This window comes from Chamaea fasciata, unplaced genomic scaffold, assembly GCF_029207755.1.
Source record: "Chamaea fasciata isolate MVZ Bird 193981 ecotype frontalis unplaced genomic scaffold, bChaFas1.0.hap1 SCAF_2, whole genome shotgun sequence".
Taxonomy (NCBI): Eukaryota; Metazoa; Chordata; class Aves; order Passeriformes; family Sylviidae; genus Chamaea; species Chamaea fasciata.
Genome location: NW_027094087.1, coordinates 40,828,584 through 41,116,941, shown reverse-complemented (window position 1 = coordinate 41,116,941; position 288,358 = coordinate 40,828,584). Strand labels below are relative to the sequence as shown.

The following is a 288,358-nucleotide window of genomic DNA, read 5'->3' as shown; positions in this document are numbered from 1 at the left end:
CTGCTGTGGGTTAAATATAATGCAATTTCACTGAAGCCTTTCATTTATGATGCTGTAACACAACATGAGTTAGGACCTCTAAACTAGTAAAATTAAATTGTTCATCTGAAAAAATGTTGCCAAACATTGCATGGAAAACATTGCAAAATCAATACGCTTTGTAACATTACTGCCACTTAACAAGTCATACCCCAACCTCGTACAAAACAGCCCTAAATAGGCTAACATATAACTTATGGCAGAAAATGTGTAATACAGAGCAATTGCAGAAACAGCCAAGTTACTAGTAAGTTTAAATGTGGATATGAGTCTGCCGTTGCCATTTTTTCTATGAAATATTTCAATGATATTTGGGCTCAAAGACCTGAAACTTCAGTGTCTTGATTCAATATTTTTAATTTGTTTTAAAGCACTGAATCGAGCACTATTTCTTTAGCCTTTATCTACTACTTTTGCTGTACAGCACACATGTAATGGAGAACATTGAGGAACCAGGTAGTGGCATAGCATGGCACAGCCACAAAACATATAAATATGTAAGCCTAGGGAGTTAGGCTGACCTCTGGATGCATAGACCAATAGAATACATAAAATCAGCAATAAACAGATGTAAGGTGTAGAGAACAAGCATAACTATTTCAGTCCTGCTGGCATAGTGACTAAACTTAAATCTGCAGTCCAGCTTTATAAAAGAGGGGGTTGGATGCCCCCTCTAGTGTGTACACAGTGTATGCTAACTGCACTTAGTGGCATTTAAAATGGTCCAGATTGTGGCAGAACAGAAAACTGGGCAACATAGCTTGGAAACAGCAAGTGGGTCACTGTATATTTCCAGCTCCCTCTCTAGAGAATTTCCATCCGCCTGGCTGGCTGCCCTGCTGCTGCCTGCCCAGGAGCAAAAGAGACAGGAGGGCCATTGCAAAGGTGGAGAGAGCTTCAACCCCTGCTCCCATGAGCCTACTCCTTAGGCTAAAAGAGGAGAGGGAGCAAACAGAATGCATCTAGCAAAACAACTTAACTCTTTCCTAGCAGCACCGAGCAGAAAAGGATGGGGGGCACAGAGAAGGAAGCAAGAAGAGTAGGCAGGACTCCAGTTGGTACTGAAGGACAGGTTGAAGGAGGCAGAATGGTGGGGACATAGGCAAAGGTACAGTTTCATGCTGGCAAGCTATCCAAATGCAGTAATGACAATTGTCCTTGTACACATTTTTCAGGCCACCTTAAACACTGAGTTATCTACTTTAAACAGTCTCTGTCCTTCTTCTCCCTCCGTTTTCTTCCTAAATCACTAAATAGATACTCCCATTAGGAATTGTGGGAAATAGGTTTTTGTAAGGTAGCTGAATATCTTCTTCCAAACGTGTGGAATTTTATTTTTAATATTCAGTCTCTTAATCTTCTCCTCTGGCTCCTGTGCAATGTTCCACTTAATCTGATTTTCTGTCTTAGCGATTTTTATTACTCTTATATTTTACATCAGGGCTCTTATTTATGACTCAGTCATCAAAGTCATGGTTAAATACTGGTAGTCCTCACCATATTTATGCAAGAAGGGAATCAGGAACTTACTATTCAGGAATCCCAATAATAATATTATGAATTGAATCATGCCCTGATTAGTGAAAATTGTATGCTTGTCAACAAGCAGAAAGTCTGTCTCAGCATTCAGAATACAGAGGACTATTGTGTTCTGGTAAATGAGGCAGATTGATGAAAAGCCTTTCAGAAGGAGGAGTGAAATCTCCAAATCCATTCCTAAACTACTGCTCCTAATGGATCCCCCAAATACTTGGGACTCTGGAAAATACTGGACATTCTTATATTTCTGTTCCAGCAGAGCATGAGAATTTATATTATTTTTAACACAATGGAAGAAAAGTTAGCTTGAGAGACAGACTACATTTACAGAATCATAGAATCTTAGAAATGTTAAGGCTGGAAAAGATCTCCAAGTCCAACCAGCAACCCAGTATCACCATGTTCAGCATTAAACCATGTCTTCAGTGACTTATGCACATGTTTTTTGAACATTTTCAGGGATGATGACTCCACCGCTTCTCTGGGGAGCCAGTTCTAATGTTCTGAAAAGCTTCCAGTGCAAAAAGTTTTCCTGATACCAATTTAAACCTCTCCTGGCACAACTTGAGGCCATTACCTTTTGTCTTGTCACTTGTTACCTGGGACTTGAAACTGACCCTGCCTGGCTATTCCCTCCTTTCAGATGGTTATACAGAGTGACGAGGTCCCCCTAAGCCTCCTTTTCTCCAGGATAAACACCCCCAGCTCCCTCAGATGCTCCTCATAAGACTTGTGCTCCAGACCCTTCCCCAGCTCCGCTGCCCTTCTCTGGACATGCTCCAGCCCCTCAATGTCTTTCTTGCAGGGAGGAGCTGAGAACTGACCACAGGATTTGAGGTGTGGCCTCAGCAGTGCCCAGTACAGGGGGACGGTCACTGCCCTGCTCCTGCTGGCCCCACCATGGCTGATCCAGGCCAGGATGCCATCGGCCTTCTTGGCCACCTGGGCACACCCTGGATCATGTTCAGCTGCTGTTTGCCAGCACCCCCCAGGTCCTTTTCTGTTTGGCAGCTTTCCAGCCACTCTGCCCCCAGCCTACAGTGATGCATGGAGTTGTTGTGACCCCAAGGGCAGCACTTGGCATTTGGCCTTGTTGAACCTCATACAATTTGTTGAACCTTGGCCCATCTATCCAGCCGGTCCAGATCCCTCTGCAGAGCCTTCCTGCCCTCCAGCAGATCAACACTCTCACCTACTTGGTGTTGTCTGCTAACTTGCTGAGGGTGTACTTGATTTCTTCATCCAGATCATTGATAAAGATATTAAACAGGGAGAGCCCAAATACTGAGCCCCAGGGAACACCTCTAGTGACCACTAGCTCTCTCTGGGCCCAGCCAATTTATTCCAAAATCTCAGGAGACTAACCAGATATTTGTTACTGGTTATCTGAAGCCTTGAACTGGCTGCAGTTAGGTTCCTTTTACTAGCATTTCTGTATATTGCACACTGTATATATAAAATTAATCTCAATTAACCAGGTTTAGAACTTTTCTTGAGACAATCTGCATTGTTCCAAAATTGTCTGAATACACATTATGTGTATGTTGAGTAAACTTGTAGTGTAATACACAACTTGAATATTTCATAAAGTACATGTAAGTTGATGTTTAATTTAGTTTCTGCTTGTCACACAAAATAAAAATGCATTTATTTTATTTAGAGTGATTCCCTGCAACCAGCTAAGTCAGCTGAAATCGGTCATTTATTTTTAAAGTAAATCCAGTGCTCCTTCTGTCCCTGTTTATTCTTTATTTATATATACAGATAGAATTATGTATATGTGTCTGGATGAAACTGTAACTGCATTTTCCTCTGATTGCGAGCTTTAAAATTCTGCCATCTATGTTTTGTTTCTGTGATGTCTCTTCAGGGACATTTTATGCTTTCCGTAAACATAGCCTTGGGGTTCTTGAAAATATACGGCTTCTTTAAACTAAGATAGAACAGATGGAAACTTCATTGCTTAAACAAATGGCTACAATTTTCTTCAGGGCACAAAATAGTATCATGAACTTGACTGAGAACCTAGCAAGCTTCCAGAAGCTTTTAGTCTTTCTTTGTTGGCAAAGTATAGAATTCACAAATTTTGTTCAAGAAACGTTTTACAAAAATCCCCTTGTGTCTTTCCATTTTGTTGTTTTCCTTTTTTTTTTTTTTCTGCTTTGAAGGTGAGAACTGGCATTCCTGATTCAGATGACCTTTTGGATTAAATTATTATGAGATAGATTTTGCATGACAACACAATTTTCTTGTTAGCTGTAGAAATTACAGTGCAGGTGCAACAACCTAGATTATTTTAACAGACTTCACGTTACTCAGTTACCAATTCTTGATATTTAATCTAGCAAAAAAGTGCTGTGAAGTGGTGATATGAGCTGCCAAATAAATTTTCTATCTTTGTAGCATTTTCATCCTAGAAATAAGGCATAGAACTTATTTTTGCACCAGGCAGAAGCAGGACTATCATTTTCCCATAATACACATTAATGTAAATCACAACACATCCTCTGAATCAGGGTCTTTATTGATCTTAGTTCAGAACATGCTTGTATCTTTGTGTGTGAAAGAGAACAATCCTAGTGCTTTTACAGCTGTTTTAATTTAAACTCCATTGATAAAACACATCTATAATAAGGTCTGCAGGAAGAGTTCCCAGCCCTGACAGTTATCTATGAATTAATGGAAGTCATACACTTGTGCTTGTTTGGAAAATATGTATGACAGCCTAAAGCAGATAACAGAAGTCACATCTGCTAGAGGATGCTTGCAACAAAGTTAAGCCTTTGTTACAAGTCTCTAGTTCTGGCAATACAGTCATGGTGTTAATACAGTCAGGAATAAGGTATGGAGTTTAGTTAGATAAACAAGCACAGTATGTTTCTGTGAATCAAACATAATGAGACTAATTACCTATGGCCATGTCTCTAAGTTGCTCTTTATGGTACTCTAAGTGTTAACTTGATTTTGGCAAAGGCCCAGACTAGAATTCCTTGAACCCTCAAAACTTTTGCTAAAGGTCTGTACATTTCACGTTCTCTTGACATTGCTTCAGCACCAGAAAATTAGCAAAAATAAATTAATCCTTAGCATCACATAGAGCAGATTTCCCAGGTGACACTTAGACACCAAAGGTTTTTACCTCCATTAGTAAGTTTTGAGGGTGGGGAGTGTGTCACGGCAGCTAGATATACCAGCTGTGCTTCGATCCTGCAGGCTCATTTCTTAGAACTGACAAAGCCAAGGCAGCTATGCTGTGCCTGAGCTGTGCTTATAAACCAGGACCAAAGTGTGGAGTGAAAACCGAATAAGGTGACACTGACTGCAAAAGTTTACACAGAAGATAACAGGAAGGCACAAAGGGAGTATGGAATAGCAATGAGATAGTGCTACTGTGGGGAATCGTCATTACATGGTCGCAGTCTAGCCAAATATGAGTTTTGTTAGCATCTCTACAGGATTTTGTGGGGGGACCAGAAAAGAAGATTGTGAGGTGATACAGGTTAGCATGTGGACAGAGTCTTATAAATAACATGTAAATGTATCAGTCTCTGAGGGTCCAGCCTTTGCAGAGAAGTGGCTAAAATTAATTAGCAAGACTACTCTTCAGAGGTGTTTTGTATAACAAAAGATTTAAAAAAGAAAAATAACAAAATAACAAACCTTACAGAAACAAAAGATAAACCATGCACAGGTGTCTGAGAAAACCTTCTGACACCCTGCTAAAGCACTCTAAAAAGCCCTTTACTTCCTTTGGGTTTCTGCCTAAATACTGAATGTTTTAGGAGGGACAATTTGGCTTGCTGCCAAGAGAGAGCAATACAGGGTTTAAAGAATGGCTACAAGGTCCAGTAGGTGCTTATCTCTTGACCCTGAGCCAATTACTGCCAGGAGGGTATGGAAAAATCTAGGTAAACTTCCTAAAATGTCTAGAGGTAAACTGAAACTCTTTCCCTATTTGCAAACACCTGCTGGGTGTGGGAAATGCATTCCTACAGCAAGGCAGCTTTGTCTAAAGGAAGTTGCTTACAAGTACGAAAGGCAAAGTTGGAGGAAAAGATATGTAAGGTTGTTTGGAAATGAACCAGTGCATAAGAGAATGGTAGCATGAACTGATAGAGAATGACAATGCGGCCTCCCAAAACCCTTGGGATCTGGGAGAAAATAGTGTGAAAAACTGTGAATGTGAGGATAAGCTAACTAGGCTTAATGCAATAGTTGTTGCTATTGGAAGGGCTATCTAGCCAAATATCGGGCTATCACTGCAATGGCATTCTGCATCAACAGCAGAAGGACAAACTTCATTTATTTAGGGCAAGAGAAAAGGATATTGTAAGAACTGAGTCATAAAATCATGTCAGGTAAATTTTAGCTATGACAATGAAACTTGAACCAGAATTTCAGAAAATAAATGAGCACGCACACTGGAGACCTGCAGATAAGTCAGAGTCTGTTACAGTGCCTCAGCTTTAAGTCCAGGTGATGGGCAGGTTGATGATTTTCACACTGAAAAATAAGACAATTGTAAAATATACGTTGGATAAAGACAAATTAATGTGAGTTTAGCCATTTTTGAGATTTAGGCTTTGACTACTCTCTTTGTCAGATGTGGGAAAGGAACTGAGATTTCTACTTCAGTACATTTGTGCTTATTTATATTAGGGGATTATCTGACTCATTAAGATGAAAATTGGATAGTGTTAAGCTTTCCTTTGAAGTGCCTACATGTAAGTTCTGTACCCCATGAACAACAGTTCAATCCAAACGACACACATTGAAGTACATTAATATACACACACTTGTTTATATAATAATTGAGATATAAGGCTCTGCTATGCAGAGCACCTTTGATAGTATCTCTGAGTATTCCTTAAAAATGCCCTATAGTAACAATTTTCATTAGCAGTTAACTTGATGGGTTTTTTTAACTCAGAGGGGACCTAATTCCACTCTTAGTTTATATAACAGCCGATTAAACAATCCTGAGTATTGTGACTCTCTGTTTTTTGCCTCAGTTTCTCTTAGTGTGTATGAAGAGAATAGCAGTACTGACTCCACCTGTCAAACATTCTGAGAATAGCTGAAAAGCACTATGTAAGGTGTAGGCTCATCATTAGCAGCTTTTTCCACAAATCACAGTTGCATTTGCACATAAGGGGAAATGTCATAGAAGATGAGTTTGTTTCTCATTTATTTAAAAATCTTATAATAGATTAGATAAAAGAGAGTTTGTAGTGCCGTTAAAACAGGGAAAGAAAAACAAAAACAAACCACAAAACAAAAACAAAAACAAAACAAAAAAGTCTTATTCTAGCTCATGTACTTCTTTCCTGAAATGTAGCCAAGTTCTAATACTTCCTGGTTTACCAAAGCCAAGTCTCAGTCATTCAAAAATATTCAATAGTCAATGTTCTAGTGAAAAACTTAATTTACATTTTGAAATGTTACCATTTTCTCTCTTATCTATCAAAATTTCTCATTATCTCAAGACCAGACTTTCCATCGCCTGTGTGCACAATTTCAAGTCAAATAAGCATGTTGGGCTTCTCTAGGTTGCATGATTAAGGCCCTATGGAATAAAAATGTATGCCTCCAAAATCTAAACAAACTGATTTTTTTGAAAAATAGATTGTTTGAAATGGTATGCCAAAGAATATATAACAGTGGATGTTATATTCATTCTGTTTCAGTCTGCTGCCTGCATGAGAGAGAACACTGGAAGTTGAAGCAGCAGACTCATGTGTGTAGGTGGTGATTACAGAAGGTGGCAAAAAACCCCTTCTTTTTATTTTAAATAAAAATTCAAATTTTAATTTTAGGGAATAATCACAATTCATTATTCTGCCTATAATATTGAAAAATGGTAGATATGTCCCAGAGAGAATTATGGGGATCCAGGAAGTCAATGAAAGGACAACTGAGTTGTGTGAGGTTTTTTAAATTGAATTGAATTAAAAAAAAAAAAGACCACTTCAGATACCATGCAGAAGGTAAAAAAGTAGCACTATCAATCCCCGAGCTAACTTGTAATTTTAATTACATTTGTGCAAAACCTTGTCAATAACAGTTATACGACCTTTAGAGCCTATTCCCATGTTACCTGCCATGTACTCCACACTAACATCAAGTCTTCTTGACAATGCAAACACTCTTAATCCACCCCCCCCCCAAACCCATTCCTCTGCAAAAACATGACAAAAGTAGAAATTTTGCTTCCTAAAAACAGATTAGTTAGGAAAGCCAAAAGCCCATGATACCTCTACGGCATGGAATTGTACTCACAGCTGAATCCTGCTATCCATCACCCTAAGTAACACTTGCAAACATTTTTTGTCCAAAGGCAACAGCAACAGTCACTCCAAGGGCATTTCTGACTCTTCCCTTTTTATTAAGTCATCTGTTGTTGGGAGATCTTTTTTAGAGAAAGAAGCCAATGGTGCTTGCTCTGTAACCAAAAGATAAGAATTCCTTAATTCTTTATGAAATGTGACTAATTTTGGCGCCTTCTTGTCTTCCACTGTGGCATACAAAATTTCAGAAGCGCAGTGTTTTACTTCACCAGAGCAAAGAATGGAAGCATGTTTGGGGCTTCTCTTTAGAATAACCATCACTTTTTCTCAGTGACAGGGAATGAGTAGGAAACTTCCAGTGTTTATCTTGTTATTAAGTACTGATCAGTGTTTTCTCTTTAAAGTATTAGAAATTGTGAATGTAATGGTTTTCACTTCATGTTACATTTGTAATAATCCCCTGCATCATTCACCAGCCAGTGAAGAGCTCAAGTTCATCAAAGAAGGAAGTAAAGATCAACAATTATTCTGTTCAATGTTACTTAATAATAGCAAATCTACTCCATGAAGCCAGGATCAATCACCACTAAGTGTATTATGCAGCAACTGAGAAAAACTGATTTATAAACCCAGATGCCAGGCTGCAATCTAATAGTGGAGATGTCATGTTGTAGAAGGCTGTAGTAATTTGGGATATGACCCCACCGAATATTTTGGAAGAGAGCTCACTGTTATCACTAGTGATATCTACACTACTCTTTTTATCACTCTCAAGACTTGCTCCCCAATCCTGGCTGATGATCTTAATTTCTGCTTCACATATGCACTCCAAATGAAATGTCCTTGGGACTGTCAGCTCTTCTGCAAGATTTTGTCTGCTACCTTTTTGCTGCACAGGATCTGTATCTGCCACAGTCTCTCTGGTAAATATCACTGTCTTTGTTCCAGAACTACCTACTGAAAAAGGGCATCTTTTGGCATCCTGTCTAACATGGCCCTGTAACACTTGCGCTGGAATGGTCCAGGTTGCTCAAAACTTTGAATCCTTAAGGTGCAGTAGAAATGCCACTCTGTCCTTGGTCAGTGGTAGTAGGAAATCCTTTCTCTAGAGCAAGACTCTCATTCAAAGTCCAGAAAAGAGTGAGTAGTGTCATTTTTGAAAATTAGCTATGCTACACCCTTAGATGATGTGGTATTAACATTGGATGCTCCCTCTCTGCCTTTAGCCATCCCTGTCACGGTTTTATCTTCCATCCTTCCTTCCAACCCCTCTTTTCCCCACAACTCCATTTGTGGACAATAAGTATGAAGCTGTAGTCTCCTCTGAGCTAGGTGATAATTTGGGTTCTTTGGCAGCTGACTCAATACTCCTTGAGCATTCCTGGCTGCTGTCACAGGTAGCACATAACACCTCACATGTCTAAGGCTAGATGGAAAACTATGTGGGAGGATACAACGTAGGACTGAACCAACAATATGGGGGGGGGGGGGGGGGCGGGGGGGGGAACAGAACAAACCATTAGGAATAAAACACACCACAAATACACCCGCACTTTTTCTTTGCCATCTTTGGCCCACTTTCAGGTCAAAATGGGCTTTCTGTGGAGGGAGGCTAAAATTCTGCCAATGAAATGGCAGGTCTGTGGCTGTGTGTCTACCCAGAAAGATCCTTCCTGCTCAGCACAGTCTGAGCACCCATCTACGGCTCCTGGAGGCAAGGAGAAGATAGAGCAAACCATACTCTGAAAAACAGAGGCACATGGAGACCTGCTGTCCTGTGCACCTTGTCTGTGGCAAAGACCAAGCTCTCACAGCTGAGCTTCAGCTGGAAGAGGTCATTTGGGTGGCAGCAGTCTCCTACTAGCTTCAGGACAGAAGAGCCACTTCAGTCTCCTCAAATAGCAGTCTGTGGCCTGGCCTAGGCCATCCTTTCTTCTGTCTGAACTATCTTTACCAGCAAGCAATGTCCTAGTAGTGTGGTTTGGCCTTCTGGTATGAAGAGGTCATGTACAGTAATTGACATAATGGCAGCCTCCCCTGTACAGGATCTCCAGGAGATGGGTGACCAAATAGGACTGGCTGGCCATAAGGGGCATTTGGACACTTTTTAACAGTATGATTACAGTCTTGTAAGCTCATCACAGTGCAAATCATTTCATAATTTTTACAGTCATGGATGGGCAGACCACAACCACCATGTCATCAACCCAGAGTGGCACAGTGGCATCTTTCCTGGCTGCTGGGAGACAGTATATGAGTGATACAAAACAGCTTCTGAGGAGCCACAAAATGTAATTTGGCATTATTTCCTGGTTAGGTGGACTGCAAAATCCATGAGCATCTGTCTGGGAGCTCCTATTCAGAAACCAAGCCAGGGACAGTCAGGGTGAACATGACAGCTGAGCATGACGACAGATGTTTGGAAGGTATTCCTGTGGCTGACCAGCATGAGCAGTTGGCAAACTTGTGGTTGTTTCTACAAAGCAATGTGAAGGTTTTCCTTTTGAAGGTGGTATTACAAACAACTAATGAGGGACTGCTGTGCCATTTTTAATGACTGAAAATAGGTAAGCATAGATCTCCTCATTTGTGGAGACAGAATATACAGAAGGACACTGCAGTCTTTGCAATGTGACTCATTTGTGGCAATAAGGAAAAGAATAACATACTTTTCAGACAAACCAATGCTGTTGCTGTTATGCTGAAACAGAAATAAACCTTCATGGGGCTTATTTAGGAAAGAAGAAAGCTTCTCACTTTCTGATGCATCATTAGGAAAATGTTGGATTTGTTGATCTATCAGCCTAAATAGACAATACATCTTTCATTGTGGCTGTTTTGCAAAGATCTCATTGGCTGTTCCACCAAAGTATTTTTGGTACCTTCAGTTGTTTCCTGTTAATGGTGCCTCTCACTCCAGTTCAAACCTATTTTTACCCCACTGAAATATCTGTGCTGAAGTCCATGCTGTCTAAGGCAGAAGGGTTTGATATATTCGCTGGAAGTTAGGAGACCTCATTCCAATTCCTACTTCTGCCAATACCATCTTTATGACCCAAAACACCAGCTCCCAAATTCCCTCACACATTCAGTCTTTAAGGGAAAAGTTTACATTACGTATAGGGGGTTTCTCTCTCTAGTATTTGCAAGTATTTTGCATACTATTAATATAACATAATTTGGGATAGGGTTAAAGGTTGCCTTCCTTCAGCATCCTCATTTTTTCCATGCCAATCAAGAGACATCATATACTTTCATATCCCCCAGTTTTCTGTGTATGATTTCTTTTGTGAGTAGAATATGCCTATTGACAATACCTATCTCTTATCAGTTGCTCCCTCATGTGAGGATCTGTTAATATTATGTATAGTTCATATAAACCTTTTTTTACATACCATGCAAAATCAAGAGTTTACAAGCTGAGGATCCATTCTAAATGCAAATATGTGAGCAACTGGGTCTCATAAATGTTATTGCTTATTCCCATCCAGTGAGCCACCCTGTTCCACAGCAGAAGAGATACTTTGCAGTACTTATGGGTCTGAGAAGTTTGCAGACCAAGAAGTAACCAGAGTGCTACTGTCACTGCATAGTGTATTTGGGATCACAGTGTGGCTACTCCTGCTGCGTTTACAAACAGATGTTTCCTGTAGATGAGGCACCAAATTGTGGGTGCCACAATAAAAGTTTCTGGTCTCATCATTCCATCCCATGCACATATCTGAAAATGAACAATAACTGGTATAATCTTTTGTATTCCAGGTTTCTTATCTCAGTATATATGAGAGATTGTCAAATTTCAAAGGAAAAAAAATGCCATGACTGTAAAACTTGCTTGAAACCATCGCAGCATGTCTTGTGAGTAGTTAGGATAAAATAAATGGTATGACAGGCCAAAGATGAGCATAATTTAGTTATTATTTCTGACCAGTGTTGCCCTAGGCCACCACATCAACTCCTCCTAAAGGCATCTCTGATTGCTAGCACTGATCTATCTTGCATCATGCCCCTGTATCCTAAGCATGCAAAGATTGGCTAATTCTGCCAATGTTGATGTCTCAGAACTTTTATCACATCATAGTATCATAGAATGTTCTGGGTTGGAAGGATCATCTCATTCAGGTTAAAGGTCATCTCATTCCAACTCCCCTGCCATGGGCAGGGATGCCACCCACTAGACCAGGCTTTCCAAAGCCCTGTCAACCTGTTCTTGAACACTTCCAGGAACAGGGCATCTACAATTTCTCTGGGCAACCTGTGCCAGTGCTTCACCACCCTCATAGCAAACAATTTTTCAATATCTAATTTAAATCTACACTTTTTCTGTTTAAAGCCATTCACAAATTTTCTAGTACTACATGCCCCTGTAAAAAGACCCTCTCCAGCTCTTCTCTCATTCACCAGTGCGGTAGCCCCATTTTAAAACATAGAATTTTTGGGGAACAATTTTCCCTTAGAAAGTCATTTTGGTTGTCTCCAAAAACTTCATTATTTTCCATGTACCTTTGAATATTTCCCAAAAGCGTGTGCTCTGTGATCTTTTCCTTCTTTAAAAATTTGGATTATTTTTCCATATTTCCAGTTTGTGGGAACTTCACTGCCACGATTTCTCAAGTATGATGAATAGTAGCTTAGGCACTTCATATGCCAGTCTCTACACGACCCACAAATATATTTAATCATGTCCAACGGACTCGTGTACCTTGAATCCCCTTAGATGGTTCCTTTTCTTCTACTTCAAAAGGTCTGGCTTCAGTCTTGCCTAATGGGTCAAAACTTTTGCTTTCCATCAAAATAAACAATATGACTGATTTCAAACATACTTTTAAAAGGCCATTTACATTTTTAATTTTTACTCCTTTCAAATGTCTTTAGATTTGCATTTTTATTTTAGTCACTAGGTAAATCTCTAATTTGTAGAGTATGTCCCCCAGGGGTTTTACTTTTTTTACTTTTCTATTAGTGGTATTTATTTACAGAAGAATTGACAAAAATTAATTAAGGCATTTTATGCACAGCTTCATGTTTTAATAAGGGAAGTCTGGTGAGAGATTAGATAAGAAAACCTTGAGTATTGAGGTGAACTCCCATGAGTATAGAAAACATACAAAAATTGGCTTATAGTTAAGGTCATTGAGAGGAGACTATGTCCTATTAAAGGATATATTTGATAGAGCTTTATTTCTATACATCTCAGTGTCTTGTCTGCACTGGGATACAATCAGTAACTGATATATGCTAGTAAATTATACGTATGACTTAACATATAAAGACATAAAGAAAACTAGAGATTTTACTTATATTAAATAAACTTGATTCTGCTTTGTGAATGCTTTAAAAAAAAAAACAAAACAAAAACAAACAAACACAAACAAACAAACAAAAACCCAAAAAAACCCACCACCCCAAAACAAACTGATCTTTACTTTTTCCACTTGGCAAGATATTAACATTGACAAGTTGCATGGGACATTTCAGCTTTATTTATGTGATAGACAGCTTGTATGAAAATTTCTCTCATAGATTCTGAACATTTTATTGCTCAAGTCAGAAGGAGAAAACTCACAATGACCTTTGAGTATAATATCTTGTTTTAAAGGCAGATTGATGGCTTCCCTTTCTTTTCACTCTCCTGTGCCTTTTTCTCAGTAATGCATAAAAGCCTGGAATAAAATCTCCATTGTGTAATGCATAACTAATTTTATTTTTTTACTCCAAACCCCAGCAATTCAAAGCCAAGTAAACACCAGCAGGCTGCATTCACTTACACTATGCATGTTGATGCTAATTGCAGTTCCCTAAGCATTTTACATTGTTTGCACAAAATAGCAATGCTCTGCCTTCAAACAGTCAGTTCAGTGACAGCTGGAATGAGTTTATCTCATACTGCTTAGTGTCAGGTGCATTCTTACAGCCTTCCTGCCTCCTTTTGAGGGCTAATTAAGGCATTCTTCTCTCTTGTTTAACATTTACATTTAAACAGCTGCATCTCATTTGGATATAATGCAAAGATGGGCACCTGGTTTTCTTTCCCTGAGATAATTCTGGGAGGTTTTTTTTGCTCCCCCTCCCTTCACGAAAGCTCCAAAATGATTATTCTTGTGCTTATGTGGGGAAAGGAACCGAAGCAGCTGTAAATGGAAAGAGCTGCTCTTCATTCACAAACAGGGTGCATCTTCCCAGGATCCTTCACAGCTAGTCTCCTTAGGATAGTAGGCATGGGAGCAGAATGCAAAGCAGAGTCCTTGAGCCTTTCATCGCTCTGCTGCCTTTGTCATATCTGGTCACCTCGGGGGCTTCTTCATTGTTCCTGTCCTTTTTGCATCTTGGGTTGTTTGGTTGTTTCTTCCCACATGAACAAAGAGTTTACAGGAAAAAGAAAAAAAGAAACAAAGCCTAAACCTTATTCCAACAGAAAAACATTGCAAATGTAATCATAGCAGTTCCATAAGACCTCTTGTTCCATGTTAGCAGGAAGGAGTGCAGAGATGCAGCCCACTGTGTTTTCAGACATCCACACAGGTCCAAGTTCTCCAAGGAGCACACAGAGAAGTGGCCAGGACTGCAACCCAGCCTCCAGGCACTAAGCATTCTGACAGATTCAGCAGCACGTTTCACAGCAATCTTGGTGCAAGGTACAATCCTGTCAGATGTAGCACCTTTTGTGGTTGCCTCCATATTTGCAGATCTCCATCTTCAATAAGGCAACTTCTTAAGATTATGAAAAAAGAAAGAAAGAATATTTCCAAGAAGTTATGGAAGATCCAAGGGCAAAGATCTATCACCATACACCTCTCCAGGACAAACACTACCATCTATGCTCAACTTTTTATGATTTTTTTCTTGCCAGTAAAAAATTACTAGGGACATTATATATTATTTCTGTGCTTTAAAGAAATAGGTTATTGCAATCTAATAGTATTAGGTTGCAATAATCCAGATAACAATAGTATATATACACGAGAGAATTAATGAAATAGGAAAACTAGACTATGATCATGAGTTTAAGGGCAATATGTTTATTGAGACAAATTAATGATGTCATGTTCTTATTTCTGTGCAATTGATCTTCATTTCTCAATAGGAATGGGGAAAGAAAAGCCTTCTCTCCATGGAAAACATTATAATGGGAAGCAAAGGAATGCTGGAGGTGTGGCACACCTGTGCTGCCAGGGGCCAGCAGGACTGCGGTGCTGATGCTGCAGCCTTGCCCACTTGGGGGTCTGGGATAACTGAGGGCAGCAACAGGCTGTGACTCCAGCTGTCAGCTGGAGAGGAACAAGGCAAACACCTCACCGAGGAGCTTCACAGATAATTGATGACAGCAGAGAAGGCTGAGGGGATCTGTGCTGATCCTGGGGATTACTTTTCTCCCTGCCCGGAAGTAACCAGCCTGCAGTTTTGCCCCAGGCCCACCCCTGCCCTTCATCCTTTCCCTGGAGGAACCAGAATTTATGCCCCCTTTCCATCCTTCTCCTTTCCTCAGATCTCTTGCCCTGATACCCCATCCTGCTTTGTTGACTCCAAGTTTCTTAATCTAATATGATGGATCTTTGGAATTCTTCTTTTGCCATCCTACCAGCTTCCACTTGATGGTTTTGCTTTGCCAGTTCAGAATTTTCTTTCTTCATCCCTCAGCCAAACTACAGCCAAACAGCTTGCACTGTTACGTTCTTCCTAATCACACTTCATTATCTTTTGATTTCAGTAATATAATTTTTCCTTTGTTTTTAGGGTGGTTTTGTTTGTTGTTTTTTGGGGGTTATTTTGGCCAGGGATTGGTTTAGAGAACTTCAAGAGACTCTTGCCATAGGGACTCAAGAAGGAGTGAAGCAATAACAAAAACTGAACTAAAAAATGGAAGTCCTAAATAACACTCAGTATATGACTGCATAAAGTCATGACTTTTCAGAAGACTTAATTGTGAAGCTATAGCAAGTCCCAGCATGTGTAAACTGTACTTTTCCCCAAAAGGTTTGTAACTGGGCAGGTTATCAAAAATTAAAATGGCACATCTGGTTTGGAGGCTACACACTTCCAATAAAATTTTCAAGTTTGTATATGAAATTATGGGACACTAGAGCATTTGAAGATGATGAGTAGCAAGGACAGATTCATCTGACTATATATTAATGTCTTTATCTGAGCTTGCAGTCACCGAACATTCAAAGTACTAAAGAAAAAAACAGGCACGTGTATGACAAACTACTAAAATGGTTCAAGCATTCATTATAAAGTGTCCTAGGAGAATTATCTCATGTACAAACCTCTAAAGTATAGGTATCTGAAAAAAGGTGAAATTGATATCAAAATTCAACTTGAGCAGCCTCCTTTTCATCCTCCTACTTAAAAACACCCAATGGATATTTACTGAACCACTCTCCAGAGCAATGTGAGTCCTGAAAATAAAACGTTACTAGAGCATTGCATATGAAATGCACTAAGCAATCCCGAGAAGTCAAGCTCCTTGTTACAACATACAATTTTATTATTCATCTTTTCACCTAAAAAACATCAACCTTTTATGTTACAGCAGAAGTACACTGTCTCTGAGGACCAGGACTGCACTGAAGACAGATTGTTACTGCTCATAACCCATTTCTGCATACATAAGTTTTCTGTTTCTCAAATATATTAATGATCTAACCACAGGGGAACTGTCTACATTGGTCGCTGTGTGAAAACTGAAGCTTTTTAAACAGCCTATCCTTGCACAAAGGCTTATTATCAACTTGGATAGTAGCGCAAAGTTAGGAACAAGGAGCTGGGTTTATTGCCAGATTTTATCATGAGAAAAAAAGAAGAGTAGATGAGCTGGTTGTCATTTTGTTCTGGCTTTAATATAATATTTTTCCACTGGAAGAGTCAGCTCCTTCAGAACCTAAACTTGCCTCAGGAACTTATTGATTTTAACAAACAAGTATCAAAAGTCAGTCTTTAAATCTCTCAATTTAATTTAAGTAATGTTAAAGTGCTTCATGGAGACTAGCTGAGTAATTTCATTGAATTTGAGTAATTGCATTCAATAAATATTTCTCTGAGAATGTAGAAGTATTTTACTTGGGTTTGTAATTTTTTTCCAGTTCAAATTCTAATTTACAGCTTTCATATCATGGCTGTATTTTATATTTTCCTCTATCCAGACTGATTGACAGACACCTTTAATCCTTTTTTCATTATTAATTATAATGGATCCTGACCTTTTATCTTTTTGATAAACAGCTATACCTGCATTGAGGCTTAAGCTGAGAGAAATAATACATGGTAATGTGTGATTCATGTAAAAAGATCATGGTGGTATTTTCTTTGAGCCACAGTAAAGCCATTCTATGGAGCAAAAGATTGCGTCCCGGTGAAAATTTAATCCAAAAGAACTCTTTCAAAATTGTTTTTCACACACACTAAAAGACACATTCTTGAATCTGTTTCAGCTCTTGATGTTGTCCGAGCCGTACATCACATCCCCACCCAGCACAGATGTTCATTCCTATCACCAGCATAGGGCATAAGGATGTCAGTGCTATGACCAGAGGTCAGCGAGCACATGCAGTATCAGAAAGAAATTGGCACTGAATTTGAGAAAGATTTTGTCCTTTCTGTGAATATCTCTCAGGCACCAGTGTTCTTCAGGAGAAGCAGGTTTTGAGAATACAGAGAAGCAAAACTGAAATGGGGAAGAATTTAGAAAGTGGGAGGATATTCAAGTGTGAAGAGAAACAGAGACTTGGGCAGAAAAAAAACTACTTTCAGAAGTTACAGGAGAGGAAATTGGTCAGAGGGAGGAAGAATAAATATTGGATATGCAAACTGGGACTAAAAACATTGGAGTGATTCTACGACAAGCAGCTGATGAAGGTAACGGTATATATATGTGGTCGTGAGAGACCAAGCTAAAATCTCTGGCAGTTAATGCCCTCTGATAAAACACATCAGCAAATGGTCAGAGAGTGCCAATAACGCCACAAAGAAACAATGGAAAGGATGAAGTGAGTGTGATGGAGTAAGACATATATAGGGCTTGGGCCGTGTGCAGGGAAGAAGACATTAAGGTCAGTAAAAACACTGACAAGAGCAGTCTGAGAGGAAGATGAAGGTTTCTTGAGCCAGGAGACCTATGCAAAGATTAGGAACTTCTGTGGGGTTAAATAATGATGGCTTGTAAGGATGATAGATTCTGCGGAAGCAAGTCCCTCATCTGAAATTGTGTGCTCAGTTTTGGTTTTGCTTCAGCAAAAACAGTACAAAAGCAAAAAGGTGGTTCTAGAGAAAATGGCTTTCAGCAACCAAAGAAAGCAAGAAAAAATAGATATGACTTTTTTATTTTACTGAAAGATAAAGAGAAAAAAAATAAGAAGGTGCAAAATAGACATGCATACTAATAAGGGGCATTCAGGTGGTAAACTGAACATTGCTTTGTACTTTCTCCATTACTTCAATGTAACAGGGGGACATCTGGGGAAAGGCAGAAGATGTAAAACCAGTAAAACAAAGTGTGTTTTATCTGCTTGGGCTCTAGAACACCTGCTCATGAGGCAGTGACACAGCCAGGAGCTCAGCATGATTGAAAAAGGGAATAAAAATTTGCATGGATGAGGCCATGCAAAGTTACAGGCTTATAAACTGTAAACAAATCAAAAACATTTGGAAAGGATAGAAGCCTCTTGCCTCAGGCTGTTTCCCAGCTTTTGACAAAACAATAAGATGTTTTTTCCTTAGGGGCAGTTTTTGTGATTTCCAGTCTCATATAACTCAAGACAACTTTATCATATAATAACATTAAACTACTCTTTTTGATTTTGGTGATTCTCTATATTTATTGTCAGTAATTATATACTCTTTTAGCTGCCTGTCGTACTCCTGCACATTTCTGGCTATGTTTGGACAATCCCCATGATGTGCCTGTCACTGACTGATAACTCTTGCTAAATGTGTTTTTATAGAGTCTACTGTTCCCTGGTCACTCTTGCTAGGGAGGTCCTTTAACACACCATTCGAGTCCGGCTTGTACCCAAAGGTAGAACTGCTGTTGTTAGCCCTCTGGAGTAGGTGTTAGCCATGCATTAGTTATAAATCTGATCTCTCTCACCAAAATTAGGACTGGGGATCTCATGCCGGGGGCAGGCTGTCACACAGACATCTACTGCAGTGGGTGCTTCTTTACTCTGGGGAAAGCTTAACACCACTGCAGGCAGCACATGGGCCTAGCAGGCTCCCCACTGGTATCCATATCTCAACATTTGGCCAAATACACAGTAGGGATAGACAGGTGAGGACTACCACAGAAAAGCATTATTGTAGATGCTTCAGCCTTTAAAAGTCTGAACTTTCATGGACTCAGATTCAGCAAAGAACTAAATAATGTAAGCTCTAGGAACTGTATATCCTTAGGTACTTTATTAAATCAATGTCTTTCATTCCAGCTCTCCCACCTCTATTTCTAGCTGCTACTTGCAAACCATAATGAAATAAGAATATTCCTTGCTGTGAAAAACAAGCCATTCAGTGCCTCAAAATGATATATGAGATCCTCAGTGTGTGCCAGTACAGGATCTTCTGATGAGTTAGAAACAGTACATTCCACCCAAGTCCCAAAGGGGTGCCTATTTTGGTGTTTCAATTTAAAGGAAGAGTGAGATTTTGAAACAAATTGCCTATTGTCTCTTTTTGTTGTGCTTTGATTTGCACCACAAAATGGTCTCGGAGAGCATGACCTGGATTCCTTCTGGACGGAACTAAATTGGAAGATATGTTCCTGGGAGAGTACTTAATGCACTCTAGCAGTAAAGGACACTCAGGTCACAGGACCAGTTTAGTCCAAATACAAACCTGCTGAAAATGCGCATATCACAGATGTCAGGCCCTAAACATCAACTGTAACTTCTGCAGATCTTACTTGACCATGTTAAGAACAATTAAGACTTAGCAGAAGTCACCAAGTGACCCAGAGAAATATAAGAGAAATGACTACATATAAACTATTGTTCTGTTGCTCTTTCAGATTCAATATTCAGGCAAAATTACCATGTACTGATGATCTACTTTTCCTCAGAGATACCAAGGCATTTATCAACATGATATCTAAGCACTGTAAAAGACAAAAGAAATGTTGTGAGCATTATTTTAAGACTCTAGTTTCTCTGTTACTTCCCCCCACCACCACCCCTTTTTTCCCCCTCTCCATTTTTTACAGGTTTTTTTTAAACTTACAGAAACATGCACGTATGATTTCTATAGCACTCCCTTAGCAGCTATACATGTTTAACTACTAAAAACGATCCTCAGTTTAGGTACAGTGCTTGAGGGATGCAAAGCATTATGTGACTGCCAAGTATTATTAAGATGAAGAGAAGGCAGATTAATGAGGAAGGCATTCTGCTCCAAAATGAAAGAGGCTCTATTAGCTTTTCAAACAAAACCTTGTGGGGAAGTCCCTATTTTTGTGAACATCACAAGCTCCTGATAATTTGTTTGTGTAATGCCATCAGAACCAAAACACCTTCCCTGTTCATCTTTAAGTGATTAAGCAGGTTACAATAAGGTGCTGAGGTAGATGGATGGCATAGTACTTCATAAGACAAACCAAACAGGAATTACTGATTCTCTGGAAAATAAAGAGGAGAGCCTTGATTTGACTTTATTTCAGCATTAATGACACTTAGGATTATCACTTAAGTTTTGAAATTTTTGAAATTTTGAAATTTTTCTTAAATTTACTATTTCTTTATGTTCTACTTTACCAAGAACAAATTGTGATATTCCTGTTTGCAAACACAATTATTTCAAAAGATTTTAAATTTACTCGCATATATAAACCAAAAATATAAAAAGACCAAACAAAATTTCCTTTAAAACTTTGTGATGACCACCCAAGGATATTTTGGACCAAACTGCTTGTGAAAAACACTTTACATTCAGATGGCTGTAAGAAAAGCATTTGAATGAATTTCTTACCTTCTGATTTATCTTTGGATTTTTATAAATCAAAGTTCTGCTTTAGCTCAATGCTCAGCCATGTCTCACCAGCTTTACAAAGGTACAGCTGGGCACTGTCTCAAGTGGCAGGTCAGAACCAGACCCATGGGGCACTCTTTCAGATTGACCCTAATATTCTCACTGGCACTGTGGAACCTGGCATAGACTGAAAATACCAGGGAGGATCAGAGATGGGCTGCACTATATTTTTAAATAATGGTAATTCTTCATTGAAAGGAGAATTCTTCAGAACATATGAATATGGGGCTAAAATATGTCAATATTTAGATATAACATCACAATATTAAACTGAAGTAAAGAATTTTCCAGATATATCTGCAAATAGAATTTATTATTCATATTTTTCCCAATGTTCAAACACTCTTATTCAGCAGGGAATACACCAGACAGAGACTTTATTCCCAAGTACCTTCATGTAGGAAAGAATTTCATGAAAACTAGATGTAAGCCTTTGAAAGATGGAAGTATCTGAAAGGTAGAAAATAACAGTGTCTAAGTTTAATGATGATTCCATTTCAGCTCAGTGGTACTGGATCTGAAAAAAAGAATTCAATCAATTTTTCTCCATAAAGATCAACAACACCTCTGTTAATTGAAATGGTGAGGAGAGGTGGAAAGAAGAGTATAGTCACATGTTGTAAGGCCAGAAAAGGCTTTTTTTTTTTTTTTCCACAAGTCCTGCAGTAATAGATACCTCAGGATTTTCCAAAGGTACTTTTGCATTGTACCTTTGACTTCCAATATTCTCTTATCCTTACTGCTAAGAATGGGTTAAATAATCTCGCTCCAATGGAAACACTTCCAATGGAAAACTTAAATTCTGTTATCAAGTTGCTCTTAAAATTTCTCTAAGGTTGGCTAAATTGGGTGGTTGCATTATGACTCTGTAAAAAGAGCCTTACTGACCTGTAGGTTATTCATGGAGCCCTTGACTCAGTGCACGTCCTTGAAGTTCTTGGCCATAAAATGAACTCTGGGCTCCCATTCCTCATTTCTTCCCTACAGAGTAGCAGTACCAGATCTGTACTCCTCCTCAGTCATACTTTCTCTATGCATGTTAACTCCCTCAGCCATAACTGACTACTCCTTATTCAGCTGACTCTTTCCAGGCTACTGCTTTCCACAGCACAGTCTCCCACACTGCCAGTACAGTCTGTGCTGCTTACAGATGTGTCATCTAGAATTAAACTGTTACAATTTTCAAAACTATTAAAAGATTCCTAGCAAAGGTTTTTATATCATCTTCTAGAATATATCTCTGTGAATATTTAATGGGTATTAATTAAAAAAAACCTCTTTTCCTGAAAAACATTCCATGTGATCTCTGACCTAAAACTTTTTATTTTTACATTTTAGAAATGAATTTGAAATTAATTAATTTGTGGTAATGTCCTGCTAATGTTGCCAAGATATACATCCTTAAACAAATACAGGTTTCTTTCCAAACCTTACTTTGGGATTTCAGACAGTCATGAGTCAAATTTTCCATACTGCTAACACCCAGACTGCTCCAGTGGTTCAAACTGTGGACTCGGTATTTTCTGAGCTTGAGAAGAGCTAGCTCTTCTCAAGGGAAATTTTTCAACAGTTTTTCTTTTTCCCAAAACAACCTTGTGTAAACAATATTCCTTTCCCATAACAACAGGTGTTGTTTGCTATTTCTGTTACTTAGCCAATGGGAGAGGTGTCAGCCCTATGGACCAATAATGTGCCTTCTCAGCACAGCGTGTTATAAAAGGGCTAAATGAATTGTAAATAGATCCTTCTGATTTCTACTGCCTTCTGACTGGAGTCAAGCATCTTTATTTCATGTCCCATTGCGACACAAACCTTGGATGCAGCTATACAGCCCAAGGACCAAGTTATAAAGTTTACCTTTCTCAATTGGACCAGTGCTGTACATTTCCTATAATCAGTGTCCATCTGACAGGTCTCCTACCTGCCATAATGCTGCTATGGGCTTTGTATCATTGTTGATATGCTTTTTTTCAAGAGAAAAATAGTCTTTTTACACAGCACAGCTTCTGATTATTCAGGCTTGATAAAACTCAATATTATGTACTATAAATGGCTGCTTCTGGCAGCTGCTGCTATCAGTTCTTAAAAGTGCTGGCATCAGTTGAGAAAATAGGCAATAGGAAAAAACAGTTTCTCTCACCCACATTAACACAGCAATGTATTATAACAGTGGGAAGTTCTTTTTGGCCTTACAAATGATATTACAGAAGAAATATTAGCAATTTGCTTTGAGCATTAATTGAATTGATCTAGTTGTGATTACCACAATCTGCAAACAGCTTCTCCAATGTACAGAGGATCTAATTATTCCCAGAAGAAATGTCCTGTAAATCTGAGGTATAGTAAGTATGTGAATGGACTAAATATCCTTGCAGTTCATAAGCCTGTAGGTATCTCTCTTCTTACACGGCAGAAAAGCAAACAGAAACATCAGAGGCATAAGCAGAAAGAACAGCTTAAAAGAAAAGGTTGTATCTAGCAGACAAATGTACACCATGTAGCCCCACGTGCTGCTCTTTGAAGTCTGAAGACACCAGAGGATTTCAGAGTGTTGTAAGGAGAGTCAGAACAAGGGCACCTCACAAGCCTTCAGCAAAGAGCAGATTGTTTAAAAAGAGGTTCCAGATTATCTCCTGCTTGACAAAGACAAGACTATTTTGTAAAGGCAGTATCTAATGCCATGTGGCTGAGGATAAAAGAACAGCAAGTCATTAACACAAGTAGCAAGTCATCAGCTTTCTCAATATGCATGCCCAATCCTTTAATCATTTACCATACACATGCATCTTAATGGGAATTCTGCCGAAGTATAAACTGTTAGATTAACTGCTACAAAATCTTGAAAAATTAGAGCAAACGGTCTGTGCAGGAATGGTAATGCACAAACAATATCAATAACTTTTGCATTGGCAGCTGAGCCAGAAAACCCATGACCAAGAAAACAATAGGAAAGCTACTTGATTATGCCATTTACTTCCCTAATATGCTCACTTTTTGCATGGAGTATTTTCTGAGATGTTCCTAACACGTTACCTGCTAAAAGAAACCCACCCTAAATGTCCTGAGCATACTATCAGGTCTGAAAAGGAACAGTTTCCTGAACTTGTCAGAATTTGATTAGGCAGACAAAATGATCTTTGTTTCATCGTTTAATAGCATGCTACTGATGTTTCTATGGTCGAGCTTATGTAAACCAGCACAGCATTTCTGAATTTTTTCATATTCTATGTAGTGCGGGAGTGACCACCAGGCTCACAAACCTCATTTCAAAACCTGAGGTGTCTGGGGTACATACCTCTCCAAGGCCTGAGAGGAGCAGACATCAAGAGTAGCACTTGATAAGTAGACAATGACAATAGATTTCCAAACTCTCTGCTGCAGAATAAGAACTGGCTGAACACTGAGCTGAGATCCCATTAGCATCCACCTCATCACATCTCCTAGACTGCTACTTCCCATATTTAGAGATTCAGATTTCCTTCCATGTCAGCAAGGCCCCAGACCACTCCTAACTTAGTGACCCTACAGAATGATAAACAAAACAATATTCCTATTACAGGAGCTTCCCCACTAAGTTTAAAACAAATTATACCAATATTAATACTTCTACTACTACTTAGTACCTTCCAAAGGGACTAGGATCTCACAAAATCTATAAAATGCCAAGAAGCGATGCTGCTGTGAGCACACTCATCTATGCTTCTGTATGCTAGATTACTCTGATCAACAGCAAAGAGAACATTCCTGAAGCATGTGGAGGGAGAATCTAACAAAGGCAGTCTATTTCTAGGCATCTGGCCTTGCCTTATAACCAGTGAAACCAACAGTTTTAGGGAGCAGTTGGTAAAATTTAGGCTATTTTTATGAACCTAATGTATTTCACTCTAGAGGTGGCTATTTCTGTCTCCTGTCTTGACCTTGGAATTGTGCCCTGGAACAGCACCTTGCCCTCCTCCCTTTATGAAATGATGGGCTGTTTTGAACCTGTCAAAGTCTCATTCTAACTTCCAACAGAGTCAGGAGAGGACATCAGATGTGCCAACTGCTGGTTCTGTTGGTAAGCTTGAAACACAGAGGCCAGTTTAGGGAACAGCTCACAGCTGTAAGTCCTTACAGCCTGCTCTCCCATGATCCAAAAATATCAGTGAAGTGTTTGCTTAGAGTTTAATAACTAACCTTGAAATAATCTATAGAAAGGATCACTGGCTGAGGAAGGGGCATGAAATAATTTCACTCCGGGGATTTAGGTAGTTCGTTTTTCCACTCAAAAGAAAAGTTTATAATAAATGTAATTCATACTGAGTTTGATGTGTTCCATTCATAACAGTGACTGGTGTGCTTTTATTTCAGTCTGTATACACTGTAAAAGTCTCAATAAACACACAAACTATAAAGAATTTCCTGTGCTGTAGAAAAGTGTCTAGTTAGCTCTGTATATAGGGACTTTTTGTAGTGATGACAATTATTTCAACAGGATTTCTGCAAACAGTGAGAGCTTTCAGAACTATCTCTTACTGGTAAACCCATGACTTCAGTTTGGCTACAACTGATGCCTTCCCACCCAATAATTCATAGGCTGATAGGAAGATAATTCTCTTCTCTTTGCCTCCCCAGAGGCCAAAGTATGGTCATGTGAGCTATTTCAAAAAGTTCTTAAAAACACAGTAAATTCACACACTCTTCATTTGGGCACTAGCTCAGTAGTATGATTGGTGCATGTTTTTCCATTTCTCAAGCTTTGCTTTTCATTCACCTCTGTCTGTGCTGTAGTCCCAGCCTTTCATAGGCTTCCAATAGGCAAATTTCAATGGCTAAGCTATATATCTGATGGGTGCAAAACCAACTTGGCATCATTATCCCTCAAAACACCTTTTCGTGGACAAAGGCAATCAAGTTCAAAGGAAACTAAAAAATTTCTTCATATCAAATAAACAAAGTTGAAGTCAGTGATTTCTTACAAGTGTATAACCATAAAATTGGTAAAAGAAATAAGTTACTTGCGTATTTTTTCCCTGAAAACAGTGCAACTGGAATGAAAATCCAAGTCAAAATGGGACAGGTAGCCCAGATTTCATCCTTTTTGCATTGAAAAGAAAAAGCCAACTCATCCAGAAGAAACAGGAAGGGAAGAGAGGATTGGAGGGGCAGACACTTGTGATTTGTGCCATTGTAAAAGACTCTGAAGTGTCTGATCCACTTATAGCACCTCACATTAAACTTAAAGGAGACAAAGGATCTCTCCTGACATGTTCTGTCCTCTCTCAAGAAAGTGGGAACCAAACCTTTTTCAGAAAATCTTTCACCTAGTCCTGGGCAATAGAAAGAATCTGGGACAACATTTGCTCACATCTCAGCTGGATACAGCCCACTGGGCTGGAGGGACTGAACTGATGGCCCTGGGACACCAGTTTTTCCCCCAGGCTTCTTGTCATGAGCACTTGCCTCCTTGTCTTGGAGAACTCTTCTATGTTCAGGGAGTATTCCCAACATGTCCCCCTCATTCTGCCTTGCTTTTTCTTCTGAAAGCTCTGCAGCACAGGCATGGATGGGAACATGGCGTCTGCCAGCAGTACCAAAGATGAGCAGTCCTGACTCCTTGCAAATAGGAAATCAAAGACCTTGTTCACAGCAGGAGACCTTTCTCACCCTAGAAGAGCACCAACACGTTAGTTAAACACATATGGAATTCCTGCCTGGGTTCAGCTTTTCTTCCTTTGCATCACTGAAAAAATCTACTTTTTCTGATATAATGCCCAGACAGTAATTGCCATTTGGTGTCCAGACAGATTAGTCTCTCAAATTCTTAACGTCCTCAAATTCTTCTTTCTGCAGTGACAACATGCATTAAAGATCAGAAGATTACCTCAAATACAAAGAGTAGCATAAAGAGCAGATGAATACCCAGAGGTACAAGCAGAGGCAGAGGGATATCTGGGTTCAAGGCAGCATGGTTGAAGCATTTGTCTTTAAAGTGCTCAAAAGAATATAATGGTGATCTAATGAAATTTCAGTCTTACCTTTCAAGTCCTCAAATATACCCTGAAGCAGAGTCAACTTACTTTATTGTTAAAGTATCAAAATAAATGTTGTGTGTTCTCCTTAGGATTTTTTTTGTCTGGATTTTTTTTTGTTTTGTTTTTGTTGTTGTTGTTGTTATTTTAGTTGTTTTCTTAAGTGAATGTACAAAAAAATTCCAGACAAGGCCTCACAACTCTGCTACTGAAATTTTTTTAGAACTATGTTCTCCAGATTAATTTTCAAAGGTTGACTTGACCTTCAAAAGACTCTGTTATCTGTCCTTTTTCTTGTCATTTGATCAAAGAGGCTTTGCCTCTATCTGGAGAGGAGAAATCACATAAATTTTCCTTTTCCCTTTTTTTTTGGGTGTCTTTACTGGGAGGTTCCACCTTAAATTTTGCTTTCTTGCCTTGCTAGGCAAAAACTGGTGTCTGTATTCTAACTGCTGACACCAGCTTTCACATCCCTCCTGAAATTTATTCAGCTAATCGTGCCTTTCCAGTTAATACACTTACATGGAACTAATAACACAATCAAAACACTGAGAGGTTCCTTGTAGTAAGATATACCCTGCCTCACTGTGTTTCTAGTCTGACCTTGACAGTGAGGTTTTTTGCTTAAAGTAATTAGTTAGATGGCTACTACTCCCTCCAGAAATCCCATTCCCTTTTGTGATCTGGAGGGTGTGTGAAATACTCTTTCAGTGTTTTGTCAGGTTTTCAAATCATTGCCCAACTGGGCTCTTCCTCTTCTTCATGGACATTACTGTAAGGACTAATTTCTAATACAGATGAGAGCTTCTGGGTGAGGTGAGCAGGATCCATGCTAGTGGTCAGCAGTAAACTAGTCATGAAAGCCCAGGACATTCGAACCCCAAAATGGCACAGGTGCACCCAAATAAGAAGTACCTGACACATGACTAAGAATGACAAAATAGAACTTTTCCCATGCAACTTTCCTTTTAGCCAAAAGCAAAAAAATATTGTGTTAGTTAGAAAACCAAACTATACACATTTACTTATAAGGGTTTTTCTTATGGCTACTCCAGGCCATTACAGGGAAATGAGTCACAGTCTCATTTTCTTCTACAGACTGGATCTCCAAATAGGGCCCCTCTTTTCATGAAGCACTGTGAGGGAAGACAGCTCCTCACAGCCTCAAAGCCTCAGAGCTGGTGGGGCTGTCAAGGAATGCAGACAGGAATAACCAAAGCTTTACCCTGAGGTTCTGTGGCCACAAAATATTTCAAGTTATCTATGCTCTTCTATCATGGATTTTTTTCCCCCAAAGGAAAATTGTGATATTTTCTCTAGAAAATCTATCTAAAATTGTTTACTGTATAAACAATTTTATCATATTTTTGTCTCCCTACCTTATTCCTTCTACCAATTGTCAAATTCCTCAGGGGGGAAAGAGCCTTGAAAATGGAGAAGATGAGCAAGACTTCCTGATCATATTCCCTTTTTTTTTTGTGAAAGAAAACTTGAATTTTCTTTAGCAGCTGCTATTACTTCCAGCTAAGGGTCTTTTAGAAATATATTGAACATCAAGGAAACTATATGTCCACATATAAGTTAAACATAGTATTTTGCATTCTTGTAGAGAAAATTGCAAAATAGTCATTGTCTGAAAGGACATCCTCTAGAAAATCAGATATATGAAGCATCAAGCTTTAAGCTAAAGCATCAAAATGTGATATTTTAGAAAATTTTGTCAGGTTGGACTAAGAAAAACGGTACCCTTAGCTTGCAAAACTTAGGGCTAGGAAAGTACATCTCATTCTTTTCTTTCTTCCTTATAAACCTTTTTATTTTTAGAATAGTTCCTAATGTGTGACCCCAGCATCTAATGCTACATAACCTGAAATTATCTCTTTTTTATATTGATCATCTCTAGCCAAAGACTTGAGGAGTAATCTCCGCTGTTGGATCTGCAATGTAAATGACCTTTTTCCTTTTCCTGTGCTAAATTTCTGATACAGCTGGTGCAAGTTCTGTGCAGACAGGATAATAGCAATCTGTTCTTACAGAAAAAGAAAATGCTGAGAAATGGACAATATTTTCCTTATTATTTTACATGAAAATGCTATGGTATTTACAACAGGATATGTTAATATGCACAAAGACTCCAACCTCTTTAAAATTTTTCCTACACAAAAACATTTTTTGAAAGATGTTTTCCACCACTGAGCCTTTTCTGAAATTATCTTTAGAAAGGAAATCTAAAAGAGAGTTTGATCATGCACTTCAGAGAATATAAGGCTGAAAAAATTCCATATGCTGCATTTTCAAAACGGCAATAAAATCCAGTTCATATTCCATTTTTCATTAAAGATATATAGAAATGAATAACACTAGAGAGTTATATAAAGGTTATGCCAGTAAAACTTTCTTTCTGCCTTTCTCTATCACTTATTCTATGTAGGTCATATAATTTACAAAAAACCTCAACCCAACTTTCAAACTTTATCATCTCTCAAAACATTTATTAAGTCTTTTAATATCCTTATTCATTTACAGAGTACCCTAAGTCTGACTATGTACAGTTTTAGGAGACAGAGAGAGAAAACCAAAATGTAAGTTATATGCTTTAAAAATTCTGAATATCCATCAAAATTTGTGTTATCCAAGTAACATATATGTTTAACTTTATTACAAGCTTTCATGGGATAATTGTAACATTGGGAAGCTTTTGAGATGTTTCACTAAGCAGAAAACAAGACTACTTTAAAATCTCTGATACAGGCAAATGTTGGCTGTTGTTACAGTGCTCACAACATGAAGCAATGCTCATGCTTCACATTTCTGTGGTTAGCTTGGACCAGAGTGACTTAATAAAGCAGCCTAAAACTAAAGCTAAGGATAATGCTGTTGTGAGATCTCTGGAAAGGCCAACATCGCAAAATTTTATGAAAGATAGTATACCCCAAACTATTGCTTTCAAAGAAGGTTTCAGGTTTTTCAGAATGTCCACAACTTAATAAATATGCTTCATGGAGTTTGAGTAACTGATTTCCTAGCTTTGGCTTTATGCCCAATTTTGCTTTTTAGCCTGCCAATCTTTGATCGTCACATACAGTACTAACAAACTAGCTGTTTTTTAGTGTACCTACTGGCTGAGAATTCCTTTCTGAGAATGCTCCTGCTGTTCCACTTAGCATATAAAGAGAAAAACTTACACAGGAACAACTAAGAAATTCACAATATCTTACACAGGGACTGTATCTCATAGATATTACAAATAATTTGAACTCCAAGAAATGGAAAAAAATTCTAAACCTTACAGAAGAAATTCTGAAGACAGGCTGACACATTTTATAGAGGATCTTGCTTCTTCACTAGCTGTAAGTCGTCCATTTCTTGTGTTGTACATGATGTATAATTATTACAGAGAGATAAAGTCCAAAAAGTAATTTTAGACTGAGCTAAGTATTCACCTATTCAAAAGGTACTTGTGCTTGTCCCTCCAACCCCCAACACCCCAATTTAAAATTTTAAGTATTAACATTGACAGCTTGGTCAATCTGAAACACTATTCCCAGAAGAATTGAAGCAGAACTGAGTGAACAAAGTTAGGAGTCAAAATCATTCTAGCACAGGCTTGTTCCTGAATGACAAAATTATCTTCCCTCTGACACTGTATATGAGGTGAAGTGGACTCCGCTTTGTTGTCAAGCTCTGATTAATTAGCTTGTAAATTTTGCAATTCCAGAGGCTCTAGCATGTCTGTAATTTGCACATAGTATACATAGTAAATAGAGAGTACACTGAGCTCATGAGCAGGTTCCTGTTATTGTTGCATAAAGCTATCTAAATAGAGGGTTTTTTTTCAGTACAGCATTATTAATTCCTTCCCTATTATTGTGTAACGTGAGGAACAGAAGGCCTTTATCTCCTTTGTTGGCTGCAGGCTTTCAACAGAGTTTAAACACGCACTCTGTTCTGCAAGTACAATCTGGTTCAAAATTAAACACAAAAAAATGCAGGTTGAAAAATGTTTTTCAAAAAAAACTTTCTCTACCATCCTTCCCTGTAGCAATCAGTTCACAATTGGGACTGACCAGTCTTCACTTTTCATTATGAATTTTGGAGTCTGATCTTCCTCTGCCTCAGTATTTTCTGCCTCTGTGCCAAGCTTTCCTTTTCAGGCTCATCCTAGTACTGTTCTCCTCCCACTAAGACTGGCGTAAGGCATGCAGAAGCCCCATGCCCCCAGCCCTTCTCACCAATCCAGGCAGCTCTAGTCCCAGTGTCCCTGTCCCCAGTAGGCTGTCTCCATTACTGGGGAAGCAGTATTATGGGTGAGGGCACTAGCAAGGCTCAAGTTCTTTGGGCACCAACCTAGCACTGGCCTCCTGCACTCCCCTGTAGACTTGAGGGAAACCTGTCTGTGTTGCTGAGAAAAGGATGAAAGGGAGTAATCCTGCCAGCACAGCAAAACAAAAAGGGAGGAAGATGCAAAATATTACTTGAGGCAATAAAAAATAGACAATAAAAAAATTTCCTCAGGTAGTTTTTTTGGTCATTTGACCTTTGCCCATCTTACCCACCATCTTGCTGGGTGGAGGCCCTTTGTGTTTGTCTGATGGGTAAATAAAAGTAATTGCATTGGCATGGACCTGAAATAACTGCAGATACCACCAGTATACGTGAGAAACCACATTAAACTAATTTTAACCTGTGATCCTGCCCTTTCTCAATGGAAGTTCTCTCTCTGCTTAATGAGGTGTGTGTCTAGAGAAATCTGCAACAAACCACTTATCTGATTAACCAGGCAAAAGGTACGGGAACTAAATACCAACAGATATTTTTTCTCATGCCTTAGGCTTAGACATCCTACTCCCTACCCTGAAATATACACTTTAATTCTGTATTTGGTGAGAACAGATGACAGTCTCTGCTGTAAGACTGGGAATCTTGTTGGTAGCATAATGCTTCCAAATAACCAGGAAGCTGCCTTCTGTTCTGTACTGGTGAGGAGAGGACTTAGTGGGCTGACATACATTTCACAGCTCTGCACATTAGAACTTTAGATTTCAATTATCACTTCAGGTACTCATGAATGAGAAAAGAGGGCAGAATTGTAGTGGAAAGCTCTTGCAGGCATAATTTGTTCTTCTTAATGTGCTTGGTTTTGAAAGAGAAGTACAAATGACCTACGAAACACTATTTAGCAAATAAGAGACTAAAAAGTAGGTGTGATGATTAGCCCTTGGTTTTCTAGCAAAGTCTCCATTACTGTATTCTTGTACATTTTTCCCTAACACTTTCACAGTGCACCGGAAATTCAGACCAACAATCATAAACATGTACTAGCCCTTTGTACAGGCATGAACATCTGAACAGAAATCATGGATTTTTTGCTGTCAATAGAAATTGAGTTAATGCAGTCAGTGGAGTATAAATGCAATTCATTGTCTGACGAGGTAGTCAATATAAGTTTGTTTGATTAGACCTTCACTATAAAGCAGAACAGGATGATTCCTTCAGAGACAGATCCCTAGTGAACAACTTCAATTATCTAAGTATAGATGTCTCATGCCATGTTAGGTGCCGTGGTACATCTCCTGGTGCCTCAGAAAGCCTTTTCAGAGAGGAGCAGATCTATTGGAACTCTTGGCTCAAACATACCATCATTATTTAGAATTTCATGATGGTATACAATAGCTTCAAACATAGATGCTGCTGGTCATGCAACTGCATCTGGACCCTAAAGAAAAGTGAGATGAATCCCAGCAGTCAGGACAGGAGACCAAGTGAAAATACTCAGGACTTCTTCAGTGTAGCTCCACTTGTAACAGTTTTTATGTTTCATACAATGGCAGTCAGACCTGAGCCTGTGTCATACTACTGGCCTTTGGGACTTTTCCTACAAAATGTAAAAGAAACATTTTTGAATGTGTTTCTATTGGGTGCTGTTGTTGTATTTTGATGCTGTCTAACCAAACAAAGCAGGCAATAGAGAAGAAATAGAGGCACTAAAATTAAACCAAGAGCCAGGTATTAGATCAGAAGAAAGAACAAGAGCAGAATCTGGTTTTCTAAAATCTAATCTGAAGCCCAGCCTCTGGGCCACATGGATTCTGTTCCTACTCCTTCCCACCAGTTTCCTATCCTTACTCTTTTTCTGAACATCACAGCAGTGAAACAGCAACAGAGAATTGGACCTATTCTTCTAATTTTTCAGACTTTCTTTCTTGACCCTAGATGAGCACACTTCTTGTTTTCAGGCTGGGACATATTTTTTGTGAAGTCATCCAACCCTCTTTCTCTCCACTGAGCCCTTTATGGCTGCCTGCTGCTGTGTTTGCCTGTAAAACACACTCTCCCCTGCTGACTCTCAGCAGGCTAACTGCTGACATAGATTTTCAAATTTTCTCTATTGGATAATTACATGGAAGGACTCCACACAACTAAAATTACCTGTCTGTAAAGATTCTCATTTTCCTGGGGTGCTAAAGGTGAAGTTGGACTTCCATCCATGATCCCATAGAATGAGTGGCAGGCTTTTTTCCAGGCCCTGCCCTTCTGCAGTCCAGGCTTCTCTTGCTGCATGCAGGTTCTAGATCATGCACTGCCACACTAGCTAAGGGCAACCTCAGACAGGCTCTGCTTCATTTCACATGAAAAGAAACATAGTTTCTTGAATGAAATTGACAAATTCACCCCGGAATTGAAAACATTAATTGGAAATCCCCAGGAGCACATACAGGGGAACTACACACCTCCCTCACTTCCAGTTTAGATGTCACTCACTGTCATAACTGAGCTCATGGCTACAGTTATGCACACAATGAAGATATCCTTGGAATTATGGTGGTAGAATATGAAAGGCATTGAAGGACAGATATAAAAATATCTTAATTGGTTTTATATTCCTAGATTTACCTGTGTCCCCTAATCTGCACAGACACTCTGATGTATAGAAGGTTCATGGAAAATAAGGATGAATGAATGTTGGGGTAGGGTTGCTCTGAAGAATCTCCAGTCTCAAAAAGGAAGCTGAAGCATTTAGATACTAAATTGAGAGGAGCTCTTTACTCCCTTGAAGATTGAGAGACCCTAAAAAGACACCTTGACAAATTAGGGAGCTGGGCAATCACCAACCATATGAAGTTTCACAAAGACAAGAGCCAGATTCTGCACCTGGGACAGGGAAACAGTTGTTGATTGGTTGTGTACATGGACTGGGGAATGAGATGCTGCAGAACAGTGCTGCACAAAGGGACCTGGGGGTCCCGGTCTGTGGCAAGCTGGACATGAGCCAGCAGTGCCCTGGCAGCCAGGAGGGCCAACCCTGTCCTGGGGGGCATCAGGCACAGCATGGCCAGCCAGGCAAGGGGTGGGATTTTCCCCTCTGCTCTGTGCTGGGGCGGCCTCACCTCCAGTGCTGGGGGCAGTTCTGGGTGCCATGATGTAGGAAAGATATAAAACTATTAGAGGAGGGCCAGGAAGATGGCAAAAGGCCATGAGGAGAAGCCATATGAGGAGTGGCTTGAGGTCACTTGGAAGAAACAAGGGGAGACCTCAGTTTGTCACAACAGAATACACACACAATCCAAGTTGAGTTCTGTGTTGCAGAATCATGTCGAAAAGTCACCTGACTGATAGCTTTTTAAGATTCCCCTGATAAATAGTCCTCTCTTGAGTTATCCTTAATAGAACTGACTTACACTTCATGTATGGAACAATGACATTAAAAAGGTGACCAGATAGAGAAAGTGTCAGGAATATGCTGATGTTTTTATAACAAACATCAAAAAAGTCAATCCACTTACCCTTCTCTTGAGATGCCTTGGATAACTGCATTCAGTATTTCAGCTGTTTGAAAGAGATTGTGTAACCTTGAGATATAGTAATCCAAGCATTCCACAGTATCACTCCATCCTCTCTCCCCCTGCTTTTTGCAGCACTCTGTTTGGTCATGTCTGGCTGTCAGGCCACAGCATGGCAGAAGGCCATAGCTAAAGTTACCAAAGGCTGGTACACTTGGCGTGGACTTCTCTACTTCAGTGTTTCTTCCTGTACGTGTTATGTAGGGCTGTCGCTAAAAAACAAATACACTGGATATCACAGTAAAAATAACTCTGATACAATGTGACATTAGGCCCATTCAGAAACATGATATGGTGTCTGCTCTGACCACATTGCTCAGTGTCATATGAGGCTTTTACTCTCTACATACTGAAGTATTAAATATTGTTCAAGAAGCATCCCTGTTAGCTCCAAAGGCTCCACAGCCTCTGAATAGGGATACACTAAGATTTCTGCACTCCAAAATCTATTAGGCAAACTGAGAACATCAACACCAGCGTCTCAGTCTTGTGAAAATTTCAATTACAGATTTTTTTGTTTTGAGGGGTTTTTTTAGGTGATTTTTTTAATCTTCTCCAGCTACACTTTTCTTCACTCACCTTAAGTTAATTTCTGTGTATGTTCATGGCAAAACAAATTTCAATTTCATGCATCTAAATTTGCTTCTGTAATTGTTTATTTGATAACTGCTGACATGGTTATCCACTCAGGAACAAATAAAATTCCTTTTCAGTCTATGAAATTAAATGATGAGGCCCAAATAACCAAAATGAGTTAGTTTCAGGTCCAGGGTCCTTTTATATTTTGAATCAAGTACATCAAAGTCAAAAATTAATACAGTGAAATAGGACGTCCAGAAACAATGTGAGGGGAAAAAAATGACTGTGTTGTATTATGTTGGCTATCATAATACAAGTTGAGAGCAAATGACCTGGTACTTTTTAATAACAGCTACTGCTATTCACAGACACCACAGAATCACTGTGATTCATACAGGCAAAGCTGAACTACCTAGCAACCCACCATGGATGTTTCAGTAAATACAGATTACAGTACAGATGTCATACAAAAGAAGTCCTTTATATATCAGCTGCTAGGTGATTTGAAAAACCATACAAAAATCCCATGTCAACGTAAGAAAATACTCAAAGGGACTAGAATAACATCATGCCTCTTTGCTCAATGTTTTTGACAATGTGTTAAAAGTGTGGCTAATTAGAGACAGAATAATGTAATCTATAAATTTTTTAGTTCTGCATTGGAAAACAGTCTTCTAATTTAGACTGAACACAGTGTTTGCAGAGGAAATTGGAAGGACATGCAGTAAAGCATATTGAATCATCATCAGTTTCTTAGAAAATATAAAAAGGAATTTTAGCTGCTTACAATTAATCTCTTGCTTTGCAGACTAGTAATATTACTAGTAATGACTACATGTTTTCACAGGAGTAAATTCACTGGTTTTTTAGATGTTCCTACACTTCAAAGGACCAAGCATCCTTTTGACTGGCATTCATGGAAGAAGATTTATTCAACACTTTGGATTTTCTGAATGCCCATGCAGATTATCCTGCACTGTTAGATATTTCACAAGTATCTGTGGATCCAAATTTCCAAGGTGTACTGGAGGATCCAAATTTCCAAGATGTACTGGACATATAAATTCAAGGGAAGTACCAGAATTCCATATGCAGTCACTGGGAAAAGTCAAACACTTAAAGGATTTCCAATGTCAGCTTCATGTGTAGTAACAAGAAATGAGAGAATTTTTTTTCTCTACTTCTTTCAATGCCTATGAGAAAAAATTATACCCTGAAAACCCTTCCTGAATTTCCACATCCCTTCCCCTTCATCTGTCCAACAGCCTACTAGCCACAAAGGTAGCAGGAGCAAGCAATTTGCTGCCACAGATCAAGCCTGTAGCTCCTCATCAACACTCTTATAGAAGAGCTGAAGGCAAACACTAACCATCCATTCTCCATTCAAAAGTGGAGCCAGAGACCAGAAAACAAGGAGCCTGATCTTGTAACTTTGCAAGGATGACACCACCTTCTTACACGGAGCCCTCTCTACTCCTGTAGAACTTTAGAATATAAAATTTTAATCCCATTAGTCTAAGAAATGCTGCAGTCTCTTGTCCTCAAACAGCAGCTTCAACATTCTTTCTTGCCTTCAAAGAGACTTGTAAGATTGCTCATTGCCATGTCAGATGCTAGGGAGAAACACAGGGAGTGTCAGGAAAGGAGGCGAATTGAGTGACATGATTTGTAATGTAAGATTTTTCTAGAGGGAAGGCAACTACATCTACCTTGATTATCAGGATGAAGAAGATAAAACTGGAAGTGGTGCAAAGGAAACACAAAATGGGGAGTGGCTTTGCATATTTACAGGGCTGGAAGCTAATTTCTGTATAAAGAAAGGGCTGCAAGAATTTCCAAGGAATTGTGATCAGGTCTGTCACAGAGGTACTCAAGAACGAACTTATCTTTTCCAAGAAACTGAAATTATTCTTTGGACTATTGGGAGTTGGGCCATTATTCTTTTCCAGAATAATTTTCTTCAACTCTCCAAATTCTACTGCCTGCTTTTATGAGTGGTCAAGACTGGATAACAATTGTGATTCGCAGTGGCCTTGAAATCTGTGAGATTCAGCCTTTCTGTGTCATCTGTTTCAGAAATGAGTGGATGCTGTTTTCAGCCTTATCTGTATTTGGTCAACACTTGCATTTTCACTTGTTATGGCACTTTTAATATAGCATTTTTCTCTGCAGCAGCTGTTCCTCAGCTCATTTAAAACATTTCCAATATTGGGCTGCGAAGACTGACTCAGCTGAAATGGTTATAACTCTTTGAATGAGGCTCCTTAACTGGAATTTGGTACTTCCAGCAAAACTTGATCTGATTATACTAATAAAGAAAGATATTTCACAACCTGGTGTCATGATCCAGGAATCAGAAGGTAGCCTTACTCATGCTTGGTTGATTTTTGCACGTGACCACTCTCTGTCATGGTCTTCTGTCAAAAAAAAGGACAGCAATCACTGTCTCCAGAGAAAAACAATATTGCAGTGTGAGATATTCAAGGCCCTTCCTGAGACCTACAAAAACACCTAGAATAGGTTGCTAAGAAAAACTTCCCTATAAGAAAAAGGCAGTTGTCATTAATTCTTTCCTAATGTCCAAGTTAACCTGTAGCTTCTATAGACATAAGGAAAACCTAGTCAAGAGTATTAGCAGTGTTTATCTGGACCAATCTAACAAAAGTGTCAGAAAGAGAATTTAGAGTGTTATTTGCCATCTGAAGTCAAGTAAGGTCTGTAGAGATAGTATCTTTCATTAAACTAACTTGTATAATCTTAAAAAGGTAAAGATATTTGATTTTGGGCACCTGAGATGTTTTCACATTAAAAAAAAAAAAAGGACAGAAAAAAAAATACTTCACAGCTCTGGAGTAGAACGACTGCTCTAATTCAAAGCAGGTATGTCAATCAATCATGTAGGGCATCTGAGGGAAATACAAATGGATACCTGCTCAGCAAATAACAGGAAGGTGAGAAGTGATTATGGCCACTCCCATAAAAAGCTGCTGATAAAAGTCTTCTATACTCTTAAAGGAGCATTCAAATACAGAAAAACAAAGTTCTTGTTCCATAAAAATGTGTTCTTCAAACATAATATCAAAGCAGGCTTTTCTGCACTGACTAACAATGTTTGCAACCTTAAAGAAGAGGAATTCAAATATTCTCATCACTCTCAGACACAACTTCATATTTCATGTATGATATCTGAAATATCATATTTCATAAGTTATAAAGTGTTATCTAGAAACCAGGCAATATTTTGTAAATTTGGGATTGGATGCCAAAACCACTTTTCTCCATCTTTTCCTTGATATGAGTATAGTGGAAATTTAAAAAAAAAAAAAACAAAACAAAACAAAATAAAATAAAAAAACAACCAAAACATTGAAATGTCAAATTTCATCTTAATTAACTAATATTAATTAACCCAACAACCTGCTTCATAATTAGTATGCTAATTTCACAAAAACTGCTAAAATTACATTTCTAAAAGCTGTGCAAAAGATTGAACTTTAATTATTTATCTGTTAAGGGCTCATATTTTTCCTTCTTTACTGTCTTGCTCACTGTTGGAATGTCGCTCTTTTGAAAACATTCATCTCCATAGCATGTTATTACCACCATCTTTTTCATTATCATCTCGTAGTGCAAGATCTTCCACTCCCAAATATACTCATAAAGAGTCCTTCCCTTTAGTGCCATTCAAAAATAAAAGTTACTGAAATAAGAGAAAGTTTCTCAAGCAAATGATTGTAACAGTCTGGATCAGGTAAGCAATTCTAGTGACTAAAGCAAAGTATCAGCACAAAGTAAAAGCACATTTATATATCAGGGAACCAGATCTGAAGAAGACAGAGTAATGTTACACATGCATAGCTCCAGTCTGTGCCAAAACTGTAGGAAACTGCTGTGTAAGTAGGGAGGAAAAGTCTTTACTGAAAAGCATTATGAAGGTGACAGACTTTTATGAATTCACTAACATATACTCTTGGACATTCAAAGGCAACTCCTACCCTCAAGGTAATTTCTTAATCTATTGAGTGTTCTTCCTTTGTGTTCTTTTAAGAAGCCTAACTTTGTTTCTGTCCAGCCTGTTTTGGCTGCTCTAAAAGGCTCATGTTTTGTTTTAAGTACTGGATGCAGGTAATAACTGAGCCCTACTAGTATTCTGCATCATTTATACTGATTTAGACAGGTAAAATGAGAAGGATTCATATTTGTAGAAAACTCTGGTTATAGTCAGCTGGCCTCGATTTTCTTATTCAGAAGCTTCTATTTTTCCCTTATGCCTCCCTGAGCTTAGTGAGACAAATTGGATGTAACTAAATTGTGTTATCAGGTCAAACAGACTAGATATGATTATTCATGGGACAGACAATTGTTCTGAGAAAATTTAATTGACATCTAAGCCTGGGAGCTTTTACATTTCATTTTATTTACTTCTGTTCCGCATAGAAGAGAATGAATACTACTTATTGGCAGAAAGAACCATTAAAACACTGTGGCACAGAAGTCTCTTTCACAGAACTGTCAGAAGAGACACAAGGTAACTGGTAGCCCTACCTACCCGAGGCATCATCTCTCTGAAGCCAGCAGGCTACAAGTCAGGATGCAGTGCAACAAGGGGAGGCAGAAATGAGGTAAAACTGTCTTGCATAACCCTGGCAGCTACTGCAACAGGATGCAACCTGAAAGAAAGCAGAAAACCCTAAGCTTCTTTGTATGTCCATGCCGAATGGTGAAGCAGTTATAAAGAAGGGGAAGAAGCACAGTCTCTAGGCCTGCCCAATAAAAGATGGGAGATTTCAAGCTTCTCTTCTTCTCTTCCTTCAGTTCTCATGCAAAGCCACAGTTCTTTGTACCTAGACCCCTGCCGCAGTTCATTATTGTTCCTAAGCACAAATGTGTTGTGTACACATCAGAAACTGCATCATCTTAAAATAGCTACACTTTTCATCATCCTCCCTTCTCCAATCTTATGCCTGCCTTAATTGCTTCAATCAAAACAGCTCTTAGAAAGAAGTATCAGCTAGACTTAAGGTACTTAACAAGATTTAGGTCCTTCTGTTTCCTCCCACATAATGTAAGTGGAAGAAAATAGACGGTCTGCTACAAACAGATGATCTGTGTACAACCTGACATTGTATTTCACTTTGTGACCAGAATGGGACTGTTTCGGGTTTTTTATTCTCAGAATTTTAAAGAATGCTCCTTTATCCTGAATCTTGCATTTTATGAGTGAGTTACCATTCCCTTAGGTCAGAAAAAGGAAGCTTTGATAGCCAGAGACAGCTGCAACATAGCTGATATAGTATATCTATTATGAGCTTGGTTTAGTCACACATAAAAGTTCTGTTGAATTAAGTATTCATGTGTGTCTAATTCTGCTGCATGAGACAGAGTTTTCAGGCATCTGTGTGCAATAAATCTTTCTGTTTACCTTCCATGTGAAATGTGGGAATGGTTTGTCAGTCTTGATCCAGATTTTTTTCCTCTGTAGTGTTCTGCTTGACCTTTTGCTATGTGTGCATACCTGCATCCCACTTTTCAATGCAACTTTATTTTGGCAAGGAAATCACCTTAATTGTCATTTACAGATGGTAAGAGGACAACTGGCACCGAAATTTTTCAATTTGTATCACCTAGGGCTCTTGGAAGCTTTACAATTCCAACTTAATTTGATTCAAATTTCCTAGAGATGAAGTAAAATTACATGCTAATTAAGGGGAGTTCCTGGCTCCTTCTAAGTCCATGCAACTCTGATAAATCAAAACAGTTTCCCTAAATTTAAATCAGCTGAACCCTTAGTCCTGACTTTTTCTTCTACAAAAGGCTAAGAAATGGGATAAAAGACATGTAAGAACAGATTTCTTGCACAAACAGATGGAATTTTCAACCTTTAATCTGTCCAGGTGTTGAGTTAATCCTCCTTAACTCATATAATGTACTTATTTAAGTAGGAGAAGGGTCTGGAAGTAACATCACTGGCATTGCAAAATACACTACAGGATTTACCACATCATCCAGCTGTATCTTGGGCCACTGTCACTTGAGAAAAAAAGAACCTATCTACATGCCTTTGATTTCACTCTAAATTTCATTATATTCCCCATGAAATCAGTGCAGTTTTTGTATTTTGTAACTACACAGTGGGCATTTATGTAAACAATGGTTGTAACTTGGTAGCACAAATACAAACAGGTCTATCAGAGATCTGTTGGCTGAATGACACCCAATTATTGATATCCCAATAATCGCTAATTAATTACAATATATTTAACACAGTATCTTATACAGCAATCGGTCAGTGGCATATAGCAAGGCTGTGGAAACTAAGCAATGAACTAAGTAAAACATTCATAAAATAATATTATATACAACTCCATACATGTTAGGGAGGAGCTTCAGACAATGAAAATAAATGTAAAAATATGGAAAAAGATGAGGTGAAAAGAGAAGGCAGTAATTATCCTAATTAACACTGGTTTTATTAAAAATAGAATTTCTCTGTATAGAAGGAACTGAAGACAAAAAAAATGACAACATATTTCATTTAGAAGAGGCTATGCAGGAAAATCCTGAGGTAGGTGTTAGACATACAAAATGAAGTGAGAAAGAAGTAAAATGATAGAACAAGGCACCTGGAACTTCCTTCAATACATTGCAATTGAACCTTCTCTATGTAAAGTAATAACTTACCATGGATGCTAAATATAGACTTCAGAGAGGCAATCGTGGGAGAATTCTTCTCTTACACAGCCTTTACTTCTTTTTAATATAATTTTTAATTAATTTTTACTTCATATTGTCTGGAAATTCCATGCCTTGCGTGATTTTTTTCTAAAACTGGTTTAGGAAAAATATTCAATTTGTTAAAAAATATTTTAAAATCATAGAATGTCCTCCCAAGAATAACTATTACATGAAAAGGTGAGCATCTTTTTAAGGAGACAGTGCCTCCAACAAGGGCTGCCTCCAACAAGGGCTTGACTTTTACTTCTCTTTTTCTCTTTAATGGAATGAAAGTACTAAAGGACCACTAAAATACATTTGCTCCATGAGAACTTGATGCTTTACACAACATGAAATGGTGCTCAGCTTAGTCATGGGATGTCTTGGATACTCTGCTAAAGCAATACAGTAATACTGGACTGGGTTCATATGATGCAACAGTCTGCAGAACTGTCTTGCTATCCCACCATGGTCTGAAACTTACCAATACCATAGCCCATAGGGATATTTTGTACACAAATTTAAAAAGCTTGAGAAAACTTTCCAAGTCAGGGGCTGTATTTTGATTGATAAAAAAAAAAATAATTGCAGAAGCAAAAAAAATCAAAACTGTACTAGTACTAGAAATGCACATTAAACCCTAAAAATAATGAAAAGTCTCTTTAAAAAGTTGCTGTAGGAATTCTTTTCCCTTGTTCAAGAGAAAGTCATGTAAGCACAGCTGTGAGTGAATGGGATCGCACATAGCTCAATCCTGTCAGCCCAGTAACATATAGGAATTGTTTTTCACTTGCCCCTTGGAAAGGGAATTACAGCTTTTGCGTTCATATTCTCTCTGCACCAGAAGACAAAACCTGGGGTCAGGCTTGTCTAAATAAAGGACTTCAATGAATCAAGTTCTTGAGTGGAAATTTTAAAAAACCATTAGAGATTCATTCATTTCTTAAAATGGTCATTCTCTGGATGCCTGATTTCTCACATGCAAGACTGTAGAGAGATATATATGTCATCTGGTAACATGTCATAGTGCATTTAACTTTTACAATATTCTCCAACAGGTGCACAGAATATGGCCTACTTCCAAATCATAAGGTCAATGTTTAAGTCATGGGGTCATTATATATAAATATATGTAATATATTTATTTTATATATATATATATATATACATATATATATATATATAATGCAATTTATAAACTTTAAAGTTAAGACACATTTTAGTATGAGAGCTATTTGATGTGGCCAGTAGAATTTTATGTATCCATCCACAAGAGCTGTAAATTGATTTTCTACTTGAACTCCCAAGGTTGCTCAGTAATTTCAAACTATTATGGAAAGATAATTTTCATTATATTTCCAAGGATCTCGTTAAAAAGGAAATTTGGTTTTAAGATTTTCTTGCTCTTCATTTTCACTAAGCATTTCTGTGAATCTTCTATAGCATTTTTTAAAATGTAGATAATATGCACACTAATTAATAAGTTTTTGTGCATATTGTCCATATGTATGTACCTGTGTATGAAAAGGAAGAAATTAATTACTCCAAAGCTACAGTTTATCTGTTAAACTTATTAGTTACATATGGATCACAGAAGCAGGATCATAATTTCGTGTGAAATTTCTCTCAGTGTTTTGCAATCCCAGCAGGTAGCTGACATTTTAAACATTCTGTCAATTTGCATCTTCTGTTTTCAATGCTCTTTTTCTTTATTATTTGTTACAATCAAAACAACATTAGAAAATCTTTTATCTATCTTCCTTGCAACCTCTCCAGGAAAACACCTTACAAATAAAACTAGCACAACTTAATAAAACTAGCACAACTTAATTAAACTGTTTTTTCAGATGAGAATGCAGCAGAGATTGACACGGCAAATTTGTTACCAAACTATTGCAAAGCCATGGGGAGAGAATGGTAAGTTATGCCAAGCCATTGTGTTTTAGGTTAGAAACAGGGCACAGACACCAAAGCAATCCTGAATTCAGGACTGCAATCTTAAATCCTGTTAGCAAACAACTCATTGCAGCACAGATCCGTGTGCTTTTTACTGGTATTAATCAGCCTGGATAGACCCTTATGCTGCTTAGCCAGACTGCCTCCAGCTAGCTGGAGTAGTTTAGTCTGAAGCTCACACACCTCTTGCCTGTGCAGCAATGTGTGGTACAGTCTATCTTTAGAGGAATCAGAAAAAATGGAAATCAAGAAGAGTCATGAGATGAATTTATTTCAGTGATTTTTAAAAGCTCACCACAATTAAATTACTGTATAAATTTATTCTTCTTCAGCATATAAATGAAATGCAGCTATGCAACTGAAGTTTTCTTTTTTAAACTTCTGAAAAAAATGTTATTTACATTCAGAGATATCTGCAATTATTTCTGTGCTGAAATTATGAATCTATTCTTAAAAAAAAAGATAAATATCATTAGATAAATATCATTAGAAAGACTACACCCTGTAAGAATCATTTTGTTATTTAGATGACTTCAAAGTAAAACCTATACATTTTCTCCCCCTCCCCCACATTTTTATATAACCCTTCTGTCGGGATAACTTTCCTTAAAGTCTGAAATACATCTCAATACCTTTATTTGCAACGGTAGGAAAAAAAATAATTTTCATGCACAGGAAAATTACCATCATAGTATAGGTTCATAGCTAATAAAAGTTTCCACTTAAGATTTGCCTTTATGTCTATTAATCAGTATTTTCTACCTTTTTTCCTCCTCTTGCTTTTAATATAATTTTTATTGCTACTAAATGGTTTAAAATACTGTTCTGCATGCAAGCTTGTGCATATGAAGCATTGATTCTGCAAGTGATAGCAAATAATTGAAGTATGTACTGCTAAAGTCCTGAGTAATTTGTATGCAATGTAAATCCATATGATCACTTGCAAGAGTCTGTCATGGGAAAAAGGAGAAATCTAGAAACTATTCAGAAGCCCTTTTTTATCTATCCATCCACCTATCTGTCTATTTTGATGCTTTAGCTTACAGCAGTGCTCAAAATTATTGCAACATTTAAATTTGTATCTTAGCTCCTACTTTAAATTCCAGTCTTAAAAGGATGAGAGCTCAGAAAAATTTCCTCCAGGCTGATTTGACACATGGCTTCTGACAATATTGCCAGTGGAGCATGGTGGAAGAAAGACCAGTTAAAATAACTTTCAGGATGAATCTTGTACACACTTGATCCCACCTAGGAACTCCACCCAGACAAGCTTAAAAACTGGGTTTATGGGAATCTTGTGCGGTTTAAACAAGGCCAACGACAAAGTGCTAGACCTGGGTCAGGACATCCCCCATTACCAGCACAGGCTGGAGATGAGCAGGTGGAGAGCAGCCCTGCTGAGAAGGTCTTGGTGGTGCTGGTGGGTGAGAGGCGTGACATTTAAACTCACAGCTCAGAAAACCAAACATGTCCTGGGCTGCATCCAAAGCAGCAAGGAGAAGGGAGGGGATTCTGCCCCTCTGCTCTGCTCTGCTCTGCTCTGCTCTGCTCTGCTCTGCTCTGCTCTGCTGAGACCCCACCTGCAGTGCTGCATCCAGCTCTGGGCTCCGAGCACAGGGAGGACAGAGACTTGCTGGAGTAAGTCCAGAGGAGGGCCACTAATTTTATCGGAGGGATGGAGTACCTCTCATATGAGGAAAGCTGAGATAGTTGCCATTGTTCAGGCTGGAAAAGAGAAGGCTCTGGGGTGACCTAGTTGTAGCCTTCCAGCACTTGAAGAAAACTACAAGAAAGATGTAGTAGGGGAAGATTACAGGGGAATGTAGTGATAGGACAAGGGGGAATGGATTCAAATGGAAAAAGAGAGTAGGTTAGATGAGATATCAGGAAGAAATATTTTAGTGTGAGAGTGGTGAGGCACTGGAAACAGTTGTAGATGCCCCATCCCTGGAAATACTTAGGGTGAGGTTAGTGGGGCTCTTAGCAACCTGGCCTGATGAAGTGTTCCAGCACTCTCTCTCTGAATTGCATCAAACATTCTGTTTCCTTTTCCTGATGGTCCAGGACTATTTCTCCCTTTATTTTCAGAGAATCATTTTCGTACCTTCTCCATGACTGTTGTTCCTTTTAAAAAAGGATTTCCCATGATTGTCAAAGCTACCTCATTTTCCTTCAAAGTTTCAAAATCATGCCTAGGTATCTTCTGGCTCTATCATTGCAAAATGTCACTGCTTTCATGCACTCTTACACTTTGACTGTGTATTAGAGTATTATGAGATAGAGCTCTTTGGAGCAGGAGCTCTGCTGTGGTGGCATTGCAGGTGGGATCTAGAACCATCAGCAGGTTTTTAGATAATCCCACCAGCAAAAATATTATCACTGTGCTGAACCTTTGTGGTGGAATTTCTAAGGCTTCCAGAAATTAGCATCCTCTAAGCCTTCACAGGCACAATGTCACTGAAAATTTAACTGGACTGCCAATCCTACTCAGGGCAAACACGTATTCTGCTCTCTGCATCTCAGAGTTTACCTTGGTCTGAATACATGATTTACTCTGTGTTGTTAATGCTTTAGGAAAAGAAGCCTGGTTTAGTCAGAATAAACTACAGGAGGTTGAAATGCAACAAATAAATCATCAGTAATTACAATTTCATATCTCATTTCCCCTAGAATAAAAAATGATTCCTCATTCTCATGTGGCCTAACAAGACTTCAAGCTGACTCCTTATGAACCAAACTATGACTTTCTTTCCAGCACAATTACTAATCTGTTTCTTTGTATTGTACCTGTAACATCACCAAAAATGGTTATTCTTTTAGTAATCAGAATACTGTAGTCATAACTATTTACTTACTATATCATCTTAAAATTTCATTGACACACTGAGTCCTTACTACACACTAAAATTAATGAGATCACCTCCCTGCCCTAAACAACTTTCAAGAAAATTGTCAGAAAGAAGACACCAGCTGCAGCAGAACAAATTCAACAAGAAAATGTTAGGAGATGCCCCCTTACCCACTGTTTTGAACAACACATTTTAAAAGGTTGACAAGGCTTCACAGAGACAGATCAGATCAGAAACTTAATAAGATACTGTTGGATATTTCACAGCCAACCTTTTCTTTATTTTTTGAACTGCCATGGTTCAATTCCAGCTGGCAACTAAGCACCAACCAGCCATGAACTCAATTCTTCCTCAGTAGGATGGGGCACAGAATTATACAAGTGAATAAACTGGTGGATTGATACAAAGACAGTTTAATAAACAGGCAAGGCATGGTGTGCAGCCATCCCCAGGATAGCAGGACTCCATCACACATAAAAGTTGCTTAGGAGGACAAATGCCATCACCCCAAACATCCTTCCATTCTTTCTTCGCCCAGCTTTTATATTGCTAAGCATAACACCATATGGTCCTGAGTCCCTTGGGTCAATTGGGGTCTGTTGCCCCAGCTGTGTGCCCTCCAAGCTCCTTGTGCATCCCCAGTCTCCTCACTGGTATAGTGGGGTGAGAGGGTGAAGAGTCCTTAGCTCGGTGTAAGCCCCGCTCAACAGTAACAAAAACATCCCTGTGTTATCAGGTCTGTTTTCAGCACAAAACAAAAATGCATTCCTGTAGTAGGTACTATGAAGAAAAATAACTATTCCAGCCCAAATCAGCATATTAACCAAAGGAAATAACTTTTCTTTCTCTCCAAAAACCCTTTCACACTTCGCAACCAGTAGGAAAAACTAAATAAAATTACAATTAACCCCAAACTCCTTTCCATATTTAACCATAAAAATATTAATGAAGTTGTAGCTACGAGAAGCCATTCCACACAGCATAATGCTACTAAGTTGTTCTCCACACATCAAAAAACAGTTCAAGATCGCATGGGTCTGATTGCCATTTGCACAAAAGCCACTAATCGCCACTTTGGCAATATAAAGGAACTTTGAATTGGGTACAAATTCTTGTTCTGCGTTCTTATTAAGGCTCTTTTCATCTGCTAGAAACATCTAAAAAAGACAATGGTCATGTCTCTAAAAACTTCCCATCTCATTGTAAAACACACTCAAACTCATAGGAGCTGTTTTATGTAATGTAGAATTCAGGGAACTTACCACTGAAGAAATTGCATCAAAGTAACTGAGACTTGTCTCCTCTAGCACTTTACACTGAACTGTCTGTCTATAAAAGCAGTGATAATAGAGTTTTCAGATAAGGATATAAAATCCTGCATCTTATTATATTCTATTAGATTTGAATAGGGTACCAAGTTGTTATCCCTGGGTCTGGCAGTAATGACCACTTCACTATACAAAGGCAGACTTTTTTATTAGGAAAGGGCTCTGCTAGTTCACCCTCATTTTTAATCTTCCTGTCCCATTTCAGAAAAACAGGTATATGCTTTAAGGAGAAACATGTGATTAAATCTTTATGAAGCAGTCCTGAATCAGAAATATTAGGAGAGAGATTCTTTTTCTGTAAAAGATGTTGTTGGTGAGGTGCTTGTGTGGATATATCTGTAGATATATATTTACATGTATATATGAGGCAAACACCCATATATGTCAAAACACTTTCAAATTACGTTGAGCATACAGGTGAGTAAAAACTGACGTCACTGGAAACAGTCTGAGTGTACAAGCAAAAATAAATCCTCTTGCAAGAATCACAGGACTGACTATGCTCCAACTCTTCTCTCATCTACCTCCATGACCTTTCCTAGGCCTATGTTCTCTAATCATCCTGTAAAGGTCACAAAGCTCAGTGCTGCTTCCATAGGTACTTTACCATCCAGAGTAAGTTTTTCTAGTTGTACTGCAATCCTCTACCCCTGGTCATTCATGGCTGAGACACCACCAAAACATGAAAATATTAAACAGGAGGAAAAAATGGTTTATTTTCATTTGTCCTGTACTTCAGCAGTAAGATTGGTTTGGAAAACAATCTGCAATGCACCAGCCTAACGTTGTATCAGGAAACCACATGGCAAGTCCCACCCACACCAAACAGCTTGAATATCCTAGCTCACTTATCAAGAACAAGGAATCAATCAATTAATTAAAAAAAACAAAAACAAAAACAAACAAACAAACAAAAAAAAAACCAAAACCAAAACAAACAAAAAAAACCCCAAAAACCAAAACACAAAAACCACCAAGAATCCCCAACAACAACAAGAAAATCCAACCACCACAAAAGAAAACTGAAAGAAATCAGATGTAAATTTGAGCAGCAGTCATATTTGAATGAACCCTGACACCACTACAGTGTTTGAGACAGAGCTCTGTCTTTGTATTTCTTGCATGATGAAGGGTTTTAAAAAGCCTGTTTCAGACTGTGGAGTAGGGTGTTTATAAAGTCCAAAAGTAGCTTGGGGAGAATGCCACCAACCAATAGGCTTTAGGGGCAAACAAGTTACTCAACTGAGAAAATTCAGGAAATGATTTTCCACACCCTAGATTAGCCTGTCTTGCTGTATTTCTTCCCATCCTTAGCTATAGTTCCTTTGGCTAATATTAAAATTTGCCGGTGATCCTTCCTTAAGTGATTATTGATTACTATTTTGAGTATCATCCACTCATAGCTAGCTACTTGCTGTGTATATGCCTAGCTATGTGATATTGCTCCTGTCTGTGCAATGAATAGGCTTCCGTCCTAAGTGTTTTTTATGCTGATTTTTAGCTGCTGCCAATACAAGGAGAGCATTTAGGCACACAAATGGTATGTTCCATTTGTAGGAATACTCTGATATGAATATCCTATGAACTTTCTTGTCAAGGAAATTGGTTTTGCATTAATCTTAATTTTAAGTGACTAAAGGGATCACAAATACTATCTTGGTGATTGGTTTTGTATCATTCTTGCAGCTATATTTCCAGTTATAGGTCCCTGGATAATAGTGAACAATTCATTTCCATCCAAGGAACATATGCTTCTCAAATAATACCTGTAGATCGTTATTAAAGGCAGAGTAATTGTAATTTAACCAAGCAATATGTATAAAGTTATTTTAATCTTTTCTCATAAATCACTTATCCTAGCCATTCAATCAATTAGGTGGAACTCCACTAAAGGTCTGCTAATTTGAGAAAAATCTGCTGGTACAGAGACTTTCAGTACTTCAAAGTGTCCTCTAGACATTATTTTAGGAGTGGCAGATTGAAAAAAAGGTCTTTCTCCCAAGCAAGAGAGCTGCTCTGCAATGCTTTCTAGAGAATTTGGTTGATTAGCTCATAGCGATATCACAGCAAAAGAAACTGAAGGGAACCAGAACACTGTAAAACTAGAAATTGTGGTCTTCCAATGCTCACCAGTAACACAGACAATATATCCAAACCGGTCCTCACTGGCCATATGCACTGCAAACTTCAGTTCCTGATCCCAAATTAGTCGAATGAGCTCTGACTGTATATAAATGTGCTTCTACTGGTTAGCAGGCACATGATCCTGTTCTTGAAGAAGAATTTGTCAAGATAGACTGAATGAAATTGAAAGACTAAACTATTCAGTCATTTTTTTCTAAATTTTGGCAGGCTATTCTTTACTCAGAGATTTAGTAGTGCAACATGACAAGTCTTATCAAAGTGAGAGTAAGTTGCTTTTAACAGCAGTGTTGAGTTACTCAGGAGAGAAGACTTTAGTCCATAATTAGGGAAATAGAATTCTTTGCTGTCATAGCAGCACTGGAACATCTCACATCTTTAGTTTAAACAAATGCATGCCACTTATGTGATAGGAAATCTACCTTTCAGTTTGATCCTTCTGGATGTTTTCCAGCATAGAAATGAGGTCTTGAAAAGTGAATCTTTTAGTGGAACATAATCCTGGCACCTGGTGTCTTTAAAACCACTGCCTGTCAAACCAGAAAAAACAGATGTTCCTGTCTGGCACTGCTGTCGCAACAGGTAAAACTGTCAGTATCTATCTTTATAAGAAAGAAAATATTTATAATTTTTCTGATCATTATTTTTCTAAGAATCATTAATCTGCTTTGCAATTATATAATACAGAAAATACATGATCCCTTATCTTGGCTATCCACATCTTATAATAAACGTAGTAAACACTCCTTGCAGTAATTATCCTGGGTGCTTGTAAGGAGAACTGAGTTCAAATGATCTTCCACTCTTTACCTCATTCCTTTCTTCTTTTATTTTCTTTTTTTTTTTTAACTTTTCTTTCATTGAGTGTGGATGGACTTAATAAAAATTGCAGGTCCAGCCAAGGTTATCAGTCTAGACTATAGTCTCAATCAATCAAGATGGTTAAATGCATAAATTTCCACCTCTGGCTAATCAAAAGCAGCTATCCTAAGAGGAGTATTAGCTATAACCATGGTGACCTACAAACACAAAACCTCTGCACTGTCTTATAACTGTGGTATTTGTTATCTGTAATATCAACAGCAACCTGTATTCCTTTCCATTTATATTTTCAAGAAAAAGAAGCTTTAGCCATAAACTCCTGTTAGAAAGATGTTTCATCCCCTGATCATACCAGTAACTTTTCCCAGGATATGGCACTATGAATAAAGAGAATGGCACAGGGGCTATGAGGGCAGCCACAACTTTCATTCTAATTTGTCTTTACAAAAATAGCAGAACCAAACCTGTTCCACTATGTTTTCAATGCATGACTGTGTTTTTGTAGTGTCTTCACTTCACTTTTGTAGTGTCTTCACTTCTGAAATCCACTGACTCCAACAGCACCCAGCTGCTACTAAAGTTTTGTATCAAATAAACATTCATTTGGTCTAATAAAATTAATTCAACAGCACCTAAAGAAATAGCTGAAGCAATATCAGAGCCATTAAAGTTTCTCTGTAAAAAACAACGAAGTGAAAAGGCAGCAAAATACTTGGAATGTGGAACAAAGACAATATTTTGCTGTTTTTAAAATAAGAAACAAAATAAGAGATGATGAACTGGACACTAACCATTTAGACTGAAATTCCCAGCAGATTTTGTAATAAATAAATAATCCAGACACTGGCAAACAGCTTGAAAAAGACATGCACAATGGCTATCATGGAGGTGTTTTCAAGAACATCTTGTGTTAAATCAGTCTAATTGTCTTCTACAAACAAGAATACACAGATAGCAAATACGCAAGTCTGGACATGAGCTATCTGATGTTTAGGAATTTTGACTCCAGGTAGCTGAAATAATGCTTTTACAGTCAAGTTATGAACACATGATCTAGATTGAAATATCCTACTGTTTGTTGGTTTTTTTCAATAATACCTTTTACCAGCAATCAAATGGAGGAATGTCTGACATAAAGTTTGGGTTTATCTTTCCCTTCATGACACAGATTATGAAATCAATTTTATGCTTATGAAATCTGCAAGAAATGCAAAAGTGGGAGTGGAGGACAGGATTCAAAGTAATCTTGACAAATTGGACACAGGGAGTAGAAATAATATATGAAATTCAAAGGGTAATAAGGGACAAGTTGCACACGTGCAGGAACAATACATTTAAACAGAATACAGAACAACTGTTTAGGAAACACACTTCAGAGTACGGTCTGAGATTACAGCAGATGACATCTGAATATGAGGCAACAGTGCCTCACTTGTGAAAAAAGTAGCATCATCTCCAGGTTATACTGAAAGAGCAAGAATATGCAATTGTTGAAGAAATTTCATGCTGAGGCAGCTGTAGCATTTGGATCAGTTTTGATCAAAACTTTCCAATTAAGAAAGTCCAAAAATTAGCAGAATGATGAGAGGACAGGAAATTCACCTGCCATTTGTTTGGCTCATGGTGTGAGCTAAATTCAGGAAGACTGAAAAAAATTAAATTGTTTTGTCTAAAGTGGAGAAGATTGAGGAGGTAGCTGATAACACAGTATGGCTGCCAAACAGAGAGAATAATCTGTCTTTCATGCTAATAACAGCTAGTACAATAATAGAAGTTGAAATTGTACTAAGAAAAAATCAAGGATGACTTCAAAGACATTTTTCTTTGGTAAAGATAGTGCACTACTAAAATAAATTGCAAAAAGGAAAGAGAGAAGTTGTTTGTTAACTGAGCATTTGTCAAGGTATATCTTAGAGGATACACTGGACTACCTCTCCCCCTCCCACCCCCAAAAATATTCTAGTCCTATTTTTCTTTTATACTTTTCCCTCATTCTATTACATTTGCTTTGTCTGGATATGGATTAGACTATTTTTTCATTTGCTATATAAGTGTTTTATGATATTAGCTAATTCCCATTAAATCATCCCTTAGTATGAGTTATTGATAATAGTATCAGCTTCTAGAAAGTTAATAAAATGTCCATTTCTTTGAGATGTGTCATTTCAGCTTTGTAGTTAACTATCCTGCATGTGAGCACTGCTGAGCTGTTAACTGCTGTGTTGGGATTTGACAGTTTTTATTTGATAGATGGTGATTTATCCTTTCAGCGTATCATCATTATCCATTTAACTAAATAAATAATACTACAGATGAGTATTAAATTATCAATGCCCTACACTGCTGCATGGATGAAACAATACTTTCTAGAAGGCTACATCATTGATATAAAAAGAATAAATTATCATCATCAGTTCCAATATTCCAAATCACTTACAAAATATATTCTATGTTATTATTTATAGGGGTAACTCTAACAAAGTATTTTATGACCTGAAAACAAACAGTAAACTACTAAATGTAGTTCATATTGTGCAATGGAAATGCCAAGCTGGAAAGATACCTACCTCAAAGAACAATTTTAAAACCAAACCTCCAATTTGATCAAGAGTTTGTGATTTAGAATAGTAAGAGATGCAGTATTGTATCTTGTGCAGATCATTACTTTCAATATCAGTTGTCTATTTTACTGGTACAATCAAAAAGCAGGGCAGAAAGGCAATGATGCCATCAGTTATTTATGCCTATAAAGACATGGCTGTAATAACTTTAAAAAGAGCTAAGTACTGGTCTCTAGGGAAAGCTGTAGAGCCTGTAGCCCAGCAAGTAAAATGTAGGCATGAGTGGCACTTAGATTACCCAAAAGTCTACTTTTGGTGGTTGCATCACTTATGACATGCAACATTAAACTCCCTTCTGAAGGCTCTCTAGAGGTGGAAAAATTGTTCATGTGTAGAATTATTCTTCACTCTTTACTCCCGAAAATGGGGTGGTCAGAGCTAATCAAGCAAGTGCTTATTGAGGGTGATCTCCAGTCCTTGTAAACTCCAAAACCATTCCTGCTCTCTGTCTGGAAGACTTCTATAAGGCCTAGGCCCAGACTATAACGGAGTCCAGACTGACAGACTTGGAACAGTGCCCTGTCCTGGCACTGGTAGCTTGCAGTCTTTACCCCATCTCCTGTGTCACCAGTCAGGACTGGACTTGGTGTTTGATCTCCAGACTGAATCTAGTTTAGCTGAGGCACTCCCTGAAAACCAGAAAATGGACAGAGATGCCTTATGTACAGCCATTTGCGGTCACGTATTCTCCAGAGCAAGATTTCAGACACCACTGAGGTGCCACCAGTTCTTTTTACATACCTGAAGAAAGTCCCAAAAAACACATGAAGCACCTCTGAAAACCTCTGATGTTCACCACTGACTGCAAATGAAGGTTAGGATTGTTTTATAGATCGTCTATATCATCTTGCAATGCAGTGCCCAAGTCAGAGGCGCTTGATAAAACACTTTAGGTCTTGCCTCAGACAAATTATAGAAGAACAGTTATTCCATAGTTTTGAAGCAACAAGAGGAGAATTTACTTTCAGGGTTACTCTGGAGTTACAAGCTCTTTCCTGTGAGAGTGTAGTGACACTGGAACAGGTTGATCAGAGAAACTGTGGATACCCAGTTCCTGAAAGTATTCCAGGCCAGGTTGGATTGGACTTCAAGAAAACTGATGTAGTAGAAGGTGTCCCTGCTCATGGCAGTGGGGTTGGAACTAAGTAAACTTTAAGGTCCCTTCAAATCCAAGCCATTCTATGATTCTATGATCCAAACTGCACAGAAGATATCTGAGAAACTTGAATAAATTTTCCCTGGATGTCCTTCCCCGTTTTCAGTAATTATAGAAGGAGACTAAAAAATTTTATGTAGCTTTTATATAAGGTTACATCTATCGAGTTACATCTAACAAAACAAATAAATCTAACTACTACATTAAGGCCTCGTTCTACCTATGGTCTCTCTGTACAAGCCTTCTCCACATCCTTGGCAGATCTGTTATGGACTCAAAGAAATACAAAGAAAAGAGGTACAACCTGTTCTAAATCAGTGTGAAACCCCTGCATCCATGCCACAGTTCCAGTTTCCCCCCAAAGTACTGTGACTTTTCCCAACTGATTTCACAGTTTTCCTGATAGCTTTCAGCACTTGGGAAACAAAGAGCCCTTTCTGAGCACTTCATAGTACTGCTTCAGTACCACAAACCTCACTCTTGCCATTCTAATCTTACTTTACATATTGATGAATAAATATCACATTTGACCATCCAACTACTAATAATCCACAAAAATCCTTCCACTGCTTTGTTTCCATAATGAAAAAAAATTCTTTTAAATCTGGCCTTTCTTTGTATGTTTCTCCTTTAGTCAACACTCATATACAGGTGATATTAAAGCACACTATGCAATCCTTTAAGACTGCATTACCCATGGGTATGCACAAGGAAAAGTACGTCAGTATGAAAAATGGATGTAATATACAGTAGAAATAATCTCTTAATCTCAATTAACTTGGCTTCTGAAGGATTACAGAACAAAAAATCAAATTTTATTTTATTTACTTATTTATTATCTCCAGTTAGCTTATGCTGTTACAAGATGCCATGGAATTGCTGTCAATAAGAATTGAAAAATCTGTCTGTACAAGGTTCTATTAGGTATCAGTACGTATTGGGGCTGACTTTTTTTTTTTCCAGAAAAGGTTGTCACAATGGTAATTCATCTTTTAGCTTTCTGAGTGTTCATCCAGATCATAAGAAATATTCAGGAGAAACTGATAGCCTGACAATATCCATTCGTGTTCATCCTGTCCCTGATGTTGCTGCAAGCCTTGTTCCCATTTCTTCAGAAAGGTCATGATTGAGAGTGGCTCATGATCATATTTGCAGAAATCACACAATTACCAAGGTATACATTTATTCAAGGAATGAAGCCCTTATGAAGAATGTATAAGAATCTAAAAATACAACAGACAGAAATTATTCAATGCACAATGTCAATTTGATAAGGCATGAAACAGCCTTGTAGAGCAGATGCACTTCTGACTGGCTTTATATGTCTTTTTACCACCATTTTTGAAAATGGGCCTGGATGCAGTACCAGCAGATTTTTGGTTTCATTCTTTGCAAGATGAAGTCTAAAGATGACAGCAGAAACTCTGAAATGCAAATTCATAACAGCCACATGAAAACAATATAAACTGTATTATAATGTGTCAAAGATATCTTAACTCCCTTAAGTGAATACTCTACCAAACTCCTGAAATACTGCTGGGAGCTGGAGGATCATATGATAAGCAGTGCAGTATTCTTTCATTGCCCTGTCAATCCATCCTCATCCTCACCATTAAGTCTTTCATTTATTCAGTTGTCTCCATGAGTCCCTGTAAGCCTTTTCAGAAAATGGAATCCAGGGATTTTTCAGGCTCAATTTATCACACAGTAGAGTTTGAAACATCATATCTTTCCCAGTAATTTATAGCTATGTGAATAATAACTTTTTTTTCAATGATAGTGCAAACTCAGTCAAGATAGAAATATCACTACTTTATGACCAATTGTCTGGGATACAAAACTTCATAAAAATGAGTTGATGGTTTCAGTAGACCACCGTTCTCAGCAAGACCCATTACAAAAGACACTAAAAACTCAAAGATTAGATTGGGATAGCAAAATTATATTTCGTTAGATAATCTTCTTATGATTCCAAGTCACAGACATACCACACCAGTTCTATAGATTTGACAGAATAAATAATTCAGGCTTCATGGAAGCGTCATGAAGACGTGCTCTTTCAAACAGTTTCTTTTCAGGAGACGTAACTTTAAAAGATAAGATGATAAAGGAAATGTTACTGATGTTATTTGTATGCATAGAGGCAGAATTTTTCATGTATTTATATGGCCATGCCAATAATCAGATATAATTTCATTGACTAGATTTGTAACACACTGAATGTGTGGACTGTGTGTGCTTGATGTCTACAGTATTGCATATATTGTTACAGATGGCATTGTAGTTTCACCTGTTAAACATTTGTTGTGCAGTATTCAGTGCTTGTACAGTCCTTCACTGAGCTGTGCCAAAATTATTTTATGTTAACTATAAATACCAACCAGCTTAATTAAACCTGATATGCAGCATACTGAATATCGACTTGCAATACAATTAGTAAACAGCACTTAGAGCTAGGAAACATTGGGTTTGCTCCTGACTGTTCTTGATTCTGTGGCTCTGGACAATGTTTCTTAATGTTTAGTCTTCCTGAGTGTCTTGGTTTAGGAAGACAGGTATCTGCTAGGTAAAATTACAATCAGAGGCTCTTTGGCAAAGATTTGGGAAATAGGAATAGCAGTTCTTTACTAGTATGTAATACAAAGCAAACAAACACAAAAAAAAAAAAAAACTCCCTCCCCCACCAAACAACTACAGCATTAATGACAAACGACAACAGTACCAAGAACCTTGAGGGCTTTGTTTCACAAAACTCAGGGCAGTTTGGTTTCGGTGTCCCTGCAGGATCCTCAGAGCACCAAGCTGGAACAGTGGAAAAGTCCCGGGCTGGTAGCTGGGATGGCAGGGTGTCCCGGCAGGCAGGGGCAGGATGTCCCGGCAGCGCAGGGGGTGCAGGGTCACGCTGCAGCAAGAGGAGCAGCGCCGAAGGAGCCGAAGGCGAGGCAGAAAAAGCGGCCCAGCTTCTGCGAGTGGCAGAGAAAAATTCAGGATTCAGGTCGAACCGGTGATAGTAGATTTTCCAGAACTGGATCCTTTTGGCCACAGTGAAACTCCTCCAGCCAGCAACAGCCGTTCTCCGCTCGGCGTGCTTTGCGGCAGCTGAGCTCCTCGAGGAGCGGCAGACACGCGTCTCCCCGAACGCCGGAAGAAGAAAAGCACGCAGCTGCCTCAAGCTTTGTCTTTTACCTGCGTTATCTCCCCCTTCCACCTTTTGTCCACCTCTTTGTTTCAGTTAAGTACTCTCAAGTATCCAACACTTGGTCTCCTTGGTAACTTGTGGGGAAAAAATTCTTTAGAGAAAGAAGGAACAAACCTAACCCCCAACACTGAGTGACATAATTACGGATTTATAACTGCCTACATGGGCCTTAACTTTAAGGGTCAGTGGGTTCAGCTGGTTGCAAGTTCTTCTAGTCACACGTGCTCCCTGAGGTGGAATCATGTTGCCCCAAAAACTCACTGTATCTCATTAGAGTTAAGTTAGTAAGAAAAATTAAATTGCCTAAAACTCCAAGGAGAAATACCATAAGCAAAGGGGACTGGTAAACACAGATGCAGGACACTTAAAACATTTAGTTTTTTATCAGTAATTGCATCCTTAGAAGATATATTATTTAATCTAATTTAATATTTTTAGTGCACTTTCTATTATATTCACCATCTTAAAATATCTTTATATTTCTTTTGGAAACTTTTCAGTTTTATAGATAAAAAATTGCTTGATATACTTTTTGTTCCCCAAAAAACTAAAAATAGTCACTTTTTCCTTCCATCAGTCTCACTCACTAGATAAATTGTTTTGCAGAAAACTTGCATGAAATCTAAAGAAGCACGAAGTTGTCCATAGTGCAGGCATTAAGGGCTTATGTGCAACAGAACTTGACAACTTTTCCCATGTCTCCTACATACAGTTTATTTGTTTATGGCTTATCAGGAAACTAAGCTTTCTGAAGGTGCTTGAAGTTGTGTTTCTGAAGACAGGAAACAGCTGACAGAAAGCAAGCTGATAGATTCTTTGCTTAGAGTGCAAGAGACAGCTTTTCAGCTGAATGATGGAGGTATCTGGTTCCAATGTTAGACTAGAACTCTCCACTTCAGCAAAACGCTTTAGTTTGACCCTCTACTGTGAAGTAGGATGTTTAATTCCATCCAGGAAATTCAGGAATCAAGCCTACATACATATTGTCAGAGAATGCTCTAACTGAAGAGCTCTGCTGTAAAAAGCAGGCAGTGGCTTTTTCTCCCATAGAGTGTGCTTTTTACACACTTTTAACACTCATGTTCCTGGCTGTAATGGCATGGAAATCAAGGAGAAAGGTGGTTTACTGGATACAGGCCCTTTGGCACTTCCTCTTTGCTGGTTTAGCCATTCTCTGCTCAGTCTACTAAACACTGCTGCAAATCTCATCTTTTGGCACCCACCTTTCCCCATTCATTGTCCTTCAGCTTTGTCTGAATCGTATTCTTGAAGCCAGGCCACTATATCTTTGTGCTGTCATTCTGGCTGCCATGGCAGCAAAGGCCCTTGGGGGCCCTTAGGCAGTTAATTTGTCCCTATCTGTATTTTTTTCCTTTTTCTCACCATCAGTTTTTCTGTTCACTGAGTAGTTTCAAAACCTGTTTTATGGAAAGGTCAACACCTGAAAAACGTGTGAATAAAACACTCAGTAGCAGTGATCAAGCAGATCATCAAGCAGATGATGAAGCAGAGAAGGAAGAACCTATTAACATCCCAAGTAAATAGTATGGTGATGCAGGAACTAAAGATGTCATTGGTGCTGGAATACATAAGGGGGATGAAGTTCCTCCTTTATCTTCTCCTTTCCCCATCATACTAACCATGAGAAAGTTTCACTCAGATCTCACAGAGAGACACACCAAACCTAAGCACTCATAGGATACAAAGCTGCATGAAGCCAAGATCTTTCAGTTTCCTGTGCTCAAAATACTACATGGAACACTGTATTCCTGATAACACTTTCACACAAGCATATCAGAAGCAGCCATCATGTAGACATAAGGGCAAATTGCAACAGATAATTTATGGGAAAGGTTTTGATTCATTCTGCTCACACATTGTCAATTCACAGCCAGATTCCTACTAATGAAGTAATTAGCCAGGTTTTTTTCACTCTTTAAGGGTGTACAGGATATTCACACACTCACACTAGAAGAGAGTAAATGTGAGTAAATAACGGTAAATCTGTTATCCCACAGTTAACTGTAGTGGCTCCTTTGATAGAAAGAAATCAATCAATCCCACGTTTTCACCGGAGGCATAAAGTTTCCAAACTTGTAGCGAATAACTTGAAAATGCCTCACTGAATATTTTTACTTATTGTATATTAGGGCTAGTCAAGCAAGATGTTCTGGCATACAGCTGGAAGGATGATGGCCAACACTTGTACTTTTGTGTTCTGGCCCCTAAAAACAGGTGTTCTAAAAAGACAAATGCTTTTTTATAGACCCAGAGATTATCAGGGTTATCAGAAAGCAACAAATGTAAAGAAAAGTTGTCGCTTATATAACAATAGCTTTGGTTTTCTATCTGGAAGAATAAGAAGTAGACCCATAATTAAATTCAAGAAAAAGATCAAAATGGGATTTTTGACAGCAAAAATCTGAAAAAATGTTACCTAGTTCCAACAGAAGGAAAAAAAAAGATATAAGAAGCCATCATTAGAAATACCAGAGAAAAAAAGAGGTAGCATTTCAGTTTGTTGCAGGTATAGAATCATAGTATCATAGAATGGTTTGGCTTGGAAGAGACCCTTAATTTCACACTGTTCCAAGCCTTTTGCCATGGGCAGGGAAACTCCCGCAAGGCAAGGTTACTCAAGAGCCTCATCCAGCCTTGAACGCTGCCAGGGATGGAAAGTTCACAAAATATTTTCATTGATAGATTTTGTTTTTTTCAGTACAGATGTATAATAGAGGAGGAACAAAGAGTCGAAAAGTCATGCAGCTATCACTAAATGTCCAGGGGCTTGACTAGACCTCTTCTTCTTAGGTTGGCCAGAAGAATAAAGTAATGAAAGGCAAAACTGAAGCAACAGATATATTCAATGTATACCCTAACAAGCTTATTTAAAAATAAACTGAAAATTTGCTTTCAGCTTTGAGCGGTGGAAAGCAAAAATTTAGTAAAGAATGATGCTCCATCATTGCCTTGCTTTGCTCATGAGTGACTGTAGGAATTACGTACTCTGCCTCATATTCACATGGAATATCTTCATTTTATTTTCTCAGCCATGAAAAAAAATATTTATTGAAAAGCAATATAATGCTTCTTTTTAGCACTTAGGGTTTTTTCATCTCTGTGAAATAATTGGTACTATGTAGAAACTCATCATGTACCCCTGCTAAGACAGGAGACAAGGCCTTAAAACTCACTATATTGAATTTTCTAAAAGACACCAGCATGGCAGGCTGATTTTTCATTAAAGTGGAGTAGGATAAAAAACTAAGGAATTACTCATACCACTGAGGTACTATCCATGCAGTGCAGCAGTTGCCAGTAGTGCTTTGTTTAAAGATGTACCTTTGCAAAGGCTTCCAAACACACAAAATACAACTCCTTTTGCAATTATTTCAATTTCAGTAGGATCTGCAGTGCTCTGTTTTCTTCCAAAGTCAGAGAAAAACATGGTTCTGCCTATAAGAAATCTACAAAAATCAACAAGACAAGATTCCTCTGATGCCGAATTACATTGCTCTGGTGTAGTTATTACTGTTACTATGAAGGACCACGTCGACTCGTTAATGCATAAGGAAATGATCATTTAGGATGCTCATGCAGGGGGTTGAGGAAAGCCAGTGGCTTGCTTGTTGGTGTGTTACTCTCAGAGGTCAGGGGCCAGCTGTATCTAGTGCCCATCTGAAAAGCTCTGGGTGTTGGCTCAGACTGAAGCCAGCAAGTCCAAGCAGCTCAACCAAACAGTGTTTACCACCAGCCCTCTCTATTCACCACGAGCAAAGTAGTAGAAATACCACCAAACTGGGCCATGGAAAGAACAAACAATTGAGCAGTACAGATGATCAATGTCCCAGTGCTTCACATAATTTTCTGACTTGCTTTTTAGTCCTTGAGTTACCTTGACAGACACACTGCCACAACACTTTGCTCTATCCCTGTAACTTTCTACAATGAAAGCAAAATTGAGAGATCATGCAGCACATTGATTGCGAGCAGAGGCTGGAAACACAGGAGTCATGCTTTTTCAACGTGCATGCTGAGAACCACCAGTTCTTGCAAACCAGCAAGAACAGATGTATGACAAAGTACTACTCCTTAATGTTGCGTTACTACTGAAAAAACATGTTTGTTTGTTTTACCCATGGCTTCTTCCAAAAGAGTTAGGCCTACCATGTTTCCTGGAAGCAAAGACTGCAGTTATACCAGCCTTTGGTAACTAAGTGGCCTACTGAGAGGATGGAAATAATACAGAGGAATCTGATTTCCATATCTCTTTTATCAATTTACAGACACTATAAATATCAATTTGCAGCAACAGCTGCAGAATAAAAAAAAAAAAAGCCTGTTTTCTGTATCAGGCCTCCTTCACCCACAAATTGTTCCAAAGCTAAACTCAGTAAACACAAAATGAAAGGAAATGTGCAACAGGAGGACTTCATACTGATGAATTTAATGTGAAAAGTTTCAACCCTATTTAAGCTCTGGTTTAGGGGCCACAAAGTAAAGCTTGGCCAAAGGAAGAGACCTCAAGTCAACATTGCTGGGAAAGCCCAGCTCCTTCTTGAGATCATCTGCACGACACTGAGGTCATTTAAGCTCTCTATCTAAAATAACATACGAATAATAGTACTAATGTAACTCATAAGGGCAGCAGAAAGAACAGACTAATTTGAAGCATCCAGATCGTATGTGGGAATACAGAGAAAGGAGGAGAATATTTTTTTTAATTTTATTGTCAAAAAAAAAAAAAGAAGGAAATACAAGTGGGTTTTCTTTCTTTGTTTTTGGATTTGGGGTTTTTTGGTGGTTTTTGGTTTTTTGCTTTGGTTTGGTTCGGGGTTTGTTTGGTTTGGTTTGGTGTCGTTGTTTTTTTTGTATGTTTGTTTGGGGGTTTTTTGTTTTGGTTTTTTTGGGGGGGGGTTTTTTGAGTCTGTTGGGGTGTTTTTTACCAAGCACAAAGCTTTTTCCAAGTTCTTAGGAAAACAAAGGAAGGAAAAAGGCTTTCCAATGCCACAGCTAGACAAGCTGAAACTTGGTAAAAACGTCAACCCATGTAAAAATTAACTGAGTCCTTTCTCTAGTACTGTTTCACTGTGAAACAAAATCATGTGAGCAGTGGCCGCACTAAAAACCATATTTTTGGAGAGTTGAATATATAGCATTTGAACTTTCAGTTTTAAATATCTTCTTACTCCTCTACCATGTTTCTAATCCTTTTTTTGTAGGGGGGTGGGCAGGAGAGAAAAAACATTAGAGCTGCCGATGGCTTACTAGAGCCAAGAGTCAGGTGAACTCAGCTGAATACATGGACAAGCAATCCCCTTATGGGCATCACAGAATGACTGAAAACTACCACAGGTCTTGTAGCTCAAATATAGCTTCTCAGCACATCTTCTTCCCTCTGCATACTAATATCAGAAACCAATTTTTTTTCATGCCAGAAGCTCATAACTCACCCATAAGCTATTTTCAGATTTTCTGCATGGGGTGAAGAAGGGACATTGAAAACGTGAGTAAATCACTGGAAGGGAAAGAAAGACAAACAAAAAAATGGAAAAGGGAAGTTTTATTCAGAGACTTCATCTGAACAATAAGTGTTTGGGCTAAACTATTTCTAAATATTTCTAAATATGTTACACTTAGCATCTTAGTTTTCATTTTATGTGCTGTGCCACTGATTAGTTATAACTTCACTGAAATAAAATCAAATCAGAAATTTGGCCTATTTTAACAGATCTTCTCATTCTCAAAGGAAATTTTCCAACGTTTCCAGCTTATTTGACATTCAAGTTTATGTTGCCATTCAATACAGGATGACCTTGGCTACCAGTTAACAAGGGACCTTGTCTACTTAATAGAGCTGACAAAAGGCACATAAAAGACAGTGGAATATACATAATACTTACTAACTATGTCTAAATCTCATATGGCACTACTTTAAGAAAGAACATTTGTCTTCTGTAACCTTTCACTATAACTGGGGTGGGGGGGGGGTATTTCTCCTATAGTGTCACAAAAAAATGGCCTGCAAAGCCTCGGTCTTGATGAAGTATATAAATCTAGATGAAGTTTCCTTTATACAGTGAGATTAAAAGGTAGGAGAAAAAAATGAACAAAACAGCAAACTAATATAATGAAAATTTAAAAGTTAGACAAGCTAAGAAAATAAAGAATGTATCTCTTGGCAGTATTTTAGAGAAGCCACCTGGAAAGATGGTGTGGAAAATGGACTAGCAGAAGAAGCTTGGCTGCACCACAAATTCTGGCCTTGCAAAGGCAGATATCACTTCTTAGTTCCACCATAATAAACATCATAGTACACAACTAGATAAATGTGGTTTATACGAGCAAAAAATTATTCAACAAGAGGGAAAATAATCTGCTTTGTGAAAGGAAGGGTTAAAGGATTTCTCTTCCCATTACTTCACATTATTTGTCCTGTGTGAAGAAGTGTATTTTCCCTTCATAAATGTAGTCCAATGACTACATTTATGAAGGGAAAATATATCTTTTGGATGTAACCCCAAATAAAAAAAGGAAAAAAGTAAATACAGCTGGCAGCATGTGACCTGGCTTCTGAGTGTAGAATGGCGGATAATAACTCAGAGACACCACAGTCCTCAAAACCTACATTTTTATAGCTGAAGATATGATTTCTGATAATTCAAATTTTGGTACATCTTCTCTGTCTACAGGGAGATCCAAAGGCGTCCCACTGTGATAGTTTATAACCTGAAAGCTAAGTGCAATCTCCAGAGGTGCTGATGGCATTGTCTGACATATGAGCTACAGGAGCTTGTTTTCCAAAAACTGTGCATAATTTAACCAACTATTTTCCTGCACTCCATTTTCTAGATGGAAGATTTTTCAAGCTTCAGACAGAAAGAGAACAAAAGTGTTTATTACATCTGAGACAGAAAACGCCTTTTCTACCAGATGACCTCTATACTTTTATGCATGTTTTGCTCAAAAATTAAAGTGGGAAAATACAAATAATTTAAGCTGTAGTATAACCATTATAATTTGCTTCCCTTCCCTAAGAATTATTTTCAATACTACAGAAACTTGAAGCAGGTACAGAAATGAAGTTAATTATAACAATGATTCTATGGCTCAAGTGAGTGAGTTATCACATTCTTATAAGCCCAAACCTCCCTCTTTTTAAACAGAGTTTAAATTTTCTGAATTCTATTTCCAGTTCCATGAAGGCTGATGCATACATAAAAATTCAATAGTTGAACAATTATTTGCATGACTAAAGCCTAAAATGTCGCCTACATGAAGTTTGACATTAAACTCAAAAGGACATTGCAGTCAACATCCTTGTTTTCAACAACCTAGACTTTAATAGTGTTTAAAACCCTCTTGTAGAGCAAAAAGGAGCATTTTCCATGAGAAGCAGAGACATAGCAAAAGCATTTTAAAAAATTTCATTCCTATGCAATCCTCGCTTTTTAGCATGGTTAGCTATGCACATAAAAATATGCAACTTATTTTTTTTTCAGCCTCCTCTTCAAGACTGGGAGATACAGGTTTAACTTCCACTCTTAGACTGAGACAAATTGCTTAATCATTACTATTTTATTTTTATAGTCATTCCAAGCTAAAATTTTGTCTCAGCAGTGTGGCTTTTTATTAGCCTTTTGAAAACATTGGGTCAGAAAATTCAAACTATAAAGCAGCCATTACTTGGTTATTGATGCTAACCCTTTGATAGGTCTGAGGAAGTCAGGTACATTACGTCTGGGCCTTTGAAGATTTTTTTCCTTTTCATTTCAGCAAGCATTAACATCAGAGACATCATGCTAATCCTTTCAGCTTCTAATCAGTGTTGTGGACACTTTTATTTCAGCAACTGAGCCTCCCTTCAGTACTGAGAATTTCAAGTTGAAATGTTAATGATTATAAAAATGCCACTGAGATGACATAATACCCCTCTCTGCTGCATACGGTTTTGTAGGAAAACAAAGTTACTGGAAGTAGCACTTGTTCATGCTGGGGAAGTACAACACTAGAGCAATCATCTTACATGTGTAAACTGACTTTTTAGAAAAGATACTGTCCTAAAGTACTGCTGCTAATGGTGCCTTAGGGAGGCTGACCTGAAACAGAGACTGGACAGAGCTAGAGAATAAAGTAGATATTTATTGAAAGGCCTTTACGATACACTTTGGGCAGGACAAGAGCCTGAGCAGGGCTACACCCAAGGTGGACTTAGAATGGTCACAAAATGCACAACCAGTCATGAGGTACTACACTTTTATAAGTTTCGGTCAATTTGCATATTGGGGGTTAATTGTCCAATTACAGCTTCAGGTTGTGAGGTCCCATCCTTCTCGTTTTCTCTCTTCAATCCACTGTTGTTTATGCTTTTGGGCCTGAAAGTCGTACTTGTTCTTGGCCTTCAGCAGGAAAAGGGATTTGTTTTGTCTACCTATTCTGTGAAGAGAGTTCACCAGCACTTAATGTGAGGCTCGGAACTACATCCCTAGGCAGCACAGAATCTGAAAAACGGTAAAGCTAAAAATTAAGGCATCATTAATAGTCAGCATAGATTTGTCTGCTCTGGTCAGTGCCCTCTTTACTCATCCTTCAGAAAGTGTGAGATGGCCTTTCTGGTATTCAATGGTTTAACATTCCCCACGTCTTTCCCCAATGAGCTTCCCTTATGCACATAAGAATCTCCTACCTCAAGACTAGATTTTTCCTAAGGCGTTATTTTTACCTTCTCTAGAAAATACTTGTGTTGCGCACCAGAGAGATGACACAGAGAAGCCAGAGTGAGTAAGAGAGTTGTTTTCTGACTGAACATGTTGAAAGTTAACATTTGTTCTTAAATGATCGAACTTGGCTCTGCTTTCTGTTCTTCCTCTCTTGTGACCAAACAGCATGAAATAAAAGTGAAGAGAGTGCTTTTAATTTCTTTTTGAGCAACATGGAGCAGCTGGGGATCACACTTTAAACCCCCAGGAAAAAAAAAATCCTTTGGTACAAGCCCGGATTTTCACGCAAGTCTCCAAGTCCCAGATCTCAAAATCTAAAAAGAGTATTAAAGCTCATGATGATTAACCCCCCCAATAATTTACAAAAATCACAAGACTTGGCAATATTGAAAAATTTAGAACTTTTGTTCCATTACAGATGTGCACTAGAGAGCTTAAAAAGTTTTCTTATTTTTGCAGGGGAATAAACTCTTTGTCTTCTACCTGCAAGAAAACTTTGATTCAGAGTGAATGGAGAGACAGCTACTGATGCTTGCAATCTAAATGAGGCGGAGTAATAATTACTCATTGTTCCTACTCATAAAGGCACAGGCATGGCTAGAAAGAATATCAAAATAATAATTGTTCAAAATTTCTAAAACCATTAACAAATTTCAAAATGTTACTGTATTCAAACCTTGGTCAAATATTTTTTGCTTACTAGCTTTTTTCTTATATTAACTCCAGAGTACTTCACTACTGGTGGAATATTTTGACCAACCTGGCTGAAAGTATATATGCAAAGCAGAATTATGGAACCAAGAAACCATTATAAACCCAGGATTTTAGTCTCTAATCTGTGCTGCTAAATATTTTTAAAAGGCTTTACTAATAATGTCTACAGTCAAAATAAGCAGAAAAACAATTTTTACAATTCTAATACAAATTAATTGGTGTAACATCTGCAAAGTCTTGCTAAGACTGGGCACTGATAAGCAACACCACTATCCTTCCATCACACTTTTTTGTAAAGAGTCAATGTTCAGGAAGGGCTGAATAAATAGTGAGAGTTATCTGCCCTATTACAGGTCATGTTGATATGTCATGAAAGGTCAAGCTCTTAAAATTTGCCTCGTGCTTCAGAGTTTAGAAACTTCTAAATTTTATGATAGCTTTATTTGATACACTTCTTAAGAACCAAGTCGCCCTTTACATCACTGATTTTATTATATCAACAGGTGGGGCTGCAGCTCATTTTTCTGGAAGGGCAAGTCAGGTACATTTCTACTAAAACCAGTGGGCACTGGTGTTTTTTTCCCATCTACTACACACTGTATATAAACTACAGCAGAAACTGTCTTAATTGCCTGCATCTTTCTAGATGGGTGGTGGTGTTTATTTAGTGACCAAATTTGGACTTTCTTATAATTTATGTACAAAGACTTCAGAGTTCTCAACAATATAGCCATTTTTATTTCCAAGCCTTTCTTGCAGTAATTGCAAAGGAATAGGGGTGCAAAACTCACAGAATTATGTCGATTCTTTCTGGTGACATTTGTCATTGGTAAAAATGTGTTTTGGATTTATTCACAAGTTCCTCTCTAAGTAGGGGCAGGCCTGGTTTCACAAACTTCTTGGCAACATGTAAGACACACAGACTGATTTGCTGTGGATTCATGAATTTTCTTGAATTGTCACTGTTCTGACTTAAAGACGGATCTTTTATTTTTCCTGAGATGGATAATGTTGGATAGCTTTTTTTCTGCCATTTTTTAAATGCACCTTGTTCCTCTGCTCATGAAACAGTCTATTTCAATTGGGTAAATATGTGCATACAATGACCAGCTTTGTCTTCAAAGCATTTTGAGGATCTTCCAGCCTTTTAGAGCATTAGCCTTTTTAATCATTATTATTAATTTTGAATTCCAGAATCAACATTTGGTTTATTCTTTTTTAAATAAGGAAAAAAATTCCTCAACAATCTTTGTTGACTGAGGTTTCCAAAATAATGTTTACTTTTTCATCTTTGCAGGTAAATTAGAAGTCAGTACTAACACAAGCAATAGTTTGCCAATAAATGCAAACTACTTTGGCCTTTCCTGGGTCCTTCCAAGACAGCTGACTCCTAGAATAAATGACAGTAGCATTTTCAAAGCTGCTAAATTATTCCGATCCTACTGAAGCAGATACTGCCTGACATGAAGGATCCTAAGATTGGTGAATCTGAACAGACAGTAGTAACTGAGTGAGCAGAATTCACTGTTAAAACTGTGATAGAGAGCTTAAGATAAAAGGAGAGATTTATATTTAAAGAGCAGCTTACAGTAGCAGATCAGTTTAATTTACTCTGCCATGTAGTAAGCAAAAAGCGTGTAAAAGGTGGCTCGACAGATTTGACTTGTGGATCAATATTCGGTTGATCTCTGGCCACAAAAAAATTAATCTCTGCAGTGCAGGACAAAAGTAAAGGGGAATTTAATGTCAAATCAGTTAACCACAATCTGAAATTGAAAAAGCAGTATTGATAACGATGGTTAGCACAAGTTCCTCCTATTAAGTGATATTATCCAGTGCATTTATCGCAATGTATTAATTACACAGTGCAGTCAGCTTGATCTCCTAGGTTAACATCATAGCAATCAATTGCAGCAGTGACTCCACCATTCTGTTAAGAACTACATTTCCTTAGCTGATTCTGAACTTCTTAGAGAAAAATTTAATTTCAGTTAACTGCCATAAGCTCTCTTTATCTACATATTTATCTACAGCTCGTATTTTGGAGGGAACACAAATTTTTGGAAAATAAATTTAGACACAATACCTAAATAAATTTATCTAAATACACAATATCTAAATAAATTTAGATACAATAAAAAATCCTTATTTTAATATATGTGGAAATTCCATTTGGATACCAGCTTTATTTGTCCGGTCTCCAGACAAAAATAGACACAAATACATTAAGAACATTCAGTGTTCTTAAAAAAAAGGAAAAAAAAAAAAAGAAAAAAAAAAGGCATGAAGAGATTGATAGCACAGGGGATGATAGTAAAAAAGAGGAAAGGAGAGGAAACAGATAATTAAGCTCTTCCAATAACAGAATATTTTTTAAGGAACAGATACAGACACAGTGTGCATATTAAATTAATAATAGTAATGAGTAAAAAACAAGACTATGCAATTGTAGTACAAAGAATAACTTTTTAAATTACAGGAATATTCCAAAGACTGACATTCTTACTTCTGGGCATCCCCTCAAGCAGTTGAAAACTCATCTCTCATTTTAAAAAGTCAGATGTCTTTCCTGATGCTTTGCAATTTTACCATGACTTGCTCACGTAAATAGTTCAAACTTTTTTTTCCTGTTCCTCATCAGAACCATGGCTTCTCAGTTTTCCTTATGAAATAGGAGTAGCCGAACAGACACACTGACCATACTGGACTGAGATTTATCCATTTAATTTCAGGCAGCCACCTGAGCTACCTAATCAAGAAGTACCACTGAGGTTCCAATACCACCACAGGACAGAGCATTACCTTCCTGCACAGCCATAAATCAGCCCTCATGGCATCAGCTCAGTGCAAGAGACTTGGCTAGATATAGCCACATCCACTTGGGTGAATTTGGAACAGAGCACCGTCCATTTATCACAGCCACTGCTCTAAAACTAGGCCAGGTAACATTAAGGCTCATGTGGTGGGACGCCTCAGTAAATGTCTGCTCTGGATCCAGTCACTCAAGGATCTCCCCATAAACACAGAGAAAATGTGGTTTCTTTAAGGTTTGGTTCATCTGATGTATTTTAGCTGTCTAGAAGTTAAATCTCAGAAGCTCCTGTTTCTCTCCACTGACTACAAAACAAGGTTCAAGAGCTAGCTTAGGTGTAAGAAACTACAAGAAATACGAATTTGGTCAGAAAAATGCATTGCCTCCTCCTTTCACTGGCTCTCCATGTGTCATCCTGTATCCTACTGCAACTTCTCAAAAAAGCCTTCTTCCCTATCATGAACTCTTTGTTTTTTTGAAGAACCAGTTATTTACCTGCAATCTCTGCTATTACTGATCCTTGAAATGAACAGGATAGAAAAAAAATATTTCAGGAAGACTTTTTGCATGAGTTAAATGTATTTGTTTTGAAACTGCCTCAGACACATAAATTGTATCAGTCATTAGGGATTAAAGATATGTTCTTAAGCCACCATAACTTATTGTCTGCATCTATTATCTACCTTGAGGAAGAAACATGAACCAGAGCTACAAATACTTGAAATTTGTAGTGGAAAACCAGCAGAAGGGAAAAAAAGACAGCAGATAATGTAAGTATGTAAAAGGGGCAGTGCTGTCAACTAGAAGTAATTTTTCAATGAAAAACCCTTTCAGTGTAAATATTCACACAACAAAGGCATACTGCCTCAGCTATTAAAGAGAATATGCACTTAAATGTAGATTCACTAGGGGAGGTAGAGAAAAAGAATTGTTGAGCCTTCATCATGATCTGCCATTATTGACTGTACTAAAAATGAATTATGGCATTTTAAGATACTTACTGATATTAGCAAAACTCTCCCTGAATAAATCACTGCACTAGAAATCAGGGAAGAACTATTTAATCAAGATCACTGGTCCAAATGCAGGTAAAACCCAAATTAGTAATTTCTAAACTGAATCATATTGGTAAGCCAAAAAATTAATTACTCCTGAAAGAATTACGACTTAAAGTAATGCTGCTGAGTACCTGCAAGACATGAACACAAGTACAAGTACATCTTGCTAGCACAGCAATATCCCAACCCTATTCCCACTTCAGAGGCACTTACAGCTCAGCTCTGCAGGGCATCTTTTTTCCCCCAGTTGCCTCAAAATGTCAAATAAGGTGTCAAACATATAAGCACCTCCTCCAAAGCACCAGAGGAAATGTTACAAGGGTGTCTCTAGAGTTGAACAGTGATATCAGAGAAGTAACCAGGTTAACTCAGGCAGCTCTCAGCAGAGGGCAATGCCAAACAAACTCTTTTACACCAGCTCCTGGTGTATAGCCGGTGGTGATTAGCTCATCAGTGGTAACAGGCAATGTAGTCTTTAAAACAGCTACACCCATACCTCTGTCAAAAGGACTCGACTTAGATGTACAAAGGGGATGCCCACAGAAGAAACAGACAAAGCAAACAGTCCAAATTCAAACCATCTCAAATGCTTCATTTTTAGACTAGATCTAATTGTTTCTGTTCCAGGTGTTTTCCTTTGTCATCCCAGTGTAAGCTGGAGACATCAGAAAACGTGGATGGTTCAAATGTTCAGTAAAATTAAGTGATGGATGCAAATTTGTTTTCTCTGAATTGTATATCAGACTATTATACATTTGATGTTATGTTCTCTGCTGCTGTAAAGACAAGTAGTTCTACTTAATCCCAGAGAGTTGCACCCACTCAGACCTGTAAAACAATCTAGCCTCCTTCAATGATGGGTTTGCCTGCGTATCACTCAGGTCAGAAGCACTTGTCTGTGTTTTCTTGGTTTCTACCTTTTAATGGCTGCACTTTGCCCTTTTTGCCAAGAGGGAGTTAGCAAGTGAACTCAGAGCAAGATATTATTTTTGAGTATGAATAATGTTTATGTCCCACCAGTCCAGCAACCCTTTCTTTTACACTAATGAGCCATTAAAATCTGTGTTAGAGGATCATTAATCTTTCAGGAGGTTAACATGTAGCTCATCCAATTCTAACACTTCGATCACAGAAGCAGGAATTTGGGAACAGAGCATGTTTTATTAAAAAGAAAAGGAAACACATGGAAAGAGAAATGCATTGCCAAGACTTAGGACTGCCTGTGTTATTTCAGATATTTATACTGGAATAAAAGCTTTCACTCTGACCCCATTTTTCCCACTGTTTTGTCCTGCAATGACATCAGCCTTCTGACATGATTATAGTCTTAAAAATGCACAGTAGTGTAAGGTCAAAGAAGGGGCAGAGAAGAAAACATTAATAGCAGTGGCCCATCATAACATCACCTTGTAAGAGGCATCTGCTGTGCATCTTCAAGACAATAAGCATTGACAGAGAGAGCCCCCCTTTGGCACAATGGGGGTCACCAAGAGGCCCCCAAGAATGGGGGTTCACCAAAAGCCCAGGTCACCAAGTGATGCATGGTAGACATAGGTGGTGAAGCTGGTGCTCAGACTCTGTAACCTGACTTTTAGCCACCAGGAAGAAAAATACCTCTAGTGCAAACATGAAGCTCAGAAGGCTTATACAGTGCAGCAAGCAGAATACATATGCTCTCAGCAATTATAGCAGTATGCAGTTCGGAAACCAAATCCTCTGCAGGGATAAAGGTGGAATGTGCCCTTGTTTGCAGCAGGAGAAAGAGGGGTGGTTTGGTCTCTTGCCCTCTCCTTGTGTCAATACTTGTTGGTGCCCTTGGTGGCCTCAGCAGACATATTTATAAAGAGCCACAGTCATATGCACTAAAACCTCTTTACTCAAATGCAATCATTCCTTCTTCCGTTACATCTCATCTTTTGAGATGGATCTTTACATTCTAATTCATCTATGACACTCACTGGAATTATTCACAGAAGAGACTGCAGGGTACCCAGCTATGCTGCACGTAGTATAAGAAAATTGAAAATCAAATAGGCTTACCAAAAGCTCTCTGCTCTCTACAGTAACCTGTCAGCACCACTTCTCTGCAGCAAGTGACAGCAACAGGAAATGATGGGATGCTCGCTGCTTTCCGCACTGCTGGGACCCAATAACACAGTATTTCTTTTGTGGTACCAGAGGAGCTACCTAGACCTCAGAACTGAATTCCCTAAGGAACCTGCAAAATATTAGCAGCCTCTTTCTGAGACATTTGGTAAAACACTGAAAAAAATTTGAGTGCTCTCCTGCTGCCTGTAGCTGATGCACAATTTGGCGAGCCCTGCAGAACTATGCTAAACAGAAGCATCTGTACATTTCCTGCTACTGCTATTCTAGCTTGGCTGTTTCACTGTAGCAACATAACAAAACACATACCAAATAGGAAAACTGACTGTGGCTGTTATGGAGATTGCTTTATTTTTTACTATATCCTCACAAATGATCCTTTAGCACATCATAGAGTTTTTTCAGTGATCCAGTCACTACTCAAAGTTCTTTGTTAGATCATTTCCAATAATCTATTCTGAATGTAAATTAGGAGTGTTCAAAATAAGAACGGTTTTGGCTGGGTGGTGAGAACACTGTCTCAGTTTCCAAACAAGCTGAGTTCAACTCATTGCAGGCACTCATCAGAAAAAAAATGGATCTTTAACTTCTCAAAACTTTTATGGCACAGTGTCTTGATTTGAAAGACAGGTGTCCGCTAAGGAAGGCTGGAGCCCCCTTTGGAATGGAAAAGTATGACCCCTTTCCCTCCGAATTATTATTATTTTGAAATTAAGGGGCTTTCAGGCAAAGATATGGGAAAAGGAATAACAGTTCTTTGCTAGTATGTATAACAAGGCAAATCAACAACAACACCTCTGGCATTAAAAACAAACAGCACCAGGAACCCAGTGACAGCTTCCCTGAGCGCGGGCATTTTCCCTTTGTGTGAAGTCCCGGTCACAGCCGGCAGGGGCGCTGATGGCTCCCGGCGGGCAGGGCAGGTGTGGTGATTCCCCCGCGGCTGCAGGGGGCGCTGTGGTGCGGGCTTGGGGAGCACGCGGTGATGGTGGAAGTGACCAGCAGGAAGGGATGGACAAGAGGCTTCTCTTATGAACCTCCAGGGTGGCCGATCCTGGCACCGCCTCTGGATAGCAAAAGGAGCTGTAGCAGGAAACCCCTGGAGAAGCAAACCAGAAGTGCAGGACCTCTAGCAGGCAGAGGGTGAAAAGCTACCATGTAAGAAAAAACCGGAAGGATGGCAGAGGTACGGTGGGGATTTGCAATAGCAGTCCAGCTCCAGGATGCAGTAAAAGGCTCCTTGGGCTTTTCTCACCAGCTCTGGCTGGTCCTGTGGATCCGGGCTTTATGGAGATGAGGGCAGCCCCCCAGCAGGAAACACGGGTGGTCCTGGGTCCTGGTGGGGCACCCGCTGGCTCTGGGCTCCCCGACAGCAGAGCAGCAAAAGAAGCCAAGCAGGCAAGCTCAGTCACAGTGCCTAAACAAAAAAAAAAAAGAAAACAAGAACGAGGCAAAACCCACAGAAACAGCAGGATCCCTGGTCAGAGATACTGGCCGTGCATGTCCGGTCAAACCATCCACTGGTAAACAGGAGACTGCCTCTCGCCTCATCCCCAGCGGTCCCCAGAAACCCCGGCTCAGCGTCCTTTCATCAGGACAGCCCCAGAGCCAGGGAGGACGGGGGGTGGGGAAGGGACAGCCGCCACCCTGAGCACGCAACAAAAGAAAACAGATCAAAGACCCCAAAAATGGGATGGGATAATAAACCATCCCCAAGACACATAGCCTAATTTATGCAGAAGAAAACCAAATCTCTTTATGTTGCATAAGAGAGAGGAAAAAGCATCAGTTCAAAAGCTGCTCTACGCACTTCCCATATGGATATGGCAGTGAAAAGTGTGGTAGAAAAAAAAATCTGTTCTGCTGTCTCTTGGTTTCTGAAAGTAAGGAGAGGCAAAACACAAGAACAGCAAATAGATCAAAAGTCCCAGAAACTCATGAAGAAGGATGAGTAGACTCATCTAAGAGGAAAAAACCAAAACCAAGAGATGTTATAATAATGCCATACAATCAAAGTGGGTTAAGATAGGGTGGATTACACTTTCTCATTTGCAAACAAATCTGTGAAGACCAAGTCTTTCCTTGTTGTGCTCTGTGTCACCTGAGAGAACAAACCAGGGCTTCAGAAGCCCCTTTTGGTCCATGTGCAGGACAAAGCAACAGCACCCTGCTCTTACCTTTGCCTCCAAGTAAAACCATGTTATTGTTTCTGCAAATGTCCTAGCAAAGGGCTATGGAATGAATACACATTAATGTTCAGACCAGGCCCTGTCCAGTAGTTTCCCAGTTGCTCTGGCAGCATTATTTTGCTGTTAAACAGCTCTAGTGAATCTTTGAGAGTTCTTTAAAACAATGAAAAGAATTTTTAAAATGCACCAAAAAAATAAGCTAAACGCTTAACACTGAGTAGGTGACAAGGTTATATTTTTATGTATTTATTTTATAACAGGTAAACAAGACTACTTTGTTTTTTTGTAGGCAGAAACACCTGATTCTGTTTCTTCAGAAATATTTTCCACAGAGCAAGCAGGAGTTTCAACCATTTCTTATCAGTAACTGGAACTGACTAAATCTTTCAAAGAACATCTGTTTTAAAAATATCCCACATCATATAGTAGACTTCAGTGAAAAAATTATTTAAAAAATCACTTGCAACTGGATGTCTAAGAGATTATAAATCTAAGGAGAAGCATGCAAGAAGAGATAACTGGCTGTGGTTTAATACTGTAGCTAATTTTGTCGAACTAGCTGCCCATATTGTTTGACACGCACCCTACTAGTTATTGAGTTACAAGCTTCCTCAGTAATTATTGATAAGAATCAAATTATTATTTAAGTTCACTCTACCTGGCATTACTGTTGAAAGACTGTGAACTTCAGTATGACTGAAACAATGATAAATTATTGAACTATTTTCTCCTTATTACATAAATATTCAAATGCTATTCTAGGAAAAGTAAGCCAAAAAACCTTTAAAAGTGGAATATAGAGAAGGTGGAGGGGGGACAGGGGGAAAGGCAACCTAAGTGTAATCTGTCTAGAATATATCTGTAATACAGACAAATGCAGGGACCTGGTAGCAGTTTATATAGTGCAACTCCATAAACAGTTGGCATGAAGATGGGATAACAGTGCCACAAGTCATGTGTAAATCTATATGCGCTATGTCCATACTGCAGCTAAGAAACTTTAACTATCAGGATTACAATGGAACAATGAGAGTAGCTTTTACTGAAATACAAGCATCAGAACTCTTTCTCCCCATGAAGAAAAAAATCCTTACCCTTATATTACATTTGATATCATTTAGAATGCCTGTAGTAGTTTTTCTGTGATTCCAGGAAATGTACTTTAGAAGACTCATGGCTGTTTCAAGCTCATATACCTCGATTTACTAACACACCTCACTTATTGGGACTATTGCAGAAGAGGCTGAATCTGTATTTGATATATTGGCAGGAAATACTCCAGTTTACAAAAAGTTATTAGCTGTTTATCAGAAGCATGTGACAAGCAGACTTGAGAGGCATGCAATAAGTGAGCAGATGTTACATGAGAATTAAGTGAAGCCCGAACAAGATAACATGATCCCCTATTCCAACCTTTTCTATAGCACTTCCTATAGTTCTGCTTCCCATTATTTACCTGAAATAAAGTATACAGACTCTCAATATCCAAAAAGATGAAGAACCCACCACTTTTCATGGTAGCCACTCCCCAGTTTTTCTGTCAGAAAAAACCCTTAAACAAAGCTGTCTTTCTCTCACAGCCTTTGGCTTTTACCTCTTCCCTGCATCACTGATACACATTAAAGGTGTCTCCCTGTCACTGCTTCAAAACCAGAAGTAATATTCTGTCATCACCTGCTTAGCTCCTGCAACCTGACTGAAATTGTAATTTCACAGTAGGCAGAGGTGTTGGGCGCTACTCAAGAGCAAACCACAGGGAGGCAGGCAGACATACAAAGCTCTGGCTGCACAAACCATCAGGCATCTCTGAGGACAGGAATTCCGAAACGCTGGAGCTCCGATCCCCAGTGTTATAGGCTGTGCCTTCATCAGCCAATAGGCTGTGTCCACCCTGCAGCTCCTTCCTGTAGACCTCTGGATTTTGCTGAAGAGCAACCATCCAAGCTTCAAGGCATGATTACTCACTGGCTCACTATCAGAAACAAGATAAATGTGGCTTTGGGCAACATTGTAAATTGGAAGTATGTATTTTGTCAAATTTTCTTCCTTTCAAGGAAAAGATGCCAACAAGGTATCTGAAGAGATAACAGCAACTCTACTAGACTACAGAAAAGCTTTGAAAATGCTATACAGATTCTGAACCCATCTACTTTCAAATTCATGATATTTATACCTTCTTCAATAATAATTATTCCCATAGTTCTCTAATATTCCTCCTAAAGCACCTTTAAGTCACTCTGGTTTTAAATCTGGACATTCCAGGTACTTCATCTTACTGTAATTCTTACCTTTTTTTTTTTTTAAACCCCTATTTTCTTAAAATGCATTGATAACAGATGTTTCTAATTTTAAAAAATCAGCAAGTAACTGCATTTGGTAGGGGGAGGGAAGCTGGGGAAAGACCCACCTAAAGGCATAGGGAAGGGGGAAAAATGCTCATTTCTGTAACAATCTTAAACAGCACTTACATGTTTTTAGACTTCTAGTCTTGACATGTTAAGATAACAAATGTTAATGGGCTCAGTTGCAGACAATTTTTAAAATTCTTTTTGTGTTTTTAAGGGGGTTGTCTATGTCAGGCCAAGTGGGTGTAGTCTGAAATATGTCTGAGAAAAAATAACAGCACCATTAAATTCAGTCTGAGATACATTTAAAGAAACAAGGTAAGGGGCTTTGATGTTTTTCTGTGTGGCTAGCAGTATTTTGATAACAAAGTTTGTCTTTTTCATACGAAGTATCATAATATCTTAACAGCCAAAAATAGTCAGTCTCTTGCAGTCACTGAGGCAGGCAGATTTGATTCAAGAGATGTATCATAACTTTCTTCAACACAGCCCAGTAACATGGTGTTGGACACATGCACCTGACTATGGACATGAAAAACTTCCTTTAACCACGGTAAAAGGAATATTTGTCATACTGTGTGTTCATTCTTAGTATGAAAATAGAAGTCCCTACCCGAACAGCACACAAAAATCCTGACAAGAAGCCCATTAAGAAGTAATATGAAAATTTATGCTGTCATAAACAAGTTTCAGGTCTCACCTAAAGTGCTTTTGAAGTCCTTGATGAGACTCATCCCTGAAATTCTTACATAAAGAGAATGATTGTAGTTTTTAAAAACATAAAAAAAGCATAAGCTCTTCAATTTTTTTGCCAAAATATCTGATTACTACTCTCTTGTAAAAATTGGTGTTCCCTTTTCAAAGTGCTTATAAATAAACAGAAATTCAGAGTCTTCTGTAGACATGTTCCAAAGACAGGCATCATTAAAATAAACTGCAACTATACTGGTAAAACTGTCAATAGGAGCAGTTACTCTCCAAACTTGCACGATTCCTGGACTCCTCGAAGGTCATCAATAGAGACATATAATGACATAATTCACAAAGGGAAGTCATGCAGTACATCGTGTCCCTGGGCACAATTATTTCTGCCTAAATCACTCCTGACCTATGTTTATTTACCCTAATCTTAAATGTCCCAGTTATGCAGATTTCACAGTATCCCCAAACAATCTATTTCAGTGTTCAGGCTCCTTCACCACTATAATAGTTTTCTTTCTCCAAACTCAACCTCCCATGTTCCTATTTCTGCTCATTAATTTTCTTCTGCACTAGTCTACTGACACCGTCTATTTCCAAGTATTTTCTTCAATATGGTCCATGTTTAAAGAGTAGCACATTTCCCATCAGATGTAACTACGCTTAACTAAAGAAATACACCTGATGGTGGTTTCTTATTTTTTTCCTAATATTTTTTTTCTAGAAGATAAACCAACTCAGGCTGGTGACAATAATTACCTTATATTGGTTTATTGGATTAATTAGCATGAAATACATATCGTGTGTCTTTTCAATAACTTGTAGAAAAATCCAATATCCATGAAAAATCAGAACTGCATTTGAAGAATTTCCTTTCAGGAAAGGGAATGAAATCTTGCAATTTCAATCAGGATCAATTGGGCAAGCTTCAGTCCCTTTCCCTGGACTTCTTGTCATCCCATCCCATCTGCTTTTCCTGTTTTCACTTTGTTTCAGTATTTTTTTTTTTTAATTTCGTTTATTCAGTTTCTTCTCTGTCTCTTTATTTACCTTTCTTCCATGATTTTAGGATTTCAATGGAAATAATTTTGGCAAGTTTTGGTCATTTTCATTCCACCTCATTTCATCTCAATACATTAGACTGTAGTCACTGCATTTCAAATTTTCTGGTTTTTTTAATTGCATTTTTCTTTGATCATATCTCCTTCCAAGAGTGTTTTTTCCACTTGATTCTCTGAGTTCAAGGTTTCATTTCCTTTTCTGAAAGGAATGATCTTATTTTATCATGTCAGTTATTTTCAGAGGCACTTCAGGCACATTACAGAGCTGTTAACATGTTAAAGCAAGGTGGTTTTTTTCTTCTCATCTTGTGTCCCTGAGATTTTCTGTCTGTGTGGCTTAGGATCAGTATATGCCACATCTGCTGCCAGTGCTGTCTCTGTGCACAGCCTCTTGAGCCAGAGCTGGGGTCACCTCACAGCGGTTCAGCACTAGTGATGACCCTTTATTCCCTAAATAGAGTATTTCATTTCGCAAGTCGTAGTTATAAGAATGAGTGTTCAACCATTTATTACAGAATTCCTATCTTTTAGTAAATCCTGGAAACAGAATGCTGGATGTTACTGCACTGGATGAATTATACTCAGTTGAAGAATGATGACAAAGTGTTATTTGGTTCACAGCCCTACAAGTTGTTTCTTGGCAAGGTGCTTTTGTCCTGATCCAAAGCTAGTGCACATTATTTCTCCTCTGGTCTACCTGTGATGATTGTCAAAATTATACAGATTTACAGATGTTATACCACCTTCCAAGGTAAATCAGCACTAATTTTATTCACAGGGATAAAGAAAATCTTTAGGAACAGAAAGTTGAAAGTGTCTGCAAATTCGGGATCCCCAGCATCAAAATCTTGAGGCCCGGTTTTGCAGGTCTCATAGCACAATATTTATCATTCATCTCATATTGGTACTTTGTTTTTGTAACATCTGTGTACCACCAAAATCCCTGGGGATCGGTATTTGTCTCTTCTGACCACAGGAAAATACACCACTGACATATATATAGAGATGTCTGTCTCTAGAGATACATAGACAATTGAGTCAATGGAGAGGCATCAGTACTTCTACAGCAGATGACCCCTTTGATTAAGATGAATAGCAACATTAAATGTTCCAGTTTCTCTCCACTGACTGTAACAAGAGTCTAACACGATCATTCCTAAGGACAAAGGATGCCTCTTCAGCATCACAGAGTGGTGGTTATGGAGCAAGTTCTCTAACTACATGAACTTTTCTTCTTCCCAAAGACTTGATTCTGTACACTAATATTTTAAACACTTACATAAGAGGGGGAAGTTCTGGGTGTCACCAGGCCGATTTATGCAGTCTGCATGAGACATTTATTGAATAATACATATAAACAGTAGCATCAAAAGCCTTTTTTCGTCTAATTTATTATTTTTTATTCTACCCTAACGTGATTCAAGGTCCCAAACAGTAAAAAATGATTCAGTGCTATGTTTATAGCTCCCATGAGTAGTCGTACAATGTAGTAACATCCTTTATTGGGGATAAAATCTGAGCAGGAAGGGAAAAAGTCAGGACTTTATTATGAACAGATTTCCTCTCTGCATAATACTGAAAAATATTCTTTCAGCAAGCAGCAAGGCGAATGCAAAGGTCACCAAAAATAAGCAATAGAGTTCTTCTCAGACTTTCCAAATCTACTGTTCTCCCCTTACCTTAAAAACAAGAGAACCTATTCCATGTTTTTGAAGCCAGATTTCACACAAAGCGATTTAACAGAAAAGACGTGTGTTAGTGGGATTTTTTGGTTTTTTTTTGTTGTTGTTGTTGTTGTTGTTGTTGTTGTTGTTGTTGTTGTTGTTGTTGTTGTTTTTTCCTAGTGGCTTTGGTCCCAGAATTTATTTGGTCCTTTTTATTTTCCTGTGATCTCTTTTCAGACACCACCATTTAGATTGTCCAAATCCAAGTTTCTTAGATTGTCCTAGACATGTTAATAAAAAGCGGGGTTTTTTCCCCTAGTATGTATAGTGTGTCATTCCCCAGGCACCAAGCAATTCAGTATCCCTTCTACCCTTTGCATGGCAGGAAATACGTTGCTGTGTGTGGTGCATGTCTTACCTGTTCCCACCTTTGCAAGTCTTGGCAGAGAGGTCCCTGCAGATTCTGCTTCTCTGCTGCTGGCATCCATCCCCTTGCACAAGAACATCAGCCTAGCAGTCACTGTCTGTAACCTCTGTCAAAAGGATGTCTGATCCCAAATAGCTTTGAAGCTAAATAAAAAGGACATTAAGAGATGGTGTGTGGGAAATTATATCACTCTCACTTTACAGAAGTCCACTTTTCTACTGTACCCTATTTGGCTGCAGTTCTGCATGGGTCACAAAAAAAATTATTGTCCCCTTACTCCCTGTAGTTTTTCCTTCCCTTCAGGAAAGACACCATGTGGTAGGAAACAGAAAAAGTATGTGAAACCCAATAGTGTGTCAAAGCCTTCTCACCTGGAGCAAGCCATTTCCCAGCACGTCCAATTCAGATCTTGCCATTTAATTAACATACAACATCCGCAGAACAAAACAGTCCTCTTCACCATAATTACAAATCTTGTGACCAGTAATTTGCAACTTATTTCAGGCAAGCCTATGAGAGGATGTTGGCAGATATATTTTGGTAGTAGTCCCCAATATGGAAGACCTGACCCTGCACAGAAGAATCACACCATGTGCCTGAGAGCATTGTCCAAACACTCAGACAGGCTGGCTGCTATGACCACTTCCCTGGGGACCCTGTTCCAGTGCTCAGCTGCCCTCTGGATGAAGAACATTTTCCTAATATCCAACTTGTACCTCTTCTGACTCAGCTTTGTGCCATTTCATCAAGTCCTTTCACTGGTCATGAGAGTGAAGAGATCAGTGCCTATCTCACTCTCCTTCCCCTCATGAGGAAGCTGTAACTGCAATGAGGTCTCCCCTCAGTCTTCTCCATGCTGAGCACACCAAGAGATCTCAGTTGTTCCTCATACAGCTTCCCCTCAAGGCCCTTCACCATCTTTGTTGCCCTCCTTTAGACACTCTCCAATAGTTTAATGTCTTTTTTCTATTGTGGCACTCAGAACTGCCCCCAGCACTGGAGATGAGGCTGCCCCAGCTCAGAGCAGAGCAGGACAATCTCCTCCCTTGCCTGGCTGGTGATGCTGTGCCTGATGCCCCCCAGGACAGGGTTGGCCCTCCTGGCTGCCAGGGCACTGCTGGCTCGTGTCCAACTTGCCCAAGGTCCCTTTCCACAGCGTTCTTCTCTGGCTTTTCACTCCCCAGTCTGTCTGTACATCCAGGGCTGCTCTGTGCCAGGTGCAGAATCCAGCACTTTCCCTTGCTGAACTTCATACAGTTGTTGATTGTCCATCTTTCTAATTTGTCGAGGTCTCTCTGCAGGGCCTTTCTTCCTCTGAGGCAGTCAACAGCTCTTCCCTATTTAGTGTCACTGACAAACTTAATATTCCTTCAAGCCCTGCACTCAAGTTGCTTATGAAGATGTTGAAGAGAACTGGGCTGAGGATGGAGCCCTGTGGAATTCCACTAGTGACTGGATGCTAGCTTGATGTCACCCCATTTACTGTAACTCTTTGTCCCTGACCCATGTGCTGGCTGCTCACCTATTACAGGAAATTAGGGTAATTCTTTTTTCATACACTTGCCCCTCAAATGCATTTCCTTCTTTGTAGACCAATACAACACAGTCCATGAGAAGCTTCTAGCAACAGAAATAATTAATAATTTCCACTTCCATAGTATATAATTTCCTCTTATTCACTATTCCTCCCTGTTCCCTAGTGAGCTTACACATCACTACAGGACAGGACTATATAGGCAATCAGAAAGATAGTGTTCTTCCTCTATTTAAATTCTTTAGGGATACTTATATTCTCTTTCATCCAGTTTCTTGCTCTTTCCTGATGGAAGACTTGGACTTATTAAGGGGAAAAACAGGAAAAGCTCAATGCTATGTCATTGCATTAGTGCCATCCAAAAATAATTTCATTTTTAACATTTAGTCTGTGCCCCTCCCTGGAATCCTCCTGGAAATTTTCTCCTGGCTTCAATAGAAGTAGTGCCCTAAAAAGCAGGCTGAGAGATGGGGTGTTCTGCCTGGAGAAGTCTCCAGGGTTACTTTATTGTGGCATTTCAAAATGTAAAGGTGACTTACAAGAAAGATGGAGAGAAACTTTTTAACAGGGCCTGTAGTGAAAGGACAAAGGGCTGGTTCTAAAGAAGGTAGGTTAATATTGGAGATAAGGAAGAAATTTCCTATGATGACAGGGGTGAGACACTGGAACAGGCTGCTAAGAGAAGTTGTGGATGCCCCATCACTGCAAATATTAGAAGTCAGGTTGGATGGGGCTTTGAGCAACCTGAACTAGTTGAAAGCACCTCTTCCTGTGGCAAGGGGGTTGGACTAAGTTATCTGTGACAGTTCCCTCCAAGCCAAACTATTCTATTAGTGCCAAGACATGAAATCTAGGGCTCCATCACATATTTTATGGATGCACCTGTGTAAGGCAAAGTACAGTGTATCAGTGCAAATTTTGGCTGTCTTTGAGCACATCTCATCTGGAGACCTATTTATAAATTTTAATACAAAAATTATGCATAATACTGTTTAGCTTTCCCTCAGAAGATGTAAATGTCCCTACTGCCATGGCCAGCAAAAATTTAGTCTTGAAAGTACTAAACTACATTTTGGAGAAAGCCTGTGCTTTCTCAGATTCCCACACTAGTTCTTCTGCTCATCTCACTGTGAGGGCTTGAACTGGCAGAAGTGGGAGGTCTTGAGAACACATTCTGAATTAAAATTCACACAAAGCAAAAAAAAAAAAAAAGTCCCAGAATATTTAAGGGAAAGATTAGAGCTGTACCTAACACAAAGATCTGGAAAACTGTTCATACTGTAATAACTCTTTAAGTAAAAAAAAAAAACCAAAAACAAAAACCCAAAAAAACCAACTCTGGCTCATCTATTTATAGAAGAGTTTGGCCTTTGTTACCACTATGGATATTCCAAGTCCTGCCCAGAATTTACCTGCCTATCTCAGACAACATGAAGCAGCTTCACCAAGGTATCTTGCTGAGTACCCCATTCAGGAATATCTTTACTTTACATAGGTCAGACATTGTTACAATTCCCTCACATGGAGGAATAAACTGAAGCTGTAAGTTCAACACATGTTGGATGAGTACAATAATCTAAGAATCCTTGAAAAAAGTATGTTGAGTATCTTTAGCCATGCTTTGTGAAATAAATTTGAGTGAAGCATTTCATTTGATGACATTTTTCAAGATTATAAGTCTCTTTCTTCTGAATGAAGTTTTTCTAAATCCTTGGGGAAGAAGAGTATAGTTTAAAGCAAACTCATCTCTTGGGATGAAAATCTCATTCTTGCTTTCCATAGGCAAGTTGCTGATCATATATGGGCTTTCCCCAACCCCTTTCTTTTCCACTAATCACTACATCTGAGTTTTGTTCTTCAATGGTCTTCTACGATCTTGGCTACTTAAATTCATAACTAGTGAAGTCACAGACTGAATAGGGACATGTGTTCACAGCCTTTTACAATTTTCCAGTCACTTCTTCCCTCTGCCCACAGATGGCAACAGTCTATTTTTTCTCTGGTATAAAAATTATATCCATCTCAATTGATCACAGCTGCAATTTAGTTTGATACTTACTGTGTTTCTCCTAGTGAAAAGCTTGTTCCTCTGAAAACCTGTCTTCCTTCACATACATAAATATAGATATATATGTATATACACAAATGCTAGACAAATACTACTATTACTCATTCCCACAAACTTTTTACTAAGTTCTTTTCTGTCTTTTTGCTAGACAAATGAAACAAAGGTTTTATTACTCCACTCAGTGACCATTTCAGATCATGGTTGTCAGCATGATTCATTTTCAAACTGACGCTACATCTGGCTGTAAAATTTTGTTTCCTTTGGAGTGCTGGTTTCTGCACAAAATGGACACTGCTTGGTGTAGACAGGAACGCTCTTGCTCGGAGTATTCTGTGGATTCAGAATGAGGGTGATCCACTAATTTATACATTGATATACTTTTGTTTTCTAGTTTATGCCAAATAATTTTTTGTAAGTTCCGTGATGTGATCTGTTGATTTTGGTTTGGTGGTTTTTTTTCTTTCTGTTGGTTAGTTGTTCTGTCATGTACTGACTGAGTGCATTTTTCCACTGATCTGTCTGTCAAAACCTGAAGTCTTACTTTTATAGCATTAATGATCACTTCAGACTCTGTCATATTGTACTGGAAACTGAGTTTCTTTCTCCTCACATGCATCACTTTGCATTAATCTAAACCAATTTTCATCTTTCATTTTACTGCCCAGTCACTCAATCTCATAAGCTCCCTATGTAGTTCTTCATAGTGACCTCCTGTCTTTTTCATTTTGAATAGATTCATATCATCAGCAGACTTTGTGACCTCAGAGCTAATGCTCTTCAGCTCATTTATGAATAGGTTGTCGGGAGAACAACTGTATGCTGTACAGAGAAGAGCTCTCAGTGGAAGTCATTGTGAACCTTCAACATTTTGACTTCGGTACAAAAGCATCCACCTGGAAATTTTGTAGAAGTGACTGTCAAATGCCAGTGGTTGGAGGATTGCACAAATCGTCATTTGGGTGTTCCCTATGGAGATGAGTGCACTAGGCTGCAGTGACACAGGCAACAGAAAGGTTTTCCACTCAGACACATCAGAGGAGGTAAGGAAATGGTAATTCCCAGATGACATGGGAAGAATTGTGCAATATGATGACTATATACAGCTTTTTTAGGTGCTGGGTGCTCAACCCACTACATGTAATTTTAATTTGTTAGTGAGGAAGATACTCGCACCACTATTCAAAAGACCAGAGCCATATACATTGCCATATCATTTCAGATATTTGTTTGAAATTAGAGTTCTCCAGTTCTCCATTCTTTGAACTGTTTTCATTGAGAATTATCTTGGGATTGGTGTTTTTATTCTGGTATCCCATTGCTTTAAGTCAAATAATACAAATCTGGAAGCAAGGAACATATATCATATTGAAATGGAATTATTAATGGATAAATTATTGGATATATTGTTACAATAGGGCAACTTCTTTATCATCAGGGAGATGAAATGTCTTTGGAAAAACATCAATCATGAACTGAAAGTACAATCCCAAAACAAAGCTGCAGCATCTAACAGGGCAAATATAAACTTTGTCTCTCGAAGTAAGACAGTATCAAAGAAGAAGGTGATTTTTCTTCTCTGTCTGGTTATTAATTAATTTAATTTAAAAACATATGCTGAAAAGTGAAAGGTATCAGAGATCACTAGAACTTTAGGCAATCCTGCATTATGCTAAAGGAAGAAATTCAGTTTATATGGAAAAAAAAATCTGAAAATTACAATAAGCAGAACCTGGGGAAAAAAAAAAAAAAAAAAAAAACAACTCAGTGACTGGAAGCTCAAACAAGACAAAATCCACTCAAAACTAATATTCATGCCTGAAGTGAAGTAATAGACCATTGGGTCAAATGGACTGTATTACTTCATATATTTTGGTTGTGAGTTGGTATTTTTTTACAATGATGATCTCAGTGAAACAAGTTACATTCCTCTTATGCAAGCTGGTTTGTAGCTGATACTGTCTTTGTCATGTGTAGGGCTTTAAAATAGACAAAGATATAGACTCAGCTCCAGAAATAGGAGTAACTGTGTCCATAAACTAACTTTTACGGAAAGGAGTTCAGGAAACATACATATATATATATACACATTTATAAAATTGGTATATTTACAAAATTGATATATACAAAATTATACTGGATACACATGCTTTATAAAGTGACAGGGCATTCACAGACCCTTATTTCTACATCTCTGTGGCCAAACTGCAAATTCATCTTATCACAATTGCATGAAGCTCTCTATCCATTTCAATCACCTATTTGGTAAATAGTTCCATTTAAGTAAAATGATCCTTCACACCAGAATTTTAATATCTAAGAATAATTTTATGCACAGTGTTAACTCTTGGGTACACTCCAAGTCAGAAATATCTTGGATATAGCAAAGCAATCATTAGTGGGGTTTTATTTTGCTCTCAACTCAGAATCCAGTATTTTCATCTTCTGAGCAGAAGGCGAGATACAGTTGTTGGTCTTAGTGTGATGATTTATCTAAACAATAACTGGGAGCTTCATATCTCATTATTCCTTAATTTTTCACTATTTCATAGACCTAAATAATCCTCTTCCTGATGGGTCAGTTTGTACCCAACACTCCCAGAACCAACACTGCGCTATCTTTCCCAGATGATCTCATTTGAAATACTTGTTCCACCAAACTACTTAATCATTGCAGCTTTAAATGCTTTGGTAAAGTTTCATAATTAGTCCATTAACTCTTGTGTTATATGATGTACTTCTCCTGTAAAAACTTTAATCCTAAGGGATTTTGGTATTTGTACTAATATAATGGCAGTATGCACAATTTTGTCCTTGTCTTTAGAATTCCGCTGAAAAGTGCCATTTGGGAATGAATTGATTAGGTTTAATCACAGACTTGGATAAATAAATATTATGCATCTGACATAAACAATTATTTTGCTCCTTGATATTTTATGCTGGTCATGAATAATGAATAATTTGTCACTAAATAAATATTTGCGGTGCCAAAAGTAATGTTTTTTTTCACACAAAGACAATTTTTCATTGCTTTTATTTGTACCTGCAGCAACTTTTCAGTTCTTACTTTTGCCTGTGAGTTTTAATGTATATAGTATCTACTGTGCTAGGTCATCATTTTTTTTTGGTTGGGTTTTTTTTTTTGTTTTGTTTTTTTTTTTTTTGTTTTGTTTTGTTTTGTTTTGTTTTGTTTTGTTTTGTTTTGTTTTGTTTTGTTTTTTTTAATCCCACAAAGTAATCCATGCACATGATTAAAGCTGTGTGCTTAATGCTTCAGGGCATCCAAGGGCTTTTTCTGTCACACTTATCACTGCGCTACTTTTCAGTGACTCCACTTTACTTGCAGGTCTAGGCACTGCCAAACCACAGCCCTTTTTCCTATGTGCATTATTGGCTTTCCAGAGCTAGAACCAGTCTAGGTAAATTGACACAGCTCTACTTATTTCAGTGGAAAACTCGTTTTTATTGCATAATCCATTCTTTCTTACTGTTAAAGCTTAGTAAGGTCATCTAGTGAAGAAGATCCCAAATAGGAATCGATTCTCCAGCACAGTTATCAAAAACTAGGGAAATAAAACCCCAGCCTCATAAAAGAACACTGGTAGACTCCCGCTGTTCAGAAAATCATTTGTTATAGTTTATTCCCAGGTGATATTTATGAGCCTGATGTTATTTTTTAATGTCTGTTATAATCCAACAGAAAGTGTACTTGAACAAATTCCACACTGCATTTTAGATGATGTTGCATTCCTGGGAAAATTGTACCAGTCCTTATAGTTTACAATTTTTCTGGTGTCTGACTTTTTCATTTTCTAGTTCTAAACCAATATCTGTGAACTTTGTGCCCGTTTTTCCACCCACACATTTTCTCTGCTTCTTTTCTGCATTGGATCACAAAACCAATGGTACAAAGATCATGGCACTGTTACTTATACTTTGTGAAAGGCTGCCAACTGTCATAGGCAGTGATCAAACTCAAATATTTTCTCAAATAGTCTTTTTTTCCACCCACTCTGTAGAAGCCAGGCTACCTATGATGTGATTCAGTAATGGGTTGTGTTTCCTTTTTTCTTCTTCTTTGGATATGAATTCCTCTCCTGAAAAGTGTGTCCATTTTCCAGTGAATTCTCAACAGACATTCTTAAAGACAGCTAAACCTACACCTTGCTCCTCTAAGTAAATGTAATTTTGGTTTGATGTACAAGAAAGTAAATGCTTCTTATGAAACATACAAATCACACTAATAAAAAAGAAGCAGTTCAGAGGATACAAGGGAATTTGTTTATCCATTGGTTTTTCAGGACTGTATACCCAAAGTACCCTAAAAAAGTGTCTTTTAAATACTGAGATCCTCTAACAGTAAATCCCAACAAGTTATGCCACTAATAATAAAAATTAAATCCAAAATATATAATACAATGTGATTTCATGAGAATATATTGGTGTCTAAAAAAGAAAGCATTCAAGCTCAGTGTGCAACAAAGATCAGAATGAAACTCCTATGTGATTTGCCAGGAACTAATTTACACGGATATTGTAACAACTCAGAATTGTTAGAGGATTTTTGTTTTAATTATGAGAATAAATCTGATTAAAGAAAGTAACTTTGTGATTTCAAACTGCTTAAAAATGACTGATTGGATGTTTTGCCCCCAAATCTGTCCTGTGGGAGTGGTGTTTTAGTGAACCTGTGAACTTTGTGCTTTTTTTTCCACCCACACATTTTCAAGCCAGTGGGGCTTGTTTTCCAGAGCTATTTGGTGCCATTTGAAATGCCTTCTGTATCCTGTTGGGCCTTCAGATGCTACTGCAGAAGGGAAAAGACTTCTACAAGCCCTTAGTGGTACCAGTAAGCTGTAATGAATTCTCTAGAACATTTCTAATCTCACATACATTTTAGATAACTGAATCATTAATCCAAATATTAAGAAGAAGTGGTGTGACACCCAGAACAGCTTCTGCATCATTGCCATTTCTGTGCTGCCAAGCTGTTAAGGGCATGCAGTCAGCTGAGTGCTAAGGAAAGCCTCGGACCACTTTCAGCAAACTTCTCCAGCTTCTGTATTTCTGTCTACTCGCAGGCTTATAGAAGAGATGCTACAATGATTACTCTGTCAGTGGGGCAAGTTGCAGATTTGAGAGCTATAGAATTGAACAAAGCACTCCATAACATAGAGTCACAGAGTGATTTGGCTTAGAAAGAACCTTAGTGAATACCTAGTCCAACATACCTGCCATAAGCAGGGACAGGTTTCACTGGGTCGTGCTGCTCAAAGCTTCATACAACCTGATCTTTAATATTTCCAGTGGTGAGGCATCCACAAAGTCTCTCAGGAAACTGTTCCAGTGTCTCACCACCATCACGGTAAAAAAAAAAAAATAAAAAAAATCTTCCTTGCATCCATTCTGAACCACCCTTCTTTTGTTTTAAAACCATTGCCCCTTTTCCTGTCACTACAGGCCTTGTTAAAAAGTGTCCATTTTTCTTACAAGACATATTGAAGGGCCACAATAAAATTCCCCCCGAAGCCTTCTCCAGGCTGAATAATCCCTGGACACATTACTTCAGGTGGTGTCTCATGAGAAAAGAGATGACCATTAAAATTATGTACATACTCTGTTCATCCCTTTCCACATTAGCATCAATGAAGTTGTTGTCCTGTAAAACACTTTCCACTACTTAAAAAATTTCTCTTTTGCCCTTTACTTGGTAACTCCTCCTTTACTAAGAAATCTTGTTCTTTTGCCTGTAAAGGATGATATTTCAGAATTGGTCAAGTAATTAAACTTCCAACCTCTGTTTTCTAAGTCCTGTCTTATGTTTTTATTTTAGAGGGTAGAGTGTACCTTTTTTAAATCAGTGGATTAAATATTCTCAAGTCTTGTTGTGTGAACACAGAGATCATTTGTTTTGGTGCCGTTCTGATTCTATAGATCCTCCTAAGAGAAGTTAAAGGCTTTCCTAGTGAACTGGGCTGCTCACAAGTATGGACTGTGGGAATTCCTGCTCTCTGGAAAGGGCTTCTTCCTGAGTCAGGAGCCAAACAGTTTAGCCCCCATCAAAGACTGACACATGTCTGGTCTTGTACAGGACAAGAACACAAACCATCTGCTGAACCTTACTCTTATGGGAATGGGATTAGTACCTGCATTTCTGCACTGGAATGTTTAAACTTCATGCAGCTCTGGGGAGGGGTCCAACTTCCATAATTTGATCATTAATAATTCCAGATATCAGTTTCACATGAAAAATACTCAGGTTCTTCACTTAGAACCCCCATGTTCTAAAGCTGTACACGAGGTACAGTACTGACCTGATGAAATTAATAAAAACAGATAACAGGGATGGATTTTTCCCTCTCATAGCAGTGAGGAAGCCCAAAAACTTGGATCTTGACAGTGGTATCAATCAACCACAAAAAGAATGGAAGTTATCACCTTTTATCATGTAGTAAATTTTGTAAAAAATCTATCGGAAGACTAAAATGAAAAATAGTAGAGAGATACACTTGGCACATTTAAAGAGCACCTGGTAGATTTTCAGAGGAATTTGGAATTGGCTTAGCTCTTTGAAAATAATCCATTTTTAGTCACTACATCTTTTTGTTTTTTATAGCACATGAAATACATTTTCAATACCTTCATATTCCTTAAGATACTTATGTTTTTCATAACATATACCTGAAAAATAATAAATATTTATTTATACATATTTTTAACCTTGTCCTAAGTAGCAACTGTGTAATTTTTTTTTTCCCACCCAATTGTTTTCTGAGTGTTTTTTTTTTGTTTGTTTTTGCTTTCTTTGGTGAGGTGGAGGGGTTTTTTGGTCTACACCCTTGGTGTTACAATATGCTGAGAAGCTGGGGCACAGAGCAAAGCTCTCTTAAAAGCTTTCAGTAAGATTTCCCTCTCTACTACTTCTGTGGCTCATCAGCATTCCCATTCCACAAAATAATTAAGTGGGTGCTTATACTTAGGCTTGCAAAGTGGTTCAATTTGGAGATGGAGGCTGCAACGTTTAAAATAAGGCTCAAGACATTTTTCAGACTCAGGGCCTCATTATTTTCCTTATATCTGAAGCATGCTGTATCAAAGGGCCACAGAAAACCGTCCAGCAGTAATGTAACCATAGCTGCCTGAGAAGACAGGCATGGAAAAGTCTGTAAATAATGGCAAAGCTTTTCTTTAGCTGGAACAGCACAGCTGGAAAAGCCTTTACATAGAGTCTTTCACAATTTTATGGCTTGCCAGTGCTGCAGGATTTCTGCCTCGCTTGAGTGGATATATAGTGAAAGCTGTAAGGTGATATCACTTACTGGAATGCAAGCTACTACAGCTGAGCAATACGTATGAACTTCTTCTACAAACTACATATGGCTTTTCTTTGCCTATACAGAAAGTGCAAATAAAAATGCTCTATATGTGAAATTGTCTTATGCATCTTGTATAATTTATAGAGCTCAGAATGCCAATTAGCATTCAATAAAGTACTTTGCAATTTAGCTAATTAGTCGTATCTCTTATGGAGTGAAAAACCAGAATTTTGTATCATTCCTGTTTTATTTTGTATCAAATAAATTTTGCCATGTTTAACCTTTGTCAGTGTCATCCTGCTGTCATCCCATAAAGCAAAGAAAGCTGCAGAGAACAACTCCATATTCTCTGGCAATAAGGATTAACAAATCATTGCACAAAAGACTGAAAAATACATCCAATAACTAAAAAGTCACAATAAACTTCAGCAGCAAGATTAACTTTGGAAAAATCCCATTTGTGGTGGTGTCCGTAGTCGTCTACCAGCTTGATCACTCACCAGTCCACATGGAAAGTTTGTATCCTTAGGTTTGGTGGATCTGAACCTCAGACTGAAGCATGGAGAGGGCGTGGAAGAAGAAAGAGTGACTCTCAGGTGGGTTGGAGCTAGATGTTTATTGCTCCCACAGGGCCATGTCCAGAGAAAGAGTGCCCCTGGGGTTCTGGTTTCAGCTTTTGCATAGGGAGTGTGGATAGGGGCAAGGGTGAACCATAACCAATACCAGGTAAGGAGGGAGTGACCAAGACAGAAAGACAATACACAGGACATCTGATACATGACACAGGGCGGAGAAGTCATAGGCTCTGCCAATCACCCCAACCTCTCACCAGCATCTGGGCTGGGTTGCAGGGATATGGACAGGACCCACAACTGGGGAAAAACCAAAGGGGTTAAAAAACACAGGGCAGTCTGGAACAAACCATTGTACATGAAATTACAAACTAATAACTTCACACCGCTACACCCATTTACTTATGCCTTAGGATCTCATACTGAAACTCACATTTATATTTCATTTGCTTTGATTTCTAGGAAACCATCTATATATTGAATCCCAAGTACAAGAGAATACTACAGAGAAATATACTAGAGATTATTGAGTACAAGAAATTTTATTAAAGTGCATATTTTTGGGGCTTTGTATGATATACAGGTGACTCCATAAAGAAATGTTGAATGCAGAGGGCTAGAATTAAAATCTATGATATGTACGTACATCTTCCACTGATGTGCCTTGTCATCAATTTAGCACCTTTGAACTTGCATATACTGATCTTTAAAATAGCTGCTTAAAGTCTGCCAAACTCACAGGGCCCTGAGAATTTAATAAATATTTGCAGAGTAGATTCCTATCTTAGTATTGGAAATGTTTGATAGATTAATGTAACTTGATTAGGAAAGATACTGGAAAACACAAGGGTAGGAATTTGATGCCCAAATACTTTCTAGAATCAGTCCCCTGCACTATATGCACAATATCTGTATTTATATGTAGATGTTTATATAGTGACTGAGACTTGGGACAGTGATTGTTATACCAAGTGTGACAATGTAATTTCCCAGAAAAATCAGTCATGCTAAACTGCACCGAAGGAGAGAGTAAAGAACCTCTATGTCATGAACAATAATTCATTTGTATTTTCTTACATTGTTCTACTTTAAATTATACAATGACTCTGATACTAAATCTGAGCTACTTCTAAAGTAGGAATATTTTCGGAAAGACCAATTCCAACCACTAGCTTTTTATCCCATTTCACAGCTGGAACTAATTTTATATATTATATTTCGGTCTAAGAGATCTTTTGCAGTCCTTTCCCACAATATTTTGGACACTTATCCTATCTTCATAGAATTTTTGCTTCAGTTTTGCATACTAATAACAGATTAATTGATTAATTACCTGAATCAACCATTTTTGACTCAAAGAAGAACTAAATTCCTCACCCTTTATAAATGTTGGCTAGCAAGCAAAGTCCGGAGCAAATTTCTTGATGGAAAATACTGTGAAAGTATACACCATACAATACAAGCTTGCAATAGAAGTCTCTTTCCATGTTGGCTTGAGATGATACTATACATTGAATTTCATGGTGGATTGCACTGCTTTTCTGTGACTTAACAGTCAAGAATCACAAAATCATGAATTCATTTAGGCTGGAAAAGATCTCTAAGATCATCCAGTCCAACTGTTAACCAAACACTGCCAAATTCCCACTAAACCATGTTTCCAGTACCATATCTAACCTGGCCTTGAATACTTCCAGGCATGGGGCATCCACAACTTCTCTGGATAACTTGTTCCAGTGCCTCACTGCCTTCACTGTAAAGGATTTCTTCTAATATCTCATCTTACCTCGACCTCTTTCAGTTAAAGCTACTCCCCTATGTGCTGTCACTACATGTCCTTTAAAAAACCCTCTCCTCTCCATGAGGGTTGTCTTTAGGCAGCTGCTGTATGCTTACTCACAAATCATCCAGTATTTTCTGTTTCCTCTTGAATTCTTAGCTTCAGTACATTTTGTAGCAATGAATTATACTGGTGGTTCTCTTTCTTATCTGCTTTTTTTTTTTTTTTTTTTTATGTCAGCTTTACTCACGTTCATGTGTTTGCAGCTACACTTGCTTCAACATCTCTTCAAGTCCTGTAAATTTGAAGTCAAACTCTGAAAGTTCTCCCCAGAATATGAGATTAGCTTGGGGAAAGAATAAATTATGCACAAAAGCATTATACTCTTCTCCCGTACATAATAATGCTAGCATGAGAAAAAAAATTAGCTTATTAATGTCATATGAAGTCTAAGAGTTTTAAGAGATGGTTCAACCTGGTATCACATTCTATTCCTCTTTTATGCTGAAGAAATGGTGTTCTCTGATGTAATGTTGCCAACCTGCCCTTTCCATTTTCTGTTACAGCCAGACTAATTTTTATGTATCTCCATTCCCTTTGGGTCTAAAATCTGCTTAGTAGTACTTAGAAGCCAAGTTTCTAGGTGCCTTTGAAATGCTAGAGAAGAGAAAGCCAGAAAGATTGTCCAGGGTTCCATTTACCTTGTACCTTTTTTAAAAGCCCATTAAATCAAGAGCTTAAAGCACCCTTGCTAATTACTACTTGCTATAGTTAATCATAGGACAAGATAGCAAAATAGCCTACTGAATCATTTGGATAGACTGCAGAAGGATTTGATCTTCTGTGGTGCTATGTCTTGAATTTCAAATTGCTCAGGAAATTCAAATCCATGATCTAAATCAGCTAAATACTGCAGCCTTTGGGTTCAGGGCTAATACCTGTGTACACAGGACAATAATCTCCTGCCTTCTCAAAATTTTGAACATTAGCTGTGTTCAAAGTATAAGTTGCTCCAGTTATAGGACAGAAAGACAAGTATCTACAATACTACTATGGGATATGGTATCTTCCTTGTCCTTGTAAGCAGTTAGAATGAGGACTGACTGAAAATTCCACTCTCCCTTGTAAATGGTAAATCAGAATAAGAATTTAATTTATTAAATTAATTTAATTTAATAAGAATTTTGTTCTCTCTTGCATGCATGGTATTAGTCCTGTGATGCCATTGCAAAGGTCGGCAAGAAATATGAAAACAGCCAGACACATTCTGCTGGGATGGATCTGCTGTCATGGCAGATAAGTGTGCCTTTGGATGCCCTTTACAGTGCAGGAGGAACTAGGAATTTTCCTACTGTGTACAGCAGCTGGCTTACCCTAAACCTGGCCTTTGCATCACTCCTCATGAATAACATGGGCAATAGTCAATCTACTTTCAAAGACTGGTGTACATAGAATCTCTTTTTTCCAGTTCTTCTGTAAAACAATGGCAAGATGTAATTAATAATGCCTGACAGAGGTATTATGGAGATGAACATATTTTGAAAATGTCTCAGATGCTCCTTTAGGAATGATTGTAATTGCATCAGTTCCACATATTATATTACATAAATTGTATTAAAGACATGGTAATTCATTATTATTTTTAGTACTACTAAAAAACCCATACTCAGTCACAAGGTGTAATCTGCATTTGCATAATGATACAAAAGGAAATCTAATACTTCAGAAATGCATCCAAATAGTGTAATCTCTAAAGCATGCAGGTAACAGTCCTTATATTTGCTGGTTTCAGATCTCCAACTTCTACACATACGTTCTCCGGTATCTACAACCTTAAAACCATAGACATGAGAATCATAATCCTGCTTAAAAAAAGAACACAACAAAAAGTCTTTTTCACTCACTCACTCACTCACTCACTCACTCACTCACTCACTCACTCAAATACCTAGGGTCCAGCTGGGTTCATCCATGAAAACTTTTCAATATACAAAAAAATTGGGTCTTAGAGTAGTAAAAAATGAATGAATCACTGATGATGTCATGAACTGAACACAGGAGAGGATGGCTACAAGGTCTTCATTAAGTTGTTGATAGGCATCTGACTGATAATAAATCCAAAAAAAAGAATGTTTGTAAGCCCTCTTCTCCAGGAAAGACTTAGTTTATCAATGTCAACCAGACATACAGCCTACTAATCATATTAGTTCAATTGACTGAATTACCCCCACATTTTTGGCTAAGAGAATGAAAATGCACTGTGCTTAATAGGGTTGCTCTATGATCCAAGGTTTAATGGCCTGAAATGAGAAATGGTTTGGTTGGAATTTAGATCAAAAACTAAAAAATATGTATTGAGAATATCGGTTATATGTAATTTTCTCTTGTCCCACAATTAAACTGAATTTTACTTTTTTTCCTCTGCAGATTGATGCTGAAAATTCATAGCAAGATGCCAAGGACCTAGTTTTCTTCTATATTATTTAGAGCAGAGCTCATTTTGCAGTAGATGACACATGAAGAAAGAGCTGAACCATGTAAAGAAAATAAAATATAAACAACACAGGAATTTTCTTTTGTCTAGGAATAGCTTCTTTCCTTTAATCAAAAATATGTCACATATATTAAGAGCTTTGAAGTCATATATATTATAAGCCTTATAATGAAGATGAAAACACAATGATCCCCAGTACAAAACCAAGATGATTTTCCATTACATTAAATTTCATTATAAAGTCATCTCTTTTAAAACATGTTTTACAGAAATCATAGAATTGTTTAAGTTGGAAAAGATCTCTAAGATCATTGAGTTTAACTCAGCACTGCCAAGTGCTCCACTGAACCATGTCCCTGTGTGCCACATCTACATATCTTTTAAATACCTCCAGGGATGGTGAATCCCCACTGCTGTGGGAATCTTGTTCCAGTGCTTGGCAACCCATTTGGTGAGATTTTTTTTCCCAATATCCAATTTAAACCTCCCCTGGCACAATTTGAGGCCATTTCCCCTTGTCCTGTCACTTGTTATGTAGGAGAAAAGACTGATCCAAACCCTGCTCAAAACTCCATCCAACTCCATAGACTCATGTGTGTCTAAGGGTGTAGCAGTTGCTGAAGCATTTCCCTCTGGGTTATTGGGACTTCACTCTGCTCCTCATCCCTGTCTTCCAGCTCAGAGGACTGGGTATCTGGGAAACAACCAATCTCAGTATTATGGACTGAGGCAAAGAAGACATTAAAAGTACCTCAGCCTTTTTCTCAGCCTTTGTTGCTAAGTGCTCGCCTGCATCCAATAAAGGATGCAGATTCTCATTGGCCCCTTTTTTGCTAATGTATTTGAAAAAGCATTCTTTGTTCTCTTTTTTGGCAGTAGAGAGATTAAGTTCTAGTTGGGTTTTTGCTCTTCTAATTCACCCTTTCATAACCTCACAACATCCTCACAGTCCTTGTGAGTTGCCTGACCCTTTTTCCAAAATGTTTCATAAACTCTCCTTTTCTTCCTGAGTTCCAGATAAAGCTCTCTGTTTAGCCAGCCCCTCTGGTTTATCTTCAGCACATGGGGACAGCCTTCCCCTGTGGCTTTTAGATCTTCTTGAACAATGTCCAGCCTTCCTGCAGTACTTTGCCCTTCAGGTCTGCCTCCCAAGAGACTCTATCAACTGAACTCCTAAAACCTCTGTGCCCTATCATTCCAGGGCACATGGGAGGGTAGAGCAGTCACAGAGGAGCTGTCTCATGAGAAATCTCTATGGGAACATGATGAAAGTACAGTGTTCAGATTATGTATCACATCCCTTTCTTTAATGAATCAAATATAGTGTGGAAAATACAAAATAAAATGCTGAGAAAAAAAAAAATTAAGGCAATGAAAATAAACTCACCAAAGCACTAAATCAGAATAAAATGAATGAAACCTTTAAATGTCATTTTAGTAACTACATGCAACAATGGCCTTAACCAAAAAGAGTGGAGAAAATATTAGAAAGGCCAAGCATGGGGATCTCAATATTTGGAAAGTTTGCCCTTTGTACCTTTTATACTGTAAATTAGCGGGAAGAAGGGGCAACACTCAAAGGGTAAAAATATGGTCTCTCAGCACAAAAAGAGAAAAAGGAAAAAGAGAATGCAAAAGATGACAGCATTTGGATAAAAGCCAGTCATATAAAGATATCAGCACAGAATAATAGAAGAGACTGGCACACATCCCAAATCAGTTATGGAAGATTAGTGCGGCATAGGCCAATATACTTGCCTTCAGAAAGCCTAAGATGTGCATAACAAAGTTCAAGAATAGCTACAAAAAAGGGAAGAAAAAGTGAATTTTGGGAGATAGTAGGAAAATGAAGACAATGTTAATCATAAATCAAAGGAAGGCACAGATGTATTATTATTTTACTATACCTGTTTGTCACCTCTGTATGAACTACACAGGGTCTGAATTTCCTGATTACAGACTCTACCTAAGACAGTGTGTATGGGAACATACTGAGACACCCCATACTGTTACCAGGTGGATTGTCACTCGATACTCAGTATTTCTGAAAAGATACAAATTGGTGTAAGCTCCCAAAAGCTTAATTTACTCAAAACGTGAGATATTCTTACCAAACCAAGCAAGTCTAACATGATGGATTCCCAATTTTAAAATTAATAATGTTTTATGAAGACTAACAAAAAACTTAAAAAACCCCTACTGGTCATGAATGAGTACTGCTTATAAATAAGGCCAAGGCCGTTTCCATCACTCTCTCAGAAAGGGAAAAATGATCACCTGGAGTATCTTAAAACTTGGGGTAAAAGTAAAGTAACACATAAATGCTGTGCAGGGTAGTTCCACATACATTAATAATTGGCTACTGGGACTACAACTAACACTTACTTACTTGGACTACAGCTCAGCTGTCAATCACATTGTGACTGTGTCTGAAAATACCAACAGGAAGTCAATCATTAAAATCACCTACTGTTCAACTTTTATGAATAGCAAACAACCACTGCTGATTTACTTCTTTAAACTATAGCTCCTTCCTCTGCAATTATGTACTGAATACCAAGCTAAGAATGCTCATCTTCCTTGGATTCATTTTTTTTTCTTCATGCTTCTCAAAAAACAGCAAGCCTTTTAATTTTTCATCTAAATTTCTGTTTACACTATTTAAAGTATAACAGACTTTGAAGAGCATTTTCAGACAAACAGAAAATTGCCCCTTCCACCTCATTTGCTTTTTCTCCTGTGTGTTCAGCAACAGAATTTAGAAGAATGCATTATTATTGCTTCTACAGAGAGTTATTATCTTTATTTTGTTATGAAAATGCAAACAAAATGTGATCAAAAAATAGTCAGACTGTAAATTATAGATTGGTTACCTGCCTCACTGTCACAAAACTACATTAACTAGAACTGAGGTCCTTTTCATTACTGACTAGATCCAATGAGGGACATAAAATAGGATCTTTCTCATGCAAATATATGACTCTGTGTGTTTGTGCAGGTGTGAAGAGTGTGAAAAGTGTCAGTTGTAAGAATACAGTAAAAATAGGCGTATAACTTCCTTTTCAATTACCTAAACAAATTCCTTCTCTGTTAAAACTGCGAGATTTGATCAGAAAACATTGCTTGAACGCTTTCATAAAATCTGCAGTAAGCCTCTTTTATCTCTTTTAATCCAAGAAAGAGACTAATCATTTTTCCTTTTACAAATTGCTCTTTTCAGATCTCAGTGACTCAGCTGATTTTGCTCCAGATTAGTTTACTTTGACACCTGACTGAAGACAGAGCTGCAGATTCTGTAGTCCTGAAGTTTTAAGCAGGGATATTTCTTTCATCGGTAAATATCTGTAGATGTCTTTGTTGAAGTTTTTGCTTGGTGTGTCAGATCTGCACCAGAACTGTGATGTGCTCAGTCTAAAACAGCTGTGTCTGCATAGCACCACTATGTGACCTTTTGTCATGCAGATCTGCACAGGGTAAATTCAGATATCAGATTGATAAATACAATTCATTCCCACCTCCAGTGACTTTTGATATAATGTAGCTGCCAGTATAGCCACACAAACAGCAGTTCTCAAAAAAATCTTGGTAACTCAATGAGTAACATCAATAGACATAAAATTGTAATGCCTGAATATCTGCTGTGGCTGAAGACGCACTCTTCTGAAAATCAGATTTCCAAAATTAGTAGGCAGTTTTGGGTTTGACCTTTATTTAAAGGTCAAAACCAGTTTTCTGGTGTCCTGTGGTAAACTAAATCAAGTCAGGCTCAGAACTGATGCCTCCAAAGCCCTTTTACAATATGTTAGATGCTTATGCCCTGCCTAGGGAGGTCACAAATTCTCATACACTGTTCAGTGGGTTCATAATGGCTAATAGGGAGCTCACATGGCCTACCCCTGCTTAAAGTAAGTTTTCATTGCAATGCAGCCAGAGTGACCCTACAACACAGCCTCTAATGCCTGATCTTACTGACTTCCCCCACCCAGGGCAGCTTCTAAGCAGGTAAAATGCAGATGAAAGCAACTTACGAAGGAAGTACAATGGCATCTAATGTTTGGTGAGACAGAAAGACTTTTTGCATAAAAATATCCACAAGACTTACACCCGGAAGACACATGAAAGATGCCTTGCAAGCTTAACATAAACTGTGTCTGAGGAACTATGAATCAAGCAGTACTATCACCTCCTGTCAGACACTGTAATCCCTGAGCTGTTTTAAGTGATCATATCACATAGTTTTCAGAACTTAGTCAAGGTCCTTCTCCTTTTAGACAAGCCTGTAACATCAGCATGCAAAGTCATTGTCCTCATGAATGGGACAGTGCAGCCTTGCCAGGAAGACACAGAGAGAAAACTTCATAAGGAATGTAAGCCTAATGAGTTAAACACTGACTCATACTTGCATTTGTTACCTGATAATTTCGTGTAATATGACACCGGACAAATAATTGCAGTCGATGTTTTCCCTATTTCTACAGTGTGAATCTTAACAAACACCTAGATAGCTTCCAGTGAAAGGCTCTGAGGATCAGGCCATTTTTGTGAAAACTCTTGAAAATGAAATGTCCCTACTAACTCCAGAAGAATGCTGAACAGGGTACTAGAGCAGAGACATGCACAGGCTTACAGGGCAGTCCTCTGTTGCATGCCACAGGACTGAGAAATGATCAAAGTTTCTCAAGGAGAGCTGGTAAAATTACCTATCATCAATTTGTTCTCCTTTCCTACTGTTCAACTCTCTTTTCAATCCTTAACTGTTTGAACTGAAATACAACATTCCAAGTGTCTGCCTCAGGCTGATGTCTTTTCATTCCCACTGAATAACTATTATACTGCTATTAAGATTGCCATGCCAAACTTTCAGAAAACATTCTTTGCAAACTTAGTTTAGTCCCTTGTGCATAGCTATTACAAAGACAACTAACAAAGAATGTGATCAGAGACTACTTTTTTCTTACAGTCTCTGCCTCATTCAGTGCCCAGAATGAAGGTCAGTGCAGAAGGCAGGATTCACCTGTACTGCTTCCAGATATCTGCAGCCCTGATGTCTACAGCTGAAGTAGACAGCTCGTGTTTCCCTTAGTTTCACTGAAGAAAAAAAAAAAAAAGGAGAAGAAAAGGTACTTCTAGGGTGCAACTCAGCTTATTCTTAGACACATTAACCCAGTTAAAAAACTCAGTTTTTGTCTATGCTGCAGACATATTTATGGTTAGAGGCAGGATTTTATTTGGCAGATCATATACCAGTCATTTAATTTTGGTGCTACAGTGTATAGAGAAGTACATCATCCCTTTTCTCTCAAATGGGATTCGGGTGCAGAAAGATTAAGTTTCCATTAGTTCTAGACACTAAGATTAATGCTTGGTATTATATAGCACTACACATATTCAAGAAACAGCTAACAACAACTGTTAACTTCAAATATAGTTATGCATGCTCTGAACTTCTTCTAATGAGACTCTACTGTCTCCAGCTGGGCATCCAGAAAATGAGAAATATAGAGCTGAAGACCAGCTGTGAGAAATCTGGTTTGTGTCATCTGTGTAACAACACACAGGTGGGTGTAGAAACCCCTCCCCGTCACTCATCTCCCTCAGGGATTCAGTTTTCTTTTCCATCTACCTCCTGCCCCACTCACATCATAAGTTTAAGCACTGCAACAAATGAAGTAAAGGTTCTACAGACTATCTCCCCTTGTACTGCAAAGTCATGATTTATCTCCATTAGGTATATTTAATCATCTGAAAAAGCAGTTTTCACATCTAGTAATTACAACATATGCCCTACATAAGCAAAAAGGAGGCTGAATTAAGTTTCATAAGGTGTTTTATTTCAGAAATGTTATAACTCCTGATTGGTAACTTAAGTTTTCTTAAGTTAGATATCTAAGTCTGTGTTAATCATCCATATTTGTCTTCCTGGCCAAAAAGAGAGCCATTGGAGGCGAGGGAAGGGCAAGGGGAACTCAACACTTCCTAAGTAAATTACGAAAATGGCACGTTAGATCAAGCACCCTCTGGTGGCAGCTGGTTTTCTCTCAGATTGTAAATGGAATATACCATGTCTACGTCAGATTTAGCCCTCAAGGTTTGTTTACCCCTCTAACTTTTGTTTTTAAATCTATTTTTAGAGCAGATTATTCCAACATCTTTTTATTGAATACATCACTACTTTAAAATGTCCACAATTGCTGTAGGTGTGCACAAATCTTTCTTGTCCTTGTCTTTTTCTACTGCATGTTTTTATCTTGTTCTGCCCTTCCAGAGGTCTCTGGAGAGGCCTTGGTATTTAATTTTATATTTCTGAATTAAAATCGAGCTCAGTAAATGACAAAATATATTTTACTGTACATTCTACTTGCTAGGAATGTATGAAATTAGTATGCCTTGTTGGGTTCTCCCCCAGGAGACTGATTTAGTCTAATGATAGTGCAAGGTCATTAGCACTGTATCAGCATTAATTCTGCTTAACCAATGCCAGGTGGTTGACTAGTTTGTGTTAATGTGTTGTCTGCATAAAACTGTGAACTCCACTTCTGTATGACAATTTGATCTCAAGAAAGATTTGGGCAGCCTGAATGTATTCCCACTAATCTGAGACCAGAGATAAGTCATTCTCACTGCTGCCCCTAAGATAAGCTGTAGACTCTCATTGCCATCCAAAGCAGATTCAAAATATTTTTTTCTAAGCAAGCTGATTTAAAAACTGCATATATTTAAAAGAAAATCTTAAGTATGCTTCATGTGCTTTATCCAGTATTTATAAATCAATTCCATTTGAAAATATGGCTGCTTATAGATTTTTTAATCAGTTGTATATGGGATCTGTTTTCCTTATGATCTAAAACAATCTTTGTTAAAAACCACAAAGCCAAACTGTACGTGCAGAGTACATTTTACTACAACAAGGGTGACTGGAAGGCTCTGCAAATGGGTCAGAGCAATGCCCAGTATCAATATGGACTGGAGGAATTAATGGATTGAGAGCAACCCTAGGAAGAAGGACTCGGGGATATCAGTGGATGCGAAAATGGACATGAACTGTCAATGTGCACTCAAGGCCCAAAAAGCCAATAATATCCTGAGCTGCATCAAAAGAAGTGTAGCCAGCAAGCCCAGGAAGGTGTTCCCCCCACCCTTTGTGAGACCCCACCTGAAGTGCTGCATCTAGCTCTGGAGGCCCCGCTGCAAAAAACACAGCAACCTGTTAGAGCAGGTCCAGACATGGATCATAAAAATGGTCCAAGGGCTAGTATAACTCTCCTATGGACAAAGGCTGACAGAGATGGTATTATTCAGCCTGGAAAAGTCTTAGGTAGGACCTTACTGACTTCCTTCAATATCCAAACAGGGCTTATAGGAAAGATGAGGGAGACTTTTTACCAGGACCAGTAATGAGAGGACAAAGGACAATGGTTTTAAGGCAAAAGAAGAAAAGGTTCAGATTGGATGTAAGGAATGATTGTTTTGGTTTTCTCCATTGTGATGGTGGTGAGGTACTGAAAAAGGTCACTGAATAAAGTTCTGATTGTCCCACTATAGTAAATGTTGAAAGTCAGGTTGGACAGGGTTTTGAGCAACCTGATCTAGTGAAAGATGTCCCTGCCCATGGCGGGGTGGTTTATCTAAGTGGTCATTATTGTTCTTTCCAACTCAAAACATTCTATGATTCTATGATAAAAGCTCTAAATTTTGAGGCTCAGAGTTTTGCATCTTTGACTTTTGTGTTCTGGATTTTTCCATTTAATGAAGTCAAATTATTAATCATGAAATGACCGAAAAGGCTTCATTTTGCTAGATCTGTGAAATACAGGCAAATCAAGAGGACATACGACAAGTCTGCTTTCCAACAACATAACCAAACTCAGTACCAAGAGGGTCAGCAATGGATGAAAGGTTCTCCATTCTCCATTGCACATTTCGCACTGCAAGCCAGAATCTTCCCTACTTATGAAATAGTATTGGAAAATTCTTGAGTGGGAAAGAAAAACAGGAAAAAATAAGGGCTGAGGTATTTGGATTATTAGATTTAGGAAGTATGTCCACTGCACATGTGTGCCCAGATCTCAAAAAGGAATGAAATTACCCATGAAGGAATGAAAAAAAAAACCTAGCCCAGGATCATGGCCTGGCAGTTTTGACACATTGTCAACAACAGGAATCAGTGGTGTTCTGTTGAACTTAACAAAGGACTAAAGGCAAGCTGTAACTCAGGAGGATAAGAAAGAATTTGACATAACTAGAAGGTTCAGTCCTTATAAAATCCTTAAAATATTTCAATAAACTTATGATTGTCTAGGTGACTGAGTAGAGGAATTTACATAGGACCCACATGTATGATAACAGCTAAAAACTTCAGCCTTGGGAAACTGAGGGGAAATCTTCAGTCACCAAAGGAAGATATTTGATCTCTTACACGTGTTCTGAATTGAGCCCAAACTGCAACACAGTAGATGACCAGAAGTATATGTGCCATCTATGGGGTGCCAAGACATGAGTTATTGTTCTCAGGCTTCAGCATCAAGATGCATTTCAGTCTTCACAACAATGCTTGGGTGACATCTTCTGAGTTGTTTACAAGATAATAATTTACAGAATTTGAAAAATGTCCCCATGCTAAAAACGTGCTGAAGGATACAGATGCTAAGTCAAGAGAAGGCAAATACATCTTAGCCCAGAGGAGAGAACACAGAGCAGTCCAGAAGAAATGTCTGGGCAGTATTATACACAGAGAACCTACACCATACTGTTCTTTCTCTTACTAAAACTCATTGCTTTATTTGTAAAGTAGTATCTGCAACATGCGGACAGAAAGCATGAATTATCATGAAAATTCTGAGTCTGAAACCTCAGATCATAGCCATCCAATACCACTAGCAGTAAAACATTCCTAGAATTTCTCCTGAATTTTAGACATCAATTTTCTAACCCAAATATATTGAAGACAAACAAAATGTGACATCATTTTGACAGGTGCAAAGAAATTGATCACGGAAATAACACAAGTGATTACATAGAAAATACAAGGCTTTGAGGACAGCTCTTTTACTAAATCCAAATCAATAGTTTCGGATTACTCGCATCCAAATATTTAAGACCAAGCACAGGATCCTGACAAACCATTACTGTTCATTCACAGCACAAGATCCAGAGGAAAAAAAAATTAAAAACAGTCATTAATCACTTGAATTACCTAACATTGATGGTGGGTGATTCTCTGTCTCAAGATACTGTAAAATTGATTTCCTACTATTTTAAAATCAAGTTGTTTATCTTTTCTTTTTCTAAAAGACACCATGCTTTTAAGCAGAAAAAGCAGATCAGATAAAACAGTTTGGCTTATTAATGCAAGAATTCAAGCTATATCATATCAGAAAGGTCTCTTTATCTTTAAATCTACAGACCTGGGAACAGGGCTACAGAAGAAATGCAGTCTTTTTGAATCTATTACTTTCTTATTATGAAAAACTTACGAGAAAACATAGCCCTATATTTTTGAACACAAATTTATGTCTAAATGCTGGTTCCATTGATATAAATGGGGGATAAAATTCCTACTTAACCTCAGGAGGGCAACATTTCTTATTTCATTGTGGATTATATTCAGTTTTTGAAAGCATGACTCTGAATATTGCATGGAGACTATATGTCAATTGGTACTGTCACCAGGTACCAGGGAGAGGGGGAATCATCACCTGAGTGATATAGCAGTTTCTCAAAACTTAATATATCAGAGTGTTCAGCTTGGGATATTGTTTCTCACTTCCTGTGTGTATGCTGGTGCAATATTTATCTCAACATCTGTGGTGGAGAACTATCCAAAAGTTACATAAAGCCAGTGAAAGTAATTTAGGAGTTGGGACTAGAAGCAGATAAATGGTGAAAGGGAGAAGGGCACAGCATCCTGTAGTGGTGCAGGCACAAGAAGGAAAATCAGAAGAGTGGATAAATCAAAGCTGCCTGCAGCTGTTCTCAAGAATGGGCCAGACAAGTGATCTTGCACAGCTGGCTGCTGGAGAAGGACAAACAGCAGCACCACTCGCAGGTCTGTGGCCCAGATCTAATGTTCAGTTTTGAAACAGGTTCACAAATCAATGCTATGTTTGTAGTGATACCAGGCAGCAGTGCTTGGGCTTGTGTTTGATAGCTCTGATCACCTAAAGTGATCAGTTTCACTGGGGATTTTGTGTGTTGTTGAATCACTGCCTGTAGCTCAGGTAATAAATCTGGCCATAGGTCCCTGTGCTGCACTTTTTTTCTTGATGTCATGGTGCCTGGGGTGATTTTCTTAGTAACACGTGACTCTGCCTGTGTTTTCTAATTCCAGACATATAATGGCTTTGGTCTCATTTTCCTTACATTCTTTTGGTCTTCCATCATGGTTACAGTTGTTTACTTAAGACATATTTTAGCAATTTTGAGATGTTTCTCCATCCTACTCTATGCACCTCTGCTCATTCTTATATCTTATTCACAGATTATAAACTAGGAGATGAGGTCATTGCCCTCACTTGGCTGCTCTCCTATATAACAGAAATCACAGTGCCTGGAATTAATTCTTGGAGGTATATTTTTTTAGTTGTTGTTTTCCAAGAAACTGCAGAATCACTTAAAATTTTAACTGTAGCTTGTAGTATAGAACATACAAACATGCTTTCCTCTGTTGCCTTTACAGACTTTCTAGAAGTGATCAACAGACCCCAAGAGTTCCTTAGCACAGCCTGAAACCCTTCGACTGGTCTCAGGAAAACATCAAATCTTGTCTTTCAGATTTTCAGTGGTGAAGAACTCTGATACTTCCATAGCTTTCCACAGAGAAAAATGTGCCTTTCACTTCAAACCTTAATTTGTATATCTCCAGCTTTCACCTTGGTATGTCATTGTCCACTAGACAGAATAGCCTTCTAGAATCAATATCCTACCTCCGGGAGGTAGCTGTGACCCCTCTGATTTTCTCCTTGACAAGCTAAATGGCTTGTGATTTTTTAAGCTTTTCCCTGAGTGGCATGTTTCTCAACCTCCAGCTAACCCTGTGGTTTTCCTCTCAGTGTTTCTCACTTCATTATGATCCTTTATTTTATGATCCTTTATTCCTAGGAACTGAGGCAGCAGTCTAATAATAACAGAAGAAGGCATAATGCCCCTACTCAAACTGATATTACCTTCTTTAAATAAATATTCAAGGATCCCAGAGAAAACTCACAGAATTTTCTTAGGTTTTGCTACTCAATCAACATAGTTCAAATGTTCCAGACAAACATTTGTGCTCCATAGACAAACTGTATGACTCTGGAGCATCTCCCAGACAAAAATGATAACAGAGATGGTTACAGCCCATTGACTTCCTTGATAAACCACACCCATCATTTTTTTCTGCATCAGTGCTTTCTAGGACAAAATACTCTATCCTATAACTATGAATGTATTTGTTCCCTGTACTCTCTCCATAGTCAGTGGAGAGAAACTGGACCTTCCAAACCACCCCAGCATGACTGCCTAAAACCTCTGGGCTAGAGGGCCCTCTGATGGGAATCCAATTCTCTTCATGAACAATGAGAACCTGTGTGACTGGCTAACACCAGGCACTTCCAGAGGACTAAAATGAGGTGAGATGGATGCCACAGGTACTGGGCAGTGCTGCCAGCGGCTATTTTAAAGCATAAGCTGTACCAGGGATCAGCTGTACACTTATATCCAGTATCTAAACATCTGTCTCAATATATCACCAATGCTATAAATCACCCTATTCTTACCCAAAGTTTTTTGTCATCTTCAGAAGTCATCAGCAATAGCTGCATTTTTTCACAGGCCATTGTTGGAAATGTAAACCAATGCAGAAGTAAAAAATTAGCCTAAGTGGCACTCTCTCAAAGTGAATCCATTTAAAAAGGTTTCCCTTTTTCATGAACATTTTTAAGCCTGTCATTTAAGAAGTTTGAAAACATTTAGTATGCATGGCTTTCATTTCATATGATTCAAATCATGCAGTACCAATTGGTATGTTATGAAAGCCATAATTGGATACTATTCTGCTTGTCAACCAGATTTCCAAGTTAGCATGATCAGATTTTCCAGGCTGATTGAAAATAATTATATTATTTTCTTCTTAATTTCTATTAATTGAGTTTCAAAACAACTGTGAAGACTTTTTTATTAGGATCCCAGTTGAGCTGACAAATCTATAATTACCTATGTTATCACATTTATACATCAGTGTGTTCTTTTGTGCAGCAACGATGACTTGCTATAGGTCCTCCTGTAGAAACTACATGATGCTTTAAATTATCCCAAACACTTAGAATGCAGATAAACCAATGTGCTAGAATGTTTTCCAGAAACTAAAGACCCAGTGATATGCTTATAACTGTCTGAGCATGATCCAGACTTCTCTCTGACAGGAGCTCTATGATACCTTATTACAAAGACACTTTTCTGGGTTTTAGTGGGTCTAGTAGTTTTTAAAGTGAACTAAGAAGCTGTAGCAACATTCATTGGAATGCAGGACTTTCCTCTAACAGTCTACATGCATGTTAGTTTTGCTTCTCTGTCCCAAAATCTTTCTGTACACCTGCACATCAAATTGGAAAATCTGCAGGTTTTTTTTACACTAGGGCTAAAATAAACATCTGATAATTCATAGAGCTTGGCCTCTGTTTTAGATCCCATTATGTTATTCCCTATTTTCTGACCTGAGAAAGAGGTCTGTTCTGCTACAGAAATATTTTTTGCTTTAAGAACAGAGTGGCATCATCCCATGCTTTGTATAGGGCGGAACAGAAATGTACCATGAGCATATGACAGCAGTTATAAAGGGTTCCTCTTAGTATGTATCAAAGCCACTGCTGGTGGAATCCACTTGCCTGTCTCCATCATCATCTAGCTTATGAGGCCTCATGCTGTTTTGCTTGAGAATTCTCTGAGCAACCAAGAATCTCTGCTACCTAAACAGGAATTTCATCGTATGTACCACAACAGTATGTACTCTTAAAAACAAAGAAGAAAAAAGAAAAGCGCTGAGGAAACCTCAGTTCTGTGCCCTGGCTGGCTTGAGGAAGTTTAAACTTATAGTCTCTATCAAGCCAGGGAGCATGTCAGCCAAACAGCTGTGGAGTGTTTGAGGCAAATGCCTCTTTTACTCTTCTGTTAAAGTTGGACCTTTGCAGCCAGGGAGGCATGGGGCCAGAGAGACTGTCTCTAGATGCAGGTCTTGGGAAGATGTATGAATTTTATATAAGCAAATTTATATGGCTGAATTTGGATACAGAAAGAGAAACAGCCTTGGAAATTGTGCCATTTCTTGACTGAATTGTGCAACTGCTCAGATACTGTCAAAACACCTTTTGTCTGACTTTTTGGCTGGAAGGTAATCTGTCCTTCTTTCTCTATTTCACCTCAAAAAGGCCACTTCCCCAAAGAGAACCAATTACGGGCTCCAGCATCCTGAATCTAAAAGAGAAGGAGGGCCTGAAGGCACTAAGAAAGGCAAGACTTCACCACGAGTTGTGGTAAAGGTCATAAGAGAGATGAGGAGCTAGGATTCTATTGGTGTTTACTGGCAGTTCCTTGTAAGGTAACTGGAGAGAGGCAGACACTTTGACTAGATGAACAGAGAACACCTCCCAAACTCCCCAATACTCATTCAGTCTGTGTCCTCTATTTGACTTTCTGTTTCTATTAGGATCATTGAATTGGCCACCTTCCCTCTGTGTACCCATTTCCCCCCCCTTGAATGGGCACCTAAAATATAGGCACATCTGCTCACAAATGAAGCACTGTTGAAGCCTTTCCATTATCTACCACATGGGAGCAGGATTAGGTTCGCTGTCAGTTTTGGGGAACATGAAAGGGATAAAGAAGCATGAATTATGCATAACAGAATTGCACCCCACTGGTTTCTTAAGACATACAAGATGTTTCAGTCCCATTGTCATCCTAGCATGCACTTGGAGAAAATGCTTCACACAGCCAGAGGCAGTCCTCACAGTGTAGCAGGCCTCATGCGAGACTCCTGATGCAGCACCATATTGACATTCTTCTGCTAGTGACGTATGTTTCGTGTTGTTAAAGATCTGGCAGCATGTAACAGTTTGTTAGACTGCCTAAGACTGCATAAAATGTTGTAAGAAATAAACTGAGTACGGAAAATTTATTGGAGAACTGTTAAAACCTGAGCGTTTTCTGGTTTTTATTTTTTTTTCTTTTTTCCTTTTGATTATTTTCATTCGGCTAATGGAAAGAAAAAGAGCACTAAACTAGCAATCTGATCTCAACCCTCACAATACCTTTGGTTTAGACCTAAACTCTTCCAGGCAGTAATACAATCTTTTAGTACCAGACCCAATTTAATGAGGGTCTAAATTAGTAAGAACTAACTTTTTATGAAAGGTTTTGGACAGTGCTTGGCATGACAGAAGAAGCCCATATATTTCTCCGAGGGACAACTGCGGGTTATTCACCAGTTGTCCCACTAAGTCTCTTCACTCGCCCTGGCACAGCTCGGAGATTTGAGTCATTCGCCCCAGCGATGACTTTTACGTGGCCACCGCGGGCCCGAGGGTGACGGGACCCGCGGGTGCGTGGCCCCTATGCTGGCGGAGAGCCCTTGGCACACGGCTCTCGTCCTACCCATTCGCCGGGAGCCCGGCATTCACTCCGCACCGGGGACAGCCCCCTCCTCCCACCATCCCTCCTGCCACTTTTTTGCCCGGAGTGGAGACGGCGCGGCCGCTAGCCCAGGGAGGGCTCGGGCACCGCTCCCGCCCCCTTCCCCCAGGCCCCCTTTCCTCCCCCGTTCCCCGGCGCGGAGAGCGGGGCGCTCCCGGCGCTGCAGACCCCGGCGGCGGCTCCCGCGGCGGGCGGGCGGGCGGGGGCGGTGCGGGGTGCGGCGCGGCTGCGGCAACCCCCGCCTGCTGCCGGGGCACGGCCGGGCTGGACCAGGGGAGTGGGCGGCCGTCCCGGCCCGGGCGCTCCGCACCTCTGCCGAGTTTGGCCGGCCCAGAAGGGCAGCCGAGAGTTCGGCATGCAGGAAGTTTTGAGGCAGCTCGGAGAGTAATGCGGCGGCGGTGAGCGCTGCTTCGCGTGCTCCGGGCTTTTGCGCTTTTCTTTTTGCAGGGATTGTGCCTTCCCCTTGCCCCTGCATACAACTCCCCCAAACTCATAAGCAACCCGCAACAGTCAAAAAGTCTGGTAAGGGGGAAGAGAACACGAGCGAGGGAAGCACCCTCGGCGGGAGAGGAGAGCCCGTTTCTTCGCAGAGACACGGTCCCGCTCGCAGCCGGTCCCAATGCAACTGCTCATCCTCCTCCTGCTCTACGCCGTCGTCTGTGCGAACTTCTGCAGCCGTCAGGGCACCACCGCCCCTGCCCAGAGCGGATCTATAAAAGCCCTGCGGGCTTCCAACATCAGGCGAGATGGTAAGTGTCCTGCTGCTTTATTTATTCCCAAGGGCTGCTTTTGCGGGGAAAGCTCTTAAGTGCGCCTCGGGGCTGCCGCTCTCTGTCCCGGGAGCGAGTGCAGCGTGCCCAGAGGACGACTGCGGTCGGTCCGGGTGGGTTCCCGTCCCGGGGGTCAGCGTGCTCCTGGGGTCGGCTCCGGGGTCCGGTCCCGGACGCCGGTCCGCGAGCGTGCGGCCAGGTGGCAGGAGGGAGGTGTGGGTTGAGGGGGCGACTCTGCCCGGCGGCTGCACCTCCGGGCGGTCCCAAACTTCTCGGGGTAACTTCGAGGAGGTCTCCTGGGAGTCGGCGGTACCCCCAGCGTCCCCTCCGGGCTGTAGGGCCGCTCACAACGCGGAGTGCTCGGTCCCGGCTGCCCAGGCGGGCCCCGCCGGGCGTTTCTCGGCACCCCTGGGCCCATGTCCGCCGTGTGCCTGTGGTGTGCCGGCGGCGGGGCAGAGCGGGGCGAGCGGCCGCTCTGTGGCCTCTCCGGCCGCACCGGCGCAGCTGCGGAGGCTTCTCCGGGGCCGTGTGTCGGCGGCGCCGCCGTCGCCCCAGGGCTCCTCGGCGGGAGCGGGATCTTCTCCCGGCCTGCCACAGCCTCGCCGCCTTCGACTCCTGGAAGGGCTGTCGGCGTGCTGCTCGCCGGGTTGGGGGATTTCCTCGACCGGAGGGTCTGCGCCCAGGGCTTGGGGTTCACCTGGATCTGCTGGGCACTGCCCCACCTCGTCCCCTGTGATGGCCGGGGATGGTGAGCACCCGTCAGGGCGGCAGCGGGCTCCCGGACACCGCCCGCCCCGTAGGAAGGGTGTTTTCAGCCTGAACTCCGGTGCGGTTCCCTCCGGAACCTGCCGCCAGAGGATGTCCTGGACGGCCGAGGTGCTGCCCAGGGTCCGCCGCGCAGCAGTGCGGGACGCAGGTGCCTCGAGTGGACGTGGTCGTGTGCCGTGGCCCCACGGGGAATGAATGGGGGGGATCGCATAAAAACAGCACTGCTGAAATTCACCTCTAGGATCCACGACTTTCAGTTTGGGAAGAGTGATGGGCCTCTGGCCGGGAAGCAGCCTGGGGTGTTCCAGCCTCACGTGGGAGAACTTGCTCTTGCACGTTGCCGTGTACCTTCTTAGACAGCAAAATGCAGGATGTTCTCCTTGCAAATGAACAGAGTGAACATCAGTCTTCAAGTTAACATCTTCCAGTTGACAACATTTACATATTTTATAAACCCTTTTCAAAAACCCAGTCACTTGAGCCATTTCCAAGACTGTATTTGCCAGTGTTTATTTTCCACTATGTATACAATGCATGTAATGGGTTTACAGTTGATTTAGGAAGATGTTTTTGTTTAAAGTTTGGAGTCATATTGAACTTAATACTTTTTATGCCTTTCTTAGTCACTGAAAGAAGACTTAGAGAAGGTGGAGAATTTTTTCTTAGAATGGAAATGCTGAGTCAGGAAGCAGGACAGAATTGCAGTTCTTTCTGATACAGAAGTCAAATGTAATCTCATTAAAGAAGAAAAGTATATGTTTGTAATAAAAGTACATATTTGTTATTTCTGTTTCATTCTTTAAAATTATTTTGTGTTTTATCAAGCTTCATGACTTGTTAGCCTGACATCTTCGTAGAAGAGCTGAGGCCATCTCTGGACTAAGCTAAGCAAGCTTCCATCCAGCTCAAACTTCAAACAAGTGTTTTCATTGAAAACTTACATGCTTGGAACATCAAAATGTGTATTACGCTGATCTTTTCCATATAGTCAATGAAGACCCCTAATCATTAACCCCTAATATAAATCATTGCCCCTAATATAAATCACTAACCCCTAATAAAAATAAAGTTCTCATATTAATGGCAGTATGATGGGTGTGCTACTCCTCAGAAGACTTCCTGTGGTGAAATTGCTTCTTGGAGTGATGAAGAGAACAGGCCTCTGAAATGATTAGTTAATTGCTGTCTTCCTAATTGTGATAATTTGACAATTTGATTAAGTTTTGTACCTTTAAAATTATCTGAGGCAACTTGTAGTTGCTGATCTTTGTAGGTACCAGGTGGACTAATACCGGGGCTGTTGGAAGATGGTAGATCTATATGTGATCACATTCTACCTTTCATCTTTGCTGGAACATGTGCTAGTGAGCCTTGCAGCCTACAGCGAATGTGCCCATGCTGAAGTCAGACACTTCTGCAGTTCTTCAGCAGATATTATGGACGTACTGAAGAAGTCACACTTTGATGAAGACCGCGTGCAGACCCTTAGCATGCTGCAGCCTTGCTCTCTGCCTGTGCTTGGGAATCCTGTTGCTTTTTCTCTGCAAAGGACCATGTGTTCTGGTGTGGCCAGCCGAGCTGGGTGTGGAGTTGCAACATTTAAAGCAGATCAGCTGCTGATCCCCCTGATTTTACTCAAATGAAACTGTTGCTTGAGTTCCTTGACTGAGGGTCTATATTTGTGCAGCCAAGGCTTTTGAGCAATATTCCAAATGTTGCATGCATGTGATGAGCTCACAAGCAAATGCTTAGACCACAGTTGGCTGTAGGCCACTAATAGTATTTCTGTCTTTTATAATTCGCAGTGGTGTTTTTGTGTTGTTTTGGTCTGAAGCAATGATATGGAACAGCATGAAAGACATGTGATTTGCGTTGCTGAGTCAGACATTATTTTTTGCTTTGTAAATATTTGCAGACATGACAATACAGAATGGGATCTGTGAGCATGCGATACATTAGGGTAAACGTGTTACAACAGTTTCTCTCAAAACACACAGCAAAGATAAAAAGTAGTTTATTATTGTGTTCTGGGTTGATGATCATGATTATTAGGTTGTGAAGTTAAAAGAGATACTGAAGAGGAAACAAGGCCTGTTCAGCTTCTAAAAGTGGGAAGTCTTGTGGGACTTCTTGGGAAGTCCAAGACCACCTGCACATTTTATTTAAAAAAAAAAAAAATCCTTTGAGTTCCAGTTTTCTGTTGCTTCCAGGCAGAATAAACTAGGGATACTGCATACACAGAGTTTAATATGGAGGCTTGGTCTTGCTTCTGGCCAAAACAAACCTTTGTAGTATGCATGATTCAATATTGTCTTTCTTCTTTCAGACTAAAAGAAGTTGGCCTATTTGTAATTGCTTTTACCTAAGACTAAAGTTGATCTGATAAGAAATCTATAGATGAGGGCAGCACATACAAAAAAATTGCCATTTAATGACTACCAAACCTAACAAGACTGTACTTTGTGCTGAAGATATTAAGAATATAAATAACTTGCTTACAAGACATCCTCTTGTCCTAGTTGAAGGAGGGTCATTGATGACTCAGCAGTCCAGTGTAGCACTAATCAATTTTTTAAAGTGTCCTGGAGGTGCCAGCGACATTTATAGCACAAGTACTAGTATTCACTTAGAGTGTTTATTAATGCTATTAAGTAAAGTACTTTGAAGTTCATTGGAATAACAGAGAGGTCTTATAGACGCTTCCATTGTTCTATTTTGACTCAGTTTCCCAGTTTGCAGTATGCAGGTAATACTGCCTAATTACAAGAAGTCTGATATTTTGTTTCTCCTGTTTTGGTTGTTTATGTGTACTTGGAGATGAAAAGTAAAAGATAAAAAGTGCTAAATAATATTATTTACTGTATAATGTCTAACTGAAACATCACATGCTTTTTCTTATCAGTTATTGGACAAACATCTGCTTAGTCTAGGAAAGTATGCCTAGTCTGTATTTTCAGACTAAGCATCACCATACATATTTTAAACTTCAAACTCCAGAGTTTAAAGAAAAGACAGAACAGAACAGAGAGCATAGTGGCAGGTCATTTCAGTATGTAAACAGCTGAAAGCCATGGAATCAGTGTCTTCTGATGTGGATTTGAAACCATAACATCAGATGACTCGAGATAAGATTCCATGCTCTTGTGGTTTTCATTATGAATCCAAAAAGAAAAGGAATTTTCAAACTTTCCTTTCCTTGTGTACCACCAAGATGCAAAGAAGAAACTGTACTTTATTATTCTGGGGAACTGCCAACATCTTTTGGCTCTTTAAGGGCCAGTCTAAATGGATGTGTGCCATTAACTCTACCTTCTTCTTCCCCTTATTGGCTGATGCCTAATCACTGGGAAAAGTACATGGCAGTTTGGGCAGTATTCTCTCACCAAATAAATGTTAAGTGTCTGCTCTTGGGAGATGATTGTGTTTTCTGTTTTTTGGTTGTTTGGTTGCTTTTTTAAAGAGGGTACGTTTATCTTAAGTGTTTTAACATCCTTTCCAACCCAAGCCATTCTATGATTCTGTGATTTTATGGTATTGGGAGAAATTCTTCACTGTGGATGTGGTGAGGCACTGGCACAGGTTGCCCAGAGAAGTCTGTTCAAGGGGTTTCATCAAGCTGATCCCTGCTCAAGCAATGTCCCTGCTCATGGCAGGGGGGTTGGAACTAGATGACCTTTAAGGCTCCTTTCAACCCAAACCATTCCATGATTCTGTGACTTCATGTTTCCATGATTCTATGAAATGTTTCTGGTATCCATAGTGGTATAGACCATCACTTTTGGAATGCACTTATTGAGTTCTTTTATAATAGGCTTGTATACATTTTTAGAGGACTCTGGTAACATAGAATTGTGTCAACTGTAAAATGGCCTAAATAAATTGGTTTTTGTAGGTTTTATTTCCCTGTTTTCTAGTTTTTGTATAGAAATATGTATTTCAGGCTTCATCAGTTTTAAAAAAAATCATTAATTATTTCCCTGCAGTAATACATTTTGGTCTACAATTATCTGACTTTGATGATGTCTCTTATCTGTATAATTAACAGTTTGGACTGAAATATCAAAGGATATTGCATGAGAATTCCAACCCTGACTCAGCAGCAAGATGCACAGAGAAATTCTCTAAAGGAAATTGAAATATATTTTATGAGGCAGATGTGTATCATGGTGGAAGTCACTACAAATTCTTCAGACAGTCTCTTGAAACTTCTTGGTTTTCATTTGGGACTTTTTTAAGTATTACTATGAAACTGAATTAGGCCAGCTAATTCGTAAAGGGCTGGAAGAGAAAACTTGATAGTTGTATTTCTTTGATTTGTAGAAACTGAACGGTGCTGAAAATCTAAAATTATGTTGGGAGTTTTTTTGTTATGCCACAGAGATGTTGTGTTTCGTAAAACATCTAGGAATAGGAATAAATAGAAAATTCACAGGGGATCATTAGTGCAGTAATATTCATAATGTGATTATCTTTGACCATCTTCATAATTCCATTAAAGTCAAAGGGTTCAAGTCGTACAGTGTAATAAGAAAGCTCAAATAGCTTATATGTAAATGAGGAGAGTAAAAATAACTATATATTTTTATGAACCAAGTGTGCCAAGTACTTGCAAAATTAAGAATCCTAGAATTGTTTAGGTCAGAAAAGACCCCCAAGATCATTAAGCCCAGCTGTTTACTCAGCACTCATACACTTGGCCTTGGGCCATCGATCTGGCCTGTCCAGATCCCTCTGCAGAGCCTTCCTACCCTGCAGCACTCCTGCCCAGCTTGGTTTTATCTGCAGGCATGCTGAGGGTGCACTCTCTCCTCTCATCCAGGGCATGGATAAAGATATTGAACAGGACTGGCCCCAATACTGAGCTCTGCTGAACTGGCTTGCGAGCAGCCACCAGCTGGATGTGACCCCATTCAGCGCCACTCTCTAGACTTGGACAATTGGGCAGTCTTTTATACAGGAAATAGTGCACCTCTCCAAGCCATGAGCATCTGTTTTCTGCAGGATAATTCTGTGGGATATGGTGTAAGAAGCTTTACTAAAGTGTCTTAGGGCTGGCTGAGATGGAGTTAATTTTCCCCACATCACCCCTCACAGTGCTGTGGTTTGCATTGGTAGTTAGAACGGTGTTGATGACACAGCAGTGTTGTGGCTACTGCTGAGCAGTGCTGGCACAGCATCAGGACTGTCTCTCTAACATTCTGCTTCTATCAAATGGCTGGAGTGAGAAAGGTACGAGAAGGGGACACAACCAGGCCCAAATTAACCAAAGGGATATTGCATCCCATATGACATCAGCTCAGATATGAAAGCTAAGGGAGGGAGAAGGAATGGGGGGCATTTGTTATTTTGCAATGTTTGCCTTCCGGAACAATCACTACGTGTGCTGCAGCTTTGCTTCCTGGGAAGTGGCTGGATATTACCCCCTGATGGAAAGTAGAGAATAAACTTTTTTCTCTTTGTTTATACACGCCAAATTTTCACTTTTTTTTGCTTTAGTAACATGCCTTACCTCAAGCTACAAGTTGTTTTCCACCTTATTTTCTTTCCTTTGTCCCACTGAGAAGGGCATTGGTAGAGAGATTTGATGGACCCTTGGTGTCCAGCCAAGGTAAACCCACTAGATAAAGTCCAGGCAGACAATATCCACAGCCTTTCCCTCATCCACTGAGGGAGTAAAGAGATCAGGTTGATCAAGCAGGACATGCATTTCCTAAAGCCGTGCTGACTGGGCCTGATCCCCTGGTTGTCATGCATGTTCTGCGCAATGACGCTCTGCTGATGGGCTGTGCCATGACATTCCCCTGCACTGAGGTCAGGTTGACAGGCCTCTGTTTCCCTGTGTCCTCCTTCTGGCCATTCTTGTAGATGGGTGTCATGTTTGCTGACCTCCAGTTAACTTGACCTTCCAGATTTGCTAGCACTCTTGGTAGATGGTGGAATGTGGCTGGGTGAGCACTTCTGCCGGCTCTCAGGACCCTTGGGTGAATCCCATCTGTCCCCATAGACTTGTGTCTAAGTGGTGTAGCAAGTCACTGACCATTTCCTTTTGGATTGTGGGAGCTTCATTCTGCTTCCTGTCCCTCTCTTCTAGCACAGGAGGCTGGGTACCCAAAGCAAACTTGTCTTACTATCAAAGACTGAGGTAAAGAAGGCATACATAACTTCGGCTTTTCTACAGGATTTGTTACTATGTCAGTTGTTCTTAGTCTATGCTGTGTCAGTTTTGTCAGTTGTATTTAAGTCTATCAAAATAAAAAAGTATATATATTGTAGGCATGAGTCTTTTGTACATGCCTTTGCAGAATAAATATAATTTTTATCTTTAGAATATCATCTAATATAGCAAAATAGATATTCACCTATCACAGAATCACAAAATATGTTTAGTTTGAAGGGACCGAAAATGATCATTGAGTCCAGCTCTTAGCCCTGCACAGGACATCCCCAAAAGTCACACCATGTGCCTGAGAGCGTTGTCCAAACGATTTTACAGAATACATAAATTAAGGACAGAAGCACAAGGAAGTGAGATTAAGTACACTTGATATAGTTGGTTCCAAATCAACATTAAAATAATAAAAATATTGTACCTGGGAATTTATTTTAGAGTACAAAAAAAAAAAATCCCCACACCCCAGGTTTAGTATAATTTTTTATAGTTCTAGTTGAACTATGAAGTATTAGACCAATATTTGAGTCTAACTGTTCAAGGTAGTTAAGGTCTTTACATGATGTTGGTAGCTATGTAATTTACGGAATTGGGGTTGAAAGCAATTATATTTAATAATGACTGTCAGATTTTCAGGTTGCTAGTTGATGTTCTGAAAGTAATTTTCACATTATTAAAATTTTTATTAATTGGAAAGGAACTTACTAGAAAAAGGATTTTGAAGGCAGAAATTTCTTGAACAATGTAATATACAAATTCACTACAATATGTTTCTGTCACTTCTTTAGACTGTACGTAACAATTACATAAAATGAACATAGCTACAAAATGTATATTATTTACACAACAAGAAACTCCTTTGGGGGCTTTAAATTAGAAGGACAGGGAATGGCTTTTATTTCATACCTCTAATATATATACATGTAGTGGTTTGAAAGCAAAACAAATGAGAGGCTCCAAGTCAGAGATACAATTTAATAGGAAGAAAGGAAAGAAAGTAAAATAAAATAGATGCAATAATACAAAAGACCACTGACAGGGTCAGAATACAACCTGAGCAGAGTGATGGAAGCAGTCCAGATGAGGTGGTCTTCCTGAAGCAGTGATCCTGGAGAAAGGTCTGGTAGCTCAGGTCCTCTGGGAAACCGTAAGCCCCCCTCTGGTGTTCAGAGTCTCAGTTTATATCCAGGCTGGAATGCTTGGTTCCTCCCTCTGGGCGGAGCATCTCACAATGGGATGGTGAGTCACGTGATAAGGCCTGATGGGCCCATTAACAGAAGATAATACAGAGTGGGTGAGGCAGGGAGCACTGCCTCACCTGGTTTCAACAGTTCATGAAGATGGTGATAGAATATACTTCAACCCAGGACAATACAAAAGATACAGCAGGAGATTATGTGTTGTATAATCTAGTCTTTTCCTATGGATAGTCTGGCTAATATTAAAACAAATCTTCAGCAAATGACATGCTGATCTCTTTAAAAATGATTAAAATATCTTACAGGACTGGCACTGAACACAGGGTAGGCATCTGCGTGTGATACCAAAGTCCCAAAGGCCTCAAAATATCATCGCCTTGTTGTCTCCAGAGCAGTAATTATGGTTTCTTGAGGTCACATCCAACCTCAACCATTCCTCAATGGCATTTACTACAGCTGAGAGAGGAGTGACGATGGGTGGAACACACTACTCCTAATAAGTAGTGCTTTGCCTCTCCTATCTCTTCCATCCTGCTCTTCCTCTTTACCAATTTCCCCCTTTCTCCATGTGCAGCAGTAGCAGGAACATGGAGTCTGGTTCTCTACATCTGTGGGGCCCAGCTGTGTTCCTTTTCCTTGCCATCCTCCTCCGTTCCTTGTGTAGCTGCACTCAATTTTGCTTATCCAGCTGAGAAAGGTTGGGTTAAGTCTCAAAGTTTTTAGCATGATCCCAACCCTAAATATGGGGCTGCCCTGGCTTGCTCTGGCCTTTGTGCACCTGCAGGGATTTGACATCAAGGTACTAAAGGAGTCCTAAGAAATACCATGAAGGCTCTGTGCTGGCATTCTCCGTAGTAAGAATTTGCCCACTAATGCAGGGAAATTTAGTAGTAATCTTTTAGTCAGTTGGTTCAAGCTGTATCCAAGAATTGCCTCCAAAAATCCTGCTATTGTATTTATGAGGTTGATTACATTATACCACATTTTGGAAAAAAGAGAGCACTTATATTACTGCTTCTGGTGACGTTCTCTTGGCTGAAATACTGGATTGCATAGAGTTGTTTGGCAGTTTGTTTCAAATCAGTCTCCTGTTTAAAAAGTTAAGGAAGTGTCCTGTTTACAGTGTGAAAACTGGAGATACTTTCTTTTGGGAGTTTGAGTTTGGCTCTAGTATTTTTGGTAGTGAATAATTCCAACATGATCTTGAGCTTCCTATTGTACTTGAGTAATGTTCAGTTTCATCTTTCCTTTCTGATCTGTATCCCAAGCTGTGAAGGCTAACATCCCATGTTTCTGCTTTGTTAATTAGAGCTGTGCATATTTGGCGATGGTGCAGGAGGACACAGTTTTACCTTCTGTTCAAACTTCCTGCCAATGTATTTTAGCCCTGCTGTGCCTTGGGACTTGATGATGTTGAGACTCTGTAAAACTATTTATTAAGCACTAGGTCCATGAAAAACGTGAAAAATAGCCATCTTGACTTTTGTTGCACTAAAATCAATGACAAAACTTCCATCAGAACTTCTTGTGGCAAGGCCTGGCACACAGTTCACAATAATTAATACACGGTAGAATAAAATGCTTAAGAATTCAGTGATGAGTTTGTAATAGAATCAAAGACTCGTAGAAATGTTTAGTTTGATAAAGACCCTAAGATTGAGTCCATGTAGCACCGCCAAGCCCACCACTAAACCATATCCCTTAGTGTCATATCTACACATCTGTTAAATACCTCTAGGTGTATGTAGTGACTCAAACGCTTCCCTGGGTAGCCCATTCCAGTGTTTGACAACCCCTGCAGTGAAGAAATCTTTTGTAATACCAAATCAAGATCTCGCTTGGTGTTGCTTAATGAAAACTGCTCTTGACTTAATGCTTGTTAGTTATGAGATCAAGCCCCACCTGGCTACACCCTCCTTTCAGGGAGTTGTGGAGAGGGATAAGGTCCCCCTGAGCTTCCTCTTCTCCAGACTGAACATCCCCAGTTCCCTTGGCCACTCCTCGTCAGACTGGTGCTCCAGCCCCTTCCTGACCTTTGTTTCTCTTTGGATGTGCCTCAGCACCTCATTTTCTTTCTTGTAATGAGGGGCTTGTGTACAGTACTCAAAAGTTAGGATGTTCATACTCTGAGACAAACCAAACAAATCCTTTGCACTGGTAGAGATGGAGGGGGAACTGATGTAGTTACAGACAGTGTCGCAGAAATACAGAATAAAGCCTTGTATTCAAATGTCCAGTTTCTTTTTCTCCCATACTGACTACCTTATGTGTCACCCACAGGATATCCTACAAGTGATTCCAGCTGCAGGACATTTCTAAACAAGACCATAAGGAAACCTGTCAGTGTTTTTCAGTGTCTTTCATTGTTTCTGTTTGTTTTTTAAAAAGGCTCCAAGTGTAATATGCAGGGGTTTCTGTTATTGTTTCTATTTGGATCAGTTGCAAAAGATTTTTCTCATAGTTGAATATATTTCTAATCTGATGTGACTCACAAACAAAGTGGATTGAGGATGAAGCAGAGACCCAGACTGCTTAGAAAGAAGGAGTAAAAATAGATACATAGAATGTTGATCACTGAAGTACTGTGGGATCTGAAAACACTTTATGTACTGTTCTGCCCTTAATTTTTCATCCAATTTTCTTGAAAGGTAAATCCTTTGCCTTAACAAACCAGTGGCAGTAATGCTGAGTGAGAACAGCAAGTAGGTGGTGATAATGCCTTGGGATTCTTTGTGAAGATGGACCAACAGCTTCTTAATCGTGATACCACAGCAGGGATAATCACTGATAGGAGTGATTTCACTCACACATTCAGATGTCAGAAAAAAGGTTTAGGACCTCCTTGCAGAGGCCTACAGACAGTTTGCTGGTTTGAAATTGATAGAAAGCCCCAAAGTTGTGGCAGTGTCTCCCTTTGTGGATCAGGTTGTAAGCCCGTTCCCTTGCTCCATTAGCCACATTCCATTGCTTTGTTAGGTTTCTGAATGTTTGGCAGTCAGCACAGGGGGATGCTGGTTTGCTTCCTCTCTGTCCATATGGTGTGACCTGGGGTTCCCAAACCCCCAGGTACACATGTATCACTGCTACTCTGGTAAGATGTCTTCAAAACTGTGAGAAGGGGAAAGGGATTCCTTTTTTTTTTTCACCCTCCTAATGGAAGAAAACTGTTCTGTACATGAATAGGCTTGGTTTTATTTTTGTTTGGAATTATTTTTGTCACCCAGGAGAGCTTTTTGACATGATACACATTTCTCACCAGTTCCTGTCATTTTTAAGATCCTGGAAAATTAATCTCTTAAGCAAAATATTAAATTCTTGCATCATATATAGTAGTGATCTGGCTGTTCCTAGTATGTGTGTGGTCTGCTCTTACATAATTAGCATGTGCAAACATTTGAACCTCCATAGTCAGTTCTCTGAGGGTGCATACCCTGTTTACAGTATGCTCAGGCTGTCTTGAGTGGTGCCTCTGAGAAATGGCTGCAGTGACAACCCCATCTTTGCAGAACCCTTGAGTAATGTTAAGGTGTCTTGAGTCTGTTCTTGCATGGCAAAGCCCCATCTCCACACATACAGCCTGCCTCCATACAGACTTCATGAAATGAGTAATTCTCTTGGCCACGTGACAACATAGAAACAAGCATCACTCCAGAAGTAAACTTGTGTGCACTGCAGAGGAACCTGTGGAACAGTATGGCTCTTCAGTCTGCTCTTTTGCCAGGCTCCTAACAGGTCACAGCACACACAGTAAGCCTTTCCTGGGAAGTGTTCATGCATTCGACAATATTTTCCTGCAGGCAATATCACTATATGTAAACACCTTTAGTTTCACTGTACGGGTCGAGCCCTGGCAGCTTGGAGAGGCAGAAGTGCCACCCACAGCCACTCTAGCATGTGGGCAAAGACTGTAGATCCTTACCAGGGTGCAGACATTCTTAAAATGCTGTGGCCTTCCCATCTGTGCTGTCCTACCTCCTGTCTACTTTCCTGCTCAGAGCTGCCACTGTTTTTGCAGACTGAGAGCTATGTGACATACTGAGATAAAATAACAGGGCACATGAATAGCCAGGTTTGGGGAACAAAGAATTACACAAAATGACAGTGTGATGTCCCGTATAAAAATCATATATCTTGGTTTTCACATACTTGCCTGACTTCAGTGGCATGGGAGTTAAATAGCAGTCTCTCCTCCAAAGAAACCCTGGAACAAAACAGGGAAAGCTATTATTCTGGTTTTGTTACTTTGCACTTTTGTTCCCTGGGTTTGGTTTCATCTAGTGCATAAAGATATAGAGGAAGGTCACGAAGAAGAAATCATAATGACTTGATATGTCAGTTCACTTTATTTTTTGAAGAATGACTTTAAAGGCTTTTTTGTCAATGTGTGCAGGATATTTTTCAAGGCTTGCAGGAGCTCCTTTTTATTTTTGTACAGGGATCTTATCTCAGGATTTGTCTCCAATGATTGTACCATTTCCTGGTTGTCCTGCTATCTTTTGTGCCATCACCAACCCATGCAGGACCTAAAGTTAAACCTTGTCAAGGCAGATTGCTTTTAAAGCTTACCTTAGGCAAGGGAAAAAATGTCACCTGTTTTTCTTATCAGAAGTGAGACAAAATGTATTTCTATATATGATTTTACAGTGATTGAAAATTAAAGTACATGTCATTGCAGTTTTGACAATGAATTGGTAGTACATCAATTTCAAAAACGTATTTGAAGGTATCTTCAAAGGTATTTGGCCAAACCAGAACAAAAATACCATGAGCTGTCTTGTTTCTTTTTAGGGAGGTACCCAGCCTAGTCACCTCATGCAACTGCTGCTTCCCTTCTGTTTCCAAAGGTGTGCAAGAAGCATTTCCTGTTTATTATAAATCAAGTATTGTAGACTTTTTAATTTTTATTTTGCGTTTACTATGGCTAAAGCAAAGCCTATTCTTGAGAGACAAACCACTATGAACTCCACAGTTTTATCATTATCTTGCTGACTTGATGTTCTTGCCAGTTAAAAATTGTATAGAATTGCCAGATAAGATAGAGGATCCAAAGCCAGCACATGAAGCCAGGCAGTTCTCTAAATTGGTTTTGACAGAGGTTCCTGTGCATGCGGCAGCAGCTGGCAGAGCTTTTCACAGAGCACGAGTGGGCCTGGTGAAAGAGCTGACTCGAAGAAACCCAGGGAGCTCCCACTGGGGGTTTGGCTGAAGCTGTCAGAGACATGCAAGATACACTGTGCTTGCTTATGATGGACACTAACAGAGTTCTTACTCATAATGGTTGCTGAATAATTTCACATGGAATGTCCAATTTTTCCTGCACATATGCACAGCATTTCTGTTAAAAAAGCTGGTAGATTTTGACTGTCTGATGCTGACATCTGAGGCTCAGAAAAAGAAAATTGAGAATACACTGGCAATACTCAAAGCTGAAGATTTCTAGAGCCTGTCAAATCTCCACATTTACTGTATTCAAAACAAAGCACTGCTCTCACAAACTTTTCACTGAATATATTCTTTTAAAATAAAGCAAAGGAAAGCAGCCAGAAAGAAAGAAAAAATCAGGGACATTTTCAGTTTGGTTTTTGCCAGGACATTAAAAAAAAAAAAAAAAAAAAAAAAAAAAAAAAAAAAAGCTGCTGTCATATCACTGGACATGTGGGTTTAGCCTGAAACATAGTTTTTTAAAAGAGAATTTCAAAATCACATTAGGTACAGAGTTGGATTGATTATGCAGCCTTGTTTAATGTTCAAAATAAAGAAAAGGGATGAAGTTTTTTTGTTGTTGTAGCGGTGGTTTTTATGTTTTGGGTTTTTCTGTTAATGCATTGTAGGGCCAGACACAGCAGGAGTAAAGGTTGGAATCATGCATGTTCAGCCAGGTGCATCACCAACCATGTACTGAGTGTCATAGGGAAGATGAAGGAGTTGCAGCCCTGCCTTACTTTGCCAAATTATCTTCCCCTTGGGTGTGCCAACACAGTGCAATAGAAGGGGGAGTCATTGTAAATAATTGGTAAGGCAGAGAGGCTGGAAGGAGTTGGATGGTGTACTAAGACTCCTCCTTACTCCCTGCTGAAGTAACTGCTCCATGTCTTGCTGGTGAATGTGGAAGGGCATCCTCTTATTTCAGTGTGCACTGGATGGGGCTCCCTCCTGCCTTCCCCTGTGTCTGTATAACTGAAGCCACAACTTAGGCCTGTGTCAGCAAGCAATCTGATATATTGCCAGATTTGACCTTTTTAACAGTTCCTCCATGTGGTACTGCAGCTCTTGCTAAGAAGATGTCCCTGATCAGTGCAGGCTGGTTGGACGAGGTGACCTTCAGAAGTCCCTTCCAACCAATTTATGGTTATATGATTCTGTGAAAAAAAATTATGTGTTCAGTCTCTGTGTTTCTCACTGAGCTGTGAGGGAGAGACAGTCCATGTGCACCTCATGTGACGTATATGTATATTCTGTGCATTTGTCAATGCATGCCATTTTTACTTCCTGTGGAAAATGGACACTAGGTGTAGATCCTATCTTCACGTTGTTCCCAAGACTGGGAATAATGAAATTTTAAACAGTGTGATTGCGTTTAGTTTGTAAAAAAAGTCATTTACTGTAATTGTGACTTTATTAATGTAGTGTGATTTCAGCTGCTACTCACCACTTAATAATGAACGGTAAATAAAATGCTAATCTGTTTTACAGGTTTTGTGTTGTGAATGTTCAGGTACTCAGATAACTTAATTACCACTAATTTCCTCAGTACACTGATTAGTTTCTCAAATTTGTCAATTTTTTTCACATCTTTGCTGAAAGTAGTCAAGCTGTAATGAAGCTGGTATTGCCACTGTGGCTTGAGGCCTGTCTTTCAGTATTAACTGGTATCTTTACATTCATACTTATGAATCCATATTTGACTTCTAGTGGAGAAGAGAAGGAATAGTGTATAAAACAATCATGGCTTTTGTCCCTTGTGGTTGACAGAGGAGAAAGGAATATTACAGAGAACATGGGAGGGAATGTCTTCATATGTGTCCCCTTTAGATCTGGTGTGTGAATACTGTCCTGTATGCAAAGAAACATTTGACTGAGGAATACAGTACCTAGCATTGTGTCTCATAAATCCATCAGGATCACTCAGTCAATACTGGGGCAGTAGCTGATTCTGTCTGATTTTAAGTATGTAAATTACGAGTTACCCTTTTATGATCTGTGTTATCCTTTAGTGATTACTGTCTCTGTCCTTATGATAATTCTGGTAACTTCTAAACTGAAAAATGAATACCTCAGACAGCTCCTTATAAAGAAATCCTCCTCTGCTGCAACATTTCAGGCATGCATGCATCATGCCAGTGCTGGGGGTGTTCAGTGGAAGTCTTAGGGATTCTCTGAAGTTCTCTGGTTTCTAGTTCTCTCAAGGATCTAGTTCTCAGACCTTAACCATATTCTGCCACCTTCTCCCACATCCTGTTTGTCTAAGAGAGATGGCTCCTGTGCCTGTGTGCATAGCAGCTGCTCTCTCTGTGGAAAGGTAATCAAACAGTGTGCAGTCTTGCTTGATTCTAGTGCAAATATCTGTTTCCATAGAGCATTACAAAGATAATATGCAGTCTCTATGCTGTAACATTTGCAATTTTTTCCTTTGGTTCTTCCTGCCGGAACAATTTCAGAATAATCCTTTTCTGTTTGCCTCTTGTAAAGAATTCCTGCTACAGACCGAGCGACATTGTCAGCCAGTGAGAAAGTCTATATGTCACATATATGTCACATATAGTTACAATCCATTTAGATGGATTTATAGATCCATTTCATTTCACAATCCCTGGTAGTATGCATGGTCTTACTGGGACCTAACTCTGAATTTAGGTGACAAAATGGCACATTTTTGTTAACAGGTCCTACAACCTCCTATTTAAAATCAATGCAGGATGTTTTATTGTTCTGATAGACTGAAAAACAGGTCATGCTTTTTTTGCTTCTACAGTTTTGGAGTTACCCGGACAGAAAAATTTAATACTACAATTGTAAATGTGTTGTACTTAGATATAATATTGGTTTATAGTTCAATATAAGTCTTTCTAATCCTGTGTTTATAAGAAGTGTTATCATATGGTCTTGATAAAATTAGTAGCTTTTTGAAGGTCTGTTTACTTTCTTTGTGTTGTTTACATCTCTTGCATTGCACACTGAATGTGGGTGGTGCTGCTGCACTCTGGAGACAATTCTGCACAAAGCTCCATAAAATCTGAAAATTTTCTTTGATATTATATATAAATATATTTTTCTTTAACCTAGGGCTGAACTGTGTAATAAAAACATTCCTAATAAAAATGTATGCTGTCTAGTTTAAAAAAGAAACCCATTTGAAATCATGGCAGCTTATTTGAAGATGTGAGCAAAATGTAATACTTTGCAATATGTAAGACACGTTATTGAATAAGTGCAAAATGCTTTCATTGAGATCTCTCAAATTCTACTTGAAATATTGCTGGGTTTGTAATTATGTATGGAATTGAAGAAATATTTTTATCTCTTGAGGTCAGCTAAAGTTTTGCAACCATAGCACAGTGGGATGCAGTTCATTAAATATCAGTATGGACCACATTTACAGTAGATTGGATAACTGTTGGCATTTCTTTCTCTTTTTTTTTTTTTTTTTTTTTTCCAAAATCTGCAGTCTTCCATTGCTAGGGTACAGAAATTTTGCTTTCATTATTCCTGTTTTCAATTTACCTGACAGTTGTAGAATGAATATTCATTTTTCATTTTGTTCAGTTCACTTAAAATTTAGAAGTCAGTTTGGGCTTATGAAAGTCCCCAAACCAAACAGATCAGAAAAAGTACAACTGGTTTTCTCTTACAGTCCATAAGTAAAAAACAAATGTATGAAGTCAGCACTGCAGAGAAAAACATCCAAAATAAAAATAGGAACACACCTGCACAGATGCTTTCAAAAAGATATAAATTCTAATTTTATTTTGGGGCCCATGAATCCTTTCAGAAATATGGCTGCTATTGGGTGAGTAGGAGCAGTGAGAGTTGATTAATAGGCCAATTTTCTTTGTTTACTAAGTCAAACATGTTGTGGTACTTCTTTTTCTGATATTTTCAACACAATTAGGTGGTTTTTCTTTACTAAGAGGTATTTAGAATGCTGGGATATACACATTTTAATTGAATTCTGATTTCTGTCTAAATGGAGCTTAATGCAAACCATAGTCAAAACATATGAATATGTTCTCGGACATCTTAAAAATAATAAAATTCAGGCTGCACAATATATGTATGATGATATAAAATAGCTTTAAATATTATTAATCATAGCTCATCTTCCTATGGAGCAGAACTACTTGATCTTGTGCTAAGTTATATTTAATTGCAGACAGTGTGTTCTTGATGGTGGTGTCTTTAAATATTCTTTTAAAGCAAGCAATCTCTAAAAGTAAAAATGAAAACTTAGAATAAAATTAAGTTATAAAGCTAGGTTTCCTACCAGTACCTTTAGAACTGAGCTGTGAAATCTCAGATCTGATTCAATCCATCTGCCTAGCTCCATGATAGATCAGAAAATATGTCATGAAGTCAGTCACTTTATCTCAGGTCCTGGCTGCAAGCCTTTGAAAAATGTGTGTGTGTATGTATGTACAACCATCTGTACCTATGTGTTGGTTTGCCTTGTGTTTAAGGGATTCATACACATTTACATTTAGATTCAGTCTGCCTTACTTTTTAAATGAGGCTGAAATGCAACTCGTAGAAAAAATAAGTTCGTTTTAAATAACCGGTAGTTTGAAAAGTGGGGCATCTTGCTAAAGTTCCCCTTATAATTGAGGGGGAGAGAAAGACACCTGCAGAGAACTGCTCATCCCATTTGTTTTAGATGTCCGCCTTCAGGTGGGATGAATTACCTTCTGCATGTGTCTTCTTTTTGCACTCAGAGCAAGTCTAGGGCAAGTAGGTCACTGGCACAGCAAGCTCACAAAAGTACCTAAAATATTTCAGTTTTTATTACTGTCTGAGAAATGTGGTTTGGATCTTCTTGATCTCTTCAAAATGCTGCATCTTTAGGAGAAGATTAAAGATTTCTTTAGGGTGATGAGCAATGGCATTATAGTAGTTATTTCTGACTAGCAAGTCGTAACAGTCCATTACTCTGCGAAATGCAAGCTCCAAGAATGAACATTCACTACCACTGCTTCTGGGATAAAATGTGGAGGGTTGACACTACTGTTGTAATAAGAGAAGATTTAGGATTAGATTCAGCTGCTTCTTTTTTTTTTTTCTTCCCCAGGTTCTCAGGCAGTTATTAAATAGACTTAGGCCAGCATATACTTGACAAGATCTTATGTTAGCAATTTTTTATGTGTACAGAGGTCAAACGAGATTAATATGTCTCACCCCTGCCAGCTGGTTTAGACCTCATAATGGCATTAGTGTCTGACTTACGGAGAATGAACTTATCACAGGTTTCTGGCAGAGTCTAAAATCACTGCCTATAAGGAAGCAGCTCTGGGCAACACCTGGTTGAAGTTACATAATCACAAAAATTGAGCCAGGGGTTGCTGCAGAGTTGCAGTACTGGAGGGAAAAGGAACTGATTGAATACTGCAAAGAACATCATAAATCTAGTTGTGGTAACATCCATAGGAATATACTTTGGGTGTGGGCTGGTTGCATGACATGTAAGTGCAAACCTGTATTTACATTTTTTGAGCCCAGTACCCTTCTACCTTCTGAATCTTTTCATCTGTGATAGTCTTAGGGCTCAACCAGCTCTTTTCCCTTTCCCTCTCTTCACTCATCCACTCTTCATCAAACCCATTCAGGCATAATGCTGACTGAAGGATCAGTATGTGTGGATCTCCTCCCTGGAGCTGCTGTAGTGCATGTAGTCATTGACTCCTACATGTGTTCCTGCACCTCAGACTGTGTAGTGGGAGATACTTGGTACCTATCTGCCACTCACGTGTTGTAAGATGCTGTTTCCCTTGGTGATCAGAAGATACAAAAACAAAGAAAAAATATATAATCCCAAATATATTTAGAATTTTTTTTAGCATTTTCTTGCATAAAATATCTAAATGCAGACATAAAATGTCTAAATCTTACTGTGTTAAGGCTTAAACATTACTTAATACATTTCATTCAAATCAAATGTAATTCTTCATACAGTAGAAGTATTGCAACCTTAAGGCTTTGTACCTCACTGGCAGGCTGACTCACAGGGTCCAAGTTTTTGGACAATGCTCTCAGGCACATGCTGTGACTCTTGGGGATGGTCCTGTGCAGGGCTGGGAGTTGGACTCCTTGATCCTGGTAGGACCCTTCCAACTCAGTTTATTCTGTGATTCTGTGGATGTGATCTGCATTCTAAACTTTTCCCAGAGTTAAAGCATACCGTAATGTTCTCCCCCTGGGTTGGCTGCTGAACAGCAAGGATGAGGCTCTTCCCAGCTCCCTGGGAAACATTATAATACAGTCTCTCTTCTCTCTGTTTTCGTGCTAGTCTTCAGGAGGCTTACAGAGCTGAAATACCTTTGAGGTTTTATCCTCTATTTAGCCAACAGGTTCAACAGTTATTAGGGAAACTCACAAGTGGGAATATAGGCATAGAGCAAATCCACACTGGTGATGTTATTGAGTGCTTATGGATTAAAAATAGGTTTTGTGTATACCTAGAAGTCCATTTATGGAAACATTACAACATGAGATCAGGCCTCAGTGCTGCCTAAGCTCTCACCTCATAGGAGTGTGGAATAAACTAGCAGTGACTTCAGTGGGAATAGAGTATTGGGAGCTTTAGAAATCCCCATCCAGTCATATTTTTATTTCGCAGAGAGCTATGACTATTTCAGATACTAGAATTTAGGCACATAAAGGAACAAAGCCAGGTCATAGAAGGTAGGGAATTTCTCGGTTTTCAAAAAGAGAAAATTAATGTCTCTTTAAAATGGTAATAGTTAAAAGAAATTAATGAAAGCAAGAGAGATTCTGCTCCATTAAGAATGAACATAAGGTTATATATCTAAACTTGCCAGTAAAGGTAGTTAATGTGTAATTCCTATCTAAATGTCGAACATACGCATAATATTATAAATGAGAGTTTGCATGGGAGAAGTAGTAGAGAGGAAAATCACATTTTGGATATTAGACTGAGATTTATATTGTGCTAGGAACACCATGAGTCTATAAGTTTTGTTTGGAATTGTGCAATAGCTCTGAAACCAAAATAATTGCAGCTAGAAACTGAGTATTTTCTGACCATCCAAATATTGTTTCTGGTTCACACAATACTGAATTTACAACACAACTAAAACTTCATAACTCAACATGCCCCATTTCTTTCTTTTCAAGAAAAGACCCAGCCAGTTCTTACCCAGCCCTTTACATTATTTTCTTTCAACTACTCATATGAAAAACGTTATTTGCGACTTGGATGTTTGTCTCCACAAATAATTTGTAGTTTAAATGGTATAACTATGAACTAGTTGCCTTCTCAAAGTTAAGCTTGAAAAGCTGATCTACAGAAACATTCAGTGGGGACTTTGAGTGTTGCATTTTTTTGTCGTACTGCTATGAGGCATCTTTTCTTTGGTCAAATGAACTGCACCGGAAAGAAAAAAAAAAAGTGGTGTATATATATATATATATATGTATATATAAACAGCAATAAAAGAGCTAGTAAGTACAAAGGCAGAAGTGAGAGGATGTATAAATGGCACAAAACAGAAAATCTAAGATGGAATTCTTTCTTTTACCCTCTTTGGGAATACAATGGAACCCAATTTAAAAGAAAAACAGTAATTCTGTGGAGGTCTCAAAAGGATTTATTTACTCAATAAATTCACTTGCGAAAATTCATGTGGTAGAAGGCTTGATTCAGAATATTTCTGAAGGGTATTTGATTGCATCTAATGTGAGACAAATGGTTTAATGTATTTTGAGCAATGCTAAGACACTTTTGGAGTTGACCATATCCCCTGGAAGATAATGACATTTCTATATTTGTTTCCAAAGTTCAGTACTGGACCCTGAATGAAATTGAATAGAAACTGTCATTAAATTAACAGAATGTTTATAGAGCTAGGAATGGAAATAGAATAAAAAAAGAAAAAAAAAAAAAAGCTGTGAACCAAAAGATGTTTTCCTTTGTTATCTAATATTACAGATTTTCTTATGCCTGTTGTTGTTTCAAGCTGCCCTTTGAGGAACTTGGCACAAGCACTATCTGTAGAGAGTTATCAGACTGAATGACTGATTTGACCTGTTTCATCAGAGTTCCTTCTTGGCTCCTATTATTGCACATAGATTAAACAGAAAAGCAAAGGCAGATGTGTGTAGTATGTTGGAGATAATGCTTTGGACAAGCTGTGGCTGGTTTTCCTCTCCTCTGGTTATTGTCTGTTGACACAGTAAAAAAAATTCACATGGAAGTGATCAGAACCAAAGGATCTCAGCATCAGTCCTCTCCTGGACTGAATAGCTGTCCACTGGAGGAAAGGCTGGTTCAGAATGAAGAAATTGAAGAGAATAATAGAGATTCATATCTGAAGTTTAGTCTGCAAATTCAAGGCTTTCAACATGCATTAAAAAAAAAGCTAAGGTACTCCTTTCCCTTTCTGCAGCTCTCCATCTTCTCACTTGACATCTTCATGAGGTTCACAATTGTTAGGTGGCTTTTTCCTCCTCCTTTCTGGCTTGATCTTAAGAATGCTGAGAGTTGTGGCTCAGATGTAGCAACAAATTAAAATGTGTTTAATCCTGGGAGTAGATTACTCAGTGTCCTTCATGTTTTGCAAGCCTGTGGTCTCTACTCTAAGCAATAGTCCATTTTCAGAGATTTGTTTTGCCTTGTGGCTGGAGTTTCCTCATCTTGATTGCCCTCTCCCATTCTTCGACTGAACTATTTCTGTCCTTCATTTTCCTGTGCAGCTCATTCCACTTTGTATCCTTCCGTAGGGGTAAGTACCACCTCACCCTGCCCACAGGTTGTCTTTCTCTTCTCATGCCTTTTTTATTACGCTGTATTAAACTAATTTTTCTGCGATATGAAGTTTTGCCCATTATCAAAGCTTCATCTGTCTTCCTGCTAGGCCGTATTCCTAAGGTAATTTCCTGTTCTTCACACTTTCTGTGAAATCCTTTGCTAAAATTCACATATTTCATTTGTGCCAGTACTTCACCTTTGCTCTTTTTTTTTTTTTGATGACACTTCAGTTGAAAGGGTTGCCTCAGTCCAAGTCTTTATATACAGGTCAAGTGAACTCCATCTTAAAAATAGTATATATTCTGTGCTACTGCTGGTACTATTTGGGGGATGTAACAAAGCTTCTTAGCAACCTTCCTACCATTCTGGCCATGATTTGTATGTGCCAAGTTTTCATCTGTTTGCTCCCAGATGAACTCTTCCCTCCATGTTGTGTGTTCCTCTTTCTTTGAAATTAACACCATGGTGTATTTATAGAAAATGATCATGTTGTGTACTGATAAACTGTCCCTTGCTAATAGAAAGATGTCTTAACATTTTTGTTTCCTAGTCCCTTCTGGAATGCAGAACTAGCACAGTGGTCTCCAGTTTTAGCACAAGGGCTATACTGCTGCTCAAGCCTTGGACAGCATATTAAGAGTGGTTGCAGACTTACAGAGATGACAGATGAATTAGGTTTTGTGTGCTAAGCAATTAAAATGCTTTCCTGAATGACAATAAGTAGTTTTATGAGCAGTGAACCAATAAATATTGGTTTCTTTAGGGTTTTCAGCCTTCATGATAGGAGCCAGTGTGGATCCCTGATACTTGGTAAGGGTCCTCCAACTGTGCAGCCTTTTCCTGAGCCAGTGTCATTAGCAGAGTCCATTTTCTAGCTGGCATCCTGGTTTCTCTTAACTTACAGAAATACTGTACATTGCAGCTTCTTTTCCTACCTCACTTTGGTTCCAATTGGCTTGAAGATTAAAAATCTAGTAGTGGGTGTTGACAAGGAGTCATGGTGACTTGGTGTGCTTCCATGGGTAACCAGCTCTAAAATTTTGCGTGTAAATATGTGCCTTTTACAGGATCCCTTTGGTATTGAATGCTACTGTGCATGCTTCAGTTAAAGTGTATTATTAAATTATAGCTCACCAAGTGCACATCTCACATACTTAAAAATAGTAAGATAGTTTGACAAAAAATATATATGACCAAAGAGTTTTTGTGGAAACAGTTTGAAGGCTGGTCTCCTACCTAGGCTAGCTCTGTCTGTTTATCACAGTTCTTTGTGGAAAGTGGAGATAAGGTTGATACTCTTGAAATACCAGGCACACAAAACCCATTCAGGTGGTTAAGTGGTAGAGCTCTAAGGCTTTGCACCTCTGGGATTTTCTTTTGGCTTAAGTGGAAGAAAGTGAGCAAGAGCCTTTGATGCTCATGATTTACTGGGTGTTAAATACTTAGAATTCTCCATCAGAGTGAATCTCAACTTTTGACACCCATTTTTTGAAGTTCTTGTTTTCGAGAGACTTACTTTTTGGCCCTGAATCAAGATAACACTCAAGCACATACTTCCATCCCATTGACTTCAGTAGCATTAAGCTTTTTTGTGTCCATGTGTGTACATTGTAAACAAAGGGCTGATTGCAGAAGTTACATGAACCAGTGGCCTAAAGGTGACAATCTTCTGAGATGCACTGTCAGATCCTCATACTTAGGAGATCACGGTGCTGCTCTGTGCTAGCAGGTAGAACTAAAGGGGCTCTCAGCAAAAGTTGCATATTACTGCAGGGTGAAATGTGATCAGTACAGGCAATTTTTCAGAATTACCTAATATATTCGATATTATTAGTTGGTGGGGGTTTTTTTTTTCTGTTGAGAAGGATAATGGGTTTTAAGAATGAATGAGGTTAACATAAATAGTATAATAAAAGAAACTTGAATACTTTTGTAGGGCAGAAGACTGAGGAATCTTTCTCTTACACTGACATCTCTTTCCATGCCATCTGTGTACGACTGTTATTTCCATTGTGGTTACTGATCACCATGTGGATGTTGAATTGAAAGACTGATCTCACCATCTTCTCTCATTTCTAAACAAAGGCTATGTTTTTTTTGAGTCTTGGAGACCTTTTTCTTGTTTCACGCCACTGTAGCTTGAATGATTTCAGCAGAAGTAGGGTAGTACAAAGGAGAGGCCTGATGCATTACAGCTGTAATGCTGACAGTGGCCTTTCAAATAATGTCACTGTGGTGGGCTCATATGATTGTTATATATGCAGGGGGTTTTATCCCAGGGTAGTTACTCTACAAGAGGAGTTCTTGCAGAAGTGGTAAGCAAGTTATAGACCAGAAAAACCACTAGGTTGATTCTGGCATTCTTCATTAAACGGAGTGCAGTATTTCACCAAAAGGTTACTTCATTGCAATGATATATTTCTGAATAGGGTTGGAGGAAAATTTTGTTTCATTACTTAAAAATTCTTTTTTAAAACATTTAAACTTGGTAGAATCCATTGTTAAATTATTCCACTGGTTTGGAGTTAATTTAATCTCATTTTCCATCTGAATTTTTCTATGCTTGTCTGAACTGTAGCAGCTCGCTCTGCCTCAAATATAAATATTTGTGATAATGGTAATGAGAATAGAAGATGTGTACTGGCTAAGAAAATTTTCAGTCTGTGAATTTGCTCTAATGTGAGAGACTATTCCCAGCATTTTAAAGCAATGAAACAACTTGTTCTTTATGTCAGTTTTATACAGGTTTGTCATTTAAGAGACTGACTGGAATTCAGATTTTTCAAGATAATTTTACGCTTTATTACTGAACTTTAAAATAAGATGAGACATGAAGTCAAAAAGCCCTGCTATACTTATGTGAGGTTTATGTCAGGATGATTTCCAGACTCTGAGCAGCTTATGATCTACCAGTGAAAATCATGGTCATAACGCAGATGTTTTGCCAAAAATGCATACCTTGCTTTATATCCTGGATCCTTCTTGAACGTTGTTTTTTTGAGAAGAATTTTTTCCCCCACAATGTTGGGTCTGTTCTTTTCCATATGGGAGAACTCTGGAATTAGCTATTTTCTAGCTGATAAAAGGGGACCTCTATCTCCTGTCTTCTACCTGTTAGGGTATGTTGTGTTCCCTCTGACATCTGCTGCACTCTGCCCTCCTTATTGCTGAAGAAATCACATAAATCTCACATAAAACTTTAAAAGTGTGGACCCTTATGATTCATGCTTATCAGTCCCCAGGAAACTGGATTGCTGTGAGACAGTAACACATAAAATTATCTAAGACATGGAGTCTGGAGAACATGGTTTCATGTGTAAAGCCTTTTTATTTTCTTTCCTATCATGAAGAGAGATGTTTAAGTTTTGTTTGAGAAATACCTGAATGCAACCACTGTCTCCAATGCGGTGATCCTTCAGATTTGGTGTAGTTTCATGATACTTTGTTAGCCCCACACATAACTAGTCTGAGCTGTTATCTCTTGCTTAACAGAAGCAAGGGATTGTGTTTTAGGATGTTATTATGAGAAAAAGGACATTGCGAAGTTAACTGGAAATTATATTATTCTATTAATTGTTGTAATGAAGCTTTCAAAGACCAAGATAATATTCCAGAAAGTTTGAGAGTCTTGTAGGGTAAGGAAAGGGTAAATATCAAGTAGTTTTCCAGATTAAAAAAAAAAAAAAAAAAAAAAAAAAAAAAGTACATTTTGGAAGTTTCAGGATTTCTGGTTGGAGTATATTTCTAGCATTACTTAATGTGCCAATAAGATAATGAAACTTCGGCAGAGATCCCTCTGTATACAGTGTTAAATATTGTGCTAAAAAATGCTACCGTGTTGTCAGTTGGTGACTACAGGAGAAATGCTGATGAAATACTTTGCCAGAGAGGATGAAAATAGAAAGTGATATCATCTTGTTTATAAGGAAATGCAGTAGAACACAGACTTGCAGTGGGTTCAGTCACACATTTGCACAGATGTTCCCTGAGGCTGCCTTACAGATATTTTCCTCACTGAAGAACATCCCACTGAAATGGGGTAGTGTTGGTGACACCTTTCAATTCATCTCACTCAATGATTTAAGCAGTGTGTATGTGAAGCTGTTCATCTGGGTTCTGTCTGCAGGTAGTGAACAGTGACGGCCTCATCCTGAGAAGTCTTTGCCACACCTTAGACTGATGTTAAGGCAAGGTGATACTAATCCTCTCTTCTTTCTTTTTTTTTTTCTTTTTTTTCCCCTAACTTTCTGACTGCCATGTGGGACTGGTTTTGCGCAACAGAAGTCTGCCTCCCACTATTAGCATTTCAAAACAAGCTAGCTGTTTCTGAATTTCCATTCAATTAAAAAACTTTGGTTAGAGCATTTCTTTGATCTATGACCTGTCTTCTTCCTTCTTTTCCTTACTTTATTTACCCTAGTCCCCAGGGAAAATATATTAGTTTACATTATTTTTTCAGCTTCCTTTCTTTCTCTTTGTAAATGACCAGGCGAGGCCATGTGTTGCTCTGAAGAGCTTGCAGTACAACATGAAAGATGTTGCACAACTGGGACCAAAAATGACTGGAAAAGCTGAAAGCTATGATAAACTGTCAATTGCTGTGTTGGTGTCTTGTTGCTAGAGAGAAGTTAATACATTTAATATATGGTAAAGAAATTGTGAAAAGACACAGAGTAGAGGATAAATGAAAAATCACTGGGAATGTAGAATGTTTACTGAGAGTACATCTCTCATAATTTTAACGTCTTAGGTTAAATTTGAATTTATTTGTAATTTAGCAGAAGTAACTGGTGACTTAACTCTTGCATAGCACAGGCTGGAGAAAAATCATTCAGCAGAAGTGGATTAATGTGAATGTAGCAGAAGTTACAGAGTGGAATGAAAGGATTCCAGTAGGTGTGATCATGAGTGACCTCACTGCCTGTATTTCTCTTTGCTTTACATCCTCAGGAGAGCCACACTATAACCAGAATGGATGCAAGATAGTTGCATAAAAATAATTCTTAATGTTTCGGTTTTTTCCCCCCCCAGGAGCGTGTACTGACCTTTCATTCACTGGTCTGTTACTTGCTGATCTACTACTATTCTGTAGTACATACGCATTTCTTTCTAAGTATACCAATGATAATAACAAGTAGCAACATTCAGCAAAAGGTCCTGAAGGTCAGGAGGCAATGAGCTGGGGAGGGAAGAACAGCCTGTGCCATAGCTGCGCTTGGTGAGAGAAAAGCAGGAGCAGGAGTGGAGCAGGAGCAGGAGTGGGGAGCTCCTTTCCAGGCACTTGCACAGGAGATGGGTGTTAGACCTGACTGTCAGCATCTTGAGGTGCCAGCTGTAGTCAGTGTCAGGGCTGGGTAGAGCTCTGCTGGGCAGAGGATGTGCTTCTGCACCCCATTTGCTACAGTGTGATGCTTGTCTGCTAGGAAACTCACTGAATTTAAAATATTCAAAGTTCACTAAATGGTTGCAGTGGCAACATTTTCCTGTGAGTAACAGCTGTGCCTTTTGACATCATTCAGCAACACTGCAGTCATTCAGTTCTCTCCTTGCCTTTTGCATAAAGGAGAGGAGATTGCTGTGCCTTGGGGATGAATGTGGACATTTCTCTTTCTTACCCTTATTGATTTCCTGTTATAACTTGTAGTATAATAGTGGTAATAGCTTGAACACGCTGTTTTTCTCAGCAATAAATGATGTGATAAACTACTGGTCCTTTTGTCTCTTAATTTGCTCTGGCAGCCACATTAAAGCTTTTTACATAGCACAGTGATAGTTTTATTACTTTATTCAATTAGGACAGCAGACAACCTGAATGAAGTATGGAGATACAAATGTAGTTCACATCTGGTACCCAGAAAATCTTGTGTCCAGAACTGGATATTTATTATTACACACAAAATGTCAGCTTTAGCTTGCACATTCCAGCTCTTTTGACTATGGAGGGAACCCAAACATTGAATTAGATGGGGTAGGAAGCTTCAGGTGTCTTATCCCACCTAGTAAACTCTTTGACTGTAGGGACTGCATTTGCATATACCCAGTGTAATGTTGGACTACTTTGATTATGTTTTGCCATCAACATATGTATAGAGCTCTGGATAGCTGGGGAAGCTTTCCCAAAGAACTGGGCAAATGCCTTCGTAGTTATTTCACCATAAGCTTTATGGTGCTGCACCTGTACTGTTATAGGTATCCAGATTTAGATAGTTTGAAAGATAATGCAGTGGTTTCCACAAATTGGCATTGCAGCAGACCATGGCATGGTCATGTCTGTGTTTTACAGTCTCTTGAGACAAGTCAATCTGGAAGATACTGCTGATGTAGTGTCTCATCTCCACAAGTTTCTGGTATGTATCCATGTAAACTTAGTATTGTGACTTTGAAGTAAGTACTGTGTGACAATTGAGAAGTGGCTATGTCATCTACATCTCACCCTCAAAGCTGTACAGCTTTAATACAGTATTTTAATATACTGATATTCTTTTGTTTTTAGTTTGTTGTTTTTGTTTTTTTTTTAATGTCAAGCAGCTGTACTAGAAGCTGTAACAGCTACTTCTTTGTACAAGTTCCCAAAGAAAATGGATTTTTAATAAATACTTTTCTTTGGGGTTTGTTAAATGAGATTAACTGATGATATGCAGAATATGATGTGTAAGGACATTTGCACATGCATTATTAGGGCTCATTGAGTGCCCTTTAAATTAGATTTGAAGGGAGAAAGGATTAAAACCAGCGTCACAAGATAAGCCTGGGGGCATCACACCAATGTTTGAGAGACGGTGTGCTAGCAAGGTCCTTCTGTCTGTCATCTCAGTAGAAGCTGGGGGTGAAGATCCAATCAGCAGCAAAGATGGTAGGGTTGATGATGTGCCTGAGAACAGTCACATTGGAATTAGGACTTCTTCCCCCAAAAATACAGTGGGATCAGTAGCCCGTGAAGTGCATTTACACCAGTGCACACACAATGGGCCACAAGCAGGAGGAAATGGAAACCATGGCCTAGCAGGAAAACTATGACATTGCCATCACAGAAATGCAAGATAACTCACACAACTGGCATGCTGCAATGGACAGCAACAAGTTCTTGAGAAGGGATAGGCAAGGAGTGAGAGGTGATGGGGTAGCCCTGTATGTTGGGAAGTGTCTCAACTGTCTGGTGCTTAAAGATGGTGACCATAGGGTTGAGCATTTATGGGTAAGAACCAGGGGGAAGGCCAACAGGGCAGCTATCCTGGTGGGAGTCTGTTACAGACCACCCAACCTGGATGAAGAGGCACATGAAATATTCTGTAAGAAGCTGGGAGAAGTTTCACAGTCACTAGCCCTTGTTCTTGTGGGGGATTTCAACTTACCAGATGTCTGCTGGAAGTACAACATAGCAGAGAGGAAACAGTCCAGGATATTCCTGGAGTCTTCCTGGAAAGGATTTTCCCGATATAGCTGGGGAGCGAGCCAGCTAGGGAAGGTGTCCCCCTGGACCAGCTGTTTGTGAGCAGAGAAGGACTGATGAGTGGTGTGATGGTTGGAGGCTGTCCTGGGCACAGCAGTCATGCCGTGACAGTTTTTGGTTCCAGGAGAACTTGGCCTTCAGAGGGCAGACTTTGATTTTAGAAGGCCAGCTGACAGAGTCCTTGGGAATGAGTCATAAAGGGCAGAAGAATCTAGGAAGGCTGGATGTGCTTTGAGAAGAAAATCTTAAAGATGCAGGAGCAGGCTGTCCCCATATGTCGAAAAAGGAGCCAGTGGGGAATGGAGATTATTGGATGGCTGAATGGAGAGATCTGTGTGGAACTTGGGAAGGAGAGTTTGTGACCTTTGGGAGAAGAGGAAGGCAGCTCAGGAGGACTACAAATGAGTACTATGAGGTTATGCAGGGAGAAAATGAAAAGAGCCAACACTCAACTAGAACTTAGATAGGCTAGTGTCATAAAAGACAACAACAACAACAAAAAGTTTTCAAATACATTAGCAGCAGAAGAAATGGTCAAGGAGAATCTCTGTCATTTACTGGATAAAGGGGGAAATACAAGCTCTCCAGGTAGGTGGTGGAATCATCACCCCAGGAGGTATTTGAAAGACATGGTGTTTAGGGACATGGTTCATAGTGGCAAACTTGGGAGAGCTGGGTTAATGGTTGAACTTGATGATCTTAAATCTTATTTCAAATCAAAATTATTCTATAATTCCATTTCATGTTTAAGACATATAAACATTAACTAATTAGTTGTCAACAAACTGCTTGCAAGATGGTGACAGCAGAACAAGAACTGAAGTCACATGCCTTCCCCAGGGCCATAAAGACATTCAGTACCTAATACAAAGTAGTTTCTGGCTTTCTTGGTGTAGCCTCTTGCACGCAGAGAGGCTATTTTCAGTTGAGCAAAGACAGCAATAACACAAGGTCGAGCCAAGAAATATAAAATCAGAGGAAAGCTGGACACATTTTCTCTGCTACACTCTCCCAACTTTCAGTACTCAATAGCACTATGGAGGCTTGCTGAGCCATAGTTTGCATCCAAACTATCATGTTTTACAGCTTATGATGAATCCATCCTCTACCAATGTCTAATATTTTTTAAGCTCATGAAAACCTTTTCCATTTCCTGTTACAGTGTGCTCTACAAGGTAATTATATGCTGTATGGAAGCTATTTGATTTTGCTGTCTGTAAATGTTCTGCTTATATTCCACAATATCCATTTTCATCACTTTGATGTGACTTGCATCCTGTCTCTGTGGTAAGAGGTTTTGGAAAGCGTGGCTCAGAGTATTGGCTGAGCATGAGCACGTGGTGACCATCCTTTTGCCTCTTCTCCTGTGCCAAATTGTGCATGACTGGAGTGATTGGCCTCTTTACATGACATTCCTTGGCTATAAGAAAGCAAAGGAATATCCTTTTCATTTTAAGTTCAACCCAACTATTTCTTGGCTTGCTTTCTTTTGGCAGAAAAAGGTGTCAGTGGCACTTTTGCTGACTTCCTGGAAAGAGACTGAAGTGAAGTTATATTCAGTGAAGTGTCTGACCTTCCCCACACCCTCTGTGTTGCTAACATGCTGTCCCATTTTCAGCCTAGGAATTGAAAATTTTAATTCTTAAAACCACCAGCCAATTATTTCAGTTAGTTTTAGTTAGACCTCCTAAACACACTTACTTCTGCTAGTTAAAAAAGAGAAACTTAAAGTCACATGTATTTTTTAATATTTTAAATGGTGGATAGCAATAGTATATAAGGTGAGAATATCCATTGAGATCTGAGTGGTTTCTGTTGTTTCTTTTTAATACCAAGTTGAGGGGGAGAGCTGTTTGTTTGTATTGTGTTTGAATGCTGGACTGGTTTTTTAGCTTTCACAAGAGAACAGAGCAGGGAGGAGGCTGCATTCTCTCTTAAACCCACTGTGACTGTGGTGCTTCCTGCAGAGCTGGTGCAGATTTTTGTGCAGTAATGGGTCCCTCTGGCAGGAGAGGGACACTACAAGTGCAGCAACATCAACTTTGTAGTACAACATCATCCCAGGTCTGCCAGCATTGCCCAGAAATGCTCAAAAGTCCTAAATGCAAACTTTCGAGGTCTTTCCATGTTGTTCACTTTTTAGGTGGAATTCTCTTTTGTCTGAGGATGACACTTTTCCTGATATTGGAGACCTTCCCACGTCTTTCCACAGCAGCCATCTGCAATAGCATTCTATGCAGCTCAGCTCGTGCTCTTCAGGATAAAAGATTTCCTTTTCCCTCCTCCTTACAGAAACAGGAGGGGAGGTGGCAGGTGTTTCATCTCTTTCTTGTGCTGGGCAGCTAGCCAGCAGTTTGTAGAGAATGTGTCACCTTTTGCGAAGATGTAACAGTGGAGGGAAAAATGTCATCCAGAGACCTTTCAAGTGCTTTTGGACCACCACTGGACTAACAGAAAGGGATCTCAAATAAACTCTATAGGAATGCTTGCTGAAAGCTCATGAAACCTTTAATATAAAATAAGAAAAAAACCCTGTTATATAGGGAACATGCTCTCAAAAGCTGCATACCTGTAATATTTTATATGTGATAGTTCAGAATGCTAACAGAAAGTTTAACACCTTCTAATAAATCCTGTGGCTTTTGAGAGTAATTCCTCTTGAACTCTTTAACATGTCTCTAGGTCCTGGATATGGAATACCTGTTCTGTAGGACTGCTGTGCTACAGCCTGGCTTGCTTTGTAGTGTTCTTTGTTATGGTGCACTGAGTATCTGGTCCTATCTCTTGGCATCTCCCCCAGTAACTTTTTCCCCACGTCAGAGACTAAATACTGCCTTAAGTCTATAATTCTTAATGAGAGAATTGATGATATTGTAGGATAGAGCTTGGCCTCAGGAGATACTGTTTTTTCAAGTTCAGCTGGGCGGAGCAGCTCGGGTGTTGGCAAGGAATGGCTCCACACCCACCAGGTATACCCTCAAAGGCTCAGGAATGTTGTCTGTGTTTGTGCAACTCCTTGTGATCAAGACATATTACACAGGGCCACTCTGGCAGAAGCCAAGAAGATAAATAAAACACCTAACTCTTGGCTTTGCCTTGGGAAGCCAAGATACTTCAGCAGCTTCTGTCTCCTCACTGAGGACTTGGGAATTAATTAAGGGTCCTTGAGTTCAGATCTCCTGCATTGCGAGGGTAACATTGCAGCAATGGTGATGCTGGAGGTCATGAGAGCAGTGAGGGGTCTGTGTCAGATATCTGGAACTGCCAGGTATTGGTCACCTGTGGTGGCAGCATGGGGAGTCAGTAGAGTTAGGATTGGCCCAGATCCCCAGTTTTGGGGTTGTGACTCACTGCACTGGGAGCTAGAGTCAATCAATGAACCACTTGTCCTCCTTCTGACCCCCAAAATGGAGCTGGTCAGCTCAGTGGGCAGAGAGTGATGGGTAATGTGGGCACTGTTCCTCTCCTCTCCAGCATCTCAGGAATAGCCAAGTCGTGTTGTAGCCATATGCTGTGAAGTAAACCCTCTTGTTTCACGTTTTTTGGCATGAAGCATTGAAATAGGTTGTTTATACAGGTATGGCATTGAATAGTCTCTGGTTTCTGCTAGTGGAAATAAAGCAGGCCGGCATTGTTTTAGCTTTTGTTACCCACCGCTGACTAATTCTTGCTGCTGTTTCTCTCCTTGAAGTACAGAAGTGGGTTGGGGATTTTCTAGTGCCAAACCATACAATTCAGGCAGACTTTCTGTCTGTCACAACAGCAATCTTTTTCTTGAGCCCAAACAGTGTTTGACATGACCAAACTTCAGTATATATTGAAGTTTTAATGAAGTGGCCTCTTTGAAGAAAACTCTGAAGAGTCTTTCCAGCGATTGAATCTCTGCAGATCATGGCCAGGCACTCCTGGAGTCTGCCAGCCCTTCATTTCCAGTACAAAGTTTAGAGGAACAACTTTGCTGTTCAAGGACAAGCACCCAGGAGGCTGTTCACTACACTGAAGCATTCAAAGCTTCACCAGTGATGGTATTTTATCTCTTTTGTACAGTAATACAGCAGAGCTAAGAAAAGACTGCATAACTGAGTGTCAGGTGAAGCTTTTTTGCATTCATTTCTTCTGGATATAAATTAAGCAGTGTAAATTTATCTTCTCAGAGTGATAAAGGACTTACGATATTTTAAATTCACAGCTTGAAGAATTTTACCAGAAAGCAAATACTTCAGCAACATGATCTCTGAAAGAGGAATTCTTTACATTGACTTTCCTCTTTTTGTTCTTTTTTGCACTTAGCTATAGTGATCATTTACAGGTTTGAATCTGCTTCCATGGGAGCAAGAAGCATTATTGAACACCTCTTTCTGCTTCTTTTTCTGGTTCATTTAAGTACTCTTTCTTCAGTCAATTAAAGTATGTGATGTTTTCTGTGGTCAGCCCCCAAGCCTGAACTCAGTCCCTTTCCTTGCATGGCTTTGAGGACTGTAGGGTAACATGGCATAGCAGGGCTGTGATATTGGGTGTAGTACAGTCGTGTGGTGAGCATGAGGTCTACAGACTTAGCTTACACTTGACAGGAGCCAATCCTGCTCCTCACGTGTTTGCAATACAGAGCTGTGGCCTCTGACCCTCACCCAGACTCTGTTGTTTGAGTGCAGCTCAATCTGCGGTCTCTGCACTGGCTCTCCCTGCTCAGGGGCTAAGGAGAGGGGCTGTAAGATTGCAATGCAGTTGGCCTCACTTCATGCAATGCACCTTCTCTAGAAGCAGTTTTGCTCCATGAGCAGAACTTTCCCATTCTGCCAGCTGTAAAGTGGCAACTTGTTGTTAGCATCTCTTTTGAAACACCAAAACTCCAGGGTCACTCAGATGCTGGATCTGTACATTTCAGTAAAACAAACAAGTCAAAAGGAATAACACAGTTTTTCCGGGATAATTATTATTGTCCCAACTTGCATAATAATAAAACATCAGATTAACTGAATAATCTTCAAAAGCAGCATTCCTAAAGTGTTTAAAAGTCAGAACTACCTAATACATATAAAATATATTTTGCCTTTCACTATTTTTTCTGCATGTTTTATAATTTATAACAAAGTAATTCATTAAACAAAACATTTTAATTATTGACTTGATGTGTTTATTTCTAATAACTGCATTCAAGGCTTCAGAACTGCAGTGCTCGTCCTCTCACCCTGTGCTTTTATTCACAAGATTAAATTAGAAAGCACGCTGTCTCTGAAGCTTTTTGTTTTGGTTTTTATTTCCTCAACTCTTGGTTGGTTTCAGCTTGGAATGAATTATTCAGTGAACCAAAAATACTTAAATAAACTGTCAAGAAAGATACATTATCTGTATTTGAGAAGAGACTAGTGCTGTCAGAATCAGTTTCAGCACTTTGTATTCTAGGTGCTTAACTATTGTTTTCCGTTTAACTTGTTACTAATAAAACACTTTAAGTATTTGACTTGTTTTGAGACTTTAACAACACGCACGTATCATTTCAATTATCCAGTATAAGTAAAACAATATTATATGTTTTAAGATACATAATTGTTTTCATTTTGAGCCTAAATAGGCTCATTAGAGACAGATGAATTCAAATGCAATAGCATAATTTAAAAATACAGTGTTTATGTTCTCCTCAGTCCTTTCTTAATTGACTCTTACTCACCTGTAGTTGGACAAGAGGCACCCTGGGGAGACAAGTTCTATCTAGTTCTTAGGTCACAGTCAGCTGAAGCTTGTGCAGAGGCTTGAGAACCCTAAGCACCCATCAATGGAATCACAGAATCCTTTGGATTGGAAAAGATCTCTAATGTCATCAAGTCCAACTGTTTATGCAGCACTACCAAGTCCACCACTAAACCATGTCCCTGAGTGCCACATGTAGAAATCTTTCAAATACCTCCATGGGTAGTGACTCCACTGCTTCCCTGGCCGTCTTGTTCCAGTGCTTGACAGCCCTTTCAGTTAGGAAAATTTGTATTACTATCTAATTTACACCTCCCCTGGGGCTTCTTGAGGCCATTTCCAGTGATCTTTTCACTTGTTACCTGGGATAAGGGACCAACCCACCTCACTACAACCTGCTTTTAAATAAGGCTGCCCCTGACCCTCCTTCTCTCCAGGCTAAACCCCGCCAGCTCCCTTGGCCACTCCTCATAAGACTTGTGCTCAAGACCCTTCCCCAGTTCTGTTGCCCTTCTCTGGACACGCTCCAGCCCCTCAATGTCTTTCTTACAGGGAGGGGCCGAGAACTGACCACAGGATTTGAGGTGTGGCCTCAGCAGTGCCCAGTACAGGGGGACGGTCACTGCCCTGATCCTGCTGGCCACACCATGGCTGATCCAGGCCAGGATGCCATCGGCCTTCTTGGCCACCTTCTTGGCACATTGCTGGCTCATGCTCAGCTGCTGTTGACTAACACTATCAGGTTCTTTTCTGCTGGAGAGCTTTCCAGTGACCCTTCCTTGTCCAGTTTCTAGTGATTTTTTTAAATCAGTTAGTGGTTTTTATTTAGATCTCCTCTTCATTGTTGCCTTTCCTATCCTTTATGAGGCTTTAAAATTGTTCTGTTTCAGGGATCATGTATCAACTCCAGCTCACTTTTTATTATGATACATAAAAACTGCTCTCAAAATGTATGTATTCTACAAAGCAGTCTACATGGTAGGGCTCATTCAAGGTACCATTTTAGCCTTCCTTCTTCACTTCCATCCATGGAAAAGAGAGGTTTTGAATCTTGTGGTCTACAGTTTAGATGAAGCCACATTTTTGCCAATTTTTCTTTTGTACTATGTGTCATTCTTTCTTCTGCAATACTTTGCTGCTATAATAAACTACTCAAACCCTGGGTGGGAATGAGTAAATGAATTTTAATTAAAACCCATTAAAATTACAAAGCAAAGTGGGACAGCACTGGGAGTCTAGTGAGACTCTTACTGCTCCCCAGAGGCTCAGGCTCACAAAATGGTGTGTATCACTGCCTTTTATATACTCATGGTTGCCTCAGCCTCATTAATATTAACAATCCTTATATGTCCTCCTGGCCCCTCCCACAGCCCGTGGCTTTGCCCATATATGTGCACTTGGCTCCTCCCAAGGCCTGTCAGTCAGTCCTCCTGTGCCTTTCATTGGTGGAGCCCTTCTCGTGTCCCCATTGGTGGTGCCATGTTACCCTGACAGGCTTCCCGGGAATAAGTGTCCCCACTTTTTGCTGCCTCTCACAAAGGGCGAATATACTCCTGCCTCACGTGTATTACAGCCCTGTCAGCGAGAGCTGCCAGGCAGGAACCACAGAAACAGAGGGAGTATTGAAGGGAGAAGAGAAAAGGGTTCAAAACCATACTGAAACAACAAAAGTACACATCAAAAGAACTGTAACCTTAACAGAATGTCTAAAATTCTCAGTGACCAGGGTTCCAATGCCCCACCATCCTTAATAAGTTCTCATTTGCTTGAGCCAATGACTACACCTTATTCACAACACTGGGGATCCCAGATGTTCATCAGGAATGGTTGTGTTGTCAGAATTGCTGAAAAACAGCCGAGGTGAGAAAACAATAGTTGAATAAATTTGATGGATTGAGCAAATGTTTAATGAGGACCAAGGGAGCAGAGGAGTGAGGCTGCAAGGAACATCTTAAGTAGTGCTTTTTCTCTCTGTCTCTCTTCTCCATCGCTTTGCTTGGCATGAAAGAGCTGAAGCCAGCTGCCTTCTAGCATCTGAACGCAGCAAATTACAGCAGATGATTCTTGTCCCAGACAGTCTGTGTATGCTCTCCTGCCAGCATAGAAGTGCCACAAACACACTGCAGTAGGTCTAGAAGAGCAATCCTGTGACACAGAAACAGCTTGGTAGCTTTGTCACATAGACCATAGATCCCTCTGTGAAATCCAGAGAGCTCCAATTCACTGCTATAGAAATTCCTGACCTCATCTGAAGCTAGGATTACCCTGAACTGATGCAGACCACTTCTATTTTAGTATTATTTTGTCAACTGTTTCGCTCCTCACAACTCTTTCATTCCTGTGTAGAAAATAATATACCTGAAAAATGGCACACTTAGTCTAGTGGGAATTTTTTTATCCAGTTTTGTCCATTTAAAAGCAAATGCTCCCTGTTCTAAGGTGTATGGAGATTGAGCTCCTTTTTATTCAGTAACTGGCCAAGAGCAGCCTCTCTTGGCCAGCTACAGAAAAAGCCTTGAGGTGACAGAGATACCTTGGCTTTAGGTGACTGTACTTGGATGAATCCCACCTTGGGTAACATAACACGCATTTATTTTCTACTACTTAGAGAGAGAGAGGAAAATTACCTGTGTGGATTCAAGCTGGTAAATATCTTGGACTCAAAGCAAGAAGTGGGCAGGAGTGGTCCATTTCCCTCTGGGAGACTTTTGGGCCAGGGATAATTGAATGACATAAAGAAGCCAGTTAATCTTTCTGTTCAGAAAGCATCAGCAACCAAGTAAGTGTCAGCTTTGCCTTCTTTTTTTGGAATTTGTTACTTAGAAATCCTGGATCTTTGAAAAGGCTTGCATTCCTCTCTATCGCAATGTTAATTTCATTGTGGCTTTTCTTGTTGAGAAACTTTACTGATGATCTTTTTTTTTTTCCAAATATATGAGCAAAGAGTGGCCAAAATATCTGTTTCAAATCTTCTTTGATAGCAGAACTGCCAGCTTTCTCATTGGGGTTGCTCTGAAAGCTCCAGCCATTCCACCTCTGTCATAGGTCCCAGCTGTCATGCCTGCTGCCAAGGTCTTTGCTGGGGTCTGTGCCAGACCTAAGCCTTGCTGGGGGCTGGCAGCCTCTGCTCTGACCTGGAGCCAATCTCTGCCTCCAGACTCGGCCCAGCGAGACCAGGAATGAGGAGAGCTCAGCTCAAGGGCAGGCAGTGAATTTCCTTTGGCCTTAGGGAGGTTTTTGGGGATTTCCTTTTTTTTTACAAGCAGCATACCATTTGCACATTTCAGTCCCCAGATGATACCAGATAGTTGTAGTGAGTGAAACCAAGGAAGTGGCCAGAGTTAGGAGAAGCCTGTCAAAAGCAAAGCAGTATCAAGTTGTGGTCCTTTGCCAAAATGTGTTAGGCCCAGATTGTGTCTAAGTCATTATAGAAGATGAAAGTGAGGGTCAGGGACAAGGTCAGGCATCGGGCTGGAGGTTCAGTTTAGCTAAGAGGCAGCAATTACAGCCTGTCAATAAGCAGAAAAGACTTGCCAGACAATTCAAAAGCTTTATGAACAGCCATGGCTTGTTCTCAGAGGAATATGTGTTACAACTGTTGTTTGTTTTTATGTTCATGAGATGAGAGATTCTTCACATCTTATTGAGTAATTGGAGTGAATAGTGTGTCTTGGGTTTCTCTTCTTGCTTAAATATATAGAGCTGAACGTTCTCTACAGTATATTGTCGGATATGAGAAATCAGATATCAGTGCCAGATATGGCACTCATTCAAGGCCATTTCAAGTCCTCTAATAAACTAATCATAGGGCTCTCACAGCCTCAGACAGCTGGAATGGCTGTGCTACTCTTGTAGACATCTTCTGCATTTGGGGTCAAGGAAGTGACCTTTATTTGTATGAACAACTCTTACTGGAAGGAGTGGCCTCACTGTGGCCTCATAGTGGGCTCACTGACACAATGTGAATAAAGGTTATTTGGAGGGAGCGACACAAGAAACTGCATGATTGCGTTGGGGCGTCAGAGTGCACTAGGATGTAAGAGTATGGCTGTGTGGGTGGTGTATAGTAATGATTTAGATACTGTCTTGCATGGAAAGAAAACAAAGCACAGTCATGTTTAAAACCTGGTTTCAGAAGTAGAGATACAGGTTTCCTTTGCATTTCATCAAGTCCAAAGTGAATAAATTTTAAATATATCCAGTTTTCTTTCCTTTTCTGGAATAAGTTTTTCATTGTTTAAGGAATTAAATGCTTAAATGGTTTTATTTTTAATTTAGTCTTTGAATAGGAGTAGGTAGAGATATTATCATTAAGATTGATTTGCTTCAAGGTTTTTTGGTACTATTTTAAAATAGGAAATACTCATAAATTCCTTACAGTTTTTGTACTCAAATTTAAAACTACTTTAATGTACTGTAGCTATGATGAAGAAGAAATTGCACCTACTGTGCAAGAATTGTTATTCTGAAGCAAAAGACCAGGGTACTTAACACCTTTTGACAAAGCTGTTTGAGACATAGGGTGGTAAAATCTGACTCTGTTATTGGAGTCTGAAATTCTACAGCTGCGTGTAAAAATGTGTGTTAGAGCTGTGTCATTGCCTCAGGCAGGGGCATCCTCCTGCTTCGTGACCGATGAATGTCGTCTGTGCCTGCCATGTCCTGTCCTTCAGCCCCCTAAATGCGCTGCTCAAACACAGTGAATTTTCAAATGTGTTGTGATTGTACAGAAAGTATAAATGTTTGAAATATTTGAAATATCTGAATTATATTATAGTGGAAATAACTGTGTGTTATAACTGAGACTATGCCAATGTCTCCTCTGCAAGAGTGTTCTGTTTTACGTTCCCAAACACATGCCAGACTTCAACCACAATACATTTTTCTTTTATCCTTAACATAACCTTGCTATTTAGATATGTACTTTTTTTTTTTTAATGGCTTAGCTTTTGCCATAGTTTTGACACTTCACAAAAATCCCTAATGCATTTAGGCAGTAGACTGCAACTGAGGTAAGGCCTTTGTATCTTCTCTTTTAGTGTAGAAGCAGTCATTATAGAGCAAAAAATGCCAGACATAGACTGGAAATCAAAATACTGTTCCATATTAATTTCCTAGGTTCTTTCTCCTTCCTCATTAAAAACTTAAAGAGGCTTGAGTTCCTGATATGAGTTCCCCTTTCTCTTCTTCAACTGATAATTATGGAGGAGCAGTAGTTCTGTAATAATAGTTTTCTGTGAAGTCCTCTTCAAATGGCAAATACAGGTAGCCCAGAGGAGGTTTGAAGGTAGTAAATATTAAGTCTGCATAAGTAGAGTGGAAAAGGAATATGGCTGCTTGTGAAAGGAATTGTCTAGATGGTTGCATTCAAAGAGTTGTGGTCAGTGTCTCAGTGTCCAAGAGGAGACAGTGGGATTTAGTGCATTCTCAGGAAGTTTGCCATCAACGCCAAGCTATGTGACACTCTTGAACCAATGGAGATTTATTTTCTTGTAGTTTTGTACAATGAGCTTACTACAACTGCCCTTTAAAAATATGTACCGTGTTTGGTGTCAAGAGTAAATGTACATTTTAGATTGAGATAATGTCAGTGTCTGGTCTGTGGGGTATTTTTGCTTTGAAATGGAATGAATTGCAACAGATTTGACTAGTTTTATGCCATCAAAGTAACTATACTGATAAATTTATCTTCAAGGTTTTTTTGTGAACTAATCAAATTATACAAGAAGGTCATAAAATTCAGAAGCTCCAAGTCAGATTTCCGTTTGGAACTTTAAAGTAGATGAAGCAGTGCAAGCAAGCAAAATCATTCCTGTGTTGTACTTTGTCACGTCATTGATCTCAGTTTAGTTGGTAATTGCTTTTAATGCACTGAAGATTCCCTCGTATTTTTTCCTTCAGTCTAATGTAGTGCTCAGTATTACAGTGTTCATCACCCAAAATTTCAGTGACATTCTTGTGGGACATCGTAGTGGAACATCTTATTGAACTAGTATATCATTTCATCATAGATAATATTTTAGAAGTTGAAGCTCTCATGTGAAATAAAGTAATTTAGTTTTCTCTGATCACAATCACAAAACATTTAGCAATTTTAAAAATGTCTTGAAACTAATAGATATTATGGCTTTGATTTCAGAAAAAGCTTTTGCAATGTTAAAGGGATAATGCAAGTGTAAACTTTTTTTATAGCAAAGTAGTTCACCTTTTACTGCAGGTAGACATTTCAATCCTGTAGGAATGTGGGGGTTTTTTTCTAAGTTGGTTACATTCTGCAAATGTACTGAGGGTGAAAGGATCAATGAGAAGGATCAGTCCCTGTTCAAAGTCTGGCCTCTGGTTCCTGCAGAAGAGAACAATGTTGCTGTGCTCATGATCCTGATAAAAGAGGAAAAAGGTTAATAGGGTGCAAAATTTCTCAGTAAGAAAAAAAGAAAAGCTGTTTTGCTGAAGTGTGTGAAATAAGCTGACATGAAAATGTACCCAGGTTTTATAAGCCCTTCTCAACTTAGAATATACCTACAAATAGACCTTCTAGTTTTACTATGGTGAGTGAGTGCTCTTGGGCTCAGATTTGTATACTACATGACATGTCTGGAGGAGGTACAAGCTCTTGAATTGGGGATGGTTTGCTGTTTGTTCTGTGTGTATGTATTGAGGGGTGTAGATAATTGCACACTAACCTTTGATATGGCAGCCCTAACAATTGCTGCTATAATAATCATCCTCCTTTCAATTCCAAGGGAGAATGGAAACTGCAGTTCCATAGATTGCTTCTAATTTTATGTATGAGCTTGTTTAGAGCCATCTATCATTGAAGAACATGTTGTCTCTTCATTGTGGCTTTTAAAAAGTCTGTAGCATGCTGACTGTATTTGATGACATATAATGCTGGATGCAGGCAGATCAAGGCATCATCACATGTGCATCCTGGCATCAGCCAAATTGAGTTGCTTTATTCCTTTGCCTGTGATGAGAGGTGGTGATGAACACTGCTGCTTTTTCAAGTGATGGTGAGTGATGGCCCTGCCTTAAGTGGTGGCCGGATATGGAGTGGGGCTTCCTTCTGTAAGGATTGTTCCTTGCAACCTTCTTTAAAGCACTGTGGTGACTGGAAATTAATTAGCTCCTGCTGATATGATGTGGCTTGATGTTGCTCGAGCATATGGTATTACCTTAGGGGCATAGATGTCTTTGAGAACAGTTCTTGACTTGTCAAAGATCTGCTTTGATTTGATTTTGGTTGGGTTGAGTTTTTTTGCTTGTTTGTGTTTTGAGTTTGGAGTAAGGAGAGAGTGTGTTCAGGTTGTCTGTGATGACAAGAGAAGTCGGTGTCCTTCTGTGACACCATTTCAAGAAATAACTTTTATCCAACAGTAGGTTTACTGTTCTGGCACTGTGCCTAAATCCATGAGCTGGTTTCTGCTGGAGGTGTATAATCTCAGTGAACCAAATCCAGAGCTTCTGGCAAAGCCCATATTCAAGAAACTGTCTCATGGATTTTCTGTAAATGTTAATGGTGTTAAACCAGCAGAATCACTTCAGAAAGGATCAAAGTGCCAGGGGGCAGGAATGGGGGTCCATAGAGCTGAAGGAGGGCTTGGCACTGGGATTGCACTGTTTGGAAACATGAAGGCAGAATTGTTAACATGGTGGGATTAGGGAACAGAAAGTCATGGGCAGATTTTGAGGGGGATCAAAGACAATGTGAGAGAGTCAAGCATGGGAGAGAACTTCCTGTAGAAGTTAGTGATGGGATAGAAGAACAGTAAGGAATATTCCATAGAACAGAAAATAACGGGAGAGGTACTACATCATGCTCAAGGCATAGTGATGCTGACATTGCCATGTGCCTCACTTCAGAGCCCTCTGCATGAATGATTACAGGTTTTGTATAATCAGATAGTTATCTTTGTGCTCCTAGAATTGACTCCAGTGGATCCAGGAGGTAGTGTGTTAAGGGGATATCATGGAGAAAGTTTGCATTGTGTCCCATGCATATTGCCAGTTTAAATACAAGCAAAAGCAGTTAATCAATTTTTTGCAGGTTATTGTTTTGAATTTCAGGTATTTTTTCTTTTCTCAGCTGCTCAAAGTCTTCATCTTTCTCTATATCCACTTTAGGACTCCTGAATTAAGAAGTGCAAGACTGATCTTTGTTTCCCTGGTATATAGTGATATATAGAGTGGTATATAGTGAATGTGTTTGTAAAAAAGAAAGAGGTACTGCTGTGAGGAATCCAAGGGGACAGCTCTTTCCACACCTTGAAAAAGCTAAAGCAAATTCATACCAAAAAAACAGGCTGAAAGGAATGTGGAGGACTCAGAGGAACTAAGTGAAATTTGGCTTCAATGATATTAATGGTAAAACTTCTTAGATAACCATGGAGCCAGTGTTGCAGCTTTGGATTTAGTTTCCATTACTGCCATTACAAGTACTGCCTGTTCCCCTGATGTAAAATGAACACTGTGACATTTTCCCATCATTGTACAATACAGCAAGGGTCACTGGAAAGAAAGCCCACACTAAATCCAGGTATTTGCCTCATTTACAAAGGGTTGTTTTATTGCTGATTTATCATGGGGTAGAAAGTGTGGGGAGGTTTCCCAGCTGTTTCCAGACACCTCCTGTGGGGACTCTCCCCTTCCTGACAGCTGAGGCCACATCACCCTGTCTGGCATAACAGTTGTTCTGCCAAACAAGAAAGATAGCCACACAAAACTCAATGTCTTTAATGTGTAGCCTTAATTCCCCATCTGTCTAGCATCCTGCAGCTATTAGGGATGGATAATTTTCCTATGGGGCAGAAAATATTCCCTGGAGCTGCGGATGATAGGGGATTAGGAGTGCCATTATGGGGCCACTAAGTAGAGAGGGTCTTTACATCTCAGGCAGGCCCTTTGGTTTGTTTTCAGAAATGCATGGGGTTTTGTAATGATTTTTTCTGATATAACTTCTCTTAATTTGTATTGTTCTCAGTTACTGTCTCAAAGTTTTTCTAGCAGCTATTTATCATTGTGGAAGTGTATCTCCAGTGGAGAAGAGCAGATGGTAACCTCACTTCAGAGTCTCTGGGGAATTAGCTTTGTGAATCTAACTTATAAGTGAGTTGGCTTTAGAATTTGCCTTTGTTTTGAAAGCAGAGTTATGCATTTGGCCAGAGTAGTACCCTGCCTAGGAGTGGTGAGGTTAGAATGGGCATTTCTGTACATGTGTGTAGTTATGGCACAGTGACTGCGTAGAGTCTGAGCTTCAAGTACATTTTCCTTTTGACTGTCACGGTCCAACACATTCTCTCTTGGGTCAATTAAGTTACTAACTATATTTTAATATAAATTCTGATGCTGTGTCCCTTATGTCTAATACTTCATATATCCATGTATCTAGATAAGTTCATATGCATTGGCAGAAGATTACCTCAGAATTTTGCCTAGCTTTAGTAAAGAAAAATTCACCTGAGAGGAACAGGAAACTGCCAGTAAAAGTTATTAATGGTCTACTGGTAGAGAAAAAGCTAATGCCTCTTTTTCATATTTATAGGATTCTTCCTGTATACAGGATTCAGGCAAAGCACTGAAGGTGCTTAAGCAATATCATATGTCAAAGAAGCAAGTACATACGGAAAGAATGTGCAGGTCTGGAAGAGGCTTGCCAGACTGGTAGCTCCATCCTTGTGATCTTGCACGTGTGGTTGCATGGCAGAGTGGCTGCAGTTGTGCATGTAGCAGAGAAGCTGGGTATCGGCCAGGGGAGGGAGGTGATGTGCTCACACCTGAAGTGGGAAGGTGGGGAATTAAATGGCACAGGACTGTGATATTAGGAGCAAGGCATTTCATCACTAGTGCTGTTAGAAGGAATTTATGGAGCCGCACTTGTGCAGAGCGATCTGGACAACTGGAGCCTTTCTGTGTTATCCCAGAGAGAGCTACTCCTTGTTTCTCACCTGAAACACCACCCACTCTTCTAACAGCATCTTCCCATATCCACACTTTGTGCACAAGAAAGTGGGAATTCCCCACCACCCCAAGGCAGCAGCAGGCTGCAGCAACCCACTCGCACCTTTTCCCTCTTTAGGTGTGCTGCCCACCCCATGGGCAACCAAAGATCATTCCCTCTCTCTCACCCCCCTCAGAAATAGCAAACTCTTCCCATCTGCTCCCTCAAAGCCAGGCAGGAAAGCCCCAAGGCCTGTGAGCCAGTGTGGGAGAAGGCTTTTGGCTGCTCAGCCAGCCATTTTTTGTGCTTCCCAGGGAACAAGGCAGCCAGCTGAATGTAGGCACTGGGTTTGACACTCCAGCTGCCAATTGGGCCATGCTGCTGCAGCACATTCCAGCCATGAGCAGTGTAAAATGATACACCAGGAGTACAGATGTGGTTAGATAGCTGGCGCTTGCTTCCCAGCATTCCTGATCTGTGGAGCATGCACATCACACTTTCTTTCTTTTCATTTGATTGAAAAATTATGAATACATTGCTTTTCTGCTGTGTAGGGATTTGGGTAAATTCTCTGTCTTGGCAGAAGAACAGAGACTGTGGTTCAACGTCCACACAGTAATGCAAGCCTGTAAAGACGTCTGCTATTCTGGTTGTGTAGACTGCTTGAGTACATGCAAATATTTATGCACTTTGTGCTGTTGTGCTCTTAAAACGTATTTTCACACTGTGGGAAGGCGACTATCAGGATAGTAGGAGAAACAGAATTGCAGTCACAGAATAGTTGAGGTCAGAAGGCACCTCATAAAATCAAGGCTACTCAAAGCAAGGTCAGCTGGAGCAGGTGACCTAGGGCTGTGACCAGTTGCATTTTGAATATCTATGAAGATAAAACTCTACAATTTCTGTGGGCAGCCCTTTATAGAATTTTACCATTCTTAAGACAAAGGTTTTTCTTATGATGTCTGAATGAAGTTCCACGCATTTCAGTTTGTGCCCATTACCTCTTTTTCTTTGATTGTTCCCCAGTAAGAAGATTATAGCTGCATCTTGTTTACACCCCCATCAAGTATTTACACTTACTGATAGGATTCCCCAGAGCCTTCTCTAGGATGAGCAGAACCAGCTCTTACAGCCTCTCATCATGTGACAGGTGCTTCAAGACCTTTATCATCTCTGTGTACCTTTCCTGGATTCTCTCAGTATGTCCATGTCTCCCTTAAACTAAGGACCCAAGAACTGGACACAGCACGCCAGGTGTATCTTAGCAGTGCTGTGCAGAGGGGCAGGGCCACCTGCTGGCAGTGCTCTGCCTGATGGAGCCCAGGAGGCTCCAGGAGGAGCCTCCAGGAGAGACACATTGCTGGCTTATGTTGAACTAGCTGTCTACCAGGACCCCCAGGTCCTCTGAAGAACTGCTTTTCAGCTGTTTGATCATGGTCTGTCCTGGTCTTTGGCATTATTCCCTCATAGGTTCTTTGTTGAGTTTCATGGGGTCCTTGTCAGCCAATTCCTCTATTTCCTTGAAGTTCCTCTGGTGGTAGCATATCCATCTGATGTACCAGCGTCTCCTCCTAATTTTTTATCATCAGCAAACTTGCTGCACTGTCTTCCATCATCCAGGTGATTAATGAGGATACTAGGCACTGTTTGGTAGATGCCAGTATGAACTATGGGGTGCAGCACTGGCTTCCAGGCTTTCAGGCTGGTCTGGATTTCATGTCACTGACCACAATTTTGTGAGCTTGACAGTTTTCAGTTCAACTCACTGTCCGCTTACCTAGATTATGCTTCATCAGTTTATAGCTAGAAAATGCAGTTGCTTCCTTGTCCTTTGTCAGCAGGTCTCAATTCCTATTCAGCAGCAGGCTTGCATTTTCTCTAGCTTTTCTGTTGTGGATGTACTTCTGGAAGCTTTTCCTGTTGCCTATAATCAGATTAAACTCCAGATTGGCTTATGTTTTTCACAACCCCATTTCTGCACATTCAATCTGTTTCAGCATTTCTCCTGTCCCTGCTTCCACCTCTTACACTTTTCATGTTTGAGCATGACCTTAATCGTCCATGGAGGCTGCCTGCCACCTGCACTTGACCTCCTGCTTTTTAGGAATGGACTAATTTTGAGCTTGGAGGCGGTAATCCTTGAAAGTCAACCAGCTCTTGGACACCTCTTTGCCCCAGGATGATATCCCATTAAGTTCTTCCAAGCAGATCCCCTAACAGGCCAAAGTTGATTCTCCCCAAGTCCAGGGTTGTGATCCTACTGTTTGCCATGTTCCATCTTCTCAGGAGCCTGATTTTTACCATTTCCTGGTCCTGCAGCCAAGGCTTCCCCCAGCCTTCACACTTCTGGTCAGTCCTTTTGGATGAAGATCAGGTTCAGCAGAGCTGGACATAACTAAATAATCCTCAGACCCAGGGGTTTTAAACCTTGTCTGTGAAATTAGTTACATTTTCTTGGGCCATTGGTATCTTTTATTTGTTACTTTTTACTTTCTTGAATGAATGAAAATTCATGGCACCATTCCCCACAAGTCTTGGTCCAGAAGATTTGCACTGTGGCCTGCTCTATTTTTGTAGGTGCCATTGCATGAACATTAATTCTCTCATCCACTAAGTATTATCCTGTATTTCTGTGCAGTGGCACTTACGGAAGCAGAGCCACAGTATAGTTATTCCTGGCCAAAACGTTTAACATTCTTTGGAGACAATATGGTCTTGAATGTTGAGCATGTGAGAGCCATTCTTTCTGAAAAGCCTTTTTAAAGATAAGCCAAATTTAAAGACATAAGGAAAATCGCATCTTTGTTCCCTCACATTGCAGAGAGGTTAAGTTGGTTCTGTTGTCTTTTGTGTGTGCTTGTCACATTGATTTCTTCCTGGCCTGTTACCTGTGCCAGTATGGACATGTTTTCCTGAAACTGGGCTTTGGGAAGAGACATTAGTACACAAATACCTCAAGTCTTGCATCTGATACTGCTTTTACCAGGTTTAGTTTGACTTTTTTTCCTAGACTTGAATTCTTGCCCAAGGACAAGAATTGTTGTCTTGTTGTCTATGTTTGGCTCTTGGCTTTTTCAGAAAGTGCTGGTGGTGATATGATCAGTTCTTTACTGTCAGTGCATCACTTTTCAGTTGGTTAGCACAGCAATAGATTAAAAACCTAAGTGGGTGGAAAACCAGCTTTTATTAATTAAGATGGTTCATAATTATTTCTAATGTTACTGTTCTCTGAGGACATAGTCACCCATGAATATGCTGCATTAGTTTAAAAAAGACTAATTTCTTCATAAGAGAAAGATAAATTTATATAAAAAACACTAACAGTCTATGTAGATATTTCCATTTATTTTTTTATGGCAAGTGGATGTTGTTAGCACGGTTCATAAATGATGAATTCCAGTGAATAACATAAACCTGCCATTTTCTGCATTTGCCTCAACTCATGGACCTCAGTTGAGTGGCTTTGGTGAAGCTGGGGACAATATTTGCCCTGGATATGTTCAGGTGAGTACATTTGTTATTGATAAGAAGCTGTACAGACCATATGACAACATAGAATATTGTGTTATTCAGTCTTCCCTTTCCCCTAGAGCATTTTTGTGACTGCCCAAGCTTTTGATCACGGTCTTCTTACATGATCAAATTCACTTTCTGTGTCTAGAGGCTACAGAGATTAAAAAACTGATATCTCTTAGAAAATTAAGCTTCAACATTCATCTTTAGTATCTCTTCCCAGATCTGTGGCACTCCCTCTGGTGAATACTTGCCAGGAATGCCTTTCATGGGTATTTATAGCAGTATTTTTTTTTGAAAAATAAATCTTTTATGATAGACTTTGGCTTTTGGGCTCATTTTTATTCCATATCTCTACTTCGGTTGCACAAGACCTTTGACGTGGTAATCCAGTGGAATGAAAAGAGTTTTCAGTTTAATATAGGTTTACACAAGTTTTGAGGCTTTGTGAAAGTTTTGGAATATAATTCGAACAACTTTTTCCAGTATCAGCATTGAAGTCTTCATAATAATAAGTCTTCATATTTCATAATATATTCTGATAATTCTTGGCTTCATAACATATTGATCATTTAAGTTATCTAGCTAAGGAAACAAGCTGGGTGAAAATGAAGATTAGGTGTGTGAGATACTGCAAATGCATCAGTAGGGATATTTCTTTAAGGAAAGTAGATAAATCAGAGGTCTCAAAACAGGAGGAGAGGGAACTGACTGACAGCTCATCTGTCTGTGTATACTCCCCTGGGCCAAGATCTCTGATCCAGAACACTGGGTCACTGAGATAGTGGTTTAAGTCAAACAAAGCTGACCAGTAAGAAATTTCAAAGTTTGTTTTGCAAGTTGTGTTGTCATTTCACTGATATTCTTTCTGTTGTGTACATGGTGCCTGATATGAATTTCCAGGTGTGGGCAGTTTCTCAGCACTAATAGCTTTGGAAATGTGCTTATCTTGAAGAAACAAATAGTCTTACATGTTTCTTGCATCATACCTGAGGGCGTCCCTGATATCTGTTCATTCTACTGATGAGGTCTACATCCCTCTCTCACCTGAAAGTAAGAATTTGCTTTCTTGATTTCCTGGGAGAATTTAAGAAAATGTGTAAGAGTCTATTACATAACTGCAAATTTATCTTCTTTCAGAGACCTAAGTTTTAGTAAAAGTAATGACTTTCCAAACTTCCTAGCATTTGTCATCAGTTTCTGTGTAGTTTCCAGTCATGGGAAGTCACTCAACCTGATATTGTCATCCCATTCATTTTGTTTGTGTTTTTTCAAATTTTTGGCTGTTGACTTCTAGGTCTAGAAGAGGCCAAAAGATTCTTTTACCTGGTAATAAAGTAAAAATACTACTTAATAACCTGAATGAGTTAAGGGATGAAGAAGCCTATTTTTTTCTTTTCTTCCTTCAGCTAATTCATGTTGGTTTTCATCCTTTCTTTTCTTTATTTCATTATCCTCCCTTCTCCGTTTGTGAACTTGCAATAGTTACAGTAAATATGGAATTAAAAAAAATTAAAATAATCCCTCATTACAAATGCTGCTGCCGTTGTAACTCTCTTAGAAATACCTGTGGTAACTTTCAAGAAGCTGCAATATTTAGCATGCTGTGATGTGCTGGTGTTATGATAGCTACCCTGCTATCAGTACTGAGATAGCTAATTTAAAGATAGCTCAAATATGTTCCCCTGAGCTCTGGTGACTCCTGGAGTGTTGACTGTGAATAAGTACTCTGATTACACAGTGAATGAGTATTCTATATAATATATGGGGTATACCCAGCAAGATAATGGAAAATGGGAAAGGAAGAGTGCTTTTCTTTGTTTGCAGGTATTCAGTTTGACTGTAGGAAAGGAAAAAGGTGAAGAAAATTATGTGAGGGAAGTGCTGGACACCATCATGATAAGAATTACTGTGTCCATTTCTTCTTGTGAAAGGGCAGCATTAAAATTCAGACCATCCCTGCAGCAGGCGCAGCATCAGTGCCTTCAGGAGCGAGGAAGTGCAATACAAGAATGCTTGCATTTGTCAGCAGATCATGTGATTGGGAAGGAGGAACCCACATTAAAGATGTCAGCATTTCTGCACTGACTTTGGGTTCCAGAATGGTGTATTGTCTCATCATTATTTCCTTTACACTCCATCCAGTGAACTTTCCTCCACTTCTGCCGTCCCACATCTGTTTTGTTGCACAGCTGTAACTGGTTTAGAGTCCTTGTAATAAAAAAGAAACCTCTTTTCTTTCAAAGCAATCTGTAGTTTGGCAGGGAATAAAATGGCTACTTCAGCACTGGTGACAGAAAAATCTGCCTTTCATTGACAGAAATAACTTTCTCCAGGCTCTTGTTTAGGCACACTGTCTGCAAATGTATACACTGAAGTACCTTAGGGGTTAACATGAAGTAGTTTAATCTTTTATACTTTGTAATAATTCTCTTTACTGTGTTTCTCTGTGAATTCTTCTCCCTTTTATGCTGTGGTGTTTCATTTAATTTCATGCATTTCTCTGCTGCAATGCTGTATTGTAGTTTCACTTCTTTATCTTTTGCAATGAAGCACTTAATTTTCTTTATAAATAATTTGAGTCTCTGTGCTAGTATTTTTTCCAGGGCCCTCATTTCCTATTCTGTACATAAACTGTATGTAGTAGGGTGGTTTTGCTATCCAAGAAGTTCAAGAAACCCAGACCTGACCTGTAAAAATTTCAAGTTTGTAACTTAGAAATATAACAGAAATAAAGTTGGAGTGAAAATGTAATTTGATAAGACAAACACAGTCAGCACAGCCTCTGAATGGTCTATTTCTACTCTCAAACCAATTCAGAAAACAGGGACAAAACACATTGCACCTTTTTTTTTTTCATGCATCCTGAAGTATTTTTCAAACCTCTAGTGTCTTTTCAAGCTGCAGACTCAGCCTTTGGTGAGAGAGAACGTGAAGTTGCCTCTGGGCAGTGGGATGGCAGATTTCTGCAGCAGTTGTCTTCTTCAGCCATTCTGTCTCCCTCTGTTTTCCACAAGTTCACCTAAAGCCATTCAGCAGGGAATTTTCAAGCTATGAAGCTGCATTATTCAGTTATGAAGTAACAACCTCATCACCATGACTTCAGCAAGGGCTCGTAAAAGATAGCGTCAGATTTATAAGCAGAGGAATTGCCAGCTGTGGCTAACAGATGGTTTTCAATGACAGACTTGCTGGTTTTGGTAACTCAAGAAGGTAAAATTCTGATTAGGTGTTCATTGATAGCCTTCCTTTGTAAATTATTAAATGGGTTAAAAATAAAGCCAAATGCTTCATGTGCAGCACTTCTTTTGGGGACATAGTGTTGTCTCCTTGGATGCGATTTTCTACATTACAAATGAACTTCCATGTTCTTTATTGATTTTGCAAAAGCAGTCATGATGCAGAAAAATGCTGTTCTTCCATGTCACAGCTTGGTCACTGTCCCATATATTGTTTGTCAATTTTCTGTTCTTTTGATACTTCTTCACTATGATACCCAAGTAGTATGTGCACCCTCTGGGTTAAGTAGAGGACTGGGGACTCAGCTGCCTGCCTTTGGAAGGGTCAGAAGCATGTTGCTTTGCTCTCCAGGTACTTGTTAACTCTATTTTTGAAAAACAGAGGCCACGTTTTCCTTTTTCTCTCTTTTTGGGAGCTCACCAGATATATGCAGTCTTTCAAAACTAATTGCCAGTGGCTCAGAAAATTCATTAATTTCCCTCTCACTTGAGGCTGTATTTCATAGCGTTTATTAATGAACTGCAAAATATTAATGAAGGCATGACGCCGGTTTGTTGTTTTTTTTTTCCTCGCAGAAGCATGAAAAAGGGTGAAAGACAATGAGATCCCTTATATCACCCACACATCAGACTGAGTATTTGGAATACCTTAGGAATTGTTCTAAGACACAAAAACTGTTAGTGCAGTCTGGACCTATTACTAAGGACAAGCTGGAACAGAGATATTAAAATATTAAGAAATCTTTCACATTATTTCAGAACAGCTGTTTCCCATTAATTCTAACAGGACCCGCTAATATTGCAGAAGATGTTAAAAGGTATTTAGAGATCATTAAAAGATTAGGCATTTAAAGATCATTTTGAAGGCACGGACTCATCTGCAGGAACCTGGAGATCTTAATAAGTCCATGACTGCCTGCATGGATACTCCTCTTTTAAAAATTAGCCCTGTAATATTTCAGTAGTTGTGAAATGAATACATATTTAATTAGAATCATCGAGACTTCATGATAGTATCAGCATGATTCCTATCATTTTTTCCTGATTGCATGAAATCCTGTAGCTCATGGAAGAGTGGTATGTTGTCTCATTTTGGCACAAGCAGTATTCTGGTGGCATGAGTCAGAGACAGTTTAAACAGAGATCATGTCTGCTTCTGCTTGCTGTGTTTGCCCATCTGTTTCTTCTCTGTTATTTGTAATTATTTATCTCCAAATCGAGGAAATAAAAAGATGGCTATTCTGGGTTTGTAATAATGGTATTCAAAGTGTGATTCCACACCATTGTGAAAATCATAGAATCCTGAGTATAACATTATACAGTGCAAGATTACAAACGAGAATAATTTCAAGAAAAAACACTCAGTGCATAATGAACTTAGCAAAGTTAATAGTTGCTGACATTAGTGTTTGCCTGAAGGTCAGAGTGACACAAGTCATGTTGGACGGAGGGACACTGTATCACCAGAAGCCTGGGGTGTCAGGGACGTGTCAATGCTGCCAGCCTATTGGTGTACTGAAAATTACTTAATTCTGAGGTTGCAGGGACCACTGCAGTGTGGGGATGATGCTGAATTACGTTTAAAAAAGAAAAAAGATTTGGAACAGCAAAAGGGGAGTGGAAGCATCTCTTCAACAGGTGGCTTCAGAGGTGGGAGCTGTGAGACATGGACAGGACAGTGATCCATGCTTAGAGGCATTGTGAGCATTGCCCATGGCCCTTTGGAAGTGGACAGAGTGATTTGTTCACCTCTTGATGAATGCTTGAGAGAAAATGAAATAAGTCTCCTCTCCTAACTGCTTTTAACCTTTTCTCCAGGAGTGCCTTTTGAATAGCAATCTCACAAAGATACCTTAACATATATATAAAAAAAAAAAAAAAAAAAAAAAAAAAAAAAAAAAAAAAAGGAACAATGTGTGAAAATGCATTAAGGGAGTGATATGCCTAAAAAACATCGTGTTATATCAATAACATTTCTTACCAATGCAACATGAAAATGTGGTGATATTTTAATCAGCTAAAACGTTACTTTGATACTTCTGAGTATTCCGTAAGTGTTATGATAGTCCTGGAGATATAGGGAGATGTTTCTGAAATTCTCAAGAAAAATAGTGAGCTAGACACCTTCAATTACTCATTGTAGCTTAACAGATTTTATATAAGGAAGGGTGAGAAAGTCTTTTGTAGCCCTTGTTGGGGGTTAGGTTTGTTCCTTCTTTCTCTAAAGAATTTTTTCCCCATAAGTTACCAAGGAGACCAAGTGTTGGACACTTGAAAGTACTTAACCGAAACAAAGAGGTGGACAAAGGTGGAAGAGGGAGATAACGCAGGTAAAAGACGGAGCTTGAGGCAGCTGCGGGCTGTTCTTTTTTCGGCGTTTGGGGAGAGAGAGAACGGCTGTTGCTGGCTGGAAGAGTTTCACTGTGGCCAAAGGGATCCAGTCCTGGGAAATCTACTATCACCGGTTCGGCCTGAATCCTGAGTTTTCTCTGCCACCCGCGGGAGCTGGGCCAGGCACTGCCTCGCCTTCGGCTTCTTCGGTGCTGCTCCACTTGCTACAGTGTGACCCTGCACCCCCTGTGCTGCCGGGACATCCTGCCCCTGCCTGCCGGGACACCCTGCCATCCCAGCTACCAGCCCGGGACTTTTCCACTGTTTCAGCTTGGTGCTCTGAGGATCCTGCAGAGACACAAAAACGAAACTGCCCTGGGTTTTGTGAAACAAAGCCCTCAAGGTTCTTAGTACTGTTTTCGTTTGTTATTAATGCTGTAGTTGTTTGGTGGGTTTTTTTGGTGTTTGTTTGCTTTGTAATACATACTAGTAAAGAACTGCTATTCCTATTTCCCAAATCTTTGCCTAAGAACCTCTGATTGTAAATTTATAATTAAAAAAAGAAAAAAAAAAAAGGTGGGGAGAGTTTACATTCTCCATTCCAAAAAAAACTCCAGTTGTTTTTTTTATTACCTGGCAGATACCTGTCTTCCCAAACCAAGACACCCTATCAGGTAGTATTGTTCTCTCGTAGTTCCGAATTACTCCAGTAGCCTTTGCGGGCTTTGCAATTACTAATTATTGATTAGGATTAATTGAGATTATACAATTCCATAGATATCATAGCATTCTAGTCAAGGGTTGAGTTAATAGATAAGGAGATCATTGGTGCAAATTACAGAATTACAGCGACATTAAGACCGGAAAAGACCTCGAAGATCAAGTCTAACCTGTGACCAAACACAGCCATCTCAAGTAGACCATCACACTAAGTGCCAAATCCTGTCGTTTCTTGAGCACCTCCAGGGTGTTCAGGACTCCACCACCTCCCTGGGCAGTCCATTCCGATGCTCGTCAACCCTTTCAGGGAAGAAATTCTTCTGGATGTCTGACCTGAATCTGGACCTCTGCTGGTGCAGTGTGACTCCATTTGCTTGTGTCCTGCTGCTGCTTGCCTGTGGGAAGAGGCTGACTCCCACCTTGCTGCAGCTTCCTTGGGTTTTTGCCAGGTACACAGGCTGCTTCTGCACATGTGGAGGTTAAAGCTTGTTAGCTTTTGTACAAATTGATGAGTGCAATATGGGCATGGGCCCTGCTGGGTTTGAATACAATTAACAATAATGATGCATGCTATCAAAACCTGACATTTATTAAACACAGACAGACTTCCAAGTCTGCTGTAGCTGTGGTCTTGGGTGTGCCCTCTCCCGTGGGATGCATGTCATCTTCCTGAGCCACACCAACACTGGTGAGAAAGCAGGGGAGGCTGCAGGCACTACCAACAGACCACTTCAACTCTCTTTCCAACGCAGTTGTCAGGATCCTGGGAACAGGAAGCTCAAAATTTCCCCCAGTCCAAAATTCCAGGTAGATGCTGTACCCATGCCTCATTGAGTTCAAGAATTTGTCTCTGCCATTAATTTTTTAAATTGTTAACTACATTTATCTAAAAGATTGTATACATTTTCTGCTGATTTTATCATGGCTTTTATTTCATATAAGACAATTCTTACTGATTTCTTTCATTAGAATTTGTTCAGAAGTCAGTTTTATGCTGGCACATCAGAAAATGAGACCAGCTGTACATCAAACAACACTTCAAAGGTTTTATTGATTTTTGGGGTTTTTTTCAGAGGAATGTTTCATCAAGGGCTTTCAGTGAAGTTCCTTCTTCAACACTTCTTGTAAAATACAGTGCTCTGAAAAGTCAAAATATTGTCTTCCTAAATGATTAACCTTAAAGGGCAAAAGCACCAGTGCCTGAAGAGGAGAATAAGTTGAGACTGATCTGTATTAGTTAGTAATGCAGGTTTTTCTACTTAGATTTACAGCATTTAGAACTATATCCTGGCAGGAGGCAAGATATGAAAGCAATTTTCAGTTAAAGGTGTCTTCTCTGGGAGTACATGTTCAGCTCCTCAGTTTGTGTGGATGTGTGCATATTTTATTCAGTCTTAGTCTACAAAATCTGAATGTTGTTATGTGATCAGCACTTCATGGTGGTCTTACTTTTTAACTTTTATACAGAATTACACTGATGAGTTGTATGTGTTTATAGGTAGAGAGAGGTGGGAGGGAACACAGGGAAAAAACACTGTTCTGTGGGATATGAGATAAGGATTTTACTGTGAGTCGTACAGGGTCTATCTGTATTACTGGAGATGAGCCACGGCAGTTATGCACTTTTTTTGGAGGAGTGCTGATAAACCCTTGTGTCACACCAAAGGGGGGGAGGTGTCTATGGTGGAGATGGTCAGGGAAACTCCTGGACAAACAGTTACAGTGCTCTTAAAAAGTATCTGTGGGGTTATTACTCATACCCATTTGCTTTTGAAGCTAAACTTGATTCACTTTTATGGCCTGGAGTTTATCCTTTTAATTCTGTGCTTGGAGAGAGCCCAAGTGCTGACCACCAAGCCCCTGAGGGCAGGCACCACTCAGCATACTCTGGAGCTGGCTGGCAAACCACCCACCATGCAGTTTGCACCACCCATCAAACACCACCCCATGTGTTTTGGAAGGAAGGATTGGCTCAGCTCAGGTCTACTCAGAGCCCCACTGAGCATTCTTAAGATTGACATCTCTTATGAAGACTTCATACACTTCCTTCTTTTTCTTTTTCTTTTTCTTTCTTTTTCTTTTTCTTTTTCTTTTTCTTTTTCTTTTTCTTTTTCTTTTTCTTTTTCTTTTTCTTTTTCTTTTTCTTTTTCTTTTTCTTTTTCTTTTTTTTTCTTTTTCTTTTTCTTTTTCTTTTTCTTTCTTTTTCTTTTTCTTTTCCTTTTCCTTTTCCTTTTTCTTTTTTTCTTTGTCTTTGTCTTTTTCATTGTCTTTGTCTTTTTTTTATTCCCCTCAAGATTGATGACAGTACTACACTTTGACAGCTTGGGATGAGTTTTTCCAAGATGAATATTTGCCCTAAGCCATATTATTTTAATTATTTTCTTTAGAAAAATGATGACTGGAGAATGCCAGGAATTTCTGGGAATAAAGCAGGGAAAAAAAAAAAGTTTGTTTTCTGATCTTGATAAATGTGTTGACTTTGAGTAGCAATAACTTCTCTGGATTTTGAAAAAGGCTTGAAATTTGTCAGGGGGTGGTTGGTGGTGTGGATGAGGGGCTGAATCTCCTGTAAAAAAAAGTAGGTTTTGTTGTGCTGCTCCTAAACATATCAAAGAGAAAAGCTGTGTTTGTCTGTGCTGAGTGGATATTCCGTGGAGCACCTGTGAGTGAAGCCACGTGGGGCATCTCCTGGTTGAGGCTGAATTTCCCTGTGGTCATAGCATGGCTTCCATGGGGAACCCAGGGCTGCCTGTGCTTTCTGTGACATCTCAGCTGCCTGAGTAGTGTAGAATATTGCTCTCTTGTGTAAGGGAAGCACTGTATTTACCAATGATCCCCAGGAGGAAGGGACTGCTCAGGAGGGAGCCCCACACTCTGCTCCTTCATCTCCAAGTGGTGGGTGATGTGCTGCCTCATGTCAGGTGTGTTGTCTCCGGCATGGAAACTTGAGTGTGCACTTGTGCATCACTGGCTTCCACAGAATTTGGGGTCTCTGGTTCACTCCTCACAGCCTCCTGACTCCTAGGTCAATGTACTTGGAATACCCAAAGCTGGCAGCATGAAGTTGGAAATCACATTCCTGCCACTGAACCCAGCCAGGAGTGGTCACTGATGGTGGAGCTCCTGATTTGGTGTGTGCCCTGTTTGTTTCTAACCTATGTAAGTGCTTAGTGGCTTTATCTACAGATGGATATTTGAGGGTGAGGTAACTCTGATACATCACCCCCAGTGATTTTAGAGGAGCTAGGCACTTTGTCTCTTGTGTGCAGATGAGGTTTTTCAGAGGTAAGAAGGATCACATGGTTTAGGGGCTGGCCACCACATTTATGTTAAAAAAAAGACAAAGAGCCAAGGTTTGTGATGCCACAGCAGCACCAAATGGTGGAAGGGGGGAAAAATAAATCAAGCCCTACTCTTTTTAGCCTCTCTGTTCCTCCTAAGTGTACTAGTTTGGGGAGGCTTATGGATAATAAACAGGGAGGAAGAAATGCCTGCAGTATCCAAGCTTGTGCAACTCAGTGAGAACACAGAATCAAACCTGGTTTTCAGGAAGGAGTCAGAAACAATATATTTCTACAAAATCAGATAAAGTTGTCGGTGTTGTCAAGTATCGTAGTGTGCATCAGATTGTGTCAAGTCTGTTATAGGCATGAGTGCTGTCTCTCTGGTTTTGAGTTAGTGGAGGGGAAGAAAAAAACTTGTGGTCTTGTTCAGAAGAAAAAGAATAGTGAATCTTTTAAATTTCTGGAGTCCCCAGTTAGGCATGATCAAAGTGCTCCTGAGGTAGTGTGGCTCTCTGCCTCTCGCTAAAACTTAACACAAACCATTCACTTCAAGCTGTGTGTGAGAAGCCCCCTGTTACTCCAGTGAGTGCAGTGTATTGACAGCAGGGCAGGCAGACCAGAAAGCCAGTCAATCTTTCCTGAAACCCCACTTGCTGTTGTTATAGAAGCTATGTTAAATTCTAGTAGTTGGTTGAAACTTGTGACAGTGGTCCCCAAAGTCCTCAGCCCTCTTGGTAACACCAGATGCTGTGATGGTCCTGGTCAAGGTCCCCAGCTGTGATGCAGGGGGCTGAAGGTTGTTGGCAAAGAAGTTTGTTGGCCCTTGCCCAGGTGTGAGCAGGTCCTCGGTGGATGGGAGTGGGTGCTCCCCAAAGCCCCCAGAGAGGAGTTGGAGGAACAAACAGCCCCATGCTCTTGCCGGCAGCCTCCTACTTCGAGGTGGGCATAGACATACCAAACAATGGGCATCGAGATGATTCACTTTCTCTGCCAGCAGATAAATATCTTAATTAATTCTGAATCCACTTATTGTAAATGGAGCCTATGTGACAGGTTTAGTGGGATTTTTAGCAGCACCAAAGATATGAACTTCTTCAGCATGTTCACATCCCAGTCCTGGTTCTTCTTAAGTCACATTCCCAAAGACCAGTCTTATCTTCTGCCATCAGTACTGTTGGGCATCTTTTTTATCCTGAGTGTGGCGTGAATGAAAAAGAAAAGGAGGTTATTCTGACCAGATGGAGTCCACCACAAGCAGTGGCAGATTAAATTTACAAACTGTTAAGAGCAGTCCTGCAGAGAAGGACTTGGAGGTAGCTAAAAAACTAAAAATGATCTGGCAATGTGCACTCACAACCTAGAAAGCCAGTCAAGTTTTGGGCTGCATCCAAAGCAGCATGGCCAGCAGGTTGAGATAATACCTCACCTGAAGTGCTGCATCCAACTCTGAGGCCCGGAGCACATAAAAATAAGCATGAGTCTGTTACAGCAAGTCCAGAGAAGGGCCCTGAAAATGATCAGAGGGGTGGAACACAACTCCTATCAAGACAGGCTGAAAGGGTTGGAAATGTTCAGTCTGGGGAACAGAAGGCTCAGGGGAGATATTGCTGCAGTCTTTCAGCACATAAAGTGGGCTTATAAGAAAGAAACTTTTTACCAGGGCACATAGTGACAGTTCAAGGGACAATGGTTTTAAACTGAAAAGGAGGTAAGTTTGTACTGGATGTGAGGAAGATATTTCTGCAGGGAAGATGGTGAGATGCTGGAACACGTTGGTGAGAGAACTTGTGTATAACCCATCATAAGTAGTTTTCAAGGCCAGGTGGCATAGAGCCTTGAGCAACCTGATCTAATGACAAATGTCCATGCCAGTGGCAGGGGGATTGGACTAGATGATCTTTGGAAGTACCCTCCAATATTGCAAACCATTCCAAAACAAGTTAGCATAATAGCCAACATCTGGTCTGACTGGTCATTGTAAAGTTTCCATGGATATTATATTCAGGAGAGTGTAAAGGAGCATAAATAAGTTCCTCAGTGGCTGATAGAAACATGCATCTTTCCAAGCTACACAGCAAACTAAGTATGGCAGTCAAGGGCTGCAGATCATAAGACATAGTTTATAATCAAGAGTTTGATAGCACATAAGAAGGAAGTTACTAGTAAGCCATAATAAATTATATAGTCTTTGGAAGTCAGGACAAGTACTGTATATTTGATACAGCAGAGTGTGTCAGTAAGTGTTGTTTGGGTGACATGATATGGTCAAAGACACAGGCCTGAGAAAATATGTCTGCAGGAGTTTTCAGGATATGAACAGTGCACAAATCCCCGTGACGAATGTAGAGATGACAGCTTAGACCACATTTCAGCTATACAGTGTGCTGTGGGACAACAGATACAACTTATCCATGGCAGACATAACTAATACAGGACCTGGAGAGAGAAAGTGCTACCAGCACTACAGGCCAAAAATGATGATAGAATGCCAGTAAATGAGATGTAAGGGACTACCTGTTTCTTTTCCTCCTTATTAGTGCATCTTTTGTCATAGATATCTACTTTATTGGATACAGCAAAGCTCAGCATGTCAGCTATTAATTGAAATGAACTATTCCAGGCTTAGAGTGTGCAGCAAGGCTTTGATGTCTCACTGCCTGGCAGTGATGGTTTCTTAATAGCTGCTGTTGTATTATGTGAAAAGGTACAGAGAGAAGTATTGTGAACATTGTCGTGTCAGGTTTGGTGATTTACTCAATTTTCTTCTTGTTTAGTATTGCAGAATATTGATGTTTTCAGTCTTCAGAAATGTGACACTTGGACAAGATTTGTGACTGTCGCATCAGTAAGGAGCTTGGCACTCTGTCAGCTTGGCACGCTGTGGACTCTGCAACTTACTCTTGAATGAGGGAAAGCAGGCAAACAAGGAATTTCAGACTCTGGCCCCTGAAAATCATGAGCATAGCCTTTAAAAATAAGTGTTTGTTATATGTTTGGTTTTAAAGCACTTCAAAAGGACTTACATGACTAATAAAACTTGAAGTAGTTTTTTATTAGAGTTAAACCTTTGGAACAAAGCAAGTCTTCCATAAAGGTCGTATTTGCTCCAGAAATCAAAAAACCAAATCCAGTTCTTGAGCTATTTCTTACCTTGGAAAAGTTTTTTCTTGCATTGTATCTCTAAATAACTTAAGCTACTGCTGCTCCCTTTTTTTGCTGACTATAGCATATCAGAGCTCCCTGACCTGAAGTCCAGCATGCTGTTCAGTTCTGTTATAGAACCTTGCTTACTTTGAGTGCATGTGGAAATTAGTGTGCAGGACCACACGCTTCCACCAAGACAGCTTTGTCAGGTTGTCATCATGACCTGGCTCTGGACCTCAGGACACAGAGAAAATGAAACAATTTGTGAGTGGCAGAATGCCACCATCCCATGGTCCCTCTAAGGGTTGGCTGAGCTACACACAGTTCTTCCAGCAAGCATGGGCTACAAATACAGTATAGCCCATTATTTAACTTTTGACAACCAAATACACACAACCTTATCTCTGCTAGGACAGATAATCCTGAGAGGGTAGGGAGTGAATTTTGCATATATTATTCATGCTTGTTAGAAAACAAAGAGAATGCAGTGACACTTGTATTCTTCCAGGCATTTAGGTCCTTATGTAACTTCAGAGATATGAGAGATTGCACCAAGTGCTGTTGAGGGACTTCAGATCCCTTTGGCAAAGGATGGGAACTCCCTTCACCTCGGTCTCTCCCTGAGCAGGGAATTTCTGGGAAAGGACAGGGTTAGAAATTAATGCAGCTTGGTACTACTTTCTCTGCATTCCTTTCCTGTCCTTTATTTTGCCAATTTGAAAGATACTTTAGATACCACATACAGTCCCTGAGATGAGTCCTTCTGAGAGTCCCTCATTGACACAGCATTTGGAGAACTAAATTCATACCCGCATTTAGTGGAGAAAGAATGCCATTACTTTTTTGATGTAGTTTTAATTATTTTTGCTCATTATCCCTGGAGGCATCTCCAGGAAATCAGATTGATGAGCATATATTCCATTCTGCTGCTGGAATCAAGCTGGGACGCTCCTGTATGTTGAGTTGTTAATACTTCCCTGTAAGCAGCCTAGTGCCATATCTCTTTCCCATGTGCAGGTACTGGTTACCACAGATACATGTATGCCAGGCTGTTCCTCTCACATGTTCTCACTGCTTTTCTCTGGCCACAATTACATCTGTACCATAACTTTTATTTTCTTCTTCTTCAAAACGTTCTTGCAGAGGTGTTACCACCATTTCTAATTGCCCCAATCTTATCCAGCAGTGCATCTGTCTTGGGGCTGCCAGGGGGAAGCATCTGGCAGCTTCCAACAGAAGCCACCCCTGTAGCCCTGTTGCCAAAACCTGGCCACGCAAAATCCAATGCAGCATTTTGTCAGTTAACTCCTGATTTCTGATCTTCACATTTGAGCTTAAGAAAGGGCAATTTTTGAATCATCTGCTTCTCCCAGATCTCTCTGATCCCTCTTATTAAGACACTCAGTGTGAAACTGAGAGTGGGGCTGGCCTTGGAATATGCTCAACATGAGTCCTTGAAGGTCAGGTGCTTGCTGTTCATGTCAGGTTATTCTGCCCATTCTGCCCGTTTTACTGCTTCACCTTGAAGAGATCAGTGAAGTGCTGCAGCCATAGCATCTTTGGGACCTCTTTGCTAAAGTGGTCTCTAGAATGCTGCTAAATGCTGTGAGATAAAATTAGTAATAAGAAAGGATAAGATAACAGTATGTCTTAGTATAATTCAACTAAGAAGTTGAGCAAGTGAGAGAGAGACAGTAGGAAACCAGTCTTCATTCGTTCTGCTGTTTGCAGAACCATTGTTTCTAATCTAATGCATTTTGACTGTGGGCTGCAGCCTGTATCCTTCCAAAGCTAAAATGGATGTTCATAATGCTCTGTTTTGATTTTATCATCTGTGAACTCTGACAATAATGTATTTGTTGATTCATGGATACATATCAATACTTACTTGGTCCCCATTTTTCTTTCTTTTTTTTTTTTTACTGACACTGTAGATCATGGATTTAGATAATGATTTGGGTTTGGTGTTGTTGGGTTATTTGTTTGTTTATTTATGTATTAATTAGATAGCTAACTGCTGCCTGTTATCTCACAACTGCTCTGAGATCACCTCTTCAGTGAGGTTTGAAAGAAGGAGATCCCAAATTTTACTTCCTTTGTCCATGTATTTTACTCTGTCGTCAGCTGTGGACCTTCTGAATGAGCGTGGTCCTGTGTGTCCCCGAGACCTGTCTAGGTATTACTGCAGTGTGTGTTAGCACCTTTAGGAACAGCTTGGAGGCATGAACAATAATTCTCTTCATACATTATCGAGTTTCTTTTTCACAGTAGTACTCAGCAGTTCTTGTATCAGTGATGTATATAGAACACAGAGAAACAATACTGCTCGGAGCTTTGGTTGTGACCAGATTTTCTCTGCAGAAGTTCTTCCTCTTTGGGAATTATTTATCTTAGTGCTCCATAAAGCTTGTTGACTGTCACAAAAACACTGTTGATCCCAATTGTTAATTGTTAACTTCTATTTCTGGAAATTTGGTATTCTGCAAAGACTTTGATGAAGCAAACTGTGCAGGAGAGAGTGCATCAGGTTCAGATTTTACGTCCCTAGTCAGTTCTGAGTCTCTCTAATGTAATTGCAATATCCAGACATGGAAAATATAATCAAAAATGTTGCAGGAGAGCCTGATTTTTACAAGAAAAATGCTCTGAATGATTTGAATCCAGTCACAAAATGCAAAGATATGTGAGACTTCAGTAGGCAGATTTTCACACTTTGGTGGTGAAGTTAAGAAGACCAAAATAGCATTGCCCATGGTTTGTCTCTAGCAGAAATGAATGAGTATTGCATGAAAAAAAATGTGTTCTGAAGAGTAGCAAGTCGTTCTTCTTACATATTGCACAATGCTTACACCAGATCAGTAATTTTTTGATATTATGAATTCTCTCCACTGCTTCTCTTCTCTTTAATGTCTTTGCTTGTATTCAATGTATTTTTTAAAGAAAACTTTGGAAGTTTTTAAAAGAAGTTCAGAGATTAATATGTGTTTTTAGCAACCACTTTCCAGTGGTAAACTATTCACAAAAATGAAAAAAATGGTGACATAGAAGTTATTGATTTAATGCTGGAGTGTTTGTTTTATGGGTTTATGAAAAGGTCTGTTGATAACAGCCTTCTAAATAATGATTGAATCTTTATATTCAAGATCAGATGTCCCTTTAAAAGGCAAACATTAGAAGCTTTTCTTCCTATCTTTCTCTAACTACTTTTGCATTGCTTTTATCGTAAATACAGACCCATTTTTCAGCCATTTCCCTTCAAAAGAATCAAAGTCAAGAGTTGATTGCATCCATACTGTTGCCATGGCTAGAATGCAATTTCTTTTTCTTCAATCTTTTAAGCGTGTGCTGTTACCCCTGAATGGATGCAGATCATTGAACAATAGTAAGATAATACAGAGAAATCTTCAGTCTCTCATTGTGTTGAAAATATTGGCTCTATTCTGCCTTTAAAGATTAATAGTTTTGCAGGGATATATTCAGTTCCTTTGATGTTTAAATATTAGAAGCTATAGCTCTTTCAGATAGTGTTAAACAGAAGTGATATTTCTGTTCAAATCTTGAGGGTTGGTGGAATTTTCTCACTAATATGTGAACCAATTGAAGGGGCCTTGTACACCTTCATCTGATTCTCATACTAAAACACTTGGGTTCAGAGAGTATGAGGTGTATAGTGGTTAGATTTTAAATTTGCTTTGGTCGAGGTTTTGGGTTTGAATTTGATTTTTTTCCTTTTTTTTTTTTTTTTTTTTTTTTTTTTTTAAATCTGTCAAATTCCTAAGGGAGTTTTTGCATTGATTTCAGTAGTATTTGAACAGGGCACGTAGGAGTCTGAAAAGCATGGTTACTTTGCTAAAGAGTTGTTTTTCTTGATCTGTTTGACCAAGCATTGATTTTGCTTCCCCATGTGCTCTGAATGCACTTCAGAATTAAAGCCTGCTTTTATTAGCAGTTTTTAAGGCAGGGAGCAGTGTGATGTCTTCTTGAGCATCTTTAGAGAACAGCAGCATGACAGCTGCTAGAAGAGCTTTGCAATCTATGCGTGTTAATTACTGCTAAAAATCCTTGTAATAAAGGAGGTATGATTCTACCCATGGATTTCATTAAAAGTGAAGTCCAGCCCTGACACCTCATTGGCATGCACTAAGGGAGCCTGTTGTTTAAGTCAGGAGTGGTTTAGCCCATCCCCATTAACCTTCAGGTGTGCACTTCCAGGAGAAAAGCTCTGGTTCCAGTAGTGTGGAGAATGTATTTCATCAGCCCTTCCTGCACCCCCCAGTCTGGCATAAGAATGAGGGAGACCTCAAAAAACCCACTTCTAAACATCACCAGTGAGACTTGAACACAAAAAAAGAGAGGATCAATGAAAATCCTGTGTGCCCAAAGGCATTTTGATATTTTTTTTAAATCCAATTCAGTTAGTCTAATTAAAAATGTTAAATTTTTTTGCGAACTTTCTTTTTTACTCTCAGACCACATACTGTTTTTCTACTGGCAAATGATGGGCATATAATTAGTAATGGATGTGAGTATGACTTGCTTTTTATATGTTCTTCTATCACTTGTCATTGTTACACTTACTGGTTTTTGTGCTCCATCCCCCGTTCTTTTCTTGTCCTGACAATTGTCATCATGGCAGCTTTTGCAGAAGAGATTTGTGTAAACTTATGGTGCCTAGTTCAGCCTTGAATCCTGAGGACTACAGGTTTCTGCCATGAGTGCATTTTAAGAGCAACAGCCATGTCATGGAGAGACATCTCGTCACTGAAGGTGTCCCCAAGCAGCTGTGGCGTGCACCTCTGCCAACTCAGGAGGCTGTGGGCACGTCTGTCCTGCGATGTACACTGCCCAGCAGAAACCAGCACCACGTTTTTTCCTGAGTATTGTGTATCCGTGGTTAAGTTAGGTGTGAAAACCTTCTCTAGACCTTATTGCATTCTAAGGGGGAAGCAGATGAAGAAATGTGTTGCCTGTCATCGTGACCAATGATATACAAGCAGTCTGCTGGGGTTTTCTGTGTGACTGCAAAAGGAGGGGAGGGAGGAGAAGGATGGCTCACACAGCAGATGATGTGATTGATCAACATGTTAACTAGTGTAGCAAAATCCCATCTGTTTATATGGTTTACATCTTACCCAGCTATGAAGCCAGGATGAGAAGAAAAGAAGCACAGAAACAAAATCCATTATGAATGAAAAATTGGAACCCAGTCCTGTTACTGATGAAACTAACACAGTTTCAAAAAGAATAAGATCATGTCTTAAGAAGGAGTCTACATGAACATCCGCTAATACTATCCTCCCCTAATTCTGCTTGGCAAGAAAATGGGTCTTTTTCTCTCCAGATTTCTATTTTTTGTTCAAAACGTGGTTAAGCCATTGGGTGTCCTCTGCAAAAAATCAAACAGAATCTAGAATAGAGGATATTGTAACAAGGGAGCCTTTCATAACTATTTGCTACTTAATTGTGGTTGAAGTTTTTCAGTTTCTATCTGCTTAGTTTCTCTTATTCCTGTTGGCAATGGAAATGAGCGGGATAGTAAAACATATTGAGATCCAGACCTATTCTGATAGTTGCATTTCTTCCTGGTAAAATGTGACGACACTTAAAAATTGTTTTTTCTGTGAGCAGAGTAACAGCGCCATGTCTGCCTCACTTCTCTCCGTAGTTTTTGCGAAAGATGTAGCTGAAGTGGCTTTAACTGTGAATGAAGCAATGTTTATGGTTTCTTTAATCACTGTTTACTTTCAGTAAGAGCTTTTTCAAGTAATGGGAGTAAAATATATTCTTCTATCAATCTGTCTAAACGTTAAGAATGCTATGTAGAAAACTACTATAATTTAATCATAGATGTACTCATCTAGGGGGGAAAAAAATCACCAGAGGCATGCATGCAGAAATGTCTTAGCTGTGTATGCAGATTCTCAAAAAAGGGGCTGTGAATGTACAATTCTGCATGCACAGAAATTCAAGCTATCAACATTTTGACTTCTGTCACAGTATCCGTGCTCCATGGCATGCCTGATGAAAAGCTTTTGTGATCTGCCAGAAGGTAACTATTATCTCTTACAAACACAGAATCAGGGGTAATTCATGTCCAGTCAGTCTGTCTATGGGATCTCCTGGAGGTGGACTGGGGCAGGAGGCGGAAAGTAAAGACCTGCCGAAGGTGTGGTGCTCACAGGTATCTAAGAAGAGAGGGGACAGTTTTACAGTGAAATTAAGAAATACAGTTTTGCCAGAACTGTAGTACAAATGTGATGCCCAGGTGGTATTTTTGGATCTAGACTCAATTTGGAGTACAAATAATATGAGTAATGACAAATGTATTGATTCTCCCTATAAAGCAACCCAGTGTTCAGTCTCCGTGAATTGCAAATTTTGTCTGAATCCCAAGGTAATTTAGATTGCTTTGGTGATATCTATTCAATACTTGGCTTCTGAGGACTACAGTCTTTTTCTTATTCTATTTTTCAACACCTGCCATAACACAGCCTTGGTCTTAGTCTGCAGGAAGTAACTATGTATTAACAATATTTCTGCTACTGCCATGATGCTAATAATTTATAGCTCTATCATGTCTCATATCTTTTCCAGCAGCCAAGAAAACTCCCTTCTCTTATCTGCCACTGTTGAATTTGGAGAGTAATACTTTCTTTCATGTCCTTCCACTAACCTTAGATATTTATGGTAACATCAAGTGCTTTGATAGTCTTTGTGTCCTGCTTCTTAATTTCTGAGAGAAGATGCAGTCTTCTTGCTTCCCCCTAATCAGCCATGTGTTATGTTCTGGTAGAAGGCCGTGCAAAATTTTTCTCTCCCAACAGCTGGTGCAGTTTATGAATTGTTGTCTTTTTGGGGGAGAAAGAAGTTAATCGTCTTTTTGGGGGAGAAAGAAGTTAATCCCTGCATCCATTCTATTCATTCTCATTTAAGAAAATAAATCCCTGCTTTTTAAAATTTCTCTTTTCATTGTTTATCCTTTTCAAACCTGTAGTTGACTTGAGTTTTTTTCTTTAATATTTCTTTTAACGAAGTGGTGTTGCCAGTGGACTTTTTTGAAATCACCTCCTCCAAATTATTTTTTTTTTTGAGCTCTCTCCTTTTACTCTTGGATTTCTTCATTAATTGTTATGGTACATAAAGACTGATAAATCTGCATCATGACAAAACAGCAACATGTATTTGGGGAATGTGAAGAAGTCAGCACATATGTATTTGATTCCAAGCTTTTAATGACTAGTTAGCATTTCTTTCAGGACTTGCTTCTCAAAAGGAGTCTTTTTATAGCCATATGGAAATATTTCAGATGATTAAAGAAAGGGAGAAAAAAGCCAAGTATCATATACAGGAATCTGGAATTGACAAGATTTTAGGTGAGTTTTGAAATAAGCCCCTATGTTTACCTCAGTAACAGACATTACATTAGCTTTTAAAAATCCACAAATGATACACCATCTGAGTGATTTTATAAATGGTGAACTGTATTTCAATGTCAAATTCTTACTTCTAAATCTGTGTTTTATCTCTGTGCAGTAGTGGCAATTCTGTTCAAAAGGTGTGACCAGGAAAGGAAAAAGCCACAATAGGAACAATGTTGGCTGGGTGAAAGCTCCATTTGGGTCATATGAACAATACTGGTTTGCACTGGTTGATGAGCTGATATTCTCTTGAATTACATGGGAGTCCCCAGTGCATGTGGGTGAGACTTTCAAGATCCCAGCAAATTCTAACAGCACTAAAAGTGTGAAAAGAGTGAATAAAAATCACAAATTTTGCTGAATTCAGCTTTTACGCTTATGTACAGAAGATCATTTGGAAATGACAAAAAAACCTCCCAATATTTGTGTAGAAATAAATGAAAATGTTTTCCTTTGAATCAAACAACTCAGTCCATGTTGTTACAATTAGGACTCTTCCCCAACTCAACCTGCAAATAAAAAAAAGTCATTTACAAGTTCTTCAACTCTGTTTTATAGATCAGAGAGGCACACCTTGAATTTTCCCTATGAGCTGATTTAGTTCAGTTTCTTGTGAGTTCAGTGTATCACTGCACTGAGCACTTACTGCTGCTGCTCCTGTTCAGATTAAAGTTTTCTCCTCCTCTTTTCACTTGCTGCTCTGGTCAGGTCCTCAGCTGGTGTAAATATCTGTGATCACTGTAGGGATGCTGCTGATTTACACAAGCAGTGGTCTGGTTCCAAGCTGTTTTACTGCTCTATCAAAATGGATTTAGTGAGTGAGCTTTTTTGTAAATGTCTGAGCTGAGTTTATTAACGTCTTAGTATCCCTCAGACAAGTGGGTTCTTTTAAAAGTGTTTTCATTTTATTTCTTAGGAGAATGTTATGTTTATTCTTTCTTTATTACTTAAAGGCTGCATTGAAGAAACAAATTGTCCATTGAGATGGGTTCAGTGGAGCATTTGTTTTGTTCTTGACAGAATGGTTCTCTGCATCCATTAAAGAGTAGGAACAAAAACAGAAAAGCATTTTATTTAAAGCTTTAAATGAAATAACCAAGTAATTGTGTATGTGGCTAGACTTGAACTGGCAGTTGGGGACCCCCAGTCTCTTAATTAAGGTGAATGAATAAGGGAAGACTCTGAGCCTCTACCTTTTAGCTGTGTAGCAGAAAAACCATCAGCTGGTGGGAGCCTGGGGTTCTGCTGGGTGTTTAGGGTTTCCAGTTGTTTTTTTGGGAATACCACCAACTTCTGCCAGTGCACGCCAGGACTGACCCTGCTGCTCCTGGGCAGGGCGGGAGGGAGAGAGCAGGAGGATTGCCTTCTCCTTGGCAAATATTGGCTGTACAAATCTTGGTAGCATTTGCATATGTCAGTGTGGGCTCAAAAAATTTATACAGACCTGTAATTGAGAAAAAGAGCATTGATGTGGGCAGCCTGTGCCATTACATACTCCATCCTGTCCACAGCCCATGATGCCCTTGCGGAATGTAGTGAGAGCCATGGCTCTGAAACGCCACCCCTCATTTTGTGCAATGAAGGGGCGAGGGCTGGGTTGGCAAGTCTGCTCTGTGAGGAGGTGGCATGAAATGTCTCACTGTGACCCCACCAGTGCTGCTGCAGCTTCTCTTAACTGTGTCTGCTGCCCTCCCCTAGTGCTGTAGCCAAGTCCAGCATCTCACTGGTCCTTGCAGCTGCCCAGTGCAGCTGTGAGAAGAGAGGAGAAATGCTAATCATGGGGTGTGTCAGTGTTCATTACAGCTCATGAGGTTTACCATGTGGAAACTTTGTTTTAGTAGCAAATGAGAAGTGAAGGTCAGAGAAAGATGGAGCTGTTGTGAGATGGGGAGTGCCATGAAAATGCAAAAAATTGACCACTTTAAATAAAGTAAATCTGTCCATAGGCCAGCAAATGATAGGACAGTAGTGCTATGTGAGTACTTAAATTGCTCACAACTGATTATAGTAACATGCAATGAAGCTGTCATTTACCAAAGCTGTCAGTTACTTAATTATAATTTAAAGCAGATGATATTTAAGGTCATAGTTGTGGTATTTTCTTATTTACAGTCTAAACTATAAAAAGACCCAGAACATTTCATCCTAGGGAATCCAAAAATGGTTGCTGCTGTTTCTTCTTATGGAGTAATCTAGAGTGTCTGCTGTACAGCAGGACTTCTGAAGTTTCTAAATCAAAAAAGATTTAAAATTTCATCCTTTGATGGACTGTTCTTCTGTGGCTTCCGTAGAAAAGACTGAGATAAACTAAGCAGGAATAAATGAAACATGTTGGAAATTCAAACAACAAAAAAGGTGGTCTCTGGAATTCTTGCCAATAGATAGAAATCAGAAAAATACAATTTTGACACCAAATTTGTCTTTAATCCAACTTTCATATGTGTTCTTCCAAGATGACTTTTTCCTTTCTTTTGTCAAACACATAAACTAAAACATTTTTCTTATGTTGTATATTCCATTGCTGTTAGCGATGGTTTTTGTCTTACTGGACTGTAATCCTAGATGCCAGAAAAATAAGCAAAGCCAGTTGAATAAAAGTCACTTGTTTGGGTATTCCAGAGAGTGCCAAGGTATCCTTATGCATTTTAAGCATTAGTGTGGAAAATAGTTTTCACAGGAAATGGTGCAGTATGTCCCTGTCTCCCTTCAGTAGCTCTGATACAGGGTGTTCACGAAATGTTGTGAGAGTACTCTATTTATTGGACTTTCTCACCCTTTTTATCTCAGTTACATAAGCCTCTTATCTGGCTCCTCTTTGGCCAAACAGCTGCTCAGAGCTGTGTTTAATAGTCAACACACAGCTGTGCCCTCTGAGCGGACAGGACCTCAGCACATGGTGTTCACCCAGATATCCAGGGTCAGTACCAGCACAGAACTGGGGTGACACAGGAGTGAAATAGTCCCCTTTGACCTCCCTGTCTAAAACAGAGGTTAGACAGTCTCACCTGCAGGCTGCAAGGCTTGGTGGCCTGGTGTTGATCTCCTGTGTTCCATTTATTCTTAGGGACCTACTCTTGTCATGCCTCAGCCAAGCATCCTAGTCCTACCTGCTGTCCAGGCGCATGCATACCACCACTGTTTGCATTTCTACTTTTGCTGTGCAATCTATGTCAGAAAGTGTAAAGCAGAAACTGAGATTGCTCCCTTAAACCCTCTGCCATGATACCTACAGGCAATTCTCCTCGCCATTAGGCTTTCAGCTAGGTGGGGGCAAACTGGGTTTGGTTGTTTCACCGTGTTTCTCTGGAAGCTTTAATGTGAGGGGGTGCTGATGGTGTATGCTGGTTGACCTTAAGTCATCTCATGTGCCTTCTGAAAGTTGGAGGAGTGAAATGTGTCCTTTGGTGCTCCTGCTGGTGAGATCTGCAGCCAAATCTGGCTGAATTTTTCTTCATAACCACTCAATTCTTTTTTTAGTCAAACATTTCACTGAATCCACAGTCAAAAGGGCGACTTTGAAGTTTTGCTTTGTCTCCAGCGCAATTGCACGGGGGACTCCAGCTCTCCCTTTGAAAGTGAGAGTTCATTGAAGGTCCATGAAAGTGAAGGATTATTTAATTACATCCTGATTTGCCAACACTATACTCAGTCCTGCTCTGAACATAAAGATACATAATGTCTGCTCCCCGTGGAGCCTTAGCACTAAGTCCTGGTTATCATTGCCTCCATGCAGGTTTCAATGTGTTTTCATCTTCTCACGCAGGATCTATTGTGCCTCTAACTTAACAAACCTAAGAATAAGTTAGGCTCTTCCTTTTTATCATCAACATTCCCCCATACAGGCTAGAAGGAATGTTTCCAATAACTTCCTCTTGGTAATGAGCCAAACAGCTGTTTTTCCAGAAAGGACTTGGGAAGCTGTGGTGTGTGAATCAAACCTTTGGAGCAAGCTCCTTTTCCAGTTTTGGTTTTGGCTTACAGTGGTCAGGATGTGTCTGTACTGGTATGAGAGATGGTTGCTGCCTGTGGTACAGCAGCTCATATGCTGATACACACCAGTATAATCTTCCCAGCCTGTGGTCCCTATATATTGGCAGTGAATGAGCTTTCCTGCACTTCAGCCACATATAGTTTTGTTCCTAGGTGAAGGACTAAGGAAATGTCTAGCTGATCCTTTGGTGCAAGATCATAACAATAAAAGAAGGCCACAGCCAAGGGTTTTATGTGCCTGGAAACCTAGTTGAATTGCAGTATTTATCCACATGACAGCTCTGCAGCATTCTGATGCCAAACCTCCAGGGAAAATCCTAAGCACTTACAGGAAGGATCCCCCGCACTTCAAGTTTTCGGTACTTTCAGTATGCATGACTTAAGTTACTTTCCACACTTGGAATTTTGTTTCTCAACATGGATTTTATCTAAATTATGTAAAGCTGCCCCTGTGGCCCTACTCGTGTTCTGCCTTCATGCCAGGAAAAGATCTCAATATCTTCTGCTCTCCTTGCACCAGTGCTGTGGTTTTCTGCGGAGGAAAACTGAGGCACGTGGGCAAAATGTGGGCTATGGGAAGCTCTGCTCTAGTCTGAACTGTCAGAGACTGAAGACAGAGTTCCTTGGAGTAGAAAGCAGAAAAGCTGCTGGCTCAGAAAAGCCAACTTTTTTGGCTAAATCTCGAGTCCTGGTCCTCGTGCCAAGAATTTTTCCTGCATTTTACCTCCATCCAGTCCTTGGAAAAGAGGCAAGCCATCTTTGAAGCAGCATCCAGAACCCATCCATCCCATGAGAGGAGACAGAAGTGGTCTGAATTCTCTTGAACAAATAAAAGAATCACAGCACAGGCTTCTGTTTCCTTGGAGGAGATTAAGCTGTGTCATGATTTTGAGAATAGGGTTCATTTTTTAGGTGTTAGGCTGCTGCATAAAAAGGAACAGACAACCAACAATCATATTTTACAATAGGATGAGATCTGCCTTTTTTTTTTAAAAAAAAAAAAAAAAGAAGATTTAGGTAGCTTTATGGTATTAGATATTTAGTGCACCTGCCTTAAAGGGACTGAAATATCCCCACTAGCTTTTATCTTTGCACAGTTGGTTGATATATAGACTCTAAGAGACAAAAAACATGTCCATGGCAAATGCAGTCCAAGGAAAGGATGTCTGTTAGAATACTATTGCCAGACTTTCCATTATAAGAAGTGACCTTCTACTCCCTTTCAGAGATTTTGGGTCTTCAGTGCTGACATAGAGGGTAAGGAAACATCGCATCACAAGAGAAAATTGCTTTGATTTATCTTATGGAACAGATCTCCTTTTACTGCCTAATGTTCCAGCATGTGACCTCCACTCTGTAATTGCCTATCTATCTGCTACAATATGTTCTACATGAGACTTTCCCCTTTTGATTGGATTTTCTTTTTCCTTCTATCAACATTTTTCTTTCTGTGAGAAAATTCCATGTTTTCTTCAGACTTAGAAGTGCTTGAGCGAAACATTTTCTACAACAGTCTTTTAAAACAAATTCTCTTTTAAGACTTGAGCTATGCCAGACTTACAAGGCAAAAAGTCTTTGTTTGGTTGTAAAAAAACGGAAAAATAATGAAGGGAAAATGGAAAAGGAATGTATTTTCATTGCACCAGGAGAATTTGAAGAAAGCTTCCCATAAAGGTCTACTTTATTGAAGCCACTGCCTAAACAGGAAAATCCAGTGTGTCTAAGTTCACAATGTGCTATTTCTTTGCAAAACGTTATGAGCTGATGTCCACTGTTGATATTTGTGCTTAATAGCAATTGTGTCTCTAACTGGCACCATCTTGTCCAAGCCACTACACAAGTTTTATTTACCAGTATTCTTACAAAGATGTTGGCACTCACTGCAAACATCTGCTTCAGTTATCATGTTTCCCTTAAGCTCTTTGTGGCACCAGGAGAGCCATTTCGCTCTGTATTTTTTTCTCACGGTTTCTCAAGGTTTTATGTGTTTTTATGCTCGTGATCATGGGGATATATGCATTGGTCTCACTGCACATCATTAGAGCTACACATTCTTGATATACACATTTTCGTCTTTCATACTTAATTATGAACCACCACCCCCCCTGCCCCCGAATAAAAACCATAAATATACAGCATTCAGTTTGCTGTTCATTTAAGAGTCCAACAAAGATGCATTGCAACACTACTACCCATCATGAAAGAACTAGCAGTTTAAAAAGTGTTTTACATGTTGGCCTAACATATGTTACTTTTCTAAAGACACTTTTGCTTTACTATAAGATATTCAGGATGTTCTTTTGTGTAGAAGAAAGTCTCAATCAAGAAGTCCAATAAAAGCAAGTAATACAAGTCACTGCTAAAAGCAAAATGCCTCCCAGTTTGGCATCTTCGTAAATATAATTAAGGAATTGTTTTCTCTGTATTCATCTGTGGAAGCCTGAGCAAGGTCCCCACTGAAGTAGACAAAAGGAGAGCCTTCACCCCACCAAAATGCAGTCCCACCTGTTCTTCATTTCAGGACTGTGTTTTTAGTTCTGTATGCGAAATGCAGTTATGATGGTGACCGCTTCACGGGGAAAATAGTATTATCAAATGCAAATAAAATTGTGCTTATTATAGTAAGAAGCATAGAGACAGGCTGTCTATTTGAGTTACATGCCTGGACTCCCTTATCAAATGCTCATTTAGTATTCTCAAAAGTAGTCTTTGCTGAGGTCATGTTCAACCACAGACTGACTGTGTACCACCAAGAGAGTGGGGTTGCTCTGCAGAGAACCACAGGCAGACTAGCGACCCTTCTGTTACAAATGGATGATGGCTCTGAATTAAAATTTAGGTGTCTGGAGTGTTGTTATTCTTTGATACCTTCTGTACTGGTGTTGTGCACTGGCTAATTTTCTTTCAACTAAAGCTCAATTTTTTGTTTCTTTTGTAAATCTTCTATGGATGTATTCTTCTAGCAAAGATCTACACACAGCTCAGGGGCTTGGGAGTGAGCTGATGCATATGAAGTCAGAATTTAGCTGAACATACACAGAGCATCTTTTGATATTGCCTCCATGACAGAGCAGGTTATGCATTTGGACTCTTATGTTATGCTCAGAGTATCTTTCGTGCTCCTGATAAAAAGAAGAAGCTTGTTAATAAGAGAATGAGCAGGTACCCGGCGCTTCTTCTTCGAAGTCCAGTTACAAAACAATCAAGTTGGTAGTCTTTCATCAGCTCCTGTGGGATTTAGGTTCACTTTTTAATTGCTTATTTGCTGAGTATTGCGTGAATAACATGTTAGGTGGTGTTAAAATGCTGTTCTCTTTTTTGGGTCTTGATCCAGAAAACTCCTTAAGTATGAGCTTAACTAAAGGTTTGTTGTGTCCTTGAAATAAATGGGTTTAGTGAAGTTGAATAAAGCTGGAAGCAACTTGAAGTGATGTTTTGGATGGATCCACTGTCTTAATTTACTCCTAAGTATACATCCTTTTACCAGATTGGCTGTTTCTCAGTTTAGTGCCTCTACAGGAGACAATTTGTAACTTTTAGCCTGGCTGGGATTATGCTGTACCTGTTTTATCACTGACCATCCCAATCCTTTCCCTCCTTTGGTTTGCCTTCTTGGAGCACTGCTGGTGGATCATCATGGGAGCAGAGCTGACTTAAGTGAGTTAGGCCTCTGTCATTAAAAAGACAGAGATGTCTAGGACTGGTACTACCATATAGTATTATATTCTGCGTTAGAGAGCAGAAGTGTGATGTTGTGTTCACTGTCTAGGATTTATTTTATTGTTTATATCCACTGAAACAAACAAACCCACAAAAAAAATTCCAATAAAAAACCTCCATTTCTAACAAGAAAAACGACCGTACAGTTTTACATCTTCCCAGCTGTCCTCGGTTGTAGTATAGGATGTGCACAAAGTATTTTATCACCATCTTCATGAACTTTTGAATCCAGGTGGGGCAGTGTTTTCCCAGACCCCTCCCTCTGGGCCATTATCTTCTGTTAATGGCCCATCAGATGCCTTGCCCATGACTCATAGATAACTCCCTCCAGGAGCTGTCTCTGTTTAATGGGCCATCAAGGACCCCCTGCATGACCCATCATCCTATTGTGAGATGCTCCGCCCAGGGGGAGGAGCCAAGCATTCTCACCTGGATAGAGTCTGGGGTTTGGGACTGTACAGGGGGCCCTTACCCACTGGATTCCCAGAGGAACAGAGCTACCAGACCTTTCTACAGGATCACTGCTTCAGGAAGACCACCTCATCTGGACTGCTTCCATCACTCTGCTCAGGTAGTATTCTGACTCTGTCAGTGGTCTTTTGTATTATTGCATCTATTTTGTTTTACTTTCTTTCCTTTCTTCCTATTAAATTGTATCTCTGACTTGGAGCCTCTCATTTGTTTTGCTTTCAAACCACTACACCAACAAGCTGTGACCAGCTATGGAATACACTATTTTGACAATGAACTCTGTCATCTTTTCATCTGATTTACACAGAACCTCATGGATAACAAAGTTTCTGCTTATTGCAGAAGGGTGGGGAAGAAAAAAAAAAACCCAGTGACTGCCTGAACAGGCTGCCATAAATACAACTCACTTGGCATGCCTTGTCCCCGAGATGAACTGATTTGTGGTCTGGATTCAAAAGTGTTTTACTGTTCTTTGCTTCTCTGTGGATTCAGCTATTTAGATCAGGCTAATTTTCAACCTGAGGAACTGAAGAGCTATTATTCTCCCTGAAGGTTATCTCATTTGTTTAAAAACTGGTGGCAAACCACTGACTGCTGTATTTTTTTTTTTTTTTAAGACAACAGCATTGGGGGAGGAGAGTTATATCTGGAAACTCCCATGTGCAAAATTCCAAAGTCCTTCCCTGAAATAACAAATACTTTCACAAGTAATAAAATGAACTTCACCATGGTTCTCAGAAACTCTGTCCTTAGCTGTACCAGAAGATGAGCTCATCAGGTTATGCCCCATGGCATTTCAGAAGGTATATTTGTCATAGTACATTCAGAGTATGGTATTTTTTCAGCTTTTACCACTGTATCAAAGTTGGTTGGCCAACTTCCCCAAGGGGTAGAAGGACAGAAGCAAACTTACACACAAGACAACACCTTAGGAAGTGAAGCTGACATTCCAGAGATCTTAGAAAAGTAGAACTAAGTATTCCATATTATTGGTTAGATCCTTAGACAAAGTCATTTTCTTAATTCTTCTTTCTAAAGGAATTGACACTTAGAGACTCTTCTTGCTGGATGTATCATAGAACAGATGTCAGATTAGCTATTATCAGTTAGAAATTGCCTTTTAGGTTGGTTGAGTTTTTAAAAATTTTTGTTACTATTGCTTTACTGAAGTATTTCATTGTCTGTTGAATGATGATGATAGAAGCAGACTTCTGTCTGTAGTAATAAGCATGTCATAGCTTGGAGGAGTAGCTTTAAGAGGGAAGTGTTGATACATTGCTAAAGCTCACAAGTAACTGCAGGCATCCAGAGAAAACACAGGATGAAATTTGCCTTTCTGATTCTTGCTGCTCCTGCATCATGGCCTAGCTGGGAAAGGGAAACACTGGATGTACTGGGCACCCATGGTGGGGACAGTCTTGGGACAAGTACATTTTCCTGAATATTGATCTGTACCTCCCAGTTCTCACTCTGACACCCAGCTGCACTCCTTGCAGGGGGACGAAGACAAGCACTTTGGAAAATGCAGCTGCCTTGAGCATTTAAATGGGAGCTCCTCTAATTTGGAGAGCTGGACTATCATGTATGGCATTATGTTTAAAATTAGTGGTTGCAAAAGAACTTGGGGGAAAAAAAAGTAGAGTTTAGTTCATATAAGTAAGATTTAGAGCAAGCTGCTTCTCAGTCAGCTCAGACTCTCTACAGGGAATTGCCTCACCAAAAAGGATGTCTTCCAAATTTCTTCCCACTCATCTTCCTTATGAGATAGTTTTTCTCCCCCAGTGCAAAGATATGTTTGTCACTCCTGCTGTCTAGAATATCCTCCTTCTGTGTATGGCCTAAATGGCCTTTTTGCCTTATGACTTAGTACCTGCTTTTATTCTCTGTGAGATGATTTTATACGCTTTTTAGTAAATGTGACTGCCAGTGCATTATGCACTGTCATGTTTTATTTACTTCCATAGAGCATTGTGGAATACAGTTAGAATGTGACATCCAGGACAGTGAAATGCTGCATTGTGTTGTGTTGCAACATGGGACAGTTCACTGCCTTGAAAGATGAACTGTCTTTTCCTTTTCCTATATCTTTTATTAAGTGTTTTTTATCCTGACTTCCCCCTTGGTGAATATGTGATTTCCATGAGTTCCCTCAGTGTATCTGATGAAGACAATGCTTGTCTGCTTGGAAAGGTCTTATTTTAGTCTCATAGCTTTGTTGATGCAAAAGGTACAAGAGATGCTCACATCTCCTCAAGCTGTTTCCCAGATGCTTGATGATGCATGAGGAGCCAACCTCCTGAGAGCGAGTCTGGGTTGACTGTTTTTTTTCTAAGCCTGTTAATCCTGTGAAATCCCAATGAAAATCCCCCCTTAGAAAATTCTAGTGTGTTTGATTACAGTGCTGGCTACACCACTTCAGGTTGTAATTTAGAGCACGGTGAGGAGGGTGAGAGGGATTCAGGCTGTTTCAGAGCTCCTGAAGAATCTGCTCCAGCATCAGGTGAAGGCTCTGAATAGCTTTAGATTTCATCCCATTTGGGCTATAGAAACAGTATTTATGGCCATTCTCATCAAACATACTTTCTTCCTTTGCGGAAAGGGCCTTTTCTCAGAGTGGAATATTTGAATATCCCATATTTTACTGTAGTGTGACTTTTGTCCTCATGTTTCTGTCCAGTCTTTCCTCTACAATGACTGTATAATTGCCACATTTACCATGATGGAGATAACAAGTCACTGTGCTTTGATTTTTAAGCTTCATAACACATGCAGCTCTACTGCTCCATGTACCTGTAACAGCTTGGATACTGCAGGGCTGTGCCAGCCATGACATTTCAGCACTAGTCTTGGTCAGGTGTGACTGCCTTGCAGGCAGAGCACTGTAGTCTCTGGGATTCAGAGTTTAACATAAATGTAAAGCTGTGACAGACCCTCTTCTTGATGTGCAAGAGAGCAGATAGTGTTCATTCTCAGTGTGTGTGCTGTGTGCACAGATGTTTTGTTTGGGGGTATATGTATGAGCATATTTCAGAGATACTGTCCCCGGATCACTAATTTCAGCAGATGATGTCACGAGGGTAAAGCCTGTGCTAGGACTGCCTGGGAAAAGGGAATCTTTCCCTCAGAATTCTGAACCAGACAGAACCACACAGTGAAATGCATGGTGACAGAGGGAGAGTGGCAATGGTTTGCTGTACAAGAAAGAGGAGTAAACTCTTTTTACTCTCAGGAACAGGATGAGTTTTGCCATGTTTTACTGCAGTAACTTTTGTTCTGGCTTAGGGAATGGTTGTTTTTTACTAGAATTTATTATCATCAAATCTGTTTTATTTTTATCCCTTTTCTTGGATGTTTTGGATAAAGTCCTGTGAAATATCTTGTCCTCTTGGTGTACTGGTGTTTTCAGAGTCCAAAGGTCCTCAGGATTTCAGTAAGAACTCAGTAGTGTTGGCTGGACATTTTGTTTCATTCCAGATCAGGAAAAAAAAAAAGAAACCCACAGATGTCCTTTTCCCCCTTTTTTTAGAATAAAAGCAAATACAAAACAGATTGCAGCAGAGATGTCCCTGATGAAAATCAGGACTAATAGGTGGGTGGTCTTTATTTTCACCAAATCAACACTTTTCCATTGCAAATTGCTTGGTCAAAGCAGAACAAAAAAAAATACCTAGCTAGTTCTGCTCTTTGTGAGGTAGGGCAGTGTTTGCTTAGAAAGGGTGGCTTAGAGTGTGAAAGCATCTTAGAAAGATGTCACAATCTGTGGAGATAGTTTTATAAGAAACACAGACTATTGTGTTCTGAGTTTCAGGTTGTTTGGAAGCTAGAATTACTGTGCTGTCAGAAAAGTACAATGAACTGTTGTTAGACAGCCATGCTTTGCTTGTAGCTTCATGCAGGGAGGTATTTACTGCCATGAACCATGTGAAAAGCAACCTGAAAATTAGATGGAGTTTGTACCATTTGTCTAGATTCCTGTTTTCCATGAACATTTATGAAACAAGTAAATTTATTTCATATAAAGACCTTAGAAAACTTCAGTCACACATTAATTTTTTTTTTATGGGTGAAGACTTAGATTAATGTGTGTGACAGAAGGCTGTGACTGGTTGCTTTGGTTTTGCATTTCCAGCATTCACAGAGTGGCTTGGTGGAGCTGTTTGTTCCCCATTTGTTCTTCCTTAGTAGCCAGATTCAGAAGGCACCCGTTTTCTGTTTCTATTGCTTGCAGTGGAACTGGAGGTTGACATGGCATTCAGCGGAGTGGGGTGATGATAAGATAAAGACACAGAGTTTGGGTGTTTACATGAAAACAAGCGTCTAAATTCATGTAGATCCCCACACATCTGGTGGGGGAGGAACACAGGTAGTTGTCCCACAGGGGGAGGCTCAGAGGTGCATGTCTTGGCTGGGAACTGAAACCTGCTGTGATCTGCTTGTTGCCTTGGAGCCTTCTGATCTTCAAAATGTCCACATACTAAAGTTGTCAATGCACAGGAGGATGGTTGTTTGCAGTTCTTTGACACAAACTGACCCAAATTCCAGTATCAGAAACAGCTGGGCAGTGCAAGTGCGCAGTGCAACTGAGAAGACGTTTTGACTTTTAGAGAGCTAGGTCTTGACGCAGTTTCTGTAATCCTTGGAGTCATGGATTTACAGCAGCAGAGGTTTTACCTCAGTATAAGTAAACTTTAGGAACAATTGAATATTTGATCAGGCAAAAGTTGTGGAATTTTAATTAAGTAAAGACTTAGCTATTTGTCTTGAAGTTACTGAGTAAGGTGGTTGATGGGACAGGATCTGGCCTCAGTTACATCAGTATAATCATGAAGTAGCTGTTTGAGTAAATGGACCATAGGCAGAAAATGGTTCACACCATATAAATAAAATCAAAATATGACCTTACACATGTTTCTGGGAGGAAATATTTAAAGAAATTTAAATTCACCCATACTCACTTTCCTTCAGCCCTTCATTGCTACTTTTGTTTAGAGGGAATTGGTCCCCAGAGCACAAAGTTTGGAAAGCAGGACTGTTTACCTTTTATATTGTAGTCTGTCTTACTTCATTGTTCTTAAGCTTGTAGCTTTTATTAAAGTTTAATTCTGTTTTAAAACCAAAGTGGTGAGAATGAAATTATGTAATCAATATAAATGTAAAAATAATGATACATTTCTTGTAAAATAAAGAGTCTATATACTTGGGTTCTGTTGTTCTTGCTGTTTAATAGGGGCTTGAATTAAGAAAAAATACACTGTACTTCCTATTTAATAATAACTGCTCCTAGACCCAACTTTATTTTATAGACTTGAAATGCAAATAATTGTGCTATGTTATATAAACTATTGTGTTTTTTGCCTTCCTTTAACTGGAACAACATACTAATTTCTACAAGTTGTGACTACTAACAGAGAGCAATCACCTCACAGACTTGTACCGAAAAGAAGAGAGCATCAGCGTGGCAGGGAACGGCTGCATCCACAGTCCTCGCTTCCCCAGCAGCTACCCCAGGAACCTCCTGCTGACGTGGCGGCTGCACTCCCCAGAGAGCACCAGGATCCAGCTAGCTTTTGATAATCAGTTCGGGCTGGAGGAACCCGAAAATGAGATCTGCAGGTGAGTGGCAAGTGGAAGTTTGCAAAGGGCTCCTTGAGACCAGCTTTGAGCTCCCTGGCATGAGGCTGCAAAGCGGAGCAAAACCGGGGTATCTCTGGCTGGGTCTAGGAAATGCTTGCGAAGAGGACAGACCTTTATGGGGCCTTCCCAGCTGAAATTGATCTTTGAGTTCATAAATAAACTGAGCTGTCCTGGACCTGAAGCAGTTATGTCAGGTTTTAGTCCTTCTTTAACGTTTTAAGCACAAATACTTGTATGCTCAAATCCAGCTATCTAAAAACATAGGTGCTACTTTAATAGGATTTTTTCCTCTGTCACCTTTGCTGCATTGCATCCAGGCAAGAAACCTGTTTTTCAGTAGGTGGAGGGCTCTAGGAGGCGTGAGTAGGTAAACATTTATGTTGGGGTGTGTGGGACACATAAAAATGCATTGAAAAATATAATTATGTTCAAATCACTTGCTTATCTTTATTTTTGCTCTTCACTGGTACAATTCCTTTGAAAACTTCTAAAAATAGGTCCACAAACATCAGTGTGTTGATGCATGCTGAGGCGTCTATAAATCTATTAAAGCCTACCTTACTATATCCCAGTTGCTTTGGCTGCCCTCTTAAGCAAAAGTGACCTTCAGCTCTCAGATGATCTGACTGATTAGCCTAGGTGGATAAACTGTTTTGCATTAGTAGAGTACAGAGGTGAATCTTGCCAACATTCACTAAAACAGTATAAATCCATGTGTTTATATTTCTTTTATTCAGCTCTCTTTTCTGTGGGAGAAAACAGGCTCAGGATTCCCATGCCCTCCGAAAGGCAGATTGCTGTGATGCTACTTACTCAAAATGCACAAGTCCCAGCCTCCAACTCTGCCTCATCATGTTGTGACTTACACCTTATCTATGCAGAGAACTTGGTTGTTAGTGTTTCTGCACACTCAGCCTCTTCTTATCTTACCTTTGTCAATTAATTTGTGTTTGTAGGGCTTGGCATCTCTGCAGGCATTTTACAGGGTGGATTTTTTTTTTCCTCGTTTTTCTTTGTTAATTTTTCTGCGTTACTGATAGAGGGAACTGTTCCTGCAGGTTTGTTTTCCATGTAGTAATAAAAGAATGCAGTCTAAAATTGGCTCTCCTTCCCTGCTCCTTGGCAGGTCTGCTGTGGTGATGTTGGTCCAAGATCAGCTGCAGAGTCAGTAACAACAGTAACCTCCCAGTACCCCAAATGCTTTCCCAGATTCAGAGCCTAATGCACACAGAAGCAGCCTGTTAATATTTACATAGTGGATAAACTGTGGCTGACCTTAAAGCGTTGCAACTTTGAAACAGAGGGCTAATTTACTGTGGAAAAAAAAATGAAGTATTCTCTGTCAAAAGCCATTAAAAGTGGTGGCACAGTGAGGGAAAGTCAAGCTGTTACTGGCATTATGTGCTTGGAGAGCATCTTGGAAGACAGTCTGCCTGCTTTTTCCAGAGCAGCTAATTTAGAATTCAGAGAAAAGCAGAGACCTTCCATCATCCATAGTGTCTATAGAATTTGGAGAAATATCACATCCTTTTCTGCAGTAAAGCTTTCCCTAGAGTTTCTGGAAGACCTTTATTTGGGTAGTATTTTTTCCAGAGTGAGGAATTTTTGGTCAGACAGCTTGTGATGGTTTTAAGTCTGTTAAGTACTGTGTGGTACTGTGTGCAGTTGGATATTTTGCTAATGCTCAATATATTTTTCAAAACTAGATCCTTTCTGCAGCTTCAGTCCCTGACAATCCCTGCAGTGCTGCTTTAGAGAGACAGTCAGAACTGTTTTAATTGAAATGAATGCCGAGAGCTGAGCATATGCTGGAAGGCTGGGCATACTGGACAAGTAATTCAGGACCTCTGCACCTTACCTTGCTTTTGTATTTGCTTTTGACCTTAATCTTTTTTCTCCAGAAACTTCCTAGTGTTTTCTTTCAATTTTTCATTACTGCTAATTATTGTAATTTGCATACTATTAAGACTGAACTGACTGAAATTCATTCAGGCTGAGGAATGAAAAGGTGTATTTTAACAGAGCTGTATTTCATCAGAGCTTCTAAAGAAGGAGGGGAAATATTGAAGGTCTCACGGAATGTTCAAGAAGTGCAGTTAGCATTTCCACAGGCACTTGATAAGAGATGATTCTGAAAAGCAATTAAATTACCCAGCCTCTGAGGCTCCTTGTATGCACAGAAGCAACTGAGATTACACCTATTTCCATGATCGTTGCAGCAAAGCATCTGCTGTTGAAAGCAGATATAATCCTTGAAAGTCCATGGATTTTCCCTGGTTTTGCTACTTAGCCTGGCTTCTGGCTTCCGAAAATGGGGAGGCCAGTCAGGACAGCTTTCACCAAAGCTTACAAAGTTATCTCCTGCTGAACACCACAACCCCATGTGTTGCAGTAGGCATTCACAGTTCTGTGCTGCCTGGGGGACGGGGTGGATGCTTGGGAGCTCTGCTGTGTACCACATCCATCACCACTAGAGAGTGAAAGCTGGGGATGGTGGAGAGAGATTGAGACAAGTTTACCTCTGCCTGGAACTAAATTTTGGTGTGTTACAAAAAAAAGCATATTTCAGCAGAGTTCGGGCAGATTTAAGTGGTCATGGTGGATCTGTTATTTTCTGTTCTGTGCAATTTGGGGTTGGTGAATATAAAAGCAGCAGAGCTGATATTATCAAACCACATAGTACTTGTGGTCTTTTTCTCATGGGCTCTCAGCAGAAAAAGAAAAGCAGGTCTGTTATTTACAGAGCTACTCGGCTCCCACAGCTGGGCATGACGGAGGGTGCATGGCTTACAGACCTGGGGGTGGGGAGAAGTGCATTGCTAGCAAGAATCACTTGAAAGTTCTGAACTCTTCTTTGGAGGGAGATGATTCTTTGAAAATAGAAAACATTCCTGGTAAAGACTTCCAGAGTTTTAAGGCATAACTGTACTGTGAGGATGGCACTCAAGCTGTCCCTCTTGTCATCACCTCTGCCTTGTGGGCAGCAATGTGTGGGGCCTAGTTCTGGCTCCAAAGGTATTGAGAGAAATTTTGTCATAGATTTAGTAAAAGCAGAATTTTATTCTCTGTCCCCTTTATTCTCCAGCTCAGTAACTGTACTCATTTATTTATTTATTTATTTATTTTTATGCTCATTTATACCTAAGCAGGCAAATGCGCAGGCTGGAGTCATGAGTGTTGCCTCTGTGTCCCTTCATCCCTGGGGTTTAGTGTCTGCTGTTCCTGGCAGAGCTCTCTTTGGGCTCAGGGACCACTGCTGTGGCACGAGTGCCTGGCCAAGATGTGACTTTTCACAGAACAAGATGTGCTGTTATATTTTCCCTGGTGACAGCATGCACGTGAACTCCCCACTGCAGCACACGGAGCGGCACCATGCTTTCCTGCTTGAAAGCTAGACAGAAATCTTTCCAAACCAGCTGGAGGAGCAATGTGCCACCTACAAGGAAGGTCCTAAAAAGCACCTTTCAGTAGCATGCACTGCCCTATGTCCCTCCAGCATCTTTCTTTGCACCTGGCACAGTGGCTGCCCCTCTCTAGCCCTCTGACTGACATAGCAGGCGAGCGCCTGTGGCTGCTGTTGCAGGGAGTTGGGCCATCACCAGAAAGTGCACACAAGTGCTTGCAGCTGCTCAGGTTGGGCAGCCTGCCTTAAATAATATTTTATCAGGTCTCTAAATTATTTACCCACCACATGAAATGCAATGCGTGTGCTTACTGCACATGCCAGTGCCTCTTATTGCTATTTTTACGTGGTAGCAAATACTGTCATGTTCCAGGAGCACAGAAATCAGTCATTTGAGCACTCAGGCAGTAGCTTGCAGCTTAGTGTATTTTGTGGCACACTAACTTGTCCTCCATTCGTAATATTTCGTCTGATGTTTTGGAGGGGAGAACACGACAAAGTTGCCTTTGTGTTTCCAGCTGTGCTCCTGTCAATTTGCAAACACCCTCTGTAACCAGAGTCAGCAAAAAACTGATTCTTCATACTCTTTTTCAGGTATGACTTTGTGGAAGTGGAAGATGTATCAGAGACCAGCACAGTTATTCGAGGACGGTGGTGTGGACACAAGGAAGTACCTCCAAGAATAACATCAAGAACAAATCACATAAAGATAACCTTCAAATCCGATGACTACTTTGTGGCTAAACCTGGATTCAAGATATGTTACTCTCTTGTGGTAAGTCTCCTAGGGGTAATAGGGGTAAAGAGACAGCTTGCAGTGTAAAAGAGCATCAGTCCTTGAAGACCGGGTGGTGTAGCTAACTGTGGGATCAAAACACTAAATGACTGAAAGTAATTTTATTCCAGCAACTGCATTACTGCAGATCAAGGTATTTTTGACATCGTGTAATTAAATATAAAATAAAGTCAAGTTCAGTTGAAGAATTATTCTAATAAAACATTTCAGAAGCGCTAACACTTTCTACACTAAGCCTGCACTGCCACTACCTTGAGAGATGCTGCAGAAATAGCAAAGAAATGGCTGCTTTGTGAACCCCTTTTTCCTGTTCATTTAAGGTCAAATAAAAATACCTTGAGGGGTTATGGCTGTGATTCTCAGATATAAGAGTAGTTTTATTGTATGCAATAAAAGTCTGCATGCAAGACAGTGTACTAAGGCTCAGACTGTATTTTTAATCAGATATCAGCATACCTCTGTAAATGCAGAAGCATTAGTAGTGTATCATGTACTGTTTCAATGAGATGAAAACCTCCTTCTTTTTTGTTTTTATTTTGGTTTTGTTTTTAGGGAGCAGGAATTCTCAGTACTCTTAAGTAGATTTTGATACAAATATGTATTCCTTTGTTTTGCCCTGATTAATATTGTAATGCTTTTGGTGCAGTGTAGCTCGAAAGAGGCAGATTTTGCAAACACTCAGGAAATGGTAAGCAATAATTTATTATACTGTCATCATTATATTTTCCTATCCATCACCCTTCTTATTCGCTTTTTATTCAATCCACTGTCCTTTAACAAGAATAAGAAAGCCTGAAATAGCAATAATGCTGTAACAGGAAAGATTCATTGTTTGAGTCATTTCATTTCCACCTCTTGGCTTTGCATGCATGTATGCCTGTGTACGCTGAAAAGAGTCCATAAACAGCACATTGTCAAGACAGAGCAAAGCTATAAAGATTTTGCTCCCTTGCATTTAAATTGTTAGGCTTATAGTGGAGTAAGGCATTCAATTGTAGGTACATCCTGAACTCTAATTTGAAGGTAAACTACTAAAACTCAAATTCAGGCAGAACAGTTTATGAAAGACCACTAGGCATAAAAATGAGAGGAGAAGACGCAGCCTTTCTTTTTACTGTTTGTATTTCAGCACAGCCAGACAAACTCCTGCATTTAGCAAGTTTTATTCCAGAGAATATACAGATAGTATTAGGCTTTCCAAAAATGAATGTTATCACTCATAAGACACAGGACTCTCTGCACTAGAAAGCTCTGAAAAGGCTACTGTATTGATCTCATTTAAAAACTATGAGTAAACAGAGAATTTGCAATCTAGCAAATCTATTTACAAGAATAATCATTAAGTGCACCCTCTGAATGAAATACTATTTTATTTCAGAGAAGATCCCTGTACAGCTGATTGGTGTTATTTGTGAGTTGGGGAGTGATTTGTACTTAGCTATTCTTCGGATTCCAATTCATCCAGCCTACAACTGCAGTATTACTACTGAGCAGAGTCAGCTCTTATTCCATAGTCCCCACAGTCGCCTAGGGCACAATTCATGGATATGCTGAGCACTGCTGACCCCTGAAGGTTGGACTGGCTGTGTGTTTCTAGTCGGTAAACCAGGGTGAGCGTTAATGAAGCATGCAAAAACATATGGTATTTTGTATGAGATGAAATTAAGGACCTTTACATTGCCTTTTTTCCTTCCCTTCATAACCTTGTCCAACAACGGGCTACTCCTAGGGCCTTTCTTGGCCCACATGGTGCACAAGATATGTGCAAATCTCTTAATTCCCTTGCTTTTTCATACGTTTGGAGTTTGGATCTGTGTGGTAGTTGTTTATTTGTATACCAGACTCTGATAATTTTTCAGAGAAAATAAAACAAGTGATTTGGAATTTATTGATCCGCTCCATCTTCTGTGCATCATGACAGAATGACTGGATGAATTTCTCACAGTTACTCAAGCAGCCAAGCAGCCTTGCAGCCTGACTCTTTGGCCTCTCATTTATAAATCTTCAAGGAAGTCAGTGAAGTTCACTATATTTGATGAAGATCAAGTTTTACTTAGATCAGCACTCTACATGAGGCACAAATAAGGCACCACAGAGCTTAGTAGAAACATCCTGCACTATCTTTGTATACTTGTGTTTTTCTATTAACTTCACATTTCAGTACCATTTGGAGAAACAAAAGGGGATTATTTTTCTAGGGAATACATAAATTAGACTTGTATCACTTGTATCACATTTGCCCTTGTGAAACAAGGTATAGAAAGTAAACATCCCCCGTAGAACGAAAGGGCTCCATGGGATTAGAACCCAGAGTGATTCCGGAAAATTAGACCAAAAAGATAGCAGGGCGGTCTTTAACAGTATAAGGTTGAAAATATTGATATGTGTGAATATTTAACTGTCTCAATATAAGGGTCAAGGGACAGGGGAGAAAAATCTTCGAAATAAAGTCTGACCATCTAATTACAGCATTTAGCAACTTTTGCTTGCCAAGGCTGTCTCCCTCCACCTTCTTCCTCCTCCTCTTTCCTCATCCTGTGTCTTGGCACCTCTGGTCTCCCCTCTGTGGGTCTGAGGGTCTTGGAAGGCTGGAGGGGGAGCAGTGATGGTGGTCATGAAGGCGCTGGACAGGTCCAGCGTGCTGCTGCCTGCTGCTTGTCTCAGATCTGCTCTTCCTTCACAAAGTTATAGCACTACCTGGAGTGGGAGCTCCAGGGTGGACCTGGCTCCAGGAGTTTGTTAGTGAGTTGAGTGTGTCCCACTTCCCACTGCTGACCTCAAGTTGCCTAAGAGTCATAAGTGTCCTAACCTCTCTGGAAGAAGTCCCTCCCACTCTGTTCTGGTTGCAGGAGGAGATAGGTGTGCACAGCTGGAGGCTGACCTCTACACTCGACACTTCACATTTGAATCTCCCAGTTATATCTGTGTAGTTTGTTGGCTTAGTCTGGGTATCCACACAGAGAATTGCTTCCCTTGAACCTCTTCAAAAATTGCATTTTTCTTTAAGCTTCACAGATCTAGAGTAAAAATGGTCTGGAGCAAGACCTAGACAGCTGTTAGGCATGAGCCTCATTTGATTGCAAATTTGTTTGAAATTGCTCCCTACTGTTACCACTTAAAGCCATTATTTATAATGGCATATAATATACACTGGCATATATTGGCATGTATTTATAATTATGATACATTATTAAATTGTATTATAGAAGGTACTGAGGTATTCTAGGGTGGAGTGTGTTTGGTTTATTTGTTTGTTATTTTGGTTTGGTTGGTTGGTTGGTTGAGTGTTTTGGATTGGTTTGGTAGGGGTTTTTTGGTTGGGTTTTTTTTTGGTTTGGTTTTGTTTTCTTTTTTTTTTTTTGTTTGTTTGTTTTTTGTTTTTTGTGGGTTTTTTTGTTGCATTAGTTTAAACTGTAAGGACTTAATCATTCACAACAAACAGTGTAGAAATCCATGAAGCAGAGGAAGATAAATTTATATAATCCCCTTTTCCCTTCTGAGGTTCTTTCAATGTTTCCTGCTGAAATTCTTTCTTTCCTGGAAAGGAATGTTAACAAGATTGGATCCCATGTTTTATAACTTCATTTGCATGCACACTTAGTGAAATAGTCTAGGAACTCATTTGGGAACATGTTTCACCAATAAAGGTGAATGTTTGGAATTAAAATTCCCAACTCTGCATCTAATTTTGTTTTAATGAGACAGGTAGAAAATGTTGGATTCCGTTTGCTAATTACAAACATTATTTTAAGTTTATTGTAAAAGGCACGTATTTGTTACACATTTATAACAATAAATTCCTATCTCCTTACTAATTGTTTGGTTAATCCTTAATGAAGTACATACTTTGGAACTTCAACTAAAATCATTATTGGAAACAAGGGCTACCAAAAAAGTTGGAACATATGTATATGCACTTGTATAAACATGCATATATATAAAGATGTAAGGTTATATATACTTCTTTTTACATACCTACACATATACATGTGGACATGTGGTATTAAACAAGAGGACATAAGATAAGCTTATGCATCAAAATATGTATCAATGTGTTAAATCCTAAGTAATTTTGGCTTGTTTAAAAATGAAGTGTTATGGATGAGGGAGCCATAAAGAAATCAATAGAATGGAGGAGGAGGAACTTTGGGTTTGGATCCATATTTGGAATTTCACAGGGAGTAGCTTTCTGCTAAACACCCTGTATATAGGTTACCACTCTTATGATCAAAGAGAGAGCATTAGTCACAAACAGGGTAAGACACCAGAAAAAATTCAATTACTTTCCCATGCAAAGAATATTGACCAGTCAAAGTTTGCTCAAATTCTAGGCTTAAACTGTTAAATACTTGCCTGTTAAGCTCAGAAGAAAACAAACAATATTGGAAGAGCAATCAGAAAATGAAAATGGGAAAAATAAGAACCTGATCCTGATACTTGCACTCACTGCTATCACTCTGAATTAAACAACTTGTTCCCTGTACTTTACTGAACTTTTCTGCACAAGTAGTGCAACAGCAGGCTTAAGGGTTTTTTAAAATAAGTCAATAAATAAATGCCCTTAAGAGTTAACAAGATCACAGAAAGATTCACCAGTGGGAATACAGATTCATAAAGATCATAAGGAATGATTAATTTTAAGTTGAAGCCAGTCTGGAAGCTGCATGAGTCTACTGCTGTACTTCTGGTTTAGCTTGTCACTTCTTTCACAGAATGGATTGCTAATTCATTTCTGTATTCAGGACAAAATATTCTGCCTGAAACTCCATGTAATATATGTCATGTGACAACAGGAGTGATAATGGTGCATCTATACCTTCCTTGCTATTAGATAATCCACTGAAGGAATCCCAGTAATGGCTGGGAGTACAAAAGGAAAGGAATAGGGTAAGAAGAAGTTGATCATGACCTTTTATCAGTTCTTCTGCTACTTTCTCTCATTTCAGTTTTGATTGCCTGTCGATGTTGGATAGCAAAGACTTTTTATAATATAACCCATGTGCAAAACATGTAAAAATTTATATGATGAAACTTCTATTTTCTTAAGTTCTGACAGAAAACTCTTTTCTGTGTTTTGCTCAAGGCATACGCCTCATAAAATTATCCTCCAGAGGCTCATCTTTCATGAGAGAAGTAATTTTGTCCTAAGTTCTAATTAGATAAGACTTGCTTAAAATCTTTAACATTACTTCTCCAACTTCACATAAGCAGGGAATTTAAGAGATTATCTATGCACAATTTTTATTTTTTTTTTAACTTTGGAAGATGTTGAAATTTTTAAACGGCAACATAAGAATGACAGCACATTAAAAAGAGATATTACTTCTCGGTGCATCTTGAGACATGGAGTATCTCATAGTAATTTTATATAGGGAGGAAGAATGCTTTCCATTTAATAAAGGCTCCTGAGAATCCAGCTGTCCTCAACCTGCTGCTTAATTCACATGACCTAACCTGTCCTTCAATGAGGTTTGATGAAGACAGGAAGGTGGCATGTTAGAAGAGCAAAACAGAGTGGTAGGCAGGTACATTCTGGTTCTCCCCACACTCAGAGCAGAACAAAAGATAGTGAAGGATACAGAAAAAGAGCAAAATCAGGAGTCAGATAGCTTGGCAATAAGAAAAGGATATTCTTGGATTCAGAAGGCATATCTGGATGGTCAGTTTCACAGGCGGCATTCGCTGCTCCAGGGACAGCCAAAGTTTCTAATTAAAAGATTCATTCTGATATTTGCATCAAACCAAGGGCTTTTTCTGGGTCACACCTTCCAAAACCCTAAACCTTTACTGACTAAATCCTAAGTCTTGTCCAACCAGTCTCTTTTCCTCCAGGGTGGGAAAACTTGCAGGTTTTCAAGTCTGAAATGCGCCAGCTGAATGCAGTATGTGAGTCACAGGGAGCCTTAAGGCTGCAGCCAGTGCAGCCAAACCTGACATGACCCAGCACTTCAGTCAGTTGTCCCAGACTGCATTGTCCCCCAGTGTTCCCTAGGCTGTGATCCTAACATAGTCCTTCTCTTGGCAGGTCTTCTGAAGGTCTGATGCCCCTTCCACTTTTACTCTTGTCTCAGACACTTGGATTGGTCCCAGTCCTTCTGCTATGCAGCTCTCTAAATTTTAAACTTCATTAGGAGTCTCTCTGGTTTGTGTCTTAAATTTTAAAACTATTCAAAATATCAGAGATTTCAGGGAGAGGAGGAATCGTCTCCCACCTTGGCATTAGAGGATGCTACAAGTACTGGAGGGAAGGACTGCTACAGGATCATCCAGTAATGGCAATGAAACAGTGGCAGCACCAAAGACAAAGGAGGACAGTTAAATATAGTCCAAGTTCAGAAATAAGTTTTTTGCGGGTAAGGCAAACACACATAGTAGAAGAGTCAAGTCCACAGACAGAGAGAAGGCAGCAGAAACACCAAAATGCCATGGTGGGAGAGGTAGGTGAAGCCCCAGAGAGGCAAATATACCTGAAAACAAAAGGAAAAATTACAAAACTGGAGGACAGAGAGACTGTGACTAACAGTATCAAATTTGGCGAGCACACCATGAAGGAAGGAGCCTTCCCTCTTTACCAGGAAGGTGTCCACATGTCACTTGTTCATTACAGTCACGTGAATGCAGTTTCACTTGGACTCAAAAGTGTGAATGGCAGTAGGAAAAGGTTTTGAACAAGATAACGAAGGGAAGGAAGGATTTGCATAACCCAGAAGAGTCATGGTGGTGTGGCTGGGAGGGAAAAGAGGAAAATGAATGGGAGATTTTAAAGAGGAAGTGGACTTACTGAAATAAGAAAGACTTTGTCCAGGAAAAGAGGGAGGGCAGGTATGGATCAGGTAGAAAGCAAGACAAAAGTAAGACCATTTCACTAGATCAGCCCCTTTTGTAAAAACCTGGCTGTGACCTTGCGGACTGGGTTTGAATATATTTCAAAAGCAAAAAGAGTCGACTGGGAACATGAATGAGGAATTGAGTTATGGCCAGGAAAATACAGACCTTCTTTCAAGGAAGATAGCAGAACCAGAGCAGTGGGACCATATAAACACACAGAAGCTCCTGGAAGCTGTCAGACTTCAACTGATAAAACAATTGTTTTAATCAGAAAGGAAAATAGACCTTTATGCCTGTATTTTCTCAGCTGCAAGCATGTGTGCCTGGCAGTTTTGTTGTTAGAACAGCATGAGGGAGAACTGGCCATTTGCTCTTCTCTGTCCTTGATTTGTTGACAGCTCAGTTAAAGTGTGGCTGCTTTGCAGGATATTGTCATTGATCTGTCTTAACATAGCAGTAGTCCTGTTAATGTCCAATTCCTGCTAAAAATGCTACATCTTAACCCCAGACATGTGCTATACACTGGATGAGAATTCCCCAAAATCGTGGTAGTGGCCAAGGATAAGGAACTGCAGCACTTTGCACCTTCAAAGGACTGTACCAACACAAGTGTGTTATTTTTGAATCCAGTATCCTGTCTCAGATAATTGATTCTAACAAGACTTAGAGGTATTGTTAATTTAGGACAGCTTTAGATTTTGAAGGACTGCATTTTCTGCAGTCAGAACTTACCTGTTTAAAGAATTCCTGAGGAAATTAGGGACCCAGAGGAAATTTCCGCTTTTCCAAGATAAGTTAGAGGTACAAAAGATACCAACAGGACAAGACTGTCATGTGCAATACAAAAGGGTTACTTACCCATTTTAGAAAAAATAAAGAGTCTCAAAAGCCTCATTCAGAAGATGATTTCTTGCAAAATACAGCAGAAGCAAATTGGAAAATGCAAACACATTCATGTTGGCAATGAGATCATAGCATGTAAGAATAGCAGATAAGAGCCACAAGCGTATTGCCGTTGTTGGGAAGTGTGTAATACTGGCAGAATAGTGGCTTCAGTATTTTAATTGAATGAAGGGAGCCATGGTATCATAGCAACTGGCCATTGTCTTGCCTCTGTATTTGAATAAGTGAGGGCATGTGTGAAGATTCACAGTAAATTGTCTGTCCTGTTAGCTTTCATGCTGTTTTGGTTTAAGCCCAGTTGGAAATTAGGCACCACACAGCCGCTCACTCACCCCCCGCCTCTCTCCACACTTCCACCCTGGTGGAATGGGGAGGAGGATCGAAGTAAAACTTGTATGTTGAGATAGGAACTGTCTAATAATTGAAAATAAAGTAAAATACCAGTATTACTGAATAATGATGATAACAAACAGTGAACAAAGAGTGATGTTCTGTACTGTGGAATATCCCCTTTGGTCAGTTCAGGTCAGCTGTCCCAGCTCCCTCCCAGTTTCTTTTGCATGCCGCCTCACTGGCGAAAAAAGAGTTCTTGACTTAGTATAAACATGGCTTAGCAAAAACCTTAATCTGTGTGTTATCAACACCATTCTCTTTCTGATACAGCACTGTTACAACTACTGAGAAGAAATTCACTCTACCCTAGCTGAAACCAGGACACATGCTCGTTCCTGATTCATAGTCACATTTTAGTCATATTATATCTGGATACATAAAAAAATTCAAAATGAAAGCTAATCTTTTCCCTGTTCTTCAAATGTCAGTAACAGCCAAGCAATCTCTGTTAAAAAACAAAAAACAAAAAACAAAAAACAAAACAAAACAAAACAAAAAAAAAAAAAAAAAAAAAAAAACAGAGCACATGAAAAGTAGATTTTCAGTGAGCCAGAGTTCATGATACTGGTTGTGGCAAAATTGTTCTATTGGACAAGTAAGAAATTAAACCCCTTCCCAAACTTGGGAAAATCTAATGTAGTTTCAATTAGGGAGACAAATCAATGATTCCTAGTAGCCTAGAAATCTTTAGAATGAATTTTGGTTCAAAAATGGAGGGTAGATATTCAAGATATTATTTTTAAAGCTACTTTGGGTAAATCAGTCAGTTTTAAAAGAGATGTTATACTTAAGACTCTTTTAGAGTATGCCAGTGTTAAAATCCATAATTCTACTTACCAGGTGTGTTAGACAGCTTTCTCATGGTATCTATAAAGCAGTGTTTTTAATTAACATTAAATATGTGTAGGTTGCAGAAAGTTAGGATGGATCCAACACCAAAAATAGTGCACGAAATGTGGCACAATGAGCATAACCCGGGAGAGGTTCCCTCTGTTCCCTGATTTTGCTTCCTGTGTCTGTGCAAACAAACAGGTAAGTAGCTTGTATGTGGTGTTTTGACACTGTACAAGAGACCGGTCACAGCTTTAATTCACTTTCTGTTAGAAGACATAGAAAGGAGAAAGGCCCCATAGCTAATTTTTCTGTTTGAAGTTGGCCATTAAGAAGATACCAGGAGAGATACAAAATGTAGTAGAGAACTGAGCCTGCCATAAACACGTAATCAGTGCTGCTGCTAGACTTGTGATCCTCTTTTGTATCTGCACTAAAGAGGAAGGTTAAATCCAACCATTCTCCCCTGTTAACCCCAAACAGCACATCAGTATGCATGAAAATGAGGTGCATTTGCACTGTCAAACTTTTTTAACAACCGTCATTAACCTGTCGATCACATTAGCTGTTTGTTTGAAAAGCAGAACTATTTTAGACTGTTGACTTGAGGATGTAATGCATTCTCTGTAAATCCATATTCTGTCCTTTACTTCCACTTCAGCACCAGCTGAAGAATGTTGGCATGTGAAATGATCATAATGTATGAAGAACTTATTTTGATTTGGTAAATCTGGAGGGTGTTTTCTAAAAATATAGTTGAAATGGCAGATCTGTTGGGAGAAGAGAGGTGCCATGCTTGTGTCTGTAAAAATAGTTTAATTGGGCGCATTCTATTTCAATGCTGCAAAGAGGTGTTAATTAACTCCTCCTGGTTCTTCAGTGTGGCAACACTAGTCTGACCTACCACTGTGGTCACAAGGGAAGAGGGAATGGCCTGTTCTTCCCAGGCCCTGTTCCTGTTGAGCAACCTCTGCTCTAGATTTTCTACAAAAGACAAAGGTGCACAGCTTAATTTAAGTGTTCCAACTGTGTTAGAGAAGAGTAGGAAGTCAGTCTGCTTCCTCTGGAAGTCTATCAGAAGCAAATACCAAAAGTGGTATGGTGCATTGAAACATGCTAGACCTCCAACTGCACTGAGGAACTTGTGAAAATCTATCACAGCAGGTGTTGGTTGCAACTTGTCTTTTATATCAAAACAAGGATTGTGTGTCTTCACAGCCTTGTGTAGAGAGGAGCTCCAAGGCACAGCTTCATGTTCTGTATTCCTCCAATACTATTTATCTGACTGTGTCAGCACCTTGCAAAGCCTGGCAGCACAATCCTACTCCTGTACTGTTCTAGCCAAGTTCGGGTTGCAGGGTCTGTTTCAACCTTAGCACTGTTCAACGTGTTTTCATCATTCTTGGCAAGCCAGGGAACACAATGCATTGTGTATAATGGGTGTTTAATTGCTTACATAATAAATCTTTGCCTTGTTTGTTGCAGCAGCTGTAACTGCTGTAAACTACTTACATCTCTGGATCAGATGGTACTGATTGTTTTAAGATTACTGAATCTAAATTTAGGCACTCTTTTTTTCCCTCCCAGTAATGTCTAGTACAGACAAACGTAGAATTCCGATGTGAGGTCATTCAATCAACTTTCCTTCAGAACAAGAATTTTCTGTATTGTAAATTCATTGTTTGATCATCCAGTATAATTTTTAAATATAACAAGTACATACAGAACATTTATCCGTGGACTAATAAATCACTGTTGCAAAGACATTTTTTCTTTTATAGTAAGTTTTAATTTCTTTTTTTTTCTAATGCCATACCATTGCCTGCAATTATATTCCTTCTTGATTTATGATAAAGAAATCTGTTCTTTTTGTTGTGGGTGTATATCTCCCTTAGATATTTGTAGTGCGCTTTCACACTTCTTTGCTTTTTGCTTAGTCAAGCAATACTGTCCATATTTAGCTTTTAATCTTATCCAAAAAATCAGGCTATTTAATCCCCTCAGAGTTTTTGACATTCTTATCAGAACTGCCCCAGATTTTCATAACTTTTTACAGTGTCTCTGTTGTAGTGAATGGAACTGAGTCTGGTGGTTCAGGCATCACCAGGGCTGTGTTACAGGTGGTGGTGTTATCAAAAATCATTTTGGCATCAGTGTCACCTGTCAGGTTACCCTGCTTAGGCAGGTCTGCATGACTGTTGCCAGCCTGTCTGCCTTAACACTGGAAATGTGTCCTTTAATGGGTTTTCTTCTGTCAGTTCAGTCTGTGTTTGGGCTCCCAGGTTTCCTGGGCTCCTCCTCCCATTCAGCATGTAATCTAAAAACACATTAGGTTGCATCTTTCCACAGCAGACTTTTCTTCTGTTGGGTTATGATACCATTACTGATTTTTACATGTCCTCAGTGAAGATGGTTGTGCCTGCAGTCGCATTTTCTATGGGTTTGGATGCAGCATCATGACCTCAGGGAGGGTGCTGGCTTCCAGGGCAGGCTCCACCACTGCCCTAACACCTTCTCACAGCTAGAGACCTTCCCACCTCGAAGGTAGGCACATCAATACTAAAATGCCACAAAATTAAGTTCTAAAAGATAGTACAGAAGTAGGTGGTGGTGTTCCAGAGCCCAGTCTGGGACACTGTGGTAGCAGGGTGGGCTGCATGGCCCAGACCATGAGTGATGAACAAAGGGGTTGGTTTGCCATGCTGTTTTATTTGGATGCTCACTTTTCCTGTGCCTGCCTGATTTACCTGGGTCCTCCCTAGTCTAAGGTATTGCATGCCTGCAAAATAGAGAACAGCAATTCCGGATTCCAAACCAGGAAGGTGAAGGAATGAAAATCAGCTTCAGACCACACTGAGCCACTGGTCTGGTGGGTGTGAGAAACCTGGTTGGTGTTTTCATCCCAGCCCCTTCCTTCTTAGGTGGCATGATGACTGGAGCCCTTGGGATCTCCACACTTCCTTCTAACAATCATTAGTTTTGTTCTGACTCTGTAGCCCCAGGCAGAGGTCATCAGAGAAGGTCCTTCCTCCCTGCTGAGGAAGCCAGTTTGCTCAGGCTGCTGCTGTTTGCTCATCACGGTGGTTCTGGCTTCTGTAACCTTGACACACTACACCACATTTCCAAAGACAGCCATGGAGCTGTGTAAACCTGACTTTTGTTTTGTATTCATACATCTTTATGAAATTTACAACCTTTGGTTTTGCCCTGAGCACTCAGTACAGTCCATGCCTTCATAATAAAATAGGTGACGGACGTGGCAGAGTGTTTTTGGTTTGCCCTTACACATTCATATTTGCACACACATCTTTTATTAGTTGCAGGGTTCCTGTCGTTTTTAGACTTGATAGGATAAATCGTAGTTGGAAATTTTTGGCTAAATGACACTGTTACATAAAATAACCCCCTGCATGTTGCTAAGCTTTGTGCTACTGAACTGAACACCTTCTTCAGCCCGGGGCTTGGGGTGTTGCCATCATTCTTTGCCTGCAACCCTGTCTCTGTTTTCCAACCCACAGATTTCTCTCTGCATTGAACTGATTTTGAGCAAACATAGCATGCCAAAAAAAAAAAAAAAAAAAAATCCTATCTCTTGTAATACCAAGAAAAATGCAGTTCTGTTTTCCTCAGTTGTTAGTTTGATAACTAGTCAGAGCTTAATTAGAGAAGGTCTGAGCCTGTAACAACACAGGGTCAGATTTTGCAACTCATCTGTAGCACTGAAAGCTTAAAATAGCTTTTAGGTTTGTGGAATTAGTGTGTCTTGGTTTCAGATCATTTTTAGCAGAATCAAATAACATCCATTTTTTCTGTTACCTGTGAAAACAGGTTGTTTTTTTTTTTTTTCATTTTAATAGCTTTTGTTCCGGAATATAGCTTAATTGTACAAAATGGTGTTTTGTGGCAGATAAACCTTATTTTCCAGGTCCCTTTCCTAACCTGAAGAAGCCTTTATTTTTCTTCTTTTTTTTTTTTTTTTTAATAATACTTCTGATCTTGGCAGCTATAAAAATGCTTCTTTTCAATCAATATTTGTGTCCTGATGTATTCCTTAGGTCATTTTTTGTGAAAAACAGTAATAAACCTTTCTTCAGACTGTAGGAGTCAGGCACTACGTTGTCTCATTCTGTGTTCCTGATTCTTAGCACCATTGTTGTCCAGCCATCAACCATATAAATGAAGCCTAAATGCAAGCTCTTGCAGGATCAGACCCTCTAATAAGGAAGTCTGTGTACCCAGAATTGTCAGCAGAGACTTTTCAGCAGGATGTGTTTGATTCAAGGCATAGCCACAAGGTTGTTTGCACCCATCACATTTTTACCATGGCTAGTTTGGAACTAGCACAGACCCCAAGCTGTTTCCAATGTGCAGTTTGTTGTAGCCACTCTGCTTTACAGGGTAATAGTTGTGTCTGAAGACATGACTCACACTGTATCTGATCAATCTCTACCTCATTTTACCACTTAATATAGATGTAGCCCAGAAGTTCTGACATGGAGTTCATCTTTTCTTTCATTTTCTTGTAACTCTTGACAACACTGTGAGTGACACAGTTAATGGCATTTGTGAGTCCTGGGATTCAATGTTTGCAGACTTACGGGTAAGTTTGAAAAAGAATTTTATCTTTGAGGAAAGAAAAATGAAAATAATAAAAAAACCCTGAAACTTGAGAAGACAGCTTAGAAAGTATAAGGCTAATTTTTCCAATGCTCTAGGGCAGGGTAAAAAAATCCACCTTGGGACTGCAAAAATTTATCTCACACCAAGCTAATAAACTTGAAACAAAAAAAAAATCTTGAACAAATCAAGTAGTCTGTCTGCTCTGTGTGGTTTGTGTTGCATGCTGAAGAGGTCACTAGTGATAGAAACAGGCGGCTGAAAGCTTTGCTTTCTCTACAAGAAATCTGGGATGTTGTGTTAATGCGGGAACCTAAACCAGGCACAAAGCAATTGCTGTTTATTACAGACGAGGTGGAACTTTTGTGCCTGACTAGAAATGAGATCCTATTTCAAAATGTGCACTGTACTTACAACATGTGTATTTTATCTCTGAGCCACCTCTCCTTTAAGCAGGCATGGTGTAAACAAGGTCTTTTGTGCTTATCTTATGCTGATGGTTAGGAAAGAACCTGAATGTATCAGTCATGTTCTGATTCAGGCCTTCCACCTCTTTTTGCATATGCATGAGTTGAGACAGAAAAATTTGCATTATTAAGCTCTGAAGAGAGAGAAAAAAAAACAACTCAGAGAAGATAATGTAAGGCAGCAGAAGATAGGACACTGCTCCTTATACACATAATTTATCTCCATCAGAAATATGTGAAAATAAACACTCCGTTTTCCCACCGTAGCAGCAACTTTGTGTGCTGACAGTGCTAGATCAGTGCTGGTTCAGGAACATTTTCCAGGTGCATTAAGGAATAGATTAAAGGCAGAGACAATGCTTGTAATACCAGCTGCTGAAGTCTGTACTATTGTATGGGTGCTGGCCTACTGCTCGTGCAGTCCATGTCTAGATCTCCTGGACAAAGTGGGCAAAGACGGGCAGAGTGGCCAGGAGCGCTGTGCTAAAAACCAGCAGTAGGAACTAAACAGTCTGTGGGTTTGGTATATTAAAAATGCTGTCTGCTGTTCAGGAAAGACTCAGTTTTTGTACTACAGAGCAAAGTCTTTCTGCCAGTGTGTGTGAGAGCCCTCCCCAGTGTTTTCTCCTCATAAGCCTGCATTGCTGATGGAGGTGGGCAGCTGAAAAGCCTGGCCTGCACAGACCAGCCCTGTAAGGCCAGGATGGCAGGGGTTTAGTGTCACCTTGGCCTCTCCATAGATGGGCTGTGTAGTTACTTCCTGCGATTTTTATTAATACTGATGTCACATCCATGTAGGTTAAACCTAACTGTGCCTGTTGTCTTGAGAATACCCATCTTCAGTTTCCAGAAGAGCTGCTTGCACCCACAAATGTATTTTTTTTCTGAGCATAACCCTGCTCTGCACCCATGGGAAGGTGGTGAAGATGTGCAGATGCTCACACATCCCTGCCAATGGGGAGAGGCCCTACCTTGCCCATAGTCTCCTGGGAGGAGGTGGTTTGTGGTGGTGTGGTATCCCCTTGGTGGTGATTTGTGATAGTGGGTGTCCCCTTGGTATGGGGAAGCATCTCTTTGTGCCCTTGGGAAGATCTCTGTGTGTGCAGGTATAAGTTACCCTCCATGCTGTGCCACTGTGTCTCATTTCAGATTAATGTCATTTTTTTTCTCTTTTTTCCATCCAGGCTCTTGACACTAGTTTCTTTCTGAGTTTGTGTGTGCCATCAAATAGAGTTTATGGCTCGTACGTTTTTCTCTACTTACAGTCTTTAAAGTGAAAGCTTGTTTTTCTTACCTGCCACTGCTTCTGACCTCTGGTAATCCTACCATATTTCTTTGTATTAAATGATGTTTACAACTCTTTTTTTTTTTTTTTTTAACCAGTTTCAATTTTCTGTGACATTTTCCAGGTCATCAGCATGAAACTGCATTAAACTGTTTGTCTTGCTTTTCATTGCTTAAAAATATTTAGCCTGTTACAATTTTACAGCCATCCTTAGTCTATTTGGTAATGCTTATATTTAGTCAGACTTCAAATAAAATGTGTCGCACACTAATTGTGGCCCAGTACACACCCTCCCAGTCCTGAGACTATGGTCTCAGTTTGGTGTTTAGAAGGATTTTCAAGGCCATTTTTGGTAAGCTGATCCCAAAACTGATACAGCTAAACCGGTTTAGGAAGATTGCAAAACGTGGCCAATGTAAGGTGTTTTTTTTTACCTGGTCTTTACTCATACTGTCACTTACAATTTATATTTGTAAAATTAGACATAAGAGAAATGAGGAGCATAACTGCTCCTAAAGGACTTGTATTTAGCTTTAACAGCAGTGGTGTTTCTGAGGAAAAGATCTGGAAATTCCATTGTTATAGTTGGGTTTTTTCCTTTATTTAGCTGTTTGATAAAACTCAGGTTAAACAAATACCCCAGTAAGCAGTATCCTGTGCTGTGTGCAGTAAATTGACTGCTTTTGATCACATCAAAAACCTGAGAGAAAATGGTTCTTTTATTCTTCAAAGATGAGATTTTCTCGCTATTTTTTATGATTATTGAACATCTTAGAAAGCTTGGATAGCAGTCCTTTTTTGTTGTCCTAGAAAATGCAATGCCTTCTAGTCAAAGCAGGAGGGTGAACAAATGCTTTGTTTTGCATTATCTGTGAAACATAACACATGCTCCTTCTGCATGCTTACTGCAGAATTAAGCCTCATCCTCTGACAGAGAGCTCAAAAACAAATGGATCCTTCAAAAAAATCAATAGGCTAGGATTGCTGCTAGGATAGCTAATGCCTCTTACCAGTACCCTTCTACATGATGTACTCAGCTTGAGAATTAAATTTGCTTAGCTCCATTAGAGTTTTTTGTTATTATTATTATTATTGCTTCCATGTTTCTCCCAAATTACATCTGAAAATGTAAGTGTGCATGTCCAAGCACTTAGCAGGTCCTCCTAGTAGAATAGTGGAAAACTTGGAATATTAAAGGAAATTACACTGTATTTGTTAATGATCATTTTTCTCTGATTATGGACCGTGTTTAAATCTATTAAAAATGTGTAGAAACCCAAGTGGAAAGAAGTCAGAAAATTAATAACTTGCTCCTGGGAGGTTTTCTCTCATTAATATTTTTTCTTCTATCCCTAGTACTGGGGTCTTTCAGTACATTCCCATTTGGTATGAGTCACACCAAGAAGGAGGATCTGAAATAACCAGCTGTCACTGCCTTCTGTTAACTCTGAAAGAATTTTTTGCCCACCTGGACACTACCAGGCAAGTGAAGTATCAGGTTTTCAGTTTTGCTCAGGGCAGAGTTACCTGTTACCAGGGTGGCTGCTTCCAAAACCCTGCCAGTCAGCGTGGCAGAAGTTCACCAAAGTCCTTACAAGGGCACTAGATACTGACCTGACAGCAGGTTTTTGGCTCATGGGATCACTCCTCCCAAGCTCATTTCCCACTTTGATGTGCAGAATCGCCCTGATCAGGACCCCTCTTGATGTTTGCTTCCCACTGCCCTGGCAGAGCCAGCATGGACCATCACAGGGGGACCAGCAAGCCCTGCAAAATGGGATGCCTCTGTGGGCCAGGTGTGCTAAGGCACAGACCCAAGGTGAGCAAGGAGCCAAATTGCCTTCAGACCTCTCCACTGTCACTGCTGGAAGATGGGCATTGCAGACCACAAGGCACCAAGAGTCACTTCTGAAAGGTCTCCTTTATATACAACAGGAATAGAAAGGGAGTGAGGAGCAGATGCAGTGTAAGCATAATGCACCTGGATTGCATCCCTGGATTGCAGTAAGGTGAGCCAGGGTTCCCGTGGAGACGGTGAATGCAGTGGCAGCCTATAGCATCAATGGCAGCAGAGTGGCCAGGGCACCTTCACACTTCTAGGTCTGACCTAGAATGCTTACAGGGCACTTGTCAGCAAAATAGGTGGTTAAGAATGCAGGAAACTAGGAAAAGAAAACTCCACCTCTCTTTATCAAAGAAACTCATTCCAGACTGAAGGATAGCCTGGAATGGAAGGAAATGCTGTTTAGCAAATGTAGTTGGACTTCAGAGGAGCATCTCAGTGTCACGCAGGAAACGGTGGCTTGTGCTGGAGAAGGTGGCATGTGGCAGTCAGAGGGCAGGCAGTGGCCTGTAAGACAGAAGGGAGTATCCAGCCAGGGATAGCTTGCTTATAGGAGTTTGTAAAAGGTTGATCTTACAGTAAGTTTGGGGGGTTTTTTGGGATGTTTTAGGGACCAGAGTACAACCTGCAGAGTAGCATTTTAATGGTTTTTGCAGCACGTACATTGCTGAAGTGCATTGCTCATGAATGAAAAAATCAGAGTATGAGAGAGGCAAGCTGGATGACCTTGAGCAGCACAGAATTGATTTGCAGTGAAATGGAACAGCCCAAAAATGAGCAAAGAGGTCACTCATGTAGAGATTAATAGCAAAACTACTTGCTTTTAAATGACATATCACTGGTTATTGAACAGGGACAAAGAAAATGTCTCAGTGTACTAGGCATGTGACCAGTGAGGCTGTAGTTGCATCTTTCCTGGAATACTTTGTACAGTTCTGGTCCCCAAGGTACAGAGCAACCACATTTTTCTTGGACTGAGTTCAGGGACAATGGGGGAGAAGAGGACATTTCTTACTAAGGGCCAAGACAGCTTGGCTTGCTTAGTGTAATAAAATGGATGCTGAGAGGAGATATAACATCTCTTCAGAATTACTGCAGGAAGCAAACTTGGGAGGGGAAGAAAAGGATAAAGCTGGTACTTACATAAGTGCAATAAAGATAAATTTAGCATGGAAACAGCCAACCAGTCTGAGGGGTTTGGAAGAGACAGCCTGGGAGAGCCTTTCAAGTTTTGTGTCCCAGTGTTTAATTGCAGAATCAAAATTTGCCATTCAGATAAAAATGGCAAAGGAAGAATTGCAGAATATTTACAATGAATGTTAGTTGATTTGTGTTTTGTTTACAATTGCTTAACTGCAGTATGCAGCAAATTAACTATTAGTAAATCCTTTGTACAGAGAGATACGAGGACAGGCTTCTGTGATAAATGGAAAAAATAAAGGTAATACACAATTTGCACAGTGTGATAATGAAGTCCTGCACACTTTCTTGTAGTTATGAGTAGCAAACAGGATGCTCATAGGCATAGTAGTGTCGGATGACATCTGATTTTTCAAAGGCATAACTACTGTCTCATTTGAACAAGTATTATGTGACTTTAGAGAGATCATTAAAAAGTCTGTCTCTCACATTCTTCCAGTATGCACCCAGGAGTGCCTATTTCCAGAGCTGGATGAAAGATGAAGAGGAGCATTGATGAAACATAATTTATTAAATATATTCTTTTGTTTCAGTTTTACTTCAGCTTTTCATAAATAAATATAACAAACTGCAGTTAACCAAAGTCGTTATTACAGCCTTAAACTTCTGAAATCTTAAGTATCTCCTATTTCCTGTTCATTTATAGCTAGTAAATGTGTCAGAAAAATTCAAGAGAGATTTTATATGTTGCCTTGCATTAGTATTAACTTAGCTGATAAGATTGTAACTACTTATACATAGTGGTAACTAGGCTTCAGAAACTCAATTTATGTCTTTTTTGAGGGGCAAGAATCACACTCTTACATTTGAGATCAGACAGTTTGGTGTCTGTCTGACCTTTTGTTACTGACTTTAAAATACTGTTGTCATGGATAGCCTGCCTTTATGGGACTGCATCAAAAAATAGAAAAGAAAATTAAATATTATTAAAGTCATTTGTTAATTTCGTAGCTGTTCTAATAGTAGCTGGTGTCAGTGGTAAAGTTTGCTCATACTTCCAGTTTGGATATTGCTGCCTTCACATTGCAGCTACCTGGTTTTGTTAATGCCTGCACTGCCAAATGAAAGAGCTTGTTGACATTGGTAATTGGCTCAAAAGAGCAAAGTGTGGGTTGTTATCTGGAGAGACAGGGTCAATTCACATCTAATCTTCTTGAAAGACACTGGCCCGCACTTAATGTTTCATTGCAAGGCATGATTCCCAGATTAAGAACCATCATTGTTGCATGGTCTTCAAATTCAGTAACTTTTATTTTAATGTCTGGTCACCAGAGCTGAATAGAGCAGCAGTTTGACCATTACTGTAAGAAAAATCCAGCCTCTGGATTCCTAGTAGCCTGCTGTAGGTATCTTTCAGCATCTTTAGGGGGTGTTAATAAATACCATTCTGATACTAAATTAAAACCCAGCAATGTGACAAAATGAAAGTGTGGTACAAGAAAAAGATATTTCAAAGTGTAAATCAATATACTTATAAAAATCAGAGTGTACTAAAATGCTACATGCAATATGAAATTTAATCATTTGAAGTGTACAACCTCGAATATGTATCACAGCATTTCTTTTGAATGAACTATGATCTTTCTTTTGTCTTTAACTTATATAACACGATTTCTGTTATACAGCATGTTCTGAGTATGGAGTTAATATGCCTGAAATATGTGTCGCTTTGTATGGAAAATGTAATACCTGTAAATTCAGTTGTTAGTGAGAATATAGGTACTACTGCTTATGGCAGGAAAAAAAAAGAGAAAGATTTACAGGGTATTATATTTTGTTGTTGTATATTTTGTTTTGTTGTTGTTGTTGTACTAAATACAAGTTTTTCTGCTTATCAGCAACCTGTCTGCATATAGCTCTGAATGCCATAGATACATGTTGGCTGTTGTTCAACAATGGGTATCACTGAGTTTCTGTTTTTTAATCTAAATATTAGGATAATTTTGTCTCTTTTTTCTTCAAGTTGCAATTGACACTAATTTTTCCTTGCAGACCTTCCATTGTCCTCCATCCCTAATCCTTGCATTCCAGGGAGAGCTCATAACTTCTTTTTGTTTCTTTACTGGACCTCTGAACATTCCCTATTTCACCCATGATTTGTTTCTGCAGGATCTTCTGTATGTCTCAGTACATCCCTTAGTCCCGTTCTTCTGTAAATTTCTGGAAACTGCTTTTCTTTCGGATCATTTATAGTTACGGTGTCTAAATACCACAAATGGGGTAACCACAGGCAGAGCTCAACACTCCAGCATCTCTGTTCTTATTTTTTCTTAGCTTGCTGCATTCTTCCCCTTTCTCATGCTTACTTGCCCCAAGAACATGCCTGCATTTTGACCCTTTCTCCTTCACTTCTCTTCTGAGTAGAAGGGCACAGTGGAAAAGGTGACTCCTTTAGGAGAAGACCCTACTGAACCAATGGGCCCTAATCCTCAGTCAGGGGTGCTCTCTGGACTGCACTCTTCCTTATGACACCTCTTTTGAGAACCTTCCCCACTAACTGAAGTGGAGAGCATTGCCTCAACTTTCATGAGCAATATTTTGTAGTTGTTTTGTCAGATGAACAATTTTTTACCAAATCTGATCCAATCTACCCAGAAACCTGCACATTAAGGAAAAGAATTGACAGAAAAGCTAACTTATAGAGGTATGGGGCTGTTTCTTTGCACTGGAGAGAACTGTCAGTGTGCTGTGCGAGTCCTGTGGTGGTTATTGCCTATCCCAGGCATCCTTCCTCACAGCAGTCATGCACCAAGATGACAAAAGGCTAACCTGCAGTGAAAAACTAGGTAAAAAAGTGAAGAATCACAGTGCTTCTTGCTTTTAATTGGAGGACCGGGCAGTAACTCATCATAGCTGGGAGAACTTGCATGTTTAGCCACATGGGTGGGTACACCAAAGTGAGTCATGACAGCATGCTTCTCCAACTGGCGCACTTCCCAGCCACATCCCAGTGTTTTCCTGATGCCTCTCTGTTCCTACTGACCCTGCCAAGCCCCATGGCTCCAACACAGCAGAGCCTGTGCTGCTGCAGGTCATGGACCCTCAGGCTGCACATCATCTTACTCAGGAACCAGTGCTATCTGGCTCTGCAGTCTCATATATCAATATCTGTGATTCTGCATCATGATCTCCACTTGTGAAAGCTCTGGGTGAAACACAGGATTATTCCCTGTGACTCCTTGTCACTTACTGGCGATCAGTGGTGGGAGACAGGCTATAAAGTCCATCTGCAAATGGAGAGAGTAGCTTCTCTTTGTCTGTAACAGAGCCAGGAACAATATATCAATGTCCATACATATTTAACTCTGAGGACTGACTCACAATTTGTCTTGCTGAGGTGTAATTTTGGAAGTTGATGTCTGGAAGTAATTTTTCTTTACTGAGTGTAGCTGCTATCAGAGGGTGATTGGTAGTCCTGTTGTTTTGTCTGTATTTTTGCTGCTTGTAGAACAGTTAATTCAGTGCTTTGCTGAAGTGTCTGGTAAAGTTTTTATGTTACCATGACACAAATACAAAAATAGAAGCACTGTTGTCAGGGTGATGACGCTAAATTATTACCACCCTGTTGTTCCTGATTCAGTAAGAAAAGATATGAGAATTTTGGTGGGTTTTGAAATGTTATAACTAAAACTTTTAATATTGTTTTAAGTAATGAAGAAACAACAGCAAAACAACAGCCAAAGCAATCACAGGCAAATTCATGTGAACGAGGTAGAATAAATTGAACCGATAGCACTGAAAATAGATTTGCCCTTCAGCTTCTGCTAGGGGCAATAGTGAGAAGGAGGAGAGGGTTTTGTAATGATGAGAACCACTTTGATATTATTATTTGAAATAGCTGCAAGCAGAAGCCATAGATAATAATAATCTCCAAACTGTGGAGGCTGAAAGCGCCAAGAAGCCAAGAATGACTGCAGCTGCCTTGAGTGGTGGTGGAACAAAGCCATAGAGTTGTGAATAGTTTATGCAGGTTGAATATAATCAGAGTTGAAATGTGCAGTCATCAGGTTTGAGATCCAAGAAGCAGGTGGTACACGTGTCTATGTCTGGATTTTGGAGGGGTTATCTGGCGTGAACCAGCTCAAAGAATCACAGACTAAAGAAACAGTTTTGATACCTGCATTTAGATAAAACAAGTGGTCCATCCCTTTGAACTCAAGACTACAGTCTTCTCAAAACATTCAGTGAAGCAAATTGTTTCTGTTTTAAAATAATGCTTTTGAACTCAATGCCACTTTTTTCCTGGAAGTGCTAAATGGAAGCTAATGACAGAGAGGAAATTATTTCCAAGTTTTGCGACTGGCAGCCTTCACCAGAGGACTCAGGAGCTTTTCAAATACATTTTTATTTAATTTAAATTGTGGCTTGTCAAGAACTGAGCAACCAAATGTGTAGAGAATGTGGCCAAGGTAGGCATATTTAGAATGGTGTATGACCTGATTATAGCTTGCATAACTCTTTACTGTTTTTAAGAAAAAAAATCTGCATTGAAAATTTCTTTTTTTTTTCTGTATTCTTAGCAGAAAATGACCACATAATTATTGACATTTTAATTGCTCTGCAGTTTCAGTGGTCATTTAGTGATGGGATTTCTTAATTGCTATTAGTCTTAAATACCGAAGAAGAAGAAACAGTAACAGTATTGAATAAACAATCTTGTGACTTTTGAGGCATTTAAATATTTTTCTATAGCAAATGAAAAACATTAAAAAACCAAGCATATTGATTCTGGATCTGAAAGCAGCTCTGTCCTTCTTGACTAAAGGAACGCTTTATTGGTGAATTAGCAAATTATGAGATCAATTTTCTCTTTTCCATTCCTAAGAAATAATATATGCATTTATATCTATGTATGGTCCAATGCAGGATCAAGTCTAGTGAGCGTCAGCTGTGCAGTTTCCTTTCCATTTCCCCTTTCAGTTGCCAGCTTAAAAAAAAAGCTAATCAGATACTGAGTCAGTATGAAACTGTCAGCCAAGGCATTGACCCATCCTCCTTAAAACTTTTCATTATAAATTCTATTGTTAGAAATTAAAATCTTGGTATGCTGTCACTTCAGTCCACTTTCCTTACCTGCATATTCATGCCAATCATTAGCTATTCACTGCATGTGTGTGTTTAATAACCATTCTGTGATGCTGCCTTTTTTTTCCATTTTTCACAGTTTAGTTATTCCAGTTGGAAATGAGTAAAGCTGCCAAAAGATTAAAGAAATGGCTTCTTCATTATTTAAGTAGTGATTGCTCATCACTGGTCAGAGAAGTGGTTTGGAATTTAGGTGACCACATGTCAATATCTACAGTTTTGACATCTGTATCTAAGATCAGCCTCCCAGGTTTCCTTTGTAGAGACAATGAAGACAAAAAAAACATTTTCAGGGTGCACTATCATCCCAAGTAAAGCTTCTAAAACAGATTAGATGATTTGTACCCCAGAAATGCCAGGTTTAGTATTGTAAATGGAAATAAGACTAACTAGCTTAGATGTTGGCTTTGTAGAGGTCCAAAGATAGATAATATAATCCCATCCCTGAGCTGAAATTAATCATAAATTCCCAGAGATTCTGTCCAATGATGCTGTTAATGGGAATGTTCTGTGGCTGGGTTTTTTGATATAAGAAAACATAGTGCAAGGATCATCAGGGTTCAGCACAAGTACCAAAAGCAGTACAGTCATGTTAGGACTACTTTTCAAATGGATTAGATTACCCTGCTTTTCACCTTGACTAAGTAGTACCAGGGAAGTAGCATGTTCATGTTCTTTCCACAAGATCAGATTGGTAACTGCATTAATACTCTGATTGTAGACATACAGAGATGGTGTTTAATATCTGTGTTGGCAGAGGAATTGTAATGTCCTTGACCAGATTAGGTCCTGCTATGCAAAGCAGCATATATCAGATAGGTATTATTATTACTGTTATTGTTGATGATGATGATGATGATGATGATGATGATAATAATAATAATAATAATAATAATAATAATAATAATAATAATAATAATAATTCTTGTCCAAGCAAACTCACAAGGAATTTATAAACATTGAAAAAGAACCTGAATGGAAGTAGCTTTAGTGAGGAGTAACACATGGCAAGGGACTTTTGCATTAAAAAGGGTTAGAAAAAGTGACAGATGTTGATTGCTGAAATATTTTTTAGGTTCTGTAGTTAATTTAGGATGTTGTCTTAATGGTGATTTTTCCTATGTGTTTTTCCCCTTAGGATGATTTCCAGCATGCAGCCTCAGAAACCAACTGGGAGTCAGTCACAAGCTCTGTCTCAGTAAGTAATTTCTCACTGTTTTGCCCATGAATGGATTGATAGGGTGGCTTGAATCCAGCTCACTAAAATGGCATCTGCACAGAGAGACCATGTATTCACCTTTGAAAGAGGATGAACAAAGTTTTTATCCAACTGATACTGGATTCAAACAGTATGTTTTTAGAGATAAAAGATTCAGGATATGCCCTTAGCCGTGAGACAGCACGTGAGACAGCCATTGGGGAACATTTCTTGCTTTCAAACTCATCCTGCCAGTATGAAAATCCAAGATAAAAACTTAAAATTTTTAATCATGGAATACCTTGACTTACATGGAAGACTATATGGAAAGCAAGGTGGCAGGAAAGGGGATCTGGCCCTTCACTGTCAATACTGAGAATATTTTTAAGTGTTTCCAGTAAAATATATCTGAAGTCAGATACAATTGCTCCATATTCAGCAGCAAATTGCAACTTGAGAGAAAAAATAAGAAAGAAAAAAACCCAGGTAATCTAATAAAAAAATTAATTTTCTTTTCATTACATGTGATTTGTGTCATTGGCAAAAAATCTGTCCTCTCGGCCATTTCCCAGTGCTGGGGAATGGCATAGTAGCATGAGAATTCATAATACGGGCAGTCCTCTTCTGTGTGCTTTGTTGCCTGCTTGTTACGGTTCTTGTTAACTCCTCTTGGAATAGATGAGATGGGGGTAAGTGCTTAAAGCAGGCTTGAGACCAATGTCTGAAGCATTTATGGAAGAGAGCTTAGTGATAGCACCTTTGTTACAGTAGCTGCCAGGAGCAGCTGGTGAAGGAGCAGTAAATAAAATATGGGTAAATTGTACTGATCAGGGTCCAATCAAGGCAGCAAGTAGAGAGAAAACTCTCTGCTGCCAAAATTAGAAGGTGTTAAGCCAATCTCAGTTGTGTTTACTCTTGAATTCTCAAAATGACACTTGCCCTTCATGATATCATTCACTGATTGCCTGGAACCAACTGCGGAAAGTCTTGAGGAGTGATGTTAGCAAGGCTGAGATCTACTGGATGTGCCAAGCAGGAGATGCTACAACAGTTTTACCAGAAGACACAAATTCATTTTTCATTCTAATGTGGGCTTGGGGGAAAAAATCAATGTGATGGAATATTTTGTTTAAAAATATGGTAGGCTGATGTTTGAAAAAGTAAGCCTAGGGCTCCCTCATCAGGTAACTATGTAAATGAGACTAAGCCTATGGTAAACGCCATGTTAATTAGCATCCTTAACATCATAAAATGCACAATGTACCAAACAATAACCCACTATCCTTTTCGTATTGAAAAATCGAGTTCATGGTTTTGCATCTTTTTTTTTTTTTTCTGAAAAATCGTTTTAATGTGTTGTGTCTAAGGAAGTTCAATACAAATGTTACAGGTAGCGAGCTGTTTCCCAAGGTCACATGGAAACCTACAGCAAAGCCAGAAGCAGAACCTCAGTTTCACTGGTTTTCTCATGCCATTCCCTATCTAATACAATACACTTTCTTGAGCACATGGCACCCACAAGTCCCTTTTATCCTCAGAGAAAAAAAGGCAGGGAGATTGAGCAATTTTTCACAAAGGCACCAAGGAAAATGTCTGAGGACATCCAAGTTCTTCAGGAGAGAAAGATTCAGGGATTCTGTTAAGGTCTTGAGAGGCAGAGGACAAACTCAGACCTGTCAGTCTTGGACAAGATGACATACAATTCTGCTGATGCTCAGGTAGTATGGCAGGTCTGAGTTTCTTCTCTCAAACCCACAAGTAACCCAAAGATTTATTTTAGGATATAGACACATTACAACTCTCAGAATAAAAATTTTAGAGTAAGCAAATTCTTTCTTCCCTATCTGAGATCATATTACAGTTATATTTTGGGTTGTTTTTTTGTTTGGGTTTTTTCTCAGAAAGGTAAAAAAAAAATGCTCCTGCCCTTAACCCATCATGGCAAACTCAGGGAAAAAAAAAAAAAAAAAAGAAACAAAATCCAACTCCTTATCAGGTTAGTTTCGATTATATGTAAAGTAATTTTATGACCAAGAAAAAGCTGTGATGCACATTGAATTGCCTGTCAGGCTCACAATAGAGATAGGAAAGTGAAAAGAATGAGTGAACAGAAATTAAGGGCAAGAGCACATACCAAAAAAAGATACCTTTGTGTTCCAGTAAATTAAAAATGTATTCAGTGCTTTTAAGAAATGCAAAGGAGGTACATAATGTGGAAGATTTTGGCTCTTCATTGCTTCTTACATTTCCTCTTGCCCGCTCTTTGGATGTGATCTCAGAAGTCAGATTACACCGAGCACAGACTCTGCTAAAGCCAGCACCTCATTCTTGGCAGGACAAAAGAGAGGCAGTTGGATTGGCAGCTTTGAAGTTGCTTTTGGGCCTGTCACATGATGTTGCTGCCAGGAGGCTATCTCAGCTGTTGAAATAATTCCTCTTGATTTGGCTGTCACTGAGAAAAAGTTAAGCTTCCTTCTGTGTTTGAACGAGGCTGCACAAATCTCTTGAGTAGGAGCTTTTATATGAAAAAAAATGGGGAATCCCAGCTGCCTGTATGAGTTTTGAAATGCCCTGCCTATTCAGAGCTTGACCTTCACTTCTGTAATGAAATGTATAGTTGAACATGTGGGAAAAAACCTCCTGCATTTAGTAAGGCACACACCTGTGGCCTGATTTTTTATGCTTCTGTTCCTTCAGCATCCTTGGGCCATCTCACTGTTGAAAGGCAGTCAGTTTCTGATCTTTCCCTGCTGGACTGCCATGAGCTCCACCAAGCACTCCTCAGTAAGAAAATAGGATTTAGGTGCCTTTTCCTTTTGTAACCTCAGCAGCTGTATTGGCACACTGATGCTGGCTGCAGCATAGTCTCCCCTACAACATTGCTTTAGATAACAGAGTTGTGTTCACTTTGCTGGTGTGAGCTTCTTAACTGCTGGGACTTGCATCTCTCTGACAGTCTCTATTCCAAGCCATGTAGAAGTCAGGAGAGAGGCTTCGAGGTGTGCCTTCCTTTTTAAGGGGTCATGAATTTTTACAGGCCTCTGCACCCTGTCTTGGCACTGCCCTAGAGAGGCATTTCAGTCACAAGTGGGCCCACTGAAACTTCTTGAGCTGTTGGTGGTGAGCCGTAAAGTGCAGCTATGCATTCTTGACTGCACTATTGTTGTGTTTTCTGTTTCTTCTCTTCCTGATTTTTAATAATTTGGACTGTCCATATTTTCAGCAAATATTATGCAGGAAAATGTCAAGAATTGTTAGGTTTGTGATACAGCTTACCACTAAAGACAAGTGTTTTATTTTAATATATATATGTACTTTCAAATCATTATAGGAGGAATGGAAGGACACAATCCTGCAAACAAGTGGGTGAATTTACTCACCTAAATTGACCCTCCCATTACGACCCAAGCAAGTGAAGTTAATTGCAAAGATTAATAGTTTAACATATGCATTTACTTGGAAGATGAGGCAAAACATATATTTTGGGCAGCCATCAGTTTCAACTGGCATATTTCTGCTGCATTACTTCTGAGCTGGGTTTTCATGAAACAATATTGGTTTCTAGGGGTTTCTCTCCAGTGTTTTAACTTACAAGACCAAACAATTCATGTGGCATAGTATGCCTGTTGTTGGACAAAATTGATTATAGTCCTTTGGAAAGTAAGAGATCTGCATTAATAGTTTTTCTTGTACATATTTTACATACTATTTGGCCTTGTTCTTGGAAAAGGGGAAAAGTGATATCAGGATAGTGAATATTGTGATTCTAAATTAAGAATTTTAAAAATGTTTCAAGTCCTCTCCAATAAAACTGAAAATGCTGCAATCATTCTGTCAACTCAAATTGTGTCAGAAGTTCAGTGGGAACACTCAGAGAACGGTACTTGGTCCTTACTGATGTAAAATAATTATTCCATTTGGTCTTATGATATAATTGTGAGGATATTACTATGTTTGTCATCCAAATATTTATTATTACATTTCTGAGATCACAGAATTATAGAATGGCTTGGGTTGGAAGGTTCCTTAGGAATCAGCTAGTTTCAATCCCCTTGAAGTGGGCAGGGATGCCTCTCATTGGACCAGGCTGCTCACAGTCCTCTCTAACCTGACTGTGAACACTGTCAGGGATGAAGCATCCACAGACTCTTTCAACAACCTGTTCCAGTGTCTCACCACCCTCACAGTGAAGATTTTCTTCCTCAAATCTAATCCAGACATACCCTCTTTGATTTTAAAGCTGTTCCACTTTGTCTTATCACTACCTGCTCTTGTAAAAAGTTTCTCTTCATCTTTCTTGTAGGCTCCCTTCAGGCATTGGTAGGCCACAGTTAGGTCACCCCATAGCCTTTCCTTCTCTAGGCTGAACAATTTCAATTCTCTTAGTCTTTCCTCCATCCCTCTAATAATCTTGATGTCCCTCCTCTGCACTGACTCCAACGGATTCATGTCCTTCCTGTGATGGGAGCCCAGACCTGGATGCAGCACTGCAGGTGGGGTCTCAGCAGAGCAGAGCAGAGCAGAGCAGAGGGGCAGAATCCCCTCCCTTCTCCTTGCTGCTTTGGATGCAGCCCAGGACATCATCAGCTTTCCTGGCTGCAAGCACATTGCCAGGTCATGTCCAGCCTCTCACCCACCAGCACCCCCAAGATCCAAATATCATGGTTTTTTTCTGTTTGTTTAGTAAATTGTACTTTAGGTAAAAGGTCAGTTCAATGTCAATTCATTAGTGTTTTGTAATACATTTAATTTTGGGTAATAAAGGGCCGTTTTTCCAAGTCTCTAACCATGCCAAATTCGTTATCCAAATTGACCAGAGAAAGATAGTCTAGTGGACTTTTTGTATTTGTCTTTCTCTACTGTGGTTTCTGATCTGCCTCATGTGAAATAACCAACAGAACTGGCATATTAATTTCTGTGGCCATGGTCATCACAGTGCTTTCAAAAGACATTTTCATTTCATCTCTCTATATGTGCAAACCATCATTCCCATTGAGGAGTGCATGTAAATACTGACAGTCTACCAGTGGCAGTTCTTTTGCTCCATGCATCTCCTCTGGGATTTGTTAGGGAATTTCTTGTTATATCTTCTTACAAAAAGAAAACATAGGTATAAGAAAGTCCTGGCCCAAAGACTTGAAAAGATGGCCCGAAGTAACAGTTTCACTCAATAAGGAAACAAGATTGTCAATAACTGTTTTCAGTTGTTTAAAGTGGTGCTGTAATTTCTGCCAAGTACACTGAGATGTATGTCACTCTTAGGGGGTCTCCTATCCCTCTCCATCAGTGACTGACCCCACACTCACAGCGGAAGCATTGGATCAGACCATTGCTGCATTTGACACCGTGGAGGATCTGCTCAAACACTTCAACCCAGACTCCTGGCAAGAAGATCTTGAGAATCTCTACACAGACAGTGGGCACCATTATCGAGGCAGGAGCTACCATGACAGGAAATCTAAAGGTAGGTATAGACTTTGGGACATACTTAGGCATACTGTGAGACAAGGACAAGATATTCCTTCACTCCTCACAGGAAAGTCCATCAGTCAGGTATTACATTCCAGTGTTCATGTTCCTGTTGGAGTCACAGGGCAAGGTACCACCTATTAAAACCAGGGATGTGTCATTTAATCCTTATCAATTTCCAGGTAGGATCTCACTTGAGAAATCAGACTGAAAACTGCCCCTTTTTTATGATAAATTCACAAATAAAAACACAAGTCCGCATGTAAAGACAGATGGTTCTACCCTCTTAAGCATTGCTTTGTGTGTAAAGCGTGGGGCTCCTAATTGCCTGTGTTATCATCCTTCTTTAAATACCCTGCTTAGGGACTGTTCTCTGTTGAGTGAGGAATAATCACTTCTATCACACTGCGCTTAGGGAAGCATCTGGTGCAGACACCTGTATGTGCAGCTGGTTTTTTTAGGATGTGAACATCTCACTGTTTTTCATTATGTTGGCAGGGAACATTATGATGGTTTAACATCTTTGTCTGTAATTGAGCAAAGCACACACTTCTGGGTTATGTTTCTTTTTTCCTTCTGTTAGTTCAAGTCATCCACCAAATGGTAAAGCAAAGGGGCATTTAGCTGGCAGTACAAAGCCGTAATGATAAAGAAGCACTATGGAGAAGACACAATTGTGCTGTGGGGTAACCATGCACTGAAGGGCCTGATGAAATTGCCTTTCATGTGCAGTAGGGATGTAGGAGGTCTGTTTGGACTCTCCAGGATAACAATTGCTGTCGTTTTCACAGAAGATCTGGAGTGAAGAATTTTATTTGATTTCTCTTGCTGTCATCTATTTTCAAGTTGTATATTCACATGCATTCTTCTTTATAACTTTAAAATTATAATTCCCAAATCACAGTTCCCATTCTGTGCAATCTACCATTTATTTACCCCTCAGACCCCATCCCCCCACACCTTAAGCATGTTCTAAGGAGGGAGAGAGAATTGTAGTTCCACGTTTGTAACTTCCTTGTTACCAAATTATGAGGCTTTGCTCTTTAAAAGAGTTATATAGACTGTATCTATATGAGGGAATACCTTTTCAAGAAGTTTTCCCAGGCCCTGAAATACAATATTTCTAAATTGTCAGCCTGGTCATTGCTGGGCATGAACCAGGATCTGGCAGAGGCCACCTGCCATTCATGTGTCCACCTTGACTGGAGAGTAAGAGGTGAGTGGTAGGACTGTGGGCTGTCCTGAGGCTATTGTCCTTGGAGGACAAGGAGAATAACCTCAGGCATGTACAGTGTATTAGTAGACCCAAGTACTGGTGTACAATTTCCAAGACAGTTTGGCTTTCATTGTTTCTGGGCTCAGCACTTCAAAGGAATATGTGATAAAACCCTGAGTACACATTCAGCAAGAAGTCAACCCCTTTACTCCCTTTTGGTACCCCAGAAATTTCAAGTAACTTCTGGAAAAACTTCACCTAAGTGTCAGTGCATGACTTTCAAGAGTGGTGTGATCTCTGTGGGGTGTGTGGAGCATGATCTGTGTGTCCCTTATTCATCCAGGCTGGATTTGGCACCAGTAGATATGTATAAAAAAGAAATGAAGGGTCTGTTCTGTTTTTAATAGAAGCTGATTAGAATCTGGTTCTCCAGATATCATTTCATTCTCAGATCATATTTTGTCCAGTATCCCATATATTTAAATAGCCATATAAATATAAAATAGCATTTGATGCTTTATTGATGCTAATTATGCAGGCTACAGGTATCAATCTGATCTGGCAATGCTCAGAAAATTCAGATACATAACATTTTCTCCATTTATTATAAATGTAATTCAGCTTCTTGTGTAGCAAGAAGCTGAACATTTTTCCAGTTACAGTTTTAATACTTGATTTATTTTAATAGGATTGTTTGGTGGTGGTGGTTTGGTTACAGGAAAAAGAAAAAAAACCTTTTATAACAGTTTTCCTTTTATTTTCAAACCAAAGGCCAAATTCCCTGACAGTTAGCAGCTCTCTGGCCTAACATACCTCACCACAATGAAATCTTTAAAAAATTTCAGTTAAGAATTTTTGTTTAGTCATAAAATTCTGACAAGATTAAAAGCTTGTTCTTGGAGGGTGTGCGGAGTAAGGAATAGCTTTAACAAATCCTTAAATTAAAAATGCTTGGTGTCTTTTAAACACAGACAGTGTGGATCTCTGAGCAATGTTTATAGGCACTGGGGTAACCTTGCAGCAAAGAAAGCAGTAGATTATATCGTAATTTATTTCAGATACCTATCTGTTTCGGCTTACAGCTCAGGGGTTTTTTTGTTATCCTAAGTTAGAACAGCCCTGAGGCAGGTAAGAGCAATTTGATGTAATCTCTGCCTATCTTTCTCCGTATTTTCAGATCACACCATATAAATGGTATAAATTAATTACTAATAATTTCACTCCTATCCAACCTTCTGCCCATACCAAACTCTGGCACAAAATTGACCTAAAAGAGGTAGTGTTGCTGAATACTAATTCTGATAACAGGGATAGGAGATAAATGATATTTAAATTGTATGCTTTCTTAATTTGCCAGTTATTAATCTGTAAATATCAAGGTCAGGGAAATAAGAGGACAGTATCTTATCATAGCTGAAACTCACAGAATCGGGGAATAGATGAAGTGGGAAGACTCCTCAAGAACTTAAATACCCCTTCTCAAGGCAGGGTCATCAACTGAAGGTTGCTCGTGACCATGTCAAATCAGGTTTTTAATATCTCCAAGAATGGAGGCTGCTCAATCTCTTTGAAACCACTCCCTGAACAAAAACAAACAAACAAAAAGTACTTTTCAACATTTAATTAGGTTTTCCTATGTTAAAATTTGAGTCCAGAACCTTTTGTTCTTTCAAAGTAGGCTCTGTCTCCATCTTTGTTTCCTGGTTCCATCGTTGCTGCATTGATGGACCAAAGCAAACTGTAAAAGTTTCAACAAGACCAAGTGCTGGGTCCTGCACTGAGGTCACAGCAACCTCAGGCTGTGCTACAGGCTGGGGGCAGTGGCTTGGAAACTGCTCAGTGGAAAAGGACCTGGGGGTGCTGGTCAGCAGCACCTGAACATGATCCAGAGTGTGCCCAGGTGGCCAAAAAGGCTGATGGCATCCTGGCCTGGATCAACTATGGTGTGACCAGCAGGACCAGTGCAGTGACCATCCCCCTGTACTGGGCACTGCTGAGGCCACACCTCAGATCCTGTGTCCACTTCTGGATTCTGTGATTTTTTGTATTTGTACACATTAATAGATGCATATACAGATCAGTCCCTGCCTGGATATCTCTTGCAAGTACCTGAAAGTTGAAGAGTGATTAAATCTATATTTATGGTAACTCCATTCAGTCTACAAAATCTGGTCTCACATCTCTACAATACTGATGTAATTCTTTTGAGTTAAGTGCATTTCTTTCCATTGAAATCAAAATTGCATTGCTATTGAAATTTATATTGCATTTCTCACTACTGAAGTGAGATATTGGTATGAAATGTGTCTCACTAATAACCACATGAAGTTTGAAATTTAATTCTGTATATGTTCAGCAAGGTTTGCTGTTAACCACTCCAGTGAAAGCTGACTGTAAAATCACAGTGTAATCCAGACTGGCAGAACAGGACAGAAAAGGGGAAGACACATTCAGATTTTCACAATTCTGAAATGGGAGGCACTGTATAAGCTAACACTGGTATACACCTACATGAAAATATGATAGATGTTTCAAATAACCTATGCAGTTGTAAATATACTCATAAAGGTTTGCTGCCAATTGCTGCATTTTAGAAACTCTGAAAGTGCAAATATTCAGCTTTATGTTCATCCTAGGCTCTTAGAAAAAAAGCAGGTCATACCAAAGTATTTACTTTAAAAGAATTCCTTTTACATTGCTGTAATATATGGCTGACCTCAGTGTCATAGTAATTTGGTTATTACAAATATTAAGCATCTACAAAAAAGGTATCACTAGCTATTGGGCTATTTAATACTGTTCATGGCAAAAACACAGGTAAAGTAGACATCCATGCTTCACAATTATGTTCAACTTCTTCACAGACAGGTTTCTATTTTTTAGAGAGTCATAAGGAGAGTTCAGACATGTTTCAAGGCAGCATCTTCATCCTAGTTTAAATTTCTGAAAGCATGAATTTTTCTGGTTAGTAGTATTAGAAGAGCTTCCAAGAGATACTGTTGTAAACAATTCCAACCATCAATTAAATATTATTTAACTTTTCCCACATACTTGTTTGCATTTTGTTTTGCTGTTGTCTCTAATTTTTTACCTCCCATTGAATAAGGATTTTTAATTAAAAAAAGACCTCCACCTGTGAAATGGTTTGTGTACAAAGGAAGACAGAAGGGAAAAAGAACAAGTTCACTGTTTCTCATCATAGAAGTAAATCCAAATGTCATGGGACTGGTACCCAGAGAAAGGGGTTGTCTTTAGAAAGGGATGGAATGTTTTGTTTTGTTTTGTTTTCCCATAGATAAACCTGGGAAGCAGGAACACATGTAGATAGATACATTCTGGTAATTAACAAGACTACCCCTGCCTCTAAGCTCGTTGCCTTTTTTGGAAATAGTACACAAGAAGCCTTTGGCTATCAGAGGAAATTAATCAGGTGGGACATTCTTGCAATAGCATGTCTGCGGTGACAGCTTTACAAGTTAAATAAATAAACACTTGCTGGCATAACCACAATGCTCTCTGGAAGGGAAGTAGTGAGGTCAGACCATGGGTCTTCACGGAATGTTTCTGCTGTTCATTGCCAAATCTGTTCCCAAGATCAGGTAAGTTTCACCATGCCCTTAATAGTTTCTAATTGCCATTACTTAAAATGGTCTAGCAAGAAGTTAAAATTTTAATGTTGTTTCTCAGGGGCTTGCAAGCAGTGGCCAATAAATTACTGCAAACATCCATGCACTCTTCCTTGGAAGACTCTGGGATGGCTGCCAGCGAGTTTCAGTGAGTGCAGGCATCATAAATGCTGAATGCTCGCTCATTCATGGCAAATTTGAACATTCCAAGTATATGGAATACCTTCTTAAATAGCTGATAATTTAAAGTATTCCTGGTGCTTGAAAACCAGAATATTTCTCCCACCCTTCTTCAGTTAGGAACGAAGTAGTCTGTTGCATGCAAACTGCACACATTCATTAATTTCACAATCTAATTCATGTCTACATTCCTACCTTCTCCCTCTCGGTGACAAATGAGATTTTCCCTTGCATGTTACGCGATGTAATTGTTGGTCACTTCAGTGAAAGGTTTTCTTATTAAACCCTTTTTAAAACTGCTAGTGAAACTTACAGCATGTTATTTATGACTAGAATAAGATGCTCTTTTCTATTCATTTCAATGGAGCTGTGTCCAATAGTTTGGCCTGCTTCTGCTACTTGACCTGAACCACAGCTGATAATTGGTTTGCCAGTCTGTAATAGGCCTATATATTTTGCCCTTTGTTCCATGAAAACAGTTATTATCCTACTGAAATCTTGATCTTTTGTTCCTCTAAAATAATAGTTGCTGTATTGAGGAGATTTGTCTTGGTGCTATGAATCTGCAGTAATTTCAAATTGCAAGATCTTCTTAGCTCCCATCGGAAGGATTTAGATACCTTCCAAGTTTCCAGGTATATTTAATAAATTGCCCAGTGTGGTATCATTAAGCATGTGCAGTGGAGCAGTCAAAACCATCACCCATATGTGTTTAAGTCTAAAAGCCAAAGGATTTGGTCAAAATTTGGTATGGAGAAGAATTATTTCATCAATGTCAAAGCATTTAGATTATTTACCCAGTGGAAGATGCGACCAGGAAATTATATTTCATCTGTTATTGCCATATAATTGTGAGGATATCATTATGTTGATAATCCCAATGTTCATGGTTACATTGTTGAGATCATACAATCACAGAATGGTTTGGATTGAAAGGGACCTTAGAGATAATCTTAGAGATAATCCAATGCTCTTGCCATGGACAGAGACTCCTTGCACTAGACCAGGTTGCTCAAAACCCTTCCAACCTAGAACACTTCCAGGAATGGGACATCCACAACCTCTCTGGGCAACCTTTTCCAGTGTCTCACCAGCCTCACAGTAAAGACTTTCTTCTTCATATCTAATCTAAACCTACCTTATTCAGTATGAAACAATATCCCCTTGTCCTATCAGTACTTGTCCTTGTATAAAGTCCCTCTCCAGCTTATTTGTGAATTTTCCAACTCAAGTTCAGCCACACACTAGCTTCAATCAGATGCAACACTGCTCTGAATATCTTTGATGGCTTTTACAGTGCCTCTAGTTTACCTGCAGATCTTTAGCAGTATTGACCCCAGCATTACCCTGTGGGGGAACACAAATATTAACCAGCTACCAGTTGTACTTGGAATTGCTGACCATTTTCCTCAAGTCTCTCAGATATTCCAGTAATCTACTGAATTTGTAGCCCACCTATTCCATTATATCTCAGAAATCTGGCTGGAAGGATGCTATGGATCACTTTCAAAAATCAGCAGATGCCTCTGCTGCTTTCACCTCATCCAGAAAGACAGATGTCTCATCATAGCCAACTCTGAGGTTGGTCTTGTTAAATCCAATCTGGATGTTCCCAGTCACCCCCTTATCTGTCATGTGCCTGGGCATTTCTTCCAAGAAGGATTTGCCCCTTAATTTTATCATGGGCTGACCAGTCTGCAGCTGCCCGAATCCTTCTTGCCTTGCTTGTAGATGGCTTTGATGTATGGTATAAGAATACCATGGCAAGGTGGCTACCATCCCTTACACCTTTGCTCTGCTCTGTGACTGGTGCATGAAAAGGTGTAGAGTTTTCAGTTGTGATGATGCTAAGACCATGTGTGAATTTGAAACAGATAAAATGTTAAAAGCAACCCTAACAGACCACCCATCTTTTTAAAATTGATCAGTGACCAGCAGCAGAGGTTTTTTCCTCAATCTTTAAGGGCTCCCTTTTTCAAAATAAAACATGGCATTAGCTGCAGTCTCTGATTTCAGTGCCTACCTCTGATTAGGATCACAGAATAACAGAATATTTTGATGAATTCTTCAAGGTGAACACATGCCATAGAGCTATGTTAAAGAACTGAGGATGGTTTTAAGCAGAGGATTTAAGGGAAGGAGGGGGTAAACCTTGGGCCCCAAGTATCCACTTTAGTGCTCCAGTGCATCTCTTTTATGTTTGCCTTACTTTTAAGCTGTCTCTGATGCAGACATTCTGTAATAATACTTGGGAATTATTTACATCCAGTCTAAAGAACCTTTTAGTTCTAGTTTTAAATTAAGGACTCCAGTGGTTTCAGTCCTTGATAAGTAAAGCAGCTGGATTTCACACCAATCATACCAAGGCTCAGTTACATTTTAGTCACAGCAGTGAAGTGGTGCATGAAACTGACTGTACTGTAAAATCTCGTTGTTATATGGATGAGGAAATGGACTAGCTCCAGACAGTAAAACAATTCAAAGACAGGAAAAAATGCATATTGAAGCTTTCAGCAGAGAGAAGTTGCTCGGAATAAAATGTATTCTTTTGTTAGGGGGCAATAAACCGTGATCTGGAGCTTAGGATTTAATTAGGCAAGGGGAACTGTTCTTGTGTGTCAGTGTGGTGCTACCAGAGTACAGTATACATTGTTCACAGAGCGCACTGCATGCTCACCTTATTGCTATCAAGCACTGCGGTTCTGTAGAGCAGAGTAAAATGAGTGTAGATGTTTACTCCCAAATAAATTTTAATGGAGGATGACTTGTGTATCTCTTAAATTGTTTATTTAGGCTTTTCTTCTCTGCTTAAGGTTACTTGTTTTCAACATCACTAAAAGAAGACCTTTCTGCTTATCCGAGTATCTCATAGATATTTCCCTGGATTGCTGCAGTGTCAGTGTGGATGATCCAGGCTTTCCCCTCAAGCAATCTCATTAGTGATGAAGGCAGAAAATTTTCAGCTCTCCTCTTCCTTTAGTGGTTTTTTCTTTCACATCAGTTGGCTGAAATGAATACTAGCCAGATAGTGCTTTGCTTTACCAGTTAGCAAAGCTGATGGCAAAGGTCCTGATGAGAATGTTTGGAGGTGTGGGAAACTCTTCCCTATGGAAAGAATTAGCCTGAAAGCCTGCAGTGAGAAGAGGTGGCTTTGAAGAATGACAGTGGAGAAGAAAATATCATCTGTTAAAACAAAGAAATCAATATACCCTGGACTTGCCAGTCCTGGCTAAAGGCACTCACAGTGTATTTTTCTCTCGGTGCATGAGTATACCACCAGTCCCATTGATTTTGTGCTTATAGCAGGAGGATGATCTGTACCTCTTTTGGAGAAATGCTAGCTCTCTGGAGAGAACCACAAGATTTCATGGGGGAATGTATTATAATTGCTATAAAATAGCAATTTATCTGTTAAATTCTCATTGACTGAGATAACACCTTGTCAGGAAAGTGAATCTGCTATGATTTTCTATAATAGCACTTCTGACATTTATGTACCCTTGCCTCCTGCATATCAGCCTTGTGAATATCTCCAGGTCAAAATGTAAAGGTCCGTGATATTTACAAATCAACAGCTTTTTCCACAAATAACTTAGTGATGTTGACAAGGCCTGAGTCACAGAAAGTATCAAGTGTCTTTTGTTGTAAGTTTTCAAATATTTGTATTAGAGCACAAGCATAAGTGTTCTCAGAACCAGAGGTTATGTTGACCTGTTAATCATGCCCTGAAAATCTGGTATGTTTACAAACACTGGACTGTTACCTTAGTTCTCATGTGAGCCATCCCTATTTTCCTGTTGATGCTTTTGTTAGTAAATACTGTTTGGAGTTGGACTCAACACAAGTTTACGTGGCCCCCATTCCTGAATGATTTACTGAGCTTTGAATACTTAGTTGGTGGATAGAATCCTTAGGAAAGAAGAAGATAGAAAAGAAAGAAAAAAGAAATCTATTTCTTTAGAAATAAAACTCATTCAATTTGTTACTTTTGTCTGTGTCACAATTGTTAAAAAATGTATTTATAAAAACCAGTTTTTGTTTTGTTTTAGCCTCACAAGCTAAAGCTAGAAACAGAATTTAAACTCACATTTGATAGTCTGTAAGTTATTTTTATGGCTGGCTTTACCACTTGCTTACATGGCAAATCTCAGATACTAGCCATTTAAACATCAACCAACTCCTGGCATTCAACGAGCCTGTTAATTTTGATTGTATTTATTTGTATGCCTATTATAGTAACATTTACCAGATGAAACTAATACTGCTTAGATTGGTTTCTCCATCTAAAAATGAATTATCTAAATTCTATTCATTAACAGTACAGACAGGCAGTCATGTGGAGGGAGAAAGTCATGCAGGCTGTCCTAAATGCTCTTACCAAGGAAGGGCTGAATCACTCTCCAAGAATGTTTCTCTGCTGACCACAGGAAGGGCTTTGGTTTTGCCCATAATAAAAAAATAGATCTTAGCATCTAAGTAAGCCAGATATAAACAGAGGAGAGAAGAATGTAGCAGAGGTGGAATATCTTGCCCAATGATCCAATGATGCGTGACAAAGCAAATAAAATGACCCGTCTTCAGCTTTCAGGCCAGTATTTTACTACAAACCTTCCCTTCACCTTTATAGTCAGTGTGATCTCTGCTGTGGCAGTCAGTGGGAGAAGGATGACAGCCTGGATGCCCACCTGTAATGATTTAAAATGGGAAGGTTGATGTTTATGTGTTCAGAAATCACTCCTATAGTTCACATATTTTTCAACGAGGGCCCCATCACTCTGTGTTCTTGACTGCCTGGGGAACAGCATAAAGCAGAGGAATGTCCCACTCTGACCTCACTAATGAAACTTCTTTTGCATTGCAGTTGACCTGGACAGGTTGAATGATGATGTGAAGCGTTACAGCTGCACTCCAAGGAACTACTCTGTCAATTTAAGGGAGGAGCTGAAGCTGACAAACGTAGTTTTCTTCCCCCGCTGCCTCCTTGTCCAGCGCTGCGGTGGAAACTGTGGCTGTGGGACTCCAAACTGGAAATCCTGCACCTGCGTGTCAGGGAAAACAGTGAAAAAATATCATGAGGTATTTTCATTCTTTCTTTGTTACTTCTTTTGGGTATTTACTGCTTCCATGGATTCTCAAGTCTTTTCTCAGAGCTGCGTGTGCTGCTGTTAAGACTATGTATGAGTGAGAATGGGGTATTGGCAGTATTTATGAGCGAATTAACTTAGAAGAGGTTGGAGAGAACTTTTGCCACCTCTGAGTGGATGCCACCACAGCATCCTAGTGAACTTTGTTTCAAGAGTGAGCCTAACGTTGAACTGATTTTTCCCAGTCAAGGACTAATACAAAGTAAATGTATATACTGCTGGAAATACTCTTTTAGTAACACAGAGACATGGGTTCCTTGAGATATTTGACTTCATTTCCTCTTGCTTTATTCTTGTGCTCACACTTGAAAATTACAATTAAGTCACTTGTAAACTCTCTTCCCTTCCAGATTTATTACTTATAGGGGGCAGCTGAATCATTCAGCCTTTACTCTTTTTTCCCACTCAGGAATTTTTAAGGAAGGCAAAATTTTTGCATAGGAACAATGCCCATTATTTTAATCCGGTCAGAGCACATCTAGAGAGGAAAATCACAAGGAAAGTGCATTTTGTGTTGTTGCCTCTAATGCAGTATTTTAAGATTGAGACATGAGCAATGTTCCCTAAAGTGAGCATATCTAGGGAAGTTACTTGGTAGTTGTCTTTCTGTTGTTGGAAGGTAGGGTAGCCACATGCCATGCTGACTTACTTCTGACACATACCTCTTGTCAGAGCCTGATTTACCACTTGGCTTAAGGCCCAAGTGAAAATGAGCTTTATGGACTCTAAGGCTGGATGCGATGAAGGCTCATAACATTAAGGCATTACCTTGAGAGACCCTGAGGCTGCAGTAGCAGAGGGTTGTTGAAGGTCAGAACTTGCCCACACTGATAGCAGTGTGGTTACTCTTTTCAAAGGTAAGAGATATTTTCTCACACAGAACTGCAGAATACAGCATACTCCAAATGCTAGGACTGGAGAATAGTTAATATTTTCTCTAATTTAAAACAAGATGCAAAGGATGACCCTAGTAATTACAGAGCAGAAACCTTATCTCAGTGGTAGAAGAGCTAATTGGAAAAAAAATGTTAATAGGTATATAGCACCTTGATGTCTATGAGTTGATAAAATTTACTCAGAAGGACTTATATATGAATAAATATTTATACAGCACCACAACATTGAACAAGAATGCTAAAAGGACTGGCACATCCTGCAGAGAGCAAACAGTCAGCCAGACAAGATCAGACATGGATTAGAAGCTGGTTAAGTGATAAAGAGCAATGAGGTGGAAGAGACGAGCAATTTTCTAAATGGGAAGGGGCTATCTGAGGGTACCCCCAGCATAAAGATTATTATTTCATGTATGTTCATTCTGGTGGGAGGTGAACACAGAGGTGGCAAAAATGACAGGTGGCACAGGAGATAACGTACTTGAACAGCAGAGAAGGCTGTGAGGAATTTCAGAAGGTCTTTTTAACTGCTTATAAGTGCAGGTTAAAAAAGCATCAAGCATTGGGATGTGTGGTCTCAACTATTTATTCATATAACACTGGGTGTGTGAGGGGAGGAGGAAGAAATGAGGGGTAGAAATTGGGCTAAATGTCAAGCAGTGAATCACTGTGAAGAGCTTCAGGAAAACAGTTGTTAAGTGCAGTGATAAGAAAAAGACAAGTGACAGTCTTCTGTGGGAGTGGAGATGAAGGGGTAATAACACAGTGAATATGGTGGTCTGCATAAATTGGTGGGACACTTTACACAAGGTTTTGACAATTGATGCTTAAAAGGACAAAGGCAGAACTAGAAAAAATAAATAGAAGCAGCAAGCATAAATCATGAGAGATGTAGGGGAAGATATAGATCAAAAACATTTATAAGGAGAGTGGCTCAAAAGTTTTGGATCATTTAATTTAGAAAAAGAATTCTAAAGAGACAACACAGTGAAAGATAGGAAATCAGCAATAGTAGCTAAAGCAAAATTAGAACTAATAATCTTTTCCTTAAGAAAAGAACAAGGGAGAGACTGGAAGGGAACTAATTTAAAATTATAAAAAGCAATTGGGTTTTTTTCATAGTAAATCTGTGAAACACTTAAATATAAGTGCTGCATAATTCAGAAGATTTCTGAAAGACCTAGAGGTCAAATATAAACTAAGGAATCCTGCATTACACCTGTATCAGAAATTAGGTCAACTGTTGAGAGTAACTAGAATGAAAAATGCTGATTATAAATATGTTATCAAGCACTTACTTTTTTCAGGTGTTAAGAAACAGCTAGTGCTAGAACACCAGAATATCACACTGGCCTGGTATTGCTCAGCATCAGGATGCCATGACTTATGACTGCCCCAAATTAATCACTAAATTCAGAAATTTCAGCATTCACACAAATATATCACTGCTAATTTATTTTCCTACTCATTTCTATTTGGAAAACCATATGAATTTAATACAGTGTTTCATCTTTAACATTAAATGGCCTTTGTAAGTTTAAATTTAAATTTTATCCCTTAGGGATGAATTAACAGCTCACTGAGCAGATATTTAGCCAAGTGTCTCCCCATTAACATGAGTGGAAGTCATGCAGATAAATTCATGTATGACATACTAAAGATGTGTCCATTAATTTTAGTCCAAAATGTTTTCCACTTTATTATTATTATTATTAGCCACACACAGTTAATCAGTTTTATTCTTATTCTCCTTTGACACTTTAATTTTACTTAAATACCAGGTGGAAAAAGCACTGAGGAGAGGCCTCTCCGCATGCCAGTTTTAGAACCATAGAGACAGTTTACTCTCATAAAAGCCAATTTGAAACCTACTAACCTTATCCAAAGAGCCTTTAGTTGCACAATGAAGGATGGAGCTTTACAATTTATGGAATCCCCAGCACCATTAATTTGGTTAAAAAGCTCGGCCTTCTACTGCGGGAGGACATAGGCCAGATTCAAACACAAGTCTCAGTTAATTTGATTTACAGAAGACACCAGAAGGAAATACTAGGTGGTGTAGCAACGAAGGTGTTTGAAGTAGCTAGAACTGAGCCCTGCAGACCCCAGACCCCTCCTCTTGCCAGCCTGATTTTCCCTAGCTTCTATCCTGGAGCTTCATCCACAGAGCTCCTGAACCTGCAAGAGCTTTGTGCCCTGCACATGTATATGCTTGTCCTCAAAAGTAAAAGTGTCTCTGGAGAGGGAGCTTAAAAGCTCGCTGCCATTTCTGAGCTACCCAGTATTTCTGTGTGAGAAAGACAGGCAGGCAAATTTTCCAGAAGCGATAGGCTTCTCTTTTGGTTTTGTGGCGAGTGATGGAGTAGCTGCATGTGGGCAGCTGTGGGGACCTTAAAGTTCTGAGTGTTTTTTGAGAGAGAGGCTTCTAGTCCAGAGAGATTTCAAGGTTATCTTCTTATGCTTTTTAGTTCCCTCTCAGTTCCTGTTCAAAGCCTCCCACTGTAATCACTGAGCAGTCTCTCCTAGCCTAGCCTCTCAGGACTAATAGCTATCACGTGGAACCTTTAACTTTCGCAAGCTGAGAGTACTGCTCCAGTTCCCTGAATGGAATGTACAGCTCTTTTCTATCATGTCTGACTGTAAGAAGTGATGCAACAGCAGCGAAAATGAGAACATGAGATGGCCACAATAAGGGGTAGCTTTGTCTTTATTGCCCTGAGCGATGTTAATCATGAAGTCTTCGATCTTCTTTATAGCCTGGAAGTTTGCCATGACTTTACCAAAATACTCAACAGTTTTCAGAAATTAATGGGGTCATAACTTGGGTAAACAGATAGTTTTATTGGTGGGTTATTTTTTTTTTTCCTTGCACGTGTCTTGTGATGCTCTGTGGTTTTCCATGGCTTCTGGGTTTGCTTTGAAGCAGAGCAGATACTCTGGGTGAATACTCATGACTGACCACAAGTATCACAAACTTTCCAAACCAAACAGAACAAGTCCTGGAAGTGTCTGAAAAAGTCTCTCAGGCATAGTCTGCCATAAGTGGTACTGAGTTATGTTGCAATGCTCTGTGCAAGGGAAAGGCAAAGCAATGCATGGAAATGATGCAGCATACTTTAATCAAAGCTCAGCCCAACTGCTGTCTAACTTTCTAAAGTGGACCTGGAGCTGCTCTTTAAAGAGGCACAGGCTCTAAACCCGAGATTACTGAGATTACTCAGCACAGAGAAGATGTGTGGGAACTCAGGCCAGGACTCAGTTCAGCTGTAGCTGTGCTATCACCTCAGAGAAACAAGAAATCAGTTTCCCCATCTCATTGCTGTAACTGATGAGATGTGAAACAAGTTTCCATGGCGAATAAGTGCTCTTTAGGTAGCAACCAGAATTTGTCAGAATGTATAAACCTCTGCAAACACAGTGCTGAGCTGCACAGCTAAGGGGCAAATAAGGAAAAAAAAAAAACGTGGCGACAGCAGATTGCAACTTTTACCTGCTTATTTGTCTCTCCTCTAAAGACTGATGTGTTTTCCTCTGTCTATAAAGTGCTTCTTCCCCCACCCCTTTTTGAAGCATTATGCCTCCATTCAAGTTTGATGTTGACTGGAGCTTGTCTGGTGCCTTCACAGGGCATACATTCAGTTAATTCTCAGAAAGAAGGTTGTGTTTAGTGTTAGGGTGGCAATTTCATAACCTTTGATGGCCTTGAGAGAGGCAGTAGGTAGCCCAGAGCACAAAATACTGTATCTTGGCACAAGTTGCTGGGGCATAGAAATAGTTTCAACTGAACCAAACATTGCAAGAGGAAAACTAGACAGATGGGATATTATACAGGAGAAAAGAGCACAGGAGCACAATAGAGAATTAAAAAGTGGAACTTCAGTAAGACAAAGTTACTGCAATGGAGTTAAGAAAGATAACTAATACAATTTGATGGTACCGGGGCTTTTTGCTTTTCTTCTTTTATTTTTCAGAGAAATGAGAAGCAAACCTTAAGGAGGCACTTGAGAGAGAAGACGATAATTCTCACCCAGTATTTACACAGGGAAACATAAGATAACTGGTCAAGAAGTTATCTAAACGCTGCTGACACAACAAAGGGAATTTGCTAAGGGATTAAAAAGAGCTAAAATCAAAGCAGCGTGCAAGGAATATGGTCTGTTGTACGTCCTGGAGTTGATAGTACATGTATAAAGGAGATAAAAGGTTGTTATGGTAATAAAGGCACAGAATTAGCCTGACAAAAGAGTTAATTCATGGAATATTGTACAAGAAACAGCAATGGGATTTATTTGGAATGCAAGTACAAGGAAACAAAATGAGTCAGAAATCACTGCTAGGTCACAGGATGAGCAGAGGGAGCACAGAAGCACAGTGAGAGAAAAAAGGTTAATTTTTAACTAGATAAAAAATAAAGTTCTTGGGTTGACATCTGGAAGTTAAGCAAGTGAGGCATCCTGTGATACATGTCAGGACAGAGGCAGTTTGTGAAGGAGGAACACCTGTATCTAGTCACTGATAAAACAACAGCTGTAGCATAATACACACATAATTCCTGACAAGATCAGCAAAAGTGTCTTGTTGATGTCACATATATCAAAAACATCATAGCTTTAATGAGTGCTTCAGGTACTTGAGTTTTTAGCCAATTAATTTTCCCATTTTTTGAATTAAAACTAGGTGTTTCTTATGCATACAAATAAAAAAATAGAAACAACAATTCTATCTATATTTAATAATCCCTTAGTTTGCCTGCTACCACTGGTCAGCAAGCCAACTCCTTTTTCTTGTCCTTGATACCCTGTAATTATCTCTGGCAAGAAAGAATACATCTTTGGGTCTCTGTCATTGGTTTAGGCTGTGTTCCTACTAGAGTAAAGGTCCTTGTGCTAAATTATGAGCCACAATCCCATACTACATGGCTTCTTGTACTCAGAGCACAGCTAAACCGTGGCTGACCTTTGGATTAGATAACTTTCAAAAATTGCAGGGTAAGATTTTTTATGTCTATCAGAACTTCGATCTGTGTTGAATGTTTGGAAATTTTGATGCTTCTTCTTTCATTAATCTCAGACAAATATAATTTGGTTTGCATGCTAGAATGGTGCTTTTTTAGATGTGCAGAAGGTGATTAAATAATGCTGCATAGCAGAATTTTAAAATAAGTTCTGCAAAGTACAAATTTCACTATCTAAAATAGCATCCAAAGTTGCTCACCATTCTCTGTCACAAGAATATGAAGCTAATTAGATATTGGGTAAGCCATAATCATATTATTGATTTTCTGTAGGCTTCTTAAGGTAATCAGAAGGAAAAAAAAAAAAAAAAGCCCTTTTTAAAGTGAGGCTCATTTTTCTATTGGTGCTTAAAATACTGGTCAAGAATTTAAAAAAAACAACGTTACTGTTGTTACTAATAAGTAAATGATAAGTCAAAAATGCCTGTGGGGGACTTTTTTAAAGTTTTGACTGGGTTTGCTATCCGTCTTTGAATTTAATTAAACAGAAATCAGCCATGATGGTCTGTCATGGCTAAATGTTGCCTGACTTCAAGGGCCAGTGATACCTGGCTAGGACCATCAGCAAATGCTGAGGGAATGGTTCACCTCATCTGGCTCTACCCATCTAACACTGTGAGTCCAAGCTTTGGGCTTCTTTCCTAGTCCCCAGAGGTGGGAGTTTCAGGTGAATCATGCTCTGGTGTTGCTGCTTTATGGTGGCTTCTACTGGAGACATGCCAAATATGTATCAGGGTGAGCAGGTTATCCTCAGCTGGGTCCTCTTCCTGGCAGTCATTGCCACTCTGCTGTCCTCAGCCCCTGATCTTGTTCTTACAGATCTGATAGGGGCCATCAGATCATTTTCCCTGACTTCCTGTGCTCTACAGGCAGCAGGAGAGCACCTGCTTCCCCCAGAGCACAACCCAAACTGGTACCGTACACCTCCTGGAAAGGCAGTCCTCAAACGGACTGGAAATCCCCCAGTTCCTTGGAGGACTGTCCAAGTGGTGTTTGGGCGTGACTTAAACAAGTGTGCCCTAACTCCACTTGCTGGCTTCAGCTTCCAGATCCTGTTTTTTGTCATGGCTTTGATCTCATTTAAGGAGGCTTTCAGAAGCTGGCATCCAAATTCAATGCATGATCAATGAGCAAGATAGCTGGCAAGGAAGCACATGTAAGTACTTACTTATATTTCCTACATCACTGCCCTCAAGGAAAGTTATGCAGTGTCTACAGTAATTTTACCTTGAAACTTTTCAGATGCTCAGGCACATCTACAAAGTGGAATGCTGTTCAGGATATTGGTGTGCTCCTATGGGGCTCTCTGCATAGATAATGCCCTGCTGCACTTTTTTTCATATTGCCTATAGGCACCAAATCCAGCTCAGAAGCAGAATAATCTGTCTTGATTTTATTTTAATTATTTCAATAGTTTTATGACCATAATTTACTCAGTGTTTGATGAGAGGGACATGACTGTAGTTACATGCTCTTTGTCAGGCAATGATCTGAGTAGCTGAGGGACTGCAATTTGTTGAGAAGACATCGAAGACATTGATCATTTAATTTGAAAACTACAAGGTTTTTCTTTTTCACCCCCACAAAAATAAAAAAAAAAAAAAACCACCAACAACAAGCTTTTGAGCATTCTAAACCTGTCATATCCATCTTTTCTAACAGCTACTGATCCCAGCAAAAAATGAGCTATAAAGTGTCCTGAACAGAATTTATTTGAATTGTTCTCATTAATTCAGTAGTTCCTCAGCTTTAAGGACGTGACCATGTGATAAATAAACAGCAGCAAACAGCAGAATAAAGGGTTGTCTTCCATCTGCTGTGGTCGCCAGAAATGGCCATACTTCCAGATCTTTTCAATTCCCTCGTAGTTAGATGAAAATAAAACTACTAGGTGGGAGTGCGACAGAGAGCTTTGAATATCAGTTCTGTAATCAGCTATTAAAGTAGCTCTGGAGAGGGATCTGGACAGTCTGAATCTGAGACCAATTGTATGAGGTTCAACAAGGCCAAGTGCTGGGTCCTGCACTTGGGTCACAACAGTCCCAGGCAGTGCTGCAGGATGGGGCAGAGTGCTTGGAAAGCTGCCTGACAGAAAAGGACCTGGGGGTGCTGGCCAGCAGCAGCTGAACATGATCCAGGGTGTGCCCACGTGGCCAAGAAGGCCAATGGCATCCTGGCCTGGATCAGCCATGGTGTGGCCAGCAGGACCAGGGCAGTGACCGTCCCCCCTGTACTGGGCACTGCTGAGGCCACGCCTCAAATCCAGGGAAGGGCAATAGAGCTGAAGAAGGGTCTAGAGCACAAGTCTTACATCTGAGGGAGCTGAGGGTGTTTAGAGTGAAGAAGAAGAGGCTCAGGAGGGACCTTATCACTCTCTGACTGCCTGAAAGGGGCAGGTAGCCACATGGGGTGGGCCTCTTCTCCCAGATAATAAGTGGCAGAACAAGAGGGCATAGCCTCAAGTTAGACAGGATATAAGGGAAATTTTCTTCACTGCAAGGATGGTCAAACGTTAAAACAGGCTGCCCAGGGAAGTGGGAGAATTGCTATTTGTGGGAAATACCAAAAAAGCATGTGGGACGTGACGTTAGGGGTCAGAAGTTGGTTGGCTTGGCGGTGCTGGGATGACAGTTGGACCCAATGATCTCAGAGGTCTTTTCACACCTGAAGGATTCTATGATTTGATAATTTCAGCTGTGTTCAATTGCTGTTTTCTTGTTTTGACTGAGGAAGTGCCTGACAGTTCATTTTCTTATCAGCAAAGCCTATATACTGTGCTCATGCTTCTTGATAAAAAACACAGGGGAAGTCCCCATGCTGTCAGATAACTGTCAGGTCTGTTAACTTAAATACAGTCCACATCTTTGCTCTCATCCCATTGCATACTTTGATTTGCTCTCAGCTGGAGAAATCAGTTCTAACTACCCGTGATCTTGCCAACTGCCAGTCATCTGGATTTGTCATATTTTTCTAGAAGATATCTTTAAATAAGTAATTTATCATGAGTTTAGTGACAGCATCTGTAGTTGACTTTAAAAGTACTTTTTCTTAAAAAAGGCATCTTTGAAGATGTGATCTCTTTTTAGCTATGTAATAATTGCAGCAACCTGATTGGGTTCAGTTCCTTTGTGCTCGGAATGGCAGTGTGATACAGCAAATTGTCCTAGTGTCCATCAGGATTTATTGCATATATGGATGCAACCAATGTTTGAGATCAATTCAAAGATACTACACTCTTGTTGCTTTAATTTAAAAAAAAATAAGTAAAATTACATGTTTCTGTATTTCTAACAGGGCAAAGTAACTCTATTTTCCCAACACAGTACATCAGCATGTCTATACCTTGCTTAGGCACAGTCCTTCCTCTCAGTATTGCATAGGCTAAATATAAATTTCATCACAAAATGGAGAACAAGATAATAGACTGTGGTCAATGCTTATCCCTTTTGTTATATCTCATGACTTTTCCAGCCTCAAGGCATTAATACCAGAGAACAAATGGTCTTGTCCTGAGAGGTGCTAACCTGCCTGTCCTTCACCACCCACCCTGCAAAGCATCTCTGGTTGTCCTTTGGCAAGTGCTTCGCATTTACTTTCTGGGACTTTCTAATTCTGTTGAAAATGCAAATATTCTGTTGATCTGGCACACAGGCTCTTATTCCCTGTCATTTCCAAAACCATCTCAACTCTTACATGGTGTTATGACATCAAAATACAGAAACTACTTTGTAAAAAAAAATAAAAGGTTACAGAGTGATCTGGTAGTTGTAAATCAGTATGATCTGTAAGGACAGAAATGTGGGTGCTTCAGTGGTTGAGGTGTTGCAGACATTTAGGCTCCACTTCCCAGCTGGCCACTGGCTTTGGGAGGTCATGCACTTAACAGACATCACTCTGTCTTTGAACATGAGAAATCCAGCTGATCTAGCAGTCACTTGGCCAAGCTAGCTCTTTTACACAACCCACAACCCACTTTCTAGGAATCTCAAGATCATCTTGCCTAGGTAGAATTTTTTCTGAAGTATCTGTTATGTTTACTTCCCTAGGAAGTAATTTTGTTTTCTGGTTTGCTTGACATTATTCACAGCAAATTCTTCAGAAATCATTTAGGTTGAGGAAGAGATTTTTAAGGTAAGCCAACAAAACTCAGATTCCACAGAAACTCAGTGGTATCTAACACTTTGTGCAAGCTCATTCATCTCCTTCTGCCTTTCACAGGTATTGAAGTTTTGGACCAACTCCAATAATATGTGCTTGAGAAATTTCAAATTGTATAAGAAAATGGTCCTTGGTCTTAAGAACAGAAATATTATACAATGGTGAGGAGGGCCAGGACAACTCAGATAGGTATGGGACTGCAAAAATGAGCCAAAGGAAACATGCTTGATAGTTTGCATGCAAAGGAGCAGCGCTGGATGTGGTTAGGAAACTGCATGATATAAAGATACCTGACATAGGAAAAAATACAGTCTGTCCAAGCTCCGTGACAAACAATACAGCAGGATGTCAAAGGGTGCAAAGAAAAAGCTGGAAATAAAACAAAAATGTGTCCAAATTAATGCCGGTCAGGGCCATTAAGGGCTGTTCATGCCCTTGGGGCCCCAACACTCTCATGCTCAGATCTCCAACAGCGTTTTCTAATTCAGTGCATTTTTGTTGATCCTCCCAGGTGCTGAAGTTCATCCCTGAGGCTGGGCATACCAGAAGAAGAGGCAGAATCAGGAACAACATGTCCTTGGTAGATATACAGCTGGATCACCATGAGCGTTGTGATTGTGTCTGCAGTTCAAGACCACCCCGATAAAAAAGGAAAAACAACGAAAGAAAAGAAACAAAACAGACACACTAATTGCATCTTACTGGATATTTCCTTTCAAGCAGGATTGCTCTGAGGACCTTTACTCACTAATCATTTGAAATTTGCTACTAGCCTGCCTTTGCAATTAGCAAAAATCATTGCTGTGCTGATTAGTGTCATGGCAACTAAACAGATATATCATACATTTATGTATCAGCATCCAAGAATTTAGGATTGTGGTTATCTGTAGCTAGATTATGAGGGTTGAGATTTTAAAAGCTCAGTTGCAGTCCTTAGGCACACAGTGCCCACTGAATTTAACTACCAGGTATGTAGGTATTTGTGGTAGCTGGCAGTGAAATAGCGTTTTGTTTGTTTTTCACCTACCTGTTCCTAGACTCAAATTCTGCTCCCATTTCTACCTCTTCAGCTCTCCTGATGGTAGATAGGGTTTCATGGTGGGTATAAATGAAGAGAGAATTTGAGCCTGTAGGAATGCGAAAGGGTTTGCACTCCCCACTCTCAGCGGGAACTTCCCAGCATTCTGGCCCAAAAGAGTGAGATAGAATGCATAAAATCCATCAATACATGAAATTACACATCAATAAAGTCAAATCTCACTGTTTGTACTCGAGCAAGTCATGTGCTGAAATTAGTAGATGCTTTGCCTAAGCCAGGACACTGAGGGTGTTAGGGGGTGCAGAGGCAGGTGCTTTTGCCGTGGTGGCTACATGTCAGCCATCACCCAAGTACTTCTGAAGAGGGGGCTCCTGCCAGCTCCCCAGGCAGATACCTGTGGGCTGGAACTGATTTTGGTCACTACCTATCTGATCTGGATTCCTGCCCCTTGCCCAAAGTGGCCCCACAGTTGCCAAAGAGGAGCCCTCTCGATACGAGAAGGGAGAGACAACCCTTCCGTTGGATCCTCCTCGCAGCAGTTCGAGGAGGGCCATACTTTCCTGTGGAGGAGATGAAGACAGGGCACATGTTTGTTGAAAATATTGATTTGTTTTGCAGTTGTTTTACTGGGAAACAAAGCTGTGTTTGAGAATTAATTATCATTATTTGGTTTGGGGTTTCTTTATTTGTTTTTTAACTTTGTCATATATGCATTAATCTTAGTTATCTGAGGTTAGTTGTCTCATTCCAGCTCTGTGCATCACTGTGGTTAAAGTGTTGAAAGTGAATTTCAGTTTTTTTGATTGCATTTCCTGAAGCATATTAACTCATTAAGTAATGTCTGTCAGTCATGGAAAATGTGCATCATTTATTAACTTCCAGGAGATACTAAATACCACCTCATAATAAAATTAGCACTTTAAAAGCTGCAGCATAGCTTCCTATGCCTTTTAAACTATTACAAAAGTGCTCTAGCTGAAAAATGAAAAAAAAAATCCTTCCAAACTAGCTTTAAGGATTTTCAAATGCTGCTCTAAAAATGTAAAAAACAGGCAGATTTAAGTTTTGCAAAGAATTGGAGTTTTGATAATGAATGTAACAGAGGGAACAGGGTGGCACATTTAATGGCTGTGGTTTTATGTTTTATAGTATATATAGGCTGCATCAAATCATCTTGTCTTTCTGTCTCTCTGAAAGTGCGAAGTAGGTTGACAATAATGCATTATAATTAGTAGAAAATGGCATGTGCTACAAAATACAAGGCCTTCAGTATGTTTTAGTACTCCACAGGTTTGTTACAAAAGTGCCCTAATGTTATCATTTCCCTCTTCATCAGCTCAAGTATTTTGTAAGTGCTTTTTTTATAATTTTAGCAAAACTTTGCTGAAAGATCTCTTAGAAATACTGTGTTACTTTCTTTCCTGTACTTTAACCTTGGAGATTCAGAAAGTGTGGGGGCTTTATTATTTATATTAATTTTTCCTCTCTGGCTCCCAGATGTCTGTTTAAAAATGCTCCTGAATGCTTACTTGGGAAGTGATTCATCATTTTTCAAAGCAATTCACATTTAAAGAACAGCCCTGTAACCAAAGATTACCACCTTCATTTTGTAGTTCAGGACTATTTAAAGAACATCTCATTCTTTTTCTGTCTCTAGCTTAATAGCAAGATTGACCCAGCCCTTCCATGAGTTTTAACTAAATTTGGAATAAATTTGCATGCAAGACCTTGGCAGTACGGATTGTTTTTGAGATACCGCGCTCCTGTTTGTACCTCTGGCTGAATCATGCCTAAGCACTCTGATTTCATAGTTACCATTGGTTGCAGGATACACAAGTTTCTCAAGGCTTTGTGCTCTAAGTGATCCTTTAATTCCCACCATCTGAGGGAAACTGGGCAGCAGGCAGTGCTGCACCGGGTGTGTGCCACACAGCACTGCCTGCTCACCCAGTCCCACCCAAGAGCTGCATGTTGAGAGGAGTGCTTGTGCCTCCTGATCAGGGGGATTCAGCGTTGTCTGCAGCCTCAGTTGCCCCTAGAGGCAACCCAGAGAGGCTCTCCCACAGTGTGCCTTAGTCCAGAGGTTGAAATCACCCAGTTTATGAGCATTTCTTTGACTATACAGAAAGATTAGAAATTTGATTTGGACATCTAAGTGGGATACATGGAGATAGATAGTGTGAATACTCCTTTTAAAGACTGAACAGCTGAGAAATCAGCTACCTGAGTTAACTGAAGGCAGAAGTGGATGCCAAGGTCCAACAGAAAAATTCAGATGCAAATTAAAAAAAAAAAATCCTCTTGCTTAATGATGGGTTTACCTTCTTAAATATAAGCTAAGTTTGTCATAAGGTTTAAAGTATTTCTCCTGGGACACTTAATCATTAATGGAACCATTCACTACTTCATGCTGCCATACAGTCACCATGCTCCCAGCCAGTGCAGGAGGGTCAAGGATGGGCTTCGTGTGGCTATGTGGGAATGATAACATACATGTGAACTAAGAAAAAACTCCCCAAAAGCCAAGCCCTGAGATGCAATGACCCTGGTGAACCCAAATACCGGCAAAATTTTTCCTTTTTATTTATTAGCAGATATTGCAAAGATGTATCTCCTTGCTTTTTTTTTCTCTTTTGTCTTTGTATAATTGTTATGTTGTTTACATACTATTTTAACTTAAAGAGCAAAGCTGTTAAAAACACTAATCTGGTTCAGTTTTATTGGTGGAATTGTAACCCCCCAAAATAAATACATTTTCAAAGGCAATTCAGAAGGAGTCCTAATTTCAAACCACTCATTAGCTTTTTATTGCTATATTCTTCTGGGATAGAGCCTACTTTCTCAAGTGCAATCTATGTATATTTTTTTATCTCAGTTAAATACAGCTTTCCAAGCAGTACTTTTTACTTTATGCAGTATATAATGTGTCTTATCTTGATGAAAAAATAAATACTGCTTTTGAAAGAAGATACTCTGAGTGATTATTCATGTTTGGATGAAGAAAAAGCCATTATTTACTGAACGACATTTCCACAAAATGACACCATCCATACTCACAAGGTCTCCTTTTGAATTTTAGCAGTCATTCCCAGGAGCATCAGGGAAGGACCAAAGTGCAGTTTTGGGATAATTGAGTTTGAACCCCTGAGCTGGCAATGCTGACAGCTTCCTTGTGGAGCAGCAGCAGTGTGACAGCAGCACAGCATTTCTTAGAGGCAGGTTAGGGCACCCCCCTATATTTGGTGCTGATCTCAGCCCCTGCAGGCTTGGCTTGGCTCCAGGAGAGATGTCTGTACTTGTCTTGCTGTAGCTGCTCCTTACTGCCAAAGGAAGCTGCTGTAGAAGCTCCGTGTCTCACCTGAGCAAGGGCAGGGCTAAGCACCCAATGTGTGAAGGGGCAACTGGAGGAGCCTGGGGCCTCTCGAGCTGGGCAAATCTGAGCTGTGCTTCTGTGTTTGGGCATTTCCTCCAGCTTTGCCAGAAGCAGCAAATAATAACCTTCAAAGCTTTGGTAACTGCTTTCTATTTAAGGTTCTTGTGTTAAGCTGAAGCTGCCTTAGGCTTTCACTGGATCTTGGACTGAATAAGAACATGAAATTTTTGCCCAATTGATTATTCATGAGCTAGATCCCCTGTCTGATAAGGCAAATACAGATAGCATAGAGTAGTCTTGGAATCCAGCTTTTTAGTCTATCCTCATGCATGAGCACCTTTTTCTGTACAGTAATGCTACTGATCTAAAACAGTCAGCCATTCAGATGAGCATATTTATCCCCTTTGGTTTGCTCCTTGTTACTCAGAGAAAAAAAATACTGTATATTTTTTTCTTTTTCTTTTTAAGGCAATCAGAAGAGACATTTTCTAACAAAGGAATAATTTCTTTTGCATACAGTGAACAGGGCCATAGCTAATGGGTAGAGAAGATATTTTTTGCCTTTTGGAAATGCACTAAATACTCTTTATAGATAGCAACTCAGCAACTGCAAAATGTTCAAGGATGGCATAAAGCTCCTCCCACCTGGCATTGCTACACACCTCCACAACTAATGGCCAGCTAACACCAGTTTGTCCTTATGCTCACAGGAAAGGAGTGTGTGAGTGAAAGCTTTAATAAATCTGAAACTTGGAAAGCAACTCTGCATCCCTTCATCAGTAAAAGTAAATGGTTCACAATGTCATTCAGGAATTTACCATGACCTTTTTCTAAAAGTAGTGGGTTTTTTAAGCCTTCATCTTCTCCTTTTTGAAGAACACAGAATCTTCCTCTAGCTGATTTTAAGATCTGTAACATCTTTAAAAATACTTGCCTGTAAATTCAATTAAGATTTCTCTTGCTCTTGTCTGGAGTGCATCGCCCATACACACTGCTGTAATGTAAATTCAGCAAAGGTCCAATTTGTACTTATTCTCCCAGGGACTCCTGTGCAGCACATAATGAAAATTTAGAAATCAGTATTCCTGTCTCACATTCTAGGAGTTTTAACATTGTTTATTGACAGTCTTGGGCAAACATGTTGAAATACATAACATTCATAGTTTATTTGGTCATTCATTGACAGGCTATGAAAATCTGCTGTAAGTGTTTAAAGTTCAAATTCAATTTTCCATTTCTTTTCAAAGAATCAGAGAATGGCTTGGATTGGAAGGGACCTTAAAGATCGTCTATTTCCAAATACTTCTCCTAGAAATGGAATTTCCAAACCGGCAAATGTTCTGCCATGAATAATATGAGGAAAATATTCCAGGTTCAGTCTGTCTTCTAAAATTGATTTGACTTAAGATGGTATGAAATTCTTGTAGCAAAAAATTTTATTTTAAAACTGAGTTTATATAACCTGATTTTTGAAACTGAGTTTCAAAACCTCATTTATGTAGTGCTTATAGAAACTTGCCGTGGCACAGACATGCTTTAATAAAAATGGAAATAGTTATGTAATAACAGTTAGTGTATTTGATGCTCCAATTTCAAGCTGACAAAGATTTCTGCTTCACTTGAAAGAACTTCAGTTTCAGAACTAGTACAAAGCAAACAGGATAAAAATGACTGGGTACCTTCAAATATTTTGACATAAAGGGTCAAATTCTTTGACATAAGAAAAAAACCTCTTAACTTTTATTCATTGCATTTCCTTAGGAAAATAATAAGAGCAGACATCTTAACCTTTTTGTTCTGAGTTTAGAGAGTATCATCTCAAGTAGGGGATACACTGAAATGAGCTCTCTCATTTCAGTCTGCAAGCAGTTTACCCTTTCTGAGATGAAGGTGGTCTGGAGAATCACCCTTTGTATCAGGGGAATTCTGTCAAATCTTTCTATGTGCTCCCATTCTCATCACTTTTTATCAAAGAGTAAAAAAAATCATTTGGTTTGATAATACTCTACTTCCACTTGCATATATTAAGGGAAGAAAGAAGATTCTCTCCCCCAAAATGGAGGACCATTTTACATTGAAGAACCCCAGGCTGGCTGAGGTGGGAAGGGACCACTGGAGATGGTCTTGTCCAGCCCTCTGTTCAAAGCAGGGTCATCTAGAGCACTACAGCAGTGCTCAGTCCTGTCCAGTTGGGTTTTGCATTTCTTCACAGGGAGATTCAGCTCTTTTTACCAGAGTTTATGTAAAGGATGGGTGAGGCATTGGTTTTGACAAAATATGTGGAGACAGAAAAAAGTCTGACGAACCCCTGGACCTCCCCTGTGGGCTGCGCCTCATGGAAGACTCTCCGGTCTGTGATGACTAGGCCTTTCTCCCTGCCACATATATCCAACAGTATCACCAGGATGGTAAAGTCCAGGACCAGAAAGAGTATCTTAGGTGGTGTGGGGATAAGGGCAAAACATGCATGCCCCAAGGTATGGTAACAAATTTTTAGGTTAAATGACTAACGACTTTTGCCAGTGCACAAGAAGCAGCAGAGGGACACATGGCATGGAAGGGAGCCCCAGTCACCCCACCACAACAATGGAGACCCCAACACCCTCCCTCCAGGCTGCCCTGGAGAGTCTCAGGGATGTGGCATACCCATCACCACAAGCAAAGAGGACAGGGTCCATCCCCATCACCCCACAGAGGGAGGGGTGGTCACTGCCAGGGGACCACCATGGGAGGGTGATTGCATCAGCCTCCATCCAGCTGCCAGACTAACAAACACTGTTCAGCAAGCCACCACAGCCATCCTTTATACATCGTGGAAAGACTGGAGACTGCAGTTATTTTGCAGCTTCCAGACAGATTGTCTCATTGAGGCACAGGAAAACAAGTTGTCCAGCTTTCCCAGAATATACAGGTTGGATGCAGTGCAGAGCAGAGCCCCCAGAGCATCTTCTTGAACTTGTAGAGCACCTGATGTTAGAGGCCTTCATTAAACTGTTCTGATACCCGACAGACAGCATTCATTGCAACCTTTACATCAAAATACCAACCCTTGGATTCTGTTGCTAATTTATTTCAAAAGGTCAGGCAAGGATTTGTGTGCCCTCAAGGAATTGATTGCATTTATAGGAAGCTGCACTTTCAGTGTTCAAATAACCCCACATAGGCAAAATGCTGCAATTTTCTCAGTTTAACTGTATCTGAGCACCAATTACACAACTGATTATTAAATGAAGATAAGACATGTAGGCTTGCATGAAGAAGACTAATTGTTTTTTTCAATTAAAATAAAGACACTTGGGTCCAAATTAAGACCCTGAGAAGCAAACGTTAGTTTCACTGGGAAATGCAACTACCGCATACCTGAAATGTTCAGGAGCAAATGAGTCAGCAATTTTAATAATCAAAAGGGAAGTATCCCTTGAAAAGTCCTTCTACATAAAGCTAATTGACGGAGCAAATGAAAGCTAGTCCTTGAATTTTAATATCATAGCTGATTTCAATGAGCTATGGCCAGCATCAAGAGCTTTTTATTTTATCTGAGTTCTGTCTGACAAGCATTTTAAGAAGCTATGCAACTTTCATCAAATAACAAACTGCTGTTCTTTACCCCTCACAGAAGTGCTTATTGAAAAACAGAGACCAAAGGGTACTCCTTGAATAGACCAGAGCTACCACAGATGAGGAAATCCGTACAATAAAAAAAAAAAAAAACAAAAAACCACGGCATGTTTAGAATGATTTGTGGGTATGTGCTGAGGGAGTTTTCTTGTGGCTGATGTGTTTACAGGCAGCAGTTTGCTTTTAGTTTCCAAAACACCCTGTTGAATATTCACGTAGGACCCTACTGAATAATCAACAGTGGCTACAAGTTGTCAAGGTAATAACCTACCTATCAGCTGAAAGTGATAACCCACCTATAAACCATATTTGAGGCATCTGCTAAGTGAACTGTTCCTCCCACTGACACCTCCTGCCTTTTCCACGGCATCCTGACACTAATCCAGATTAACATTACACAAACTGCAATGTCTGATCCCCTGTGACATTGACCTTCAGGAACATGCAAGTAAACACTCGACAACTGGTTTGACCAAAGAAGCAACCTGACATTTTTTAGCTTATCAAAGTGAAGGCTGACTCACAATACTGTTATTTACTCTTTATAAAATGTGTGTAAGCACACAATTACATGCAGCATAAAACAGGTAAAAAGTTGCCTGTAGGTAAATGCTGGAAATTTTAAAAGACCATGCAAAAGCCTTTAACTCAGAGAAAACTTACGGAGGCTGCATGCTCCAGAAAAAAACAAGTAATCTAGGTGGAACTTGAAAACTGCAAAGGACCTTATGAACTTTCCTGTATGTAGAACACCTGATAAGGTACCAAATAACAGGGAAACTTGCTGTACAACAGTGTATGATAAATTACTCTTAGGTTGTAGTGATTTTTCTGGTCTTGGGAAGATTCCCGAGTAATTTCTTTAACTGCATTTTGTTCCAAGCAGCTGCTTCTGCTTGGTTTAATAAAAAGTGCAGTAATTCTCTCATCAAAGGCATCTTGGGAACTTATCTGTGTATATATAAATATAGCCATGCACATATATAATTATTTTTTTATATACAAGTGTACAAACTATTACATAACCCTACATTTAAAAAGAGACAGAAAAAGTTGAAATCCTCCACCAAGATAAATGCAGGCAAAGAGAAATATTCTTACACTGCAGTTAAATTTCCTTTCTTTAAAAATCACTGAAGGCTTTAAATACAAGTGCTTTGCAAGACAGTCTCATTTTCTCCCAGTCTTCTCTTCCAGGCTTCCATTGTTCACACAAGAAATCCTGAGATGTTTCCTCAGCACAATTACTGAAGGTTGTTAGTTGTACTTCATTGTAACTCTTCAGCTGAATCTCTTTCTGTGAATTTTGCAGTTTGGCTTTTCTGTACAAAACTTGAAAGATTGCCAACAGCTATGCTTTGTCTTTTGGGTGTTTAAACCTACAAGACATCAAAGAAATGTGCCTTTGATCGAGAAATTCAATGCACGAGAAAAGAGGAAATGCTACATATACCTCAGCCAAGGTCTTTGAATTAGGCATTGCTGTTGACCCCAGATATCTGTTAGAAGAACCCTGAGGTCTTACTGTCTCAAGATAGAGCAAAGCCCGAAGATCTTAGGGAAATGGTGAACTGCATGAAAGCATGAACATCCTCCTTACCTTATTTCACTTGCAAGCAGCAACCTTGAGCTGTAACTCCTAGAATACCCTCTAGCACTATCATTTTCATCTAAGGTGGTAATTAGTCTCGGGTTCATAGGCCACAACCTACAGAGAGAGGAGACCTTAAAGAAGTTATCCAATATGTACTACAACAGTCTTGACAGAATGGGAAAAGACACACAGAGGAATGATGAATATGAGCCTTCTTTCCTCTAAAAGCAGCAAGATTATTCTGGCTTCAAGACTCTTTGCTTCAATTCATTATCATGATTGTACACTGCTTATCAATTGTTAGCACAGGATAATTAACTGAGCCTTTGTCCCAGAAACCTAGCATTATTAAAAGGTCTGGCTATACATCTCTGGCCCAGCCTTTTATCCTCTGACAGTCACAAGAAAGAATCAGGTCCATGAAGGGCAGCTTCCCTGACCATAACACAAATATCTAAACCAGGTTTGGGAAGGAAAACAGAGAAGAGCAAGTGCTGCCTTGTCAAGGTCACCAAAAACTCACTTCAGTACAACTTCTACAGCTTCCGTTCCTAATGCATGTGGCTAATTAGCAGGTGGTACCATAAGAAATAGGGACTGGTGAGGCATGGGAAAAGCAGCTCATACAAGGTAATACAGAGGGTTACTAAGTTTTTTTGGTGAAGGTTGAAGGCCGGTCCCAGTAGACACATTAGTAGATGGGAAGCTGAATAATTGGACTGAGTTGTCACTGGTAACTAAACACACCTCTCCCCGGGCTTTGAATAAAGGTCATCTAGATTAACTGTTCCTACTTGATTGTGTAACCATTGCCCACCTTTTCCTTTTAAAACAGTGGTTTTACATGCTATTGCTACACAGGCCTGAACTGGGGTCCGATGTTAAATACAGTTATATTTGTTAAATATGGTCTTGATGTTACATTTATAAGACTAGAATGCAGATATATTGGCATGTTCTGTAGAGAGCAAGGTAAATTCAAGCACAAGCACACTATTGCATTGCAAATGAATCATTCTCCTCGTTGAAGAAAATTACTAATATAATGCTGCTTATTTACACTGCCTAGTCCAAGGCGGTGTTTGCCAGCTAAACTGACCATGATGATTACATCATCCATTATTTCACACTAAAATCTGTCGAAACTAAAAATAAATGATAGATCACTGCGAAGTCCTCTCTCATATCTATCGGCAAACAATGGTCTCTGTTCTTTCCAGTGGTGACTGAATGGCAGGATGCAATGTAACAAAATAGTCATAAAAACTGCAGAAAACAGAAACTTCCTGTCTATTAATTCTGAACTGTCCCTTAATTCTGAACAGTTAGGACAGAGTGAATCAATGGGCAATTATAAAGTACATTCCAACTAATAACAGGAAGACTGAGTTTTACCTAAAAGAATCATTACAGGAGAATGTACAAGTGGCTGGGAAACATACCCTGCACAACTGTTGTTTGGAATTCAGCTGAAATGGATTATGTGAGGCAGAGGAAGCTATAGAAATTCCTCTTTCCTTTGGGAAGGATGGCAGATGGATTTATCATGCTTGTGGAGTACTAATTCTATTCAGGTGTACAATGCCATATATCATGTAATTTGTGGTGTGAATCATTACAGTTGTTACAAGAGGTACTTCTACAGAAAAATGCCAATCCCTAAGCTCCCAGGCTTAGTTGGGGTACATGCTTACAACGCACAGCTTGGTATTTCTCCTCCAACACAACCAGTTTGCTCCAGGTTTTTCAGGTCCCTCCATATCATGTAGTGTGCAAAAGCAACATTTCATTTTAACCCCATGTCCATATCAGTTTTGGGGTTTTTTCCCTGTGGATTCAGAAGTTAACTGATTCTGGTTCACAAAGAAACAGTTATTCTTTCTGTGGTAGTCCTGCTAATTATTTGACATTAGAACTTGACTGCAAGAAAGTAATTTTGGTGAAATGATGGGGCAAACCTCTCTGTGCAAATCAGAACAGCCATGCTTCACTTGAGCCATGGTTTTCAGCTTCTGCTGAGTATTTATTTACATGCATCAAAGTTACATCACATTCTAAGAGCACACATCCAAAAATGAACACAACTCAGGGTTTCAGTTTCCCCAAATTTCACGATGTGTGGTATTATTTGATAAAATAGTGAAACTCAGAATTATGCAGATACCTTCTCCACAAATACTTATTTACTGTAGAGACTTTCCTGAGTCACTGAAGATAAAATCCCACCTAAACCCATCTTTTCTGAGAAAAACAGCCAATTTTTAAAGCAGGTTCCTTTCCAACCTACGCACAGCTGGTGATTTTCAAGTCCTGATTGCAACTAATCTTCCTGCAGCAACATTGCTCAGTCAAACCTCATTGGCATCGGCCAGTGCTCATTCCTGAGCAATGGGTGCCAATAAACCCTGCTGGAAGAGGCTGAACTCCTGAGCACTCAAGGAATATGTAGATGTTGCAGATGTAATGACAGAAACCTAGCACTCACAGGGTTATTTTCTTAAGAGACATAGATGTGCTGATTCTGGTTCCAGAAAAATAAAAATATTTATCTAGTAGCTGCCTAACATAGCTGATTTTAAATTTCCAGTCACATTAAAGACAAACTGGATATTGAAAATCACCTCCAAAATTCAGAATTTTTGTAGACATCTAATGTGTTCATTTACTTAATGTTGGGCCCACTGAAGTGTGTGATGCATTAGTAAAAAGCCCAAAGAAATAATTCAGCAGAATAATATGGACAAGCAATATGAATTTGAGAAGAGGTATTAGACTGAGAAACCATGGTGCAGTAAGCCTAGTGGGAACTGGGCAACAACCAAAAGCTCTGATAATTAACTCCCCATGACATTCAGGTATCACAGAGGGTAGAACTGGTCTTTAAGTTGAGGAATGGGTCAAGGAGCATGCTATAAATTTGCTTTTGCTCACTCAAAAATCTTCTCTGTGTTTCTTACTGTGCTAAAGAAATCCTAGATTGCAGAGAAACAAATGACAGAAGCCTTGCAGGAATTAAACTGCAAGATAGGTACTGTGGCATTTTATTTCCAGCGCTGTATTTCTTAGCAGCACTGGCAGAATGATAGAGAAGGTTCCATTTAATTTAGTGCTGTTTTCATACTGTAGAGAAAGACTGGATTAATTTTGTTTTGATCTAGTAAACAGAGACAGATTCTAAACACTAAAACAAATTTGTTCTGCAGTTTATTTCTCAAAACATTTTTTTTTAATTGTAGACAGTAAATATCATAAGGGAGTTTAAAAATAATTACCTGTGCAGTTTTTGAGACAGAAAACTAAATTATCCAGAAAGACCACTTGCAAGAACTGCTCTATAATGAGGTAGAAGTATTTATATACAGAATATATAAAGCATCAGTTTTCTACAGTTAAAAAGATTTTGGGGTTATGGTATACCTTTAAAGAAAAAGAGAAGTGCTGGAGGGGTATAAGGGTCCCAAACCTGGAAGCTAAGAAGAATATTCATCATAAGCTGGAAAACAAGTTAATTTGTGTGTTGCTAATTCTGGTTTGGTTTCATGGATCTGAGCCTGTCTAGAGGGTACAGCTTCAGTCTCTGAATCTCAAAAAGACTTGTTCACAATGGAATTTCAGCAAAGCTTGTGTGTGCATGCTTAAGTTAACTTCTTGAAGGTAATGAGGTTTGGTAATGTTGTCACTTTGACTTAGGACGGTTTGTACTTCATCAAAAAGGCCAAGTTCCAGTAGCTTTGAGAGCAGTCTGGTCTCAAAGCAGAGTGGTCTTTAGCTTCTTCTGCTTGACCTCCACTGCTGCTAACACATAGTCATGAAGTGAGCCATACCATGGAAGTATCTTCATTAAAATAAACTGAAAAAAATAATAATAAAAAAATCCACCACCCTCTGAAGCATCACTTTAAGATGTTAGGAAAGGCAGGCTGGGGAAGGCAGTATCACCTTGTTCCTTGACAGCATAGTGTGGAGCTTATTCAGCTTTGTATTTTTGCAGCTGAAAGAAAATTCTTTATCATTAATTAGGTAATTTTAATAATTAATTGTTTTAGCTAGCTAAACTCAAGTTTCTTGGTAACCATTTAAAGAGGGAGGGAGGGAGGGAGGGAGGGAGGGAGGAAGGAAGGAAGGAAGGAAGGAAGGAAGGAAGGAAGGAAGGAAGGAAGGAAGGAAGGACGGACATAAACAAAAAGAAAATTAAAAATCAAATGCTTATGGAGAGAGCTACAACTGCAGAAAATTATGCCTTTGCATCGAGTTGCAATGGCACAAAGTGAGACAATTCTGAAAAACTGTAAAAATCCTGCAAGTTGAAAAAAGTGTTCTGAACAGGATCAATCTTGCTTTAATACCCTTTTGATTATAGCATTGTGATCCTAGCAACACCACCTGCCATGAGAAGCAATAGCCAGACTATGAATTAGTGTTATTAATAAAATGTGCTTTTTTTTGTGTTTGAATGTTCATAGCATAACGCGCAGGCATTTAAATATGTAATTAAATGTTACCTGCCACCCCTGCTGACTGCACAGTAAATAGTGCCAATTTTTCAACAATTTTTTTTGAGTAATGCTGTGCTGCAGTCAGCAAATGATTCTTAAAACTCTGCAATGAGAACAAATATGCTGTAAGTTTTACACAGTCTTTAAAAGAAGTGGAAACTTTAACCACCTTATTAGCTGCCAAAAGTACACATTACCAATTTGGACTTTGAGGCAAGATTCATCAGCTTGCCAGAGGAGAAATACTATCTGAGCAGTGCACACCCGCACTTTCCATAGAACATACAGATTTTTACTACACCAGGAGGAGTGTGTTTTATAGCCAATAAAAGCATGATTTCATTAATGAATTTTATCATATGCAACACTACATAAACTACCTCTTTTTTCACTAGAAAACTTCCCCCTGAGATCAACTGGGAAACTGTCCAATTCCCAGACTAGGAATTCTATGCCACAAACAAAATATGAAACAGTAGAAAATAGTTTTATTTCAAACAAATTATGATTTTTAGGTAGTGTCTGGGATTGCCTTGTGAAGGATCCTGTCTCCCCACTGAAGTCCAAAGTTGTGGTTCCACAACACAAAAAGGCCTCTGAGTGCTCTCAGGCTAATGTCAGGACTCTTCTGTGCTGGAACATTGCTGAGGATTGCAAAAGAAGTTCCACATCAAGCAGAAGCAAGTTTTTCTGGGTAGCAGATCCCAAATAACAGGAAATAGCTGAGAAAAAAGTAAGGACCCAAGAAAACAGCATGAAGCTGATTTGGGGGAGATTTAGGTTGGATATCAGGAAAAGGCTTTTCACCCAGAGTGGCTGTGCACTGGACCAGGCTCCCCAGGGAAGCGGTCACAGCATGAACCTGACAGAGTTCAAGGAGCTTTTGGAGAATGTTCTCAAGCATGTGGTGTGACTCTTGGGGGTGTCCTGTGCAGGGCCAGGAGATGGACTCAATGATCCTTAGGGTCCCTTCCAACTCTATGATTCTGTGATTCTTTGATACTAGTAGTTACTTAATACTAGTAATGGTATTCTACTGTATTTTTTCTATGGACAGTACATTGTTCTTCCCACATGGCAATAACAGCAAGTATCTTCTTCAATCCTGGTAATATTAGTGATTCAAGGTCTCTAGTCATTTGTGTACAATTACAAGAAATTAAAATCTTGTTCATATGTTCTAATACTAAAATGGCAGCTGTGTAAGTGGCTTCTTCACTGTGATGGTGTCAGTCTTGCCTAACTGAATAAAAGCAAGGTTCATTTAATTTTCTATTTGGATACTGAATTTTAGTAGGTTCTGTCATCCCTCTAGATGTTCCTCCTGATTCTTTCCTCTCTGATTCTATCAAAGATTTTTATTTTTGCCACCTACAGTTTCAACTACTATTAGATCATTTTGTTTCAGAGTTTGGATAAACCACATTTCTTTTTAGGATGCATTTTGATGATCTCCAGAGGTGTCCTCTCACCCTAGCTGTGCAGGAGAAAGGATAGCTCGGACATTTGGAGCCACCTCCATTCTTAAAATGACCAAAATGTAGAACAGAAATGAGTACAGCAATAACGAATCTATGTTGCTACAGAGCATTTAGATGAGATAACTGACAGCAATGGATGAATTTCACTTGATCCGAGTTCACAGAAATCAGTAAGAGATCTTTCACTTCATTGCAGAACATAAAGAAGGAGCACATTTATTCAAATTACATTTAGGCTTGGATGTTTGGAATTTGTTTAAACCACGAGTTCCCTCTATAGTCAACAAGGGTGAGATTCAGTTGACCAGGTGAAGATATCCATAACATAAGCATTCCCAAGTAAATCAACAATAAGAGCAACCTATATATAACCAAGAGAGAGAAACAGACAACATAAGCTGGATTTCTACATTTAGTCAGAATAATTATGCCTTGAAAAAGTGCTTATTTCCCTACAGAAATTATACCAGCATGCTCCATAGCTGCACTGTAGACCTCTAACAACAGGTGAGATGAATCCCACTATAGGAGTCAAAGATGCCTCTGAGGTGGCATGAAGTACCCACTGGACAAAGTTGGGTGTGGCTGGAGCTGTGCTTCTCTGTTCCTATCCTCTTATCTTCCTTTACTGAATTTAGTAATGAATTACAGCTTCTACCTTAGACATCTGTTAGGTAGCTGACTGTAGAAATTAGTGCATTCTCTGGACATTGTGCAAGCCATAAATTTCATGAATAATACGACATTTCATCACAAAAATTTAGTGCCTAAGTCCGTATTTAAACTAGTTTTTTCTCTACTCTTTCAAAGTTACTGAGTTCACCCATCTGTCTTTGTTTTCTGCAGGAAGCATATGTTCCCAGCACTTGGACCTTAACTGTCTGTTTTAATTTAAGAAGTCTATTGAGTTTAGGAATATGCCGTGCCAGTGTAATCTGATATATGTGAACAAACAACAAAGTATTGACTGGGAAATAATGTAAACCAGATAACAGTTGTGAATTCTCTGCAAGACTGTAAACACGACACCCAAAGGCCAGAACAAAAGAAGTCTTGTTTAGTGTCTTCATCATTGTCCTGTATTTGGAGAAGTAAAAACTTAAAATACCTTTAAAAGAATACATAGGATGGGAAAAATAGGAAGGAACTGTGAAGACAGTGCATTATAAAGTCTCAGTCCAAAAGGACCCTGAGAGCTAGCCAGCAGAAATCACACAGATTTCAGTAGTGGGAAGCCAAACACTCTCTGCCCAGGGTGACCAAGTCAGTCCACCAATGCAATCTGGGAGATGAGCAGCTGAGTAGCAGCCGTGGTCAAAGGACAATTCCTGTTGGCATCAGGCTGAACATCAGCCAGCAGTATGTTCTCAGTGCAAATAGTGTAAACTCCATCCTGAGATACATTAGGGTGATTTTCATCAGCTGAAATTGATGGGTGGTGTTCCCCCACATTTACCACTGATGAGGCAACACCAGGAATCCTATGTCTTGATTATGTCCCCGTAGTTCAGGAAAAACACTGAAAGACTGGAGAAAATACAAGAGAGTGAGGAAACCTTGAGCTCATGACCCATAGAAAAGACTAAGGGAGCGAGTTTGTTTGATCTGGTGAAGAGGAGAGTTAGGAAAAATCTAATAGTTGTCAGTGGCTGCTTGAAGGAGACTTCGAAATGCAGCAGTGTGAAACTAATTTTGTTATAAGATGATGTAAGAAGGAACAACAGTCACAGTTCCTGGCCTGAGACATTCTGCATGGACATGAGGAAAAGAATTTTTTTGCAGCAGTGCAGCCCTGTCACAGGCTGCCCAGAGAGTCCTTCAAACCTCCATCCTCAGAGGCTTTCAAGACTCATCTCACTAAAGCCATGTCACCATCAGCTAGTGTCAGCAACAATCCTGCTTTGAGCAGGAGGTTGGATGAGAAGACTCCAGGACTTCCTCCTAGCCATTTCAGTGACTCTCCAAGACTTCCACATAGTCCTGATGCAAAGGAAAAGTATGAATGACTGAGGACTTAATTTTCAGAAATTAGTTAAATAATTTCAAGGCTTTTAGAACTATACCACATATATAAATGGCAAATAATTGTATCCTCTTCCTCCTTCTCTACCTTCCTTCCCTCAGGGCAGATCAACTGCTAGATAAGACACATAGTGAGCAGAGACCAGTTGCCTGAACACTAATATTCAGAAACACATTTCTCAGATGCTCTGTAGTATCTGAGACAGCCAGCTTGGGCCAGCAGTTTTGAAACAAGGCCTGTAGAGTCCCAAACCCTTCTGGAAAGGCAGCTTGAAACCTGTATTTAAAAGACTGCATCCCACCCTATTAGTCAAATAATTTATTGTATTTCTGAGAAAGCACATTAGCAGCATGGCTAGACTAACATTTCAGTGAAGCTTTTTTGTTTAAATGTGTTAGTTGTGGCAGATAATTAATTCTAGCAATAATTTGATACTGCTGAATAAAACATAAAATTGCAATATTTCATTTAAAACAATTTTCAGGGTCTCAGGGTACTTCCTTTGAGTATTTGTCATCATACACACTGGAAAGGATTTATGAATATCCTGGTGTGCATAACTACATTTTAACCACTATTTTCCTTTAACCCTGCAATCAGGGTAGTCAAGGCTGACACCAGTGATTATAAATAGCAGTCATCCAAATTAATAACTGTAATACCACAAATTTAGGAAGAAAAGGAAGATACAGGATTATCTGAGCAGGGTTAAAATTTGCAGTTGTGCAACTCAGAATTTGAAGGAGAAATGAAATATCCTCAGAAAAGTAGAAGACAAGCATAGTTGGTTTTTTTCAAGATATTGTTCTTCAGCAGTTTGGAGTGCTGAAAAAAACAGAGTAACAACAGTTAAGACATAAAATATTATCTGTTATGAAAGCGTCAAATTCACAATGAATTAGACAAATAGCTTCGTTATTGCCCATGCTCCAGAGAGAAGAGGGTTTCAGGAGTTGCCAAAGACACTGAGGGAATATAGGAATTTAGCTGCCTAGGGACTTCTGGAACTTTTCCTTATTAATTTTGTGTTTAATCACCTGTATTGTTTTTCTTCCTTTTCTTCCTGTTGTTTTTGTGTTTTCTTTGTTTTATTTTTTTTTTCCTAAAATATCAATCATCAAGAAACCAACAAAGACATAAAAAATTAACTCAGTAACTGTTTATTATACCCAGCAGAAAGCACAAACACAGATACAGTGGTACACATTTGCATGTTCTAGTTGCACTAATCAGTTGCACTAATTAATCTTTGTGGAGTCTTTTTCCTAAGATATTTTGGTTCTGAGTGTGATTTGGTTAAATTAAATAGAAGACATTCTGATGAATTCAGGTCTTTTGTTTTACCAGTTATTCACAGAGAATTTATTGGACCAAAATAATGTGAACATCAGTCCCACTCAGTTTTGTTGCCTGGAAGGAGAACCCACAACACACACAGCTAGATGAATGACCCCCAAAAGATATTAAAAACTTAGGAGAGGTAAAGACAACAGTGTACACTGAGATGAAATCTCTTCAGATAGGGATACCAAAAATTAAAAATCACAGTTGAAACATCAACCCAGAAAATTGAACCTGTATATAGTCCCCGAACCAGTGTTTGCCCTTTAATATTTCTCTTCAAAGCTACAGACAGTGAAAAGCAGCTTCTAACTCTCAGTGACATTTAGTGACAGACATCTTTAGGGAATTGAAATTGATTTTCCACAGCTACCAGTGTAAAGATCTTTTGCCTGGTAGCATACAGTGATACCAAGGTCAGAGGGTTTGAAGGCAGCAACTTTTACAGGGTTGGACTTCAGTCATGTGGTCATTACAATCACCAATTAATGTCTCCCATTTTGCATCCTAAAGTCACCTGTAATTTCAGAACAGATAAAGCAAATTGGTCCCTGCAAATCCATGGGGCCAGTTCTCTGAAATCAAGTGTCAGACTCAACAGAGTCTGGCAGGAGGCAAGACGTAAACCAAAACTAATTAAAAAAGACCAGTGCACTCAGTGCTGGATCTGCAGTCATCGCATGGTACAGCCAAAGTATATACTGTTCTCTTTAATCCTGCCACTGTTGCTTTTTGGGGAAATTGGGCAAATAAGAAAAGGAAGTTGACTGCTTTGTGTATAGACTTCTGGCAGGATGACATTGGTTTTTCTTTTCTTAAGAATATTTTAGAGTCCCTTTTCTCATTGTTTTTCTCAGGGCCCCATCTTGTCTGAAGCAGTACTTGCTCTTAGGTAGACAATTCATACACAGCATGCACCTCCTCTCCATGACTATTTTTGAAATATCTTTGAAATTCTGAGCCTCTTCTACTGCAAACCTCGACTATCATTCAACCAGACAAGAAGGCAAAAAAAGGAAAATTTTATATGACATTGTGCAAACCAATGAAGAGAAAGTGCTGCTCATACACAACAATAATGAAACACTCAAGAACATACAGAAAAAATTTACTCCTGTACCATTCCTGTCTTGAAATATAACCCTTTGGATCTCAAATAGAGCTGAGAACATGGTTACTGTATACGGGAAGTTGACCCTGACTAGACACCAGGTGCCCACCAAAGCTTCTCTATCGCTCACCTCTGACACTGGACAGGAGAGAAAAAATTATAATTAAATTCTCATGGCTTAAAATAAGAACAGGAGAGATCACTCACCAGTTACTGTCACAGGTTAAACAGACTTGACTTAGGGAAATTACTTTAATTTATTACTAATCAAAATTAGAGTAGAATAATGAGAAGTAAAACTAATTTTAAAAGCACCTTTCTACCCCCCTTTCCCCCTTCCTGGACTTCACTTAATTCCCATTTCTCTATCTCCTCCCCTCCAGTGGCACAGGGAAATGAGAATGGGATTTATGGTCAGTTCATACTACAGTGTTTCTTCTGCTGCTTCCTCCTCAGGCAAGGATTCCTTCCCAGCTCTAGTGTGGAATCTCTCCTTCAGGAGAAAGCCCACTGTGATCTTCTCCAATGTGAGTCCTTCTCACAGGCTACAGTTCTTCATGAACTGCTCCTGCGTGGGTCCCTTCCACAGCATGAAGTCCTTAGAATGCTCCAACCTGGGTGCCCCCACAGGATCAGGAGTCCTGCCAGCATATCTGCTCCAGTGTGGATTTCTCTCTCTATGGGGCCCCAGGTCCTGTCAGGGGCCTTCTCCAATGTGGGCTTCCCACAGGGTCATAGTGTTCTTCTGGGTATCCACCTGCTACAGTGTGGCCTTCCTCCAGGGGATGCAGGTGGATCTCTGCTCCATCATGGATTTCCATGGGGAAACAGGGGCACAGATGCCCCACCATATTCTGTACCAGGGGCTGCAGAGAAATCTCGGCTCCGGTGACTGAAGCACATCCTTCCCTTCCTTCACCATGGATCCTGAGGTCTGCAAGGCCGTTCCTCTCACATATTCACACTCCTCTCTCTTCTGGCCACAATTACATCTGTACAATAACTTTTATTCCTTCTTAAATCTGTTATTCCAAAGGCACTACCACCATTGCTAACTGTCTTGGCCTTGGCTAGTGTCCATATGTCCATCTTGGAGCCAGCTGGCATTGGCTCTTTCAGACATGGGGGAAGTTTCTGGCAGCTTGTCACAGAACCCCCTCCTGTAGTCCTTCCCGGTTCCAAAACCTGTCCATGAAAACCCAGTACACTGTAATACACCTTGGAGGCCCATCCTTCCTTCACTTCCTTCCCATCCTGTGCTGAGTACCAACTGTCTGAAAGGGCGCATTCCCTCACACCTTAGAGCAAACATTGACAGCTTTCAATAAACTATTAGATACTGAAGTCAAGATAGGACTGAATGCCTTCAGGGTCTCTCTATTGTCAGTGGAAAGAAATCTGATTGAAAGAAAATCAGAAAGTAATTTATTGTATTCATGCTACCGCACAATGTAAGACCCTGCCGGTATGGGAGTTATATGACTGTTAGAAATGAAGAAATTAATTTGCGTATGAAATATGGCTTCTTTAATTTTGTGAAGAGTCAGTGACTTGATGCCTTTGTTATTCTTTTGAAGATGTTGCACTGGGTAAGATATTTATCCAAAGTTATTGACTGCCCAGTAAAACACTTTGAATTCAAAAGTGTTAAATGGGCAGAAAAATCCATGTAGATATATTTTTGAATATTAGTCTGCCAATTGTTAAAAATATGTAAGTGGAAAGGCTCAGGACTGCTAATTATTTGAACCATTTAAATGGGAAGTGCTGGTTCCATATTTAACATTTTTGCATTTCACTAATTTGTGCTGGCAGCCGAGTCAATGAAAGCTTTACAGGGAGTCTGAACACAATGTGATTTTTCCTAGTCAGATAAATCTTCCCTGTCCCTACTATCCTTATTATCCTCCTGACAATGCATCTAACAATTGGAATAAATGCGTAATTGAGATCTATGCTGTAGAGTGAATTTTCTCTGAAAACATTTTGCAGGAAACAGCCACAAGCAAAGGCTCAACTTTTGGATGAGCTGCGTGTAGTTCTCATTGCTCTGGGGGACAGGAGTCTCATCTAGAAAACAGGAATGTGCATCAGTCAGGAAACTGTTTGACTTCCAAATTAATTTCTGATTCCAATTCAGTTGCTGTAAGGCTTTCCTAAAGAAAAAAAAAAAAAAAAAGAAAGAAAAAAAAAAAAGAAATCCAATTGCTAACAGCTGTGGGATTATCTCAGGTGTTTATTGCATCTGTTCATCCTGATTGAAAACAAGAAAAACAAAACCCGATCACAGGTATCACTTTCGATGAAAAGTGGAAATGAAATGACAGAAACAAGAGGCAAAATTGACTGGATGAAAAATAGCAATTCCCTCATAATCTTCTCATGTAAACTGCCAAGTCTTGCCCCAAAGGCACTTGCTAGATGATAGCTATAAGAATATAAACCAAAAAGTCTTCCTGGTTCACTCAGTCCAGTCTCTTGATGTTACATTCAGCCAAGTTTTAAGTTTCTTCTAATTATCTTTAACAAACTCTGCCTTAAAGAGTGTTGACTTTCTTTCCTCAGTTGGAGGAGCTTTGGAAAAGTCCACCAAAGGTGCAGTTTTCAGAAGATTAGGAAATTTCTTTTAAATTCTGACCTATTTTTTTATTTATAACCAATTTATACCAATAATTTTCCTGCCAGAGAAGCCCTAGAGTTCAAATGACTCTAACCCACCTTGGAGAAATATTGCACATATTTTTATAATGAGCCAGCATCAATTTATTTGCAACCTACCTTTTAAACCTTTCTATACAAGTAGCATATTTGAACATTCAAAATCTCCTCAGAAAAGATCCATTTTGGAAGACTACTTATCAACCAGTATCAACAAGATACTGCCTAGGAAAAAGAGGAAGTATGGGATTTTTTTTCCTTCTCAGGCTTTGAGGGTTTGAATTCCTTGTTCTTGGTTCCTTTCCCTTCCCAGAATATGCCATTAGTTCACACAAAAAAAAAAAAAAAAAAAAAAAAAAAAAAAAAAAAAAAAAAAAACCCACAGCACTAGCAGAACTGGGGGTATTGCACAAGAAAAAGTCAAATTCCAGCTGACAGGACAGAATATGTCTAGGAGGGAGCCTAACTTCTGCTTTTATCCAGTGACCTGAACATCAGCCTTTCCCTTCCCCACTGATGGAGAAGACTGTTGCTCAAAATCAGAACAGCCACCTGTTTCTATCAATGTCTATGAAAAGTTAATACCCCTTTCTCTCTTCTTTTTGAGGGTCACTGCAGTTATATGACTTCACATGAGTTGGGGAGATGTGAGAACTTATACTTCAGTATAAGGTGGTCCTAGAAGTGTGGGACTGAGCATGTCAGCCTCGAGACACCACTCCAAACACCCATTTTTCAGCTGTTGATGCAGGTACTGAGAGTTATGTATCCTTGTTACTGTCCCAGCTCACTGGGAAGATGGTCATTTCTTTCAGCAGCACTACAGAGGGAATTTCCACCCTTCTTTGTGAGATGGGAAGGTCTGTTCTTCTGTCTATGCTTCTTGGAAATACTACAAGTGATAAGAAAGTGACAGTAGAAGTAAATGAGTGCAAAGGAATAAGTCATGCTGGTCAGTGGAGACAGAGGTCCTTTTCCTTGTGAGAATTAAAAATACTTGTCTTAAATGATTTAGAAACTAGGTTTCTCCATCACAAATATTGGCCAGTCATCCTCTAGTAGCCTGCTTCTGATTCCTTCAGTTGGAATAATTACTATGCAAGAAACAAGAGTGGAGAATCAAATTTGGTCTGTACATACCCCCTTCCAGCCACCTGACCCACACTCTTATTTTCAAGGCTTATGTAGGGAGATCCTGTCAGTAGCATCATCAAAGGTCACATCATTTCAGTGCACCAGCTCTAATGCTGCATTGCAAGCTATCTCATTGGGTGAAATTATAGCAGAATTAATGGCTGCATTAAAATAGAATTTGCATTGGGCTACTTATGGCATTCCCATTAAAATCACATTAGTTTATAGTAATTAACACTCTTTTACTGAGCATGGAACGAATTAATCTGTGGATGCTTTGTTTTACCTGTGCCCAGGAAAGCAACTTGCAGAAGTAGATAGGGGACATGCATTGTCTCTGTTGTAGATAATTATTCAGTGCCTGTTTCAAATCAGAGCAGGTGGAAAGTGAACCTTAACAAGGCTCTGTGTAAACAAGAACACAAGAAATTCATAATTCTCAAGAATGCCAAGAGACTCAAAGCCACACTTGCTTTCTCTATGACCAAAAGACTGACATGACCATTTCCAAAATCAGTGCATTAGATTGTATTTTTTTCAAACATTGATGCTAATTATTTTGAATTTACTGAAATTATTACTTTTCAAGCCTATGATGGCAGAAATCAATTGATGCTGAACACACAAATCCTTCACTTCCTCAGCCAATGCTTAGGTGTGATTCATTGGTGTGGTAGTTCTAACTAAGCTCTGCGAAGTGCAACTCTTGATGGTGACAGGAAATAAAGTTGGTTTATGTCATACTGGGAGAAGCTGACTGAGCTGGCACTGTTCACCCTGGAAAAGAGACTGGAAAATAGGTGATGTTGTCTACAGTTATCTGATGGGATATTACAGAGGAGGTGGAGCCAAACTATTCTCAGACCATGATGGCTTTTCATGTCCCAGTCGAGATCGACATTGACTTGTTAAGTCTGAGCCAAAACTGACCCCAAAACAGCACAAAAAGCTCTGCTAGCAGCTAGCTAGCCCAGAAGCCTTTTATCCTCTGCAGAAAACGCTTCTTTGATGCCATTCTTTTGTCCAAATGACTTTAAAGAAAGGGAATATTGTCTCAGTACTTTTCATTTTGTTAGCTATTTGGTGATAAAATATTCAAGGCTACTGATGGGAAAGTGGTGTTTCCTAGCTGAGCTATATTGTTTCTTCTCCAAACTAAAATTCTAAGAATTGTTAAAAGAGTAATTTTAAAAAGCTCACTCTGAGGCTGAAATAAGGAGCACAGAGCTCTACAACTCAACACTTCAGGAAATCAATACTCTTAAATAAAGGGTAGTTTGTTCATCTCCGTATTTCTTAGTTAATTTAGTGTTTCCTCTCACATATACATTATGTGAGATTTTTTAACTGGTCAGCAAGAGGGATCCTGAAAGAGTAACTCCCTGAACATAGAGCAGAATACATTTTGATTAACAGGCTGCCTTGTTAAGAAAATTAACTAATTAGAGATGAAATATTCATAGATGCTACAGAAGCCCATTGCAAAGATGCAAATAGCAGCAGTAGCATAAAAAACAAGTCTCCTTGATCATACTTTGAGAGGCACTGCTGGAGAAATCATGATCGATTTATTCTTGGCAGGCATAAATAATTTGCATGGCTTCCTTGTACAACACTAATTTCACCTTCTGTCTTCTTCAGTAGCAACACAAACATCATGATGGCTTAAAACTGTCACACAGTTTAAGAAATAGTGCAGAGAACCACTCAAAAATTGCCCATAACCTAAAATTTTTTTGATAAAGACTAATCAACTTCAGGAACCATCTTAATAAAAATATCATTGTGTTCATAGAAGTTATGAATGCAAAGATGCAAAGACAAATCTGTATTTTCAAAATTATAGTCCTAATTTATTGAAAAAGGGCACTATATTTAGGGCAATAAATTTGGACAAACAATTATCATGCACTCCTCATTTTTTTCTCAAAAACCTGTCTATAAACCTGGAGTTTCCTGTATTTATCTCTGACAAGAGGAGCATTTGGAGACACTTTGAGCTAAATCACTTCAAGGTCATTAAAGAGCTGTTGCTATTTGTTTTGTTTTATTATTAAAATATTCCATTCATATAAAGCACTTTTAAAGAGATCAACATTTCTATGCATGATTCTTCATTTGTTTCATGACAAAGTTTGAAAGACCATATAGATTATAGACCAGTTAAATTCCTCTCCACAATAACACACTTCAGATTCATCAGAAATTTAGAAGCCAGACAGGCAGCTATTCTCTATTCCTTTTCTCTGTTATCTTTATGTTTGCATTAAAATTTGCTGTACCTAATTTGTATATATATAATGTAACCATTTATTGACATATATAATGCAGCAAGATGCTTTCCTTTCTTCAGTTTTCTGCATAGCTATTTTTGTATACAATAAATTAGGATTTTTTTTTTAAATACATCCTTGTGAATTTTCTAAATCCTGGCTGAAGCGTTCATGGTAAAATATTCTGATTCTTACTTTCGATCACTGTGTGGTTTATGTGAGCTCTTTAAAAGCAGTTTCAGTATTTCAGATAAAATTCAGAAAGCTGTTTTATTTATTTGTCTTAATAAAATCAAATCTGCAAAAGTCTTCCATCTGATTCACTTCCCACTTATTAAATGGCATCTTCTGATATTTCTGAAGGTATTTTGAACATTTCCCTCCATGTATGCATAGAAAACTAGCAGTTTGTCTCCCAAATAACATTAAATATGTGTTAGTGTACAACTATACAGTAAAGCAGTGGTTAGCTATTACCTAATCTTATCTACCAGTGCATTCCTAGATGACTTGGATGTGTTAAAAATGGAAAGAGAGTTTCTCAGGACAGATTTTAAGGGACATGCTAAAGGTTATTTTTTCTGAGAGCGATTTATTATCCACTCCTTTTGCACCTGTAACTACTAATAGGCTGCAATGACATGCCCTAGGGAGGAAAAGACCTCCAGTTCTTGGGATTGGCATACATTTTTGTGAAAGGAAATGGTACAAAGCAAAAGGTACAGGTGCAAGTCGCTTCACAGTCTGACAGGTGCTGCAAAGTGTGAATACTGCGCTTAGGTCTGCACAGGTACTTGAGGACCCATCAGACTTGGCTTATCTTTGTTCCCACCATCACCCTTACTATGCACTGGCCAGTGGAAAAGTCCAGGAGAGCTGAGTCAACAGGGTTCCCCCATCGTGTAGTAGTCTGTAGTGTGGTCTGTATATTTTACTCATGGGAGTAGGTCTGGCTCTCATACTTTCTCTTCTGCAAGCATCCTCAATTACAAGGCAAAACAGTTTCAACCATTACAGCAATGACAGCTATCTAGTGAAATTTCCATTTGTTTTAGAGGAGCAGCTCAAATTTACTGGAAAACAAAGGCCCATCTCAGGTTCATATAATTAAAAACCCCTCACAAAAAAGGTAAAATCATCCTAAAATATTGTGTCTCTATAACTCTTGTTGTTGGATTTTGCTTTCATAACTCCTGCAGCAGGCTCATCACACCATTCTCTGTCCCCAGTGGGATGTGCCATCAGACAAACAGTGCACTCTAACAGATAGAGAATTATCTCACCAACATCTACAAATAGCAGACTGATAATATTTTGCAAATAACAGAAGTGAAAGATATGAGCATTTGAGTGCTCATTATATTAGCATCCCTGTTAGAAATTCGCCTCAGCTCCTAAAAAATCCCCCAGTGTATGCATGATTACAAAATATGACACGGTGTCAGTCTGTTCTCCACAGCGTAGTGTATTGCTTGACAGCTAATGTGCTTTGCTGCACTGTTATTAGCTGTCTTGCTGCAATGCAGTATGTTACAGAGAGTAACTCTGGTCTGTGCAGCTCTGCCCTGCTCAGCCTCAAATTCACAGAGCTAATGCTGGTTATCTTGGAATGGTAATAACATGGTTTCCCAGTACCCGCCACAACAGCAATCACACACTTAACAGGATCTGTGACTGTCAACCAGATCACATTCTGAGCACAATAATTTCAGCCATTAATTGCAGTATAGCCTTTCCTCTTTAGATAACAATGATTAAAATATGTGCTGATAGATAACTCTAGAGTAGGATTGATAAAAGATTTCTGAATGCACATGCAAGTCCCACCTTTGACAAGAACTTGCTGATAAGCCTGACAGTTTATCACTGCAGCAGCAAGGAGTATAAGCAGCATCGATGTGAAACAGCAGCGTCCAATGGACTGAACACCAACACTGAATTTTCTAGGCAGCTCCTGAAAGATTTTTGCTGCTGTCCATCTGCAGATGGTCTGAGCACCTCTTATGTAAAATCATCTGGCAAAATGAGGCATTATTAGACACTCAGCAGGAACCTCTGTCCTTGTTTTTCAGAGCAAAAGCTGTGCTTGCTGAGCTGATGAAGCTTTAGAGTCCATTGGCCCAGATCTTCAGAGCTGGTCAGATAACTAACAGGTATTGATTTCAGCTAGCACTGTGCATCTGGACACCCAGGCACTAAATCACTGTCACTGTATAGTGTCTCTGTCTCTAAGGGTTGTTTACCATCATCTAAGAATGAATCTGAGAGTGCTCATCCTGGCAATGTCAATACCATGAGATAAGATTTTGTGACTACACAAGCTTCATCTCATCAACCACTGGTGTGAAGCAGTCTCTTCCTCTCTATAAAAGGTGATTTTACCCAAGAATATCACAATCTGCATTGGCGTAGATCACCCTGCTCTTAACCAGCTGTGAGTTCAGTTGTGGCAGTACAAGCTCAACTGCAAAGGTCTTATTGGTGCCAGCAGCACCCATTACCCCTGCTGCTGACTGTGGGTGGCCAAACCATGGGGCTGGAAGCAGCACAGTGGGGCTGGAAGGACTGGTGGTGTCCACAAAGAGCAACCCTCCTCACCTGAAATACTGAGAATATCATGGAAACTCCCCAAACTGAAAAAGCTGCAGAATTATCATACCATTTGCCCTTGGTGAACTGCACATGCACCCAAAAAAAAAATGCAGCCATGAGCATGGACCCACGCAAGCTGCAGCAGTCAGCAATACTCAGCACAGTTAGTGCAATCACTCCACTGCAGGATGGGGTTTGGGGAGATGAACCCTGCGCCACTTTTATTAATCTGCTTTAACCTTCTAAACTCAAAAATCTGTCAGTCATGAGGAGTCATCACAAGAAAAAACACTGATGAAATTCAACTCATGTTCCCCTTTGAAGAAAAACCCCAAAAAACAAAGACTCTGAAACTGATGTATTCTATTTTTTTTTTTTTTTTCAGTGAATGACATTTTGGATCCAATCACCTATCCTGCAACACAGCTCTGTGTGACTGCTAATACCCAAGGCCTTTAGATGCTGTAACCTGTATATTGTTTTTAGGCTTGAGTAGCTGACACCACCACACTGCCTGAGCAGAGAAAGCTTTGGTGATATGCTCCCATGGGATGTACAGATTCTAGGAAGTCAGGACAAGGATGGGCAAGCATGGCTGTGCACTGCAGCAAAGCATTTTTTCTTAAAGACAGTGCATCAAAAACCTTGCAGGGTGGTAATAAATAGCTTTAAGTTTTAAATGTCCAACTCCATCTTATAAAATATGATGTCTGTGTGAGGGTCCTTGGCTCTTGTGCATTCTCTTGCCTGTGCTTAGAAGTCTCTGAACATTGCAGTATTGCACCACTATATGGTAAATTCACTAGGTGCACAAAAGACCCACAGCTTTTCTATTTTTTGGCTTGTCCAAGCAGCTTGTGGGATGAACTGCATGGAAAGTCCAAGTGCCTTTCCCATGAACAACATCCTACGTACCAATAAGCTGAATATATTCTTACCTGACCCTTGTATTCAAAAAAGTCTATCAACCAACTCCTTCACCTTTCTTCAGTTCATAGTTTAGAATGAAGGACAAAGGTTTCATGGGCTTGGATTTTTCTGGGCTCTGTAGTTAAATAAGCAAACCACAACGGAATAATCAAATGGCATGTTAAAGCATATTGTTCTAAGTTTGAAAAATAGTGCCTCTGAGAGATACAGAGAAATAATTAAGAATATGGAATGTCAAGGAGATTCTGTAGGGTCAGGATTTTTTTGTTAGGAGGGACAAAACTTATCCTTGAGTCCTACAAGAAACATGAGGATTGCAAAGATAGAGTGATACACCCCACCACATTGTCAGACCCTGAGAAACAGGAAATCATTTGTCTTTTAATTCAAATACTTATTAGTACATCACTGAATGTCCATTGGCAGTAGACACCAATTGCCTAATTAAACCAGAATCCATGGGCCAAGTCTCCCATGTAACTTCTTGCTGTGTTTTTCTGCAACCTGGCTTCACTGGGAAAGAGATGTGGCGAGTTTTCAAACAAGCACCAAACAATGCATAAAATGTGCCTACAAAATGACCCTCTAGAGCTCCTGTTTGGTGTTTGACAAACATTTCTTATCGATGTGTGTCCCAGCCATCTGCTGGTTCCTGCTCTATTTGTTTTCTCTCTCTGTGTAGGTTGTTGGTATTCTCCCCACACTGACTCTGCTGCTTGAGCAATCCATCACAGCAATCCATCTCACATGTCAGTAATGTTGTTGCCTGAATGGCAACAAGACATGGGTAGCAATATGAAATAGAAAATGACCCTCTTTAGTCAAGAAAAAAACCCCTGAAAGTTGCTCATTCGCTAAGTCTGGTGTTTTCAGTCCCAGGAAATCATTCCCTATTGTCTGGTGTAGAGGAAGTGGTCACATCTGCACAGCCTGGGTACAGGACAGAAAAAAAATCTATGATAAATGTTACAACTGCTTTGACCCAAGAGTCACTATCAAGGATTTCAGTTTTGTTTCTCAGCAATTACTGTAATTCTCATGACAATTATTTGCACTGACTCATGAAACAAAATCTCAGCACAGATAAGGAAATTAGCACAACACAGTTTTTCAAATTGTGAAAAAGGACTAGTCCAACAGCCATAACCTCCTCATGGTTCATTCACTACCTGAATTTCCAAGTGATTTCATTGAGATTGGCTCTGCACTCCATTCCTGGAAACCAGATAATTTCCTTATTCATCTGAACTGCCTGGCCTTACATCTCAGCTCAGATCAGAGACCACTCAAACACAGAATATAGATTGTTTTGAGTCCTTTGAACACCAGAGTTTTGTCCCAAGTAAAAAATTGTTTAAGGACAACGTCTTTAATTTTAACTTTGTATGTTTGAGAACAGAGGACTGCCTTGCTACTGGCAATTACAGGAAGGTGAAGTTACAAGTGATGTTAGGAGTTTGCTAAATCCTGCAGCCTGACAGAGGCAAGGCTGCCACATCTCCATAGCTCCAGATCCAGCCATCAGTGAGGGTGCACTGGTGTCCCCAGAATGTGCATATACAACACACATACACATCATGTATATATGCTGGCCACACAGAGCAACAGGGAATATAGCCCTCCAAAAGGGGCTATTAAAAAAAAAAAAAAAAAAGCAACACAGCAATTGCCTCATTCTTTCCTGTCTGTCAGCTCAGGCAGAATGTCCCATACTGGGAAATGTGATCCAAGGTGAATTCCTTCAGCAACTGAGCTCAGACTTTCAGCTGTTTCAGGAGTTGCCCTGGGTTCCCAGTTTCCCCAGCTGCTGGCACTTGGACATACGAGCCTCTCAGGCTGCCACCCGGCAGCTGCGGCTATGGACGACTCTGATATGCAAAAACACACACACGCACACACACATACACACATAGTGGTGGGTCTCAGTTGACATCCAGGTTCCACAGTCTCTCTGACCTGGACCCTCTGGTCTCTCCAGCAGCCAGCTTGGTCTCTCCAGACACCAGCGTCTCCTTTCCATTCAAGAGCCACGGGCCTCCGGCCTCTAGTCTCAGTCCAGGAGTTGTCACTGAGACCCCCTGCACAGAAGACAGGGCTGTTTGCCTGGAAGAAGGGCTAGAAGTGAAGTTTAGTCAGAGTCCAGGATGGACTACACTGGTCACACATAGGACATGGCCAGGCAGGTGCACTGACCAGCCCACACTTGTACATTGCATCCCCTTGTCCTACTGTTTTCCCACTCACCTCTCTCCAAAACACCTCGGTCCCCCTTTCCCCCATCCTTCACAGAATATCCCATAAATCCTGGCAGTCCTAAAATATCCTTTCCCTGCTCCCCAGTGGTGATCCTCAAGTCCCTGGCAGTGCCCTCTTTGTCAATGGGGTGATGGCAACTCTTCCTTTGGCTTGTGGTGATGAGGTGCTGCAGCCCAGGGCCTGAGGCTCCCCAGAACATCCCAGAGAGGTGAATTTGGCATCATATCAGGGATGGGGACACGGGGAGTCCACATGTCTCTGTGTCTCAGGGTCCATCATGGTAGGGAACAAGCCTTCAGGGGGTTAGCCACCCTCCTTCGATGTCAAAAGAGCAGCCACTTGGGACAAAAATTGGGGTTCCCCACACTGATTCTGAGGGCTTCTCTATGTGTGGGGACCAGCTTCCTGCAACATAACCTAGCACAAAAGCTATTACATGATTTTCCAAAGGCTACAGAATTACAGTGCGTCAAATGCTTCACTTTAAATCTTTGTGGTGTTTAAGTTCTTTTAAAAACTTAATCCTATTTTAAGTCACCAAAATGTTGATTAAAAGGAATTAATCTAGGTGTGAAAATACCTATCTGAAGAAAGTCATTTAAGTACTCATTTCCAAAAATGTGGTCTCAGGCTTAAGCTGGCTTTTTCATAAAAATACTGCAACAGAGTACATGTATTTCGTGTGGTATCATGTTTCTACCTGTAGGACAAATATGAAATACCTGAAAACTTCACCTCTGCCTGAGCCCTCTAAACAGCCAAACTAACAGTTCAGGAGCAAGTTGTCAAAAATGAATACATTCTGATGCAGCTGAACTCCTAAGTAAACCATATTATTTTATTATTTTGTGCTCCTTTTAATAGGAAGTTATATTTTTATAAAAATAAAATAGAACTGGAAGCTCCTAACAGAATCATAATTTAGTCACTGTAAAAAGCTTCATTGCAAATGATTCAGTGAAGAGTTTTACTTAAACTGAAATGCTGTACTCCAAAGCTTGTATCATAGTATATAATACTACCAGTGAGAAATAAAACACATCATAGCGTTGCAAAGAACAATTATTACTATGTGTGAATCAGTCATACAGAAAGGGATAGGCTCCCCATGGTCTGAGGAACTTTAGTTGCTTTCCTGAACAGCTAGGCTATTTTCAGAAACTCAGATACATTATTTATAATGTAAAGAATAATTATGAAAAGTCTTTTTCTCATATGTAATCTAAACTTATTCTTTCAGTTTTAAGCCATTCACCTTTGTCCTGTCACTACATGCCCTTGCAAATAGTGTCTCTCCTTCTTTCCTGTAGGCTCCCTTCAGGTACTCGAAGACTGGAATTAGGTCACCACATAGCCTTCTCTTTTCCAGGCTGAACAATCCCAATTCTCTCAGCTTTCCTCACAGGAGAAGTGCTCCATCCCCCTGATCATTTCTGTAGCCTCCTCTGGACTCGCTCCAACAGATCCATGCCCTCTCTGCGCTGGGAGCCCAGAGTAGGATGCAGCACTGCAGGTGGGGTCTCAGCAGAGCAGAGGGGCAGAATCCCCTCCCTGGCCCTGCTGCCCACGCTGCTCTGGATGCAGCCGAGGACACTTTTGTCTTTCTGGGCTGTGAGTGCACACTGACAGCTCATGTCCAGCCTCTCACCCACCAGCATCCCCAAGTCCTTCTCAGCAGGGCTGCTCTCCATCTTTCCCCATCCCGTGTTGATACTGAGAAATACCCTGATGCAGGTGCAGCCCCTTTCACTTCATTTAAAAAAAAAAATCATGAGATTGCCATAGACCTACTTCTCAAGCTTGCCCAGGTCCCTCTGGGTGGATTCCTGTTCTTCAGGTGTGTCAGCAGCACCACTCAGCTTGGTGTCCTCTCAAAACTTCATAAGGGTGCACTCAATCCCTTAATCTGTGTCATTAATGAAAATATTAAATAACACTGGTCCCAGTATGGACCCCTGAGGGACACCACTTGTCACTGATGTTCCTTGGGACTCTGAGTCATTGACCACCACCCTCTGGATGTGATTGTCCATCACAACCACTTTCCTGTCTGTGTCACAATCTACCCATCATATCCATCTCTCCACACTGTACACTACCCCAAATTAATACAGAAAAACTGCAATATTTTTAAAATATTTTGTACAGCAAAACTGCAATATCTTTAAAATATTTTATATAGAAAAGCCTTCTTAGTATGTCCTCCTCTTCTTTGGTGTTATGCTCACCCTGTCAGTGCTGTTCTGGGTACTAAAGCTGACAGTCAGACTTTGGGGGTGTCAGTATCCTGGGATCTTTGCATGGAGAGGGGCTGAGAACAGATGTATCTTCCTCTTTTTCTTCAGCAGAGGCTGGATGGTTATCCTGATTGTCTTGGGATGCACATTGCATAATTTTTATAAATTTTCTTATCCTTTTTTCTTAATTTGAAGTTATTTAGCTTTGTTCAGTTCTCTCTAGGACCTCAAAAGCTAATTTTCCTAAACAAGTTCCTTAGAGCAAGTCAGAGGCTTTCTCTCACTCCATGTTGTCTATATAATGAGCTGTCTGGATGGTTTACCTGTTTTAGGTAAAACCATATTTTAGCTTATCTTTCTGAAAAAAAAGTATGGATTATGGGATGCATACTTTCTTTCCAACCCCAAATCATTGATGGAGTTACATTTACATTCAAATCTCACCTTCTCTGCCCTTTTTTTAAAATTTTCTTCTCATGCCTTAGTTTTTTCAGTTTAATTAGGGAGTAAATTAAATCACAATATCATAAAATTACTGGATGCACTGCATTTAAATAAGTTATTAACATGTTGTTTGATACTCTGAATAAAGCAGTTGGGCAAGGCAATGCTACAGCACCAGGAACTTGCATTGTACTATACAATTTTTAATTGGCATCTGGACTTCATACAAGTAAGATATTTGGCTTAGGCCAGGAGAGGTTACAGCCATTGTTTTTAAGCCTATTTAAAATTTAATATTATTTTAAATTTTACTTTTTAATTTTAAGTTGTAGTTCATTTTAAATCAATAAGAATAAATGTTCCTTATTCCTTTTGTTGAATGATACATAAAAGAGCCCTACAGCATGGGGAACTTATTGCTTAAAATACAAGCAGTTTTTTCACAGCATTCTAATATTTATTTAAGCTCCTATGCCTCCATGCTAGAGCATTTTAACAGTCTTGTACAGTAGTAAAATGTGCAATCAGAAATACATTATATATGGTCAGGAGGTTGCACAGGTTTGCCTAAACTAAACAAGCTGTTCAACTTATTCATCAGTGACCTGGATTTGGGGACAGAGTGCACCCCCAGCAAGTTTTCTGATGATACAGAAATGGGAGCAGGGACTGATACCCAAAAGCAAATGCAGGGTCTTGCACCTGAAGAAGAACCCCAGGCACCAGCACAGGCTGGGATCTGACCTGCTGGAAAGCAGCTCTGCAGAGAAAGACCTGGGGGTCCTGGTGGACAACAAGATGTTCATAAGCCAGCAGTGCCCCTGTGTCCAAGAAGGCCAGAGGGATCCTAGGGTTCATTAAGAAAAGCAGTACCACCAGGTCAGGGGAGGTGATCTTGCCCCTCTGCTCTGCCCTGGTGAGGCACATCTGGAGTGCTGTGTTGAGGTCTGGGCTCCTCAGTACAAGACAGACAAGCCTTCAACTGGCAGTCCTGCCCAGCCATAGGGCCTGGCTTCAGCTTCCCAGAAAGCTGACAAGCTAGGGAAATGCTTAGCTGGCTTACTTCCTGCCAGTGAGTAATGACTAAGATTGCGCATGGAGAATACCCTGAAATACTTTCCCTTGTTTGTTGGAACCTTGTATACATTGAGAAGGATTCCTATAAAGGATGTAAACAATGTATTTTTTTTGTGTTGGGGCGCTGTGTGTAATAACAGATTTGCTACTGTGTAATTCAGCAGAAAACAATTCTCTGGATTCATATTATCCCCATTTATTTTTGTCAATGTGCCTCTCAGCAGGTTTCATCTATCCACATGTGTGCTTTCAATCACTATCGGGTGTCTAATAATCATTAGAAGGCATTATCCTGACAGCATTCTCTAAAACAGAGAGGCACTGCAATCCATAATTTATAAATGAGGAAATGAGAGGCAGTGGCTGACACAGACCATATGCAATGTCCATGATGAAGCTGTAGAATGATCCAGGTCCTTTGAATCCCAACAGGTGTCCCAGGCTCTGGACACAATAACTCTCACACACTGTTTTTCACACTTGAGAAGATACAGGTAACAGTCCAGAGGGAAAAATACTGTCATTAATATCTTAATTTATAGCAGAGAAATTAAAAAAAAAAAACCCAAAAAAAAAAAAAAAAAAACCAAAACCAACCAAACAAAAAAACCCCCAGAGATAAAACATTGTCTTTTTGTGAAATCAGTCCATTGCAAAACATGTGCTAGGTTTGGCAAAACTTCCATGAAGTCCACTCGTAAACTTACACTGACTCACTTTGTTTCTGTTGAATCATTCCCTTTAAGGAAGAGTACTCTTGCTTTTCCCATTACTTTGCTGCATTTTGAACTGTCATTGCTCTGTTGGCACACAACTTTTGAAGCATGGTTACTGTGAGCTCCCAGTGGATGCAGCAAAGCTTCTAAATACTTGCCTGAAGTCAGTAGGATAACTTGAGGTGCAAAGCTGGTCAATGTAGGTACCCTGAGGAGCTCTAGATTACAGGACCAGTTTCCAGAATCCCCTGAAATAGGCAGGAATTTTTTTCAGCGACAGCAGTGGGATTTGGTTTAAGTTCATTTTCACTTCAGCTTGTGAAAGATATGAAGGGAATAGTAAATAAGGGAAATATTTCAACCCTTTTTGTACAAGACAGTCAGCTCACCAGGTCCACACTTGCAGTGCATGGTCACCCACAATTGCACTAAGCCATTCCTGTGCTGAGGGGGTATCTGAACTTTCTGAGAAGCATGGAAACCCCATGAACCAGAAGTTGAGCTCAGAGGCTGCCAGCAGCTGCAGAGGCAGCAAACACACTGCAGAACCTGAAGGACTGTGGTAGAAGTCTGCAGGGAGGCTTAACAGGCTTGAAATGATAAAGTGAGTTGTTATCTATGAAGATGTAAGATATCCATTATAGGAGAGCAAAAAGCTTGTCCCAGACCAGCAAAACATAAGACAAAGTGAAAGAAGAAAAATGCATATCAGTTCAAATGAATATGAATGATCAAATGAAGGCAGGTGCCACTTTACATCTCCCAGACATATTAATCCATCAGAAATTACATCAGGTATTGGTTTTACCTGGGGCTGAGTTAATGCTCTTCCTAGCACCTGCTATGGGGCTGTGTTTTGGGTTTGTGGTGAAAACTGTTGATAATACAGGGATATTTTCATTACTGTTGAGCAGGGTTTACACAGAGACAAGGTTTTTCTGCTCCTCACCCCACCCAACCAGTGGGCTGAGGGTGCACAAGGAGCTAGGACGGGACAAAGCCAGGGCAGCTGACCCCAGCTGATCCTAAGGACATTCTAGAACTTACGGCATCATGCTCAGCATATCAAGCTAGGGGAGAAGAAGCAAGGGGGAAAAATTCAGAGAGATGGAGTTTGTCTTCCCAAAAGCTGATATATGGGACGGACCCCTGCTTTCCTGAGGATGACTGAACACCTGCTTGACCAAAGGAAGGGATGAATTAATTCCTTGTTTTTGCTTTGTTTGCATGCACAGCTTTTGCTTTACCTATTAGACTGTCTTTAATCTCAACCCAGGAGTTTTCTCACGCTTACCTTTCTGATTCTCTCCCCCATCCCTCTGGAGGGAGTGACCAAGCAGCTGTGTGGGATTAGTTGCTGGCGGGGTTTAGACCACAACATCGGGGATCCCAAGGCTTTTTTTCTCTTTGTTACACAACCATCTTGTTTTGCTCATGTAGCACAAGAGGGAAAAAAAGAAAGCCTAGCAAAGTTTTCATTTTCTTAACAAGAAGGTCTGTTGCCCAGGGAAATGGTGGAGCCACCATCCCTGGAGGTATTTGAAAGACGTGTGGACGTTGCACTTAGGGACATGCTTAAGAGGGGGATTTGGCAGCACTGGGTTAATGACCAGACTCAATGATCTCAGAGGTCTTTCCCAGCCTAAACAATTCTGTGATTCCATGAAGTCAGCACCTCTCTG

The 288,358-nt window shown here is 39.5% G+C and overlaps 1 protein-coding gene across 4 annotated transcripts; it reads left to right on the top strand.

Moving 5' to 3' along the window:
• The first annotated feature begins 112,592 nt into the window (after positions 1-112,592).
• Positions 112,593-254,253, top strand: PDGFD (platelet derived growth factor D). Of its 4 annotated transcripts, none has more exons than XM_066175751.1 (8): positions 112,593-113,063; positions 195,527-195,713; positions 199,732-199,912; positions 200,580-200,621; positions 224,524-224,583; positions 229,846-230,047; positions 239,936-240,150; positions 250,795-254,253. In XM_066175751.1, exons 1-8 carry the CDS (start codon positions 112,934-112,936, stop codon positions 250,927-250,929), a joined length of 1,152 nt encoding a protein of 383 aa, XP_066031848.1. In that variant the 5' UTR covers positions 112,593-112,933; the 3' UTR covers positions 250,930-254,253. The 4 variants fall into 4 exon arrangements, with proteins under 4 accessions (XP_066031848.1, XP_066031847.1, XP_066031852.1 ...); XM_066175750.1 differs by having other exon boundaries at positions 195,509-195,713; XM_066175755.1 differs by lacking the exon at positions 200,580-200,621.
• Positions 254,254-288,358: the final 34,105 nt, after the last annotated feature.

Bases quoted from the DNA above. Each gene is read 5' to 3' on its own strand.
- PDGFD (XM_066175750.1), top strand. From the start codon at position 112,934: ATGCAACTGCTCATCCTCCTCCTGCTCTACGCCGTCGTCTGTGCGAAC. The intron at 195,714-199,731 runs GTGAGTGGCAAG...ACTCTTTTTCAG, and splicing joins CCCGAAAATGAGATCTGCAG to GTATGACTTTGTGGAAGTGG. The intron at 199,913-200,579 runs GTAAGTCTCCTA...CTTTTGGTGCAG, and splicing joins AGATATGTTACTCTCTTGTG to TGTAGCTCGAAAGAGGCAGA.